At 35.8% G+C, this 231,974-nt stretch overlaps 2 protein-coding genes across 5 annotated transcripts; one reads left to right on the top strand and one right to left on the bottom strand.

The window, feature by feature from the left end:
* Window positions 1-13,471: 13,471 nt before the first annotated feature.
* VPS13A (vacuolar protein sorting 13 homolog A) lies at window positions 13,472-132,190 on the top strand. Of its 2 annotated transcripts, XM_062599239.1 has the most exons (72): window positions 13,472-13,598; window positions 22,950-22,993; window positions 23,521-23,563; window positions 24,526-24,621; window positions 24,914-25,015; window positions 25,543-25,652; window positions 26,075-26,134; window positions 27,254-27,313; window positions 27,550-27,630; window positions 28,093-28,150; window positions 30,286-30,413; window positions 30,639-30,745; window positions 31,477-31,648; window positions 32,026-32,088; window positions 36,685-36,820; window positions 37,476-37,570; window positions 38,237-38,379; window positions 39,700-39,901; window positions 39,993-40,107; window positions 43,328-43,464; window positions 46,239-46,371; window positions 47,297-47,414; window positions 52,096-52,234; window positions 53,914-53,998; window positions 56,075-56,247; window positions 59,057-59,213; window positions 59,553-59,632; window positions 59,813-59,872; window positions 59,951-60,107; window positions 64,456-64,572; window positions 64,651-64,754; window positions 65,163-65,330; window positions 66,006-66,313; window positions 67,047-67,194; window positions 68,188-68,338; window positions 69,303-69,427; window positions 70,329-70,507; window positions 71,626-71,846; window positions 77,312-77,544; window positions 79,906-79,998; window positions 80,498-80,854; window positions 81,629-81,730; window positions 82,995-83,153; window positions 83,270-83,531; window positions 84,454-84,614; window positions 85,941-86,044; window positions 87,465-87,762; window positions 89,179-89,574; window positions 90,451-90,555; window positions 90,638-90,784; window positions 95,354-95,482; window positions 96,343-96,476; window positions 98,540-98,669; window positions 100,582-100,817; window positions 102,688-102,841; window positions 103,642-103,788; window positions 104,343-104,424; window positions 105,863-105,932; window positions 106,440-106,545; window positions 109,631-109,744; window positions 110,277-110,422; window positions 110,541-110,622; window positions 111,894-112,007; window positions 112,430-112,505; window positions 112,622-112,785; window positions 113,111-113,156; window positions 113,422-113,545; window positions 113,844-113,958; window positions 124,294-124,379; window positions 125,049-125,172; window positions 126,669-126,743; window positions 129,702-132,190. In XM_062599239.1, exons 1-72 carry the CDS (start codon window positions 13,499-13,501, stop codon window positions 129,750-129,752), a joined length of 9,597 nt encoding a protein of 3,198 aa, XP_062455223.1. In that variant the 5' UTR covers window positions 13,472-13,498; the 3' UTR covers window positions 129,753-132,190. The 2 variants fall into 2 exon arrangements, with proteins under 2 accessions (XP_062455223.1, XP_062455224.1); XM_062599240.1 differs by lacking the exons at window positions 13,472-13,598; window positions 22,950-22,993; window positions 23,521-23,563; ... (12 more) ...; window positions 37,476-37,570; window positions 38,237-38,379 and having other exon boundaries at window positions 39,836-39,901; window positions 40,025-40,107.
* A 1,007-nt stretch (window positions 132,191-133,197) lies between these two features.
* On the bottom strand, window positions 133,198-221,531 carry LOC134153237 (guanine nucleotide-binding protein subunit alpha-14). 3 transcript variants are annotated; one of them, XM_062599243.1, is made up of 8 exons: window positions 221,368-221,531; window positions 183,957-184,141; window positions 143,959-144,113; window positions 142,182-142,310; window positions 140,710-140,839; window positions 138,501-138,654; window positions 137,224-137,441; window positions 133,198-133,399 (listed from the first exon to the last, which is right to left on the bottom strand). In XM_062599243.1, exons 1-7 carry the CDS (start codon window positions 221,486-221,488, stop codon window positions 137,251-137,253), a joined length of 1,065 nt encoding a protein of 354 aa, XP_062455227.1. In that variant the 5' UTR covers window positions 221,489-221,531; the 3' UTR covers window positions 133,198-133,399; window positions 137,224-137,250. The 3 variants fall into 3 exon arrangements, with proteins under 3 accessions (XP_062455227.1, XP_062455225.1, XP_062455228.1); XM_062599241.1 differs by lacking the exon at window positions 133,198-133,399 and having other exon boundaries at window positions 137,179-137,441; XM_062599244.1 differs by lacking the exons at window positions 133,198-133,399; window positions 221,368-221,531 and adding an exon at window positions 184,742-184,774 and having other exon boundaries at window positions 137,179-137,441.
* Between the last annotated feature and the right edge of the window lie 10,443 nt (window positions 221,532-231,974).

Here is a 231,974-nt window from a genome sequence, read left to right on the forward strand (position 1 = left end):
ACCTATGACAAACTACACCTTGGCCATTTTTAAAGACTTATTCTTCCAACTACCAGAGAACTGCACAGTAGAAGTTACATTTGGAATAGAGATGATTTCACAAACAGATGACCCTTACGTGAGATCTGGTCCTCATTACACACATTTTTTTCCCCCTAAGGTTCAGGGGAGTTCAGGAGACTATAGATAAATAAGCCTTACTTCAGTACAAGAAAAAAAAAAAAACAAATGAAGAAATTGCTAGACAGAATTCTACAGCATATTTTTCAGAGATAAAGCAAGCAACATTCCAAAACAGGTTATCATAAATCATTAGTCCACTCTTTCAATAGTTAGAACAGATCTCTTTGAAAACTTAAAACAGAGAATAAAGAGATGGTAGACTTCTCCTTTATTTAGACTATCTAAAAGTTCTTGATAAATGATCTTACAAGAGAATATTTAGTTCTTTAGTTGATCAGGTGATGAAATATAATCATAATATTAAAAACAGGGTACAAAATGTAAAATAAAAATGATCATTATTAGCTTATGAAAAGTTTAAAGATGAGTGATCCATAGATGCATACTGCTGTCAATGAATCTTTCTTCTTTTGGGTGAGTGTTTTCAGTCCTATATCCAGGATAAGGTTGCATCATTTCACAACCTTTCATTGTCAGTAAAGAAAACAATATAAAGCATTTTACACTAAAATATTAGCACTATTTTATATACAAAAATATTTTGCACTATTTTAATCAAAACGGCTTAAGAAAACCTTTTTCCTTTAGCCAGTAGAGTTTGTGCTTTGATAAGGTCACTGGTTTTCATTGTCTTTTCCTTAATTTTATTTAAACTGTTTCTCAAATTTTACTCATAAGACTGATTTTACTGAGAACCGATATTCTCTGGAGAGTGGAAGAATATTTGATCCTACAAACTTGCTTTAAACTAAAAGAAATTTAAACTGAAGAACATGAGGTAAAAGAGAAACAAGTGACAAACCTGCACCATGTTTTAGCATTTGCATTCCTGTGCTTCAAACAGGTAAGGAGAGAAAGTCTGCAGTGTAATAACAAGACTAATGACAACTTTTCTTAAACCTGCGCACTTTTAACAATGGGTGCACCCTATCATTCTTCTCAGAATCTTTAAAACTGACTAACTCATAGCAGATATTTAAATTTTAAATTACAGTGTATTTCATGTATTTCATGAAATGTGCTGCTTAGTAAATTTCAGCTGAAGCTTAAATTAAATTTTAGATCTATGACTATGCTTCATCAAAACAAAAATATGTAATTGAATGACACAGGTTTTCGTCTTTATTATAGGCATGCCAGAATATAGAATTTTCTTTCAGAAATGACACATTGATAATGTAGTGTTTTGTCTTTGGAGTTTCACTTTTAGTAAAGCAATAAATTCATATATATAAAGAAATCAATCAGTTTACTTTCATTTGAACTGAAAATCTGGATTGCAACATGTAATGTAATATATTTTAGCATCTGATGTAAATTTTATTGCCTAGACTGGCATTTGTAAAGGGCATGTATGAATAAATAAAAAGTTAAACACTTTCTTCATCTGAGATAAATTAGATCTTCGGAGAGAACAATAACTAGGGAAAGAAATAAGCAGGCTAATATAAGCACAATGTTGTTTGTAAGGGGTGGGTGGCAACAATATCAAATAGCAAGGGACAAGGCTGAAACAAGGTGTACGTGCAAATTTTGCTCATTGAAGGTGGGTGTGCCTCTGAGCCTCCATTTTATTTCACTATATTTCCCATATGGCCCTTTTGTCTCTCATCACTAATAACTTGCAAACAGGGCTCACTGATATTTTCTAAAGAGTTACTAGCCACAAGTTATCAACTGCTTTTGTCCATTTGCGCTCTGCTCTAGTGCTTTTCTCATACAATAAAAGTAACTACTGACATGCATTAGGCCACCTAGGCTAGGTGGTTTAAAATGTATTGGGTTTTAGTGTCACGTGGATTTTAATTACTTAGATCTGTCACTTCCCTGAATACAGCACAATGCCTGCATATTTTTCTCCTATGAAAAGAACTCCTGGAGGAACCATTTGATGTAAAAATGCCATTTGAGCTACGGAGTATTGGTATCTTCGTCTGCAGCTGCCGAGCGAATAACAGTGCAGAAAGATTATGAAAGGAGACATAGCAATGATGGCACACTAGTCCTTCCAGAGTATAGAGCTGTGCAAGTTACTCCCCATTGCATGGGAAGTAACAGACCACATCCAAATGGTATTTTAAAGAACCACTCTGCAAAGATCTCTCTACAGATTACAATATGAATGGATTTCTAAAAGGGCAGTCAAATGTGGCATTACCCCCTAGGACTTCTATAAACTATTCTCAGTGTTTGCATTGGCTTCCTTACTGTGTGGACACAGATAAATCTAGCTAGAATGATTTACACCTTGGCAAGAAGATCTAGCTTCCTTTGTAGGTCTCTTTTCTATGCTAACTTAGCATACTAGAGATAGGGGAGATCACACAGACTTGCTCTGCCTGTTTCCATATAGAGCTGATCCACTCTCTATGAGGATGGCTGCTGCCCTCTCAAGGATGCTTTCGGAGGGCCACCTGAAATACAACTGTCTTTGTGTTGTTAGCTTTACTTTCTGCATAGTCTCAGTGATTTATTTTACTTTAAAAATGATACAAATTAAGTTTAAATTATTCATGTTAATTATAATTATCTTGTTGGGAATACCCTACTAGAAAACACTTGTCCTCATCAATACTGTGCTGAGAAGTCTATGTAAATCCACTAGATGGTGTTGTCTCTGTCACTTAACAAGGAAGCCTCTCAAACTAAAGCTCTGAATGTCCTTAAAATTAATAGCTATATTGCTCATTCACTGTGACTCCTGAAAACCTGTGAAGGAAAACCTTGAGTTAGGTTCAATATCAAGAGGTTTCATTATAGCTAAGGCTTCCCACTAGTATTTGGGCTTTGCCATATTCCTAATTTATAAAGCTACTCTCGTTTTTCTGTATGTAGTCCTGCTTTTTTATGTTAAATTTTCTTTTAATATATTCCTAGGTTGCATGATATATAAGACATTTAAAAAATATGAATACTGAAAAATATTTCCAGTAATGCACTCTTCATACGGAGAAGGTACATCTTTGATCAAGCCAACAGACACAGATGAAGAAATATTCAGCCATACAGCCTATCCTTCAGATTGGCCACTGCACACTTTCTTTCTCTCTTGTCTCCCTCTCTACTTTTTCTCATACCAAAAATCCCCGAAGAAATATGTATTTAGTATACTGATCAGCCTTACAGGATGAATCTAGCCTACAAACTACCATTTGACCTTCAGCATCAGGTCTGTACAGCTGCAGTTGCATAAGTATATTTTTGACCAATATTCATAGTACAACAGAAGTAGGCATGCAGCATAAAATGCATTGGCTGCATTAATGGCTAGTTCTTAAGGCTTAGTTAAAACACAAATAATATATGCAACAACTATGCAGCAGCATAAGTACGGGCAACTGACCATACAGATGTGCTGTGCAGGATATGCATTGTCGTGTAGGCATTTGTCTCTGCAATGGGGTAGAAATGTACACTGCTGCCGGGTAAAGAGAGATGTGCCTCACCTGCAGAAGCTAGGAAGAAAGCAAAAGATGAGGATGGCCTTTAAATTCTGTGAAGTGATTCCAAAAATGGAGGGAAAGAATATCTATCTGCCATTTCTGTCAAAATCAGGCTTGGGTTATACAAAAGAGCAGGCAGAGCATCAACATTCTGAGCAGCTCTGTCAACAGCATTTGTATCATTTGATTAATTTTACTAATATTAGTTCCTCTTTTGTAAATCTGTCATGTCAAATAGAGATCATTCATATTTCCAGTATTCAGAAGTGCCATACTGGGAGCCCTGAGGTCATTTCTGCCGAAATGAGTGATCATACTTCTGTTTATTTGCTGATAGGAGGATCAGCTGCAATAACATTAATGCTGTTCTTCTAAAAATAGACAGCAACAACAAATGCTACTGTAAAACCTGTAGCTGTCTGGGAAGCCAACTCTTAGTTGCTGTCTGAAGTGTTGGAGCTGGATGAGAAGAGCCAGTTTTAAGATGAATTGGTAAAATTGCTGCATTTTTTCATATTTCTGATTTTAACTGGAACTCTTCAGAGAGTATCTCTTTCCTGTATTTTAGCCATTTTAGAAAAAGTAAGTGTCAAGCCTGTGAGTTATAGGAGAAATACCGGAGCAGTAGGTTTGAAATGGGGTGAACATCTCAAAGGACGAAAGCTCTCAGTATTTCAAATGATTCAATGGCACAACAGTGGTCATGTATGCTCAAGCAGTATATTTCATTCACTCTTTCCTCTCCTCTCTCATTTCAAAATTTTGGTTTATCTGATAAAACTTTACCATAAATGGTGTATCTCTACAGAATATTTGTCTTCAGTGAAATGATACACTTAAAACAGGATAAAAAATGTTCTGATCAACTCCACTAACCAAAGACCCAGAAAGGGCTCTTTCCCAATAGGGCAAGAATTAAAGGCGGAAAAAAATGGTTTCCCAAACTCTTCACAACAAAGGGCTTCTTCGTCTGGGAATCTTTTGAGCAGACTAGTGGTCTTTCATGATACACATTTTTTAACTGTAAATCTTTTAAAACTTCTTGTTGGAAAGAACTATTGCTATCATTAACAAGTTTTTGAAGTTTTTGTTTGTCTGAACTTGTTTTTTTCAACACCTGGTAATCTACAAGTTTAGAACTGTACACTAGCATGGTCTGTATTTTATTTGTGCAGGTATATGGTTAAAAGGTATCTCCATACTGTCTCACTGTACTTTCAGATCTTTTTTCCTAGGCTTACTTTCAGTCTGGCTACTCTCTGTAGTGTCTCAATTTGCAACAAATTCTACACAATCTCCTCAAGTAAAAAAATCTCTCCTTGTATCACTTATGAAACTTAGTCTGCTCTGAGAAAAACAGACAAGCTACAAAAGTAATGGAAACTGCTGGAACTAGAATTATTTTTTCCAGATAATAAAGTAGCTACTAAATTTAAATTAAAATATTTTAAGATTAAATTCAAATTATTTTAACATAATATTTAAACTCCTGTCTAAAATGAAGAAAGATTTTATTTTTAATCTTTTATCAACATATTAAGAACGAAAAACCAAATAGATGAAAGGCACATTTTAACTTCAACAAATCTATATTGATTATAAAAAGAAATCAAGATCCCATCATGCAGGATATAAATAAATATTTGTCAATCTATCTAAGCATAAAATATATCTTGAATTGTGCATTTATCTACTTTTCATGCTACTGTCAATACAATGACATACTATGTGTACATAGTTTATTGGAAAAAATGTAGTTGCAGGAAACCTTTATGGGTTTGGTCCTAATATACCTGTTTGAAATAAAGCAGATCCCGACCTACTGGGAACATCAGTGATACATTCATGTTCTGCTCAAATGGAAGATGGTACACCTTTACTAAAATAAAACTTTTCCATTATCAGTAGTTTCTTTGATCAATCTATTTTTCTTGATTAAAATCAGAATATTATTTGTGATCTCTTGTTGCCTGAAGAGCACTTCCATGACTAAAGAGAAGTATAACAAAGTATGCTTAGTTTGCCCTAATTTAAATTCATCCTGCCAACAGTGCTGCATTAGATTTTCCAACTGGTAAGGCAAATGTGTATTATTTTTTATATGCAAATACAGCATTTCCAATCCTATCTTTTCTTCAATAAAATGTTGTCCTTTCGCTGTTTATGTGTGATTTACCAAATTTAAAAGAAATGCAAATGCTTGAAATGTGATGCAAATTATATTTATTTACATGAAATAACAGGAGAATACATACAATGTTAAATACAGTTCTACCTCAGTTCTTTTAATTAACTAGATGATCTGTCCCTATGCCAAATAATATATTGGAGAAAAAATACTTTGTCTATTCCTTTGTTAGATCTCAATTTCATTTATTATATATTCTGACTGAACACCATGTGTCTTTTTTCCTAATTCATGCAATCTGCTTCAAATACTTCAACAGAAAGGAAAAAAACGTTCAAAATAGTCATTATTTCTCCTGATTTTTCGTAATTGTTTCTCTTCATATAGTTAATGTGGAAGATTAAAATAAATCATGACGTAAATGAAATAAGCTGATCTGGTAAAAATCAAAGACTTTCATCTAACAAAGATTTATTCACAGGGCAGGAGCTTGAAATTGCCAAGGAATGTCTTGACTCCAGAAAAGATGCCCAGATTATTTTTCTCCAAAACTATCAAGACCAATGGATGCAGTGAGAACCTGGCCAATATACCTAACCTCCACAGAAATGTCCTATATCAATGAAAAAAACACTGAGTATTTTTCAAAAGCCTCATTTCTAAATTCTGAAATGAAAACCATAATTAGTAAGAGCAATAATGATGATAATATCTGGTTACCAAACTATCAAAATAAAACCAGAAGTATGTGAAAAAATCAACATAAATGGCAAATCACATACTGAATCATATTAAGTGGACAATTGTCACAGCATGGTATTTTTGAATTCCTGTGAAGCCTGCATACAAGAAGAAAGCAACTTTTATTCCACAGAGATTTTACAACCACTGTAAAAACACAAAGAGAAAAAACTTCAAAGCAAGTATCTTTGAAACCTGTTTCAAGTAACTCTGTGCAGACATTATCCCTGAATTCACACGAAACATGTAACCTATACAGTATGTTCTTAAAAGAAAGAACTAATCATTATGAAAGAAAAACTTCCCCGTTTTCTGTTTATGGTGAAGTCAGCTTCAAGATCCTCACTGGTTAAATTTCTTAATTGCAACACCTTATCAAATCGTACCTCCAATATGACATCTAGGAAGTCCTTGAGAAGCAACTCAGATTTCTCAACAGGAGAATTCTTGCCTCCAGACAGCAATCCCAAAGCTCTGATAAAGCCTCCAGGTTCATGCCATATGCTGTTTTCTGCTCCAGCATTATCTCTTAATTTCATCTAGTGTAAGACAGTACTGCAAAAAAAGAGAATATAGTGCACCTTACCAAAAAAGGCACACTCAGCCTAGCCACTGAATATAATTCAGATAACGCAAATCTTAGGATCCATCTGATTGTAGCAGAAGAGCTTTACGGTAACTCACATAAAGCAAAAAAGGTTAACTGCAGTGTAGTCATGTCCCTACGCCCAAGGAAAATCCAAAAGCAGCAAAGTGCAATTATTAAAAACAATAAATTTTTTATTTTTAATGAGGATTTATTTTTTCATAGGATGATGAAAAGAGATCTAGATGTTCTGTTTCTTAAATTTCTTAATAAAGGAACTATCATGAAAATAGTTATAGTTTTGGGCAAAAAAAGTAATTTCCTTCTTGGCATTAATTGATTCTCAGTGCTTTAAATGTTGCACCTACAACAACCTTTTTGTGCCAGAAAAATTGCAAGTTGAGGATTGCAAATTGTAATAGGGTTACAGCAGCTAGTGGGAATAATGATAAGGACCTTAATGAGGACTTCAAACTTTTGTATTTGAAAATAATGTTTGCAACAGAAATAATTACATTTGTATATTATTACTTCAGATATTGTTGTCTTAAATCTCATTTAGAAGTAGGCTTTGATGTTGAGTGCAATACATATATGTCCAGGTCATGTTGTCAGATCTCTGTAAGATTGTTTATTGATCTTACAGGGAATGGTGACAGGTGAAGCAGAAAGCATGAGGTTCTTGCTTTCCAGTAGAAGTAGGCGAGATCTGACTATGGAAGCAATTAAATTTTACTCTTTCTAGAGTGACTTTCCATCTGGAATCCCCTGCACATATACTCCCTTATTTGTATGGGCTTACAGCAAAAGAATGTGGAAGTGGCTTGAAACAGCATCCTTGGTATCAGAGACAGCAATTTATGCATCTCTCTCCTTTTGCCACATGGCAGCTCTTCAACTAACGAAGGAATCTCCTACTTTGCAGTCTCCTTTCTGTTAATCATTTACTTGTACGGCTAGATTTTTACAGTCATTTACGCACCTAAAAATAGATAATTGATGGTACTGATGTGAGCAATAGCAACTAAATTCCTGCCAGGAGGTACCAGCAAGAGATAGCAGTTCACTTCTCACAAGGGACAAGCCAGAGTTTACACTGCTAGCGATCTGGTTAATTCAGCTTAAAAATCTAGATCATGCTTGCGCTGAACGCATGTGTTCACAGGCCTAATGAACTTTCAAGATTTCTATTTTGCCAGACTGCCAGAATATATTTCTTTGCTGATGTCAGGAAGAATGTAAATATTCTCCCAGCTTGTACCTGGAACTGCAAGGATTAAGTTTAAAACTAAGTTAAAATGCTTTATTGATAAGTAACTCACTGAGTTTTTATGACCGCAAGGAAAATTTAGAGTTTTTGTCTCTGAGTTCCAGATGCAGCAGTTATCTGCAGTTCACCAGTGCACCTGTCCCAGCACTTTGCATTTACTTGAGTAAGATTAGTACACTTTTCAGTAATTATTTTGCTGCTTGTATAATTGACGTAGTTTAGGACAAGCATCTATTTCACCTTGCCCTAAGGAAAAGCTTGTTTAAGTAGAGCTAACATATTGATGCAGGATGATTCAGCTGATTCTGAAGGAGATTTGAAATCAAGCAGCTCTGAAAAAAATTAGAAGTAAGGCATCCCTGTGGCATGTAGTTTCACTATAGGTATGAGTGCATTCTGAAATATCTCATGAAATAATTAATGAATTTTGGCATCCTTGCTAGACCAATGGAATTGTAGTTTTGGGTCACACTAAATGAGGTTCATAGTCTACCTTGTTTTATTTACCACCCTTACTTCTTTGAGCCAATGCCATTCTGAAAGCACTATCTGCAACACAGACTAAACAATAACAAGCTTTCTTGTATTTATGAACATGAACATGAATGGATTGGTGGCAGTAAGCTTAAAGTTATGTGATATCACTAGACCTTTAGTGACAGAATTAGAAATTGTGAAGGTGATTAATAAAAAAAGAAACTTCTTTGAGTAGATTCACTTACTGGACCCCGAATATGGGACTCAAAAAGCTGTCAGTAATTGCCTTGTGGCAGAGGACAGCACTGTACTCTGAAGGTGACCAGACCTCCTGGCAGACCTTTGAGATGTTGAGTCATTTCTGCTGAAATTTGAGCAGTGTTCAGCTGGCAGTCAGCAGTAAACTATCCTCGTGGCATTCCCCTCTGGCACAGAAAAGTCTGTGGTCTCCTAACTCAGCCTGAAGTATGAGCTAGGGGCCCAGAAACCTGGTTGCTAATATTAAGCCAGTTGTTAAATAGTTTTGCCATGGGTAAATCTGAATGTTGTTTGAGTTGATGTAATGAATCCATGAAATGCCATCAAGGATAGTGATATTTTTGATTATAAACTTGGAAAAAAAAAAGCAGATTAGTAATAGACTTCCCTGGGGATTACAGGAACACACAGAACATCAGTTATCACCATCCACATAGCTCTAATTGTATCATGTTGTACATAGACAGGGTTCTGTGCAAAACAGGAAAATCATAGGGAGAAATTTTGGTTCATGTGCTTGGACGGATGCTCAGTAGATACACCACTTTTTGATGAACTCTGCTCCTTACTTCTCAGCTAATGCTCCAACCAGGCTTGAAACTCCCCTGCACCTGCAGGTGCTAGTGAGCTGGGGGCCAGATGAGGAATCAGGACTGAACCCCATTGCCTCAGTAAATCTGTGAATGTTACAAATTTTTTATTAAATTGGAGTTGCTAGTAGGAATCCTATGCTTATCCATAGCCTTTCACTCTAGACCTAGTAGTTTATAGACAATAAAGAATTTTTCTCAGTAGAGCTTTAAGGAATAGCCTACTGCTGTGGAAGATTAATATATAAGGGAAAGAAAGATCCACCTACCATTTTTTTTAACAGAAACAAAGTGTAGATTTTATCCTACTAACTTAAACAAATGTCGATTAATCCAGGATACCTGTTTCCTTGACTTAAGAATGCGTTTTCCAGAATATCTGAGTAAGACAAAGAGCTTGTTGAACTGTGGACTGCTGGAAGAAAGTTAATTTGGAAAACCGGCTGGTAGAACACAGAGGATACATGCTGCCAAAACCCAGTTTAAGGAGAGTATGTGGACAAGTCTAGAAAATAAACACTTCTAACTACTGGATAAAGATCTTCAATGACTAAATAGAAAGGTATGTGACTCAGGCACATCATAAGATGCGCTCACTCTTTTCTCTAGGACAAATTATAATAACTATATTTGGCTTTGTACAAGACACTTATAAAAAGGCTGCTGCATAAATGCTCTCATGTCTGTGTATTAGTGCATAGATTGTTACATCCGATGTGTGTGAGTTGCTGATCATGTTTTTTATTAAAACCTCAACATTAATTGCTTCTACTGTACTGTTCATTTTTATGTTGTTACTGGATCTTTCACTATGAAATTGCTGCCTCACTAGAGAAAAATGTATTAAAACTGATAAGTGCAGAAATTGTCATTTCTTCAAACAATACACGGTAAGTTTGGAAGGAAGCTAAGTGCCAAAACGATAGCATGCTTTTTTATCATCATTATTCTTCTTCAATCTCTCTCTCCCCCATCTTGTGTTGATAAACAAAGAACAACAACGATGTTCATGCCATAGTGTGTTTCCTTAAATAAAGCTGTCTTTGTAAACAATTAAATTCTGCATGGTGCAGGGAGATGAGGCATCAGTGAAGCAGCAGGTTATGAGTGACTAAGCAAATACATGCCACGGTAAAAGGAATGGCCAGGAAACAGCATGTTATGTGATATGTACCATTGCCCTATTACTATAAACAAGTAGCAAGGGCAATATATAACAACGGCAAGTGCAGAGTCCTGCACCTAGGGAAAAATAACCCTAGGCACCAGTACAAGCTGGGGGCTGACCTTCTGGAGAGCAGCTCTGCAGAGAAGCACCTGGGAGTGCTGGTGGACGACAAACCGACCATGAGCCAGCAATGTGCCCTTGTGGCCAGGAAGGCCAATGGTCTCCTGGGGTGCATTAGGAAGAGTGTTGCCAGCAGGTCGAGGGAGTTGATCCTGCCCCTCTACTCAGCCCTGGGGAGGCCTCAGCTCAAGTACTGTGTCCAGTTCTGGGCTCCCCACTACAAGCAAGACATGGAGCTACTGGAGAGAGTCCAGTGTAGGGCTACAAAGATGATCAGAGGGCTGGAGCACCTGCCCTACAAGGAAAGGCTGTGAGACCTGGGCTTGTTTAGCCTTGGGAAGAGAAGACTGAGGGGGGATCTTATAAATGTGTAAAAGTATCTGAAGGGAGGGTGTCAAGGGGACGGGGACAAACTCTTTTCAAAAGTGGTGCCATGTGACAGGACAAGAGGCAATGTGTAGAAACTGAAGCACAGGAAGTTCTGCCTGAACGTGAGGGGGAATTTCTTCCCTGTGAGAGTGACAGAGCACTGGACCAGGTTGCCCAGAGAGGTTGTGGAGTCTCCTTCTCTGGAGATCTTCAAGGCCCACCTGGATGCAAACCTGTCTAACATATCCTAGGTGACCCTGCTGAGCAGGGAGGTTGGACTAGGTGATCTCTAGAGGTCCCTTCCAGCCTTACTGATTCTATGATTCTACAATGAAAAGGAATGAACAAGCATATAACCTCTGACAGTCTTCCTGTCTCTCCCGGTGATTAAAATATTCTAATTAAAATGGCATAATTTAGTACATTACATCCCAAAGTTCAGTGAGTGACACAAATTACAAATTAAAAAAAAACTCGTGATTGAAAATGTAGCTACTATATGCTGTGAAATTTGTATTCTGAACTAAAGAAAAGCTGTCTTGTAATAGAAAAAAGTATACCCTAAACATTTGTCTGATAATTGATCTTTCAAGAATCCCAGAGCACAGCTAAAACCAGACACAAATTGAACTTTCATTTAAATATTTGGCCCTAGTTAAAAATCAATATTCAATAACACCACTGAGCTCCTATCTTCTCTCTCTTTTTTTTTAAACCCGTGAAATTTACAGTCCATGTTTCATAACTGTTTTGGCCTGACTCCTTGCTTAGTGCTCATGGATCCATCTCTCAGGAGTCTTTCTTCCTACATCTACTTGCAACCTATATCAAATTAACAACTTCACTATTTTATGGTTTATTTTTTTACAAGAATTTCCTATTAGTTGCTTTTTATCACAACATTTTTACAAACATAGGCAGAAATGAATCACCTACAGCATGCCTTTTACATTTATTCCTTGTTCATCACACTTTGAAGGAAATGAAGAATAATTCATATTCTACATGACAAAACTTCTCAAAACATGTTTTTGAAGCTTCAGAAACATCAGAGTCACATTTAATTCACATTTGCTAAGAAATGAAACAAAAGAAATAGCAATGCCCGTTTTTTACCTTAAAAGCCACTAGAGCAGTAAGGATTGGTAATTCCTGACAACAGATATTTCAAGAAAGAGTTCATATCTAACACAAAATAAGATGTAGCTGACATGGCTTCAGCAGTTTTTTTTTCCTCCAGAAATATTACTAGGCATGATTCATTCTTACTTCTATTTGCATTTCCACAGGGTTTAACATAACATTAACAGGGTTTCACTTTAATCAATTGCTGATAAATATCATCAGTTTAAGTGTTAGGGGCAAAAAACACTCGTTTTTCCTTACAGTCATGGTATGCTATAAAATTCTATATATAGAATTTAGCTATATATTCTGGGGTATCAATAAAATAACCTAGCTATAAACCTTGCAGTTCCAGGAACAAGCAAGAGGATAATTGTGTTCTTCCTGTGATGATGAAAAAAAATTCATCCTGGTGGCTTGGCTAAACAAAAATCTTGTAACTGCAGCACGCTTGTGAACACATTCATTCAGGGCAAACATGACCTAGATTTTCAAGAAGTATTCCGCAGATCGCCAAAGCAGTGAAGTGCAGGGGAGTCAGCTGCTTTGGGTAAGTATCTTAAATTCAACTTGGTTTAGTCATGCTGCTAACGTTAGTCCAACCACTCTCAAACTGCTGAAAGATTAACAGTCCTTGTGTTTTTCCAGCCTGGGGGGAAAAAATACAGTTTTCCTCAAGGAAATGTGCTAACTAGCAGACTTCAACTCCCCACCACACGCAACTCGATGCCTTAAAAAACGCAGCAGCTAGGCAGCACCAAACCCCCCCCGCCCCCACTTCCCTAGGAAGCCTCGCGGAATGACCACGCCCGCCGGCGACCCCCCCCCCCCGCCCCGCCCCAACCGACTCCCGCCCCGCCCCAACGAACCGCCGCACGCGGCTGCGCGCCTGCGCCACAGGTGGGGGCGGGGGAGCCGCGGCGGGGCGCGCCTGCGCTTGCGCGGGGCGGCGCTACCCGCGGCGGGCGGTGGCGCCGCAGTTGGTGTGGCGCGGCCGGGCCGCTGCGGGGGGGCCGCGGCGGCAGTAGCGGCGGGGCAGGATGGTGTTCGAGTCGCTGGTCGTGGACGTCCTGAACCGGTTCCTCGGCGACTACGTGGTGAACCTGGACAGCTCCCAGCTCAAGCTGGGCATCTGGGGAGGTAACGAGCGGCGCGGGGCCCGGCCGTGCGGGGGAGCCGCCTCCCCGCCCTTCCCCCCCCGCCCCAGCGGCGCCGCGGGCGCGCGGCCTCCCTGCCGCCCACTCAGGGGCGGTGGTGGCCCCGGCGCTGGGGAGCGCGGCGGGGCGCGGCGCCGGGCTTGGCGCTGGGCTGGGCGCCTGGCCGCGCTGCCGCCGCCCCACCTGTCCCGCGCGCAGAAATAGCCGGGCGGGCAGCTGCTGCGGCGCTGCCCGCGCGGCGGCGAGATGCCCCGCGGGGGGGGGGCGGGGGTCCGCGGCGCCCCGCGGCGGCGGTTGGGGCGGGGCCGCGGCGGCGCGCGGTGCGCTTGCGGCGGCGGCGGCTGCGGGAGGTAGAATAAAGCACCGTCACTCGCAGTGTCCGTCGGAGTTTTATTTTTCCCCGCTCTGGTTTTCTTGTTTTGCCCCAAAACTTAAGTGGGTGAGGAAGCCTGGGGATACGGAGTCGCGCGAAGTGCCTAGAGTGCTCACAGAAAGTTTCCTGCAGACTGCCCAGAGACCTTGACACCGCCCCAGGCGCAGAACCCAGAGCCCGGTTAGGCTTGAAGTGAATGTGAAACTGAGCTGTCTTTATTGACGTTCCTTTACCCAGAAGTAAGAAACCAGATAGTAAGAAACCGCTTTAGGTTTTGATAGCATTTCCGTGTCAGTGTTGTGCTAATGGAAGTGAACAGCGTCACCTGCAAGCAACAGTGAAGTGCAAAAGGGTCATTTCCTTTTGGTGTTGTGATATATAAGTTCTTACGTGTCATCTTTTACATGGAAGATTAGTGAATAGAAACAGACTTCAGGAAGAGTGTGTTAGATGTTTCCAAATGCTATCACCAACTCCTTTCCTTATGTGAGGTGAGCAGTAGTGTGTAAAAATAAATTCGTGTCCAAGTTCTGAAGGGAGGAAGGTATTCTGGTTAAATGTGCTGTTTTGTGATTCATTCAGTAATTATATATGAGAAAATGGCAATTAAAATCTTTCCTTCTAGTATTTCTGGGAAAGGTAAGCTAGCATAAAGTAATGAAGACGCTTAAAATTAGCAGATGTGTGTATAGTGACTGCTTCTACAGAGAGTTAATTGTATTTTCCAGGTGTCTGTAGCATTAGCAAAAGCAGACAGACAGCTGAAGTCTTTTTGCTTGTGTGTTCTTAAGTCTGTAGGAGTGAAGCTAGCATTCTTAAGCTATTCCCTACCTAGAATTACTTTCTTAGGTATTCATATCTTGAATTAGATTCTGGAAGCTTCTCTTGGATTTTTTTTTTTTTTTTTTTTTTTTTTGCATCTTGGACGTTTTTGGTTTGTTCTTCTGTTTTCTGAGATAATGTCTTTGATTTTATCTCTGTCATAATCTTCCATCAGATAATCAAGATATTTGTGGGATCTTTACAGAGTTTGATCTCTGTGCAGAAATTAAAACTGCAATGACACATGTAACTGCTAGAGAGAAAATATTTGTCATTTATCCATAACATTAGCTAATTTAGCATATTTATTGGGGATTATTTACATCTTAATTGAAAGAACTGAGTTATTCTGTCTTTTGGCAAAAAAAAGTCAAACAAGTTGTTTCATTTGTGAACTTAGTGGTTCCAGAGTCATCACTTAAAATTTCTTTATGTTCAGGGAATACAAGCAAAAAATATAAAACAGAACATTCTGTAAAAGTTTTGGACAACCATTATGTACTTCAAAAAGTTAAAGGCTTATATTTTTTCCTGCTCTGCAAAATCTCATTTTATATTACTCTTAGCAGTTTATGATTGTATGAGGCAATTTGTAACAGGATAAGAGTAAGTAAGCAAGAGTTCCCTTGCTTTTTTAACTAAACAGATACCAATAATTTTTACTTCGGAGTTTTTGATATTCAGCTGTTATGCTTTATATGCTTTATGTTATACATATGTGGAGCTTAACTTCAGGATTTTCTATCATTTTCCCTTTAAATGGTTTTTATATTTCAGAGGCTTCAGAACATCTTTTCTTTATATGAAACTCCTTTTTCCTCGGTAGAATGTCTTTGCTCTGGAATGAAATTAGTTTTTCTATTTACAGTTTATATACTTGCATAGCACAGAAACTGGTGTATGAAGCTATCTCTTGTTCTGAAGTTCCCAAAACTACAATGCAATATAGTTGGAGCATCGCGTGTAGAGGGGTAATTTTTGATGGTCCACTGCATCATGCTTTTCCTTGCACATGCAACTTAAACTGTGTTTAATGGTGTGTATGTCTGCAATATTTATTTCTTTCCAAAGATTTTGGAGGTCCTATAACATACATTCATCAAACGGAAGGGTTACTACTATCTATGGAGGCCTTCATTGGTTAGTAAATCCCTACTGTTGCAGAGTGTCTGATGTCTTACTGTGTTAATTTTTTGGCATCCTAATTTACTGTTGTGGAACTGCATTCATTCAATCCATCCATTAATCTGTCTGCCTGTCTGTCTCATTTAGTTTTAGAGAAGTGGTGTAATTCTTTGGCCTAATATTTTGTGTAAAGTTAATGCATTTCAGGCTTGTGTACGTGTGATGATTTCAAATATTTAAGCGGTGGTGAACAGCAAAGTTGTTCTTGCCATAACAAATGGCCAGGGCTTTCTGAATGCCTTAGAGTACTGCGCAAGTGCTATATATTCATATCTTGAATTTTAGAAGGTATGTATTTTTTTACCTGAGTGAATAGACACCTATGGGAGAGGTTTTTTGAGATGTTGTACTGAACAAATTATATCCAACTTGTGGAATTTTATTGTTAGCCTGTTCAGGTTAACTCTGATTACACATTCACAATCCACAGTCATTTCAGTTCTGCGTGATGAGAGAATTCAGTATGTCATAGCAGAGCTATTCAAATTCAGTCTGTGTTGTGAAGTTATGTAACACTACTGCTAACAAAATGCATGCACAGGGTACCATTACTTTAGTGATGTTGTAAAACATGGGGTTTTTTGTTCACAGGAAACCTCGGATTGAAGGGTAGAATCACAAACTGTCTCAATATTAAAGAAATACAGGGAACTCTGGAAGCAGTCTTGGTGAACTGCAAGAAAGAACTGACCTAAAATCTTTAGGCAATACAGAAAGTAGAAAGTAGGTCAGACTGTAAATATGAAAATGTAATTTGAACATGCAAGGCCAACATTGAAAAGGCCAAGGGAACAAAATCGTGTTCGTTAAGAACTTCATTAGTGTGAGAACAAATAAAAAAGTTAATTTGTTAAGTAGCTGTGAAGGAAGGCTATTGGATGGATGATGCTGAGAAGGCCAGTGTTTCAAACCTCTTGTTCTGATCTTCACTTAAACAGCCACTTTCGGTGGGCTGCATTAATGAATGGATATGAACTTAGAAAAAGTAGATTAGATGAGTGTTTAGGTAAGTTAAGATATTTTCAAATGTTCTAGATCTAATACAGTTTTGTTTGAAGCAGTCTGAGATGTTGACAATTATCTTTGAGGAAACAGTGGAGCATACAGCTTAGGTTTTGAGAAACTATAAAAGAGCAAACAGTTGTTTCATGGAAGTCCATGAGGCTATTATTTTCTTTTGGCTGAGTTTAAATAACTTTTCAGTGTCTTTGACCTTCTGAACTGCATTTTAAGATACCGAATTCTTGTGGAGTTGGCACACACCGACTTATTACATAATGTCTCAAGCATATTTCAACAAAACTTGTTATTAGGGCAGCCATGCTGTTTTGGACTATATGCTGTTTGGCAGGTATTTGACACAAGACTCTGGGCACCCAAACACTTCTTACCTACTTTTTCCGGCTGCATCTATTGTTCTAATAAAAGACTACTTCCTTTACATACTTTGTCTGTTGGAAGATAGCTATTGTAGGCCATTCACACTGTCTTTAAAAATACCTATGAATAACAGTTGATCGTGATTTTTCACAGAAAATTGTGATTTTTCTATTAAGATTAATCTGATGGACCCCTGTCATGAATAAGAGAATGCCCTTTGAATCTGAAAACCTGTTTCTTGTTCCCTAAGTATCTTGTGATGTGTTTGCAAAGCCACGGAAGGTGGGAAGAAAGCAAGACAGTGTTGAAAATGTTTTTCAAAACACAGAGCAAGTACTCTTTACTGTGCTGACTGTTCTAAGGAAGATGCAGTCCAGATTGCTGCTTTGAATTCATTATCGAAAAGCAGGGCCTCTGTGATCCAGCCACCCTCTCGCCTCTCATCAGTGTTCTGCCATCTCTTATGCAAAAGCCTCCAAAATACGAATGTTTGCATGTCTTAGGCAATTTGGAGAAATATTGTACTACTTGGTGCTTCGTTGCTGCTGGTGGTGTTTGATTTTAAGCAATGAAGTATATACAGCTGCAGCAAACATAAGGCAATTGTGAAGTGTCTTAAAGAGCACAGTGCTTTGTCTCTTTCGGTATTAACTAGACCATTCCCATGAAATAGGAAGTTCAGTGGTTGCTTAAACTTAAATGAATAGCAGATACATATATCTAAATACAACTGTGCAGTCGTGGATGTGGTGGTTCTTCTTATTGTATATAAAGCACCTTGTGCTGTGTGGATTGCTATTGTGACAGTGAATTGTCAAGAATATTTTTCCAACTTCCCCCCTTTTTAGAGTGGCTGCCAAAATGTTACTCAGTCTTCTAAGTAGTTGTGTTTAGTAACGAATGCCTTTATAGATGGCAAATATGAGCACCTGCTCACTGAATATATAAATACAGTATGTGCCGGCACACCTTAATTTAGTCCAGATAGTTCACAAGGAAGATACCAGGCACAAACTCTAGTCCTGGGTAGTTACTGAAACAAGTGATTCTTCACATCTTGTGGAGAGCTATTGTAGAGGCTGTAGTGACATTGTTTTCATCTTATCAATGAAAACTGAATTGGTAATAAACAGATTATATTTAAGGCAAAATTAAGGGAGTTGAGCGTCTGATTGGATATTAATGGGAGTTCTACAGCATTTTGTGAAACTTTCACTCAAGTCCTAATTTACTTTGATGTGATTTTTGACACTAGGGGCCAGAGGATCTAGAAGGAGATGTTAGGGAAAGAAACAAATGCCTAAGCCTCAGCAGTGACTTGATACTACTTTTGTGTAGGTAGCTGGAATGTTCTATGTTTAGGGTATAGCAGATACAAGCATTCTCTTATATATTAGTAAAGTCATTTGAAATGACTGAGTGATATCTAGTAGTTTCTGCTGCTTTTTGTGAGCTATCTTACAACAGATGTCAATAGGTGATGTAGTTGGCAAGCACTCAGTTCCTGGAAAACTTTTAATTTGTGTCCAGAAAGTGTGTTTGAATAGGAATAATTAGCAGTGAAAGCACAGGCAGAAAATGACTGGCAAGGCAGCAGTTTGTAGAAGGTGATTAAACAGAATCGCAAGCTGAACTCAAGTCTGTAATGTAATACTGTAGCTAAAAAGCAACAATTATACTAAAACACACGAGAAAGTGTTCAGTACTGGCCAGGTATCAGCTGAGGTGTTTTCAGTTTCCGCTGCCTAGCGTCTTTTCTTTCATACCATTTTTCCACACCTGCTTTCTCCCTCCCTTTATTTACAAGGATAACAGAGATGTGATAAATCCTTCGGTTAAATCACCAGAATTTCTGTGTGGATTAATTTCTCTCCTTCCTCCCAATCCCGTCCACCTTAACTTTTTTTGACATCCATAACAGAATTTCGTTTGGGCATCTTATGGAACTATTTAGTTCATCATATGTATCTTATTTCTTATGTGTCTGTGAGCTGTATCTTTGGTGGTAAATGTTTGGTAATACACTCAAATTCTAACAGTTATTTTGAATATATAAAATTAAAACTTTTAACATACTTATTCCAGAATTTTGACAAATGTTTGATTCTGTTACATTAATTAGAATATCTAGATGTTAGTAAAGCTAAGAAATTGCTTCATTTGTAGCCTAAGTAAATCTTAGATGGTACTATAGATATTTTTAAACATTCTGCCTTTTATTACTGTTTTGGCTGTAAGCCTACATAGTTAAAGCTAGATATATACACAACTGTGACTACTTACATATACAGTTTTCAGACTGGCTTATTTGGACAGGTTTTTTACTTGTCAAACAAAGTTTTCTCCAGAAGTATTTCTGTCTTCAAAACAAACAACCCCTGCCCCAAATACCCAAAGCATCCCGCCCCCCCCAAAAAAACCCCCAAACCCTAGATATATTTTGAAATTTTTGCAGTTAAAATCCATTTGCAGTGCTCCAAGATAGGAAAGTTTTGTAGCCATATTATAGTCTGCAACAGATTTTGTTCCGTTATTTCTTTGCATGTGTTTGCAAGGGCAAGTTAATGTTCGTAATGGAGCACTTACGGTATAGTGCAGTTCCACTTCTAGTTTTGTGGCAAGCGAAACAGCCAAGTGTGATAGAGACCAACTTTCTGCAATGAAAGAGAACACTGACATATCAAATTAGCAATGCTAATTGGGCGCCAGCTGAGATGTGGCAACCTCTAAATAGTTAGGTTTAATTGCAAGAACGTTTAGTTCCGGTCTCCTTGCTTGCTCTATCAACTGTAGAAAAAACAAGGGATATGTCAGTGTCCAAATACTGTGCTTCAGTAGCCTTCTGTATGCCTTAATGGTCAATTCAATGTGGTCTTAACTTTAAGTTAGGCAGAGTTTGGGAAGTAGTAAGTCAACTGTGGTTACTCACTGTTGTAAGTACATAGTGAATATGTTTCAGTAAATTTACAGTAAAAGTGGAAGCAATTGCAGTTTATTTAAAAACATTTGATATAAATTAATAAAAACCTTTAAACATATGAATCATAAAACTACAAATATAGGAAAAGGATGAAAAATGTTGAAGAATTATTTTTGTGATCCCCTTGCCTTCCCTATTGCAGCTCTTTACATAGAATTGTCAAAACCATCATGGTTGAAACAGTGTTGCTCTGTACTCGCACAATGTGCGTAGGTAAAATAAGATATACTTCTCCATCACAAAGTATTTTTTGCAAGTACTTGGGGTAACAATCATTGTGTACTTTGCAGTACCTTACTTTTAGAAGCATTAGGGCTGTCAAATTATTAGGCTTCAATTACTGTGTCTCAACTGAAATAAATATCCTGAATAAATGCAGGGTAATTTTGCTTAGTGCACAGTGGAAGCCAAAGAAACTAGACCAGTTAAATTACCCAATGTGTTATGTAGGCTTAGAGTATGCCTGTGAATATTTACCGTTGCTCAACTGAGCTGCAAAAATTTAAGCTTTGGTAATTTGATTACAAACCTGAACCCTTACTCTGTATACCATTAGAATTACTTACCATGCATATAATTAGTTATGTCTTTTCAGAAAAGGTGGAGGCATATGCTTATTTTTTTTCACCTCCCTCATGTATTGAAACTTCCTGTATTGAGTGTTAAAGCTATATTTGCAGGGTCAGCATTGTAAGGGAATAAATTTTGAGTGGAATGGATGCCAACAGTGAATAAATACTTGTCACCTTTGCATTGCCTATGAAGACTGTGGTGATTAGACTGCTGCTGGGAATGCTTTCTTTGGCTTTTCCTTTTCTAATATTCCTGTCAATCTGTGTGTTTTGTAAAGTTTAAAAGCAGAACCACTAGCTCTCAAAACCAGACCTCCTCTGCAAGTAGTATTTCTCTTGAGGAGAGACTGATAGCAGCACCTGGCAGAGGTATAGTATGCTACTTCAAGCTATTTATAAATTGTTGTGATGAATACATTAAATTGTTCAAAATCTTACAGTACTTTGAGTACCCTGAGTTAGGTGGTTTTTTTGCCTGAACAATTTTTCAACACCAATTCAGTAACTTAAGCCAACTCTTCTAAGGAATGCATTTTTCTGAGATTAGAATCTTACTCCTCGGATTTGGTGGTACTTTTAACAGTAGTCCAGTACTGTTGTCAGTCTGAAACTGCAATAATATGTCTTCCTGTTGGAGTTTGTGTCTTCCCGTAGGTCTGCTCATTTATAACTTAAGTCCTTAAAAGGAGCAAACTATTTGGTCAATCAAATGTTCATTTACAGTCTCAAGTCACATACCTTTCCAGGCATGAATCTATTTCTGGTGGTCCGAATCTCATTTATACGCCTGTTCAGCTGTATCAGATATGTGTTCCATGTGTGTGTGTTAACAGTATACAAGTGATTTGATGGTAATTGTTGCAGGTGTTTGATCCTTTTTATAGAATTTGTGGAAGCAATTGCTTTAGCCTGTGTGCATGTTTTTAATAATGAGTGCCTATTTCCTTCTAATGTCAAGTCTATAATGTAGAAAATATTATAAAAACAGATCTTGAAAATAAAACTTTTCTGTGCATACAGGATGCTGAATTCATTGTTGTCTTGAGATATTTAAGAGATTTACTGTAATGCTTCCCGTGAACTTTTTGTAAGCTTGTAAACATGTGCTAAGGCAAAGGCAAGTGTATGTTTACTGGACTAGTTGTTCTAGGAAAAGGTCAAGATTCAGGCTTATCAGATCATGAGATCTGAGATGTTTGAAATAATAGGATTTAACATTCATCCAGTTCACTGCTGGTCAGCAATTTAATCACCTCCATAGGATTCCATTTAGGACTCGATTTCAGTTTTTAGCATCTCACTGGCCTAAAGATAAACAGGACATTCAATATAAATATGTAGCATGCTTAATTGAACTAATTCTGATAATTTTAAGGTAGTATATTGTACAGCTGGCATGAAAACAGAAGGAACTAATGATGAAATGTGGTTATTTTTAATGCCCTTTTTTTTCAGAAATAGCCCATTATTGCTCTAACTGATGCTAGTAGTAGGAGTATGTAACAATTTTCTTACAGTGTCAGATTGACCGTTTCTGAGACAACTGGTTTACAGCAACTTTACCATAACTTGCAAATGTAAGATTTTCTTTAGGGCTAAATAGTTGCTGAAAATGTATGTATGTAAATGTAGTTTGACTTATAGTCTTTCTACGAGCATAGAAAGCAGAGAGTCTGCTTCTTTTTCCCCAACTATTAATTTTAGATGGCAGCTTATAAAATGTGGCAATCATTTCCAGACTTCTTATTGTATAGAATCTCAGGTTTTTTCCCCTGTCAAGCAAGTTCCGTGAGAAAGTCTCAAAGGCAGATTGTTGTGTAGCATATATGATCATTGTAGTTCTAATTATCCTTCAGTTCTAATTATCCTTCATGGCTATTTCATGTAATGTGTGGACACCTTTCATCCCAAAGACTTAGAGAACCACAAGTCAAAGACCATGGATTCAGACTTAGATGTTTAACAGGCACCACTGCTGACATACTGAGTTTTAATTTTACCTGTTGGCTTCTTGACTTTCAGGAGCTGTTGCACTGAAGAATCTTGAAATAAAAGAAAATGCACTGGTAAGTGAATAAAAATAGATACAGCACTGTTGTAAAACTGGTTCTTGGACAACATGTTGGGTTGTACTTGCTCTTTTCTGTTCCTATTTTAGAATACACAACCTTTAAAATAAAATCTTGCTATTTTTTTCTGCTCTAGAAACAGCGAGTTGGAAAGAGTCACTAAGGTTTTAATTCTTTATAAACAAGCATAATTACAGTTGTATTTGGATTGTCTAATGAATTTGAGATTATAGATGAAGGTGTATACTGGCTTCCCTTAGCATGTTTTGCAAAAGGAAAAAGCTCTTAGTAATTACTAGAGGAATATGTTTAGGAATAATACTAGAACACTTTTTTTCCCCCCCTCTATAGATTATGAAGGTAGACACTTGATGTTGGCAAGTGTCTTAACTTAGCCGTGCTCAACTATCTAAATCAATAATCAAAATTTGTTCCATTATATTCATTTTTTTCCCCACTCCTTATTTGGAAAAATTCACAAGTGACTGAATTGAGATTAAATGTTCTAAAATACTTTCTTTCAGAGTCAGCTGGATGTGCCATTTAAAGTTAAAGCGGGACATATTGGTAAGTCATAATACATGCTTTAGTAGTGCAAGAATTAATAAACACCCTTCTTTTCCTTACTAGTTTCCTTAGAAAAATTACTTGCTTAGGATGCCTAATTTTCTTGATTTGCATGCTTTGTATCTTCTGAAGTTTGTTTCATCTGAAACAACTGTAATTATTTGAAAATACTTCTTTTCCTAGAGCTAAGATGGAAAAGTTAAAATATATGGGAGGGCTGATCTAATTGCTTCAGTACTAACAAGACAAGAACCCGTTATAGCAAAGATTAACAGCTGAGCGATACTGTTCTATCACTTAGCAAGATTCCACAAGTGATGTTGACTCCCTCTTCATCATTCATCCTTCTTTCTCTTTTTTTGCACATATGGAAAGCTTTTACAGTACAAATTGACTCTTAGGCAAAAATAAAATATTAAAGCACAAAGGTAAATCTAAGTATATCTTGTTTCCCTGAAACCTATTCTGAAAGCATATACTTTTTTGGCTGTCATATGTTTATTAAAACTAGCATTTGTATGAGAAATGAGGGACATTGATACCTCAGGATCCATCTCCCCCTGTGCTCAAAGACACTTACATGTTATTGTGACTCTCCTCTGCAGAAAAAGAAGAATTTTATATTTTAAAAATTCTGAGTTAGGCAGCATTTACCTGACTCTGTGTATGACCTGCTCATGCTTTTCTTTTTTTATGAGGGTATTACAATGGATGTGGAAGGGGGGAGAGGCGGTTAGGAAGCAAGAATGTAATTCAAGGTAATAAGGAGAGAAACTGTGGACTTACTAGTTCTGTTCTTGAGAAAAATTGGCCTGATGTTTCTTTGTGTGCTATTTAAAACAAACAAAAAACCCAAAGGTCTGATATAATAATTCAATCTAGACTTCTGTTAATTTCAACTATCTTTCTAATCTTGCATCTTTTTTTCAGTATAGCTCAACCTTTTTCTTTTGCATTTGTAGGTCAACTTAACCTACAGATTCCATGGCAAAACCTTTATACTCAACCAGTTGAGGCAGTTCTCGATGGAGTTTATTTGCTTATCGTGCCAACAGCCAGTAAGTTAATACAGAGGGGCGGAAAAAGTGACTATAGAAAGGTGGGATTTCAGAAGTCTCTGTAGTTGGTTAATAACTGTTTTCATTGGCTTTATTCTTAGGAGATATTCTCACCAAGTCTGACTAGGTAATAGGAGTGTTTTCTGGTAGTTTATATATAGTCTTTAATTTTTGTTTGTTCTATATATATTGATAAAATGCGAAAAGAATTACTTTAGATTAAAAAGGGGAAATAGCATATGCCAAAGACACGTGTAAGATTTTTTTATCTTTTTTACTTCCCTGTATTTAGGCATAAAATATGATGCAGAAAAAGAAGCCAGACAGCTCTTGGAAGCAAGGCAAAGAGAACTGCAAAGGATAGAGGAAGCAAAACAGAAGATAGCTGACCAAGGTAAGAGTGTGAAAAGCTAATAGAAGTGGCCCTGTTTCTTTCTTTTTCTTTTTTTTTTTTTTTAATATGACTGAGTATTTCACTTAAATCAGATTCATGTTTCTCTCTTGATATTTTAAATTGTTAGTTACAGATTCTAACTCCTTGTGGAAAGTTTGTAACCTTGCAAAAGTATCTTGATTAATAGTTGTGGTAGGTAGCTGTTAAATAGGGAATATTTTTTTGCTTAATGTTGTTGACCTTTGGAAATTGGATGCTGTGTTGCATAGAATTTTGATTTGTTCACATTGAGTCATATATATTTGTATATATCCTTTCTTGCAGAAGGGACGTCTTGTAAAGGTTTGAAAGATGACATCATCTGATGTAAACAAGCAGATAAATAATATTCCAAGAGCTTTAAGTTGTATTTTGCCTAATTTTTTTCAAATTTGTTTTTTAAAATATTTTCATTTTTAAAATAAATAGTGTCATTTTAAAAATACTTTAATGGATATAAAATACTATTTTTTTTCCCTTCAACTTAGACAAAGTGAAAGAAGAGAAACAAGACAGTTTTGTTGAAAAATTAGTCACTCAGGTCATCAAAAATCTTCAGGTGAAAATTTCCAATATCCATGTACGCTATGAAGATGATGTAAGTACTTTTGTGTATTTTAACATAGAGTTGGGTACTATAACATTAAACTAGGACCTGGGCTATTTTCTCTCCTCCTCTTGCTTTCCACATTGAGAGAATCCTACTAACATTTTGAAAGATAACTTAAAAATGAAAACAGATAAAAAAATGCTTTACCAGAGCATAAAGATACTTATTTAGATACAGTTGGATACATACAGAGTAAAACTGTCAGACCTTTGCAGGTTAGATAGATACATACATATTCGTATACGTGTATATATATGTATGTATGTGCAGTGTGTGTATTTTTATATATGTATATAATATATTTTATATATATATATATTTTTGCTTTAAGCTCTTTATTTTCAGGTCTAAATTTTGAGTGTAAGATGATGATACTTTTTGTTTTTGGAATTTTTTCCCTACTCTATTAGGTCACAAATCGGAATAATCCCTTGTCATTTGGGATTTCACTTCAGAATTTGAGTTTGCAGGTAATACATATTTTTATCTAAAAACATCTGTTAATCATTCATTTTGGTATATACTGATAGGTGAAGTCAGGCTTTTGTATATTTATGTCCCTTCTGGTAACATACTGTCTAATGAAAGAACACCCATAATTCTGAGCTATGCACAATGATAACTACTTGGTTTACCAAATTTAACATAAATATTGGGGTTGATTACCTGTAAAATTCTGGGGAAAAAACGTGGACGTACAGAAGGAAATTTGTATTATTCTGCCTGCTGCATTTCTTGATTGCCAGCTGCCAGACTCGGCTGAAGTGTTGATATTCAGAATTTGTAAATATTAGCGTATTTTGTTGAAACTGCTATAACCCCTGTGAAAGGGAAGTTACTACTTCGTATTTAGAAAAATAATGAGAATAGTATCCTGTTTTGAGCTGGAAAGCCCAATTCTTTGATCTGCATGCTCCAGTTTAAGGTAGTAATAGTAGTCAGCATAAATCCTATATATTTTTTTTCCTAAAAGACTATTAGTAACGGCAGTGTGCTGGTTCTGCTGAGTTGCTCTCAATCAGTAGCTTCTGTTGTATGGCAGATAATCTTAAACATCACATATCTAAGCAAATACTACTTTATTCTGTTGAATGAGCAGAACTGTCTGATGAAAACTTGTTAGCCTGTTGAGGACACAATGAAAGCTTTTTGCTAACTCCTCCATGCAAACAAAAGTGCTATTTAAATAATGAACAAAAACTTCTTGGTATGCTTACTTTTTTACTTTTGAAATGCCTGTTGTATTAGCATTGAAAACATATGATAACATATATTTCTGTCTTGTTCAAACTAAGTTGCTACTTCCAGAATTACAGAAGAGTTCTAGTCCTTTGTTTGTCTTATTTCCATAAAGCCTGCCTAAAATAATTCTGGTGTAAAAGAATAGTTTGCAATACTGAAAATGAGATTTTATAAAATTTTTAGATCCTTGTATGTGACCTAACAATCACTGTAGATATCGCTACATTTTGGAGGAAGTAGTGTGGTAATATTTTTAGTTAAGAAAATAAAGGCTTACTCTACAAGATTAAAGCAAGAAGATTGGTATGTTATATATATCAGAATAACTTCCCTTAATTTCTTTTCAGACCTCAGATAAGAACTGGAATCCATGTTTACATGATGAAACTGCCAAGTTGTTCTACAAGGTACAATATAAACTGCATGCTAAAAAAAGAATTAATATAATACAAGCTTACAAATATAAGTTCTTTTTATGAAAAGTGAGATCAAAAAAAGTTACAACTCTGTAGGCGGTTAAATAGGAAGGTGCCTTATCTGTGAGGAGCATTCTGAATAATTTCATTCATCCAGATTGTGTGAAATCCAAATTACTCATTCAGAATTTGTAGGTGGTGTTATTAATGCTTTGTTGTATTTTCAGCTTGTTCGACTGGATAACCTTTTTGCTTATTGGAATGTAAAATCTGAGATGTTCTATCATGGTGGTTATGATGAATCTTTGGTAAGTAAAGCATGTGAAAATGTACCTCGTATTCTATAGTTCGTATTGTTAACACGTTCAGCATACTTCACATTGAATTCTACTTCAGTTTATGTCAGTGGCCCTTAAAATTGTCTTGTTAGTAGTGACTCTTAGTAACGAAAATAGTGAACGTTAAAGGTTTTTTGTGTGACTAAAGTACAACTTCACCCATCTGCAGGAGTTAAACAAAATATCCTTTACCTCTTTTAAATTATACAAAATACACTGTCATTTTACTGTTCAGTCATTTAATTTAGCTAAAATGGTAGTCCTTTAATGAACAGTTGTTACTATATTTTAGCTTAAAGCAGAATTATTTTGAACTGTACTCTGTATCAGAGGGATTAACAGAAGCCTATATTAAAATGTAATAGTTTTATATTTTAGAAGTTTATCATGAAATGCAAATGCAGCTTGTTTATAATTTTATTTTGTGTGCAGGTTAACTTGAAACAGGGTGTTGCCTGCCACAATATGATTCCAGAGGGTTATGATTTTGGTAAGTGGTGTTATTTTGTTTGTATGTATAATATACTTGCATGCTTTACTTCAAATTTTTAATATCTGAGTTCTCTATCAGAGTTGTAAAGAAATCACAGTAAAGAGTGCAGTATGATTCTTTTCCAGAAATAACTGTCTGTGCTATTGAATACTGTACTGTATCTGTACTCTTAAAAAGGCTTCGTGAGAGTATGTATCTTGAGTTATGTATCATTTTCACCTGCTGTCATAAATCCTTATTGTTTACATCCATTGATTTTAAAAAAGTTCGGCAACAATCTGTGCATCGTATAGATCAAGTTGGTATGAATACTGATGGCTTTGGGATCATGTACCTTATACCAAAGCTATGTTTTTCATTTTAAGGACAAACTGTAACCAGAACAGCAATTCTAAAGCATCAAGAGTTTTTCTTAGTATTGCCACATTGCAGTTGTACTTTGAGTCTTGCCTAGTTTATTTTTAAAGTTATATTTGCTCCGCTTGGAGATACTAGTTGTTTAGTTTTCATTGTAAAGAGAACATAGGTGGGCTTTTTCCTCATGTGCCTCTGTGTGAATTTTTTTTTTTAACAGTTTAGAAGGCAGAATAGCTTTTGAAGTGACTTGCCGTCTAGTAAGCACATCCTCAGTTAAAAAGGGCAGTGTTAGTCTTAGGTTTTTTTTTTTTTTTTTCTTACTTTGTTTGCTTGATGGAGGAACCCTTCTGTGCAGATCTCTTCAACCACCAAAGAATTATATATGAGTTTATTCTAATTCTTTGCCTGTCATTTTCAGTAGCTAGCTTTGACTCTTCTCAAGAAAGAAAAATACAATTTTAGATGAAAATGGGTGCAGGCATCATCTGTTGTCAGAAGTACAGAATAGCTGAAGGCAAAATTCCCAGACTTTGGATTTACACTGTTAAAATTCAGCAGTGCCATTTGAGATGAATACAGATATTTTGAGATTTATATCATGCCAATATTCTATGCTATGCTATGAAAAAACAGAATCTTTCAAAGTGATTTTCTAGATTGAAGCCTGGATAGCAAGTAGTAATTACAAAATTTGCTTTTGTCATTTGAACTAAATGTAATTACATATATCTATATACGGTTAAGAATGAAATTTAAGAAGTTAACTGTAGGGAGAAATTAATAGAAATCAACTGTACTTCCACATAAGATATGTGGAAGAAAAATGAAATGACATTTCTATAAGAAGTACTGGGCTCAAACTGAAAGTTAAGTAATATCTCGTCTGGCAAAACCTCCTATTGCTATAGGTATAAATCTGTCTGTGAATTTAGAATATTTGTTACTTAGACGGTATACAAGTATTTGTGTTGGAATCAAAGGAATTTCTTATAATAAACACAAAATTGTTGTGAATTCAAGCAAGGTACTAATTCTCGTTGTTGAGTCACACTCTAAAACAAATGAAAAGTTGAACTAAACATGATTGTTGAAGGCTATATTCAAATTGATGAGGAGCAGATAAAATGCTTCTGCTGTGAATATTTGTTTCGTGTACTTGTTTTACCTTGTGCGTACTGTATAACTGATTTTTTCTGTGCTTAATTGGTTATTGACTTAGAAACATGGAATACTTGGTTTTTCAAAACCGGTGACATGATTAGAAAACGTCAAACAAATCAAAACATCAGTACCATAAGAGAACAGTAAATTTTCCTTTTTCTTTTTTTAACATATTTTTTAACATATTTTTTAATATGTTAAGGTTTTGGAAAGTCTACATTAATGTATAATCTTGAAACATGAAAAAAATCCTCCTGACAAATTAGATTGCTTAAGCAATGTGTATTTGCATTAACAATGCTTAATAATGTTTAACACTATTAATAGCTTCTATCATAGCAATAAAACTTAAATTTCTTCCAAATATAAATGATTACTTGAAACATCTGCCTTGTGATATTGCATATAAACTTCTGTGAAAACGTTCCACTGGTAAAGCTGCCAGAATGAAAATGGAAATTGCAAATTGATTGTATTAAGCTATTTTAATTGTGTCTTCACATCTTGAAATCTGACATTTTTGAATGAGTGACCTGGCATAACCTGAGTGACTAGTATTATGTATTATTAATGACAATCTTAAATAACATAATACACCTTCTTGTGTTTTTCAGTATTCCGCCCAATTTCAGCTAGAGCCAAGCTCCTTATGAATCCACGGTCAGATGTTGACTTTTCAACACCAAAAATGGATTTAGATGTAAATTTACAGGATATAACTGTTGAATTCAATAAGCCACAGGTATAAACTACTCTTCTGAAATTGTATATACTGTGGTAAAAACATTAGTTTTACAAGAATAACCAAAAAAAATCCCTGAAATTTTAAAATGCAGTTCTTTAGACTTGTTTTTCTTTATGAATTATTTTCTCATTAAAGAATATCTAGTTTATGCTATTCTCAGAAAGACAGTAATAATCTGTGTTTGAATTTTATTTCAGTATTTATTTATGAAATTTATTTCAGTATTTCAGTGTTATGGAGCTCCTTGAGTCTATTGATATGATGACTCGAAATCTGCCATATAGGAAGTACAGACCTGATGTTCCGTTGCATAACAATGCCAGGATATGGTAGGAGTCCTAAGACTTTTAAAATAATTTCTTAATTGTTCATTTGAAATAATTACCTAGGGATTGTATCTTGTTTAAAGAGATTGGAATGCATTTCCTCCTGAAAATAAGTCCTCTGTTTTGTTTTTTGTTGTTCTTAAGCTAGGAATGCTGAAAGACGTATGAAAGGTGAGGATACAACATTAGAAAGCTTGCATCCACTGTCTTAAATGTACCTATTAAAAACTTAAGTCCAATAATAGCTTAACTCTATTTGATGAATGAAATTCCATTTTGTGTTCACTATTAAGAGAACACAGCTATTATCTAAAAATAGATAAAACTCTTTAAATAGGGATGAAAGTCAAATAGATTTCTTTTTAAAAGTTTCTCTGTAAGTATGCTTAGAAAATATGTAACTATCTGCGTGTGTATGTGTATATACATATAGTTGATATGTATATATACGTATGTTAGATATGTATAAATGTATATATATGTATACATACACATGCACACTAGTGTGCACTCTTGTAGACAGCTTCAATACTTTCTAAGTTTAGGAAATAGCAACCTCTCAACTTTGGATGGAAAAAAATTATAATCTTTGTTTTTTTTCTATTGAACAGAAGTAGACAAAGGATTTTGCTCTTTCATAACTTGAAGCAGTATTTAATGGTAGTCTACATGGCTCTAGGTGTCTTTTCAATATGCCAGCAAAAAAAGCATACTTCATTTGTCCTTGCTTTTAGGTGGAAATATGTTATTTATGGCATCCTTGAAGTAAATGTTCAACCTAAGCTCCAAATGTGGTCATGGGAACATATTCAGCACCATAGGAAACAAGTGAAAAACTACAAAGAGATGTATAAAACAAAGATAACATCAAAAAAACCCAATGAAGAAATCTTAAAATTGTTGGAGGTTAGTTGGCTTCCATTAAAGGCTTAAGTATTGTTGAATGTGAAATTCATTCATCTTGCTATTTTCTTTAACACCAGTGTTAGCATGTTCCTAAGTCAGTACTAATTTACACTAGACTTTTCAGTGGGCTGACTCTCAGTACCTTTTTCTGTGAATAGTTTTTAAAGATATTAGGTCTTTTTTTCCATTAGTTACTACAGTGAAGAAAAGCTTAAGAAACTGGTGTGATTTTCTTTTGTGGCTCTAAATTTCGGTATTTGAACAAGTTGCTTGGATTCCATTAAAAGGCTTGTATACTGCCTTTTACTGTAAAATTTTGTGATTTGAAACCTAACCAAGTGAAATTTTCAGGAAAAAAAATCTCACTTTCTTTCTAGGAATTTGAAAAGACCTTGGATGTTTTTAACATCACTCTAGCAAGGCAACAAGCAGAAGTTGAGGTAAAGTTTCATTTAAGTGAATCTTCTTAAATTAGCATACTGCTTAGTTCTCAGCATTGTGTCTGAACATCTTTTCCTGGAGGCCAAAGTGAAAACTGCATAGACTTGTGAAATCTACAAAGGGCACTTTCTCTATTAATAATCACTATCACTAAATGTTAGCAGTATGTAAAGCTTAGAATCTGAAATAAATGTGTTGATTGTTTAGGTTCATGAAGTTTAACTATTATCATCATGATGCCTGAAAGAGACATCTCAAATTGTGCTTTGGAGTGTGTAAGGTATGATATGAGCATAATTGCTTCAGTGATAAATATATAGTACTTCTCTAAACAGAAATTTGTAACTGATTTTTACCTTCTGGTTTTCTTAATGTACTCTCACATTTGGATGCTTGTGTGATTATTACTCAGCCTTCCACATAACTATAAGACATATCTGTTGCGTTCAGTTGTTTAGCTGAACTGGAGTGCCTTTCATGGTCTTCTGCTTTCAATTCACATTTAATTTTGCCTTGTTTCATCTTATACCGTATAATTTCTTTATTTTTTCTTTTTTTTCCTCCTCCTGCTTTCTGGGAGGTGAGGGGGAGATAGCAGAGTTTCCAGTCTTAATTCCTCTCTTTTTTTTGTCTCCTGGTTAAATTTTATTCCTTTCTCCAGCCTGAGAAAGATGTTTGCAAAAAGGTATTTCATATTGTGTTTTTACAATGGCAAAGCTGCAGTGGCTTTGAAGTAGGTCTCTGTAGTGCTTAGAGAACGTTGCAACTGCTTGAGTTTTCATTTGACTGAATGTTAAGCCTCACGTTTGAAAAGTGTGAGAGAATGATCTGTGGAAAGATCTGCTAGCCAACTCTTTGAAATCATTTCCAGATATTAAAAGTCAGTGCATGGTGATTCCATGTTATGCCTCCATCTATCCATCAGAACCCATCTTGCTACTGGTATCAGGTGATACTTCTCTAAAGTATCAAATCCTTAGGCCGTTTTTGGATCTCTGTCACTAGGGCGCTCAGTGTCAAAAACAAACTTCAGTGAGCCAAACACAAGCACTGCCTATCAGGTAATTTGAGAATTTTTTATGCATTTTGTCTGTGGAAGATGCTAAATGGCTCACTGAGAATACAGGTTGACACTATTGGTTCTCCCCTTCTCTTAGTCAAACAGTTCACCTTACTGAGTAATCCTTCCTCAGACAGTGATGGTGTTCATCATCTAGACCATCGTAAATGAGAAGGAGAGGGAAGTTCAACAGGATTCCCTCAGGAAGGGTGAATTTCCCATGCTGCACTAACAGTTTCATTATCCTTACAGAAGTGTGGTTCCCTTCTGTTTTCTCTACAGCTTTTCTTACTTGAGCTGTGGTACCAGATGCAGCTTCAGATGTAGTAAGAATCATGGCTTTAAGCAACACTTTTTTATTTCCTTGGCAGTTGTCCTTCAACATATACTTCTTAGGTTTCTAGAAACTTCTAATTTTGTAGGTTTACCAGCTCTTCTTTAAGGCTCTGTTCATTCTTTCCGTGGGTCATTTGCTACCTCATGGCTCTTTGGTAACTTGATATTCTTTAAAAAGAGAATTTTGGTGGTTGTTCTCCAGAGTTTTTGAAACCTTGCATTCTTTAATTGACATTTTGCATCATCTGTCAGAGATGAATCAGTAATATTTTGGAAGCCATAATATTTCTGTGGTGAGCCCTACCTTTCACTGGATGTTAGGCAGATAGATGTCATGAGTCTCTGAAGAGGCTTTGATATGTAGCCAACTATTTTCTGTTTTCTAATTACCATACCTATTGCAGAGAGGTTTTGGATTTTTTGAATCCTGAGAACAAATCCCTCTCTTACTGACCTTTAGCATCATTCATTAGAATATCTGCCAGGGTTTATCTCTTCTGGGATTATATTGATCATGGAAAAAAAAACACAGTTTGTGTGACTCACTGGCTTTGATAACTTCTCTGCTTCCTAGATCACATGGCATGCATTTGTCATCTCTCATATCAGACTTTCTGCAGCCTTTCTGTATCCAGGTTCTCTGGCTGCTCTTACTTAATCAGTTTAGTTATTTGATGCTTGCTATGCATGATGTACTCTTCTTCCTAGGTTCTTCTCAATGAAGATACAATTCAGTCATGTTGGGTCAAATACTCTTTAACTTGACCAAAGTAATTGCTTATTCAGATCACTTATTACTGTTTGTCCTTAGGCCAGGCCTGCCCATGAAGAGATTTGCAAAGTTCAGTTATCCCAACCAAGATCATGTTCTACTTTATAATGTGTGTATACTGGATGATTTCTTATCTTCTGTTAAGGAAGCCTTTGTCTGTAGTCACAGGAGTTCAGTAGGTATATTTATAAAATGGACCAGATATTTATGATAGTCTCTGAATAATCTGAGACTGCTTGCTCTATTTGGAGAAGTGAAAGATTGCCTACCAGCTCTTTTAAAGTTCATCTGATGGCTTTTTCCTTTTCTGCAGACATTTTTGCCCAGTGGTCAGTTTTTACTCATTGTGTTTTTCAGCAATGTGGTGTAAGTTTTCACTTTCATCAACGGATCTCTTCCCAGCAAGATGTAACGTTGATCCTGATTGTCTTGGTGGTGCATTGTTTTGAGCAACTGGTGACACAATTGGTGTTCATGTCATCTCTGCTAGAAGCTTGTGTTAGAATTGTATGGAAATTAACATACTTTTGTTACCTAAATCATCATCTTAGATCTGAGATGTTTCTAATCATTTTGAATATTAAGATATGAATCTTCTGTAAGAGCTCAAGTTACTTCTGTAATTAATTCTATTGTAGAATATTTCTATATCTTAAGAGCATTCACCTATACCTACATTTACACTTCCTCTAGGATGGTGAAATACTCTGGTGAAGAGGTATACAGTTCTCCAAAGTCTGAGTTCCATCATGTTGAATTTACAGTGAAGGGTTCACCACAGAGTGATGTTACACATAAATATGTACTCAAAGGAGGAAAAAAACAGTTGCATTTATTTTTTTCTCTTAGATTCTTTTTTTTTTCCCCTTGGGAAAATTTGAATGACTTACAATTTTGTTTTGTCCTTTTTGACTGCATTGAGGGAGTGTTGGTGTGTTACTATATCTTTTAGATAATGTTAAGGTAAAAATTTTCTGGTTTTGTGACATTACAAGTGCCTACAGTGTAAATACGATTAAAGAAAATCCTAGTTAAAAGCATTTAAACGTCCATTTCTATAGTTGGATCTAAAACTACTCAAACAAGTTTTAGTGTGATTCACAGAATTATCTTTTGTTTTTTTTAATCTTCCTGACTCTGTACAGTAGCAGGACAGAGTACTTTAGTACATCTGTGGAAGATTTATTAAACTTGAATAAAAGTTAGCTTAATTTAGTGCTTTAACAACTAAAAAGTGAAAGACTTACTATTCATTATACCTCTAAACAGAAATAAACAGAGTGACATTTTGATTTCTGTTGAGTGTTAAATTCAAATACTTGGATGTCAAATTAAAATACTGTTGACTTTTACCTATACACATGAGAGAAGGATCATGGAAATCTTAGGCAGCTGAAAGATTACAACAACAACAACAACAAAAAATTTGTGATGGTCAGAGAACCCTAACTCTTTGTGTTTATGAAGATAAGCTAGGAAAAAAAAAAAGATCTGTTAACCTCCTGTGAAGAATTTATTCTATCATCAGACTGTGGCAACACACCAACAACTGCTGCTGCTGATGTGTTTTTAAGTTCACTGGGAGAAAGATAACAGTGGCCGTATATATAAGTGTCTCCTAGAACTTGCTGTTATAACTTCTGTAGTACTGCAGTTATTTGCATGCAGATCTTGCAGATTTATCGCTAAGAATCCCTACTTTGCTACTGTGATTTCAGCTCTTAAAGCAGATCTTATATTAACTAGTATTCTTTAGAGATAGTAGTAAATAGAATGACTGGCATCAGAGAGGATGTTTCTTAGTTGTAGAAATAATGGGGGGAGCAGGGGAGTGTTTTCTTTACTATTATGCCTGAATGTATCAGTTTCAGGAATGATTTTATATATTGCTCAAAGTAAATATGTTATTACTGGATTAATGACTTCATCTTGTTTCTTTGGAAATCTGTTTTGAAATTAAGAATACATGGACCCTTTAAAATCTACCTATGCTGGCTATTTAGTTGCTCGGTTGTGTAACTTCAGTGACTATTTAGAAGCGTCGTTTTAGTGTAGGGCACTACAACAAGTTGTGCAATTCTTCTTTTTTATGATACAAATCATAAAAAAATCTAGGGAGATCTAGAAGGAAGGTCTGCTATGTAATTTGTATAAGCTTTCATTGATTTAAAATAAGTCAATTTTTGCCTGCTATTTTTGTTCATAAAGTCATGTTTTTGTGCAAATGGAGAGCTATTCTGATGTTGCACTGCATATTTTAAAATATTGTCAGAAGAAATAAACTAAAAAATAATACATTACTTCTTTTCATGGCCATTGTATGATGCTTTAGTGTGTTAGGGCACATTTTGGGTCTACATTCTTTGTATTTGTCTAATATATACAAAAGTAAATGAATAAAGACTTACGTGTATTTCTTAATTTCAGGCAACTAAAGCTGGATTAAAAATTTACAGACCGGGAGTAAAACCAGATGATGAAAATTCTGGTGGCTGGTTTAGCTGGATATGGGGCTGGTCAGGTGAAAAAAAGGATGAAGAGAAACAAGAAGTAAAAGGTTCAAGTATGTTCATTCATTTTTCCTATTTTTAAAAATTACCTATTAGAATAATTGTTCTTAACACTGAAATTTAGGATTTTTATGATGTTTGACCTCTGAAGTGTCTGAAATCTATGTTTTCTTTTAAACATACTGGTGATGAAGTTGTGAATTGCATGAACAAATACATCTTCCTTGTAATTCTTTCCATAGTTCTTTCTGAGCTCGTAGTTTTTTTTCTCCTTTCTCAGTTCTAGCATTTGTCTGCATAGTGTGCTGAGTATGTGGATTTGAAGAAAGCACTGACATAGTGGCAGTCAATGGAAAACCAACTGTTTTATAATTCAGTTATTCTATGCAGTGTGTGACAGTGCAATCCACTTAATCGATTATCAGGCACCTAGTATAGGCTCTGGAATACAGTAGGTAATTAATCCCAGACGTTTTGATTTAACAGACTAGAAATAGAGTAGTTCAGAATAAAAACGTAACCACATTTTAGGAGTTTAGGAGACTTACTAGTTAGGACTTAGTTTTAAAACTTTTTTTTTTTTTTTTTTTTTGCTTTCGCTATCTGAGAAAAATGTTGACAGTATCTGCTGTAAGTCATAAAGTTATGTGCTGATATTTGCATTTTTCGGATGTGCATATTGTGTTTAATTAACTTACAATCTGGCAGGTCTTGAAGAGCTAATGACACTTGAAGAGAAGGCTAAACTTTATGCAGCAATCGGATATAGTGAAACAGCTGTGGATCCAACACTTCCAAAATCAGTAAGTCATAATTGACTGTACTACCAAAAGATAGGTAGTTTTATAGTAGATGATAGGAAATGATTTTTAAAGTTTAAGCTCTTTAAGCTCTGTCTTTCTCTGTTTGAATAATGCTGTGGCACTTTTTAATTCATATATTAAGTGCTGCACAGAAGAGCATCCTTAGCTTAATTTGGATATTCTGAAAAGGTTCAAAGTGAAATTTTGGATGTTCAAGCTAGAACAAAGTCATGTAGGTAGCATTTTGTTGTTTAAAATTTGAATGATAGATAGTAATGTGGAACAGGATGATTGGGGTGGGGAAGAGGAACATCTTTGAGCTGTTTAGAAAATGGTCTGATAAGTCATTTTTATGTGAGATACCATGCATGGAGCAATAAACTGCCCTTCCAATTTTATGCCAGATGCCCTTCATCTTAAAATACGAAGTAGAGGCATATACATCAGACGTATTTGGAACAATAGTCTACTTCTACCTTTCTTACTCTGCTTCTTCCTAATAACTGTTTTGGAATGACCTTTCCACCGGCTATGATACATAGTATTCATAACATTAGAAAAAATAGTTTCCAAACAGCATTTTTCTGTTTCCATCTCTTCATAAAATGACTTGAAATGTCTGCATTTTTAGATTAACTGTCATTGTTGCTCTTCCTTTTTGTCTAGTATGAAGCCATGAAGTTATCTGTAAAGTTACTAAGTATGTCTATATCAATAAGAGAAAATGAGCAAACCCCTGAGCTGGTAAAATTTTCATTAATTGATTTGAGTACTGTATTTACCCAACGACCAGGTGCACAAGCAATAAGGTGAGCTTTCTGAGTCAGCTATGTTCCTCATGAAATACTGATGACATGTAATATGCTTTTCAAGACTATGCCTATAGTTGTTTGTAATGATGTTTAACTTCCATTTTTTACTGTCATTTGTTGTGCAGTCTAGCAGTCGAATCATCCTGCAACTGAAATATAAAGAGATTGAATAGTTTCCATGATCAAGTTCTATCTTCAGAAATTTCTGTACTCTTACAGAATAAGAATCTGCTTTTGAGTTCATCATTATCACACACAAGCAGTACTGCTAGCTTTTTTGTCTTGCCATAAAAAGCAAATCTGTTTTTCCTTTTGAAATTTAGTCTGAGCTAGGTGACCTGCTAACCACTTTATGTATAAACATAGGAAATAACTGCAAAGTTCATATCTGGGTTTTTAGATTTGCAGGAGGAGACCTTCACCTGATGATCTTGACTTGTTTTTGTGCTCTCGTTGTAGAGGATGGAAGGCAGTAATAGGTGAAACATTTTATTTTTATTTCAAATATGATGACCTAAAAACTGCAGGAAAGAATAACTTTTCTATTTTAAACCTTATCCCCTCTGCTTTAGAGCGTGTTAGTATAAACTACTGAAGACCCTGAGGCACTACTGATACTACTGAATTTTATGCAGAATTGTTGTTGTTTTAAGTTTTACTTGCAGCATTTCTTTTTGTTCCTATGAACATCTAAGTGGTCGTAATTATGCTGTCCTTCTGACTAAAAAGAAAGAAAATGCTACATCTGTACAGTTAAATATATTTCTTTGAGTGCTGGAGGAGCAAGATCTCCAATTGAGAGCTGTTAGAAAGGTAGATGAAGTGACTGGAGGAAAAAAATACCCAAATCCAAAAAACTTTTCCAGATGCATCAGGAGCAATGAAGTTAGTCTTGTGCTCCTCATGTGGCATTTCTTCTGTTTTTCTGCACGGAAACCCTTCCTTCTTTTTTCCTTTACTGCATGTTCATTTCCCAGAATAAATTCAATACCATCTAATTCTTCAGCTCATTCTACAGCATTTCTGATTGGATCTCTGTTCCTTCCCCAACACCTGTTTTCATGAAACATGTATGAGGAGAATAACTTGAACATGCTTTCTCATTTAGTTAAAGGTGGCTAATAGATGCCAAAGTCAATCTCTTTATATTTCAGAAGTAGGAATCAGGTAATGTACTAATATATGCCTAATATATTGTTAGACTAATCTAGTTATATTTGTCACAGGCAGAGATATATTTATTTTGCTTTCAACTGCTTGCTTATATCTTAAAATGTAGTGTAATGTAATTTCTGTGCTGTTTACCTTTTTGTACAGATTTGAAACAAAAATAAGTTCACTTGAAGTTACAGGCATGTCACAAGAAAAATGTACACCCTGTCTGCTATCTTCTCGAACAGTCTATTCGGACAATAGTACCTCACTCTTGAGCATAATGTTTGAGACTAATCCTTTAGATGAAAAAGCGGACCAACGGCTTAGAATAGAATCACAGCCATTGGAAATAATATATGATGCAGTAAGTAAATGTCAGAATAAATTCTAACTTATATAAAAAACACTATGTAATCATAAATATATCATTTATGAGTGTTCCTTTATTTTAACAGAGGACAGTAAATAATTTGGTGGATTTCTTTAGGCCTCCAAAAGATGTACATTTAGAGCAGTTGACCTCAGCAACTCTGATGAAACTTGAAGAGTTTCGTGAGAAAACATCAACAGGCAAGTGCTGCATGTTCTTCTGGTTGCATGCTTTCTGATGAATTTTAAATTCTAGGAATAGAAAATTACTTGATATCCTTCCCTGTAGGGATATGTGGACCAAAGTCATAGTTTACTGAAAGAAAACTTCAAAAGGTTGAATTCTTTAATATCATTACAAAGTACATATTGTAGGTATTGGATAATTTTATGTCTGTATCTTCTTCAGCTTTGTAACTTTATCTGGAAAATATGGACCATATCCTGAGATAGTGTTTCAGAAATGATACTGTTGAACTCAGTACAATGTTGTAAAAGTAAACTGTTTCTCTTTTCTGGTTTTTGTTCGTCTAATCTGAATGACCTTAATTGTGTCATACTGTTGAGCAGTTGATACTGAGATACTGGTCCTCTGAAGCTCCTAAATGCTTTTCAGAGTTGCTTTTCAGGACACTGTCCACCTTTTGTAGACCATTTTCCATGTTCTTTATTCCTCAGCGTATGTTCTATTTTGATCTGAATTGACTCAGATGAAGTCATATAATCTAATCTTTCTGACTACCAAGTACTCAGCACTGAAACCGTTCTTCTAGTTTTCACATTATCTTAACTTTTTGTCTCAAGAGATACTGTATTTCAATAAATGGATGAAAATGGTGAAAGCCTTTGTAGCTAGCTTTGAAGTGTGTGAAATGAATTTGTTTGGGTAAGAATGATTGAAGCTCTGTAGACCGGAGATGTCTTGCTCAGCACCTTGTCTCTGGCTCTTAATTGGGAGAGGATGCTGAGGGAGAAGGTTATATATGTATAAATTCTTTTTTTAGGAAGTATTAGATAACTCCCACGTCATTTAAGTTTTTAACTTGTTAATATTTGAACTATACATTTTAAAAATCAAAACACTCTGTGCTAGTGAGTGATACATATTACAAACTCAAGCATACTTTGTATAAGTAATTGCTTTTTATTAAGCTAGTCTCATGAATGAAATTTTCATCAGTTCTTTTCTGTTTATTTCTCCATTTAATGAACTTTGTGTGAATTTTTTTTACTGTTATGTTAAGGAAAGATGTCAGATTAATGAGTTCGGTGGATTATCTTGCTTATCTTTCTAAAGTATTGTCGTGATGGTTTGTTTTCCACAGGAAAATTCTCCAGTAATTAATTTCAAGTCAGAGGTATCATGCAGTCTTGTGAAAAGCTTATCCAAGCATTCTTGTTTAGAAAATATTTATCTATAAAGTATTTAATGTACTGATTAGTTGATGGCATACTGCAGTAGTGTTCATCCATTAAAGAGCAATACTGAGTATATTAATATCATAGTTCGTTCCTGAAATCAGCTTCATAAAACCAGCTGCTGAACTGCAGTATGCTTGGTTTTCTGTTCATCAATAGTGAACACTGGTTCAGATCTCAAAAGATTCAGTCTTTTGTGGAAAAAAAGTAATCCATAAAAATCCAGAAGTTTATTCCACTCAGGAATTAAAAGCTTGATCATAATCTCTAAAATATGTTGTAGCTTGCTTATGAAATTTAATCCAAGATTCAGAAAGTTATCAGAGGATGAAGAATGATCTCAAGACAGATAGTGAGTTTTCCACCTGCAGAATACTCTGTTGCAAAGAACTATCCTAGTATCAGAGAGAAATAGAAAAAAAAAAAAAAAGGCCTGGTATCAATACAATTCGTGTGTTCAGGCTTGCAGCCCTTCTCAAGAAAGAAGTCTAATACTTGTTTTCAGAGCAATAGGAAATAACCAAGAAAATGCTGAAGCCCTGTGAACTACAGAAATCAAGGAACACACTACCCAAGAGCAACAATGATTTTCAGCACCACTGAAAGACATTACAAAAAACCATGATTTCACAGATTTCAATTTCTAGACTCAGCTGTGCCCTATTGCCAGTTAAAGGGGAAAGAAAAAAAAGGCTTTTTTAGAATGTTCTGTGTCACTCAAATACGATTAAGCATGAAAAACTAAAGAAGTTTTAAACTAATTGGATTAATAAATTTATCTTGGAAATTTTGGAATAGAGTTGCCATCCATGTTTCCTTCATCAGCTAAGCTAACTTTCCTGTGGCAGGACAGCTATTGATAGTATTGGCAGAGTTTTAACACCTTTCATCCTGATTATCTGAATCTACCAACAGAGTTGCTTACATATCTTGCATGATAATACTATATTCTGAAATCAAAGCTATTTACACTCACTTTTGCTCTTTATGCATGTGGGTGTTAGGCAATCTTGTGTTGTCATCTTCATCATTTATTATCTCTAGTTTTTGTGATATCATTATCGCACATGGTAAATACTGCAGTATAAGCAGTTTTCAGTGCTAACTTGAGGTAGGACAATTCGTTCCTCTTAAAAAAAAAAGAAAAAAAAAAATTCCAGAATTAGATCTCAAATGTTCTGACAGCCTGAAGTTCCTGACCGTTTGCTTTTTTATTATTATTAGTATTTTTATTTTTTATTAGAACTTTTGCAAGACCTTGTACTTCCTGATCTGGAAGTTGCAGATGCTTGTCGGTAGAATCAGCGCAAACTTTAGTATCTCACAGCACTGGCAGTGTGTCAGTGTGGCTGAACGATCTGCATAACAGACCCTTTAAAACAATCTAGTTTGTGAATCCATAGAGTTAGTATAAATTCCAGTTCTTCTCAGTTCATCTTTGCTCAATATAGAATTTTTAATCAACTTAGATACGTTGTTTTGCTGTTTCTACTTGTGAATTAGCATTGTTCAGTACCGTCATGCCATCTCTTCCTGGTACATTTTTAAAGACTATCTGCAAGTGTTGATTCAAAGGAAATCTAAATAGCATCTGCACCTGTAATTGAAGTTAGTATAAGTAATAAGATGTGCATAGCAGCAGTGGGAGACGGAAGGAGAAAAAACCTTTTCCATGCAGGAAGAAGTGATTTGCTAAAAGAGGTGGGTGCCTGTTTGTGCAGAGTGCAGGTAAGTAGGAAGGGTATGCACACTCTACACAATATAGGAAGTGGTGAGTGCTGTATTGAGTGGAGGTACAGATTGTCATTTTTTTAATTTGTTTCGGCTTTAGGTGCTGGTGGTCTTGCTGAAACAAAATTAGTTATCTAGCATTCATAGTTCGTTTAAAGTTTGACTTTTAATTTCATTAAAACTTATTTTTATTTTGTGACTTCTATATATTATTGCATATAGAATTTATATATATTACTTAAATTTATGTTTACTGATAATATTATTTCAGGTTTGTTATATGTTATCGAAACCCAGAAAGTTCTTGATCTCAAAATTAACCTTATGGCTTCATACATCATTGTTCCACAAAAAGGATTCTATGACTGTACATCAAACTTACTGCTTTTGGATCTTGGTAGTCTTAAGGTATGTGTATACATAATGAAGTAACTTACTAGAAATGACAGGCTTTTTTGTAACTTCCAGTTTGTTTAATTTGTATTTTATATAATTGTTTAAGTAAATGCTCCTCTTTCAGTTCTTTAAAAAATTTTTTTTTTAATTTTAAATAATCCAGTCAAGACTAAATTTAGTGAACTGTTGTGAACAGATTTTTTCAGCTCAAAAGAATTGTTAGAAAATGATACTTCCCCAAAATAAAACCCCTGTGGAAGTTTTGAACTATTATTTGAAAAGGTCTGGACAATTTTTTTAATGTTAAAATATAAAGAGTAAACTTTCTACATACATACATATATGGTTAAATTCTCTTATTATTTTTAGTATTCCTGTTACTGTCTTTTCCTCATTCAGTTTTCTTTAAAGTAAAGAAAAGTGCAAACACCTGTAGTTTACAAAGTAATTTGGTTAAAATTGAAGACACTTTTATCTGCATTTTTAAGACATTTTATATAAGAGGAAAGTCAAAAAGATGCATTAGTGGTGCATTTAGATTGATATTTTAGCACTAGAAAAACAGAATACTGTTCCTACATGCAGGTGGCAATCTTCTTACGCATTAATAGACTTGCATCCTTGCAGGACAAATTTCCTCACTTATAACAGCAAAAATTAAGTTGCCAGTATATCAGTATTCTGGGTAAGGAAGATTCTATCATTTACTATTTATTTAGATTGCTCTTTTTTTTTTCAAAAAATAAGATTTTTGCTTCAAAGCTCCAACACCTTGCTAAAGAAAGTTTTCTATGTCACAGGCCAGGTTTCTGAGAACATGTATTTCAGATGATTTTCAAAAAGTAGAATTAGTGGAAAATGATGTTTTGTAGATATTAAAATAGCTCAAATCAACAACCATTTTGTTGAAAAGCTCTTACAGAGCTTTTAGTTTTTGTTTGGCAGATAAATTCCAAGCATGGAAGGAAATAGACCTAGTGATATGGATACTCTTCTGGATGCTGATGTTTATTTGGGACTTGAGAGTTGTGCATTTGAGACAAGCTCTTTAGAGCTCCAGGGCTCTAAAAATTGAGGAAAGCCTTTGCCAGTAGTCTGACTGGTCTGCTGTCAAAGAATGTCTTTTGCAGCTAGCATGCACGCAGACGGTAATTTAACTGCTCTTTCACAGGAAAACACTGCTACCTGGCCTTGTCTGAAATGCAGAAGAACGAGATATGTACAGAACATAAGAAGGAAGGTGTTCTAGGGAGTAGTAGAGGGTAGAAGCTTATGACAGGAAGAAGCTTTTACATTAAAATAAAACTGGAGGAAAATGGAACTTCTGACAAAAGATCTGTAATTATTTCTGAAAGAACCTTGATTTATTGCATCTTACAGAAAATCTGTTATGCTCCATTTGTTTTTTTCAGCATAAGTCATCAGAACTGGTGCTGAGGATCTAAGGATCCAAATGCTTCTGCTCGCTCATATTTGGGAGCAGATGAGTTCTACCTACCAGAGTTTTTTAAGAAAAGCAAAATCAGGAACATCCCACCTTCCTCTCAACTCCTAAGAAATTATGGTCAAATAGTAATAGAATAATACTATGGTTTCAAAATCCAGTAAACCTGTATTTGAGTTTTTTTCTGAAGTAGATGAATAATTTGTATAGTGAATATGACTGTTCGTTTGGTTCCTATCCTTTAACAGAAATTAGAAATTAAGATGACGGAAGCTAGGCAATTTCAAAAGAGAAAAGTTAGATGCTTCCCAGGAAGTGATTAACATATCCATATTCACTTTGAGTGACACATGCTTAAATAGGATGCAGAAGATTTACTGAATGAGTATGTTTAATATAAAACAAACAGTCTCCTTCCTCCAGTTACACAGTATATGAGGTCAAGTCCTGTGAGGGGGAAAATACCACATAGAATTAAAACTGTATCTCAGAGCATATGCATAAGTGTACTTAATTAAGGTTGCACAAGCAGTATTAATTTGGTAATTCTCATTTTTTTAATCACAGGCTTTTCAATCTGCAAGTTGTTTTAAATGTAAGATACTGAGTTGAGCAGCTGTGAAGAAAGAAGTCCTGTGTCATAGATGTTAATACTTAAACCTGTTCTGCTATTACTAGCCTTCTCTTGAGTGCTGTCCAAATCTGGCAAAAGTAGATATGGATGCCAGAATTGATACATACTGAAAGATGAGGACAGCCACATTTGGACAGAGATGAGTAGCAGAGACAGCACATATAAATGTAAAATGCCAAAAAATTGGTACTGGTAAAATACTGAAGAACAGACTGATTAATTAAAGGCCTGACTCTGAACACTGCTGAACAGTCCAAAGCCCCTTTTCACTTTTCCTTCTCAGTTTATGATTAATATATGACAGGATAATGTCACAGCTAAATTCATCAGAATTCAAAAATAGATTTCATGTTTCTGTGATGACTAACAGTGATATTTTTATATAAAAAATACATAATGATGCTAATGCTTATAAAGGGTTTGAGGAAATTAAAATCATTTTTTTTCTATGTAAATTATAAAATTCCATGGATTTTGATTCATTTTCAGTTTTATTTCTTTATTAGAAATTTTAATATTCTACATTCTTTGTTTTTATGGAGGCTACTTGCTTAGATAGCTGCTTTGCTCCGTTATTTCTAAGAATCTGTGCCATTTTGCTGAAGATTTAAATTTAGTCTTTTACCATGATAGAATTGAGTATTTGTAGAATTAGTACTTAGAATACTTAAAATTGACTTCCACTTTTTTTTTGTGATTATTTTTAAGATGAAAAGTAAAAGTCGTTGTGATTTATCAGAACTTAAAGTAGGACAAAGCACTATTGAAGACATAATGTCAAGAGCTTATGACAGTTTTGATGTTCAGCTTAGCAGCATACAGTTACTGTACAGCAAACATGGTAAGTATTCGTGAAGGAAACTTTTCATTATATAACTAAACTCTGCTTTTTATATGACAAAATATTTTGATAATTGATGTGCCTTTTAAAAACTTTTTAACTGAAGTAGTTAAAGCAGTGCTTAACAGCGTTTAAGTGTATGTTCTGTACTTCAGCAGATGAGTGGTTGTCATGTCTTTATTTGATCAGAGAATCTTTAAACTCATGTTTTAAACTAAGTCCTGTAAATATGATAAGATTTTCCAGGCATACCTTTAAGCTTGTTGTTATACATTCCAACATTAGGTTTTGCTAAAGTAAAAAAATGTATGCTATAAAATTACAGATTATATTTTTAAGACCCCAGAATGTCGCATTTGCTTGGTGCACAGTAAACATGAACTTTTGCTCTTACTCCCAACAATCTACATCTTCCATTTAGGTCTTCCAGGACCTTTTCTTTGCTTCCCTCCAACTTTAAAACAGAAGGCATGTGTCGTTAGTTGTAGGTTTAATCATTTTCTGAGGGTGGAGAAAGGATCAGCATCCCTTTCTGAGGGAAACTTCTAGCAGTAGTTCTGGGAATTAACTTAGAGAGTCAGAACCGAAGAAGTCTTTGGCATTTAATTTGTAGCTCTCTCTTTCTAGAGGGGAATCCAAAGCCTAAACTCCCAGTACAATATGTATTTTAAGAATTAGGCCCTCTGAAGTCTGTGCCATTGGTTGGGTAGCTGCGTAGACCTGGAGAGGAAGATATTAAATATTGTTGTATCTGTGATGTGCATGTATTTGGGCTAGAGCTGTAAAGGAGATCATGTCACTCGCTTGAATTTTTAAACAACATGTACTAACTAATATTGTACATATTAATTCTGTGATATGTTTAACAGAGAAAAAATACCTTTCTTGGAAAAAAAAAACATTAAGTTTTATGTTCTTGTTCTAGATGAAAACTGGCAAGAGGCTCGTAAGCTGAAATACTCGTCTCAACATATCTTGCAGCCCTTGGATGTAAAAGTGGAATTCAGCAGGGCTATGGTTGTCACAGATGCAAGAATGCCCAAGTATGTTGAGATACAGAATGTCAGATGAATATATATTTATGTTAAATACAGTTTTATATTTATTAAAAAAATTCAGTCATATTTTAGTCCTTATTGTAAATACTACAGATGCAAAAGATCTGAAGTTTATAGTTCTGTTATGAACATCACAAAAATTTTCCAGCGAGTTACGTTCCATCATTCTCTCTTTCACCTAGGTTATTAATCTTGCTTTTATGTTTTTGAGAGATCACTTCTCAAGAAAACAACACTCTATTAATAGAGTTTGCACTTAGGCTTCTTTAGTTGAAAAAAAAAGACAGTATTTGTTATGGACCCTATACTCAATGAAAAGGAAATATTAACAATGCCAGATTAGTATTAGAGATCAGAAGAGTCGAAATTGCAAAGATTAACTCTACAAATATTTTTGGAAAATGCATCTTTACTAAAGTCTAGTACAGATAGTTTGCTGAAACATCCATTTGGTTTTGAGGTACTTGTGAACTAGCTCATTAATGTTTTATGAGGTAATTTGATTATTAATTCATTAAGACCCACATTATACTACAGCAGATCAGCATGTGCTTACTTCACTACTATGACTGATAGAAATTAACATATTTTAGCTAGGCATTTTAAAAAATTAATAGCATATATATAGACTATTGCAGAAAGCTGTTTTATAACATTTTTTAGGAGTTGGCAGAATTGAGAGGCTGTTTATAAAATAAAAGAATTACAAAGTATCTAGATTTACTTGGAAATAAAACTAAAAATAATGTATATCATCCATGCTGAGTGGTGTGGCCACAGATGAATGACTGTATGGTGTAATGGTGCCACCTTCTGGAAAATAGACTGAATTCTGAATTTTGATGCTTGATTTTTTAGGAGGTTTTGTTCTTTTCCTACTTATCCTTTTTCCTGGTTCTGTGGCAAGGATAAAGTAAAGGTAAAAAGACAAATTCCTGAAAGCATTCCTTCAGAAAGGCCAGGAAAGGAAAGCAAGCCTTTATTTCTGTGGTCACATAAGAGAAGGTCACCTTAATGTAGATTTATAATCTGCATCGTCTCTCTAAAATATGCTGATATTGCCTGGATTAAACAGAGTGTCTGTTCTTAATGAGAATGCCTACTGCAGTGTTGCAACACCACTTACTGATGGTTTCTGCTACTAGCAGTGTTTCCCCTTTTGGTGGCAATTTATTTCAATCTAAAGTGTTTCTCATCTGTTTCTGGGAAATTTTTCTCTAATGAATATTACTTTTGTATTGCATGTTCTCATAAGGCCAATTACTTGGCAAATAAATGATCTTTACTTCTGTCCAGAAGTGGCAAATTTTGCCTCTGCTGAAGTAGTATTTCTTGGAGAGCACTCATCAGCTGCTTTTTCTGGGTGTCTGTGTTGTCTATTACTGTTATAGAATGCCACAAAGAGTGGTTTGGTACTACGTAAGCATATTATAGTGAGTTACTGATCATATTTTAAACCTCACCAAGAAACTAGCAAGTATTTACCTCAAATCTACTATATTGATAGTATTTTGAGTATGTTGAGTATATTGACTCAACAGCAACTGAATTTGTCTGTATTGTATCTGCTTCAGTCTCCAAATGGTTCTGAGAGGTAATCTGCAGGCTGTGTTATAATAATACAGAGTCACCTACTAATTTTGAAATGACCGGAGCAGTAACTCCTTACCTGGAAGTGAAGATTTGACCCTCTCTCCAAGGGCTTGCTGATGCGTGGGCTTCTAGCTGCAGCTGAACCTGTCAGTATTAGCCGTATCAGCAAAGCTTCAAATGCCCAGATATGTGTACATATATGTACACGTGTGGTGTGTGTGTATAATATGTGTTTAACCTCTTTTTGTTTTAAGAAATACTCAGTTAACATGTCTTTATGTAAAAATGGTTAGGCCACATCATGTTTAGATGACATCCTGCACAGATGATAAAGATGGAACTGTATTCTAACAGTAAAAGTTCCCTAATCTGTAACGTTTACTAATGACTTTTGAATAGGATATTGTGTATCAGTATTGCATTAATCAGTTATATATTTTCATATAGTTGTAGCTATTTCATATTTTTATAAATACGTGTATGTAAAGCCAATATTATATTTTTTCCTGAGCTTTTCTTGTTAAGATTTGGGACTGTCCTGAAGTATGTCCCAAAACAGCATAATTGAAGGGCAAGCGGTAAAATATTTTTCTGAAGTGAAGTCTTGTTATCAGTACTTTAACTCTTGTAGAAATGAAATGAATAAATAGTTTGGAGTGTAATTATTTTACTTTAAGGCATCTAAAATGCAGGTAATTGAATGTTTGCTTTCTTGATCCATTAATGTTGTCTGCTGGTTGAATTCCATGTGATGTTTGTTTAAAAAAATGCTGAATTTACTAGTACTTAGTGCTGACTTTGTTAGGAAGGGGACTTGTCTATAATGCCACCTTAGAGAGAATACTGATTTAAGTAACTTTCATAAATGAAAGACAAGTATGCAAGGGCTTTTAACCTGAACTTTCAAAATACCAAGTCATCTCATGTTTTTTTTTCTTTTCACCCTGTGGTTTGGATCTAAATTCCTGTCTTTCATTTCTGAAACTATGTTGGACTTGCTCCTTAATGTTTCTGTCATTTCAGATACAAGAATGGCAGTAGGATTCTATGATTTTTATGGCCTATGGATGTGGGATATCTTTTGTTTGCTTTATTTATTAATTGCCTCTATTTGATTTACCCCATTTTCTGAATAAGGTCTCTGGGAGTCTGTCATCTACTGACTTGTTTTTTGAAAGTGTATGAATCCACTGGGTATCAGGACACCCTAAATTAAGGGCATCCCTTTGCATATTATATGTTATAGCTCCATTAAAAATTTCTGATTTGAGCACTCCTCTATTGTTCTTATTTATAGCTTTCAGAATGGTGATATTCACAGAGAAGCAAATGTAAAGACTGCTGATCTGAACTTGGCAAAAGCAGTTTTGGCACAAATTTCTTGCTTAATTGAAGTACATAACTCCTCTATGTCTCTATCTGCAAAGTGATAATGACAGTATTCCACTTCCAGAATTTTGCTGAAAGTTAAAAGCAGTTATAAAGCAGTGTAGCAAGCCAAGGATTATTTGAGTTGTATCTGCATAAGAGCTCAATCCATGGACTAGTCACTGTAGAAACATGCATCAAAAGATAACCCTTCCCTAAAGACCATAGTCAAAGAGCAAGATACACGGCAACAGGGAGGTGTACTAGAATAGAATGTTAAGCCTTTACGCTAGTAGTTTTGAGCTTGTCTAAAGCTGGTGAAGGTGATAGTGAAGGAGATACACATCTAAATATCTCTCTAAGGAGGTGTCGATTTTTTTTCCAACAAAAACCGAAAAGCCTTCTAACAATATACATAAACTTTTTTTAAGTGCGTGGGAAATAAGAATCACTGGGTGTCCTAGATTAGTGATTACTCAGGCAGTAGACAAACAAATCCTTTCAGATCAGGCATTACATAACACTCCTGCCCCTCTCCCTTTAAAAAGAAAGAAGGAAGGAAGAAAAAAAGACTAAATGTCTTTTTGACAGCACTGGAATTAAGAATGATGATCAAAAGTTGTTGCAACTTAATTACTTAAGAATTTAAAGATTAGAAGAAGCCTATAAATTGTAGAAAACTAGATTAACTTCGGTATTTTGCCATGTGCAACTTTGTGCTTGGCTTGCCAAGATATGAGGAGACATTTTTTCCAATTATTCTTGTAATCACAGAGTTAGTTGAGGCTGAAAATCTGATAGCTGAAAATCTTTGGGTTTTTTTTTCCTCTCATCTTCTCCAGTGAATGTATTGTATATTATATTCCTTTGAAGATTTACCCATGAATTAGGTACAATAAAACAAGGAGGAAACTGCAGGTCCTGATTCTTACACCCCACATCTATTAAGGATCTGCTGCTGCCCACTGCTGGGGACAATTGACTCATTGAATGGACGTCTTTATTTGGCCTCATCAGATGATATTATATTATATGCTTGGAGCTAGTTGTGGCACTTAGCAGAGCTAGGTTGGTTTTTAGGTCTTCAGAAACTCAATATTCTTGAAGTGGTCAAACCCTGTTCAAACACCTTAAAGCTTAGCTGCTGCCATTTTCTAAGACTATTGTTTTGTTCTTTTATTTATAGGTATGCAATTTACTCCTGTCTTAAATAGCTAGACTGCTGCTGGAGTCAGCTTAATAAAACATATATGTAACTTCGAGGAAGTGCTTTTGAATACTTCACTTGACATTTTATGTTGTGAACATTCTTAGACAAAAATTCTTTTCTACTGTAACATACTGGTACAAGTTTTTAAGTGTTTTGTTTTTATAAATAATTAAATGAAATACATGAACAAGAGAGAGGAAGTTATGGTTGTAAGGATGATATGCTTTATCCAGACAAATCAGCAGCGGAAGTTACTGTCATTTGCAGTCCTCATCTACAAGGTGTCTTACCCGATGGAAGTGTAAATGGCATTATCTGTGAGTTTAATAATTAAGCAACTCTTCAGTAGACAACAGAAGTTACATACATGTATTACATGTAGCAGTTTTGGTTTGTAATTTTCTAACCAACAAGAGTAATACGCTTTTCAGAGAGAAATGAATATGAAATTTGAGTGAAATTGTTCTGAAATAACATTGATTGTTTACATAACAGGTTCAAAATGTCTGGACAGCTGCCTTTACTTTCTATCCAAGTATCAGATCAAAAGTTGAAAAGTATCTTGGAACTAATTGACAGCATTCCAAAACCAGAAAGTACTCCTCCTACAGGTTCTCCCCCCAAAATATCTGAGGTAAAGTCCTTTCTGTTTTTAAAGTTATTTCAGGAATAACTATCAGAAAAATACTTTTACTATGAGCATTGCAGTTTTCAAAGGAGCAGAAGAAAATGGAGAAGAATCCATCTTAGAATTCAACTTTTTTTTCAAAATCCTAGCCAAGTCTCTAAAGCTGTAGAAGTTTTGTTTGTTTCACTTTGCTGCTGGGGTGTGTATGCCTGTGATTTAATCCTGGTAGCTAAAATTCTTCTGAGCGTCGTTGCTATCACATCATTTCTGAACCGGAAAAGATAAATCTTTTCCAGAGAGCTTGGATTTTGTCCTCATGGTTCGTCTGCATTTGTAGTAAGTGAAGGAATTTTTCTTGGGCTCTGAAAACAAAATGCTCTTTGGAATAGATCCTTCTAGCTTTTTGCATCCTGCATTTTCTTGTACTTTAGTGCAAGAGGACACTTCCCTGTGGAAGGCTCATCTGATATTTTTGCTAATTTGATACTGTGAAGTCAAGCCTTTTATTTCTTCCTCCTTATCTTGTTATGATATGAAAGTCTTACAGATGAGGCACTTCCACAGATTCAAGACTCATCAAGTCTCAGTGTATTTATCATTCATAGATAGGGATATAGATACATAGATGAGGCTCAAACTATGTAGACTGGAAATTGGTAAGAGATTATTGAAAAAGCAGGATGAAAAATGGAGTCATAGTAGTCTATTGGAAATCGTGTTCGAAGATGAATGTTGTCTTACTACAATTTTTAGATTTCTGTAGGATATTGAGAGTTATTAATTGTCAACCAAAACTGGGCTTTGAAAATAGCAGTAACTGGGGAAAAAAAACCACAATTACTGTCACTTATGCAAAGTCATTCAAGAACAAGCATGCAGATGATGCACACCGCTTCCTTGTTTTAGTGTTCAGTGGAAGGTACATTTCTGCTAAATATGTGTACAGAGCATGCAGACGATACTTTTTGATAAATTAAAACCATTGAGTTAGCTCTCTGAGGCTTGATGTGAAATAAGACTTTGCTGAATGAACCTTTTGGTTGCCTGCACTAGGACAATTTCATTGTTGGCTATGTTTTGAAGTGAAGATTCTTGTTTCCCTTTACCCAATTAGTGGCAAGAGTGAAATTTCATACATTTTCAATTGTGTCTCTGGGCTTAGACAAAGGTATCATTTGCAATCAAAAATTCCACGAGAACATATTTTCCAGATACATGGAGAATTTTGGAGATGAATCTTGTTTACTGCAATATTTTCTGCAGCAATTTTCCCTTGCTTCCTGCATGGCCTCTCGTGTCATCTGACTTTTATAGGAATTACTGCTAGTCCTGTAAAGAACTTTCCCTAGGTTTTGTCCTTCTTGTATTTGCATGTGATGTACTGTTTCTGTCAATGTCTTCTAATCTCTGGAATTTGGTGTCTGAATCTTTTCTCCATGCTATCTGTTATATTCATTCTCTCCAGTCCTGGATGAATCTGTAGTACCTGATGCTTCTACCAGATTTGAGACTGTTTCTGCCCATTCTTTTATTTTTAATAATCATAAATATTTAAATGTAATAACTTACACTTAGAACAGGTCTAATTTATTTGAGCTATGAAATTTCTAAGCAAAACCAAATACAAAAGCAGTTGTTGTGACTACTGAAACTAGCAAAGCTGTTTATGATATCTCGTGTTTCAGGCTGCAGTATCCCCTGTGCTGTCAGCACCGTATTTATCACAAGGTGTTTTTCCTGTTTTGGATCTTCATTCATTTGCTGAGTCAGGTAAAGCAAATTGTTTTAATTTAATAAACAGGTTAAAACACTAAGTTCACTGTATTCATTCGATTTTCTTGAAGTAACTGACCACTTTTAGTCTAAGTCTTAAATCCTTCAGGTTGAATAACTCTATATTCTGTGTAGCTTCTTAAGATTTGCTCTTTACAAAATACTTGTATATTTTCTCAATGCAGCAAAATTTTGTGCTTGTTCTTTTTGTTTCTGAAGGCAAAGTAGTAAAACGCTTGTATGGTAAGATGGTTTTGTTTATTGCACGCATGTTACTTTGCAGCAGTGTTATGAAAAGAAAGTCAAACAGCCTTGTAGTTGGTGTTGATAGAGAAAATGAGATTTGTGATAGCTTCTGTTTTATATGGGTCTTTAGTCTGCAACCATTCCCTACTTAGAAAGGTTTTATGACATTTTCAAGTTCTTCTGTGTGTCAGAAGACTTTAGATTTTAATAGACCGTATTCTTCACTGTCTGCTCAGAATTCTGGATCTATGCTGTGTAGCTCTTTATGAAATACTGAATTGTATGAGGAACTAATATATAGAATATGTATTAGAATTAGGATATATAGAACATATATAGGAGTATAGAAAAGGATATTTTTAATAGCCTTTTTCCTGGTGTACGACACTGCTCTGAGCTCACCGAAGTTTTTTGAACGACTCTTTGAAAGTTTCTGTGAGCATTTCTTGTGCTTATTGACAAACAACTCCATTAGTTAAATGTGAAGTTAGTTTTAAATTCAAGGTCTAGTCAATGAAAAGAGATGGGAAATTCAAGGTGCCAGTGGAGAACGTCTAAAGTAGTATATGTGTCATCTTTTGCCTGAATATATATTTGGACCTCTACCGTTCTTCCCTCCTCCTTCCCCCGTTATTTTTTTTTTTTTTTTTTTGGTTAAGGATTTTCCCTCCTACTTAAGTGGATTTATTTGGATTATAATAAATTGAAATAATAAATATGCTATAAAAATAATTGTGTTATTCTAAACAAACAACATTTGGCTTCCACAGAATCAAGCAGAAGATTGGCTATGGGGGATTTAGTCATTTCTAATTCTATCTTGCGGTTCAGACAATTTAACTAGATTCTAAGATTCCATTTAATAGTAACATTTGAAAAATTATCAAATATACTAGTGTTATTTCAGTATCAAAAACTTTCTTCTTGCCAAAGCACAAAATCAGCTGAAAAACAGAGAATACTTTTTCTACTGCCTTAAGTTATAGATATGGTTTGCAAACACCAACAAAATTATCAGTAAAGATAATGATTTTTGCTTTGATGTTGCCACTTCAAATTCAATGTGTATTGAGTATGTATACAAACCTGTATTTGTGCATCTTCACCTATTTGTGTATGGGTTCCTTTGGGCAAAAGTAGAGGTAAAATATTTTTCTTAAAAATCATAATGAAATGAGGCTGAATATTTACTCTTACTTTCTTAGAACATAATAATTAGACTTTGACTGAAACAAGTTTTTTTTTAATTCCAATATACATGCAGCTGTGAGATCATTTTAAATGACTTGTGATATTTTTATACCTATCTTCAATCTACAGCATGTTTTTAAGTCTTAAGAGTATGCTTAATGTCATCTGCTCACTTTTATCAGAAGAGTGATGTTTGTCAGAAGAGTTCCACAGATTTCTTTTAACTTCTCAGTTCAGGGGGGAGTGGTTAGATTAAGAAAATGAGCTGAAGAAACTGAGACAAAAGCTTCAGTATGAAGTCAGTAACAATGAATCCAACAAAACAAATATTAAGCAAGATGAGCCTCATTTTGTGCTGTCTTCAGCACAGCCAATAATCTGGGAATGTTGGTGGAGGACCTACCTGATGAGAACTGATTATGATGAAGTGGTAATGGTGTATGTGTAATGCTGTAGGTGTTGCGAAAAGTTGTGGAGGCAGAAACCAAGATAACTGTGGAAACAGACTTTACTGGTTGCTGACTATCAGCTAGGTACTTCTAAATATTTATAGATGGAGACATAAAAATTCTAGGCTATGTTACTGCAAAATTAGTTGTCTAAATTGCGTATGTAATGTTATGAATTAATATTTAGAATCAGAAGAAGAATTTTATGATGCTCTAAGCAGTCCTGTGGAAGACATGCCTTTCTTTGAAGCCTTATCTGGTTCCCTCAAGCGAGGCAACAGTACAAAACGACAAAAATTACGTAAACAAGAATCTATGAAGAATATGACAGATTTCCAGCTAAGATTTGAAGTAGCTGAGGTAAATTTAAATTTCTTTTCTTTTTTTTTTTTTCCTCCAAGGTACATTTTAACTATAATTCTTCCCTGTTTGTTGCATTCTTGAATTCATCCATGCAGAAGTATTCATTCCCTGTTTCTTGCAGATATTCTTCTGTAGTGTTTAGAGTTTTTTCTAAGACAAGATTGTGCTTCTGCATGCTTGTCAGCACTGAAATGCCTTTCCTTATGTGCTTTATTTCCCTATTCAATTTGACATTGAATTGCCTTTATGTTGTTTTCATTCATTCTTTCTATTCTGTCCATATTTGTTTTAATTGAAGATGTAGTTTTTGACATCTTCTTTTGAGATGCTGATGTTGCTGGTGGGAGAGCTTCATTCATGCTTCATCTCATAAAAGCACTTCTCCCCTCTCGTTTTTTCTTGACCTCTGTTTGTCTCATGCCTAGATCTGTGACATGTTTACCATGAATTGTTTCATGTTTCAGACTTAAAAAGAGTATTTTGCCCAATGGTTAGTCACTGTTTCTAGCTGTATCAATTAGTCTGCTTCTTTCTGTCCTAAGACAGACCATCATGGCTACAACAAAGTTACTGCTGCTATTCACTATAAGCAATGAGTTAACTTTTTACAAATTCTGTTTCAGAATAGGGATTTATAGAAAGGATTCAAAACATTTTAAGTAGCTTACAGCATAACTTAGTATACACTCCACTGGTATATAAACCCTAAAGCTTATTATTTTTTTGTGTCATGATAAGATCCTTTTGGTGTTCTTTAAAACACACAATTCCTTTTTTAAGAACTACTAATTTAAGAACAGGTGCTATATTTGACATTCTTCTCTACTGGAAGCTTGTACATTCTGAAATCTTTAAGAAAGTAAAAGATTTTAGTAGGAATCATAGAATCGTAGAATTGGTAAGGTTTGAAGGGACCTCTGGAGATCATCTAATCTAGTCCAACCCCTTGTTCAACAAGAGTCACCTAGAGCATGTTAGACAGGGTAGCATTCAGGCAAATCTTGAATATCTCCAGAGAAAGAGACTCCACAACCTCACTGGGCAACCTGTGCCGGGGCTCTGTCACTCTCACAGAGAAGAAATTCCCTCTCATGTTCAGGGGGAACTTCCTGTGCTTCATTTTTGCCCATTGCCTCTTGTCCTGTCACACGGGACAACTGAAGAGTTTGTCCCCGTGCCCTTGACACCCTCCCTTCAGATACTTAGACATTGCTAAGATCCTCCCCACCCCCCCCCCAGTCTTCTCTTCCCCAGGCTGAACAGGCCCAGCTCTCGCTGCCGTTCCTCATAGGGCAGATGCTTCAGCCCTCGGATCATCTTCGTAGGCCTACGCTGGACTCTCTCCAGTAGCTTCATGTCTCTCTTGTCCTGGGGAACCCAGAACTGAATGCAGTACTCAAGATACAGCCTCCCCAGGGCCGAGTAGAGGGTGAGAATTACCTCCCTTGACCTGCTGGCAACACTCTTCCTAATGCACCCTTGGAGACCATTGGCCGCCTTGGCCAGAAGGGTGCATTGCTGGCTCATGGTAAACTTCTTGTCTACCAGCACTCCCAAGTCCTACTCTGCAGAGCTGCTCTCCAGCAAGTTAGCCCCCTAGCTTGTAGTGGTGCACGGGGTTGTTTCTGCCTAGGTGCAGAGCCCTATACTTGCTTCTCTTGAACTTCAGAACCTCTCTGCCCAGCTCTGCAGCCTGCGCAGGTCTTTCTGAATGGCAGCACAGCCCTCCGATGTATCAGCCACTCCTCCCAGCTTGGTCTCATCAGCCAGCCCGCTGAGGAGGTGCTCTGTGCCCTCATCCAGGTCATTGATGAAGAAGTTGAACAGGATGGGACCCACTCCTGAGCTCTGGGAGACTCCACTAGCCACAGGCCTCCAACTGGACTCTGCACTACTGATGACAACCCTCTGAGCTCTGCCTTTCAGCCAGTTCTCAATCCAGCTCACTGCCCACTCGTCTCACCCACACTTCCTGAGCTTACCTAGGAGGGTGTTATGGGAGACAGGGTCAAAAGCCTTGCTGAAGTCAAGGTACACAACGCCCGCTGCTCTGCCCTCATCTACCGAGCCAGTCATTCCACCATAGAAGGTGATCAGATTGGTTAAGGAGGATTTCTCCTTGGTGAATCCATGCTGACTACTCCTGACCACTTTCTTTTCCTCCATATGCCTGAATCACATACTTTTCCATTTATTGACTTCATAGTTTAAAATGACTTGGGAGGTTTTCGTTTTCACTGTTTGTAGAGTAGTGGTGCACTATATGAAAAAGTAGGTTACATATCTTTGTTTTCCTTTGGTTATGAAAAATAGATGGTAACAGTGTGACCTAGGACAGCTCTGCCAGGTATTTATTGAACATCTTTGTTGTATATGAATGAAAATTCAGAACTCTTGTCTATTGATATTCAGCTTAGGATTCTGTTACTGGAATTCCTTCAGACTGCCGTAATAGTAGTAAACTGTTTATGCTATTTGAAAATCCAGTTTTGACTGAGTTGAATGTTGCTAAATGCTCTTGAGAATTGCTTTATAAAAAAGATTATTTTATGTTAGTGTAATTATGGTATTGCATGTGTGCATTTGTTTTTTTTCCTAACGTTATAGTAAACAGTATTCTTACGATTTTGTTTTTTGAGCTGAACTTTTTTTTCAGAGCATTTGCTATATAATGTTTTATGATCAGTAGTAACATTAACTGGTTAAATGAACTTTTTATAAAACAAACTTTTTATAAAAAAAACTTTTATAAAAGCTAATAGGGTAATCCCATGCCTTACATATTTTTGGGTTTTTGTTTTTTTAGGTCTTAATTAAATTATGTCGTCTTACTGATAATATTGAGACACCTGTGCTGCAGCTTGAAGTTGTAGGATTAGGCACTGAACTCAAATTAAGAACATTTGACATGACTGCAAATGCTTTCCTTCGTGAAGTTTGCCTACTGTGTCCAGAGTATATGGGTAAGTCTTTTTATTCTGATTAAAAAGTGATTCTCAAAAAATTAGCACTGACTTTGTCTTCAGAAAGCTTGTTGGGCTTTCTCGTGTAAACTGAGGAAGACTCCTTTCCTAAATTAAGTGAGAGAAGAAACAGAAAAGTAGTTTTGGAGCTTGTTCTCTTATTAATACTTTAGTTTGTTCCTGTGCTGATGGTACTAGAGACATCTAACCATTTTAGGTCTGTGTAAGAGTTTTTGTTTTTGTTTTTGTTTTTTTTTATTAAATAATAAAAGAAAGCTAGTAGTCTTGTTTATAGTCTTGTTTTGGGGAAAAATTTATAGTCTAAATTTTTTAATTTAGATGATAATGGCAAACCAGTTTATATCATTACTACTTTGGATAATGTAGAGGATGATCTTCTCACTCTGGAATACATAAAGGTAAGGAAACAGCAAACTTGACTTTTGAATTATAAGCCACTAGTATCAACATGGTTTAGAAATATGTCTGGTTCCTACGAAGATTAACTTCGATATAAATTGTGGTAGTTTTGAAGGGAATTTTCTCTATGAAGTTTGCTAACCTCTGCAGTTCTTTTGTATTCATGTTTGATGGAATAGGCTGATGTTAATGGACCAGAACTGAAAACTGCATATCAGAATGTTCTGCAGAAAATAAAGGTATGACATCTATTTTTAACATATCTTTTTCTTTTAGGGGGACAGAAATATATTATGAAAAAATAATTTATTTTTCAGGTGAATTTTTCTTCTCTGGATGTTCATTTGCATACTGAAACGCTCCTAAATGCCATGAACTATCTGAACAGGCTCTTACCAAAACAAGAAACTAAAGTTCCAGAGGAACCTGTCCAGGAAAAAGTAGAAGAGAAGAAGGATGTTCTTAAGAAATTAAGCAAGTGTTTTTACTTTTATTTCTTCTCCGTGTGTGTGCGGTGGTGGTGGGAGTTGGTTTTGTTTTGCTTGTTTGTTTGGTTGTTTTTTGGGGATTCTCTCTTCGTTCATTTAAGCAAGGAAGAAAACAGACATATCTTATATTTTCACAAACCTGTCAAGGAGTTTTGAAATGTGAAACTTTAAGGTGCGTTTACTTTGGCACTTGACAGCCTTGTGTAATTTCAGAGGTGCTAGGCATGTGATAATATTAGCTCTCAGAGTTTTATGGAGTAACAGCATATACTGTTATTCCCTGATTGGAAGTGTGTAGGGGAAGAATAATCATAGAGTCAGTGAGCTAAGGGATGTTGCAGCTTTTGAGAGTTTCTGAGCTGGAAATTCTAAACGTGTTTTTCAAAGACGTATTCAAATTCCCTTAGTTACGGTAATCTTTCTTGAATGGTGACTTATAGTATTCTTTCATGTAATAATAATAAAAATAATAAAGTGTTTTTGCATTACAGTATGAAAAAATATATGAAAAAATCTTATTATAAATAAGGAAATTAAAAAACTTCCTTTGCTAACCGTTTGCCATATATAAAAATAGATTTATGTCTTCTCAATTAATGTCATAGTTACTGTTTTCCAAACCTTTTCCTCATCGTCAAAATATTTTTGTTGGCTTAGGTTTGCAGCCTGTGTATGTGTATCTTTAGCAAGTTATTAATTTGTAGACGTTAGCTGTAGCTATGAGAATGAAATAGACACTACTGTATTTCATGGGCTCCAGGACACTTCTTATTTGCTGAATGGGCAAATTCAGATTGGTGTCAGTTTTTATAGGCATAATTTGTTGTAATTACCACTTTGGATTTTGAGATTGGCGTATAAGAATATGCATTTAGCTTATAGTGTAATAGGCTGTCTTAGAATAGTGGAAGTTGGTTTGAATATTTTCAGTCTTTTGTCATAAGACACTGATAGTAGCATTCTTTAATATCGGTTACTGTGGTTTTAGGGACAGATAGGTTGCGTGTGAGTTCCTTCAATTTGAGAGAGATCCGGTGAGCCTCCACGTGTTTGTCAGCTCAGAAGAGCTCTGTAGATAACTTTTTTCTATGTATAAATATTAGGGCTCCCAGCTTTCCTTGGCCTGCAAAAGCGTTAGCACTGTTGCATCCTGAAAAGGTATGCAGGCCAGTCAGTTATCTGATAACATCAGTCTCAAGGAATTATGCTACCATAATAAGGTCAGTGAATCTCATCTCTTTCAGTGTTCCAGTTTGCTGAAACATTGGTCAAGACGTACCTTTGCTGAGCCCTAGGCAAAGGCAAACGATAGATTATCTATTTCTTCAGTAATAATTTTGACTGAATTTTTTTCTTCGCTATTTGAGGTACTGAGCATGTGTAAAATGCTTTCCTCCCCCCTAGCCCGAGATGAACTGAGACATTTGATTGCCTACAGTTATTTTGTTACCTTGCATCCAAGGAACATTCCTCTCTTCTCAGCAACATGCTTGTTAGGCGGTTTTATCATTCTCTGACTAAAAATTTGGTGAGGTCTGATCTGTTGATAATGCTGTATAAAAACAACACCTCCATTGTTTGAACTTGTGTCTGAGAACTAACTTGTTCAAATGAATGCTTATATAAAATTCTGAACAGTATGTCAGTGAGGTTCCTTTCTACTGTGGGTAGGACTTCTCTGATATTGTTACAATTGTTCCTTTCTGTTAATCTGAAAACAGATTTCTGTTAGTCAAAAAAAAAAAAAAAAAAAAAAAAGCTCACTCTCAAGATAATTCTAGTTTTTACACTTGGTCCATATAGATCCATCATCTGCCTGACCTAACTGGCCTGCTGGTACAGTGGTGAGATTTCTGATGCTGCCTGCATTCATTGACTTGAATTCTTACCAAGCATTTTGAGTTAAGCTTCAGTACTTGTTTGTTATCTTTAAACCTTGAGTATCACATTTGGAATGGTGAGATTTTTGAGAGTGTGATTTTTTTGTGAAGTCTTCACAAAGAAATGTTTGGTAAAACACAAATGTTTTTGTAACTTATGTTCAGTGATTAATCCTGTGTCACTGAGTGTGGATGTTTTTGTTATGGGAGCTTGGTGGATTAGTAATCTAGTTATATTAGTTTTTTTTGAAAAAAAAATGGAGGTATAGGTAGTAGGAAAAAAAAAAGACAAGCTGTTAGGTGCACAGCTCTTCTTGGAATCTGAGAAAAATTATTTCCCATATCTACTTGAATGTAAATCAGTTATGTTATCTGTTTCAACCATTGTGAAGAAAAGGTAGTTATCTTTAGAGCCAATTAGATTGTTAGCTAAAAGAGAGAAAATAAGGTTTGTAACGTTTATTTTTGGGGAAAATGGGCCTCCCCAAAGGACTTAGGAATGCTGAGTTCTGTTGGTGTGGGATGTGGGAAAAACGATAACGTGACACCTAGCCACTGTCTTTTTGCTGACCATTTTTGTTGTTCCATGGATTACAAAGAAGTTTTAATTCCTTGGCTCATCCTTTGAAGATGTTTTGTAAGTCTCTGTTGAATAATAGGCCTAAGAGATAAGAGATGGAATAATTCTGTGAAAAAATACTCTTCCATTCATGTGTGATTAAGTGTATTAATTTTTGAGTGTGTTAGCTTTTTCTGTGTAAGATTGTTCTAAATCATGGTGGTTGTTTGAGTTCATTGATGCAGGTACATGCTTGGACACCAGATGAAATACTATTTCTGTACAGGGAGGTACATACGTATGATTGTGAACTTAACAAACTCTGTTCTGTGGCTTACTGACTTGTGAACAGAATATTCAACACTCTCTACCTTTGAACTGTTTTGATATGTAAGCTAACACTGGAGTATTTTGTGGTAACTGATGCAGTCTTTGGAGGGAAGGGATGAAATCCGTTTCTTACTTATTAGTTTATGACAATTTCCATGCTATTTGTTATTTAGTTTAGCTGAAAGGCTTTGTAATGAATAGCAACAAAATACACTTTCATAAGTATTGTTTCTCCCACCTCCCAAGTATAACTGTACAAGTCAGATTTTGACGGAGGACAGTTATTGGCTAATATTTCTTGACAGAGGAGTTTGTCTCTATTAACGTGTAAAACAACCGTGCAACTGGCGTTGATACATTTATGGAACCATAGTTTGATTCTGATTACTCAGGAAGCGTTATGCCTGATATTTAGATGAAATATCTTGTCTGAAAACCTTTTCACCTGCTATGAAAAACTGTTTTGAATATTAATTATTTTTAGTTTGATGGTTTTCAGCTTTGCTTGCAAATTATGTGTGAGAACTTAAATAGTCAAAAAGTTCCTGAATATGGGATATGGTATTTCCCTTTGTCTTTTGAATTAATATGTAACGTTACTTCAAATTTGATTGTCAGAAAAAGTGGATTAATGTATTCATTGAATCTCTTATCAGTTGGCCTCTGTGTTCAGTGTCGTAACCGCAGCTAGTTTTGTGTGTGGTCAGTCATCTCCTTTTAAAATGAGCAGAGTTTGTTTTTGTTAACAATGAAATATAATATTATACTCCCATTCAATTTTGGAAACATGAAAATGGAGGGCAGGTGTGGACAGTTCGCTTAGGAAAGGCACTAGATTTATGCTTGTATTTTCTGCAGGTCTTACGCTTGTTCATGCACACTTTGAAGGCTCTCCTCTGTCTTTTTTCTTCAGTGTCTAGTTCTGTTAATGCTTTTTCCATGTCTAAAGCTTGGATTTAGAAAATGTAGGTTTTGTAGTTAAAAAGTCATCTACATTTTATAAGTAAGGCCATTCACAGCAAATGATGATCAGTAGCTCAGGTAAAAGGTTGTTAATATAGCTGTAGTGTTTCTATTATTTGATAAATGGCTTAGTCCTGGATACATTATGTCCAGTTTTTCATTGTGCCATGTAGATGAATATTAAACATGTTCCTTGCAGTTAATAAAATACTAGTGTTGAATACCGTAGTATTGCTGTAGTGAAGTGCCTGAGGGCTTTGATGTGTATGTATAATGAATTTGTTCTTGTCCTGCTTGCTGGTATGAATGTTGTGCATTATGCCAGTGCTATAGTCTTGTCACAAACTAGGCTCGACAGTAGGATTACTAAAACATTACCATCTTTTTTTTTCTCCTTGGAGAACTTAACTTTTTATACTTTCTTAGTGTAAATCCTTTTCTATAGGTTTTATTTAACTATCTCTTTACTTGAAGGAAAATGATGATAATTTTAAAAGTTTCAAACCCTACTTAAAAGTTCTTAACTGATACCCGTAGTTTCAAATAAATTACTCGTGGTGTTAGTACATAAGAAACAATACCAGTATCTATATTTCCCACAGCATCGAAAAAATCGAAGTATGAAGATGTTATCGACCTCAATATATGTGCAGATCTATCCTGTCTACGTGTCTTTATTAGAGAGAAAAAACATAGAATATCTGAAATTCACATTGAAGGTAAGAAAAAAAAATTCATCAAAGATAAAACTTCAAAAACAGAATAGTTTCTAAATTTTGTATGTAATTTTTTTTAAGGTCTGGATAGCCAAGTGATCATGAAAAAAGCAGCAACAGAAGTCAATGCAAAATTAAAGAACATTATTATTCTGGATTCTGATGAGATGGCATTGTATAAGAAGGTAGTCTAGATTTTTGTGTCATTGATGTGGAGATGTGAAATTGAATATAGCTTCTGAAATCACTCAGCTGTGATTTCTACATTACTTTCTGTGTTTGCTGGGAGCATTCTTTTCTGTAGGCAGAATATTCCAATCATTGTTGGGCAAAAATTGATTTTGTGCACCTGAGATGCCTTGTTGCTCATTATTGCTCCTGATTTCATTGATGTTAATGGATATTATTCAAGCTGGGATTCTAGCCAAGTATTTTCAGCTTGTCCAAAGATCCAAGTCTGTTTGTTTATTTATTTATTTAAAAAAGATTGATGTAGTTAAATTTAAGTTGCCTTAGAAACATTAAGTACTGCATATTGGTTTTGTATACTTTAGCATGTATTTTTACATTAGATATATTGCTTTCCTTCTAAGGCTCTTTACATCACGGGAAAAGAAGTCTTCAACTTTAGAATGATATCTTATGTGAATGCTACAGATGGTCTTGCATATACAAATATGGATGTTGTTGACAGTCGTATTTACCTAACTGTTGGGTGCATTCAAGTAGTTTTTGTCAACAAGTTTGTTTCCTCTGTTTTGGTAAGTTAAAATTTCCACGTATTTTCTCTTAGAATACAGATAACTATCCTAAGATAGAAGTGGCAAAACCATGTGTGGGATGATGCCCATTTGTAAGAACTCTTTTATGTATTCTTGTAAAAGCTTAGTTGGGATTGGCAGTTGGGCTAATGATGTTTCTTCTCCATGTGTTTGTTATTGTGGAATGGATGGCTAAACATACAATTGTGTTTTGTTTAAGAATTTGTGACACCTGTTACACATGCATTCAGTTCAGTGTTTATAATGTTGGAATGTAAGCATTAAACCATGAAAATCAATGCCTTCTGCATAAATTCTGCTGAGGAAAACTGTCTTTTACTCACCAACTGAAAAAGTAAAACCTAATTCATGGAAGTCATTTTACAAAGCCATTGCTGTTAGCATCTGATTTGCTAAATACTCGGTATAGCTATTCATTTCTACATAGGCATGCTTCATCACATGTTTTGGGGGGAGATTACTATGTTAAAGCATATTGGAAAAAGAAAGTAGCATATAATATTTTATCCTAAGATAAATTACTAATTTATTATGTATGTTAGCATATTATATCATCCTAAGATAGTTTTCTGGTTAAAATGTTATGATTCATAGTGTTTTTGAAATAATGTATTTCTTAGTATGACTAATAAGATCTGTATTTTTTTTCCCTAGGCTTTTATAAATAACTTTCAAGCTGCCAAGGAAGCAGTTACTGAGGTAACTGTTCAAGCAGCGGAGAAAGCAGCTACAGGTGTAAAAGAACTGGCAGAGCGTAGTTCCCGATTGTCACTAGATATAAATATTAAAGCACCAGTTGTGATAGTTCCACAGTCAGCGATGTCTGCTAATGTTCTGGTGGCTGATCTTGGTCTGATCACTGTAAAGAACCAATTCTTTATTGCTAAAACAAAAACGCGATATACTCTCCCACCTGTTATTGACTCTATGACAGTGAAATTAAGTGAACTAAAGATATACAGGTAATATACTGCTTAAGATATTTTTTAAAATTCATGTAATTCTTAAGGGATGCTTTAGTTGGAAAGCTTTGAGAAGTTCTTTATTTTAAAGAATTAATGCTTGATTGTTGCATGGTTTACATTTATCATATACTATTATCTTTAAATACAACAGCAAATTGAGAAAGATTCTGTAAGAGAATTTGCAATTTATGGTTCAGGAGAATAGCCATTTAGACATCTCTTAATTGAAGGAAATGTTTGCTTAGGGAATATCATTTAAAGTAACAGATCTGTGCATCGTTCAGTGCTTTGGGACAGGATGTATGGGTATTTTGATGGGTTTTACAGGGTGTGCATAGCAGGAAAGTAATCAAGTCAGACAGCTGTAAAAAACTGCACCAAGTCTCATTTTCAAGTGCTTGGGATGAAGAATCGGGCAGCAGGGGTTCTGAAACAGCTGAAGAATACAGAATAGAGCAGGAACTACCAAACAGTGCATAGCAGGTCAGAAATTTTCAGAACTTGTAGTAAGTTTAGCTTGTTGGCCACACAGGATGTGCCTAATACAATGCCAAGTTGGTGGTTTATGGTATCAGCTGGAAATAGTAGGACTGGGGCACTCAAGTATGCAGACAATTTTACAGCCCTGTTCCAAAGGATGAGGCAAAGTCGAAAAGGAGCTTGTGTATGTTTTCTCCAGAACATAAGAGTGAAGTCTGTCAGTTTGGGAGTATTTTGTTTCTGTTCACAGATCATACTATGAGAACGATTCATTGCAAACTGAAGTACAGCTGCTACAGCCACTAAATCTGGAAGTTATTGTTGAACGAAATTTAGCTGCAGCATGGTATAGTGAAGTTCCTGATATTGAAATATCTGGACGACTCAAGCCTATGAATGTAAGCACTAATTTCTGAAGAGAGCTCTTAAAACAACTCTGGGAGATGGCATCATTTTTTTGTCCCTGAGAGCCCAAGCTTGTTTAGGTTGTTATTTAGGTTATTATTTGACTTGAGGATGTACAAGTTGAGTGGATTTTTTTTTTTTTTTTTTTTTTTTGTTTCGTGGAGAAAAAATAAGCAAATAGCTTTTTATTCTAATCTAAGCCCTGGATTTGATCTGTGATAACTGCAGGCAGACATTGTGGTACATAATCCTATTGCAAGTTAGAAAAGAATGTGCTCTTACAGCCTCAATTTTATTGGTCTGTCAGTATTTCTGAACGATGGATTGGAAAAAGTTGGGTTGGTTTTGTTTGTATTTTGAAGACTCGATCATGTGCTGAATATGTATTTGTGGAAAGCTTGTGTAACAGTGCACATTTGTTTAAATTTAGCTTTGGGAAATGGGTGAAGCATACTTGTATGTGAAGCATGCTGTATGAAAAAGTGGCTTGCAGAATTTAGAAATGGAGCTGGTAAACCTTACTGTGAAGTACCTAGTGACAAAATCCATATAAGCTTATTTTGAGCAGTTATAGGTCAAACAATAAGTGTGCCTTCTAAAAGTCAGGTTCTAAATTGTAAATTTACAGCTTTGCCTGAAAGATTGCAGATAGAGATTAAAATAATGTGTGATTATTTTATAACCTGATTTATAGAAGATTTATGTCTGAGTTATAGAAGTTTAAGCTTCAAGGAGTTCTGTGGATGAGAAAAGAATTTACTTGGTTCTTCAGTCTCCTAAGGAGAGACTTAGATTAGATAAATTGGCTGTTTTGTTAAATGCATATTTGAGATATAAGTATACACACTTTCTAATTCCTGGCAAAGTTGGTTCAGAATATCTTGCTGTTTTTAATTTGTTAATTCAGGATAACTCAAGTTTTAGTCACCAAATGTTTTATGAACTGAGGTATTCTAAGTTTAATAGTGTGTTTCATTTTCTTTAAGCTGATCCTCAGTCAGGAAGACATAACGACAATATTGAGGACACTAAATGAAAATATAGGTGGAAGCTCTGGTGCATCACCACCTTTACCAGAAGCAAAAGATACAAATAGTCATTGTAGTGATGCACGTAGTACTTCACAGCACTCTGCAGGTATGTTTTCTAAAATCAAGCACAGTCCAGCTTTTTTAGGTATTACCCTAAATTTATCATTTCTGTTGGAATTATCTTTATAAAAGGATGCCTGATACAGCTGTTTTAAAAGTATGCCTCTTATGCTGGCATTGTTTGCTGAGATACACTCAACAGTAATGATAATGAATTGGAGAAACTAAGTAACTGGCTTGCTGTAGTAAGTGTTATGGCATGGTATGTTTTACTGTATGGGCTATCTTGTCGTACTAGCAGTGATGCAGTTTACATCTAGAAATCTGCTGGATAGTTTTTGTAGCACTCAACTTTGGAAAACTATGTTCATTTTATCATGCATCTTCACAGGGTTTTTTCTGTGCCTGCATGTGGGTATGAGAAGACTACAAAATAATTTGCTTAATAAGCAGATCGTTTCCTGTAATCCTTTTTATATTTTTTTTCTCTGTATGCTGATTCTGTTGATATCTATATTTTAGAACTGTTTATCTTATCAGAATTACATCATCACAAAAAATTTTTCCTGTTGAGTAGGCATTATTGTCCAAAAACTGTTCAGCATGAACATAAAAAAATTTAAAAAGAACAAAAGACTGTTACTAAACTCTATATTTAAAAGTGAAAAATAGCAAATACGTGACAAGATGAGACAAGTGAGCATAAAGGTAAACTTGTATTCATTGTAGTTCTTGCGCACAATACTGTATAATATTAATGCAGACTTAAAGATGGTAAGATTGTGCATAGAAAATACAGATTATTTTATTTTGTCCAATTTGTTATTTCACCAAAAATCATTAGTAGGAGCATAATAAACCAAAAATATTGAAATGCAAATGAAAGTATATGTGGAACAGAGAGGAGATTGTAGTCTCTGTGATAGTCATTGGTAAGAATGTTTGGGATTTTTTTCTTGTTTACTATCATTTAATTTTCTTTAATGTGAATGTCTTCTAATTTCTGAAAGGTATGACTGTTGTTACATCAGCTGTGGTGGAATTGCATTCACCTATTAAAATTAAAACAACGCTAAAACTGGATTTCCGATTTGACTCTCTGACTTTGGTACTGTATAGTCCAAATTCAAAACAGGTAAATAAAATTTTGATTGCAAAGGGGAAGAAACAGCTTTGAGGTTGCTTAGAGTACTGGAAATTCTTAACAGGAGTATTTTAATTCTGAGAACATGGTTTATGAGTGAAGACAGTGATATCTAGCAGTAGTAACAAACATTAATGATGAAGAATTATTTTTAACTAAATCACCTGGCACAAGGAAATTGGATGAGATGACATAAGCAATGGCATCTTTTATGACTTGACTAAGAATTTACAGCAGGCTTGAGATAAAATATACTTTTTGAAAAAATGCAGAGGGATGCAAACTTTTTTTTGTTATACATGCATGTAATTATATTGTGGAGAGAGATTAAAATTAATATTGCAATGCATTTACAATTAAAATGGATTAGTATTGATCCATTTTTACTGTTACTGTTGGTTTAAACTTGCAGAACTTTTCAGTAAATTTTAACTAAAAATTCAGTGGCTTTTTTATTGTAAATTTGGATCCTTTATTTCAGATTTTGAAGAATTTTCCAGTAGTTGATTGAACACTACATAGTCTTATCAGATGCAGCTTAGCTTCTCACAGCATTTGGTATTTTTACCAAATAGACCATAGACCATTTATTTTCAAACTTAAAACAACAAGCGGACTAAAACTACATATAACAATTCTACCTTCTTTTGAAGCACTGACTCCTCCTCATTAATTTAATCTTCCTATAGCAAGCTGGCGGGAAAGAAAACTTTGCATTTGTAGAGCTTTCTCTGTGTAAGTTATAGATTTTTAGGGAAACTGACATGTTTTGAATTATTAGTGGGTTTATTTAATACGTTGCTGTCATAAACTTTACCAGTTAGAATGTGATCACACTTCTGTGTCATATCTATTACCCATAAACAAATCTACAAAAATATTTTCATTTCAGTTTAAACAGGCTGCAGTTATGGACCAAAGAGATGATCTTTTGAAGCTTGCAGAATTTAAACTAGTTTTGATGTCAGCTGCTGTCAAAATGTTATCAGATGGTTCAATGAATGCTTCAGTCAAGTTAGCAAACTGTACATTAGATGATAAAAGACAGTCAATCCAGAAGGCTACACCAAGGTCTGTGTTTTAACATAAATATTAAAATATTGCTTATTAGAATTTGCGAAAGAGTTGCAAGTTTTTCTTTTCTAGTATTTTGTTGAAACTGTACTTTTTGGTGCAAGTTGTTCATAAAGTATATGTCACTTTCTGTATACATGAACATGTGTTTTTGTCTTTCTTGCATTTTGTTGCAGGTACTGTTTGGGACAGACCAATGTAGGTGCTATATTCAAACTTTCAAATTGAAATATGTAAAAGCAGCTGAAAGTGAAATCTGTTTCCGTATATGTTAAAGTACACTGTTCAATAACAATTATGACACCATGCTATGGTGTTACATGTAAGCAAGGGGTTGTAATGATTTGGATGTAGTTGGACTCATGGTTTTGGTGTAGTTTGACTCATAAATTATGAACAGCTTTAATTAGAGGGGAAAATAATAATTATGTAATTTTGAATATGTCAAAGCTACTTTTCAGAAGGACATCCAATTTTAATACTTCTGGTAGCCTTTTGCCTCATGAAGCAGAAAAAATTTGGAGGGTGAATTTGGAGGGTTTCATTTCTCTATTCTTTGCACAGTATTAGTTTCTGTATTTTTATGTTTTAATTACTTCTTTTGTGAAATCTTAGGAATGGCAAATATTGTTCCATGTGCTATTATACTTGTAAACTGGAAATTGCATTGTTCTAATCATAAATTCTGTTTTTTTCTGTTTCTTCATCTGTGTTCAAAGTAAACATTCATTCTTTCAAATGAAAGCTTATTTTCCATTCCTGGTAGTAAAAATTCTGTCACATGTGTTCTGTTTTCTAGTCCACTGTATATCCAGTGCTTCAGATTACATCACTTGTAATATCTGTGCATGTCCTTTGCAGTAAGGACTTTCTTTCATGTAATCAAGTAATGATTACAAGTAAAGATGCTGCAAGTGTACTGATGTCTTATTGGTATTGCTGTCTTACAGAATTTATGTTAATGTTTATACTGGTCATGTTTTAAAATTTTGGGTGCTGTTCTTTAGTGTACTTTAATGTCATATTGTAGCTGGAGTAAGAATCTTGAATGTCTTTCAGTGTTTGTGAGTGGCTGTTTCAGTGCCTCATTAAGTGCTGTCTTAATTGTCTTTCAGGATGGTGGAAATGAAACATGGATTTGAAAAGAAATTTATGGTGGATATAAGCTATAAGCAGGGGAGAGAAGGCACTGTTCTTGACATGATTGTTCAAGAAATATACCTATGTGCAAGCATGGAATTTCTACTTACTGTTGCAGATATATTCCTAAAGGCTAATGCAGAAAGTGCTGCTGCACAGAGAAATCTCAAGCAGTCTTTACCTTTAAAGGAACAAGGTATTTACTGGAAGTATTTTTGAATATATGTTTAACTATGCATTTGATTTCAGTATTTTAATACTCTTATATAAAAATATTATTTCTATGATAGTTCTGGCATTTGTTTATGTGTATAATGGTCTGTCTTAATCATTGACACTTGTTTTTGGGACACAGAAGTTGATTTGTATCTCTCAGTCAGTGCTTATTTTGATATGGAGCTCTGTCAGAGATGATAGAAATACTTCAAATGTATTCCTAAAAAAAAAAAAAAAAAAAAAAAGTCACTTCTAGCACTGTCTACGTTTCATTGACTATCTTAAGAAGATGAGTAATGATGGTCACTGCCACCATCATTTTCATCCTTCTTGAAAATACTTGGATATACTGCATTATGCCTAACCATGAATTCATCATGCCAGTTATCGTGTCTTTGAAATGTTGACCTTTCACTTATCCACTTGCCGTCTTCTCCCTACCACAGTGAATCACAGTGAATCTTCAGTAGTCTCAGTGTCCCCATTGGGCCAGACCAAAGGTCTTTCACAAATTCTGCAACTGAGATCAGAAAGCCATTAGAGCATCAGAGCAGGAATTGGGTTATTCTTTATGCTTCTAAACCTCGAGTAGTTCCCATTAAGTCTGCAAAGCAGGTGTCCCCTACTTTTCCCGCCTGTACTCCAGAAAACTGCTGTGCCTGCTATGACTTAGTAGATGATCAAATTCTAAGCAATTCAGGAAGTTTATATAAAAGTATGTTGCTAATGCAGATCATGCATCAAGCATTAGCATACTCTGCATGAGAATCATAGAATTGGTAAGGTTGGAAGGGACCTCTGGAGAACATCTAGTCCAACCCCTTTGCTCAGCAGGGTCACTTAGAGCATGTTAGACAGGGTTGCGTCCAGGCGGGCCTTGAAGATCTCCAGAGAAGGAGACTCCACAACCTCTCTGGGCAACCCGGTCCAGTGCTCCGTCACTCTCACAGGGAAGAAATTCCCCCTCACGTTCAGGCAGAACTGCCTGTGCTTCAATTTCTACACATTGCCTCTTGTCCTGTCACATGGCACCACTGAAAAGAGTTTGTCCCCATCCCCTTGACACCCTCCCTTCAGGTACTTACAGACATTGATCAGATCCCCCCTCTTCTCTTCCCAAGGCTAAACAGACCCAGCTCTCACAGCTGTTCCTCATAGGGCAGGTGCTCCAGCTGTCAGATCATCTTTGTAGCCCTACACTGGACTCTCTCCAGTAGCTCCATGTCTCTCTTGTCCTGGGGAGCCCAGAACTGGACACAGCACTCGAGCTGAGGCCTCCCCAGGGCTGAGTAGAGGGGCAGGATCACCTCCCTCGACCTGCTGGCAACACTCTTCCTAATGCACCCCAGGAGACCATTGGCCTTCCTGGCCACAAGGGCACATTGCTGGCTCATGGTTGGTTTGTCATCCACCAGCACTCCCAGGGGCTTCTCTGCAGAGCTGCTCTCCAGCAGGTCAGCCCCCAGCTTGTACTGGTGCCTAGGGTTATTTTTCCCTAGGTGCAGGACTCTGCACTTGCCCTTGTTGAACCTCATGAGGTTCCTCTCTGCCCAGCTCTGCAGCCTGTCCAGGTCTCTCTGAATGGCAGCACAGCCCTCCGATGTATCAGCCACTCCTCCCAGCTTGGTCTCATCAGCCAGCCTGCTGAGGAGGCACTCTGTGCCCTCATCCAGGTCATTGATGAAGAAGTTGAACAGGATGGGACCCACTCCTGAGCTCTGGGAGACTCCACTAGCCACAGGCCTCCAACTGGACTCTGCACTACTGATGACAACCCTCTGAGCTCTGCTTTTCAGCCAGTTCTCAATCCAGCTCACTGCCCACTCGTCTCACCCACACTTCCTGAGCTTACCTAGGAGGGTGTTATGGGAGACAGGGTCAAAAGCCTTGCTGAAGTCAAGGTACACAACGCCCACTGCTCTGCCCTCATCTACCGAGCCAGTCATTCCACCATAGAAGGTGATCAGATTGGTTAAGGAGGATTTCTCCTTGGTGAATCCATGCTGACTACTCCTGACCACCTTCTTTTCCTCCATATGCCTGGAGATGACATCCAGAATGAGTTGTTGCATCCCCTTTCCAGGGATGGAGGTGAGGCTGACCGGCCTGTAGTTGCCTGAGTCCTGCTTCTTACTCTTCTTGAAGACTGGAATGACATTGGCTTTCTTCCAGTCCTCAGGCACCTCTCCAGTTCCTCATGACTTTTCAAAGATGATGGAGATCGGCCTGGCAACAATATCTGCCAGCTCCCTCAGTACCCATGGGTGCATCCCATCCGGGCCTGTGGATTTGTGGATGTCTACCCTGCCTAGAAGGTCTCTAATCCTGTTCTCCTCAACCAAAGGAAAGTCTCCCCTTCTCCAGACTTTCTCCTTCATGTCCAGGCTGCTGGATTCCTGAGGGCTGCCCTTAGCAGTGAAGACTGAAGCACAGAAAGCATTCAGTAATTCTGCCTTCTCCGTATCCCCTGTCACCAGGGCCCCCGCCCCAGTCAGCAGCGGGCCCACATTTTCCCCAGTCCTCCTCTTGCTGCTGATGTGTTTGAAGAAGCCCTTCCTGTTGTCCTTGCCATCCCTTGCCAGACTCAATTCCAGCTGGTCCTTAGCCTTCCTCGCAGCATCTCTACCTACTCTGGCTGCGTTCCTGTAATTCTCCCGAGTATTCTGTCCCCTCTTCCACATTCTGTGTACTTTCTTCTTCTGTCTGAGTTTGGCCAGGAGCTCCTTGCTCATCCATGCAAGTCTCCTGCCCTTTTGCCGCATTTCTTACTCATAGGGATGCACCGCTCTTGAGCTTGGAGTGGAGTGCAAGAATGTGTGTGTTGCTATTCCAGAGGTTACTATTTCAGAGAGAAAAATGTGGCCTGCATTTCCATAAGATCACATCCCAGATGACTGATGTAGATGTTTAGTGAAGCTGGTGTTTTAGCTGGTTTCATAGCTAATAACATTGGTGAAGCTGTTGTTCTTTTCAGCTTCATGAAGTATCTTGGAATCTTTTAGTGTATCTGAAGGTAATCAGAGCTTTAAAAATTTATCTCATAGAATCAAAGAATCACAGAATGGTTAAGGTTGGAAAGGACCTCTGGAGATCGTCTGTACACCCACCTATACCCCCTGCTCAACCAGAGTCAGTTGGAACACATTGTACAGCATTACATCCAGGCTAGTTTTGAGTATCTCCAGAGAAGGAGATACCATAGCCTCTCTGGGGAACCTGTTCCAGTGCTCTGTCACCCTCACAGTAAGGAATTTTTTGCTCGTATTTGGATGGAACTTTCTGTGTTTCAGTTTTTGCCCATTGCCTCTTGTCTTGTTGCTTGGCACAAGATGGGCACTTTGTCCCCATCTGCTTGACACTCTCCCTTCAGGTACTTATACACAGTAATAAGATTCCCCCCTCAGTCTTCTCTTCTCCAGGCTAAAGAGGCCCAGCTCTTGCAGCCATTCCTCATAGCTCCATATCTCTCTTGTACTGGGGAACTCAGAGCTGAATGCAGTACTCAAGATACAGCCTCCCCAGGGCTGAGTAGAGGGTGAGAATTACCTCCCTTGACCTGCTGGCAACACTCTTCCTAATGCACCCTTGGAGACCATTGGCCGCCTTGGCCAGAAGGGTGCATTACTGGCTCATGGTAAACTTCTTGTCTACCAGCACTCCCAAGTCCTACTCTGCAGAGCTGCTCTCCAGCAAGTTAGCCCCCTAGCTTGTAGTGGTGCACGGGGTTGTTTCTGCCTAGGTGCAGAGCCCTACACTTGCTTCTCTTGAACTTCAGAACCTCTCTGCCCAGCTCTGCAGCCTGCGCAGGTCTTTCTGAATGGCAGCACAGCCCTCCGATGTATCAGCCACTCCTCCCAGCTTGGTCTCATCAGCCAGCCCGCTGAGGAGGTGCTCTGTGCCCTCATCCAGGTCATTGATGAAGAAGTTGAACAGGATGGGACCCACTCCTGAGCTCTGGGAGACTCCACTAGCCACAGGCCTCCAACTGGACTCTGCACTACTGATGACAACCCTCTGAGCTCTGCCTTTCAGCCAGTTCTCAATCCAGCTCACTGCCCACTCGTCTCACCCACACTTCCTGAGCTTACCTAGGAGGGTGTTATGGGAGACAGGGTCAAAAGCCTTGCTGAAGTCAAGGTACACAACGCCCGCTGCTCTGCCCTCATCTACCGAGCCAGTCATTCCACCATAGAAGGTGATCAGATTGGTTAAGGAGGATTTCCCCTTGGTGAATCCATGCTGACTACTCCTGACCACCTTCTTTTCCTCCATATGCCTGGAGATGACATCCAGAATGAGCTGTTGCATCCCCTTTCCAGGGATGGAGGTGAGGCTGACCGGCCTATAGCCTAACTTCAGGTACCTTTCCTGTTTTCCATAGCCTTTCAAAGATGATGGAGAGTGGCCTGGCAATAACATCCACCAGCTCCCTCGGTACTCTTGGGTGCATCCCATCTGGGCCCATAGATTTGTGGATGTCAGGTTTGCCTAAAGATTTCTAACTTGATCCTCCTTGACGAAGCAAAGTTCTTCCTTTCTGCAGACTTTCTGGCTCCAAGCTCTGGGATTCCTGAGGGCTGCCCTTAGCAGTAAAGACTGAAGCAAAGAAGGCATTCAGTAGATCTGCCTTCTCTGTGTTCTTCATCACTAGGGCCCTTGCAGCATTCAGCAGCAGGCTCATATTTTCCTTGCTCTTCCCTTTGCTCCTGATGTATTGGAAGAAGCCCTTGTCCTTGATATCCCTTGCCAGATTTAATTCTGAATGGCCTTGGCCTTTCTCAGCGCATCCCTGCATACTCTTACAATGTTCCTGTATTCTTCCCAAGTGGTATGTCCTTTCTCTCACATTCTGTAGACTGCCTCCTTCTGTTGGAATTTTGCCAGAGCTCCTTGTTCATCCATGCAAATCTCCTGCTCCCTTTACTGCACTTCTTTCTCATAGGAATTCACCAATCTTGACCCAATATTGAGCGTTGAAGAAGTGAATTTACTAGAATTTGCTAGAATGCAAGTTATTTCATTAGCTTTTTTTGATTAAATACTCATTATTTAACGTGTGGCAATTTTATTTCTTGTTACATGGGTTTTTCTGCTCTGATGTAGACTTTTGCCAAGCTAGTCATTAAGGTTCTGTATGGAAAGGCTACCACCTGCAGTGACAGCCACTTGCGAGTCACCTGCATTGGAATAATCTGTATGTAATCTTTTGAAAGAAGAAATCATCACTTCTATTTGTAGAATACAGGTTTTGTAACTTACTCTACGTGTGTGTATTCTGCTTCTCGGCATTCCACTCAGTTTTCTTGTAGTTGACCGTTTTAATATTCTCAATAAACTAGCTCTCATCACTAAATCTTTAAATAACCTCTAAAGTTTATAAAAGAAGTGTAATTGATGATCACTTAATTTTTGAACAATCAGTCTAACTTAATTTGCATTTTAAAGCATCTTTGCAGCCTGTGACTACAATGGAAATGAATATTATTGTTAAAAATCCAGAGATTGTGTTTGTGGCTGATTTAACCAGAAGTGATGCTCCTGCGTTGGTGGTTACAGCTCAGTGTGAGGTCTTCATTAAAAATAATCCTGAAAGGTATAGCATGACAGCTGCTGTTAAAGAGATACAAATGAAAGCATGCCCTTTTCTCCCAGAAAAAAGAAAAGGGAACGTTATTACGGTGAGTTTTCAAATGGAAGTTTGTACTTATGAGGCACTATATAACATATACTACTAATATGCAAGTTGTTTTAGAAGCTGTCATTGTTCAAGTTTTCATTATAGAGATGGGTAACATCTTGTGGCTAAGGTCAATTGTTGTATTTGTTCAGTTTAGTATTTTTAGTTTGTGGCTTTGAGGGTTTTTTTTTTTTTTTTGGAACAAGGTAAAATTAAGAGTCTGAAGGAGAAAAATATAATCTCTTATGTCACAGGTAAGCAAAATAAACAGAAGTTTACAAGAATATACTATTTGAAGTTCAACTTAACAAATTTGGAATTTTGGGTCTAAAATTTTATATTGAATATCTATTTAAGTGGATAGCAAAGGGTCACAGGCAGAGGAGAAATTATATAGTATGAATTAAATTACTTATGGTGTACAGCTCAGGAATTTGTTAAGACCTGTAAATCCATTAAAATAATACTTTGGTTTTTTATACTTTGGCAACAGAATCAGACATTGGCAGGGTGGGAATGCCTTGACTCTTCAAGCTTTTTATAATTTCTCCTGCCTTCACAGTGGACTAGACCAGAGTTTTTCCTCAGTTAACTCTAAAATGATGTTGTTGTTTTAGAGAAGTAATTCAGCTTGCCAGTATATCCAAATATTTATTTGTGTACTTAGACTGCAAGATGACTTTTGAAGAGCTTGTCCTTTCAACTCTTCATTATGCCTGCATAATTTATGGAGCCAACTAGGCTGGAAGAAAAGCATAAGTGTGCGAAGGACTGTGACTTCTACTTCATCTCCGTATCAAGTACTCTCATAGAAGCTCTTTGAGTATAGGCACATCTTTTGGGTGATCTGTTAAAAATCTAGTGATTGTGTTAGTGTCTGATTGAAATAGAAAGTGGTACTCTTGCACTGTTGGTCATGATACAGTGCAGAGTCTCTTTACTTCCATTTGTTAGCTGGCCAATGTGGCAAGCTTTGCAGAATGCAAAGAAAGCTTCAGGCCTTGCTGCAGAATCAGAAATCTTTATCTGTATCTAATAAGATCCTTAGTATAAAGAGGGAAAACTTCTGAGAACCTTAGTTTTGATGTTCAAAAACATTACCTTTTCTGAAAGACTCAGAATACTCTTGAGAGAGTAACATCAATCAATTAAGATGTTCTCAACAGGTAGCAATATAGCTGATCATTTTGATATGTGCAGGTAAGGAAAGCTCTGAACTCAGGTTTTCAGTAAACTATATGATTTTAGTCTAGGAAACTAGTTAAAGAAATAGAGATTCAGATGACATTTAGTGGAATTCTTTAGTCAAGAAAGGGAACTCTATGAATGATGTTTCATGAAGACTACAAGAATTTTAAGAAGTGATATTCATGCAGGGATTTTATAAGGCTTAAGCTTTGGGATATTAATGGTAGGTGGATTTATTTTGAAACGTGGACTTCTACAGATAGCAGGAGAGTAGCTTCTGGATTGAGAGTAGCACACAGGATGAGATTCTTTCCTTCCATTTCTTACCTGTAGGAGGTCTGAAGGAGGGCATGTTGTTTTCATTCCTGTCTGTAATGCAAAAGAGAAGTAAAGGTGTAAACTTGAGCAGCAGTGGTTAAAGTAATATGGACAGAGGATTCTGTTAGGTTGAAATCAGCTGGGAAAAGGATGGTAAAACACATTTTTATGTTCCTACTGTCTGATGTAGAAAAAGGACAGAGAAGAGAGGAAAGTGTGCAGAATTAATACTACTGGAAATTACTGTTATTCACAGATGCGTATCTTCTCAGATGAGAACTGGAGAGTAAATACTGCTACCACTACTGTGTTAGTCTAATTTCATGCGACTGCTCTATTCATTACAAAAGTTTTTGTTTATTATATGGTTTTGATAAGCTTTGGTAAATGGGAGTGTGCAAGAGCTGATTGTAAAACTGGAACTGAGTAATTACAATTCAAAGTGACTTGTTTGTTCTGAACAACTGCAAGATACTTCAGACAATTGATGTTGCTTTGTTGTCATTAATTGAAAAGTCTAGTTCTCTTCAAAAGTCACAAGCATTTGAACCATTTGAGGACACCTGCAGACTTCATTACCTAAGGAATGGAGTTACTACAATGTAACACGTTTTACAGTAGCTAGGTTTGGACTCATTAATGATTGAGAAAGGCTAATTGTTGCTTCCAATGCCTTTTTTTACTGTATTTTTATGAGCATTAATGTTCAGATTGCTGTTAATATTATGTTCTGATTACTCTTATTTTGAAGGACCAATATTTTCCTGTCAATATTTTGTATTTGTAATATTTAAAATCATGTATTTTTTAAAAGATTTTTTTTTAATTAAGCATGTTATTTTATTCCTTTCTATAGGTATTACAGCCTTGTGATTTCTTCTTTGAAATGAAGCGGTCAGGTACTAACCCGCAGTTTGCTGATCTAACGATTAAATCTCTAACAATCAAAGTAGGTAGTTTTTTCCTTATGATTTTAGTTTTCCACCCCTCCTGCTCAGAAAGCTTTAAAGTACTTGTGGGGTGTCTTTCTTTGAAAAAGAAAAAAGAATAGGAATGACTGAAGATGAGGTATTGTTTCTCATCTTTATCAAGTCAGCTAGCTGTTTAGCATGTGAAAATTAAAAAGTAACAACTGCGTCACTGTTGGGATTGTGTATTTTGTATGGTGTCTTGAAATGCGGAGATAAATTTGGAAGTGTTTACATATAGGGAGTTGGGTGATTAGTTTTGAAAGCTCCCATCTGGAAGACAGGCATGAGTTGAAAACTTTAAGAGATTAAAAATACAGCTTGGGGAAAGGAATCAGTCATCAAAAGTGAGGGAAGGGTCATGTGTAGAACGGTGTTTGGAGGGTGTAACGTTTTCATTATAATTTTGTATCTGAAAATAATTGTCTTTTTTCCTTAAACTACTTCTGGTTTCTAATTCTTTCAACTTCTTATTTGTAGGTTTCACCAATAATCATAAATACAGTGATTACCATTACATCAGCCCTTTCTCCAACTACAGAAACAACAGAGGAAGAGATTAGTCAAATTCCTCCAGACTTGTGGAATAAGAAGGATATAAAAAATCTCAAAATGTGGTTTCTTGAAGAATCAAATGAAAAGGAAGATGTAAATCCAACCACTGAACTGGTTCCCACAGGAGAGACATTGAAAATGAATATTGAATCAGTCATTGTAACACTTGAAGCTGGGGTTGGTCACCGAACCGTACCAATGCTTTTAGCAAAGTCGTCATTTCTTGGAGAAGTAAAAAATTGGAGCACTTTGATCAACCTACATTCTCGGCTTGAGTTAGAGGTAAGGAACCCTAAAAATGGAAGAAAAATTTTCTGAAAATTACTAAACCCATTATGTTTATTTACACACAATAAAAAATAATCCTTAGATTTGACTACTAAACTCATACAGATGCACATTGGAGGAACAGGTCATAGGTGTTAAGATATCTAATAATAAATATATAATATATTAGTACTAATGGCAGTGATTTGTGGTGTAAAATCTCACATGTACACTCTCTGCAGCTTCACGAAGGTCGATTGCAACAATATTAAGTTACAGAGTAGCAACCTACTAAAAGTATTTGAAATTTTCAAATTCTGATTGCAATTGAATATGTTCATGTATCATTTCCATAACATGTTACTTGGTACCACTCCTACATTTAAATCTTCCAAATTCTGACTTATAAATTAAAATTAGTGTCAAGAAAATTCATTGATTATTATAGATGGATTTTTTAGCCTTTATTTTGTGGTGCTATAAATATGCATACATTTTAAACCAAATTATATTTTCTGAGTTACAGAACTTTTATCACTTATTTGGAAATGAGTCTATGTGATAGAGACTTGCAGACTTCATTTATGCATTATGTGTTAGTGCATTTGCTTCAGCTAATGGGAGTAAAGTAAAAGTGCAGTCTGATTGTAAGTCTTCTGTTGAATCAAAGCAATTAATAAATTTGTAAATCAAAATTTGTATCTTTAAAATCTTCAGATCCTTCCTTGTTATCAGTTCTGTGCAACTTCCTACTTGTGTAGAAATTTAATTGATTTTTGCATTCCATAGGTACACTATTTTAATGAAATGTTTGGAGTGTGGGAACCTTTACTTGAACCACTGGAAATTGAGAAAACTGATTTATTCAAACCGTGGATTCTTGAAATCAAGGTATAGTCTTGCAAAACTAAACTAATTTCTTCTCCCTAAAAAGCTTCCTCTTAAAAAACCAAACAAACAACCCTTTGCTAAAGATAATTAGATCTCTGATGTTAAATTTGGTTCTTCCTTTTTGGTTACTGAGACATTTTTGCCATTTTACTGAGTAAAAATAGTTCTTGCAGTGGGCAACAATGAACATCCAAATGGACAAATCTTTAAAGTAATACTGCATCTTAGGTGGCAAGAAGTTTTGATTCCTGTTACACTGGATAATCAAAATGACAGTCCCTTTCTCTGATGTCAGTTCAGTGTGGTAATGAAATGTATTCAGTGGCTTTGGAAGGAGGGGAGACCACTCACCTCATTCTACAATGGTATTCAGAGCAGAATCATATTAAAAGAATTGATGTCTGTTACTGATTTGCACACAGCGCACAGTGGGAATATAATTCTTTTCACTTCAGCTTCATCCTTCATTAGGATGTAATCTGATATTCGTGTCTAGGTTAGCAAAACATCAATTTCAACATCAACTTCAATTTTTTTCCTCTCTCTTAACTCTTGTTTTGTCCTATATCTGCAAGTTTTTCAAAAATTTTTTTGCCCAAGAGGTAATTCAGAGTGGAAAACCTGTCCTTTCCCTGGGTCTGTCATTACCAAATAATCCTTACCCTTCTGAGACCGTTACTGTAGAAAGTTAAGGTCCTAATGAAAAAGAAAAGCAGAAGGTAATGAATCAAACTGCAGATTTTGCTTCAATTTGAAATACAACACTTGCAAATACGTCCTGTCCAGAAATATTGAAAGCCTGGAAAGCACATTCCCTGTGTTTTTTCCTTTAAACAAATGAAAATATATGGGCAGTTTGGTAGATACTGAGTGTGTGCTTTGGGTCCATATAAAGCCTAAATTTGGGTTACTATTCTAAGAATGGATAATCCATTAGTGTAGTAGTTCTTACATAGCATTATTAAGGATGTATAGTAAAATTTATATTTCTTTACTTTTGCATAATGGTAAATTTAGCTACTTTTATTGGAGTTTCATTGACCTTCAGTTGTATTTTTTTGCCTATTACATTTTTTATTCTCTCGCTCTTCAAAAAAATTTTTGAAAAAAAGGTTATTAAAAAAAGAAAAAGAATTTGCAGCTCTAGTCTGAACTATCTTCTTTGCTTCTAGAAAGGGAAAATGTTGTCCAAATGTGTTAAAGTAGAATTTGCTTCTGTTGGAAGAATGACCCAATAAAAATTCTTTTAAAAATCTCATTTCAGATGAAAAAGAAGGCTAAAAAAGCATTAGTTGAATCAGATGCGGAAGAAGAGAACTACAAAGTTCCAGAATATAAAACAGTAATACATGTTTCCTCAAAAGACCAACTGAATATTACACTATCCAAATGTGGGCTACTAATGTTGAGTAATTTAGGCACGGTAAGAAAGATTAAATTAATGGATTCAGAGTCATGTTAAACAAATGTTTGCACAGGTCATCTTGATGAAGTCTTGCTAAATATATTTCTGTTTCGTATCTATATTTTATTTTCTAGGCATTTGCTGAAGCAGCTAGCCAAACTTCAGACATCTTCAAAAAAGACCGAGCACCTTTTGTGATAATAAATTCTTTAGGACTTCCTATTAGTATCTCACCTAGTGATTCCTTCAGTGTCATTAACGTTGAATTTGGAGCAAAAATATTTCATTTAAAAGATGAAGAACATTTAAATATGGAATATGTCAGAACTAAAAATGAGAGTGACCAGTTCACAGCAATGACAACTCTGAGTAGCAAGAAGTTTTATATTCAAATCTGTAAGTTGCAAAAGTGATAAATCTTTTATTTTTGTAAATGCAATATTGCAACTTTTACATCTCAGTAAATGTTTGGGGACTGTAGAACATGGAAAGAATGTTTATCAGGGTTCTAGTTGCGTGGCAGTATCTGAACTTCTGCTTTAGTCTTCTCAATTATAAGCAGCTGGCTTGTTAATATGTGCAAGTATTTGAACATAATTTCTGTAGCATAAATTTTCTACTGTGATAAATAGTTTAGGCAACTATTTTTTATTTCATAAATTTTTACTGCGGTGAGTAGTTTTTATTTGCATTCATAAGTTAATGCAGAATTAAGCTGCCACAAAATAATAGCTCTTCATAGCGAACTAAGACCTTTTTGTGTGTATTCATAGGAAATTTACTATTAAGGGGAATATTTTTAAGAAGAGGTTGTTTTAAATAATTGAAAAGAAAACTGCAATTAAAGGTACAACTTACCTATTTTAATAGTGTATTAGTTTACAATACAAGTTTATATACAAGTTATTGTAGCAGTTTGGTCAAACAAGTCAGTTTGGAAAAACCTGTCTTGACCTTGTGATTTGTTAATAGTTGAATTGTTTTTAAGATACATACCTGCTGTACCTTATTAACAAGCCATCGCATTTTATAAACACTTTTTCTAAGCATTGTTTTTATTTGCAGTGGCAAAAAACCGCTAAAGATTTAAAACTAATAGATTCATTTACTCTTTCTTTGGGGCAGAGAGAGTCATTACTAGTTATTTAGTAGCACTACAGGACTATCAGTTCAAAAGTGATGATTGCATTTTTTCATCTGTTTCACATGTTTTGCAGATTTAGTAGTACAGAAAATACTCTTGAATGCACATTTCTGTTGTTCAAATATCTGTTTATGCTATTTTGGAGTCTTTCATTTTTTGTCTTGCAACCACTAGGTCCGCATAATCATTCTACTGTGGAAAAGATTCCATTGACAAAAGTAGGCCGCTGTCTTTACACTGTAAGACACGAGGAATCGGGTGTTGAAAGGTCCATTGTCTGCCAGATTGATACTGTTGAAGGAAGCAAGATGATAACTATACGTTCTCCAATCCAGGTTATTTTTTCCTTTATTTATTTATTTATTTATTTATTTATAATTAGAATGGATGATCTATAGTCTTGAATAAACTGTATTATTCGAACTGGATGAAATACATTATCCAAATTGATTGATTTGAATAGTTCATACAACCTTGCTTATGTTCATTATAAGGTTTTGTGTTATAAAGCAATTCAGAAGATAACTTAAAGAACAAAAAGTCTTTTTGAATTAACAAGACAAGGAGGTAACAGACCAGATTTTAGATCAGGATAATTCATCAGTAATGTTTTCTATTTGAATTTCAAATTCAATACCAAGTCAGCTGAAGAGCAAGTCCTTTGAGCATAAACCTTTTTTGAAGCCACTTTCTGATTAAGTAGTCTTTTTGATAGACATTTTATCATTTATGTGTTAGCGAGGATACGGAACTTGATAGCTAGTCTCATAAGTAGTGTTCTGTGATAGTTTCAGTGTTGCATTTCACTTGCAGGATTTCTCCGGAGTGATTTATGACTTCATTAATGATGAAATGTGCTGTTTTGTTTCCTAAGTTAAAATTTTAATTTTAGTATCAATCGAGATTGAATGAGATTGATTGAGAAAATGAATGTTAATGTGTACTAATAATTGAAAATCAATGATAGCAAAAAATCTATAGTCACTATTGCTAATTCTTGTTTTGGTATTGGTAATGCATGCTTTTGTTAGATTAGTTTGTAAATATCTTTCTAAAATTCTCAGAGCATCTGAGCAAAATCAGACATTTCTTTTAGACAGATTCATAATGAAGAACATTAAACAATTGAAAATTTAGAAAAGAGAACTGATTATGATCAATTCTCAGGAAGTAGTAGTGCAATTTAATTATATCAAAAACATAAAATTAGTATTCAAAGAATGAAAAAAGTGTATGCACCCCAAATGCACATATAATGGATGTGGTGGTTTAAGTAAATGTTGTACTTCTCTTGTGTTTTTTGCCATATGAGATTGGAGCTGTAAGAAATGTATTTATTACATTTTGAAAAGAAAATTGTTTTGAAAATCATCAGGTCGTTCAGATTTATTTGTCTTTCTTTTTACAGAGCTTTAAGTTTCTGCTTGAAGAGGATTTTATAGCTAATGTATTAATTTTATAATTGAAATATAGCATTGAACTTGCACAGAAAGATTTTGTAAAGGTGGCATTAGATGCTTTTCTTTTTAAATACCTGCAGAAGAATTACAAATGGAAAAGATGAACAGTGAGAAGTTCTTATACTGTGCTCTGTAAGGCTTGAAGCATCTTATTTTTCCAGTTTTTCTTCCTGTATCTTACTGGATTTTTGTTTTACATAGATAAGGAATCACTTTTCAATTCCATTAAATATTTTTGAGGAAGGAAGATGTTTAGGAACTGCTTTACCAGAAAATGAATTCAACATACCCTTGTCCTCTTACAGGTATTATTTTATTCCTCCTTTGTTACAGAATATATTCAAACATTATTGATTATTGTATCCATATAATTATATTAAAATAGGTACTATTTTTAATAATTTATTTTCCTTTGTTAGTTAATATTACAATGTCTATATCATTGTAGGCTAGAATCATCTCAGATTTTCTAGTCTAAATTAAAATATTATTCTTAAATCAGTGGTTTTAGGCTCTTGGAAATCCACTTCATGGAACGAATTAATTAAGTGTTTGACACTCTCTGACTCTTCTAAGAATCTAAGCCTGCATGGTTCTGGAACAGAGTGTTGGTTATCTGTGTAGTACAGTGTGTCTTCATGATGGAATGATGTTGAATGATTTACTGCATTTTGAAAAAGAGGGGGGAGAAAAAGGTGCTTTTGATTTTACCAATTTTTGAAGCATAAAATTCAATCTAATACATATTTAGTCTCCATCATAGAGGTAGAAAAATGCCTGTCAATGATACAACCATATAAAGATTCTACTTTCAGGGTGGCTGTCATCAGTACCTTTGAGCTCATACCCAAGTGAAACTGAAACGTGTTTGTGTGTAGCATTTGGCTGAACTGTCACTAACTTCAGATAATTAAAAATTTACTTTATTTATTTAGGATTGCAGAGGTTTTTTCCTTCTGTTCCCCCCCTCCCCACATTCTCCATCCCCATTTTATAAAATGGCACCTATGTAATCATAAATAATACAGTATTTAAGTTTTTCTGTTGAAGTGTATACAGTGATTGTAAGTAATATAATGCTTCAGTGTTCTTAAGAAAATCAATCTTTCTCTTTCCGTTTTCCTTTTTTGTTGTACTTCATTGAAGATACTATGGGCTCATAATTATTTCTGGTTATCTGTATTTTATTTAATAAGATTTAGCTACGTTCTGATTCATTGTGTAAGTATATTGGTGAATTCCAGTAAGAAGTCAGAAATTGCTTACTGGCAAAAATCTTAAGTCAAAGAGCAGTTCATTGAATCAAAGGAGTTGTCTTACAAAAGCTGTATGTGTGTAAGCCATGTACTTGGCGAATGGAAAGAGCACTTTCACGACAGTTCACTGTCGTGAGAGTGAACTGTTCACCCAAACCTTTTCCTCAGAACAGAGATTAACAGTTTTCCTAAAGGAATTCCCTAGCATCTTTGTAAGTCTCCAACAGTCTCTTCTTTCCACAGTTACGCAGAATGTGGAGCAAAAAACCCTAGCCAGTACAATCTGTGGAGCCTTGTAAACTAACCTTTCTCTTTACTTCCTTCTGTAAGCAAGATGAGGGCAGGCAATGATTTACATCAGAAATGTTCAAAAATTCAAACAATACTAGAATGTTAGCACTTGAAAACATTGTAGTAACTGAAATACTCAATCTTCTATTAAGTTGTTTAAATTTTTTTTCATTTACAGATCCATACTGAGTTTGCAACCTCAAGGCAGTGAAAGTGGAGTGGATGGAGAATATGATGTGTGTGAAGGAATTTCATTTGATGAAATTATGAAAAATGTTGACAGCTTAATGCAGAGGAAATGCCAGTCAGTAAAGTCAACTAAGTACTCACTTGTCATTAACATTGTCCCAGTAAAGGACACATTGACGTCTTCATTATGTGCAGATGACCAATGGGATTTTCCATATGTTGTACATTTATGGCCTTCTGTTCTTCTCCGCAATCTTCTTCCATATCAAATAACATATTCTGTTGAGGTAATTCTTTAACGTTTACATATCTGTGGTATTTCCTGCCTAGATTATGTAAGCTGATTAGCTAGTTTAAATATATTTTGTAAAAGAATATTGAAAGAAAGTGCTTCTGTTAAAATAGTAGTGAAGCAGAATTGTGGATCTTATCATAGAATCAGTAAGGTTGGAAGGGACCTCTGGAGATCATCTAGTCCAACCCTCAAGTGAGTGGCCTATACGGGGATCGAATCCGTGACTTTGGCATTATTAGCACCACGCTCTAACCAACTGAGCTAAACCTAACCCCCAAACATAGAAATCATAGACTGGTAAGGTTGGAAGGGACCTCTGAAGATCATCTAGTCCAACCCTCAACGTAGCACTGTATAGGGATTGAATCCATGACCTTGGCATTAGCAGCACCATGCTCTAACCAACTGAGCTAAACCTGCCCCATAATAAAGATGTGGCTGCATCTACAGAAATGAAACAGTACTGAAATGTGAAAAACACTGTTTTTAATCATTAGTAATAGCTTGTACTTTAGATAACTAGGTAAAAGAAATTTACACTGTAAGTTTAGTTTTGTGGGAGTGTCATTCTCTGTTTTCCAAGTGCAGCTTGATCCTACTTAAACAATATACATTCTTATGTGAATTATGGCTGCCTTAAGCAGTGTAAATGGGTTGGTCTGCATTAGGGTTTTATTTCTGATCAGCTGGGTGGTTTTTGAGAAAATCTCCAATCAGTGCCTATTTGCCAAGCTTTGACTTGAATTTCAGGATGGTCTCAGACATTCTTTCCAAATGAAATGAAACCAGAATGTGTGATCTGACAGTTAATGGGCATTCATTCCAGGGCCAGATGTAAGCTGCTCTCAATTAAAAGCCCAGAAATGTGTATGGTGTGGCCATTGGCTCCTCAGCAGCAGATCTTTCGCTCTGTGAAATTGCTGTGATTGTGCATTGCTACTTGGAAATAGGATAATAGAGATTAGATGAAGACAAGGAAACATTTTTTTAGATGGTCTTAACATCTAGTATTTGGGTGCCAGTAGTGTAATTTAATCATCAAATGTTGTCACAAATTCACTGTTACTAGAGCTTGAGACCATAGCTTCCACCACATGCTTAGGAATAACAGGCTCTTCTTTGTAAATCTCTTACTAATTTAAATATAATGAAAGAAACACTGAGTTGAAGAAATCTGTCATTTATGCTTTACTTACTGAATTTAGCATCAGATTTTTGGTTAAACGGTAACGACAACATATAGTGTTTTTACATTAAAATGTAATGGAAAAAGATGGAAGTTTGAGTGCAACATGCTTAAATAGCACAGTAACAATTTCAAAAGATGAATAGACAATGTTTGTAAGCAGGATAAGTAGATACAAATTTTGACTGTGAATATTACGTAAGTACACTTTTTTTTTTTAAGGGAAATGGGAACGAATATGACACTTTGGAAGAGGGATGCTCAGCCCAGATGCATAATGCCGTCTTGGATCAAACAAAGCTTGATTTACAGTTGCTTAATTATCTTGATCAAAATTGGAAAAGTGAGTACCATATAAAAAGTAATCTGCCAGATATCAGCTTCACAACATTTTACTGCATCACTGAGTTGGATAAGACTGAATTGGATATTGCTGTCCACGTGACCTACACAACTGGGCAGATGGTCATAGCAATTCACAGTCCCTATTGGATGGTAAATAAAACTGGTCGAATGTTGCAATACAAAGCTGATGGTATCCACCGCAAGCACCCTCCGGATTACAAAAAGCCGCTGCTTTTTTCTTTCCAGCCCAAAAACTTCCTCCAAAACAACAAGGTATTATAGTTAATAAAATCTGATAATTGTGTATCATGCTTTCTTATGCTGCTGAATAAAAGGGTTTTTACACTCTTAAAGCTATCTAGAATAATACTATTATGCTCAGTGAAGGGCATGAAAACTGGTGTATCTGTGCCTAAAGACAGACTATGATAGCATGTTGTCAGATATATTTGAAATGCAAAATCTACATTATCCACTGTATTGTTAAGAAAGATGTTCGTCTTTGAGAGAAATGGAATAGAGGAAATTCTTTCTTCAAAAAACACTAGTGAATTTTATTTAAGTTGCTTCAGTGAATGTCCCTATTCTGAATATGACTCTCTCTAAACATGTAAAGCTGTGGTTCTCAAAGTGGACACTTGCAGAGGTTGTTGTTAGTTTTGGTCTGAAGTGGTAGTAAGCTAAGGTTAAGTTGCAGTTTATCTTTTGAGATTGCTATGTCATATTTTTAATGATGAATATTACTGATTGCTGGAGTATTATGTTGTGTAAATGTAATATTTAGGAACGTTTTACAATAGTGATGAGAGTGTTGAAATTAACAAAATGACTAAACTATGTTGATGTGACTCTGTGCTCTTTGAGATTTAAATTGTGATAAGGTTTGGCCTGGATCCCAATGTGTTTGCTTTCTCTGGATTATCTTAGACTTAAAATTATTGTTCCATATAGCCTTAATTAGTTAGGAGTGGCAGAAAATACCTCTCTGTGAGTCAAAACTGGCAGTAGTCATATCTTGACTTTTTAATGGAAACATCAGTATTTCAGGTATGTTTTTATATAGATTTATGTGTGTAAATACTATATATGTGATTTTAAATGTTGTTAGTGTCTGTAACTTGAAAATTAACTCAAGATGCTGCTTTGTAGGTGCAGCTTATGGTAACTGACAGCGAACTATCTGATCAGTTTTCACTTGACACTGTTGGAAGTCATGGTTCTGTGAAATGCAGGAGTCATAAAAAGGAATATCAAGTGAGTTAAACTTGTCTTTTAAATGATAGGAAATATAAATAAGAACAGAACAGCATAATTGTAACTGTCTTTCAATTCATAGGTTGGAGTCACCATAAACAACAGCAGTTTTAGTATTACCAGAATTGTCACTTTCACTCCATTTTATATGATCTCAAATAGAAGCAAATACACTTTGGAAGTGTCTGAAGAAGGCAAGGAAAAGTGGATTCCTATTGTTTTGCAACAGGTAAGCTTAAAAGGGAAGCTATTCCTAGTTGTTTCTTTAAAAGGAGAAGAAGAGATTTAAGCACTTATAAAAATTATGAGCCAGGCACGGTGCCTGGTGACAATGTCTGAACATAATTGTGTTTTTTCAACAGACTATCTTTGTTCTGCTGTCTTTTCTTAATGTTGTTTTAGGACAAATTATAAGCCCATCTTGCATTAATAATTGTTAATGTTTCCTGTTACCTGCATCACATATTCTAGTGTGAGGGGAAAGACTTGTACTGTTACTGTAATATCTCTTTTTGTAGTGGTACTGATAGTTCTGCTCAATTTTTCCAGAGGTATGTGATAGTGTGATTTGGCTGACCTGGCAGATAGATGTCATACAAATTTCCTCACAGGAAGAAGATCCCTCAGGTAGCTTCAGATAGCTGCAGACTGTTCTTCTAGGGACTAGTGCCTCTGCTGGGTTTTTTGGGGGAAAAGGGGGTGTTTGATTTGGGATGCTTTTTTACCACATGCATAATTTTCAGGTGGCCCTCAGGCCAAGTGGTACAGAAGTGGCTTCTGCTCGTGTTGCCTAGGGCTAGTGTGCTGCTGAGCAGACTATTTGCGCTTGTCTTACAAGGTTGCAGCATAACTCTGTCCTGATACAATTAGTTTTTGTAGGTGTTTTGAGTTCTTTGTGTGCGGGTATGTGAGTGTTTTAAGTTCAGCATATCTGAACCATCATGTTGTGGCCTACCTTCAGAGCAGACAGCAGAAGCAAACTCTGTTTAGGGTAGTGTTCGAGCTCTGCAAAAGCTAGAACTGATCCACACCACCTTTGGGAAAGAGTTTATAGAGTGAACTGCCTCTGTCCCTTATGTGTCTTGAAGAGAACAGGTCCAAAATAGCACTTTAATTTGTTCTAACAGATAGTACGGTTGTTGAAGACCTTGTGCTGCACTCCGTAATCTATTTATTTAGGACTATAAGTATATCTAATAGTTACCAAAAATAATGCTTGCAGACTAAAATAATCCTAAAGTACGTATATGTATATTAAATGATATATAAAAATGTCTTTCAGTTACCTTTTTGGTACACTAAATACATGCTCCTTAAATATGTATTTTATCTGTACTGATTATGGAAGAGAAATTATGACCAGATACATAATGATTAAATCAGAATCCTTCAGATAAATTATTACGATTTATTGGTGCTGTGGGCTATTTGCTTCACTAACTTTTCCCTGGTAACAGGCAGAATTGACTCCTCCATTCCTTCCAAAAGAAATGTAAGAATTCTTTAGGGTAGTGATAGTCTGGCTGGATCAAAGTTAACTCGTTATTTACCTAATGAAAGTTCGTATAGATCATTATCTGCCTCTGATTATTTTAAAATTCCTGACTGATGTTAGTTGTAGTAAAAACAGATGCTTGTACCATTATGACCTGTATTAAATTCTTTATATTAATGATGTTTAACAGGAAAAAAGAAATACAAAGGTTTGTTTGCCTTTCACTGTTTGCTTTTTTGTCCAAAACCTGGTCTGAAATGTCAAATGATTTCTATTATTTCAATTTATGAAATTCATGCTACTTTGGGTTTTCACTGTCATTGTTGCATAGAGGTTTTTTGTAGAGTGTACATAATGATGTTAAGATTGTCTAAATGTTTAAGTTGGTATAGGCTTCCATAATAATTGTTACTCTTTTTTAAAAATATTTCTTTGATTTTATTCAAGAACAGACTGTGTGCTGTAAGCTTGCACATTTATCTCATTTTCTAATGTTATGTTTCTTTAACTGTTTGAATCTACATAGCTTTGTTGATTCCGTAAAGGCATGGTTCCTTATCTGGCTCATTAATAAGGCTCTTAAATGACAGTGACTCATGTAGTATCGTAGGCCATTTCACATCTGACCTCTTACACTGGGATGATACAGAGTTTCACTATTCCTTAGTGTTTTTTGCTTTATACTTGATGTGGGCATTGTCTAATACAAGAGTTATTAGAATAAATTATATTATTATGCAGGAACATTTAAAAATCTTTGCCAAAACTATTCAAAGGCAATAGCTTTGAAAGTTCAAATATATTGTTACAGTATGTAGCAGTTTTCCTGTATTGACTCTTGTTGATATGCTTACAGGGTTTTGTGATTATCCCGAAAGCATCATTTGTTTCTCTGATGTTTCATAATTGTATTAATTTATCTCAGTCTCTGTTCATTTATTAAGTATCAAAGGACAATTTTGTAGATTTTAGGATCACTCCTAACATCATCTGAAAAATTAAATATGACAGTTTACTGAATATAGTAATAGTAACTAAATTGACAGGTTGACAGGGAGGTCTGTATTACCTCTTTAAATTCTTTCAGACCTAATGCCCCAAATTACTTACCTTACCACAATGTTTTTTTTCCCCCCTTTTGACAACCAATTTCTGAAATTCTGTGTTGTGACAGTTAACTCTCCCAATGTTGTTCATCTGTTTGGATTGCTCAGTCCATTTTTGTTTTTAATCTCGTCTATATCTGAGTAGAGTCCAGACTCTTAGTCTAGTGCCACGTGTCTAGGAGAGATTTCTAGGAGCAAGTCTGATGCTATTCTTGAGATATGGGACTGTACTATCTAGCTAGACTAGACTTTTGAATTAGTGCCTCACTTTTTTTGAATACTTCTTACTGTACTCTAATGTTAGATTGATCTTTTTTAAAAAAAAAAAAAAAACAAAATCACTAAGTTAGTTAATCATTGTTGAGTTAATCATAATTAATTGTTGTTAATCCTTATTTCAGCCTGATTCATTGGCCTTTCTTCCCGCCTCTTAATTTAAGTTTTGTTATGTTATGTTAAGCTGAGTCCTTCCTTCCACTTTCCTCTTATATGACTCTTCTTTCTTAGAGACAATCTATTTTATCAGCAAAAAAAGGAACCCTTATGTAGAACCCTCTGTTGTTGGGCATGTTCCCTGTTTGGGAATGCAGTTTTCTGTCATAAACACTACTTTCTCTTTTTAGAAAAATCCAGTTTTCTTCCGAGTTTACAACTGACAGTTGATGGATGTTATTCAGTATGAAATGGCTTGTTAGGGGTAGTGCTTTGAATTAGGTGTAATACAAGACAGTTGACCAGCACACATGCTTAAAAAAAGAAAAAGAATCTTGATCAAGACTATATAAAATTCCCTGCTAAACATAAATTAAAGGTATTAGTATGAATACTGCTTGACACATAAATACAACATCTGGTGGAGCACTTTGTAAGCATATTGCAAAAGATTTGGAAACATCATTTTGTGACACATTCTGTGACTAAAGACAATTGCAAAAATTTGTCTGTTTTCTGTAGTTGTTTCTGTTCCTTTTCATTTAGCCAGTCTTTTTTACTTGTTCTACTTTTGCTTTTAAACTTTAATTCATTGTTGGCTGGCTCCCTCTTTCTTCTGAGCTCTCTCGGTTTCAATGTTGAGACTAACCTGCTGTATTTTGTACTGGTTTACAAAACGGTTTAAGTTTCCTTTGTGTGTAGGATACATAATGATTTAGGTAACACCTTCAATCTTGCTGTTTAACTATATTTTTTTCCCTTGTCTTCCTGCTTCCTGTGGTGTGAGAAACAATGGGAGAGGGAACTTAGTGGCATGGTAAGTTGGTGAACTAGTCTTTCACCATTGAAGATTTAATTCTAGGTTCAGACATAACTGAATATAAAAATCTCATATTTTAATCTGTGTTGGAGAGATGCTTCAAAAATTTTCAGTGTTACAGATGAGTAGTTTGAAATACAAGAAGAATGATTTATCTAAACAGTCTTTGGCTCTTGCTGACGTTCTCATTGTAAGTGTAAAACCACCACAGTCTTTAAAAGAATGCAGTGTGCATTTGTGAACACAGTTGAGAGTTACTGCTTATTCCTGCGGTAGGACTTTCGTTATGGTTAAAATTTCTGTTCTCATTCCTTCCCCACCCCTCTCATGTATTTAGTATGTAAACTCTTTGAAAAGAGATTTTCTGTGGAATTTCATCATCTTTAACTCAAAATGGCTATGATTCAGTTGTGGATGTGAATAGCAGAATGTCCTCTATGCCTAAGTCCTCAGTCTTTTTTTAAAAACAAACAAAAAGCAGCTAGTGTGCTGGTGTCCTACTTTACTTACTCCAATTACTTAACATTGTATTAATAGTAATATGCTTTTTTGTCATTGAAGATAAGATTCTTTTGTATTTTTTTTCTTTTTGGCAAGAGCTCTCTTAATGAAAAAACGAAGCATTGTCCACTGAATTTTCTCATTGACAAGCTGGGCCATTTTGGTTTTGCAGTTCTGCTCAACTTTATACAGTGAATTTTACATACAGTCTTACCTCTTTCACTCTTAGCTCTCTATCTCCTCTGTTTCTTCACTGAATTGTCTGAATTCTTCTGACTTTCTGTTTATTCTGTTCAGCTAAGTAATTATTTTTAGGTGTTCTAACAGCATGTCTGATGCAGTTTGGTTCAATTTTGGTTAAATTTAAATAAATGAACTTTAGTGAGTGCCATTTAACATCTAGCTTGTTTTCACTTAATTTAGATTATCTAATTTTTTTTCTAGTGTATTCCTTTTTGGCCTGAAAGTGATAGCAACAAACTACTTGTTAGAGTTGAAAATTCTGACCTTCCCCCAAAGAAGATCGATTTTGATAAGCAAGAAAACTGTCTCTTACTGCATCTGGACAACAAGGTAAATGGTTGTTTTCAGAAATTAGGTAAAGCAGCATAAATATGTATTTCATTGCACTCACCACACCTGTCTCCCTTTCCATACAATCAAGTATTGCAAAGTTGTGAGGAAAATATTTTGTATATATAAAAATATAATATATAAAAGATATATGTATATGTGCACACATACATTATATATATGTGTGTGTGAGTGTATATATATAATATTTTAAATATATGTGCACACATGCACTTGCATATATATATGTATACATATAGACATATATAGTATTTTAATTTGATCTGCCCTCCCCTGTCTCCCTCACAGCATAACTTAATTTACACTTGTATGTGATGTACACAAGTATATGTAGGCATTTCATTTTAAGTGCTCCTCTGAGAGGTAAATCCAATCTGAAACACACTGTTTTGTCAATGTTCTGTATCTAAGACTGAAAGTAGTTACATCAGTTTTAAGGTAACACTAAGTTACTCCAAAAAGTAACCTTGACACTAAATTGCTTCAGTGTGGTACTCAGTCTTACCTAGGAGGTAGTTTTTTAAATGTGTGATATTTCAATGATAGAATGTTTTGAAGGATGTTGTTGAAGGCTATGAATGATCCAAGGAAGATTCCTCTACTAACAAATTGGAGAGTACAGAACTCCTTTGAAATTTTTAACCAATAAGTACAATGTCTGTTTGCTGAAATAACAGTATGATTGGAAAATACTTTTGAAGTACTGATTTTGATTTGATTGATTTTAATGATTTTAACTTATGAGTATAAAAGTTTCCAAAAATACCATGAATACATAAAATAACTATTTTAGAAATTAATACCACTGTTATTTACTTTGCAATTTTTACATCTAACAGCTTGGAGGAATTATAGTGGATGTTAACCTGACCGAGCATTCTACAGTGATTACCTTTTCTAATTACCATGATGGTGCAGCTCCATTTCTGTTAATTAACCATACTAAAGAAGAAATCATTGAGTATGGACAGAGGTATGTATGTAGAATTTTAATGTGGATGTCTGTGTGAAGACATGTGAACTGTACTTTTATGTATTGTGTGATATTAAGTGTAATTGGAGTATAGCTTAAGTGGTGGTAAAGCTTTTAGGCTTGACTACTATTATGCAAGTAGCTGTTTTAACCTTTCCTTGCAAGTTTATGGATAAAGTATGTGCATTTGAAAAATGCCTAAATTACATACTGATTTAACAAAACAGATGCATCAACATTTCTTGCTTTGTTTAACTATGTGCAAACTATGAGAGCACCATGAAGGGAGCTATCAAAATGTTACTGTGTAGAATACTCTCATCTCCTTACATGGGAACTTGTAATCTCCCTGTGCATGGGAACTTGATTTTTTAAATCTGTTAGTCATTTGTGAAAAGCAGATCTATGAGTTCCGTGTCCAAAATTCTCTTTCCTTTTCAGCTATCTAAGCAGAAAAAAATGGGGGTGGGGAAAGCCTGTGCCTTAGTAATTGATGTCTGAATTTGTCAGCACACCTAAAAGCCTGTTATCTTGTGAACTGAATAGGATAGATTATTAACAAAGTAGTGGTAGGTAGTGCCAGGGACCTGGCACTACAAATGAAGAAGCTTTTTTATGTACAACATACTAATGGTCTCATTTTATGTGGAGTTTGTGTCCTTGCCCTTTACTCTCTCTCATAACATCCTTGAGTTACTTTGGAAATACACATGTGCTGTTTTGTGCAGAATAAGTAACAGAAAAGCTCTAAACATATTTATTATTCTATCAAATCTAGTTTAGATTTAGTTGGAGCAATGGATTCAAAAGTTATGAGAGAGATTGAAGGAATGGACAGAAAGACAGAAGTTTTATTAAACCAAACCACAACTTTTAAACAAATGTGAATTGTCTGCAACCAGTAAAAGTTGGGTTATGTGCCTGATGCATATGAGGCAAGGGTTTGAAGAAAGAAGGATAAGTTACTAAAACTCAAATTCTTTTGTTCATACTAATCTACACAAAGCCACTTTTGAGGCATGTTGGAAAGACTGGAGTCAAACCTCTTACCAGTGTAACTTCGGCTGCAGCATAGCTGGATCAATGCTATGCTGTACCACCTGACTGCAGCAAGCCTGAACCTGGTCTCACTCTATAATGTCTTTATAATGCTTTGCTGCAGTGTGCAGATATACTTAACTCTAGAGTTGTGCAGCATGCCATGCTGAGTAGTGGAGTGTATCTACAACATCCTTAGCCTACGTCTTTGCAAGAGCTATGCAGAGTCTTCACTTTTTCCTTTCAGACAGTCAGAGCCGTGTCATTTAGAAACTGGTGCTTGAAAAGCTGAAGAACTTTTACCAATTAGTCCTGCAGCTGTATGCACCTCTTAAAGAATGCATTCAACTTCTTGCTTTGTTATTTGAAAAGAATAGCAATTTTTATTTTTTTTAGCTGTTTTTGAGCATCCTCAGTGCAAATTTTCGTATGTATGGATCAGCTTTTGTAATTAACTATGCACAGCATTGGCTACCTTCAGAGAATTTTAAAAGATAGTCTTGCCAGTACTTTTTACCTGTATCAAGATGGATCAAGTGTTTAAAATCTGTCTGGAGATATCCACTGTATCCAGATGGTAAATTGTTTTCCCCTCAGTAAATTACATAGAAGAAACCTTCCCTAAACAGTGGATTGTTACCACATTTTTTTCCTCCTCTGTGTTAGATATCAAAACCTGAATTTCCTTTTCGGTTTATAAGCTCCACTTCCTATTTTTTTTCACTGTTTTAAATTTCTCTATTTATTACAAGCAAGGAAGAAAATGAATATTTAAAAATTTACTGATATGCTGTATTTCTAAAAGTATAACTATATAATATTATTTTCATTACTGTGCTGAAATTTATTTTGTGCATGTTAAATACACAATGTTTAAGTTTTAATTTTCATTAAAATTTATTTTTAAAAATTTATTGTGTAGGGGTTCTTGATTCTTCAGCGGAAATGTTAGACTCTGCGAAGTCATTGATACGAAAATAAAATGTCAATGAATGTTTTATATTACTTTGTTGTTGTTGTTTTAGTTCCCTCTGTGAGTTGGAAGACTATCTTCAGCCAAATAAGGCTGTGTTGTACACTTGGGCTGACCCAACAGGATCTAGAAAATTGAAATGGAAGTGTGGAAAGAGAACTGAGGAAATTACTCCAAAGGAAGTATGTTTATTATATAGGGCTGCTTTTAATGCTGTTTTTTTTTTCTCTCTTCGTATGCATCCAATGGAGGTTATTCCTCCCTTCCTCTCTCCCTCCCCCGCCACCTACTTTGTTAACGATGTAAGTTTTTCCTGCCACAGGCAGTACAGTACAGATTAGTTTGAAGGTCTGTAAAGATGACTGTTAAATAGATAAGTTTTCGAAAGCCAGGAATATTAGTTTGCCTAGTGACATTTATGCAGCATTTACTTTCTTTTTACTAGCTGTGCATGGAATTGGTATGGAAAGAAGGCTACACTTTTTTGAGGTCTTTGATATATGAGATTAGATGAATAGCTAAAATTACGTATTTTGTGAGTGTTGGCAGTACAGGAAAGCTTTCACCTTCAGAGCTTGGTCTTATTTTGGACTTACTTAAATTCCATGGTAATTGTTGAGGTGAAAGCAAAACCCTGATTCACTTCAATCCAACCTGTTAGTTTGCTTTCTGAAATCCATCTTCTGCTACAATTTTGTCTACTCCTTGGAAGTTATTTGATAGAAACTGAGGTACTGTAGAGTAAGTAGGTACAGAATATGCTGAGCTGTGCAGCCTTGTCTTAGTGATCTTAAGGTCCTTGTGGCTAATGTGCTTCTACCATGACTGCTATTTAAAGAAATTCCTTAGTTCTCCTTTACTTTAAAAGGAAAATCCATAGCTACTTTGTTTGGCTTTAGCACGTTCTTTGTAAGTTTTTGCTTCATTACCTGAAGCCAATGTAAATCAAAGGTCCTAGAAACTTCAGCCTTTTTTCTCTGTACTTTCAATGAAATACTTTCTTACGATAAAGAGCCAAGTTAAATTACTGAGTTGTTTGTGATGTGATGAGCTTGCAAAAAAGTGCAGTGTCACTTAAGAGAGAAGAGATGGGATAGCAGTCTCCTCTTTTAAGTCTCCCCGTCATTTCATTATGTCCAGCTACATGTTTTTTTTCTACCCATGTGTGCTGCTCATAGTGCTTTCAGACCCTTCTCTTAGCTAATGCATCTCACAAAAATGGCAGAAAACAATATAATGAAAAAAGAGGGTTTTTTTTTTAATTATTTGGGGGTTTTCAGTTGGGTGGTTGTTTTGTGTTGATTTGTTTACTTTTCTCCTGAACTGATTCAGTGTAGGACTTGATGAACGTTACAGGCTTCTGGGAGCAGCCAATGTGGAGAATATCCCTTTCTGTGTTACTGAACTGTTAGCTTGCACCTGACATTTTAGCCTTTAGTGAAACATTAAGTTAGTTGCACATGAAAAAGCCCTCATAAGCTAAACACTGTAGACTGTGGCAGTTGTTAAAAGGCATTTTGTATTAAAGCTGACTGTAAAATATCAAAAGTTTCGTTTACTTTCAAAAATAAATAATTATTTTAAAATTGTATACTTGCATGGAGTTATTGCTGTAAAGGCCTGTAAAATGGGAATGTCCAGGCAAAAGTTGGGTTATTTTTCTAAAAATATTGTGTTAGGTAAAATATAGATATATTGTTCAAATCTTGATTTTATGATGTTAATAGAATTTTGAAGGAGTTGTTGGAGATTTTTTGCCCTTAACTTACAGTGGGAAAAAAGTATTTTGGTTTTCATCTGTAACTGAGGTCAGTATATGTTCTATGTGCATGAAATTCCATATGTAACAAATGCTATCACCAGTCTCATAGGTGAGGGTCTAACACAGAGCAATAACAACTTACTGGAGCTCATACCAATAAACATTATCAAAACTTATGTCTGTAGCTGTTACGAAAATTTTAATTTTGAAGTTTTATAATTTTCGTATGCCTTTCCATTGTCTTGTGTTTGTGTTCACGTGCTAAGACTTTTCTGTTTGTTTGCTTGATTAGAGTGATTGGATGTGTAAAAACTTTTTTCTCCTGTTTGTAGGACAGAATGGAAATACTCAACTTGGATACTAGGAAGATGGTCTATTTAGTGTCATTTTTTGAAGGTTTACAGCGTATTGTCCTAATCACTGAAGACCAGAATGTATTTAAACTGACATATGAAAGTGTGAAAGCAGAACTAGCAGAACAAGAAATTGTTCTGTCTTTACAAGATGTTGGAATTTCATTGGTTAATAATTACACAAAGCAGGAGGTGTCCTACATTGGAATTACAAGGTAAGCTGTCTGCTGTGCAGCAGACTGAAATTTTGTTTATCATCTGGCATTTCCACTAACCGAATTCCCTTTTCAGGAGAAGGGGAGGAGGGAAAGAAATCTGGTCAAGGGTATTTAGAATTAAATCATTATATAGTTTCCCATTGTATTAGAAATGCATGCATTCTATATTTGAATGGATATATTCTTGCAGTGTATTAAGCATAATTATGTACAGCAAACTTTCCCAGTCCAGTGAAGGATACTGTTTCCTGTCTGTAGTTTGGAGTGATCGTGGAGTCATCAGTAAGGTCTGCTAGGTGGTTTGTATCAACAGATTTTGGTCTGCAGTCAAAACTTAGATGCAGTAACAGCTTGTAGTTCTTTTTATTTTTGTTTGGGAAATTATGGAAACACCAAAAATCTAATAATTTGTTTCTATTACAACACATCAGAGGGGAGCAGAAAATAAGATGTGCAACCTGTAAGAGGTGTGAGCCATGATGTAGTTATACAGGGGCTTTTTTGAATGCCAAAAGGACATTTTTATCTCATGGCTGTAATAGATGTTCTTAGCCATGAGGTTGCTGGGAAGCAGATTTTTCCTGGTGAATAATTTTTCATACCAGACTGCTAAACAAGCAGAAGCTCTAGCTCCAAGTTATTTGCCTCTGTCATTCACAAGAAGATCCCAGTCCCTCAGTTACCTTCACTTGAGACAGGTAACTATCCAAAAAGTGGAAACACTTCACAGTCCCCACATGTTCAAAAAACAAAACAAAACAAAAAAACCCTTCCTAATCTTAATAGTGAGAGTGAATTGCCCAGTTTTAAAGGAATGGTCACTGATTTCACTAAGTCAGTGCTTTCTGCACGTGGTCATTTGTTGTCAGGAGACTCTAGCAGCGCTGGCTACTTGATATGGTTTTGTTCTTAATCCGTGAGTGGATGTGAATGTCTTGAAAGCTCTTTTGGGAGTACTTGGTTAAGTGAAAAAAGACTGTTGTTCTGATGTTCTCATTTATAAATGTATTGATACAAGAAGACAATTGGTATCCAAGTTGATACAAAAGGAGTTTTTACCACACTTGGCCTGGGATTACAGCCATGCACTCCATTTTGTTATTTTTCCCTTTAGTTCCCATTTCTTTTGTTGTTCTGCCATTGATGTATCAGTATGTACATGTATATAATGTCTGCTTGGCTGTATAGTTGTCAGATACAGAATAACTTGATAAAAGAAACTTCTCTATCTGATAGTGGTTGGTTTGTGCCTTATACTGTGTATTCCATTTAAATATGCAGTGAAATCAGACATCAGAGCTTCTGGCAGAAGCAATAGAATTTAGTAGGAAAGATTCCAGTGCCTCTTAATTAATAGATTTTGGGATATTAAGGGGGAAAAAAACAGCCAGAAACTAGCAGAAGAAAAGTAGAAATTAAAAAAATAATAATACTGTTTGGTGATTCAGACTCAGAGAAGGAGTGAAGAAAGTAGCTATCAGTGAGGAGCAGTTCAGCAGGCATTTGCTGAATTCTCAGTTTCTGTTAAATTAAACCATCCCAAAATATACCAAGGATGTATATTTGAAAGCCAACGTTGAGGTTGCATAGTAAGGGAAGCAGTACTGTTGAAACTGAGTATCTTGACTGTCTTGATTAAAGTGGGAAGTTGGCAAACTTGCTGTTAACTTTCTTCTCCTGTATTATATTGGAAAGACTGTCTTTTGTTTAGAACTGAGATGACATTGGATAATTCAGGTCATTTTTATTTCATTTTATTTACCACAGTGTCCATAATTACAACATATTAAAAGCCATACTAAAATAAGTGGGGTTTAGTTTGAAATGGCTAATCCTTTTCTCTTGATGCTTTCTTTTGTTTTCAAAGTTCTGATGTCGTCTGGGAGACAAAACCCAAGAAGAAGTCAAGATGGAGACCTATGAGTATTAAGCAAACTGATAAGTTAGAACAAGAATTTAAAGATTACAGTGAGCTTACTCCTTCAGAAAATAAGATTATTGAGTTGGAATCGAATGTTTTGGTAATAATGATAGTTCTCGCTAATCTATTGTTTGGGTGTGTACATAGGAAAAAGATAACGTATACCTATTTTGTTGTCTCCCAAATCATTTCCAATGAAAATTGAGATGACTGTTTTATCCAGTCCATTTGAAATCCCTTCTTTATCTCTGTCTAGAAAGAATCCATCAAGGTTTGAAAGTTTGCAGGTCATGGGGCTAAATGCAAAGCTACAGGGAAAACTTTGCATTTTCTTCATCTGTTATACATGGAGGAGAAGGAGTTGATTTTGGTTTGTTTAACAGAAAGTTTTATATTTTTCAAATGGCTTGTTATGGGATGATTCAGCCATGTGATTCAACCACAAATATCAAAAACATAATTCCAGAATTTATTCTATGAATTAAACAGTACCTTGTGCTCCTAATGCTACTGTTCTTGTCTATAAGTAAATTCTAAACATTCACTAGAATTAGGTTGTAGGTGAATTGACATGCATGGATTTGCATCTCATTCATAGACCTTAATATTAAACTCCTGTGCCTCCTGTCTAAAAGGTCAAATATAGCAATCTGTAATCCCTCAAATAATGCAATATACAGATTCATTTTCTGGTTTTGCCTCCATTAGAATTTATGACAAAACTTGATTGATTTACATAGGGAAAAGTTTTGACACTTGACCTAAAAGCTGTAAAAAGATGTAAAAATAGTTAAACTTTCATTATAGTATTAATGAAAAGTGTAAAACTTGAAATACATTATCAAAAAACCCAGTCTTTTGAAAACGTAGCATACTTACTTTTCTTTAATGATACAATAGGTATGTTTAACTCCTAATGGAAGTAACATGAAAATTCAACAGCCAAATGAGATTCCCATCAGAAGAAATTATCTGCCAGCTTTAAAAGTAGAATACAGTTCATCTGCACATCAGAAGTCTTTCAGAATTCAAGTTTACAGGATACAGGTGAGTCTTGTCAAAGAGCAGGGAGATACATATAGGAAAAAAATGACATTTTAATGGAAAGTTGGTAGGATTAATTTTCAGAAACTTTGGATTTTTCTTGTTATTTTGAAGCTAATCTTCTACATCACTTCATCTCAAACTTCTAATGAAAATGCTACCAAATTGTTTGGTAGCCCACCAGACACCTACAAATGTTGAGGAAAAAGCATCTACCATTCATTTTGCGTACTTCTCAGTGGTCTTTATTTACAACCAAATAAAAATTAAAATCTGCTGTATTTCATATGTTCAATTTTTAGAAGAATATATCCTTTGCAAAAATTTTGTGGACTATTTATGGCCACAAATTGGGAGAAGTTTTTCTAGATTATTTGGAATGAATGATTTCATTTTGAAAACAGATATTTTGAACCACAGTGGCCTATGCTTTCTGCTTTTGAAGTAGTAGAAATGTTACAGGTAATACATAATTCTTGTGTTTGTCCTACTTTTAAAGTATTTCATGACTTTAAGAACTAACATGGTACACCTTGTCGTGTCCTTGCCCTTATTAGATACAAAACCAGATTCCTGGAGCCATATTTCCCTTTGTGTTCTATCCTATTAAACCTCCAAAGTCCATCACCCTGGATTCAGGTTTGTTATTCTAGTTTAAGATAATTTATACTTACAGAATGAAGTGTTTGTTTTCAGTGAAGTTTCACCTTTTTAGTTTTATCAGATAAGACTGTTTAAAAATTTAGAGACTTCCTTGGAAAAGTCCATATGTTTTAGATGACTAACAGAAGTGCTCCTTAGTATAAACTTACTGACTAGATAGAGCACATACTAATGTTAGAGAACATTGCTTCCCCATCTCCACGAAGAAGATTTAGAGAAAGCGATCTAAATTGTTAACAGTTAGAAGAAAGAAAAAAAAAAAACTCACCCATCACTATCATACCTTTCAGCACATCTTTTTGATATACAAATTCAGTGCTCTCTGAGAACACAAAGCCTAAATCAAATTTGCGTCAAGCTTAAATTTGGCTTTTGGCAGTTGCCTTCAGACCGGAACAAAAATCATTGCAATCTTAGAAAAGTTACCTACTGTAAATGAAAAAGTTGAACTGTTGCTAGGCTTGATGGCAGCAAATGCATTGCAGAGTGTATTTCTTACATTTGGAGTTAAGTGGCAGTGAGGGTTCTATAGCAAACCCTCACTTTTCTTATCCAGTTTTTATTTACTGACTAAAATTATTTTTTCAGTTTATCCTAACCATGTTGTTTATGAAGCTTATTTTTTGTTTGATTGTATGCAATAGTGATGCATTAACCTGACATACTCTTACCTCAGCTAAGTTATTTGTACTGGAGGTAGACTAAAATTGGACAAGACATAAATTGCCATCTGTTGAGCTTGTAGGTGGTGCCTCACACATAAACTGTAAGTTTACACTTAGTTTCATTTGTAGCCTTCCAACTTCTGCACTGCTTGGGCAAAGAGCTCAAAGTCAGTACAGAATGTGATGAACTGCTGAGCTTTTTTGGAAGACTTCCATTAACAGTCTTGGGGGCAAAGAAATTTGGAAGATAAAGAAGGGTAATGGCAGGAAACATTCTAGATTAAGACGAAGAATACTGTCTTTATTTTTCTCCGTAAGCTATTATGATATCAAATGTTCATCCTGAACATGGTCAGTTTTAAACTAGAGTGCATAAATTTGAAGAACAATTTTTTAAGATTTTTAAAATTATTTATATTTTTATATCAGTCTTTGAAAATTCAAACTTATCCTGTGACTACAGAAATTGTATAGGCACTAATTTGGTCTTAAATGAAAAATGATACATTTTTCAGAGATAAATAAGTGAAATAGAATTTTATTGTTCCATTTCATTCTTGTCTTCATGTCTGTTCCTGCTCTTTTTCCTGATTTAGTTGTTTGCCAGTCACACCCATTATATAATCCTACTTCATAGGATTGAAAAAATCCTGAACATGTATGGCTTTTTCATACTAAAAGCATGAAGTTATATATATAATATCATATAAAAGTCTTTGCTGATCTCTTTTTATTTTATAACTTCATAGCACCAAAACCATTTACTGATGTCAGTATTGTTATGAGAACTGCAGGACATTCACAAATATCTCACATTAAGTAAGTATTTTAACATATTTTAACATATTCCATCTCTTTTGCCATTGATCATTTTTATTCAGGCTTTAAAGTAGGAGCAACTATAAAGCAAGATAATTTTACACCAATTCATTCTAGGAAAGAGGAGAGCACTTCAAAAAGAAAGGTGAAAGCTTGGCCTAATTTATTATCCACATGACTGCAGAATAAAGCAATCGTTTTCAAGGATTTTTAATACAGATTTTTACTCTTTCTAATTTGAAAAGTAGACTATATTTAACAGTGCTATCCACAGTGTCAAATGCTGTTATTTCAATAAAACACTTTAGTTACAGGAAATATGTTTATCTTATACCACTGACCAAAAAGGGTTATTCCTAAAAATAAATATATAAAAATGTAAGTATCTGAAGTTACTGAGAGAAATAAATACCCTAGCTCATTGTACTTTGTAATTTAAAGCTTTTTTTCATAAAATAGGTGAGGAGTTGTGTGTTCTTTATTTTTTATTTTTTTTGTCATATACAGATACTTTAAGGTATTGATTCAGGAGATGGATCTCAGAATAGACCTTGGATTCCTGTATGCATTGGTTGAATTCTTTACACAGACTGATGTGCCCAGTGACCAAGAGGTAGAAACCTTCTTTTGTTTAAAGATAAATGGATTTAAATTTTTAATTATTTAAACTATATTCAAAAACGGAACCAACACTCCCCCCGCCACACATTCCACTCGTTCTTTTATGTCGGTGGCATTGGCTCAGTGTTGTATCTGGAAGTAATAGGAAACTATGGGGTTTTTAATAGATAACTGTTGTTTGAGGCAAATAGTAAACTCTTTTATTGTCATCTTGGCATGATACATAAGGATGCTTCAAAACCTTACAAAAAGAGTGAAAGCAATGCTGTTCTAGTCTGTATGCAGTCTTTACAATGACTTGCTGATGTTCCTGTTAGTCAAAACAGGAAAGGAGTGAAAATAGTACTCTCTTCTTGAGCCTGCCAAAAAATACTTAGAAAAAGCTTGGTCAGAAAAGCAATAATAAACATTGACCCATCATGGGAAGAGGAGTGGAGAGAGATGTTGATCAGAAAGAGAAAGTTTGTTCAGTAATTTTGTACAAGATTGTGAAATTGGTAGAAGATACAGTTGAAACGTTGGTATCAAGCAACACTGGGAGGAGAGGACAGTGGGGTAGAACTGGGTTATCCTGCAGGGAGAATGAGAGGAATCTGTACATAGGAAAAGTAGAAATTAGATAAAATATAATAGCAGGAAATGCATGGTGGTCCCCTTAGGCAACGAAAACTTAAGACAAAAGCTGAAAGCAACAGAGTACGTAGAGGGTCTTTGATTTGCCTGGGAAGCTGAGCCAACAAAATGATATGCTGTATAGGAATAATGAAGTTCTGAAGAGCATAGGAGAAGCTGTTTTTATTAAGAATACTGAAAATTAAGTTTTAATACATGAGGCAATGGTGAGACATTTAGTTGAATAAATGCTATAAAACATACATAAAACATGCATAAAAGAGTTGCCTGAATGACTACAGATAAAAGTGCTTTCTGAAAGGACATTGAAAGGTATTTTCTAACTATGGCAAACAAAATGTGTACTGAAAAGCGAAAGTTGTTATACTTTCTATTCCCTAATCTATATGCCAGAGATGAAAAAGATGTACTGATGCTCAGGGATTATACCAAAATTAAGACAAAAGGTAAAAAGCTGGTCATGGGTAAATAGAAAGTGAAAATTAGGAAGAGGTGTATAATAACCAGAGAAATGAGTGTTTATAATAACATTTCAAGCAAGATAAGAATCAAATATCTCAGGATGGTATTTAGTAAGTTTACAGAAAGGCTAAATGGTGGAAGTCTCTTGTCTGGGTCGTGGTCTGTCCAATAGATGTTTTCATATGAGTAACTTTGCTGTTGTTATATTTACGCACTGTTACGTATATTAATATGTTCAAAGTTTCCTGCTTCTGTTTCTAGAGCACTTGGAGCTCATTACTTTGAGTTTAAATAAAGATGCTAATTTCAGTAGGGCCTTTGTGGGTTGTTTTCTAGCCTGTGACAAAGGAAGACAAAATATATTATCCAGTTCACAAAACATTAAATGTGATCCTCTTTGAGTTTGGGAGTAGCAGTTGTGAAGATCTGGTTGGTTCTTCCTAAATCTGTCTTACTTTCCTGTTGCCTTCATTTGAAACCTATGGCATCCTTTACAGAGCTCTAATAGCAGAACAATTTTAGGATTTTTTTATTAACTTTATTAACTTAGGATTGCTTTTACTTGTCTCTTTGAGGTGACTGGAATCTTAAGTGAAATTTTAACTTAAGAGTGGGATCATCTCTGGTGAGAAGTGCCTTTCTTTAAATCAACACCAAAGTTTGTTTCTGTAACATAGTAAGAAAAGACTATGTAGAAACACCTGAAGCAAAAGCAAAAAAAGTAATTTTATTAACAGCTGGGTGGATCCAGCTTTGTTAAATGTTTTAAATCAGCTTAGTTAAACATCTTTTAAAGCAAATAGTAAATGATAAGGATGAGTAATTTCAGTTTGCGATTTATGAAATGAAATCTGAAAGAATACTTAATGTTCTTTAAATAAATCTGCTTTATTTATTAATGCTACATTATAAAATTTTATTTCATCACAGTCAGCATAGCTTTCATTTGTAGGAATGTGTAGCCTAAACTAGTGGTTCCCAGCTGCGTACTTAGGGCACACAATCTGTTATATCTGTTTATACTGGCTGTAACTGTGAGCTCTGGATTGTTAAAAGAGTTTGAATTATAATATTCACATCACCTGACAGAATATATGGTAATACAAATGTATAGTGGAAAGATAGAATCCCAAAGTAAATCACTTTTAACTTAAGATAAATGAGATGAGATTAGTGTTGTGAACTCAGTAACTGAAACTGACACCTTTTTCTGACCTCTTAATGGGATTGGAAGACAATATTAGGATTTGATCCCTACTTCAGTTTTCATCAGTCGTTCATTTAGATGGTAAGATGGTAGTGACTTTACTGTTTTGAAGGGACTTCTCAGAATGTTTTCAGTGTTAACTTTTTATAAACTGGTTAAGCCTTTTTCCGAGTAATTACTTTAGAATTGTTACTGTTTAAAAACTACAAAATGATCTTTTAAGCATTTTGTTTCAAAAAAATAATGCAGGAGAACTCTTATCTCTTGAAGGAAAAAGAGATTGGGGAAAAAGGCTGTATGAAGGCCTGTTTAGAGTATGCAAAAGTCTGTTTTCTCTTATTTAACCAAAAATAAACTGTAGTCTAGCTTTTGGTATTTAAAAACCTACTCTCCATAGCGTATGGAGAGTACAGAAAAGTGTGAGTGTGTATATATATGTATATGTTGTTTGATCCAGAAGTGATAAAAGTTACCTAAACATATACTGAAAAAAATCTAAAATTTGAACTTTGATAAAAAATATTGATTTTTACTTTGAAATAGATATAGTTTGGATTTATTTTTGTATTTATTTTCTTCATAGAAAGCGAAAGTTAGTCACATTTTTAAACATAGTTAAAATTCTTTTAAAACTTTAGCTCTTTAATTCAAAGGTAAAAACCACTAGAGTGATATTAGTGAATGTATTGCACCTTAATGGCAAATGCTTGACATATTGTGAAGTTTTATATACTCTAAATGTGCAAGTAATGTTTTTTTGAAAATGCATTCACAGCTGGAACTTTTCAAAAAGGATGTAGAATCTCTTCAGGAAGAACTGATGAGTGTATCATCAACGGATACATCACAGATCAGCTTGTATGAATACTTTCATATCTCTCCAATAAAGGTATGCGTTTTTTGCTTGCTCTCTACATAGAGAATATGTTGTCTCATACAGTAGTAGGAACAGAAAAGAATTGTAGTGAAATTCAAAAACAAAAAACCAAAAAGCCCTGGAGAAGGTAGTGTGGGTTTTTTTTTGTACTCTCTTACCTTCTCATTCCTGTTTGGACAGTGTGCTTACTATTTTCAGTGTGCTGTGCTTTTGAGTATTATTTATAGAAACAAGTATTACTTTGAAAAGAAGATAATGATCTAAATTATAGCTAAAAGATTCTGAGGACTTCATCTAAAAGTATGAGCAAACCGTTCCTACTTCCTGTTTTCTTAAAAGTAGTTATTCAGTTTGAATTCCAGTATCTTTTTTTGTTGCCTTAAATGGTGCATTTGTGTTGTCCATATGTATTCAATCTGAGTTCAGTCAGGATTAAAAATGCCATGTCTCAATTCCTAAGTCTTCTAACAAGATTATAAAAATAGAAATATGATACTTCTAACAAACATTCTTATTATTTAACAATCTTGTTTTTGTCCTTCAGTTACACTTGAGCTTTTCACTTAGTACGGGTGGAGAAGATAGTAACAAAGAAGAAAGAAAGAATGAGTTGATACCACTTCAGTCCTTGAATCTCCTGCTGAAGAGTATAGGTGCCACACTTACGGATGTACAAGATGTTGTCTTTAAGTAGGTTGAAAAGATAATTATAAGGATAACTTCCAAAGGTTGCATTAGTCTTACCTATACTAGGTTTTATTTTGCTCTGGATAACAGAAGTTTTTTTTTTTTTTTTTTTTTTTTTCAGGTTGGCATTCTTTGAACTCAACTATCATTTCTGTACTACACAACAATTGCAATCAGCAGTTTTAAGGCATTATTCAAAACAGGTTGGAATAAATAAATTTCAGTTTTTCAGTAAATATATTTTAAGTGTGTTGCTGTGTGCTTTTAGCACTATGAAAATATAGAGAATAACTTTCACCTTAGTATATTTTTTTTAAATCATAGGAACAAGCTATTAACTTAAATTATGATCTAATTGTAAAGAGGAGCTCGTTTTAAAATGATAATAAGCAAATTCTGTTTCCTCTCTTCTTAATACATTCTTTTTTAAGATAGCCAATTTAAATACTTCCTGGAAATGACTTAAATTTCAACTACAATTCAAAGACTAGTTGGTACAGTCTTTGAATTCTCATTGCCATTTTGGCAGGAAGTTGTTAGTGACAAAGAAATACTTCTGAATAAATTAGAAAACCAAGTTACATTAAACTGTTATTCATTAGCTGAATGCTATTGTCTTTATCTTGGTAGCAAGTAACTGCATATTTCTGAATTATGACTAGAGATAAAATGGCATGGGTAAGAAAACAATTTATGGAGTGGATAATGGAAGAAAACACAATGCAATTCTGATAAAGCAGAATTTTTATCAAAGCAGGAATGCTTTCTCTCAGAATCTAGTAATACCAGAATTATCCTTTGACCTAAATATTGTCGGTCCCAGCATTTTGAGAGATATCAGTAAACACATTATTGCAGCAATAGGAGTCCTTTTTCATCCACACATCATTTGTAATAAGGTGTTCTTATGATGTATTTATTTTGTGCTCTACCAACTGTAAAGGAGAAAAATCCTATTTTAATTGGGGAATTAGTTGCTTATCATTCATCATTCCCTTGATTCTTCTCTACGGAGAGAAGGATGAAAATATCCTAGGAGATGCTTGGTGTTTTTCTAAATCCAGTTCTCCTTCATGTAGATGTAGTTGTAAGATTTCTCAGTCAGAATCCACAAAATCTCCTCTTGGCATATGCAAGCAGACCAAATTTTGTGCAGTAGCCCTGCAGTGTGAGAGAAATCTGGGTAATGTGCTGGTTTTGCAAAATCTCAGGAGCATTAATCTCAGTTATTTGTGGCTGCTTGTAAAAAGTAGAGTTTCTTTGGCTGACTTTATTGTGCCTTCTGTGATTTACTCACTATAAAATCTTTTATAATGGAACTATTTCTACTCTTTTCAGTTATATTGCGTTTTTGATATTAGGCTTATCTTCCTGATCTTTTTCTTCCTAGTATACTGCTTTGAGTGTGCTGTTTGCATTACTCATTTTAGTGTAATTTCTGCAATATTTTACTCAAAAGCTAATTCTATTTTAGGCTATTAAACAAATGTATGTTCTTATTCTTGGCCTTGATGTCTTGGGTAATCCATTTGGATTCATAAGAGGCCTGTCCGAAGGAGTAGAAGCATTCTTCTATGAACCTTATCAGGTAAAAATTTCTACTGGCTGCTTATGATATATAGCACCAATGATTACATATGGATTGTACTGAAAATGTGGATATGTATTAATGATCTTTTTTTTGTCTTTAATTTAGATCTATAATTGAAAATTCTTAGTAAAAGTGTCAGGAAATGTTACTAGAAAATTCAAATGGGATAAAAAAGAGAAAATAGTCTGTTACACCTACTTCACAAAAGACTGTTCCTTGCGTTCTTAGTTCTCAATATGTCTACTTTTTGTGTTTGTCTTTAAGCAGAATTCAGAGCATAGATCTGTATTTAAAAGTAATTCTCATCTCTCTGTGTGCGTATCTGTGTGTTTGGATACTTTATCTTTTTATATCTATCTATGTATCTATGTATCTATGTATCTATAAACATTTAAAACTTCAAATAAATGTATTTTTAGGGAGCCATCCAGGGTCCTGAAGAATTTATAGAAGGAATGGCACTAGGACTTAAAGCACTAGTAGGGGGAGCAGTTGGTAAGTTTCAGCATTATTACAGTAGTATACTTAATAGTGAATACATAGAGAGCAATATAATGGACTATTTATAAATTGCATTGGCATTTTACTTAGAATCTTTCATTTTCTCTTAGGTGGATTAGCTGGTGCTGCTTCGAGAATCACAGGTGCTATGGCAAAAGGAGTAGCAGCAATAACTATGGATGAGGATTACCAGCAGAAAAGGAGAGAAGCTATGAATAGACAGCCAACTGGTCTAAGAGAGGGTATCACTCGTGGAGGAAAAGGATTAGTTTCTGTAAGATGAAAAAAACAATGATTAATAGATTTTATCCAGGCAACACTAATACATATATAGACTACCCTAATCACCACAGAGTTGTACCTCTCTGTTTTAATCCTATTCTTGCAAATACGTTGCCACAGTGGAGTGGTAGTTTTAAAGAAAAACATACGAGAATTTGAGAGAAGGAAGGAACTTCTAATTCTTTTAACTTGTGATGGATTTTATAATACTTAAGCATGTGCTTCGAGGTTGTTTACCTTTGAAGTGATGATAAGAATGTAATAATATATGAAAAATATAATCTGAAGACTTATATCTTACTCATTTCTCTTTGTAGGGTTTTGTCAGTGGTATAACAGGAATAGTTACAAAACCAATAAGAGGTAAGTGCAGGTCTTCTGATGTGTTAACTGTGTTCATATGATCTTAATATTTGAGCGGGATTATAAATCTCAGAGTTGTAGAACTTCATATCAAGATTTTATATTCTTAGTGACTTATAATTTGTGTTATTGATGCTGAACTTTATATAGAGGAGACTGTATTTACATATCTAATTAGGTAATTGCATATCAACTGCATTTGCTAAGAATATAGTAACAAGAAAAAAGTCAAAATGTTTTGTAATGATTTGCTACTTTCTTTTAGGAGCCCAGAAAGAAGGAGCAGCTGGGTTTTTTAAAGGTGTTGGAAAAGGTTTAGTGGGAGCAGTGGCTAGGCCTACTGGAGGAATCATAGACATGGCAAGCAGCACATTTCAGGGCATTAAAAAGTAAGTAAAACAAGTATGAAGACTGGCTCATTGCGTGAAGTGGAGTAGTAGGAGTACATTGTCTTTGTATCACTTACATGAGAAATTTTTATTCAAACGCTGATTTAGTATTGCAGCCATGTTGCCACTGTTCCATAGAATATTTCCTGGATGTGTATTCATTTACCAGAATACATATATAGGAGTCACTTTACCAGAACTTGAATTTAGTTTATAATTAAAATAATTCATGATCTTTGCTAAGTACTGTTTTATGAGAGATATAGTACATATTTTAAATATGTTGCTTTGTTCTCAGAGTTGCAGATTCATCAGAAGATGTGATAAGCCTGCGCCCACCTCGCTTCTTTGGTGAAGATGGAGTTATTAGACCTTACAGGTTAAGAGATGGAACTGGAAGTCAAATGTTACAGGTGAAGAAACTGAAAGATAATTTGGCATAAAATGAAAGTCATCATATATTGAAATAAATATTTTACAGTATTCTTGCCCACCCCCCCTTGCCCCCCCCCCCTTTTTTTTTTATTTAACTTTACTAAGTAAAAGTAAGAAAGAGCCATTTAATTTCTTAAGGAAGTATATCCACTTTGATTTAGTTTCTGTGATACAATTTTTGGGGAAGACACTATATTTTTACCAATATATCTATAGAGCTTTCTGCAAAATGCAGAGCAATTTAAAAGGAGAAAAAGATTGCTTAACCTTTTATATTTGATAAACCAGTTGAAAAACACGAAGATATATTTTTCAATAATTTTATAATAATACATTTTAAACACAGTTTTTATCTCAGATTTTTGTAAAACTTACCATTTCAAACATACTTAAAATAGTTGTATTTATATCATAGTATAGCCATTGAAAGGATGTGAAAATTCTTTCAGTACTGTTTGTATCAAGAACATCCTGAGAAGTTTTTAATTTGAATAATTACTGTTTAATAATTCAGCTGCTATTTAAGCATATTTGAAAAATGACCATAACTCAGTTGTCAACAATTGAACTTGTTCCATTCCAGAGGAAATAATTTCAATTCTCATCAAGTTTATATAGTTTCTATTTTTTCTTTGATATAAATAAAACTGCATTTTATAGGAAATAAAGGTGCAAATAGTGACTAGGCGAATGAAAACTAGAGATGTAAAAAGAATAGAGCTTTTAAAGTACACGCTAAACAATTTAATTTACCAATGTGCCAGGGAGATATTGGAAAAATCATCAAAAATACGAGTTTTAATGGTTCAAGTAAATTCTTATTGGAAGATTTCATAAGAATTAAGTAGCCTTTGTAGAGGATTTCAGACTATCCTGCAAACTGCCACAGTTGTTTCATGTCCAGTTCCAGTCTAGTTGTTTCTATTCCTTGTGAATTTCATTCTGAGAAGGATTCTGGGAGAGGACTGTCCAGTCTGTGGTTTCTAAACTATGTTTACGTCCTACCTTTAACTGACAATCTAGCTCAGTAAATTGAAAGATCTATAATAATAAGTAGTACGCCTGTGCCTTTCTCTGAAGTGGCTTTTCCCTGTGGTCTCTAGGATAAAGACAGTGTTATAAAGCAGTATTCCTTAACTAGAGCACAGTTAAAAGGAGCTACTAATGAATTCTTAATTGCTAATCTTTTTCTTTCTTATAAGAAAATGGATTCCAAAATATCCCCATTTTCTGTTTAAAGGTATATCATGAAAATAGAATGTTAGCAAGCCAACAGATTTAGATCTAAAATGTGCGAACTTCTATAACGACTTTGCATTGTTTTTGCATCTTAATTTTGCACAAGTTTGTAAGTTTGCATTTGGCTTTTCTTTTTCTTTTTCTTTTTTTTTGGGGGGGGGGGGAGTGGGAGAGAGAGACATGAAGAACATTCTGCAAACACTGACTGATGTACCTTTAAAATACCTGGTTCTAATTTTTATGCTATTGTGTAGCTGAGTACCACCACCTAACTGTTTTCGAACTTGAAAGGATAAAGAATAAACAATAGCTGTCATTTTGGGATAGTAGCCACCATTTGAAAGTAGCTAAGGTTGAGAAATGATACATTTCATGTGAGTTTGCATTGCTGACAATTCTTAATAAAATTGTTCTTGAAGGAGAGTTGAAGAAAACTTCAAACAAGGGTGGTAATTCTCACTGCAGACAGTCAAATCATAAAACAACAAATTATGTAATTTGTTTTACAGGTGTTAATTTCTGGTATAGTATGTTTGACATCTTAATCTTACTGCTTTTCAGGTGTATTGTTTTTGGTTCTAGAGATGTTTCTTTCACTTCTGTAGGACTTGAAGTACTTCATGTTCCTACTGTTAAGTAGTTTATTACTAGCATGATATTTTCTTATGGAAAAATAAGATTAATTTCCTCTCCTAGCATAGTAATTTTTTTTTTAACGGAAAATAAGAATAATTTCCCCTTTTGTAGTATTTCTGTGCATGCAGGTCTGGTAACTGGCCTCCCTGTAGGCACTGTTACAGCATTTTGAGCAGCAAATCAGAAGGGTCTAAATAAAACTTTTTAGTGACTACATATGCTTTTACTAAAGTAAATAGGATATAGGTGATTTTGTGTACTTGTATCCCAAATTAACATGCCATTTCAGAATTACTTTCATTGGGGTGTTTTATTTTGCTTTAATAACTAACTTGCCGGCTCAGACTAATACTTCTGAACTAATACTTCTGCTTTCTCCTTCCTTTATCATGCTTTCAGAAAAGACAGGCCTACAGGGAATGGACTAAGACTCACAATAGTAGTGATGATGATGACAGTTAGGATAATATGGACTGTTACAGATATACATGGCCTTTGTCACATTATTTTGACCTTTGAGAATTAAATGTTGCTGCTATAATTCCCACTGAGAAATCAGCATTGTCCAATGTTAACCTCATATTTTTTAAATTGTGCAAAGGAAAAATGTGGGCAAATGAAGTATATGATGGCAAGTGCTAGGCAAAGGGGTGAAAATATAATATAATAACCTTACATAGAGTTGGATATTAGATGAAAAAATATTGATCAGTATGAATAAATAGTCATGCTATGACTTAGAGTTTATTTCCAGATGCTGTTCTCTTAAATGTATTTAATCTGTTCTTGCATTTACCAAAGTGTTTTACAGTTTTTATCAATTTGTTAGATGCGATGCCTTTAAATGTGTTTAGTGTAACCTTAATGAGTTGTACTATCATTATTGGTATTAAAATGCTGTTTGACTGTTTTATATTCTATTTATTTCATATTTTAGAAGTACTTTGTCTGCTTTTCTTTTTTAACAATAAACATGTAAAAAGTATATCTAAAAATGGATTCATCTGTTCTGTTCCAACATTGTTCCTCATGTTTCCTGGAACTAGATTATATAAAAACACTAAATGTTCTAGAAAAGTATTTAAAAGATAATATATATTTTTTTAAAATCATTTAACTATATTGAATTTTTCATTCATTGTTTGTTTAAACATAATTTTTAAATGCTCAGTATATGTATCGTTTGGACTCCTGAAGTGTCTGAAATACAAATGTTTAATTATTTCTGATTGTGACTATAAATTACTTGATTCATAAATCGATCTTTATTGTCTTCATAAAAACAACAACCATCAAAGTCTATGTAAAATCACTGACAGCTTGAGCAAATGATAGTACTTTACCAGGCTCTGCATGGTAAGACATGTATAACGTGCAAAAGTATTTAGTTCTTAGCTAAGCAAGATAAGGGAAAAAACAGAATAAAACCACTAAACACCATAACTGTGTATTGTAAATTTTCCTGTATAACTTTACATGTTACTTGTTTTAAAATTGTGTGATTTATTTATATTCCTGTATTTACTGGAATGCCTTTTTTTTTACTTTTTTTCTGTGGTTCACTGCTGTAGTTTTAGAATTGTGTGTTATTTTCTAGAGAAGTCTTGCAGTAAATATTTATGTATTAATAATTACTGTAAGTTAGAGTTAGTTCTTTTGCCAGTATCTGAAGAATTAGAATCACTCTAAAGTGATCAGGGATTAAGAGAGCTTTTGAGCAAAAGTGCTTCTAAAATCATTTGGTGTTTACCAAAGGTGATGAAATGTCCTTCACAGCCTATTGTCTTTTAGCTTTGCAAAAATCTGATTAAAGAATTACTTAAAACCGTAAATCTGCTTACTCCGGCTTTATGCCTTTAAAAGCTGCTCTATGGTCTACTCTTTCGGGCAGTGAGCCAAAGAATGTGCATTTAGTCTCTCGATAAAAAGAGGAACAAACTTGACTTGTTTTATCTGGGACTGCTGGTATTGAAGATTGCTATCTATCTCTTACTGCTGTTTGTTCTGTAATGCTAGAATCAGTAAAGGAGGTCTTGGAGAAGTAGTTTAAAGTCTGTATTGCAGTCTGTATTGCCTGAGACACTGCAAAGAAGATTTGGAACATTTTAGATACAAATAGATATCAGGTATTTGCTTGAAGAGTGTAGGAAATTATTTGGGTCTTTAATTCTATAAAAAAGGCGTGTTATGCCTAAAAGCTGAGGGAATTGATAGGTTCAGTTTTTTGAAAGCTTACTGCTATGTTTTATTGGCTATATTGATAGAAAGCAATAAACTTTGAATCCGTTATCTAACATTTCTTTTTCCTTTATTGTATTTCAGTCCATATAATCAATTTTTTAGTGCAATTTCTTTATTTTATCTCATCAAATTTTCTGTAGTGACCTATCTTCCAAAACAGTATACCTCAGTTTTATAACAAGATGTATGTCTTCATTTTACAACAGTTTTAAAAAGAAGTGCCATTATTTTTTTTTGACTGAAGAGGCATCTCTGCAAAAATATGACTTTTTGGTTTTTTGAAATCCTATAATTAACATCTCAGATTACCCCAACTCTGCAATTTTCTGAGTTTACAACGCTGCACATCATATAGGATCTGGAAGTAAAAGTTTGTGTAAATTGCAACATTTCTCAATCAGACATCATTACTTTATGCCTCCTTGTAATATAGCTAAAAATAATTCTCTTTCCCTAAATAGATGAAGAGATTTTAGAATGCTAACTGGGGGTGTGGGGGATTCCTAGTAAATTCAGCAAATACAATTATGTATCTTTGATTATTTTGTCTATTTTATGGAGGCTAGTTGCATTTTTGAAGTATTTTTACATCAATAAAAAACAATCGTTTCATACGATTGTATCATACTTAATTGTTTTTCTCTTGAGTACTCTCCTCTGAATAGGCATTTGAAAAAGAAAGAAGGTAGTTTTAAGATAACAAATAATTATATTGCCTGTGATGTTAGAATTTCATTTCTCCATACATCATGGAGGCAAAACCTTTGAAAGGTGTAACAGCTAACTAACCATACATTTGATACACCGAAAATGCACAAACACTTTAAAGATCTTGAGGTGGGTTTTTTTGGTATTTAAAGTAGAAGACATACAGAAATAGGGACTAATTTTTGAAATGCATTTTTTTCTAGTTTAATATTTTTTTAGTAGTTTAATTTTTGACTGCATAGCATCCTTTTCCCCTCCTCTGATTAATTGAATTTGGAGCCTGGCATTCTTGCTGAAGACTCTAGGTCTAAGTGCCATCCTTTCAGCTAATGCTGCCAAGTTTTCTGCTGTCAGCTGTAGAACAAGTTGGCAATTCAGCTTCTTTCAAGTGTTCAATCTTACTACATTATTGACCTGCATAGTAGTATTCATACTTCAGTTTGTATGTTTATTCTTTGCTGTCGTAAAAAAATGGCTGTGCTCTTAATCTTCATCGTCCAGTATGTCCTATTTAGTCAGGATTCTTTTTTCCATTTGTTTTATCAACAGAGGCTCTGCAGACTTAAGTTAGTGCAAAGAGTTACTGTAGACAGTTTTTTGAGGTAATTTAAAAGACTGCTTACACCTTCCTTGTCATTGGTTATTGACAGCAGCTATAGACCTTCTTTCAGAAATTGCTAATCTTTCCCCTGTAAGGAAACAGGACTAAAAGAAAGGCGAGTATTATGTTTACAAACATAAATCACCATGAGTTGTGTATGCTGCAGCTCAGTACCTGGCTGAAATCAAACTAAATTCATAACCTTTTTCTTTTTTCTCTCCTTTGTAGTATGAGAGTTTGAGGGCTCTGTTAAGGTGATAGGGGCTTTGCTTCTGTATTTCATATTATTGTAAGATAAAAAGAATTGGGTCTGTTTTCTTTCAGTTCAGTTCAGTTTCAGATCAGGCTGCAGAGTGTTGGAATGAGTTGAGCGTCATACTCCTCTTTTCTCCCCTTCAGTCCCCGCTTGGGCTGAGTTTGTATCAAAACATACTGTCTAAAACTGAGGTTTCACTTCCTACAATTATAAGGAGAAATTCTTTCAGAAGTTCAGAATAACTTCATTTTATTCTGTGTTGTCCTGACTTTTATCAGATACCCATTCATGCATGCAATCTAGTTTGCTGCTCCCTCTTTCCTCTGGGAATCTGTTGTGTTACTAGGGAGAGAACAGGCACCACTTAACATGTACAATATTTGGGTATTACTAAACATACATTACCCACCATGTCGAATAAAAGACTTAATTGTATTTAGTGGAAGCTGGCTAAGACAACAGCTAAGACTAGTTGTTTCAGAAGAAATGGAAGTTTGTGTGACTCTCATTTTAATTTTTGTGGCTGAGGCATGAATGCTTACATACTGTAGAAAAGCAAGCAATAACTTGAAATATCCTAGGCAAAGTACATATTGGGTTATATGCTGGCCAGCATAGAGAATACAGAAAGAGGAAAGATTAGTCTTTCTCCCTAATCCAGTAAACACTTTACATGCCACAAATAATCAAAGAACCTTGTTTGTTTTGGCAGAAAACACAAAAACATCTAGACCTGGAAATCATTTGAAAGTATAAATCCACTCTCCACTCAGCTCGTCAAGTGAATTTTCTTGGTATTTAGACCAAATGTCAGCCAAATTTGTTCTGCTGATGAGCATGTGCAAATTATATTTCTGGCATGAGGAAATCAAAGTTCTCAAACAAAGGTTATTATTCTTCCATTTTTGCTGTCCTGCATACTGCAGCCCTAAATTGAAATACTAACTTGACTGCAAATTTACATTGATTTAAGTGTAACTTCAGAGCTGCTGTTGCACAAGGCTGAAGGGAATCTATAATGCAGACTCTCCTTCCTCAGGGACAAAAGTTGTAGCTTTGTGCTTCATGCAGCCACATCACATGCTGGGACAACTGGAAGAATATAGTAGACAACTGATGACAATTAGTGTTAATTAGTGTTAATCCTTTGTAAAGGATTATAGGATTTTGCACAGCTGGAAAAGGAATTTCGTACATATTAATTTTTCTTTAACAACTCCTTTTTTTTTCGCACGTGTTTAACCTAATAAAGATTGGAATACTGTTTGAAATTGCTAAAATCTTTGTGGGAAAGATGAATATTATATAAGGTTAATCTGCTGATAGAAGTAATTCTGTAGCTTTTGAAGAACTCACTTTATGACATGAGCTGAGAAAGTGGATTACTATTGCTGATATAACAGCAGTGAATTGCTGTCAGAATTCATACATCCGGACAATCTTGGTTTCATGAGGAAATAGATGTACAGTCTAAAATACAATTAAAAATCAAAGGTAATATGAAGATGAAGAGAAAAAGGATGGCAGACATTTAAACTACCTTTTAAGCAGTAGCAGTCTTCAAAGGAGTTTTTACATAATGATTCAGTTAAAATGAGTTCAAAAATGGTACAAAACATATCCTGACTTTTTGTATCGCACATACTAGTTGCATGTAAATTTGTCTCCACTCCTTGCACTATGTTTTGTCCCATCCCATTTCTGACTTTTTCAAAGGCCTCTGTGCTCTCCAGTGAGTTAGAGGTGTGCTGTGTGATTGGGATGCTTTCCAAGTGCAAAGGTAGTGCTCTAAACCTTTTAAGTCACTGGGCATGTTTGCATGTCTACCTCTAAATAGATGATCACATCTGATACTAGATTATTGCAGTGGCAGGTAAATGTACTACAGGTAAGACTAATCTGCAAATAGGAGGAGGAGGAGGTGTGTGCTTGGATCAGTCTGCATTTTAGAGCTATTGGAGTATCATTTCTCAAGAGATTCATTTAATTTTCTTATTGAATGAAACCTCAAACATTTGCTAATATAACCAGGTTGCTGTACCTTTTTATGTTAAAATATGGAAATTATGTGTTTTTAAAAACTGTGTTTTCTTACAGTAATGAAACTAATATTGAACAAGCAATAACTGATGGATTTTAACCTTTCATTGCTTAGTAGTTTTACATGATCAGTCAAATCGTAGTCTGACTTACTCCAACTGAGTTACTCCAGTCCTGCTCAAAACATTAATAATACATACAATTAAAAATACATAAACATCCATATTGAAGGATTAATTATAAGTCCTTTTGTGTCTGAGTTTTATAAACTACTTCATTAGCGGAGCACAGTAGTGCTCTTGCTGTGAGAATTAGCAGTAAATTTGGATATCCCTCTATGAGGTATTTCATATTGTATAGGTGCAAGTCAAATGTTAAGAAAAAGTTGGAAAATAGGAATATCTAAAAAAATTAAGTATCTTTAGGGAGAATATTTAGTTGTTGTACCACAGCATCATGGTAGGTACAAGTGTTAAATTTTCAGAAAACCTGTGCAGCACTTGTCAATTTTTTTTTTTTTTTATTTTCCAATTAATCTCTATTGTCTATGAAACTACTTTCAGGCCCTACTCCAGCCTTACCTCTACATTACGCAAAGCACAAAACAGTTCATCTTGCTTTGGTGCTGCAGAATGACTAAAAGTGTTTTTCATCCTAATGAGGCTGTGGTGGGAGTTGTTGCTAAATAAATCTCCCCGGCAATTTCTTTTAATAGAAGAAAGATAATTATCGTGCTTTGAAGAGTTTGGAATAGGTTTAGTCTATAAGAGAACAACAACAACAACAAAAAGGTTGGTGGTGGTCTGCACATTAAATTCAACTATGGATTTGTTACCTCTACTCACCGGTCCTTCATCTTTCACACATAAAATTTTCCAAATGTGCAAGTTATGCCAGTTTTCTCCTTCACCTTTTCTCTTTATGTCTCGTTAAACCACTCATGCCATGAATGATAATGGTTCAGTTTGTACACTGAACCAGACCACGAGCCTGTTACCTTTGCTGAGGGGTCCCGTCGGTGCTGGTTGTCTGTGCAGCAGGCCCTCTTCTCTGACACACAAATATGTCATCTTTTGCATCATTGGAGATGCTGGTTTGAGAGGGAGGTTTTTTTTTCAGTTATTTGCAGAGGTCTAAGCTCCTACTTTGTGCACGAGGCGGAGAGAGATTCAAATCAGAAGCATGGTGACTACTAGACAGAACCTGAATAAGGAGTTTCCAAAAATGTCTTTAGAAGAGAGAGAGAAAAAATCCAGTTTGTCAAGCCCTTACTTTCTTACTTATTTCTTACACCATTTTTCTTGCTGAATTCTTCCTCCCCTTTACCAAAGCTCTAGCAGGGCTAAATTCAAGTAGTGACTTATATAGGTAGACATGTGATCAGTAGTTGTGATTTTGCAACCTAGCTGGGTTAGAGAGAGAGAAATAGTCTAAACTTTCTGACATGCTGTTTATGATTTTTTTCTGGAAAGTTCTCTGTTGGAAACCTGTTACTGAAATGCTTATGTATTTTCATCACTGAACAGCATCTTTGAAGGAATGCATCTTTCCTAAAAATCTGTTAGGTCACGTGGAGTTCTCTATTGGTTTGCTTTCAGATTTTCCAGTTTTAATGTACACCTAATTAAATGTCCTTACTGTTAGTCTTTTTATCTTGTTTAGAAAATTGAAATCATTACAGTGGTGGTGAATACTCATTAAATAGTTTTATTATGTTAACTTCAGTGGGAATTTACCTACATATTTTTACAAAATATTGGGATATGGTATCTGTAACAATATGGTTATAGGTAACTCCATTGAATCATACTAGTTCATACTAATCTATTTTTATTTCTAATTTGCAACAGATCAGGTACATGCAAGAGTCATGTTGCTATCCTCAACGGGGATACAGTAATCTTAATTTGGTCACTCACTGTGTGGAAGATGGAAATTCTAATATTGCTAAGTCATGTTGTCAAGTCAAGTTGCAGGCACTCAGTATTTAAAATGGAGTAATCTGCTGTCCTCCACATTTTAAGTTCAGCTTCCTAATAAAGAAAATCCTACTACAGTATTCACAGAAAATGTAGGAATAAATTAAGCAAGCTGAGGAGAAACAAAAACAGAAACAAGCTAAGCATTGTCTTCAATGCATTTCTTCAGTCTCGCTGTATGCAAAATGTTGTGTTTTGTATGGAATTAAGTACAGATCTATTCCCTGGGTTAATAACTAATGTTTTGGAGGCGACTCTGCATAAAGATTAGGAAGTGAGTGCTCCCTAGATCTCTATTGAAAGCACTTATTTCTCATGCTGACTCTTAAACTGCATGAATCCACACAAGTTTGGAAAGCACTAAAAATACATAGAAAACTGAGTTCTGAAATCTTTTTGGCAATTATATTGTTCCTTAACAGAGACCAAGTGATTGTACATAATCAAGAACGTGAGATGTCACAGATCAGTCACATTCTGAGTTTTTGAAAGTAACATTTTATTTAAAAGCATGTAGTAATAATTTATACTTACCGTGATAAATATACTTTGAGTGCAAAATGAAAAAATTACTTTAGCACATTCAAAGATATAAAATTTTTTTCTCTTTTAGAAAATTGAAAATGGAAGATTTGCAAAATTCAGATACATTGCACATGCCATGGTCAACAGTACTGATTTGTTAATGGTAACAAAAAGGTAAACAGTTTTGTCTCTGAATATTAAGTAGTTGAAACTGTATCATCAAAATATACATGTCTTAATTCTTGATCGGTAACTGCTTTTACATGCCTGGCATTACGTATGTAGATAGAAAAATGGGGAAAGCATGCTTAGTGTATTGACTGTCTTGTTTGGAGCAACACTGCTGAGCAGTATGTTATTTGAGGTATCATAGTAGTTCTTCTACTTAAGGGTAGAAAAGGATGTGAGTTTTGTGATTTATGTAACCAAGACAGATCTGTTATAAATCTAGTCAGGCTGAAGCCAGTGGAACTGTGGGATTCATCTATAAATTAGCATCCTGAAGGAAAAGAAAGATAATATAGGAATGGAAAGTCAGTAACATCTAGCAGTGGAATATCAGGCATCCTTCTTAGATGAAAAGTCCATAAAACTTTTCCTAGAAATAAAGCTAGAGGTAGTACTACTGTTCTACTGTAAAATACAATAATTTAAATAAGTGAACCTTCAGAATTAAGTCTTTTAAAATGTAAGCTGTATGGTTGTTACATATAGTTAGATCAGAACTATTTTGAAACAGTGAATAGCATCACTAGATCTAGTGTTTAACACAACTTGATAACCTTTAAGTGTTTTATTTTAACATTAATTCTTAAATTGTTAATTTTATTCTGTTCTGTCCAGTGGTGTGTTATTTGTGACAAAAGGCACATTTGGACAGCTGACATGTGAATGGCAATACACTTATGATGAATTTACCAAAGAGCCATTCATTGTTGATGGCAGAAGATTACGCATTGAAGCCAAGGTATGTTAACCTAATCTAATCTAGTGTTTTATTTCCTTTTTGTGTTGTTGTTTATTATCTTGAGTTTTGAATTCCTGACACCTCTTCTAGCTGAGATGCAATTGGGAAAGAGAACTGAAATTTGGCATTAGAAAACTACTGAGATTACATACCTCTGATCATTTTGAGCAGAAAGGTAACTTGGTTTTTTTTCCAGCCAATGTCTGTCTTCTGGATGCGTCGCTTTATGGTGTATTAATAATCTGGAAAATAGTGATGCAGCAAAAATCTTTTTTTTTTTCCTCAGAAGCTCACAGAATATCTATTATGCACTCTGCCTGAAATTGAAAGGCAGCATGTAAAAATATGTAAAATTATTGTTGTCCTGAAGATTCAAATATATTAGACCAATCCTTTTGCATACACTGTGCTTCAAAGAATTTCTTTTCTATCTGCTATTGATCAAGTTCTTCAGAATTATAGTAGGGTATTGATACCATTATAAAAACTTACCCTTCTCAGCTCAAGCAGAGGAATGTTGCTTTCAGCTGTAATTTTTCATTAAAAAACAAAACCAAAAATCTTTTCTTCCCTGGTATTTTTACAAAGAAGAAAGGATTGAGCCAGATGTTGATGACAGAGCCTGCTTATAGAGGCAAGGTCCCTAAAGAGCTAATCCTGGATTTCTGTCAAGATGGTGACTGAATTGCCTTCGAATCAATTTACCTGCAATTTGTTTGTTTGTTTGTTTGTTTGTTTCTATAAACCTCACTGTAATTACACATCTTGGATGTCAGGGCAGTCTCGACATTTTATCTGCAAAGAACAAGGTCGTTCAGTTTTTCACTCATTTCTTTTTATTTCTGTTGCAGAGAGCATGAAAGACAGAGCAATATTGGCTTGGAATCCCCCAAGCTGGTTATCTAACTGCATATGAACTTTTGTAGGAGGAAATCCTACCATAATTCTTAGTTTCTGCCATTTCAGGCAATACTGAATAACATTTTTCTTTTAACTTTTATAGAGCAGTCATTTGAGAGTTCTTGTGTCTGCAATGTGCTCTTTATTGAGTAAAATCTGAGGCTGAAAACTGTATTTAACAAAGTAATGCCTATGTTCCTGCTGTTTTCGCTATCTAAGGCACTGCTTGCAAGTCAGTGTTAGTGGAATGTCCATACAGGCAGTGACTTGACAGGGAATGAAAAACTACTGATTTAGAGGGTACTGGATTTAGGAGCCCATGTATTTCATTATCTGCTTTCCATTCCTGCCTATTTTTATAATTCAGTCTTCAGGAACTCCATGGCAAAAGATGAAGTGGAAATGTTCCACTCCACTGTTCCTTCAGGCAAGGAGCGAAGTTTCTCGGGGTGCATGCATGCCATGTGAATGTAGGTAGATTAGTGTAATGGGTATATGTTGCTCTCTGAACCATAGCTGCATTAATAGTAAATAAATTCTTACTCATCAAGTTTGAAGAAACTAAATTCACTTCTGATTTGTTTTTTATTTTTTAGGAACGAGTTAAATCTGTGTTCCACGCCAAAGAATTTGGAAAAATTATTAATTTTAAAACTCCGGAGGATGCTAAGGTAAACTCAAAATATTATTGAAATTACACTATGTTAAATTTGCTTTAGTGGTAAGTGGAATAGAAATGTTCTTAGCCTCATGACTGTTGACAATAAAAAATATTTTGTAGGTTATTAAGACAGTTCACCTCCAATGGGAAACAATATGATCATGGGTTTTAGAACTGCAATTTTTCAGACCAGCTAGCTGGTATTTACAGTGTAAAAAACAAGCTGTTTTCCCACTTTCAAGTAGATGCCTGTCAGAATTTTTATTCATGTAATACACATTATCACTCAGTTGCTGTCAAAAATGTTAATAAACGTGTCTATTTCTGCCAGCCATAATGGCTGCTGATTTAGTAGATACGCATATGAAGTTTTTGTGAGTGGAGGTAAAAAATATATAATTGTTTTTATTTATGCAGTGGATTTTATTTTTGCAATGCTTCAGTACAAGCCAGAGTGCTCCCCTGTATAGAGAGTATTCTGTAGTTAATTCAGTTAGAACATGATTTTTATGAAAGTGCTATATATATTGATATTCTGTATTGCTATATAGCCATTATACAGATAGAAATGCCAATGATCTGTTCACTGCTCAGTTTCAGAAAGAGCCAGTCCCAACATCAAACTTTTCCATACTTAAATCGATGGAATGGTAATGTCTGTCACAGCTGATTTAACAGTATTGCTAAGAATAAACTAGTCAATCAGGAATGTAAAATAAATAGTACATTTTAATGGAATGATATTTATAAATTACCTCCGTAACTAGGATTCATTCTTTTGTTCTTCCAACTACAGTTTTGATTGAAGAATTACATCACACATTTTGATGTGTGGTACAAAATCAACATCTTCCCATTTTGATGTCATTACATTGCTGTAGTTCTTGCTAGAGCAGAGAGCGGAGATAGTTTAGGTATGATACCAGAACTGTGATAGAGCAGAGTATTCAAGCTCAGTCTTTTTTTTTTTCTTTTTGTCTCTTATTTTCACAAATAGAAAATGAAATCAATCTATCAGATTTTTATTATATTCACACTAGTGGGATATGGTACCCTAGGATCAAGCTTTGAGTCAGTCTACAAAAGCTGCACTTGCTCAGAAGTTTAAGTTGCTTTTGTCGTCTTGAGGATAGTTTCTAACTAGAGCTGAGTGGTACCCTTTGCTTCGTACTGTAAAAAGCAGTGCGTAGTGTCAAGGTATTTCAGGCTCTATGCTGAATTTTATTTCTCTGTGCTCTTTGGAGGTACAGAACTCTTGGTGTTTTTTTCCTCTCCTGAGATTCAAGATACTGTGTGGAAACTGAATCCCATATTCACTTGCAGCTACATGAAAAGGAAGAGCAAAACACAAATTAGTACATCATCTAATGAACACCTGCTTTTAAGGGCAAGGTGGAAAATAGTCTGCCTTCTGTACCACTGATTCTGATACTCTTGTGTCATAGTGTGATTTTATCTCTTTTGCAATGATTTTTTTTGTTGTTTTTTTAATGGGCTGGTAAAGATGGGAACATCTCCAAGAGAGATGCAAGGAAAAGAGAATTGGAAAGGTTGTACATACCTTTCACAAAAATGTTTGTTGTGCTTATTTTCCTGGAGAAGCCTGTGGACTTCAGAAAACCAAGTGTAGCAGGAGTAAGAATATGAGGAGGAAAGTTCACTGTGAGACTTGCTGTGGATGGTGGCTTTATCTTAGTGAAGGAATGCTTTGCAGATTTGTTCAAAATGGCTGTCGTGGTGTGCAGGGGCTGTCCTACTGAATGCAAGTAAGCTGCAGTTTACAGTGGGGTTTTCACTGGGTGGAATCTGCTATACATCTTGCTGCATCTGTATGATGAATTTGGGATGTATGCTTGTTTCTTTTTTTATGCAAAGTGCTGTCCCAGTGAAGCACATCCAGCTAGTCTTTCCAAAGTGCAGGTAGCAAGGCATCTTCAAAGATAAAGTTAATAGGCAGTTTTGGGTTTTTTGAGAGTTGCTTCTGGGCCTTTAACTGGTGGCTCATACCTGCAAATGATACACCTGTGTTTATGCACAGAGAGGGACACTGAAGCAAAGTGTTGTAGGAGCAGTGAAGACAAAACTTGCATTCTTTGTTAAGAGAACAAAGGCACTTCAGGGAGACTCCTGTGAACGCTCCTCTTCACTTTGTGAGCACTTTTCCCCTTACTCGTGTAGTGGACACTACAACGTGTTTCTGCATCTATGAGCAGTGCTCTATTCTAGGCTGAATGTAGTGATTTATTCAAGAGCTATGTCTTCTTTCAGGCATTCAGCATCTTGCTAAGGAGGCTGTCATTTTTGGGGAGTCTACTTGTGATGGGAGGAGGGGATCCTACAGATCTAGGACCCTACTTTTGCTTTAAAACAGGATCTAATTTGTAATAATCCACTCATCTTTCTTGAACGCATAATATATATATATGTATCGCAATGTCACTGTCCCCCCTTTTTTCCTATTCTCTCAGAAACTTAATTCCCCTTTCAGTATGTTCTATACACACATAAATTTGAAATATATGAAAAGAAACTGAATAGTATTGACTGAATAACTGTATTATCATGTTGCCACAGCGTATTCTTGTCCATTGTCTTTTGTTATCCTTGCTTCTACACTCTCATCTGCGACTTGTCTTGAGCCTTTGACCAAGGCACATTAGTAGCAATTGTGTGCAATGTCCTTTATTTTTCACTGAACTGCAGACCAGCAGACTGAACTTTGGACCCAGTCAATTTATGTGGTCCTCAGTGTCACCATGTCAGATGTTGGTATTTAAAATGTTTCCATCTTCATACATAAAAATCAGGCATTAAAAATCTACAGGAGGATTGCTAGCACTGTGCTAAAACTCAGCTAAGGAAAGAGTGTGTATGGTGAAGTGTCTGGTCATCTCAGTATAATTTTCAGTTGCTCTGTATGGTTTTTACTAAAGAAACATTTTTATTTTTTCCTTTTTTCCTCACACAGTGGATCCTTTCTAAACTGGAAGAAGTGAGAGAGAATCAGCCAAAACTGTAACCACCGAAGAAGCAACAAGATGTGAAGAACATTGAATAAACAAGTTACCTTGTAACTCCTTTGTAACATACAGAACTAATTGAGTTATCATCAACAAAACAAAGGAGAGGAGGATTTATGATCCTATTTATAATGGTTGAATTGGTCTACTGATACCACTTGCAAATCATCGTCACAAAAATGCTGCTGTTCAGTTGAAAAAAAACAAAAAACCAAAAAACTAATGATCAGGAGAAAAAATCTGCCAACTTTTGGCATGTTGGATTTTTTTTTTACTTACAAATTCCAGATTTCATTTTTTGAAAACACAATATAAAATGAATATGTTTTACTTCCAGTTCTTTACATTTGATACTGAAATTGAGCTCTGGAATAATTCTTATAATATTATACAGAGCAGATGTTTGATTTAAATTCAAAAAAGAATTTGAAAATCAAGTGTTTAGTTTCTGTCCTCAGTTTTCGTATATTTTGAGGCATCATGCTGTGCTGAAATGCAGATTTCTTCATCTGAAATGGGGAAATGTGAACTTAATCAGCTGTAGTCTTGCAACTCCAGTTCTAAGAAGGATGGTGCTGATCAGAAATGTCTAATTTAAGTGTATGAATAAAAAGGGGGGCTGCTTCCTTAACAAATACCTTTCTCTTTTTGTAAATGAGTACAATATGTTATGATGAACTTACAACAAAATACCACTTCTAGTGCAAACTTTTTTATCTTTTACTCAAGGAAATATTTGAAGAAATTCTGTCAGTTTACAAAAGCATATAATATGGGAAGTTAACACATCTCTATATTAGGAATGTGAATGAAACCCTGTTATTCTAAATAAAAGTTATCAAAAGACTTGCAACTCATTGAGGAAGTTTTGGGGTATAAGAACACTGTTGTATACAAAAAAAAAAAAATATATATATATATATATATATGTATCTCCCCTGGATTACACAGTATTGCGTGTTAGGAAAACTAAAATGACTAATAGAAGCAAATTTATATAATAATAAATACGATATTTCACAGTTTTTATCAACTTTACTTCCCAATGAAAATTTAAGTTTCATGTCCATGAAGCAGAACTTCAGTAGCAAGATCCTGAAGATGTTGGATACTTCTTGTTTCTTAGATTCAGTAATTACAGTATTGGTGAATTGATACAGAAAATAAGGGAAACAATTGAGTGTTAAATGAAGATTTGAATAAATTCCTATATCAAAGTCTTCAAAGTATCTGGTGCATGTAGTAAGTGTCTGCTGCCAGCATATTCTTTACAAACAATTGTTTGGAATGTTTATACCTATGGCTTTTAATTATTCTGAAATAGCTGGTGGTACTTGCGAGGCAAGCTGTTGCATTATTGTAAAATCTAAAATGACTGACATGCTAGTTGCAACTGTAGTTTTTTAATTTACTTGTCTTTGCTCTTGAGTAGCCATTTAGTTGGTTAAATAATACGAATAATATTGTAATTTCCCCATAAAGTTTATTCTTTGGTATTTTGATATAAATTATATCAAAAATAAGTGATTTTCAAACTATGGCAATGACTGTGTTCCTCCATTGGCTTGAACAAGAAACACATACCAGAAGCATAACTCAGGTTACAGTCATGCCAATATAGCAGTGTACTTTGCCTTAGATGAGTAGTGTCCTTAGCTGCACTAAGTACCACTCTACATCTATAATTTCTTTTTAAGCAATCACTTTACATCTTGGGCATGACAGTTGCATCACAGTCCTTATTCCTGAATACTGTTAGTTGTCTCCTCCTCTTTCTACCTTCAGTATTTACTATACAACTGCTGCAACTTCCACTTCTGCTTGCTCTTGCAAGTATTTTGTACATTCCCATTTGTGCAACTTTTCAATTCACCCTATTTCATGTATTTTCACAGAGCTTCTGTTTTGATGAGTTACTCATTTCCAATTCTTATCTTTCTTGTACTTTGCCAACAAACTCCTGATTCTCATCAAGTGCTCTTCAGTAATGATTGACCAGTGTAACCACTAATGAGTTTTAAAGGGCAGTGCATGGTTGTAGTTAAGCCTCTGCTTTGAAAAAAATAAAAACTCCCTCAGCATTCCTATTTTGCTGTAAACTATTTTGATGTGTGCTACCTGAAAGCCTTAACATGAGAACTAAAAGAATCTGAAAGTGTCCTGGTTCCATCAGTTTCCAGAATGTTAAAAAGATTATTGTAGGACTTGCCCAGCACCCCCATTGTTGCAGCATGTAATCACAACGTAATTTTCTAGAGATCTTTTTTTCTACTCTGTAAACTGTATCTTCTTCCTTTCTTCTCATCCGTTTCTCTCTCCATACCATCCTGAATAATTTTTGTCATTCTCAGTGGACAACCTCTGTTCTTCTCAGTTTTTGGTTCATTAGATATGTATTTACTTCCCTTAACATAAATAAAAAAAAATACAAACCTTACCTGACAATATTGAACTTGATTGGTTATAAATTTTGGAGAGGAGAAAGTTATTTAGTCATGCCATTATGTAGTTTACTGGATTAGTGCAGATATGTACTCTGCCTCATTCCATATATACATTTTTCAACAAGAAAGAATTATATATAATACTAATCTTTATTAATTTATATGTATTGAAAAGGGGGAATAAATAAAAATTAAAATGCAGGCATTTAAGTCTGTACACTGTTGCATTTAAAAATATGCCATGGCCTTTATTGAAAAATATTTTCTAGATGACTGTTACCTAGATTTATTTTGAGAAAGTCATTTTGCTTCTCTGTAGTAATTATTATTTCTTACTAGTTAGAATTACCTCTGTGAAAAGAAAGAAAAAAATAAATATAAAAGATGGTGACCAATAGTTCTACTGGATCCACATGACTAGCTTATGAAATATCCTGTGTTATATGCCAGACATGTAAGTAAAACATATGTAAGTCAAAGTATTTGCATCTCTTTTTGCTCAGCTGCTTGGCCATTTGCATGGCTTTCATTTTTTTTCCCAGGCCTTTTTTTCACCTTCAATAAAGTGAAACTATATTTTATTGGACATAATTATAACTTGATTCTTTACATATTGCATTAGTTGAAAGTTTTATTTAATCCTGTTAATCAGTGTCACTCAATTTTCAGGTAGAAAATGACAACCTAGACCAAATCCCGTCTCTGAAAACACAAGGTAGAGCTTCTGCTGTAGCAAGCTTTGAGAGAGCAGAATTCAAACTTCAGTTGCTACTTTCGGTTTACTGTAAGGATGAGCTAACTTGTCCTTATAACAACTGAACTTACAAATTCAAGATAGCATATCTCACTTCAGGATAGCACTCATTTCTCAAAAGAATTCTGTAAGGTTTTTTGTTCAAGTTATTTTTAACCATGTATTTGCAAATAAATGTCACACACCAATCAATACAAAATTAGTATTACTACATATTGGTAGTTAAAATTTAATATTTACAGCACCATTCTAAAACTACAATCTACAAGTTGATTAACAATTCTAAAATGTAAAATGATTTCAATAAATAAGTCACGTATCTTCACAAGATAGCTAAATCTTGTGACTTATCTTCATCCAGTGCCATATGATGTTGTCACTGTTGTATCTTGTTTGCTTTTTATTTATTTTCTGGCGTTATCTTAGCTTCAAAAATCATTAGAATATTCTGCAAAACAATTCAGAAACTTTTTATTATTTATAATCCTTCCACATCTGAATTTCAGAAAAAAATTACTTAAAAACTGGACTGCTTGGAATCATGTAATTATTGTACAAGGCAAGAGGCTTCAGTCTTTCTTCTGCACATCACACAATTCTACAGGAATTTTTTTTCAGCATTAGGTGGAATTCTGCCAGGCGATCTCTTTTCCATGTAAACTGATAAAACCTTAGTATAGATGTAGCAAAAACTAAAGCATCATCCAGTACTAATAAAATGTTTCTCTCCCAGGATCCAAGGTTGTATGTAGCTGAGGTCTCTCAAGGCTTCTGCCCCCCCAACCCCCTCCGCTTTTTTTTTTCCCCTTATGTTCAATTTATCTGCATATTGTTAGAGGCTTTTCTCTTTACAGAAAACTGTGGGAAACAGTCATAATATGAAGTCCCTGCACAAAACTTTAATGGAGGGTGGAATTGATTGAGTTGATGTTGGTAAAAGATTGTATTGCATAAATTAATAATCTTCTGATTATTATGTCAGCATGTGCTTTTTAATACTGAATGATGTATACAGAGAAGTAATGTCCATTTCCTGCTGTTCAGTAAATTGGATGCTTGTGGGCTGTATGATTATGCTGTTGCCTGATAACTGCAGCTTCAGTGAAGGAGGGATTTGGGGTTCTGTGTGGAAAGTACATCCTTGTCTTGTCTCTTTCCTCAGCCCTGCCCTCCTCCCCCAAAATAAATCAAGACCATGTATTTCAGAAAAAGTTATGAAATATGGAAAACTGTGGGTGAAAAATACCACTAACAGGAATTGTGTGTTTGAGAACCTCTTAGATATGGTGCAAACTCTGTTTCTGATTTTATCAGTATTTAGTTTTTCAAGTGTACGACGATGTTTGTCTCATTAAGTAGATTAAAATTTTACAAACATTATGTTTTCATACACAGAACAGATTTGCATTAATCATCTTCACTTGAAAAGCTGTTTGTCATGTTTTGGATATACCGTTCATGCCATGTTCTTTTCAGTCCAAAATTGAATATATTAGTCAATAACTGACACCTTTTTCCTGCTTAAAACTCTAATACACATTCAAGATTTGAGTATTAATATTCATACTGATGGATTAATTTGGTATTTGCTTGTCAGGATAAGCAAACACACACATACATCATCTAAAAGCTTCAACTTCAACTATTTGGCCTGGAAATGCAACCATGATCTCTATCACTGTTTTTGCTTTTGTGGCTGAGAGAGGAATCTAAGTATCTAAAATTCTACGTAATAGCAGAAACAGGATTTTAACAAAGAAGTTCTGAAGGGTTTTTTACAGCAAATCTGGAAAAATGAATTTTAAATATTCTTAAAACATTTTGAAGGGAGGAGGAAATTGTTTTTTGTCTCCTCCTACAAGGAGTAAAAAATGTCCACACCATTAATTTCTTAACTGACTAGCTTCAGAAAAAAAAATACATAGAGGCTGAAACAGAAGTCTGACGGCTGGAACATACATGATGTGATGGGACACTGGAATCCAAGAAGGGAGAAAAACTGAATTCTGTTTTTGCTGGTTCTTGCCTAGATTTTTACATTTGTGGGGTTTGCTTTCTTGTTGTATCAAGCAAACTGAGAAAAAAGTGCAGAAGTATATTTTTAGTAAAACACAACCATTGATTTTGACTGTTCCTTGTGAGATGTGAAATAAATCATGCCTGTCATATTGACAGGGCCTGTAAAATGGTAGCAGTCTCACCTTTTGCAAAGCCAGACTCAGAATTTGTGTTAATAATGGGCTCTTCAGATGGGCAACAAATGTTGACTTGTATATGAAACAGTTAAAAGAACTTAGATGTTTTCCCAAAAAATCCCTAGGAGGCTCCAAACTAGGCTTCAAGCAGTTCACCTGCTTCTCCTGCATTAAATGTACTGTCCTACTGTTTTTTTTTTTTTTTTTTTTTTTTTTTTTTTAACGTAACTGGAAGTTCTAAAGTGATGTAGATAGAAGTTTCATGGCAAGTGTTTTTTCCCCCCCCCCCCTTTTTTTTTCTGCTTTTGAGCAAGTGTTTAGTTTGAGTCAGCATAGCTGATGATATGATGAGGTTGACTCGATGCCATATTTAGTATTTCTCAGTGAGGGTAGGGATGACTTATGGACATGAGAGGTACATATGCAGACTTGCTGTTTTATTCTGAGCATCCTGTTATTCCTCTTTGGTCGTTCCTAGTTCACTGTCACTGTACATTATTCCAGGGCATGCTACACTACTGCCCTGTTGATTACTGTGTTGATGATTACTGACATTTAGTTATATCAGCAAAAAAAGTAGAGCATGGGTATTGGTAAGGGTTTTTCTTTCATAGAAAAACTTTAAAGGATTGTATGAACAGTCTTCTAGAGCTTGTTCCCACCCTAAAAGGAATGAGCTCAAGTGAACTGAATGATAAAGGTTGAACATCTTCTCTTCTGAAGAACCAAGAAGAGCTGTAGGCATACTTTTTCTGCACTGCTGTAGTAAAGGGAAATGGGCTGTTTAATCTGTAAATCATTAAACATTTTTTATGGATAGTGAAAAGCCAGCATACTTTTCACAGGACTGAGCTGCAAGAGCTTATCTACCTGGCTGGTGTACAGAAAGGTATTAATCAAACTGTCAGTATAACTTGAGTTTTTGTGTACTGTTCAGAAATTGTTATTTCATGCTGATATTAACCATTACTATTATAAATTCTGCTGGGAAAAATGTATTTTAATGTATTTTTAAGAAAGAGGATCTTACCACATCTTTTAGCCTGAAAGAATGTGGGAAAAAAAAAAAGGTCTATTCTGCTAAAACAATCTCCATACTAGTGTTGCTGGATTAGTTGCCAGTAATTGCCGTGAGTCCTGTATGTGTAAAAAACATTTTCAAGGCTGCTGGTCTGAAAATTTTTGACATAGCAAAGCAACAATTGACTGAAGTGCTGACATCTTCAATGGAGGCTTGTATCTGGACAGGGTGTGGAAGGGATCAGATAATGTTGAAAAACTTATTTATAGAGGAGAGGTTTTACTGCTATTTAATCCATGCCAAACTACCTGTGAAACTCGATGACAGGAAACTGAAAAGCACAGAAAAGGAGTTCCTGTACTGACACTGAAGAATTCAAGGCCTAGTTTACCAACAGCAGCAAGTTTGTAGATGATCTGCTAATTCCTATGGTAGTGAACACTAAGAAATTTTATTAAACACCTTGTTGTTTTAGACAAGGTTTTTCCTTTAAGAAAAGTATGAATTACATAGGCTACCTGTATCTTAATCTGTCATTCTGTTAATGGAGGAAGATATTTTATTAGTGTTAGGCACCTGAACAAAAAGGCAAGAAAATGGAAGATAATCAGTATTTAATTTTCTGTGATGTTTCCAAAAACATCAATGGTTTTGGCATATCAGCTCTATGAAGAGATGGTGCTAAAAAGTATATCTAGCACCCTAAAATAACAGTAACTTATCATTTGTAAGTCATTTGCTAAAATTTTATAAGCTCTGATTGTAAATAAGTGAAAAAGTAATCTTAAGCTGGACAGCAGTACAGTTATGTATATTCTTTTGAATATGCTTAATTCCTACAGCTGTCAAAAAATAACTCACAGCCAAAGCTAGTATGTGAAATAGGAAAATAGTGTTTTAAATTTATATCTTAAAAAAGTAAACTTTGAAACTCGTTTATTAATCCATACTTCAGTGAATACACCCCCACCCCCCCCCACATTTCTGTAAATAGTGTTTAAAAAGACACCATTATTTTCTTGTATCAATGCAGGCTATACTTTGAGTAAATCATACTTTGTGGATGCAAACAATGTTTTCCTTTTAAACCAGGTTGAACTCTCTCAGGTTTAATTGCAGGATCGTGTCCTTGACAGCAGCAAAGACAAAGCGAATATTCTCTGTGTCTGTGGCACAAGTGAAGTGGGAGTAGATTACTTTCTCCTTATCTGGATTCTGATCCTGGTACAGTTTCAAAATGAAGTCTCTGGCAGCTTTGACATCTTGTTTAGGTCCTAGTCAAAAAGCACAATTAGTATTTTTGAACATTTAAAAATATACATCAGGAGAGAACCATATGGCAGTATCTGAGTAGGCTAATTTCATATTTAAATATGGAATAATTATAAAGGTATACTCCCTGTTGGCATTTCTCATTAATGTATCAGTGAGGCAAAACTTAACCTATTATGCTACTTCTTTCTAATACTTGTGGAGCTTGTTATTTTCAACAGTTAACTGTATGATCCAAAGTAATTATTAAAAGAGCCTAAACATCTGAAAACATATATTTTATAGTTTGCTACACTGTCGTCTATCATAAAGACTGTAAGTGAAATCAGATTGTTCTCAAAATGCATATAATTACAAAAGATTCTCTTTGGTCAAAATGTGGATCTGTGTTTTCTCTGTAGCTGCTAAATTATTATAATTCTTTTCATTCTTAAGTGTAGGATTCAATGTGATGTATCTCACAGTACAAAACAATGTTTTAAGTATTGGAGTGGCCTCGTTCTTTTGACACTGTGGTGTCAGTAACATTTGCTCAGGAAAGTCATTTAGGCTGCTTTTTAACTTTGCACTTTTATACAGACCCACAATGTAAAACTATACTGTGGATTTTTACCATATAAAGAGTCGAATTAATAAGCATGTTACCCAAGTTTCCCCCATGTCTTGTCTCTCGAGACGATGATTAGGTGAAAAATAGGTTTCTCATCAAGTAGTGATAATATTTGAAATGTATTGTGCTCATTTAATTCAAAAAAGGTAAGAACGTAATATATATTGGGGTAAGAATGAGTTTAAATGAAAATGAATTTGCCATTTGAATGCTAAAAGAACAGCTGCAAGAAATGTCTTAAGACCCTGTCTTCAATATTCCAGTTTAAAAAAAAATAATGCTACAGTATAATTCAGCAACTTAAGTTTGTATTTGAGAGGAAAGCCTAGCAAAGGGCAAATAACAAGTATTTTGGATAATTTCATTCTCCTTGCTAAATTTAACAAGGAAAAATTGACTGACTTAAATATCACTTATCATTTTGTGAAATAGTTTTAAGATAAATGCTTACCTGTGTATTCTGGAAAGTAACTAATTAGATGGGAATACATGATTTTCTCTTCTAAAAGATCTTTTTTATTTAAAAACAAAATGACTGAAGAATTCAGAAACCACGGGTATGTAATGATAGTTTTAAATAAGGCCTTGCTTTCTTCCATTCGATTCTACAAGTACAAAAATGAGCATGAAGTTTAAAGAGTAGCATATACAAATCATATCAACCACAGATCATAAGGTTTTCTTTAGAAATTTGTTTAATATTATTTGTACTAAGCCCAATTGCAATGCACTGGCTGACTGTTAACTCTTGGTATTTTATACCCACTTGCTCACTGAGTTTTGCCTCACAACTATGCATAGGATGACAAGACATGAAATTCAAAGTAAGCCTCAGTAATAGAAATTACCTGAATTCTTGTACGAATTAGCGAGCAGTCCTGGGCTGCTCAATGGAAGCCTATATTGACCTCACAGGGAGAACTGAAACACGGTATAGCAAATCAAGTATCTGATATTAGCGTATTCTAACATAGCTGAAGGACAAGAGCGTATCTACTCATCTATATTAGTAATAAAGTGTGGTCATGCTGTCCTTTTATAAGAGAGTTAGCTAAGGAACAACAAATTCGGACATTACTGGTTGAAATGCCTGGACAAAAACTTGTGATGACAGTTCCTCTATCTTATTTCCTAATTTCTAAGGTGAAAATGACAAAATTTCTGAGACTTGTGGAAGGAAAAAGAAAATTACGGTAACTAAAATTGTTTATGCATCACAAGAGGAAGAAAACTTTGATGTTGTGGCACTCAAGTGAATCAACCTGAAAAACGTTAAACAGGACCTACAACGTTAGGGTGTGCTTTTCATGGTTCAAAGAGATCTTGGGGCTTGGGGACCTTAGATTTTCAAAGGTTAGGGAGAATGTTTGAAGGCATCCTTGTACTTCATTACTTTTGGTAGAGATTGCTTTACATCCTGTAGTTCTATCAACATGCTTTTCTCTAATTGGCTACTTTTGTTTTTTTTTTTTTGCATCCTCTGCTAAAACATCTGGCTTCTGGTATGACAGCAGTCTAAAGCAGATGGAGAGCTCATCTTTTAAATTTTCAAATCTTGAGAAGGAGCTAGATTGTAAGTTACCTCAGTTCTCTTGAATTTGTGCATATGTGAATTCTGAAACTTCAGGGATTTTGATAGGTTCATGGAGGAACAAAATTGACCCCATAACTACAGAAGTGGGACAGTATATTAAAGGGGCTAAATATTCAATAGAATTTACAGCTTTTGGGGAATGTGTGTTGGTTAAAACAGCAATGATTCAAAAAAATCTTGATACATAGAAGAGGTCATATACATATTGCAATATTACAAAACTATTTATCTTTGCTTTGTGTACTGCATGTGTCAAGGAGTGAAAAAAAGTATAGTATGTTCCACTATTCTTATAGCCAGTATTTTCCTGGAAACTGGCATTTAAAAAAGGATAGTCTGCTTCACATTTTTTACTAGCATCAATCACATTCAAAATGATTAATCAGCTAGCCAAAAGATTAAATTAAAAATTAGTTTGTACTCCACATATTTTAACTTGTGCAGTTCAAAAGGCCTGGAAACAATCTTTTATAAGCTGTTTTATAAGACCAATCCATTCCTATTGCTAAAGATTGCCTAAGTTTTTATGAAATGGATGAAAGATTGCAAGAGAGTAGGATAAATATACTGCCATTACGAAGTTCTTAATACACCTATTTCCCTCTCAAACAAACAGTTTAAAGCAATCATTTTAGCCAGTTCTCTCTAGAACAGTTTTTGAGGCCAACATTTACAGTGTAATTTTTTCAGTACCGATTGTGTATATTTTACATACTACCATATTTAATAACGTTTATGTTTTTGAATCACATACATAAAATAATTACAGTTGATTGAGGCAGTTCTATTTGTTTAGAGATATAGCTGATACTCAGATCCTCAGACATTCTGAGACATGGCTTGAGAGTACTTAGCTGATTTAAAATATTTAAATCTCATCTTCTACGACAGAGTTTACTTTTTCTGTAGTCTTCTAATTTAATACACCTTTATGGATTTATAACTGGATAATCTTCTTAATGTAATTCTAGTATTTGCAAATGCATTTATAAAAATATGTGAATGCTGTCTTTCTTACAAAAGCACACATCTTTTGTACCTAGTTTAGATACCCCCAACTCCTTACCTCATTGTCACATTCTGCCAAGACTTGATCATATTCACTTAATGCAACCAAGAAAATGATGGAAGTAACACTTTCAAAACAATGAATCCACTTCCTCCTTTCGGACCTTTGGCCACCTACATCCACCATCCTGTTAAACAGAAATATAATCAGTATTTTAATTGTTTTTGTAAGACGCTTTAAACATACCAAAACACCTTATAATAGCTTCAGATGTTTGAAACATGAAGAATGTATCTTAACTTTATATGTTATGTTCCATATTTAAACTTGATTCACTTGAACTGCCACCACTTAAACTGTGTTTCAGTGTACATACATAAAGTGTATATACCATCTTGAGGCAAAATAATGCTGGTTTTTTTCCGTGTTGCTGAATATTTTAGCAAAGGCAGATTTAAATATGTTCAATTTGGTTCCCCATATACTCCAAAATTTAAAACAAACAGAAAAATCATCTGTGTAGTCAAATTTACATATATCTCACTACTAAAAACAATCAAAATGCTCACAAGTATTGTAATTCCACATTAAACTCCTGCAATTCTGCAGACAATTTCTACACATTTTTCACATTTTATCCAAATTAAAATGTTTCTTAGAACATGTCCAGGAAAAAAAAAGAAAAAAGTCACAGACTATTTTGGTAAGTTATCACAGTGGATTCTGTGTTTTAACTGCAGACAATTTCATGACAAAATGGCTAGTGGCTAGTTTGGTGGAAGAACATATATAACAATGCTAGTGGCAATTCTGCAAGGGAATAAAAAAAATACACTTTCCCTTACCAAAAAAACAAAAAAACAAACAAACAAAAAAAAAAAAAAAACAGGAAGCCCAACTGTTATAGTAGCTTGTCCAATCCCAGATAAAGTACTTCTAAGGTGTTTTATATGGCTGTTTTTTTCAACGGCAGGAGCACATTTGTGTTCCTCACAATTCCACTGAATATCAGATCTCTATGCATTATATTGTAGGAGTTACGTGCTCTCACAACCTTGTTTTTTTCTTCCTCTCCTCTTTCCCTCCATGTTTCCATCTTCCTTCCCTGTCTTTATCTAATTGCAAGATGCTAGTTCATGGGAGGGGCTTTATCAGGTCTTTTAAGGCCTCTCTTCCAAAGGGCTGCAGCAGTAAATATTGGCTCAAAATGGAATTAAATTATCTTCTCACATGGGAATTCATACATTATTTCAAATACTTTCCTTCTGCACTCCCCGCCACCTGACTTTTTAATTAAACTAGCAGTTCAGGATGCAAAGTAATTGGACTGCTTGGACTCAGAAAAGTTTCTGTTCATGTAATTTCAGTAAATCAACAGGAAAGTTTTGAAACACCTGGTGAGTTATTGTATTAAATTTGGAGGCTGATAACACATACGAAAAGCTTTAAGAATCTTACAAGTGAAGTTCCAACAACTACTTTCATAATACAGTTGTATATGAAGTCATCTGATGCTCAGTCTTTCTTACCTAAATATAATATTTTCTAAATCAAAGGGATACTCAATAATTCCTGTAGTTGGCACTCTGACTCTAAGAACATCTTGCTGAGTTGGTACAAATGAGGGCATAGCAATACGATCAATGTCAGTAAGATAACTGAAAAGTTAAAATATATAACAGAAACAAGATTAATGAATGTCATAAATCAATCATACAGAAATAAACCCAAAGTACCACTTATCAGCAAACACACTAGTGTTCCCACAAACATAGCTAGACAGGAGACCAGCTGTACACAGCCTAGAGTAATTGCTGCTGGCATAAAACCTTTATTGTGTATATTACAGCCTGACTAACACCAGTCAAAAGAGATGCTGCCTGAACACTCTGTAGACAAATCAACCCCTACCCAAAATGATGACATTTAATTTTGTATAAGCTTTGCTCTAACATCAGAATTGCGATTTGAACAAATATAGATCTTAATTCTAGCCATAATATTTTTTGTAATTTCATCTGTGATAATAGCACACAAAAACGTGAACATTTGTTAGACAGATTTAAGAAAAGTAATGGAAAGCACTGCAAATGTGAATGCTTCAACATTACATATGTTTATATAAAACATCATGCTCTTCCTCTGCTTGTATAGTCATTCTTAATTTTACTTTCACTTCTGCTTGCATAGTCATTCTTAATTTTGTTTTCATCTGTGCTTTTCACAGTTGGAATTAAAACCTAGAATGATAATCTTGTGCCTAAATAAAGGCGCAGTGTAGGCTGCAAGTTGGACACAGACCTGATGCCTGATACTCCTGTGAGCAATCTCTCTTCTCACCACTAGAAGGCAACAGTAGATCAACTCAAAGTGTAAACATATGTTCCAAATCGTGAGAGTATAGCACAAACCTTCCTTTATTTAAGGAAAACCTTTTCTAGGTTAAAGAGTGAGGGCATCAATGTATTCTCCTCCATGCTAGAATCAAAAATGTTCAAAGAAATGTACTGTTTATCCATCCAGAAAAGATTTCTCTTATGAATAAGAAAATTCCTCCTGATAATGTAGCAAATTGTTATTCAGACCTCCGTTGAGTAGTAGAAAATAGTAAAAGGAAATAAGAAAAAGGAAGATGCACATGCACTTAAATTTAAAATAAAAATCATTTTCAATTGTGGCTTGATTTCATAGAAAGTGAACAGATGATTAGGTGCATCCTTCTGCTCCAAGGCAGGATTAGTGAGAACAGATAAATATCTGACAAGAGTGATTAGGCTGAAGACTCAGAAACAGATTGTAAGTGTAACCATAAACGCCTAATCTAAATCTTCCTTGCTGAAATTTAAACGTGTTACTTCTCAACTCATCTTTTGCAAACACAGGTAAGTAATTTTCTATCTAAAGCAATCTTTTTCACAACTGACATCCAGGGAAGCCTAGGGCATATCCTTAAGGCGTATCTTATCTAAAGGCATATCTTTATTCTTATTTATAGCCTAAAATTTTCACGTAACTATGAACTGTCTGACCTGCCTGCTTGTTGTCAATGTGTTTTGTACAGCTGTTCTTCATGATTTTCCCCAAAGGAAACTTAGTTACGTACCAGATGTGTTGACCTCAGAACTGGGAGGGCTAATGATTTCAGTATGTTCAGAAAGCCAAAAATCAGTTTATTATTCTGTCTTAAAAGTATGTTGTTTATCTCAGGCCAACACAGGTATCAATGATAAAAATCAGAGTGAATCTATCTCTTCAGTAACTTTTGTGAAGACTGAATTGCCCTTATAATTAGGTAAGTGTACTTACTACTTAGCAGAGTCTGAGAGCTGGTATTCCCTCCGTCTGTCATAGCACTCTTGAATTCCTGGATCTTCCCAGAGCTTCTTGATTGCTTCAACTTGGTTTCTTTCCAGCACTGTCACTTTATCCACTTCTACTTCTCTGATCATACGAGCATTATCCTAGTCAATTAAATGATTACATTATTGTGAAAAAGGTTTACTAACAGTAAGCATGCAGAATACTATTATAATCATTCCCATATATAAGCTTAAGCATCAAAAAGAAACCTAGGAGAACAGAAGTGATGACTGTAATCCTTGAATGCATTTAATTTTTCAAGTCAAATGATACTGATATTTTAACCAAATTAGTCTTGCTTACTGTTACCCTGATGTGATTTCTTTTTTTGGGGGGGAGAGTTCTGCACAGTAAAGGAAGAGCTCTAAAATTACCATTTTTAAACTCGCCATATTTTAAACCCAAGTTGTAACAATAATAATTTTTCTAAATGTCTATTAATTATAGCTACTTTAGCTTCTGCTTTATTCTGAAACAAAGTTTTTGTAAACAATCACCAGGCAGGCATCAAATTTCTCAGGCGTCTTCTGCTTATTGCCTGTCTCATTGAGATACAGCCAACTTACTCTGTGGAAAGAAACAATTTTCTTTGCTCTTTGCTGATAGGTGTCCAAGAGCTACCACAAGACAAATATATGTTTTGCCATTAAGAAGGGAAACAAAGGAATCTATCATGTCCTCTACAACTATTCAGCTAGTTGTTATGTAACGATATTTGAGAGTACCTTTGGAACTCTGGAAAAGTATTGCTCCAAAATGCATTTAATTTTGAGATAAATTAATTTATTTAGTTCTTGAAATATAACAGATTGGTTACTATGAATTCAGTTTGCTAATGCTTTTGCCAGCACATTGCTAAATATCATCGAGATTTGTATTTATATCTTCTTTAAAAGTGAAATAAGATTTTTTTCCCTCCCTCATATTTTAGCTTGAACAGCAACAGTAAGATCACATCAGATCTATTTTGGATCTGGGGTCCTAATTAGAAAAATCTGAACACTAGTAGACCTGTTTATCTACTAGTTCAAAATTAGATGGACATTAGATAGGATTCTTAAAAGGTTCCATATCTTCAATTATTGTGGAGAACCACAAACCTATGCAACACAAAGCTTAATACCTCAAAATCAACTTCTCCATGCTTAGTTCAAATTCATTTTAAATATTGTAGGTCTATAAAATGTTCTGAAAATACTTTTCTCCTGAGTTTTCATATTAAGATTTACAGTACCGTCAAAATGCATAGGCAAATTTTCCCTGATTAGAATTATCTTTAATTTTACAACTGTTCTGTTATACAAAAGTTAGGAACTATTTTTATTATATGCACAGATCTTCTAAAAACTTCTAACATAACTATTATAATTTCAATTCTTACACTGTGAGTAGTTACTCAGCCTAAAATAGTTTAAAACATAATATGCTATAAATACTCGTTAGTATTTCTTTCTGCTCCTTTGCAGATGTGGTAATCTATAATAATTTTTACCTTACACCGTGTAATTATGTTAACAAGACAGGTAATATTTTTGATTTAATAGATTTTCCTATTCCTTATTTACTACATCAGAAGATATCAGGACTGATCTAGAACAACAGGGAACAAGCTCAACTTGTGACCTGTATCTGATTGAGGCACTGGGTATAAGACATGATACAAAGGACCTGGCATTCCAGCAATAGGTTATGCCCATGTTTCCAATCTTATCTGGTGAAATACAAGTGTAGAATAATACAGAATGTACAGATTACAAATAACTTTTTCTTCAGTTTGCTTAAGTCGCAGAACTGATACTCTTTTCTAAAGCTATAGCAGAAAATTAATCTTAGTGTTAATTTTTAACATCCAGTGTTAAGAGAAGGCTGTGGAAAACACTATTTAAATGACGCCTTTAGGAGGAATAATGACTAACTACTTGTTATTGTTGTGTTGGACACACAGCAGAGGAATACTCAGATATTCATTTAAGAGATGCTTGCAGTATTTTCTTTTTTTTTTTACCTAAAATAAACACGTTATTGTTTACATAATTGCACTGAATTTATTCAACACTTCTAAGATTTCAATAAAGACTTCTCTATTTACTATGGTTTTCAATAAGGAATTTTTTTTTGCATATATAAGTGAAAATCTGATACAACAGTGGCAAATTGTTCTACTTGTAATTTTTCAAATTATTTTCATGTTAGCTTTAAGATGAAAGCCATCTAAGGGGGAGGGGAGAGATGCATCAACTTCTTTTGTGGAGGAAATTTCTACTTGACCTGCCCATTAGAAAAGCATTTTGACTGGGGCTTAATTCAACACACAAACTTTGCAGGTGTTTAAGAGAGCTTCATATAGTTGCAGCTGCAAAATCAACCCTAGTACAAGCTCCTTATGAAAAGAAAGATTTCATAATTGTCTACAACTGCAAACCTCAGTCACCTTACCTGGCCAAGTGTCACTGTGATACAAAAAAGTCCTTTTTGGAAAATAATTCATATTAATTTTTTTCATTTTGTAGCATTTAATCAATAGAGCTCAACATTGACATTGTCCCTCTCTCATCAAAAAGAACAGATCAAATGAAAAATTACTTAAAGCACTATGTGATTTTAGCATCATTCTATTGGCAGGTATTCTTCATGCACAGTAAACAAGCCCATTAAAAATGACTATTAAAAAATGCTTCTGAATTGTGGGCAGATAATGTGACAAAAAAAGCTAGATACAGGAAACTTGAGTTTTCTTAAAATGCAGTCATGAAGATAAATGAGTGATCTTCAGAGACAATATGCTATAATCCTGCCAGGAACTGAAAGAGAAGGGGATTAGATTTGAAATATACTCTAAGGGTTTTAGAAGAAGCAGAAAATCCTTCAAATCCAGCACTTAAAGGGTCCTGCAGCTTCTTTTCAGGGTCACATCAGCATTTCCAACTAAATGGCGGGAGCACGGTGTGGGTGGAAGGGAGAAGGAATGAGAACTTAGTACTAATAGCAAATATTCCTCGTAACAACCACAGCCATGCAAGTTATTTCAGCCTCTGACTACAGTAATGATTGAAGCAAATTATTTTTCTACATAACTGTGGGGAACTGGATGGTTGGTTGTACATCTATTTTCAAGTAACTTTGAATAAAATAAAGCATATCAGCAAATAAACTATAAAAGTATAAATGTCTGACAGTCAAAGTCAACACAAATATTTGCTGTAACTGAACTGAAAAATTTGCAAAATTAAGTAAACTCCACAAATTCTCTAAATTCAGCTCTTTTTTGAGGATAATAAGAAACAGTTCTGACTGATCGATAATTAAGACTTTTTTATTTTTTAAAAAAGTCTTACATCTATTGGATTGAAGGATTTTTTTGTTGTTACTGATTACAACCCTTTGAAGGCCGATAAAATGCATTGCCCTTTCCCCCTCTGATTAAACTCTGTAAAAGGTAATGGAATCATGGTAGGTTACACAAGGCTTATGGGGTTTGTATTATTTTTCTGCAGAATCCCATAACAAGGAATTCTAGAAAAGGGTTATTAAATCTTGCCAACACTTAGTAATAATCTACATTTATATTTCAACGAGTATATTTTGATTTTGCCAACAACATATCATGAAAACAGTTTTAAGTATCATGAAACTTTTTATAATAGAATTTTAGCAGAAAGCAGTTATGAATGTTTCAAATGGACAGGGTCATATTTTAAAACTTTCTACGGCAACTTCAAGTGCACTAGAAATTTAATTTTCATTTTTCTCAAAACAAGAGTGGAAGCTGATGGAATTCTCACCTACCACTAAGAACTTAGAGCAAGAACCATCATGAAAATATACAGTATTGTAATACTAGAGTAGTAAGTAAGTGCTCTAGTGAAAGAACAGAAAGGACTTATTAATATGAGAAGAAAACAAAATAAAAAATACCTACAATCATTACAGACCAAACCAAGGAACAAAGAAGCGGAAATGCAAACCAGCACAAGCACACGTTAACAACGTCAATTATTGGCACAGTGTTTTTTAAAAAATTAAACACAAGCAACAAATAAGTTCCAGAATTCATTCTTAATAAAAATATGTATAGCATCTTGTGCTCTCTTTAAACATGGTAAAAGGAGGAACAGCAGAAGCAGCATTAAAAGTGCTGTAAGATTTTTTTTAATTCAAAACTCCTATTATGAAGCTATCTTATTTCAAGATTTTTTTTTTTTTTTAACCAGAGCTCTGCTTTTAGATAGTATGGTACAGATAGAAAGAAGAAGAGAGATGATAAAAAAAGGTAATTAATTCTGAGTACATCAGACATATAAGAATATACTAGTCCTATTAAAAAAAGCAGTCTCTGTGATCCTGAAAAGAAAAAGGATCATGTATGACAAAGAGGAAAAGTATTTATTTGGCAAGTAAATACATTCAAAACATGTATTTAAGCTGCTTAAAATATTAAAAATATATTACCATTTAAAAATCTATTACACTGGTTTACAGTGGCAAATATAATTCTGGAATTAAAGGCCAACAGACACAAGGGATGCTTTAGGATTCAATCATAAATTTATTTTCATCAAAAAGATGTATTAGAGAGAAATAAAATAATCAGGAATGTTCTAGAATATTCCTTTTCTTTCACTTCACACAGTAATAGCACTGGGTAAAATCAGCTTTCTCACCTTTTGCAGAACTGCCAAGAAACTATGTATGAATGTATATAATGCTAAATTCAGGTTTTAGTAAGGACAAATCTTTGCTGGACAAGATATGGATAATACCACAAGCAGCAACTGTCACATTTTAAATGGAGGAATATATTTTATCTCAAAAACTGTTGCATGTAATGCATAGCACTGATTATTTCTGCAAAGCTGTGTTTGGAGAATCTGAATTTCAACACTTGGAAAAAATGGTTTCATTTAATCCTTTGCAGCTATGTCCTATCTCTTGGGAAACTGAATGTTAAATCTAACACAAAAAAAAGGCTTTATGTATTACTTACTTAATGAAGAGTTTTGTATTTCCAAAGCCTGAATTTCTTTACAAATTTATTTCTTCACCTATACCTAGATTATTATTACTCCTTTAAATAGCTTTCTATGAAGCTCAGTCTGATATAGAGCCATAACTACTGAGTAAAGTGTTCCCTATTTACTAAACACCTACTGGTAAAGGCAGAAAATATTCATTAAAAAAGTACTACGAGAACAAATGAAGTTCCTATTTTACTAAGCATTTACATCTTACGTCCTTTGCACCTATAATCATACCTTAGATCCTGATTCACTGGCTGGACAAAACAAACTATAAAATACTTTGTAAAAGTAATACTACCGTGTGAAACACCTCATTTTTTACAGGAAGTAGCGTATCACAGGAAGGGACACTAATGGTTATTCAGTGTTGGAAGGTAACGAAAAAACACAAGGAAGGGTGTAAATTGATTCAATAAAAAATATTTATCAACAGATAAATATCTGTTGGTACAATATCTAGGTACAATGGGAGATTTAAATTAGCATGCTCTGTGAATAAGAAGCATACGTCCACTTACAAACAGCACATATTGTGTCACATTTCATATTTAGTTTTACAGGGCTATTGAAATACAAATTATCCCTCACTACAGAATATACAGAAATATGCATTAATTAAGTTCTTGCCTCCTTTTCATACTATTGCTAAACCCCCAGATTGAACCTTCTTCCAGTATGATTCATTCTGGAAGTCCTCATGTTTTGCTACAACCATGTTTGCATTCCTTTTCATCGCATTTTTAAAACAGTCCCATCAGATAATCTGACATATTGAATAAGATGCATTTTGTTTTTAAAGAAAGAAAATGAGAATGTATAAAATGGAAAAGAAAAAAATCTAAGATTTTATAATTCAGTATGATTGGGATGCGAGGCTACTGTTCCCAGGCCATATATAGTTTCAGCAGAAGTTTTTAACAAATAATACTTTAAGTTTTACTATGAAGTTACATAAAGTGGTCTTTCTTTTTGGTTAAAAAAATTATTTGGAATGAAACCAAATAGAAACACAAATGCTTAATGTAATCAACCTCAGTACTAGTACATCAAGTTCTGCTGAATTACAAGCAGTGTAAAATATAGCTCCTCAGATTTTTATCCAAGCCTGCTATCCTCCTATCTCAACTTATATTTTTGGATGGATGAATGGATGGAACTTGGATGAATGCAAAATCCAAGCAAACTTGGATGAACACACTGAGAGACCTGTAAGTATAACTACACAATCACCTATGATTGCTTTATCTAATTGGGTAGAGGAACTAAGCATAAACAAACTAGCTTAGAACTACGGAAAATTAAGCTAACAGAAATGGCTGTGCTGTACATCATAAAATACATAGACTACTGCACTTACCAATAACTCTTTGTAACTATCAGCGGGAAAAGAAAGAAGGTAAGTACTCTCAGGTAAGTCCAAAAGTACATGAGGGTTTCTTTCTGTTTTTAAGTGAAAGAACATTATGAAAGAGGAAAATTAAAAGAGATGAAAAGATCAAGGGGCTTTGAGACTCAAACACTTGGAGTTAGGACAATATATTCTTAAGATAACCATATTTTGCTTGTTTTGCAGTTTCTCATTTTTCAGCTTTAATAAAGCACTGTTTTATGCATATGAAAAGGCACCTTGCTGTAGTATGGATAACTGGATAAGAAATGTAAGCTCAACTGAAGAATACATTTTTGCAATTTAAAAATAATGAGCTGATATCATCTTGGTCCTGCCCCAACCACAAACTGTTTATCACAAGTCTTGATTATGTCTTTCCTGCAGAGCCTATTTGGCCTGCACCTATAGGCTGGAGTAGGCCTGTGCTGTCAGTTTTGCATCATTGTTATTACTAGCCCATCTCCCATCTGTGGTAGCAGAGGCACTGGTAAAGAGTACACCAGATGATAGCACTAAGCAAAGCCACAGCCAAACAACACAATAAAAGTACCATCACAAACGACCACCTAGAACTCAATGAGCAATGGGAAATTTTTGGCAAAGAGTCAAATTTTATACAGCTTAATTGATTATCTTTGAAAGAACAAGAAACACAAGATGTCTGTTTTCATCTTCACAAAATGAAACAATTTATAGTTAATCTTTAAGTGTATTTGCCTTTTGTTAAAATACGTGTTTAAGTATGCATGCATATGTATGTAAGTATTACAATCTACTTCTTCAAACATTAGAGTTGTTTCTGCAGCCATACATACATATGGACTAAAATGTAAATGAACATACAGAAATACATGCATATTTCAGTACGTGCATATTTCATTTGTGACTTCCAAACCTCAGATTTCCATCATTTCAAGTTCCGTTTCCAGGGGAAACGGAGAGGGGGAAAGAATCAGTATAACATCTGCAGATACAATCAAGTGACATTTTGTATTTCTTTCTTAGTTGGTTCATTTTTCTACTCTATAGTAACCAGAGACCATTGTTTGGCACACTGCAAAAATATTTGGGTCACAGCTCAATTTAATGATTTCCATTCAAGATGGTGGTTTTACTCTTTTATGCTTTTTTTGTTTTGTTTTCTTTCGTAAGTATCCACCACCTTCACTGAGGGATGGTTTTAGAAAACTGTTCAAGAGTGCGATGTATATTTTTTGCCTTACTTACTTACCATAGTATGTTTAAAAAGAGGGGGGATTGACTTGTTATAGCAGTCAGTAGAAGCCATATATTGACATGGAAGAGATGTACTACACTTTTTAACTTTCTTCTGAAGATAGAAGAGGCTAGAGGGACAGAGTGCTCTTTTAAGAATTAAAATGTCTCTCATAAAGCAGAATTTTCTAACGGTCTCTTAATCCAAGTAGCGTTCTTTATATACATTAGGATGTGTATGATTTGTGGTAACTTGTCATCTTTGTAGAAAATGTGTGCTAGAGACAGAGTATGACTGCAGACTTGCAAACGGAACATTGCTTCCTGTTAATGTAAAGGATCATCAAAATCGCATTTGTAAGATTAAACACAAACTTCACTTCCAACCTGCAAGTAATGCTATCAAGCTCACCACCAGCACTCACAGCAGGAAATAGAAGATGGTAGTTGCTGGTGACTCCCTTTTGAAGGCATCTTTCCATCTGCCACCATGGGTACCTAGCATCAGTATTCCCAGCATCAGCAGTAACTGAGAGACTCCAATGGACCATCTGCCCATGCCACTTCTCTGTGTGGATATTAACAAGTTTCCTGAAAACTTCTTTTGAATGCAAAGATGGCAGCAAGAAATTCTGCAAACAGTGATCTGGGACTTGAAGTGAATCACAAGCTAAATATGAATTAGAAATAGCATTTTGCAAGAAAACAAAAGGCAAGTGTGCACATTACAGTAGATTTAGCACAACAAAGCCACATGTGACATACTACTGTTGGTTCTCAGTGCACAATTCAAGAATGAGGTGGAGTATCGGAGTGTCCAAAGGACAAAATTATATTAGCAATTAACAGAAACTTAGGAAACATAGAGCTAGGTTATATAAACCAAATACTAGAACAGACAATAACTGTCCATTTTTAATGGAATATCAGCTAGTAATAGTCCTTCCTAGACGATTCATAGTTTTCAGATCTGATAACTTACGGTCCATCTAGGCAAGAAGTTACAGTATTCCTTTAACCTGTGATAACTGGAATTTGAGAGGTCAAGAACTTGCCTTTTTTGTCTCATGTCTTTGGACAGCAACACCAATATTCCTGGAAACAAGCTGAGGCTACACAGGCAAAAAGAAAACCTTTACAGAGGCAGGACTATTAAAACAGGTGCAAGTAAATATATACCTAAAATAACACACATCTTTTAGTTTGGCTTTGTTTCTTAGTTTAAAAGCACTGAAACAAAGGTAAGCTTCTAGTCATCTTTCTAGGAAGCAAAAACAAGAAAATTCTTGCTACATTCTGCCCATGTGGGTATGTTCCAGTGTAATTACTAATCATACTTTTCTGAGGACAGATATATCATCAGTTGTCTGGTCTCCTTGTGCCAAATTTCTTTTCTTTGGTGTCTACTGTGAAACTCACATCTTTATATTGACAATTTGGGGGAACATTCCTGTCATAGAAACAAAACTTTCCATCTGCCATGCTAAGAACAATGAATTATTCTCAATTCTTTCATCTTTTCAATATATGTATTTAACATAAATATTGGCAACGTGGTAGCAATAGCAATCTTGGTACAAAAAGAGATTTTTTTGAAAAGGAGTATAGACTAAACCACCTTCTAACTGGAAGCAATGTTCTTGAAGCAAACCAGGACCAGTTATTAGGTAAGGCTGTACTAAATCCAGTACTTCATTTAAGAAAAATCCTGCTAATTATTGGAAGTTGAGAATATAGAAAATAATTCTATGATATTGACATGATATTGAAGTGTGTTCCTGGGCATCCAGACACATCTGCACAACATGGAATACTGAAATATATATATATGATATATTGAAAAGCATTTGAGAAATTCCATCCCTGTTTTCTAATGGAGGGGGACAGTGTTAGGAATTTTACATAAATACTACACTAGGACTGTGGGGTCTATGCTTATGCTCTTAATAAAGAGATCAGCACATTTTTGCTAACCTAAAATAACTGGAACTCCCAGTAAATCACAGAATTTAAAATATACTAGGGAAAGGTTTTTAATGAGTGTTCTTTTAAACACTCATTTTTTCCCTCTCACAGAGGCAAGACAGAATGGTTTATTGTATTTACTTAAGCCTGACCTCCTATCACAGAAAACAACAGTAATCATTTAATTGCTTACACCCATAATTTCGGTGTGAAGAGATGAGATGTCAGATCTTTATATATACTAATTTTATATAAATGCCTAAAAGTGACAGAAATGCCATTAGTGAGATCAAAGCTGTTCAATTTGCTCTTTCATTCTAGTACAGATTTCTCTAGCTATTCCTTTCTCTTGGCTTCTTGAAAACAAAAAGTCTATTGCTCCTTCAAGTGCCTACAAAACATGGGCTGGTCTCCTCTGAGCTTCTCTACAGTGAACCAAACTGACTGCATTTCCAGAGTCACTGTACTAAAACGGTATGTTTTACATCCTCAGATCAATCTTTTTTGAACTTCAGGGTTAACAGCAAAACTGAAAGAAAGTTTTCAGTAGCAGTAGCACCACGACTATTTAGCAAGATAATACCTTCTCTCTGCTCCTCAGCTTTCCCTGATTACACATTCAACAGTGAGGTTCTTTCTCTTGCTTAAGATATACAAAAAAGCCGTATTTAACTGATTATCTAATCTCTAATTTCTTTTTGAAATAGAGTCAGCTCAACATTCTTTATTCCTAAAAACAGCCTATCATATTTGCCAAAGTTAAAGCAAATTGAGTAAACTCATTTTATAAAATATTTCATGTTATTCAGTGCAACCTCATTATTTATAACTCTAGAAGTCTGAACACTTGCCAGAAAACATAGCAAAGAGGTTTTTGCAGCCTACCACTCTTTAGCCTTAGATATGTCCATTTATAATTAGCATTTTCCTGCCTGTCTTTTAATCAGCTAATCTAGTCTAATCCGTTAGGTCTATTTAAGGGATTGCATGCCATGCTTCTCCACAGAGAACTGTTTACTTATTTTAATCATCTATGGGGTTTCAGAAATACAGATGACTCAATGCAATTCCCCAGTCCACCTTAAGGAATCCAATTTCTGCTTATTCTTCCTCATTTTCTGATCTGTTTAGCACTACAAACAATAATACTAAAATACTGTTACAAGGATATTTCCTCTCTTCCACAAACAGCGAACACTAGCAAACTGACATGAAAGATTTTCCTTGAGATTTCAAGAAGAAATCTGACTAAACATCAGTTAATTATATTTGAACCTAACTGAATTGCTAGCAATTTCTGAAACTGATCTGCCATTGATATAGATGTGCCTTGTTGGACAGAAATGATTGGGAAGTTATTGGATTATCAGAAAGAGAAATAAGCAAAAGTCATTCATCTGATAATGCCATTTTTCCAAAGGCTTGCAGCTTTTACATGAAAAAGAAAGAATAAGTATAAACTGTATTTAAATATGAAAACATACCATCCAATATCATTGTATTTTCACAGGTAAAACTGGTAAGTTGGTAAGTTACCTGTTAATATTACTTATTAATATTGCACGTCAATGTTTGAAATGTTTACTCCATACTCTTTACCCCCCACAAACTCTTCTGATCTCCCAGATAGTCTATTTTCTCTTTTCCAATCAGTCTCCTTCCTCTGATCTTGAGTATATTATCACAGAGAATATCAAGAAAATTTATTTGAGGTTCAGGAAAATTTATCAACATTTCTATAAGAAACATTGTTACTCCTAATTGAAGTGGTCATTCTGATTACCTAGCTCTGTAACATAGACCAACTTTGGATACAGAATTTAGTCCAGCAAATCCCATACATAGCTTCTGATTTATTTATATTGTGAAAAAAAGGCAACCAAGTTCAATGTGAAAGATTTCAAGGAATTTCTCTCCGTAACAGCTCTGGGAACACAAACACTAATGAGACCTGTGACTCTGGCCTCTACAGAGGTGTGGGTTTGGTGCTCTCCCCATGGTAGGGCACAAGTGCACTCTCCGTTGCACATCCCTTTTCTAGTATTCTCTTACCACCAACTTTTCCTTCACCAAGATACTTGTAACAACGCTTCCTCCCAAAACATTCCAGAACCTGATTTCCTTTGCACTTCATAGTACAGTAGGCTCATAAATGTCAATGGGCTTAAAAGTTAACAGGGGATGAAGAAAGGCAGCCATACAATCAGATCACAGCATACTTCTTACTTAAGAAGCCAGACTTAATACTTACAAAAATTATTTTTGTCTTACAAAACAATAAAGAAGTCTTGTGAATTAGTCACAGTTCATTAAAAAGATTGCTACAAGGAGAAAAAGTATGCTTTTGTAAAAACATGATTCACTTTTATATGTGTTCAAATCAGGGAGAACATTTCTGTGCGTGATTCTGACATTGTTTAAGTTGGTTTGTACTTCTGTCAGTTGGTTTCCATTACTGACTGCAATGAATCTTTCCAATTTGTAGTGGCTACTTGATTTTCAAGAGGGAAATGCAAGAATAAAGTTATTTGGAGATGCAATATGTGTAGATTCCTGAAAGGAAGAAAGCAAATTCATCGTAAAATGTGATTAGAGAAGATTCATCTCAAATCAAAACAAAGCAAAAATCGTAGCAGTTGGCTAAGAATGGGAAATTCATCCATGCCTTAGTTTCCTTCCTTGGAAGTCATGAGATTCACAGATCCAAAAGCCTTCAGCTCTGTTCTGTGCAGCCATGCATGTAGAACAAACTTTTAGTTCAGCAGAAGTGGGAGTCCTGTTGATACAGAATACTTGAAGGTTTCTTCAGCTGGGGAAGAGTTTCAATTAGTGAATTTGCAGTCCACAAGCAAAACAAATGAAGCCCAAGTATTATGATGAAAGAAAAGGATCTTCTGGCAAAGCAACATACGCAACAACCAGTCGAAGCAAACAAGTTTGCAAGCAGAACTTGGATACATTTTCTTATTTCTAAAATGTACAGATATAAAACCCTGGAATTTTCATAATGACATCTGGCCAGGAGAGGAAGAAAGTGAAATAGTTATTTGCAGATGTGGCTAATATATACCTAAGAGTTACTGGGGTCACAAAGAAGTTCTCCCATCAATTGAAGACAATGGAAGGTTTTGGTTTGGTGGAAGTTTACTAGATTTCCCTAAATAAAGTATATATGTTTCCACCTGTTATGTACCAAAGCTCTGAAGGAACAAACACTGACACTGTCATTTAAGTTTCATCTTCTCTACCTGTGCAGTTCTAGCCACTAGCCATTAGAAAACACAAATTATTCTTCTTTCTTGCATTCTAGACGATAAAAACACAGAGGAAGTTACACAGTGAGTAAGTATAAACAACAATTCTGAATATTTAGAGTATGGCCAAATGTCAAGAACTGAACTGAAATCAGTCTTCTTATGTTCCTGCTCTATGCTTATACTCCAGTGTATACAGGGCCAGCAGGAAACCAGATGTAATGACTTACACATTATGACAGAATTTGGAGGATCTCAAAAGAAAAAATGACCATCTTTCCCACAGCCTCCCCACATATATTCGTGAGAAAGCAAGATCTACCACTTATCTCTTCTCAAATAGCTCTAGACAAATTCTGACCTATAACCATCTGAACTACCATGACTGCTGACAAACAAAGCCCTTCTTGGAAAAAATGTGCTTTCTTGAAATTCGATTGTCAGTTGGTCTCTATACACAGTTTCCAGTTCCTGCTGAACACCTCTCATTACTTCTGACACTACAAAATCTGACCTAAATGAATAAAATACATGCCAATACACATCATATTGGTAGGCACCTTGAATCAAATCACATGTATCATACTTAAGAGATGTATCTCTTACACATCTGACTTAATAATAAAAAAATAGGTCATTTTCCTTGGAGATTCCATGTTAAGAACATCTGGAGGAAATGGAAGCAGGATTTTTGGCCATGTTCAGTTTCTGCAGCATGCTAAAGCAACAAAAGAAGCAATTGCAGCACAGTTCCACTGATACCTGCCAGGGCACAGTGATGCCTCTCCGCAGTTGCTCATACAACTTACAATATTCACCCCTCACTCTATAAAAATGTTTTTTAACCAACTGGACATTTTCAAAGTATTTGACAATGCACACCATGTCTCAGTAATTCATATTTGTTAGTATGTGGCCCTACTTACACCACATGAACTATTTGCAGAAATGTTTCTGAAATATATTTTTTCTGAGAGTGCTTCACTAAGATTTTAACAGCTCCACCCAAGCTGAGTGTGATTACTTTCACAACAATGACAAAACTACTGAGAACAAGACTGATAAAACCATTCTTATAATATAAAAGATGGCTCCAGGTTTTCAATTTCCCTGTCTCAGCGACTAGCTTTCAATATATCCGGTGGCAAAGGGAATGCAGGTCAATAGGACCTGGGTTTTGTCTGCACTTTTTTTTTTTTAACTGACTAAGGACATAACATGAAATGCACTTCTTACTGAAACACTGCATGTTACTCTAATTTATTCAGTATGGAAGGGAAAGTGAAAGAAACAGTTAAAATGAGTTATTAGGAAAAATGCATCTTGAAGAAAAGCCTTAACTGGCAATATAGTTTATTGGATGGTTCCCCAAAAAACCCTATTTTAGTTTACAAGCCTCTTTAACATATCATCAGTCTTTAGTATTAACACTTTAGCTGTATTGCACTACCACTAGGTTGGCTCTTACAAATCCCCCCCTTTCTTTTATGAAACATCGAATCAACCATCATCATGTAGTAATGTAGAAGTGTAATTTCTAAAGAATTTTAAACACAGGAAGTACCAGATCTCTAACAATATCTCACCATCTGCTTTACCAGATTTCCAGTCCATATTTGTAGGCATAATTAATTTGGATGCTGTTGCTATCTGAACTAAAATGATCTCCAACTCTTTTGATGTTCATCCATTACTAAAGCTTGTCTTTAAGGATAATGTCCTTGGAAGTACAAGCTTTCCTATTGAGCCAAGCTGCTTAGCTGTCTAATTTCCTTGCTAAGTGAATTCCTTGGATATTATTTTATGTAGCATTGCACGGGCACACCGTGTTGTGCAACAGGTGAATGCTGCCAAACATAACATGTCCCTGCCCAAAGAGATTACAGCTGAAAGACACTTCAGACACCTCACAGCCACATGAATGTGGTGTGTCTTATACCAGCCTGCAAGGCTTCCTCCTTTTAACCCCTTCATCTCAGGTAGGAGGTTAGGGAGCTTTACTGATTTCAGAGTGCAGCACATAAGCAAGAGAAGAAAAGACTGCAAAACGCAAATGTTACTACTATTTTTATACTGCTACCACTCCCAAGCTCTGAAGATTTTAAATTTCTCATGACTTCCATTTCAGTTATCAGATACCTAGTTTAAATAATGAATAGACTCAATAGGCTTCATTTAAAAAATTACTTTCACATTTTCAGGAAAGTCATTCTCTTCAATACTCTCTACTGGAGCTTTTAAAAACTGTAGCTCTGAAAGCTTTTTCCTAGTCTCTTCCTTTCCCCTTCCCCACACCTTCTCAAGTATGAGAACGGACAAAACTCCACCATATCGATTTTGTCTTTTGAGAAGCTAAAGGAAAAGGACCAGATGCATTTCCTCATTAAGTAATGAAACTCTCAGAGGAGAGCTTCGGCTATAATACAACTTACAGCTGCACAACGGATCATTCTCTCAGCTCTCCTAATCAGCACAGGTGCTGGACATCGTTGAAATCCTGCTCCCACAATTCCTTCCCCAATCCAACCTTAATGAGAAATAATCTAGTTCATAGACTCTAGCAAACAGAAACCCACTTGCTTCACTTGATGGTGTCATATCCCCTGAGGAAAATACTACATACTAAAAAATATTGTCAATTGAGCATCAGGTTGACATATTGCTTGGAAAATCAGAGTTATTCAAAACAGTACAACAGCCCAGAAGATGCATCTTAAATGCCTGCCCATTTTATTACAGATGATTTACTGTGATAAGAGATGTAGGAAAATCTACTTTCCTCTGTCCTGAGGACTACTGGTACTTTCAAGAGATACTAAATGAATGGAGGAACCCACATTTTAGATTACGTGTTTTCATAAAATGCTGTTTGTCATCTGTTCTAAATGCTCTATATAAATTGGGACAGAATATGGGCAAGAGTGAGTGTGTTGGCCTATGTGCATGATGTGTTTACATTTAGCATACAAATTAGCCTTGTCATGGACCTTACAAACCCTAGGTAAGTGCTCCAACTGGGCTAGTTAGCTCTGTGGGAGGAACAGAAGGTCCCTCTTCTGGTACTGCAAAACTTCGCAGCAAAACGTCTATAAAACATTTCTATAAAAGAAAATACCTGACAATTTCTCATAATTTCTACATTTCCCTCCCACTCTTAGTAAACTTCACCCCTTTAATATTTTATATTAACACAAATTAAATATTGCTTATTACTATTTTACATTAACATGAATTAAATATTGCTTGTAATAGGGACAGATGTCATACTTACAAGTAGTTATTTACAAAATTATAATTACAAATACAGGACAGGATGTGAATAAGTAATTCCTTATATAGGTCTGCAAGGTAAGGACCATGGAATTTTAAGCTTTGATCTTTTTTTAGTATTCCATGAGAACTGAAGAAGAATTGCATGTTTTCTCCATGTCACTCAGTAATATATTTACAGTGTATATTATTTTATTTTTTTTCACCTAAGACTACTCTGTATTTAAAATTTGACATCTCTTTCCAGCTTCTCTTTTCTTATCCTGTTTACCCCAACTGCTTCGGGTATATAAGCCTGTTAAAACTGAATGTCTTGCATACTTTGTAAGAAGTCTGCTGGACAAATGGCTGGGTTTCACGGTTGATCATTTATTACTTACTAGTAACTCAAATTTCTTTAAAGAATGGGCAAGTGTAGTCATAATACTTTCCACCTGGAGGTGGTGGTACTAGTAGTGATATGTAAAAATCCACAACCATCTAATAAATAAGGCTGTACACAAGCTTCCATGGAAGATATCACATGCTGTTGCATCCAGAAACATCTTGGGCTGAATCTCTCCTTCCCATGATGTGAAAGACTGAACGCCAGGTGATGGGGTATTTAAGGATGGGCACTTTCTGAGCTTTTTGCTGGAGTTAGAAATATTGTTCTTAGAGGTTTTACAAATGCCACTTTTTTACAGAAAATATGCAGTGAATCCTAAAGAATCTACATCTGCCTTTTTCAGGTGACAGTATAAACAGCATAAAGAAATACTCTTTCACACTCAAAGCCATTTTACAGAAGCAGAGGAGGGAAAAAGAGACATCCCACCCACTGCTTCATTTGAGAGGAGAGCACTCACTTGAAAAACTTGAGACCTAAAGTTTAGTTTCTGCTCTGCTGGGTACTGAGCATTTCCGAATATGTGATTTTGTATTACTCCATACAGAGTGTAATCGCTCCAGCAAGAGGAGCTCTTTTGTTCGAGATTGTATCTTCTCAATATGTTGCGTTTAAGTTGTCCCTGTAATAACGTCAGGCAAACATTAAAAAGGATGAGTGCTGAAATGCTTCATGTAGCAATGCCAAAGCCAAAGTTACTGATTTTGGCCTGAATGACATTCTTACACTAAAGAAAAGGACACATTCCTTCATGTGCAAAGCGCCTGTTACATATAATAAAATGGAATAATTCATTTTTTGATGATTTTTCTTCACTGCCACCTGCTTACATGGCAATTCTCAGCAGCTCCTATTGTATGCTGGACTCCTCTACAGCACAGAGAAATGGATTTTGTAAAAGGAAATCTTGCTCACAAATTTACTAGAGGTCTTTTAAAAAGTCATCAACTACACTAAGAAGAGCGATACAGCTGATATAATATACTTGGATTTCCAAAAATCTTTCTAACAGCAAAACCCTTAAACGCTTTTAGAGACAGTAGATTATCACAGAAGGATAGGAGAGTAATTTGGGGGATTTAATTCTTACATTCTTATATATGTATTAAAATAAATTCTATTAAAAGACAGAAAATAATAGGGGAGTCTGATGGCCAGTCCTCACAGAAGAGGGTGTTCAGCAGACCATTTAATCAAATACCTGTTACTGCAATCCACAAATAATCCAGAAAAGGAAATGAACATTGAGGTAACAAAGTCTGAAAATAACATAAAATTAACTGTGACAGTCAACCTAAAGCTGACATTGAGTAAGTGCAGAAGACTGTACTACCAAGTGAACAGAAAATAAAGTGACAGCTCAGAATCAAACAAATATATATATATATATATATATATATGCCATGAGAATTCTTCATCAGTGCAACCAACAACGTCTTGATTGTGCTGTTTCAAAAGTCCTACAATACCCAGATACTGGAAAGGACCATTAGAATGAATCAGTATAATCATACTCTATTTCTCATAATCCTTCCCTAAGAGCTCACTAGTAGTCAGTGTAGCAGCTTAGGCTCTTTTGATTGCATGAACCTTGGGCTTTACTTGGCAGAACAAATTTTACAATTTTTTTGTGGGATTCTGCTAGCTCCATTTGACTGACCACTGTTCTGTGGAAAAGCAAATCGTGTATGACTGCCTCCAAAGCTAAAAAGCTGTAATGGAAACATCTAGATTACTGCCAGTTCTTTGGATTTTCTGGTGTCTGGATCAGAATTATTTTTAAGCATTCATATAAGCAATGACATTGAACAGTCATGACTGTGTGACTGGATATTAAAATTTCAAAGTAGGCTTTTGTTACACTAACATGCTTTCTCCATTAAAAACTTATGTTGTAGGGTTTTGATCTGCTCTCTCAGACCACCCAGGAGTTTATTCACAAGGAAGAAAGCCAGAAGTCTTTCAGAAGAAAATCTTGGAAATTAATAAATGTAAACAATGTCTTCTATGCGTACAGTTCCAGAAGAAGTGAATTAGAAAACATAACTCTCGCAAATTTTAAATCACCCTGCACTTGTTTGTATTCCAGCTGACAACTGTATTAGAATAGTGGTGAACATCAGAGCAAATTGTTGCAGGACCTTCTTCATTTAAGAATTCTAGCTTGCAAAAACATGTTGCAAAATTGAACTCCATAGACAAAATATGTACTTCAGATACAAGTTTCACAGACACTTGCAGTCTAAACATATCTTCTTGTATTATTTTTTTCTTCATCCCTGCATAAGTAATATCTTCAGAAAGGAAAATGGAGAGAGAAAAAATGAAATGGATCCTGCTGTGATTTCTCAGCTCAAAAAAATTCTCAGTTAATGTGGATTTATTTTTCCCTTTTGTAAGTGGGTAGTGAATGCCAAAAGAAGCTCATCTCAGGCCTCTCTCCATCATCTTTGAAAGGTCCTGGAGAACTGGAGAGGTGCCTGAGGACTGGAAGAAAGCCAGTGTCACTCCAGTCTTCAAGAAGGGCAAGAAGGCAACTATAGGTCAGTCAGCCTCACCTCCATCCCTGGAAAGCTCATTCTGGATGTCACCTCCAGATATATGGAGGAAAAGAAGGTGGTCAGGATTAGCCAGCATGGATTCACCAAGGGGAAATCTCGCTTAACAAATCTGATTGCGACTGGCTGGGTAGATGAGGGAAGAGCAGTGGACATTGTCTACCTTGACTTCAGCAAGGCTTTTGACCCTGTCTCCCATAACATCCTCCTAGAGAAGCTCAGGAAGTGTGGGTGAGATGAGTGGACAGTGAGGTGGATTGAGAACTGGCTGAAAGGCAGAGCTCAGAGGGTTGTCATCAGTGGCGTGGAGTCCAGTTGGAGGCCTGTGGCTAGTGGCATCCCCCAGGGCTCAGGACTGAGTCCAGTCCTGTTGAACATTCACATCAATGATCTGGATGAGGGCACAGAGTGCCTCCTCAGCAAGTTGGCTGATGAGACCAAGGTGGGAGGAGTGGCTGACACACCTGAGGGCTGTGCTGCCATTCAGAGAGACCTGGACAGGCTGGAGAGTTGGGTGGAGAGGAACCACATGAGGTTCAACAAGGCAGAGTCCTGCACCTTGGGAGAAATAACCCCAGGCACCAATACAAACTGGGGGCTGATCTGCTGGAGAGCAGCTCTCAGGAGAAGGACCTGGGAGTGCTGGTGGATGACAAGTTGACCATGAGCCAGCAATGTGCCCTTGTGGCCAGGAAGGCCAATGGTCTCCTGGGGTGCATTGGGAAGAGTGTTGCCAGCAGGTGGAGGGAGGTGATCCTGCCCCTCTACTCAGCCCTGGGGAGGCCTCAGCTAAGGACTGTGTCCAGTTCTGGGCTCCCCAGGACAAGAGAGACATGGAGCTACTGGACAGAGTCCAACATAGGGCTACAAAGATGATCAGAGAGCTGGAGCATCTGCCCTATGAGGAACGGCCGTGAGAGCTGGGCCTCTTCGGCCTGGGGAAGAGAAGACTGAGGGGGGATCCTACGAATGTGTACAAGTACCTGAAGGGAGGGTGTCAAGGGGATGGGGACAAACTCTTTTCAGTTGTCTAATGCAACAGGACAAGAGGCAATGGGCACAATGTAAACCACAGGAAGTTCCACCTGAACGTGAGGGGGAATTTCTTCCCTGTGAGAGTGACAAAGCACTGGCACAGGTTGCCCAGAGAGGTTGTGGAGCCTTCTTCTCTGGAGATTCAAAGTCTGCCTGGATGCAACCCTGTCTAACATGCTGTAGGTGACCCTTGTTGAGCAGGTAGGTTGGACGGGATGATCTCCAGAGGTCCCTTCCAACCTTACCGATTCTGTGATTCTATGATGAAAACACAGTTATAATCTAAAAGCTATGTATTTCATCAATATCATGAAGGGAATAATGCACAGGTAAGTTAGGAAGAAATCAGCAAACCAGTTTAAATACATATTTACATATATATATTTATATATATTTATATATACATACACACACACACACACACACACACACATATATGCATATATATATATATGCTGTTTCCACTGCCGTGAAGCCCAGTCTTTCACAAATCAGAAGCTGGACCTCAAACTGTAGTGTATTGAAAACTGATTTTTAAAGTTGGTCTCTCTTACCCGAGCCTTAAAGAAATGCTCAAGTTTCCTCCACAGCCAGGACAACTAAACATTGAAAAGCAGGCAACCCACAATAATTTGACTTCAAGAAAGTTAAAACTTTAAGAAAAATACTACATACCACTGAAATCTCCTATGTTATTTATATTTTGAATATTGTTTCACACTGCAAGTAATCCCATTGAAGACAATGAATATATTCATACAAACAGGAAGCAGGATTATCAATATAGATTTTTCTATTTCTCTCAACTACTGCTCTCTTCCTACTATTAATACTGGGAGTAAATTTATTTTTCTATACCTTCCTATACCATCATTGTGGTTTTGAAAAGAATGGAAGGTGACCATGACAAATAGAGATTGCAGTGGGGTTTTCTGTTTATTTTTACAGGAGTAGGGTGTGGGCGGGGTAGCATAGTGAGGAGTGAATGGCAGGAGTAATAGCGCTACTAGATCAACTGCTTCCAGGAGCATAATTGAGAAGGACAAAACACTAAGTAATTTTTAAAACTTAAATCTTGCACAGTGCCCTAAAACCAAGCTCTCCAATTTAAATAAAATAATTCAGTCTCAACAAATACCAACCTTAAGGATAAAAGTCTGTTAAAAAAACCTATTTCAGCTTAAGGAGAGCCAGGTATGTATTAAATGACTTTGAAGAATTGCCATGACTATCAATGATTACTGGTTTATAGTTAACTAAATATAATATAATTTATATATTCTAAATACACACACACACAGAGAAAGAGAGAGCACACCTAGAGTAAAACAAACAAACAAACAAACAAACAGCTTGATCTTTATTCTTATTTTTGGAATTACTTTCTTCTAGTTCTATACATTTAAACTCAATTTTAGATATTTTAGTAACAATCATCTTAATTGTGAAAAAGTGGATAATTAAGTTCTTTTTTTCTTTGCATGTCATCTGCTTCTATTGTAAGCCCTGTTTTGAAATACTAGTGAATAGAGAAGACTCTTCAGTGGTATAGTGATTAAATCATCAAAATGTTTCTGGTATCAAACAGGCTGTAAAATTTATCCCATACAGAAGCACTGAATCAATCAGTTTGTTTCCAAAACTAGCAAATCTCCACACGAGGAGCAATGGATGCAGATGAGGAACGCTTATGATTTTGCTCGTTTTTAAGAAGCTATGATGTAAACATTAGCAACCCCACAAATCTGCAGCTTCCTACTGCTGATTTCACATGTATGCAACTGCAGAGTCAGAAGTCACATAAATACAGTATCACAAGCTTTTCTGCTATAGGAAAGATTAAAATCAAATGTACTAAATTATAAGCAAAAATTATTAATTAACAAACTAGCTGTGCAATCAGAAGTCCTTTTTCCTTACATCATTAAAGTGCTTGCAACAGCAACTACAATCATCTCACAAAGTAGAACATTTTCTATGCCAGAATATTTTTTGTCCTCTGAGAAAATTAAATTCTATGTATACAATTGCAGAAGAAATAATAGGCATACCATTCCTAAAGAAGCTACTTCTACCCATCTCTCAACTTTCTTCTTCAAACAGGTCTCCACTAAATTCTGGGTATCTGCATTTCTCTGCCTACGAGCAGACTTCTAAAGTGAACATCAACACTAACAAGCCACATCTGAACTAGCACATTCTTTCTGATGCTTCACCCAGTGCACTGCCATGAACGACCATATCCTTCTTTTCTAGCAAATTATATTTTGTCTTCCATGGACGCTGGACGGAAACCTCTCAGAAGGTATCAGCTCTGAAATGCTTTAGTCAGTGCTTATATTCATATTTTGGCCAGTCTAGCCTGGAGTTGAGCACACCATGTAGAGAGCATTACCACAAAGTGGATTCATGGTTTTGTGCCTGCCATTCTTAAAAAACAAGACTGTGTGCCAACAGAAGCTGCAGTAATTACTACCAGGAGAGTCCAGACTAGCTATTCTCTGAAGACATAAGACACCTGACTAATCACTATCTTACTGCAATGTGAACAGTATCTAACCAACTCATTCTGCTACTCAACTTTCTGAGCTTCCTCTTCCCCCCACGAAGTTGTTCCACACAAAGAAAACTCCCTCCTTTAGCAAATTGCAGTTTCATACTCAAAAGCTGACTAAAGACAAGCGAAAATTAATGATGAAAGCAAGGTCCCTTACAGTAAGAGAAGCTAACCAGTGTTTAACTCTGTGCTGCTCATGAATTGCCATTTTTATTCCTTCTAAGCGTATCCCACTCCAAAGGCAGATGATCATTAGTACAAAGCATTAGCACTTTCTCGTCTAGCAGCCATCTTATAAAATTCAAAATAGTTTAGCTTTCCTGTTGTAACACTTTGAAAATAACAAGTGCAGACATGTGTTTACAGTTGCTTTTGGCATGAAATTTATTTCTCTGGTATGTAGGCAAGCCCCAAACCATATCAGATAAGAGAATGGATGAATGGATTTCACCTGAAGTAAGGAAGAGACCTTGACCCTCAGAAGCTTGGGTACTCTTTTAATCAACCAAAAATGCGCAATAATGATTGCCAACAATCATCTGACAGCTCTAAATACCATTGCCCTACAATATCCTTCACAAATTCTCAAAATATTGTTTGCTTTTCACATGCTTTTGTTTTGACAAGTATTTGTTTCTAATTCCCCACAGAAGAGGACATTTTGTTTGAGTCTGATTCAATAATATATTCTACAATTACAAATAGTGTGTTTGCAACACATACTTAACAAAGATTACTTCAATGACTCAAGCATCTCAGCCTACCTAAGAGGTGAAAGTTTTGCCAAACATTTTAAGTGTTTTACAAAGGGGATCCAAAAGACCAAGACAAACAGCTTACTGTTGCATACCAGCAGTTTGCCTCACAACAGAAACTACAGCCATCCTGCTGCTACCTGTATCTTCTGTGCCACAGATGCTGATACTTATCTAATCTCTCCAGATTTATAGTGACTCAGTACCATACTTTTTCTTGATCTCTCTTATGCCCACACTCCATCCTGTTCTTAGACCTTTGGCTTTTTCTCCCACTAAGTCCCCCACAAGCTTAGAAAGAGCTCCCTCTGAGCCCCCAGAAATCAATCTCATCATTTTTTCCCCCCATATCTCAAACAAACCTTTCTTTGCCATGATATCTGAGAAAACTTTACAAGGCTACCATGTCAGTAGGGACTGAGGGCCACTGTTTCACATATTGACCAACATTTTCTATTATACACATTAATATTTTACTTAGTCTGATTTTAAACTATCTGGGCCTCATCCATTTGTCTAAATGAGCTTTATTATAAGGCTGAATCTAATAGGATCTTAGTTCACAAACAGAAATGGTAAATGCTAGCACCACTAACTGCTCTTGTGGTTGTTAACAACCAACATCATCAACAGCCGAACTTTAAGTTATACACTAGCCGAAATGTAACAAAAAAACTTAGTAAAAACCCTCAATCTCCATTGAGCCAAATTTATATAATGATGTTACCATGTAACTGACCGCTAAAATTAAATTACTCAAAGAGAGTAACATGTAAATACAAATCAATTTCTGCATGATACTTAAGAGTACTAGCTAATTCCCAGAACCCTGGTGGATATTTGTGCTAAAAGCAAGCTTAATAAGTTTACCTGTTCTCAAGAGCCGTTCCCTCAAGCATTACCCTATGCTTAATCGATTAACATAGGTAGGAAAAATATCTGTTGTTGAGCAATAATATGTATCAATTAAGAGCAGAACTTTGAGATCCTAATTCTGCCAAGAAGTGAGTATTCTCAACATTCTTAGGAGTCAAAAATAGCGGTATGTTACTTAAAACTTACCCAGACTGCCTAGCATCTAGACTCAAGAGCAATGGGAATGAGTGCTCAGCATCAAATTCAAGCTTATTCTCTAACAATTTTTCTCTCCCTCCCTGAAGCTGCTAAAATCACTGCTGAACAGACTCCTCAGAATCATAGAATCAGTAAGGTTGGAAGGGACCTCTGGAGATCATCTAGTCCAACCTACCTGCTCAGCAGGGTCACTACAGCATGTTAGACAGGGTTGCATCCAGGCGGGCCTTGAAGATCTCCAGAGGAGACTCTACAACCTCTCTGGGTAACCCGTGCCAGTGCTTTGTCACTCTCACAGGGAAGAAATTCCCCCTCACGTTCAGGTGGAACTTCCTGTGGTTTACATTGTGCCCATTGCCTCTTGTCCTGTTGCATTAGACAACTGAAAAGAGTTTGTCCCCATCCCCTTGACACCCTCCCTTCAGGTACTTGTACACATTCGTAGGATCCCCCCTCAGTCTTCTCTTCCCCAGGCCGAAGAGGCCCAGCTCTCACGGCCGTTCCTCATAGGGCAGATGCTCCAGCTCTCTGATCATCTTTGTAGCCCTATGTGGACTCTGTCCAGTAGCTCCATGTCTCTCTTGTCCTGGGGAGCCCAGAACTGGACACAATATTGAAGATGAGGGCTCCCAGGGCTGAGTAGAGGGGCAGGATCACCTCCCTCCTTGCAGTCATCCTTCAGTCCACATACTTTTGTAAGAGAGGACCAAAAGGATTCCACAGGCTTTCTCTTCTGTTGGGCTGCTGCATGAGACTGAACATGATCAATAAGCTAATCTTGCTTCTTACCTCCTCTACAAGTCTGAAAGATTCTTCACTTTGCTATTTAGCAACTCTTTACTTGTGACGCTCTAAGATATATTATGTAGCCAAATATGCAAACAGAAGAACTGTAACTGGGGATGTCTAAGAGAATTTTCTTAAAAGCATACTCCTCACCCAAAGTAAAATGATAATGTGAATGCATGTTTTCTGCATTCTAAGAATGCCTAAATAGCTACGTGGTAACTACAGATAACTCAGATAACTACATGGTAAACTCATTTTCTCGAAAAAATAGTCTTAGGAGGACTTTCAAAATCTGTTCTCCTTTAGGAAAGCAGATCTTAAAGAGGGATCTTAAAGAACACATAGGAAAGAACTCAGCTTAAGTATATTAACTAAGTCACTGATCTAAACTTGCTTTAATATAGCAGAATTATGCCAAATTGTCTGTAATGGGGATGACAAAGATTCTAAAACAGCTTTACTCAAATGTTTGCCTATTTTTAGCCACATTTTCTTACATAATACAGGCTGATAACAATGTCTGTAAACACAGCAATAAGAAAACAAACTCACAAATAGAAATGGGAATGGGAGTCACACAGAGTTTGAACAAGGTAGAAATCCTTGAGGAAAAATACATGTTCATATAATGGAATATTTCATCTTGATATAAATGTGCAAGAAAATGAAATTAGGTTTGCATGGATACTGCAATCTCAGATGCACTAGTAGAGTTTCATACACTCGCAGAATTATAGAATGGTTGAAGCTGTAAGGGACCTTTGGAGGTCATCCAGTCCACCCACCCTGCTCAAGCAGGGTCACCTAGAGCATGTTGCACAGGGATCACATCCAGGAGGGTTTTGAGTGTCCCCAGAGGAGACTCCAAAACCTCTCTCGGCAACTCTTTCCAGTGTTCTAGAGAAGCTTTTCCTCATATTCAGATGGAACTTCCTGTGTTTCAGTTTATGCCCACTGCCTCTTCCTTAGTTCTAATAGAAATAAACAAAATATTTCATACTAAATACACCTTTGATGAAAATTATCAACTCCTACAATGTAGTAAATATAGTAAATTAGTCTTCTAAAACTGAATTTTAGTTATTAAAAACCTCTACTTCAACCAAATTTTTAATTTTTATACACAAAGAACGACCACATTTAAACGGACAATATATTTTTCAACATTTCTATTCTTTGGCTTCTTTTCATACTTCCATTCTGTTTCGACAACTAAGCAAGGTTGCACATGATACAAAAAGTAAGAAAGTCATAAAACAAGAAGATGACACTTCCCTGACAGCAATTGTTTGGCTACGGCATGCAAGCAAACAGCATATGCTCCAACATGGCCAAATGAAAATGGCCATGAATATAGGGAGAACGGCAGGGGAAGCATGAGAGAGAAGTTTACTCCAGGGAGCAGCAGTTCAAACAAACTTGGAAATCACATCATGTGAACAACTGGGCACAAGTTTCCAATCCAACACTGAGGTTACAAAGGCTAACCACAACTCTTGGACGTTAAATCAAAGAGCATCAGAGCGGAAGTAGCAGAGAACATTATTAGCTCTTGTTCAATATGGATGCCACTGCTCCAGGAACTCCGCACTCATTCTGGAATCAAGAAGCTTTGGACAATACTGGATCAGTCCAAAGTCCCTTCTATCTCAGTGTTCAGCAGTGCCCAATGGGACGTCTAGGGAAGAGTACATGCATATACAATGCTTCTGTGAGTATACACAATACTCTTATCTTCCCAGTCTCCAACCATTTCCAGTTCAGTGACTACGTGATCTATATGTGCTTTTTTTATGTACTTAATAACCCTCATGTGATTTCTTTTCCATGAACTCTGCTGCTTGACCTCCTGAACCCATATGAACTACCTTTTGCAACATCCTGCAGCAAGTGTAAAGCTTGACAAATGTTCTGTGAAAAACCACTACCTTTTGAGACCTCCTCTTCAGTTTCATTTGCTGCCCTACAGTTCTTGATATTAAAGAAATAAAGACCAGTTCAACCTCTTTTCACTTTCTCTATGCTACTCATGGTTTTGCAGACTTCTACTATAACCCTCCCAGCTGTTTCTCTTCCAGACTGAAGTCACCTCCTGAGTGACTTCCTTTGATAAACTATTTGATACTTTTGTTCATCCTCAGCACCTTCTTTTCCAAGCCTACTATTGTTTTTTAGAGACTGGCAGCCAGAGCAGCACACCATTTCAAAGGCAAGCTGAGAGATCTCCATTTCCTTCCTAAAAATCTTATTTTCACTGAAATTGACTGAATGCTGAACTGACATTTTCACAGAATATTAACACTCCAAAAACACTCCAAAATATCACTCCTAGCAAAAGTCAGAGCCCATCATTTTGTGAGGTTTGGATTTTTCTCCTGATATACCTCTTTTATTTAATTTTTACTTTACCTCTCTTTATACTGAATTTCATCTGCCATTTTACTACCCACTCAATGGGCCTTCAGTGAATTGTTTATTTTCTACCCTCATCTTCTTTCTCCCCATTACCCAATAACTTGGAGAGCACTTACAGAAAAGCTGCAAGAGTGGTGAAATGCAGACAACTTTAGCCTAGAAAAGGGACACTGCTGCCATTAGGCTGATGGAGGCAGCAAAAAGGGCTGACCTCCACTCCACTGTAACTATACTTCTTTTCACATAGAACTGCTAAGCAGGGAAGGGTAGAGATGACAAATGTCTATTTGCTTATTTTCATTATTGTCTGCTACTTGTATGTTATTCCTCTGCTACCATGGAATGTTGCTGAAGATAAAGGATGGAATTGAGCTTTCATGATGTTCTGAATTTGCCACGAAGAGGAAATAAATTAGGGATACAGAAGTCTTAAACTGGCATTGCACACTGATGTGAGAAAGTCAGGGCCACAGAGGAAGATTACAGTTAAGTTCGTCATGGTGCTATAAGGGTGAGTAGCCCTTTTCCAAAGGGTGGCCCTTACTCACTCTGAGGCTGCTGAGCAAGAGGCATGCATTCCCCTGCCATACCCTGGCCTTGTTAAACCCTCCCTACTGTTCCACCTTGTACAGGAGATCTGGGCAGCAGGCAACACAGATGATTCCAGGGTAGGGAGTAGTGATGAAAAATAGGGTATTTCTCATGAATAAAGTAACCGCTATCAGCATCCTACCTTGACATCATCCACCAACCCATTTAAAGGATCCATGAGACAAAAGCCAGTTGGGGAAGTGGAAAGGAGCTCCAAGAAAACAAGGAGTATGGAGATCATTGTCACATGGGAATGCTCCTTGCTCTCTCAACCAAAGCGGAGAGCGGAGGGATGAGAACGAAGAGTTTCTTAGCTGCTTTATGCCCATCCAAGCCAGGTATCATGTCATACAAAGCGCTGGAGAAATGCCGCACCTTGCTCAGTCATTCTGTCTCCCTTGAATTTTACCCTGTGCTGTGGAGAAGCTAGGAACTGACTCTGATTAAAGGACTGGGAAACATACCCTGCATATGCCGTCACGAGAAAACTCGAACTATTAAAGGATCAAAAAGAATACGCACAAGCAACTCAATCTTTCTCAGTGTAGAACAGAAAGTAACAGATGACTCTTCCAGATAACCGGCAAATATATAAAAATATCCAAATGCCAGAATTGGAAGCTAGGCACAGAACAGAACAAGGTGCCTTTTCCATCCACTGTTTTGAGAGATTCAAGACAATAGTATATTTTACTAAGAATTGAAATGAACTTACTATTATTGTGATTTTTATTTTATTTTATTTTGAATTAGAGCGTAATTTCCATAAAAACAGCCAACCTGGAATATTTATTCCAGCAAGAAAGTCCTTTAAGAAATGCCGTCTCTTGGAATTTAACATGTTACGTTCCATGTTTTAATTTAATTTAATTTGTTCCTAGCATGAACACATGGCAGAAGTCAGCAAAACAGAGTAATTACAAGCATATATACGGCATCAAAAGGAAAAGAAGATATTCAGGAGTTTAATAAAGGATAACTATGAATAAAATATTCATTTCTATATTATTAAGTTTTATTTACTTTTATAATTCCTGCTCCTCTTTCTAGTTCAATCCTTCTTCTTTGTTCTCTTTGGATTTCTTACACTTCTGTTTTAAGTTTCCTTGACTGCTTTCTGATCGGTTTTGCTTCCTTTATCCCATTTCTTTCTGTGCAAAATAGAATTTCGCATTCTGTACAAAAATGCTTTAAGATTCCCTGAGGTGACAGGGATTATTCTTGAAAATTTCTTAGTTTTTCTTCTTTGATTTAGGGAATAGAAGAAACAGCAAAGTTTTTTCTGTCTAGTCATTCCACTATAATAAAACTTTTCTACTACTAAAGCAGAAATGTATTTATCCCTTTCACAACACACTTGTTAGTTCATTTACTACATTAAATAATATTCCCATTACTAAAAAAAAACCCATAAACATGTGGTAATGGAATGAAAACCCCTATTGGTAAGAATGCTAATGACAAGAAATATAAATATTTCATCACACTTGCAGGTTATATTTTTTGAAAGAAGCATTAGCATATGAAAGTCCAAATTCCGATTTTCTTCTTGATTGACTTCCTACAGTCTATAATTAGAACATTTCAGGTAGAGATACATCTGAGTCCGAACTGATTAATGATAGTTTCAAATCAACTAACCAACTGTGTGTCAATGCAAAACACAGATAATGTAAAAATCTTCTTCTCCCAATACATAAATTGGACATAAAAAGATCAAGGAATGCTGTTCTGAAGTTTGGATAAGTATCTATTAAATAATTGATATATATGTACTTCATAAGGTGGAGAATATTTTTAATGCACTCTAAACATGTTTAAAATGTAAGATATGGTTAAAATCTTCAGATTGCACAACCCAGGCAAAATCAGTTAAAAATAAAATGTATCACTGCAATAGCAACAAATCAAATCAAAGCCTGGAAACAGCCATTAATTACTTCTATTGCTACAGATACTATGACTGTACTGCCTGCATACAAGCTACACAACCCTATGCTGAGGTTAGACTAACTAAACCAAATTCAGTTGTATACATACATCAAAATATTCTAGGATTTTAAGTTTCTACTATTAAAATGTTTACTTTCATTTTAGTCTCAGGACAAAGAGAGCTTTATGGCTTTGATTAATCTCTGTAGCTGTTTTAAGCAAACTGGCAATCATAAGCAAGGTCTACAGTCCACAAACACTGCCATTATTGTGGCTGCTCTCAGCACCCAGGTTCTCTAAAATAATTAGGCACTTAATCTCTCATGACCGAGTGCAAGTTACGAATATAGTTATCAAAGCAGTCATTTCCACAAGTCTCAAATCTCATCAGGTTGGCTGGTGTTGATCCAGGGATACTGTCTTCCTTACTAAGCCACAGCAGAGTCTTAGGATTTGCACTATCAGAAGGATGTCCAGATTGTACTTTAACCAGCACATTGGTACTGCCTAAGCTCATGAACCACTTTCACCCTCCAGAGCTGTCTGACCATGCCACTATCCAATAAAAAGAGGCAGACAAGAATTCTGGGAGGTCAGGTCTGCAAATACCAGAAGGGTCTCTCGGGTCTCCACTGACAGGAATGCTCCAGAGCATTTTGGACTACCTGTTTTTTAGATTATCTCCTCCTACACTACTCACAGGCCCCCCCCACACACACACACTCCACCACCTTTCAGGTAGAGCTAGAACCCTCCTCTTTTCCTGAATATTGTCTCTTATCCTGTTATCCATTTGTCTGTTATCTTACTTTATTCCCAGAGATTGCCTTTTGTTCATGTTAGCACATGTGGTTTAAACGCACAACGAAAGTGCTGAAATACTCAAATGCTTGTGTGTAAATGCAAGACTTGATAAGAAATTCAGCCTGTACACAAGGCAGAAAGCTCACAAACTATGTCAGAAATTTTCCCTGTGGGAACATGGACAGACCAACACTGCCAAGTGTGTAACAACCACTGTCACTGCTGTAATGCTCTTCATCTTTCTTTAGGTAATTATGCCAAAATGTCATTATTAGCTTGTGTTACTGCAGCTCCTCTCAGAAGGGCTTTGGCAATGCACACACCTTTTAGACAATTTTTAAGTGCTGGCTTTTACTCTGTTTATATAATCAAATTGTCACACTGTATTCAACTGAACAATCCCTAGTATTACAGACACCATCTTTTCAGTTTCCTCTGACTTGCACAGCTAGAGTTCCATTTTCAAAGTGTGTCTGCAAATTCCCATAACTTTTCACAAGAGGTTTTTGCCAACATTTTCAGAAAGTGTACTTTGGAAAAATTCTTAAAAGAAATACTAGAAATCTCAAAATTTCAGAACATGTCTAGAACTTTAGGCATCTGAATATGAACTGCAGATGCAGGAATAATCAGAATTTAAGTGAAAGTGATTTTCAAAAGCGGTAGAGAAACTTAATCTCAAGAATTTTTTGAATCTGTAAGATTCAAAAACCAATTCTAATTACCAAATAAAAATGACTTGTCTTTAACATTTTTGTATAGAACTTTGTTTTACCAAACCTTTCACAGGGGTATGCTAGAGAAACCAAATCTGACTTGAAGTCATTCCCTGTGAATTCATCGATTCCTTAAATCCCACAAATAGCTGCACATGTTATTATAGCTTTCTACATCTTCATCCTTTTGCTTTCTAATGTCAATTCCCTACAGATTATCTATATTTATTCCGTTCCTGCTTTGAAATTTTTTATAAACTGTAACCTTCTGGCAGATTAGTGAACTATAAGATATACTGTGGGTTTTTTTTCTAAGAATTAGGATTTTTCAAACTGTACACAAACGTTTATTGTTCAGCAAGAATTCAAGATTTATGCCTGCTATTATAAATCTACCAAGTATGCTATATATGCTATACTATTACAGATTTTCAATAAGAAATTAAGGTGATTAGAAACAAGTGACAGAAGAGAGCTCTGCCATTTTAAAGGGCACTGATCTTTGGTCCAGGCTTCCCTCTCTTGCAAACTGTCAATCTGCACACCCCTGGCTTGCTTTCCCTCTGCTACCACTCCCAGCCTTCTTGTTCTCAGGAAAGCCAAATTCGCAATGAACACCACCATCCACAACTATATCAAGTGGGGAAAACAATGATTGCATATACAAATTTTCTGGTCTTATTTTACTGTACTTTTGTTGCTCTATAGGTCAGTAAATAAAAACTGTTTTAAATGTCAAGGAATCCAAATCTGTTTTATGCAAGCAAATACAATCTTGATGGGCTTTTTAATTGACAGCTACAGAGCACACCACCTAATCAGTCGTTCAACCCTCAGAAACAGCTAAAACAATGTCCTCTTGTCCAGAAAAAAAGACTCTGTCTCACTTCACTAGCAGAGCCTCCGACTGCATGTTGGCAGCGCAGCCTCTAGGCGGGTGCAAGCTTCCTTGATGCCTCTAAATTAATCTCCTAGGCAAACACTCAGGCTGTGGAAGCAAGCTCACAGGAAAAAACCATTGATCACACGCAAAGAGAAATTAAGTCAAATAGTAGTATTTTCTGTCCTAAAAAGCACTGCTTATCTTTCCTTTGAAAAAGTGCAGATATATGGGCTTGCTGACCAGCATTGTTACAAGGGTCTATAGAACCAGGTTATTCAAAGAAAGAAAATCCAAATTAAATTCGTGAGAAGATCTACACACGTCATTTTTCAATAAATGTAAAGAAAAAGCAGGGTAAAAAAATGGCATCATGCTGTTTTCTAGGAAACAGACACTAAAAGCACTTCTTCACTGTGACAAATTTATTCCAAAGAATCATTTTGTCAGTAGATCATAAATCCATAAAATATGTCACAGATTTTAACATTAAGGAAAGAGTAGGCCTAGAGGATTTTTCTAATTACCTCTCTTTCTAAAGTGGCTTCTTCATTTTTAACATGACAGCAGATACTGATTTAAATGATTTTGGCTGAGCTGCTACTAACTGGTCTTTTCATCTGCCATTAACTTATTTGTGTTTTTGTTCACCAAAATATTTAACTGCAACAGCATAGAAATTTGCCAAATTTCCCATATAAAAATACACATTAAGCTTTCCATCAAAAATTCCTTAGATTTTTCCATTGAAAGGAGTTAGTGTCATATTACAGTAAATATAAAATCAATGTCTTTCTTATTAGAATGAACGTTTCTCAACTGCATCTACGTACTCATTTGTTTGTTAACATAAGTAAAGTACGCTAGTAAGTCTGTGCAATGAAACTTCATTAACTGAAAAAAGTTGTCAGCAAAAACAGTCTCACAGTCTTTGACACAGAAAACATATCTTTAACACAGCCAGTTCTGTGCACATATCAAAAGCTTCCAGCTGTGACACATGTTGATCTTCCTCTTAGGACTGATCCAGTCACTGTATCTTGATGGCAAATCAGAAAAGGCAGAACTCTACATTGTTTTTTTTAAAAAAACAATTAGCTTCCAAAAGCTTTTGACAAATCCTACAAAAGTGACAATTTATAGTTGCTCTAATTTTTTTTCTCATCCTTCTGACCAAAGGCTCTGAGAGATGAACTCCAGTTAATTTTATTGTGACAGTTATAGATCTAAATTTGTCAGACTGAACTCCTGTGCCAGAGACAAAGGCACGCATTTCCCATGCTGACTGTCAAACAGAAGCAGCCACTTCTGACGGAGGAGGAGGGTGAGATAACATACTCAGCCACAGTAGTCTTTGTTCAGTGACCTCATTTCGGTTTCTAAAATGAAGTTTTACCATCTTTCATCTCTCTAGCCCACAGCACAAAGAATAAGGAAACGGGACTGCTGCATCATGTGCACTCTTAACAGATTTGTTTACTAAGCTTCACTTCGTTTCATTTGCCAATAAATGATGCCTTTGCAGATGCAAAGAAGGCAATGGAATTAGTCCATTGTTAAAAAGGAAAAAGTACAGGGAGCAGAAAGGGTGTTTGGTCTGCAGAACATTAAAGTCTACTCTAAAAAGCCAAAAACAGTTAACCATTTGTACGTATCTTTCTAGTATTTGCCTGTATATGTAGTCTTTGATTTTGAAACACAAAACTGATGTCTGAAGCATTCACTTGCTAGCTCTACATCATGGATTGTTTTATTATAATTGCAATCCTCCCTTTTTACTATCAGATCACTTTTTGTATGTCTTGCTTATGCCAATATGATTTATATCAGTGTAAAGGGAGAAAAAAACTTAGTGCAATGAATTAACTACTGATTCATGGACTGCTACCTAGTTTTTCATAATTCAGATTTCTGCCTAGTTACTTATGTGTAAGTTATGCTAACAGTGCACAGGAATAATAACTATAAAATTATAACATTTTATGTGAAAAAAATATGTCAGAAGAGAAAGTCTCAATGAATTTTGAAAGATACAGATTTGGCACCTTTTGCAAAAATTGTAACAAATCATCAATATTGAGAAGTGCCCCATTTTAGCAGAAGAGGCTGGAACTCTAAAGCTTAGACTAAATTAATTTAGATTGGATCAATGTTTCCTAAGAACTCGAGCAGATTGTGAAATGTTCAGTAGTTCTACTGTTGTAGCACTTCTGGCTAAAATTTCAGATTTATGAAAATACAGGCCAACTATGGGCTAGAGAAATTTTAATGTTTCTCACCCTGAAGCTGGTATCTGTCAGCTTTGCTCTTCTGAAAAACAAAAGCATTTAAAACACGTGTGCACTTATTAGTATTTCTAGATGAAATATATTCCCTCTACAAAAGGGATTACATAACTACATTAAAGACTAGGACCTCAGAAATTCAGAATCAATGTTAAAGAAAATGCAAACATATTTAGATGACAGAAAGTCAGCAATGCAAACAATGATGCAAACAACTTCTCCTGTATATTGAGAGAATATGTAAATAAAATAGATTCCAGTATTCTCCTCATCAATAAGACACCATGCTAGAGAAACTCAGAAGTTTTTAAAGTAAGAGGAAGCCATGGCCCATATTTACAGACATGTAGAACACTCCCATAGGTCTCCCTACAGACAGTAATGCCGATTACTAATTATTATTAACACACATTAGTGCTATGATTTAAACCGGAATGGGAGCTCCACCATTCACGGGAGCTGTATTACTTGAAAACAGTTCCATTAGTGGTCTGGCAAACACAATAAAGCACACTGAAGTCTTTAGAGTGTAAAAAAAAAAATCCCTAAAAAAATATCCCACATTCTCTTATGCCAACAAATATGCATACAATCTACAACCAAACACATGCACACTACATGTGTCAAGAGGGAAGGGAAGGTGATGGTCTGAGAAAAGTTTCTTCTCAACTTCCAAGTGGTAAGCTGTTAATTCACTATTAATATGACTTATATTTGTTCATGTAAAACAGCACACAACTTTAATCCCCCAAAGCAGATACTTGGGTCTCATTCTCTAGAATTTCTGTCTCAAAAAATAACTTCTTTATCTTCTTCCCCTTCCACAGAAAGATGTATCTAATCAAAATACAAAACAAAGTGCTATGTGGGTAACAGGACTAGCGAGACCTGGGGGATGAATTAACTGCCTACAAGCAAACACCTTCTGCCATTCTTCACAACACGGTATTGGAGGTCCGGCAGAATGAAGGCTAACAGAAAATACATAAAATCTAAGACAAGCCTATGCCTTTCCAGGGAGCAAGCTGAAGATCAGATATTGTACACCCAGGCAGCTGCACATATGACACTACATGTTCCTATGTGGGCAGCTAAATCACTCCTTGGTTTCTCAGGGTTATATTTTGTGACTAACTGAACCCCCATTCCTATAGCAGGTACTTTGAAAGGAGCCACTCCTCTGTTGATTCTCTGCTTTTACCTCAATTGCAGTACTTAAAGAAGCTGTCTCCTTTACCTATCTTTACCTAGCTGGCAGCACTAAACTTGGTGAAGCTGAGAAATTTCTTTTCTTCTTTTTCACTTCAACCTCTTTGTTGAATTCAACTGAAATTAGATAGAAGATTCAAAAGACAAATACAAATATCCTGGCCACACAAGTGTCATTTCCTTGGGAAAGCAAGTTGAAACTTCTGTTTAGGAACACCTAGATCCAGGTTTTGTGCTTTGGCCCAAGATTTAGCATGTCTATTATGAACAAGCATGCAAAGTGTTTTGGAATGTTTTGAATTAATGTCTCTATAAATAAAACTGCTAAAAATACATTAAGATTGCTGATAAATCCCAGTCCTTTCACACCGGCATTAATGCTAGCACAATGAAAATGAGTTACCAAAGTAGTGCATCTTTAAAGTTAAATTTGACTGTAATAAAAGAATACTCTTAAGAGCATTAAGTAGGTCACTGTCAGATCACTCTTAACATGAAGTAACTGCCATGAATAATGGTTTCTCTACTAAAGTTTAAAACTTGCAGACAGGAAAGAATTATATTTTGCCATTTTCCACATCATCAACTGCATCCATCCAAAGAATCAACCAGTAATTATTCTTAACTGTGTTTTCCATTTGTCCCAGTTTCAGGGGTTCCTTCAGTAATTTCCAAGTCACATCATACTGTCCCTGGCCTTTTGCACTGCACTCTTTTTGAGGTAGGCAAATTACCTGTCCTGAAAAATTCATTTTTGGCAGTGTAGTACTTCTTTTGGTCAGACTGTTGTTAATATTGCTAAAGACTAACAGTCATACATATGAGGGAAAATTTTTAAGATGTAAAGATAGTTCACTACTTATGAAAAACAAGAAATTTTTTGAAGATCCAATGCGATGATTTCTTTCTAAAGTTCTCTCTCTCTCTTTTTTTTTTAATACAAAATTCTGTCTTCTCCTTAGGAAAAAAAATAATCATTGTTCCTATTGCCACAAAGATCTGTTTTTAATTGCAATCATACATACTGTCATCTTACTAGAGTATTTTAAAAAGCAAACCAACCCACAACAACAGGACTGGATTACTATCCCATGACCCTCATGCTAAAGACCAAAAAGGTCTTCCCAGTAGCCTACGTGTCTGTGTGTATACATATATATATATATATATATATATTTATATGTGTGTGTGTGTATATATACACACACACACATATTTTTTATATATATATATATATACACACATATTTTTTATATATATATATTTATATATTTTTTATAGATATTTTTATATATATATATATTTAATGCAGGTAAGTTGAAACTTCTAATGTCGTAAGTGGAGAAGCGTAGTAGAGTGATTTACATAGGATGTAAGATAGGTATTAGCTCAGAAATTGAGGGAAAAGTTTTGGTGAACTAGTATTCTAAAACACATCCAGTGTAGTCAAGGCTTAAACAACTTGTTTCTCTTACAAACTTGTGACACAGAAAATTGTGACTGACTGATTTAAGAAACTCAGAAATACTTTTAAAGCAGCCTTTGAAGACTGACGTATTTTCACAAATGGAATGTTATAACTTTGCTTCCTGTAGCACCACCCAATCTTTTCTTCTTTCTCTTTTAAGATTTATTTTTTTAAAACCTTCTCTTTGACTGTAAGTTGATGAAAAAATTTGGGGGCAAGTGAAAAGGAACTTTTACTACTGAGACAATCAGCACAGAACAATTCGTTTTCTGCTACAAAAAACACTAAATAAAGAGATATTCAGCTGCCACAGAATTTCAGGGCCCAGAAAGAAAACTTGAACCAGCCAAGGAACAAACTGGATAGAAGAAAAGCAGAAAAAGTATTAAAAGGGCCAGAGGGAATGGAATACTTCAAGGAAAAGAAGGGCTGTCAGGGTGAAGATGGACATACAGAAGCACAAAGTAGCACACTGGACACTGGTGTGATTATTGGACACACTGCTACAATACAATTATATTTAAAAACACCCTGGTGTTTACCACTGTTATTGTCAACTGTTTAGCATTTCCTAGTTTGCAGTTCTTTAATGAAAGGCAGTTATGCAACTGATAACACCTAACATTCTATCCATCATCTAAATGAAGGATTAAAGTACAGCTGTCTCCTACAGAGTGACTGAAACTACATGTTTATTATCATGTTGTGTCTCAAGAGCTTCTTGATGTACAAACAGATTGATTTTGTTTACTAACTGTCACCAAAGCTGTGCTTGCCAAACTGGGTTCTTTTCACTTAGTACTGTTACGTTTAATAAGGAAGCACCAGACCAAATTCTGCATTCCTCCAACAACTGTGCAAATAACATTATAATCTTCCAAATCTGAAGACACTACTATCATCAAGAATACAGTATGGTGAGAACATGTGTTAAGGGCTGATAAGATGGAAAGAATCCAGCTCAACTCTGAGAGCCTAGAATGAGAAAAATTTGGCTACTGAATAAGTCTTTATATTTTGTTCTTAATGAGAAGAAGGAAAAAAAATAAAATCCAGTTCTCAATAAGAGACCATGAAAATGCATTTCTGCAAATACATTCTGATTATCATCATTTTTCATGATAATACACACGTATGAATTAGGATGTCAAATAAATAAAAAAGAAAGAAGCATATTCTGTTGATATTTTCCATTTCTGTAAGCACTTTCTTCCCAAGGAGCTAATGTTTTTACAAGGAACAACTTACTAACTTTCAGAATATTCTTCCTATGTAGGAATGAATTATCTGAACACTCTGGTTCTCTCAAATCCAAAATTTGTTTTGCTGGCACTATGTTCTTTGTATGATAAAAAAAGAAAAAGGAAAAAGAAAAGGATTTACAACCCTTTATTTTATCCAAGAAATTATCTTCTATCCCTCTTTTCTCCATCCCAAAGGAGACTACACTACATAAAACAATTTAAATAATCAGATAAGCCTAATCACAACTTTTTTTAATATTCTCCATGGGCGATGCTACTTTTTGACAAAAAGCAGGTTACCAGCTATGTTTTCCACATACTAAAAAACCCATAAATCCTATAAACTTCCGCCTTGGCATTGCCTACACACAATCCTACCTATAGCAACACCAAATCTTAGCTAACCGCAACTCCTGTATGAGTTAAACGAACACCCCAGTGATTTGCTTTACATGTTCTGGGCAACACTTGAACAAAAAAACCCACTTTTTAGAACATGAGAAGCCTTAAAAACCAGGCTGCACTCCCACCACCACCACCACCAAAAAAAAAACCAGAGAGGATGTAATTGATTTAACCTAAGCAGAAAAAAAACTTTGTGCAATCCTAACCAAAAAATGTAATTGTATGACATATACATTCAAACCAAAAAGGGTTAGAGAAGACATTCTACATTTTCAGGTTAGTAAGTGCCCAAAGGTTGCTATCAAAACAAACTATAAAAGGGCTCTAAGGGGTTTCTTTGTATGTATAGTGCATCCAACAGATCAGACAGCTTCCTGTAAGACTTCTGAAGATCTTCATTCTTGAGCTCTACTGACAAACCAGGTTCTGTGCATATTACTGTCACAAACAGGCTAAAATTTAGATTTAAAAAAAAATTACTGATGAGCAACTTTGAAATTTGTTTCCTTATGCACCCCCACCTCCATCCTCCCTATCCCTGCACAGAGCCCTATTTTCAACAGATGCCTCCTCGTGTTCCAGAAAATCAGACTGTGGTGCAGGGAAATCCTTGCAGGACATGTGGATTTCTAAGGTTCTGCTTGTAGAAACTTAAGACTCAGACCACTTGTGTACACAAACTGAAATTTCACACACTTAAACTAGTACTTTCTTCATTCTTTCTTACCCCATTCTCTTCTGATGTGTACTGTATTTTCAGAGTCTCCATGGCTCTGATCATAGCTTGCATAGCAGTAAATACATTTTGGTAAACGAGTTTTGTGAAGCCTTTCCTGTCTTCTTCTGTGTAACCTGATCCATGAATAATCCTCATTTGTTTGATGAAAGTACTCTTTCCACTTTCTCCTGTGCCTGTACATGGGAGAAAAAAAGAGAGGGGACAACGAATATGATGTTTGCAAATTCTGCCAGTTGTGAATATATGTAAATTTACTTCTCTACAGCAGTAAGGTAAACATTTTTTTCTGTAGAGTACAAAATGATGTACACCTTGTCTGATGAAGCATAAAAATCAATAAATTTTTTTCATAAATATGAAATTCTTCAGTGTTGAAAGTCTGCACAGCTTATGCACCAATTGCATCTTCATAATAAAGCCCGCATTTATCCTAAGCTTAGGGAAGAATTCTATTCATAGGCTACATTGCTTAGTTTCACATTTCTGATGAGTTTTATGTAAAAGTACTGATTGAAAACATCCTGATTGAAATTATGAAAAATGCATTCATGTTACCTACTCTTTGAAACGTGAACACTACAAAACAAAAAAAAATACACATTTTATACTTACGTATGAACTTACCTTCATTTCTACTTCCTGTACAACAAATCCTCTCATCTACCTTTTCCACATAGAGAGATCTCTATCGCACTCACCTTCAACAGTACCTTTTGAGGGTTTAAGAGCCCTAACCTGACTAATTCAGTTCTCATGGGGAAAATAAACCATACCTTGATCAGCTCCTTTATCTTGCTGAAGCTGTCTCAGACCTCTTGCACCTCTGAGATACGGTGAGAAGACAAAAACTTCAAACAGCAAGAGCACAGCCTAAAATACGGATTTTTTAGTAGGCATCATAATGTTTTCTCTACTGGAGTGAAAGAAAAAGCATGCATGCTAGCTAGTTCTCCATCTGCATTACTTCAGATTGGTTTATGATTAGCTTTATCTGCTATTTCACTGCCCACTCTCATGATATCCTGCAAATTTTAGTCATCCTTACAAAGGTAACACTGTATCAGCAGAAAAAATTGCTGAGTGACTGCCTAGCCTCTTTCCCATTGTTTCTATCATCTTCTGTAACTTTTCTGTTATTCAGCATCAGAGCTATGCAACCAAACAAACCCAATGTTATCCCTCAGAGCTTTTATATAAGAGAATCATGGACCACAGTTCCTTGTTGTTTCCTAGGTAAAGGATGCCACAAGGCCAAAAATACTTATATGTTTTCCTTAAAGCCCTCACTGTAATCCAGGAAGATGAAAAGTTAAATGCATTTTGATTGATTAGAAGGATTGCCTTCACCCCTTTACCACAACTTAGTTGCTAGTAAGATGGTATGCCCATCAGCAATCTTTCAATAATTTACAGTTATTACCACTAGATGTCAGAAAATGCATCAGCAGCACAATGAGGAAAGAATCTTCTGTTATACCTTCAGTACATTGTATCTCAGAAAAATACAGTTAGCCTGTATCTCACACTGTATCTCAGTAACATAGTGGGCCACAGTATACCATTACTGAAAGATTATGTATCCACAGTGCTCCAAGCATTAACACTAATAACAAGCAACCCCCCCCCCCCAAAATGGTAAAGTATAATATGTTATTATGTGTTACTTGTACACCACAGCCATTTTTCTGAAATATTCACAATTGTCATCAGTTCTTATTCTACCCTCTATTGTAGAAAGGTCTAATGACCTTTTCTATTTCATATCACTCATTGAGGACTTTTCGTTAGAGTCACAGCTGTATCCCATTCCAGCCAATGCTCTGTAATGACCTTTCTCTAGGACACTGCTAGCACAGTTGTACTCTCCAGGCAACAGGACCTACAATGCTCATGACCTCAAAAGTGAAGCAACTTTTTATCAAGCAGTAAGAAATACTTCTAATATTAATTTCTGCAAAAATATTAGCATAGCTGTTCTTTCAACAACTGTTTTAGATTTCTTCTTTTTTAGTTTTGGCATTGTATTAGTTTACTTGAGAGAGATGGAACACAGAGATATGTTGGAATACATGGAAAACACAAGTTCCTGAAGGAGTTTGTTTTAGTAAAATGCTGATGTTACATTATCACAGCCTTCAGATAGGCAGTCCTGGCATGCCAGTTTTTAAAAAGTCATCATAAATACAATTCAAATATAACTCAGACTAAATAAAAAAGTATGCACACAAAAAAACAAAAACCAGACTTTTCCATTGCCAGCAGAACCCTTATTTTTGAGGGGAAAACATGCTGGTTAATCCATATTGAACTGTTGGCCTAATTTTTATACAACTCAGAATAAACACTCCTAACACATTACAGCAGTCTGCTCTACTATAATCACTGTGAAACTGTTAACTTTACTTTCAGAGATATGTAACTACACACCAAAATTAAGTTTAAAACTAAAGCAAAGGCACTTACTTTCATCTTTTTAGAAGGAGAGAGTAAGACATTTCATCATGGAAGAAAAAAAGTAGAAAAAAGTAAAGAGAGTATAAAATATAGAAAGAAAAGTCTATAGATTTCAGACACAGGGAAGAAGTCAGACATAGCACTGTATATCCACTTTTAATTTTTAAACACGCAAAGCAAGAGTAGCCTGGCAGAGATGGGGCCAGGTTTGAAGAAACCACCTATAATCCAAGCTGCATTTCTTCCCAATACGTATCAGGGATTTTTGTCTTTTGGTTTTTTGTTTGTTTAGTTTTTAAGGAAATTAAGGTTAGTGGGTTTTACGGCCCTACTTGATCCAATTTGTATCAGCCTAAAGCAAAGGCAAATTGCCTATTCAAGAGATTTAAACACATAGTTACTAAACAGAAACACCCTATTTACCCTTCAGCCTTTCATAATGCTGAAAACACGGTTGATTTAAATGCTTTGTGCTCCCTACCGTGAGTACACAGTCTTCCTTCTGTATTCTTCTTTCTAGCGTCTCCACATGTGCCTAGCCACATCTCTTGTCATAAATGCAGAATACAGGCTCTCTGTACAAAGCCAACAATACATGCTCTTGTTTCTCCATTCCCATAAGCTGTCTAACAAATCTTCAGGGTTCATTAGCTTAAAATGAACCAAAACTATCAAAGCGCATCTCAATAGAACATCATTTCAGAGCATGTTAAAAAGTGGCAGGGCTTTCAAAAAGAGTTTGAATGAGAAGTAGTCATGCCAATGTGCATACTTGTTAGATATTAAGCTAAAGACAAACTGCATTTCGGGATGGAATTCCATACATAATCACATTTGGATGGGATATTTTTAAATTAAAATAGTTGGGAAAAAAATGAGAATTATACATTGGGACTACACATAGGACAAGATGGTTGGGCTTAAGAAAATTGAGTATGCTTTACTTTTCATGTGAGGAATAATAAAAAGAGTAATTGGGTAATAAAAAGCAGGTAATATGGAAAGTAACATAAAAGAACAATAAAATGTTGACATATTATATGCTTTGGAGGCATATAATCACATTTTAATCATATCACTTCACTAGTGAAGCATTAGAGAACAGGGGGCATTAAAATATGATTATGTACCTACAAAGTATAGGAATTACTTTATTATAAGCAAGTTTAAAAGGATTATTTTTGAGAAAAAATACAGGCAGAGTGCATTTCTATTCCTCAGTGACATATGTGGTAAGCACTTGTCCAGAAAATATCTAGCACATTTATTTCAGGAAATGATTTGTTGAATCATCACTGCCAAAACATGAAGTACTTATTCTATTGACTTTAGGTAAAGAGACAGAATCTTTTCAAAAGTGAGATGCAAATAAACAAGCTAAATATAGCTAGTTAACAGATCGATGTTCCCTCTGTTTGTGTATGACAGGTGTTTTCTTTACTCCTGTTCGGTCAACCCCACTGAGATGCAGTCATGCCTTGGTCAGTGTTTGTGGTGCTGACAAAGGCCGAGTCTACAGATATTGGCACAAGTGACTCTCCTGCACCCAGCAGGAATAAGAGAAATACACGTTCCCTTTCCAGCTGTAAAGCATGATAAACCTGATTAACTCACCAAAATGCCACAGGTAAAACAAAAAGCTGCCTGCAATGCCCAAAGAAATTTGAACATGCTACAGGAAAAATAAATAAACAAACAAATAAATAAATAAAAAGCAAGCACAGTTATTAGACATCTTAAAAATCAGTATTATGGTCTGATCTTACCTTTTTTGTTAAATAATTGGATATAATAGATCAAAATACATCACTGCTTATATTACCAGTCACAAGTATTAGTTCAGTGTCAGTAAGCCTCTTAGGAGCAAGGGGCATGGTCATAAAAATAACATTCGATGGCATCCTCACATCTGAATCTAATATTAAACTTCTGCAGTTACCAGAACTGTCACTGGAGAAGGCTCACTGACAGAATCAAATTTATAACTACAGCTTAGATTTTTCAGCTTTGCAAAACTCTGTAGCCAGTACCACTTTGAAGCCTGTAGGAGCACTTACATGCTATGCCAAGTTTCTGACTTTTTACAAAGAAATAAGTATCATTAACAAAAAGAGTTATTCCACAGAAAAAAACAAGTATGAGAATAACTATACCAACATTTGGTAATTAAATTAAGAGCTTTGTTTTCTTCATGAAAAACTAAACTGTATTTAAAATGGGGTCTGCAATATTTTGTAAGACAGCTCTTGAGAGCTGCTCAGCCAACAGAAGGGAACATCTAGCTCAGTTGGTTAGAGTGTGGTGCTGCTAATGTCAAGGTCATGGGTTCAGTCCCTGTACAGGGCTATGCTGAGGGTTGGACTAGATGATCTCCAGAGGTCCCTTCCAACCTTATGATTCTATGATTTATAGTTTGATACAGAGACCCAAATGGCACTAGTGTGCAAATGAGGACATAACAAAACAGGGTTTCAAGTAAATAATCCTGACTCACTGAAAATTTAAAAGGCTAGAGAAATGTAAGTATATGTTTGAAAATAAAAGTGGCAGAAAAAATATAAAGAACTTATTTCAAGAGCGGAATCTGAAGCAGCAGAAAGAAATTTTTTCTTATTTATGATCAAGGAAAATCTTTAGAGTCATTCCATAATCTTGAAGGTTTATTCTGCCTATTCTGTTATCTTGTTTCGTAGAGCTACCACATGTTGAAATTAGCTTCACAATATAATTAGTGCACATAGTTACAGGGAAACAAAACCACACTCTACTAAAAGGCAGACAAAAAACAGTGTTTTTAATGACCTGGGAAAAAGCCAAAGCACATTTCATCTCTAAAACTCATAAACAGTTAGCTATTTTTTTTCCAACAGAAATGTAATGCAAAAGTGAAATTTTTTTTCACTTCTCTTTTTCAATTACCTATTTGCATTCTTAAGACCTTTACTAAGCAAAATTGTAAAGGGTTATGTGTCTCTTTTTGTTAACCATACAAAAAATAAATAAAAATAAATATATAAAAATATAAAGATATAAATCTGGAATGAAAAAGAAAATCAGCAGCTCTTTCAGATACACCATTCTTTTTCTGGATTCAAAACCAGCTTCCAAATCTGTTACCAGGGAAACAGCTCTCATTCATTCTACAATCCTACATATCAAAAGCACATTTTGGTGACTTGCTCCCTGTTGATGACATGGAATATGATTAAGAATAAGGGAGTTTTGCAATTTCTAAAGTTAAATCAGCACAGGGAAAAGCTCAAAACATATTCAGTAATCGCCATCAAAAGCTTGTGAAAAAAAAATTAAGTATCAATGAGATTATATGCATTTAATTGAATCCCTGCTCCTGCACTGGCCATCATCGATGTGACACCTACACAATTACATTGTTCAATGTTTTTTGTTCTACTAAGCACAATTTTGGAAGTGGCAATGAATCCGCAAACAAGCTATGGCATAAAAAAAAAAAAAAAAAAAAAAAAAAAAAAAAAAGAAAAGAAAAAGGAGCTGAAATACATAAATAATATTCTGGAGAGGAACAATTAAACAGAGAACTCCACAACAGAAATTCCATAGATCATTCTGGCCTTCTGTGCTGTAAAGTGCAAGTTCCAGTCAGAGCTGATTCCATTACATTAAGTCATTCCAAATACCTTCAAAAAAAAGCAGCTGGGCAAATACAGTATCTAGAATCAAACCTTATATACTCTGTTTGCAATTCTCCAAGTTCTCACCAATGTAATATAAGGCTTTGTAAAACAATTCATAAGCTTTTCACACAAAAGCTATTACAACATAAAGTGAAGTCAACAGTAGAACGATGTCACTGTGAAAAATACTAATTTTGTTAACTTAGATCAGCAGGGTAATGTGTAGTTATCAACATGAGGGTGTCTACATCCAGCAACAAATAGAAGTGGTTGGGTTCTAACAAAAGAAAAATGAAATGGTCCATGAGATTTGGGCACTAATCCATATTGCTGTCAGACTGAGATAGACAGTGCCTTTACACTATACAGTGATTTACAAAGAAAAGGATTTTCTATGTTGCATGTGTGTTTGCATATGTGCATATGCAACATACTATAAAATGTGTATTTTTAGTATTTGTTTTTTATATTTTTATATTGTATTATTTATTATAGTGGACATGTATAAACATGTTCAGTATTACCTGGGTACATTTGAAACAGGAAACTCTTCAGGAAAAATTTTCAGAATAATTTTTCAGGAAAAATTTATCATCCAATATATAATTAAGACATTAACTCAGTTTCTCAGAATAATATTCATGAAATGCAAATGTATTTTGACTGTGTTGAAAGACACATTTAATCATGTTTCCTTGGATAATATTTTCGTATCAGTAAGACTGTTCATGTTAAGCATTTCCTATAACAAATTAAACTAAGGTATATATTTACATAAGGAGATGCTGCACAAAGCGTATACTTCATTTATACAGAATTAAAGATATTAGTTTAAAAAAATTCTGTTAATGATTGAGAACTGAAAGCAAACTCTAGAAGATTTCTGCAACTGTGAAAAAGTTAAATATCCAATGAATGGAATGCTGAATCTGAAACTCTAATAGCTGACACCTTCCAGTGTGACAAATATGTACAGCTTCTTATCCTATAAGGATTTAATTGAAAAACATTCAGCTCAGTTTTTTTCTCCTGCCTCAATATCACTCAGTAATATTTCATTAAAATCAGCTGAACCAATCCTCTGAAAAATGCCATTATACTAAAGTTGTAAGTGCACAATTTACTCTAGTCCTAACAGATTTGCATAGTAATGAAAATTCTTACATACTCTCCTCAGCTAAACTCTTTTTCCTTCTAATAAGCACAGAACCACCTGGCCCTTTCCTTACTCATCCTTCCAAACTTATTGACTATTATGATCAAATTCACTGGTTTACCTGGTTGTCAGGTTTTAAACCACAACTAATAGCTTACTCAGGAGTGATATCTTCATTTTAGTAATCAGTGCTGACAAAAGTTACTGCTTTAGAGAAGTCTCATGTTATTCATAATTCATTGCCAGAGAATACCCTTTTCCTACAGAACACCAGCTACCCACTTCAAATTCAGGCCATCTACTTCAGGCTGTCTCACTAGATGCATAAGTGCATAAGATGCATAAGCCACATCCATTAGTGGACACATCCTAACCCAGCTTTTGGCAGTTTGATTATGGAACAGAAGTTCCTGGCAAACTCCTTCTGCATCTGCACCAGGTAACTCTACATATGCACATATTTATACAGACAAACCTCTTCCAAAAGGGACAGCAGTAGCTGTTTCAGAACAACATTTGTATATTCCAACCACTGATTTTAAACTGGCTGCAACATATATACAAATTAAAGACACACTTTCCACAACATTTCCTCAACTGTTACTGCCAAATAACTTAGTGCTTTGGCTACAATTCCTGAGTGTATTGCAGGTGGCTGATTTCATCAGAAACAACCTTACAATACAAATGTACTGACCTAGGGGATATGCTCATTTACAGATAACTGCAAAATCCAGAAAGCTGTATTCAGGAGTCCTGGGACATTACAGAAAGATACCACATCTGTCGTTACCTCTTTAAAACATACTTATTCTGTGATCAAATTTAGAATTCCATTGAAATTCCCAGTAAACTTTTCTGGAAGGCAGTATAGACACATATTTGTTTTAAGCTATGGTGGGCTACAAAACATGCCTAGGCATGGAGATGTTCTTGTGTAACAGACTCCAGGATGCGCGTGTCCCTTCACAGCAAACTCACTCTGTAAAAAGCCACATCCTGCCTTTGACATACATGGCTGACTCCTACTTCATTTCAAAGGGAATTCAGTTTCTCCAGTGACGGACAGGATACAGACTTAAGTGTTTGTGAATATTTTAAGAAAGCGGAAGCCTGAAAATTATTTGACCGAGAAACACGATCTAAACAGGAGGTATGGTAATATGAGAATTTATAGTTCATCTAACCCTCACCTCAGACTTCCTTATTCCTGCAGATACCGCCAAATTAAATAACAAGAAGTAAGCTTCCACCTCAAGCACGTTATACGTTTGCTGACTACAGCATATCATAAAGAGATGCAAATAATTATTAAAAAAATTAGATAACACATATGTGTGAGTGTTAGGCATTTTTAGTCTTTAAAGACTAGCATTGAATGAGAAGCCTCAGTTATATTGTATAAAATAGCTAATAGTGCTGTCGATTAATTTCTTATCACTCAAAAGTAATGAAATGGCCAAACTCTCGAAAGGTCTTTGGTTCTGAAGTCTCCATGATAGAGATCTGGATACAAGTATGACACTGGAATCCAAGAGACGCCAACAAAAACCTCTTTTTCAATGCTAAGAAAAGCCTCTTTTTTATCACTACACCTAAAATGAAAAGTAGTAGTCAAGGAGACTACTACTAGCAAGGATCTGCCATGCAATGAAAGATTTGAACAAAACAAGAAAGATTTGTTCCTCCGAACGTAAAGGAGAAAAAGAAAGTAAACAGCACTCTGAGTAATTGATAGAGTACTGTCCCTGAGCTCACTTTCTCTGCCTCCCATTTCACAGTCCCTCAGACTCCCTCTCTCCACCCACCTTCTATTTCTCTTGAGCCCTACCTGCTTCTCAAACTGTCCTCTTGACCTCTTGTCCAGTCTGCTTCCCCTCCTTCTTCCTTTATTCTTCAGTTTAGCTAATATTTTTGGAAACAAAACTTGACAAAAATCCAAGCAGGCAACAAATAAATAAATAATGAGGACTTAACATATATTTCCATATTACATTATTTTCTTCATACTCTTCACCTGTCTTCTTTACTGTGACTATGTTTTTTGGATCAGTAAGTTTCTAACTCCACTTTTGAGCAATCCCTCAGGCAATAACATATTACAAATTAATACTAAGCCACAGAGACAGAACTCTAGTATAAAAAAGACACCAAATAAAACTGCTATAATTAAGACAACCACACTTAAAACAATGTCAAGCTGTACATTATGTAGGCCAGCTCCTTTGCCTTCTGAAAATCACAGCATATCTGAACATTTGACAGTGTATCTTTGCTGTGGCTTTGTTTTATAACGGGTACAATATAGAGTAGATCATTTTCCATGACTAATTCTGATGTTCCTCTTTAACTCACAGCATCAAACAAAAATTATAGCCTCACCAGCTCATTTCCAAAGAAAAAGACACTGATATACCAGTGGTCCTAATATACCTCTCCGCAGTCCCAAAACACTACTTCAACAGTGTTCAGTGGAATAAATGCAAAGACAGCTTCCTTTCCTATAATTTTCCAAGCAATCATCACCTGAGCTCTTTATAGTGTATTAGATTTTTTTTGGCAACCCAGAAAAGAAATAACCTATGCTCCAGAATTCTTGCAGTTCATTAAAAACTGCAAACTAGAAGATTTGGTACATACTGAAGACCAGACATTATTTTCCAAATCTGAGTGCTCACTCTCAAGCTGATCACTCTTTGATTCCTTCCTCCACACTCAGGTGATGGAACAGCTCATAGGTGACGGAACAGCTCATTGTGGAAGTCATCTCAAGATATATGGAGGAAAAGAAGGTGGTCAGGAGTAGTCAGCCTGGATTCACCAAGGGGAAATCCTGCTTAACCAATCTGATCGCCTTCTATGGTGGAAGGACTGGCTGGGTAGATGAGGGAAGAGCAGTGGACATTGTCTACCTTGACTTCAGCAAGGCTTTTGATCCTGTCTCCCATAACATCCTCCTAGAGAAGCTCAGGAAGTGTGGGTGAGATGAGTGGACAGTGAGGTGGATTGAGAACTGGCTGAAAGGCAGAGCTCAGAGGGTCGTCATCAGTGGCGTGGAGTCCAGTTGGAGGCCTGTGGTTAGTGGTGTCCCCCAGGGCTCAGGACTGGCTCCCAACCTGTTCAACTTCTTCATCAATGACCTGGATGAGGGCACAGAGTGCCTCCTCAGCAAGTTGGCTGATGCTACCAAGGTGGGAGGAGTGGCTGACACACCTGAGGGCTGTGCTGCCATTCAGAGAGACCTGGGCAGGCTGGAGAGCTGGGCGGAGAGGAACCACATGAGGTTCAACAAGGGCAAGTGCAGAGTCCTGCACTTAGGGAAAAATAACCCTAGGTACCAATACAAGCTGGGGTCTGCTGGAGAGCAGCTCTGCAGAGAAGGACCTGAGAGTGCTGCTAGATGACAGGATGACAGGTTGTTTCTGGGCACTTCTTGCAAAGTCCAGATGTTCTCCTTCTCCACTACCAAGGATGTTGTAGCAACATCTCTCACAGAAGGCCATGAGGAGATCTGTGAGAATTAAACTGTCAACGTGCAAAGACACACTGCAATAAGATCACTATAAAAATCTTTTAAAAGACAGTAAATCTTTAAGTAGGATACTAGTATTCTGAAGTAAATGGTCTGGTTTAGCCTACTCCTCTAAAATTAATCCTCCTGCCCTCACTGAGGCAGTAGAAGAACTCCATTGTAAAAAGTGATTCTCAAACCTTCAAAACTTGCTCTCAAGAGGCCTGTTCTCACTTCTAATGTTTCTTGGCTTATCAAGGTTGACCTAAAGAAAAGCACAGCCATCTGGCTTGGGGCCACCTATCTCCATTCTTTTTGGCATCAAGTAATCTCCGTGCTGTAGCAGCTGAACAGCCTGAGGTATTTGTGCATACCAAGTTCATGCAGTCTAGAAAAAAGCCTTTCTCTTCTCACATATATATGTTTATGCTTCTTCTCATATGCACTAGCACCTAAATGAGAAAGCGGAAGCAAAAAATCTCCCCAGTCAAAAACAAGAGGTCCCATCACTTCTTTGAAAGGCAAAAAATACTGGAACAGGGAGGAAACAGAGCACGGTGAGTCCCAGAAGAACAGAATTGGAAAAACTCTCTTTTCTGGATGGGCTAGAGCTGGCTTTAGCAATAAGGGAAGGGAAGAAGGGAGGAAGGGAGGAAAAAAACCCTCTACACTTCCTATAGTGCTGGCAGTTACACTACAATAGAATAATTTCCTATGCAGTAGGAGCTAGTAGCAGTTCCTATGTAGAAGCTGGTCAAAATGTGAAAAAAACAACCATGACTAAAATAGCCATAATAGAAGGAGATTATCAATGCTGACCAGCATTTTTAATTTCAAATACTCCTAGAACTCCTTAAAAAAAATCTAAATGCTACATTATTAAAAAGTTAATGAAATGCAAATTAAAATATATTTGGCATTATTCAAGTTGTAAGTTTTACATGAGAAGACTGAGACACACATAAATGAGAACAGATAGGCCTCAGCAAACTGCATACAGTAGCACAGCAATGCTTTGTCACCTTGCAATAGTCTTGCTTATTTCTAAATTGTCTTTCAAAATTAAAGAAACATTGTAAGAATTAAGAGAGTAACATCCAGGAACTAAGTTAAATTACACAGTCCAAAGTTGTTTTTTTTTTTCTCTCTCACATACATGCGCAATGGCAACTAATTGTGCTTTTCATGTAGTAGAAGACAAAAATTATTCAGTTTCTTCTCTGATTATATGTATTTGTTTCCAAATATACTTCAAATAGTGTTCCTGAGGAAACTTAATGCACTAGTTTTCATCTAAAATATTTGTTCTAATTTCCTTGAAAATGACTTCCTTGAAAAGTCAACAAATTCTATCTTTTAACTTTAACAAGTTAAAGCTTATCCTTTCATACGGTTATAACATGACTATGGACTACTAGAAATAATACAACAGTACTATACTGTTGTATAGCCTGTCCCATCTTCATCTCAAGTACTGTTTTCTTTTTACCATCTCTTTGGGGAAGTAGGCTGAACCTAAGAGCCAGCAACCTGTGTTTTTCATGAATCCTGTATGTTCTGTTTTCCTCAGCTGATAATAATGAAGTAGCTGGACATAAGGAAGCAAATCTCTATGGACTACAAGAGCTTCAGAGATCATCCAGGTTTCACATTACATTATATCCAATTGACACTACATATTTGACAGAACAAATGTTTATTTAAGCAATAACAAAGTGTACATGCAGACTGAAATATTTTCCTTAATTAAGTTTCCCTATTTTCTTTATTTCTCAGTCCTCACAATAAATAACTACTAGTTTTCAGCATGGAAACGTATTCTTGTCATCTGATCTATTTTGTTTTTATTTATTTGAAAAGTCATTTTTTATAATAAATAAAAGGAAACAATGGAGCAGCTTCCTAATGGAAATTCTTTGACTGCTGCAGTATGTCCTACATGATGCCAATAACAGTTTATGCTCTTAATTATGTGTGTGCATAATCAGAAGTGCTATAACAAGCTATAACAAGTAAAAGCTTGTTTAAAGGTGACAAACTTCATCAGACAGCAAGAACTCCAAGACAAGAACTTGTCTTGCCAGATTACGTCCTATGAAGTGTTAGCAGAAGGTATGTGTCCATTGTTGACCCAAGTGCCAAAACAAACTTATGAAGTCCCTTCTTTACCATAATTAATTGACAAGAGTCAACCTTTGAATTTCATCTCTTCTACCCTATAGATAAGAGTTAGCTTTGATAACTGTTACAAAGACACCATTTCTTATATTCAACGACAGTACAAACTTCTTCTTCGCACTTCTTCATTACAACACTTTGGAACTGATTTTAAGTTAACCAAAAAATCCATCTAATTCTGAATACTTTCATTCTTAGTAATAACAGAAAAAATATTGTTGTTGTTAGTGTAATTCCTGAAATCTGCCAAGAAATCCATACCTAACTTCCACAAGGAGTGGTCTGAAAAAAACAATACAACTGATGCATGGCTTTGTTCAGGAAAACAGACGTCCTTGCCTGCACTACCATGTGATATACTTGGCAATAATAAAAAGCACCAGTGCTCAAGGAGTTACTGCCTTAGCCTATGAAAAGAAAGCATGGAGAGGATTGTAACAGTGCCGCTGAATCTTTAGGCTTGGATATAGGCTATAGTAGCAACTAGCAACTTCTGAACATTTTTAAAGGATTTAGAACTAACAAGATACACAAGTTATTAAGCTGACAATGTGTGGCACCATGGTGTAACACTGCTTTCCAATTTGCTTAGCACATGCAATACCCTTCATTTTATTTTTATATATCTGTAATTTCAACAATTCCTTTCTCTTCTCCACAAGCTCAGCAACAGGACCCAGTGTTCACTGTGTGGCTCACAGCTTGCTGCTCCGGTCACATTTGGAAACTCACGCCACTGAATATATTGTGGATCCACCTCTTTCCCCATCCACACTGAACAGCCATTTCCAACACTTGTTAAATTTTTATCTCTATCTTGTTTCTTTTTTTTTCCCCACTCTGCAAGGTTGTCTCAAAACAAAGATGAGGAGAAAAGCCCAAAGGAAATCCAGTATTATCTGGAACCAAAAACTTGCACTGAAAAATTATAAAGTGATCTCTTTAGTTAGAAAATAAAATCAGCAATAACACATCAATAATTGTAACATGTCAAAAGTTGTTTTCTTTGTTGCTAAAACTACAGATACCATCATTATAAAGGCAAAACAGAAGTGGGAGAACATGACAACCATTTTTAATTTCAACTACAGACCACAATCAATTTGTAGTAAAAAAGATACTTACATAAAAAAGGTAAAAAAAAAGCAGGAAGTAGGGCTAGATTTGTTGAAAGAGCTTAGCTTTGTTATTCCAGCAGTACTGGATGCAGGTTTTTTAAAAACAGGCAGAATGCAATTAAGATGCTCAGAAGTGTTGACTGGTTAGAACTTTCTGCATTCATTAAATCAGCTACAAAAAAGGAGAGACTCCTTTTCTGGAAATCAGATCTGAAATTGGAGGTCATGCTGCACTATGTAAGAGAAGTCAAATTTCAAGCACAGCAGGTATGAAAATTCCCTTGGAATAACAGATCAACTCTGACATAAAAGATGTTTTATCAAGGGATCTCAACTCTGATTTGCACACTACCAGTGAAATACATGCTACTTTGCTGGCCCATAGAGCTGGAACCACAAGAACATGTGAAAGTACCTGAACAAACCCTGTGAAACATGGGACAAACAAAAATCCAACTACATATGAATCAAAAAGGATATGTAGAAGACACACAGCACTCAGCATTCACATACATTAAACTTCATCAAAGACCAATCTGAGCTCTAAATTTAAACTCTAAATATTTCTGCGGAATTCTACAAAATTTTGTCAGTTCATCTAATAATTGTGTGTAGATCAGTATAGCAGGCACTCAATGAAAAAAATACATATATATTTTCCCACTGCAATTTAAGCCTGTATATATCAAAATTACTTTCATTTCTTTCATGGTAGAAGGAAGCTATTAGCTTCTAAAGTATCTAAGCAATTTAGCATCCTGAATTCTTGATTTTTTATGAGATTTAGACAGTTGTCTAAAGTCACTTGCAAAAAATTTACTGTGAATTACTCTTGAGCTACCTCTAAGTCACAAGCAGTCTCGCACTCAGTATAATACAATAATATATATATAAAAATAATCAAATTCCTTTTCTAAAGTATTTTCCAATGTTATCCTTAGTCTATACCTACATTAGCATTCTGTGCTGCGGAAAACAAGCAGGCTAATTTGCTGTTCCCATAGTTATGTTTTCTTTCACTTTCAAAAAGAGAGAAAAAGAGTTACAACACCCATTATGACCCCAAGCAGAGAAGACAAGACTCTGTTATTGGTAATTACTTATAATTCTGCAAGGATATAAACTCCAGTTTCAGAAGGAGAATACTTAAATATTTAGAAAACCTAAAGAACTTTATCAGATTCCTTATTAAACTACTAATAAACAAATTTGTCATCAAGAATGTCGATCTGAAGCTGAATCATCTCAAAATACAAAGTTGTTTTCAATAGATTTCTTCCAACTTTGCCAGTTTATATACACAACTACAAGACAGATGAACACTCCTTGTTATAACATAACTTTCTCATACCATCCTACTGTCACCCTGATTATTTTTGTTCTCCCATAGCTTCAAAATGTTAAGTTATAATTCAAGTAAGCAAGATTTACTAAGATTGTCTTTGAATGACAAAGAAAAATGCCATCTGAATTTTGGTCTTAACCTCCAGAGTTGCTGTACACCAGCAATTCTAAAATCCCATTCCCAGCCAGCAGTCTTCACTTCACATCTCATTTATCCGCAATTTTCTCTACCAGAAAAAGAAAGATCAGCAGCTTTCCCACAATAACATCACATGTATTTGAGTAAAGAACAGAGCTTCTCTCATGAGCAATCAAGGAAAACTGACTGGTCCTTCATCCAGCACGAAGAATCTCAGAGGTGACTTGGTTGTTCTCCCTATTCATTCCAGATGCACAGGATTTACTGATCCTGGATGCAACTAATATCTCATTCCCTGGAACATCAGCCTCTCACCGTCATCTCCAGGAAGACTCAACTTTATACTAGCCCTCTTTTCCCCTTTCTTTACATGCATTACATACATTGAACTACCCAGATCCTTTGGGCTTCTTTCTGCTGCTGAGGACGAAAAAAACATGCAGCAGTTCCTTGGGCCTAAAAGTATGCATACCAGTATCATCAGAAGTATCTTGAACCAAGCATTTCCAGTGTGATATTTGGCAATAGCAAACTTCAAGCATCACCAGTGTGTCCACTGGAAGTCCGTGCACACACAGAAAAAAAAAAAATAAATCATACCTTTCAGATTTTTCAGGTTATTTCTTCTAATTTTCAGGTTATTTCTTTCAATTCTTAAAAGAAAATACAGTTGCTCTTGTCTATATGAACAAGTCAGTAGAAATCCCTTTCCGTGAAGTTCAATAAAGCCAAGTGCAGGGTCCTGGACCTAGGGAGGGATAACCCCAGGCACCAGTACAGGTTGGGGGCTGACCTGCTGGAGAGCAGCTCTGCAGAGAAGGACCTGGGAGTCCCTCTGGGACAACAAGTTAACTATTTGCCACCTATGTGCCCTTGTGGCCAAAAAGGCCAGTAGTATCCTGGGGTGCAGTAGTAACAGTGTGCCAGCAGGTCCAGGGAGGGGATCCTGCCCCTCTACTCAGCATTGTGAAGGCCATATCTGGAATACTGCATCCAGTTCTGGGCTCCCCAGGACAAGAGAGACATGGAGCTACTGGAGGGAGTCCACCATAGGGCTACGAGGATGATCAGGGGGCTCGAGCATCTCCCCTATGAGGAATGGGCCTGCTTAGCCTGGAGGAGAAGACTGAGGGGGGAATCTTATCAATGTGTATAAGTATCTGAAGGGGGTGTGTCAAGAGGATGGGGCCAGACTCTTTCAGTGCTGCTAAGCAGTAGGACAAGAGGAAACGGGCATAAACTGAAACACAGGAAGTTCTGCACGAATATAAGGAAGAAATTCTTTACTGTGACAGCGGCAGAGCACTGGAACAAGTTGCTCAGAGAGGCTGTGGACTCTCCCTCTGTGGAAGTACTCAGCCTGCCTGGACGCGATCCTGTGCGACATGTTTTAGCAGGGGGGTTGGACTAGATGATCTCCAGAGGTCTCATCCAACCTCAACCATTCTGTGATTAGGTGATTTATTTTCATGTCCTAAACTTGGAATGGTGGTTCTCTCTAGACAACAGCATTCACACATATGAAAGGCAAATGCATAAACACTTTCTGAGATAAATGCTCGATGTGTGCATGTGTTGAACTACCACAGTACAAACATCCTAAGGTTTCATGAATGTGTTTTCTACACTGACAGAAAAGGTTTAAGTTATTGCTGAAGCATAACCAAAAAGAATTTTCTGTTCAGATGATATAATTTCAAACCACTACAGTATTTAGAGAGGTGTTAATTTGGATCCTGTACATAATGTAAGAACAGTTTGTCTTCTGTGTTTATTTTATTAAAAATGCATCTGTTGTGTACTCAGGAGATAAAGTACAAATCATGAGTACACAGATTTGTATATTAACAAATAGCAAAAAACCCAGGCATGTTGAAGTATAATTCACACACACAGAAGAACGCATAGCTTGACATATATAATTAAAAGCTCTTCTCTACAAAAAAATCAAGTATTTTTGTGCTTAACCTCATATTAGAAGATGCATCAAGTAGCATAGCACATGCTAGCACTGCATCATGTACTAAGTCAGTACCTCACTGAGGAAGACAGAGAATCTACCTATAAAATTACTAGAAACATTTCTGAAATATTTTGTTGTTTCTTGGTGTTTCACTTTTCAAATATTAAACATGTCAGAAAAATCTGAAAATCGAGACAAATCTGCATGGCTGTATGCAATTAATTACACTCTCTTGTAATGTTAAAATGTACAAACATGTAAGGAGGAAAGATACTCTTTGACTATAAGATAATACCATCCATATTTACAGGTTTAAAATTTTATAGGCCAAGTTACAAACTAATGAATGTCTGGGTGACTGTAAAACAACCTAGTTAATGACTTAGTCCAAAATTGTATGTAAATGCAAGCTTCCTAATAACATTAATGCAAACATGAAAAATTGTGTAGAAGTATTTATTAAAGTACATTATCATTCCAATAATTTAGATTCTCCCCAAATGTAAAGTGCGGACGCTGACAATCTACTAAATCTGTGAACAGGTGATGGGTAGACAGCTAAAACTACTACTCCTCTGGTAAATATTTGATAATGTAAGACAAACTCATAATACTATCTTATACAAATGAGCTCCTCTTCTACAAATATTCTTCTAGCTGTGTATAGATATTATGTAGAAAGAACAGTAGTAAAAACTGGATTAATATATAATCTAGCTTAGTGTTCAGCATTTCATTTTAATTGGAATGTACATGTTAAGAACTTATATTTTACCAAAAAGGAAACCAAAAGAGTAGGAAGCTCCTCATACATGAAGTTTGCAAATGAACATGAGTTTTATAAAAGTTAATTCTCAGCAGAAAGTTTTGTAAAACAAACTTTCCTGAAAATTGCACATTTTTGTCTAGGTCGTGCCTGAACCCAATCAATGGATCTGCTGATGGGCTGGGTCTAAATTTTTGACAATTCAGAGTTTTCCTCCAGTCATTGCAACTGCATTTTGAGCTGAAGGAATCCACTCAGTCAGGAATCTTTAATTTTGTAGGCCTATAGCCGATGTCTTTCAATTTCTATGTTCCCTTGGTATTCTAGACATCATAGTATCCTATAAGAAGAAATGGCACAACTCTGCACATATAACTGAAGGTTAAATATGTCTGAAATGAAGTCATTAGACTCTCACATTCTGAGATGCAATAACTACATAAAATACTTCAGCAAGATCTTACATTCAAAGGAGATATTTAATAGAAATAGGAAAGCTCTGGCATATAGTAAGATGTTTCTTGTCGTAAACAGTTTTAAACACCAACTTCAAAGAGAAATAGGGAAGCAAACTAACAAAAAATAATTTAACTATAGGAAATGAACACCCTATACATAACTATAGGGTACTGAACATTATCATAACCTTAAGAGACAAAACAGCATAACTTCTCCTCTGTACTGAATTAGTAATATTGTCCTGGTTCTGAAGGTTCGTTAGAGCAACTAGAGCATTAGAAGATGAAAATGACTTACTGCAACTTTGGACTGAAAACCTGCCAAATATTTTTTTAAAAAAACTTTCTCAATCTAAGCCTTCATTTGAGTGTTCATGGAATATTTTCTACTTGTCTAAGAAATTTTCAACATTATCTCCTTTTTAAACACAAAAGACATGTATCAACATTAAAGGCATAGCTAGTCAGCTCTAGGATACCCTGCTGGTGACCCCTCAAAGATCAGCTGGTACTTCTATATTTTTAGCCCAGGGGGATTTTCAGTAGCTGACTTTTCTCCAGTCCTTTTCCTTCTAGATCAATGAAGGAGAGCCAGTATTCAGAAAGCTGTCAGTCACGGACTGCATAGGCAAACAGGACATGAACCTACACAAGCACTCAGATGACTTTACTTAAAAAAAAAAAAAAACAAAACAAAACTTCAGTAGATTCTCTCTCTCTCTTCTTGTCAGTCTGATGTCACTACAGTGATATTCCCTGATACACAGCCCGAATTCGAGTATGCATAGTTCCTGTGAACACATAAAAGTTTTCATCCAAGTGACACTGAAGGAATTACCTTCCTTGTTATCTTAAAAGCTATTTTCTTGAAAGCTTGTTCCAACAGCCTACCTAAAAATAAAATGTTTTAAAAATCATACCTCACTGAATTTGGTTAGTTGATAATTCTGGCTCAAGTAAGCATGACATCTGTGGATGCTTTTCTCTATGAAAAATTAAGTTTTCTAGAGAGAAGACTTTTTTGTATTACGTAAGATACACTTCTTTGTCTCTTACTTTATGTTAAAACTCACCAGTTGGCAGGTTTTCTTGCTACAGTTCTTCTCCATTAAGGCTTCTGTAATCTTTCAAGAACAGCACCTTGCCATCTGTTCATGATAAAGTTGTTTGCTGTAGCGTTACTTGTGATTAGTTTTTACAAGTACTATTGACAGCAGTGCCTGCACGAAAGGGGGAAAGCCTCTCTCAAAGTTTACATTCACCAATGTTGAACAGGATAGCACAGACCTCATGTTTGAAGTTTACCTGAAAAAAAGTTCTGTCTGTTAAACATGACTAGCAATTCTACCTCATATCCATGAGGGAACTACAATTTGGAAAGTGGTGGTGCTGGAAAGCAGATGGTTGTTCTGCTGTACAGAGGGACCAACAAGCTGGAGAAATGATTCAACAGCAATTTCATGAAGTTTAACATAGGGGAATACCAAGTCCTGTCTCTAGGGAGGAATAACCCCAGGCAGCAGGACAGGCTGCAGGACAAACAGCTGCAGAACAGCTCTGTAGAGAAGGATCTGGAAGTCCTGGTAAAGAGCAAGTTGACTAGCAGCCAGCAACGGGCCTTCAAGGGCAGAGTCAGGAGCAATTTACTCTAGCTGAACCTCTTGGAGCAGGGGGTTGACTAGGTGATCTCCAGATGTCCCTCTCAACCTCAGCAATTCTATGATTCCACGACGGACTGGATAAAAACACAACCCCAAAATAACCTAACAGTGTGGTATGGAATAAGCACAAAGAAAAACTTAATACTGAAGGAGGGATGCTATATATTAATTGAATGGGTACAAGTGTTATGTAATTTGACACCTGAATTTAGTGATCAAATGGCCATTGTAATGTCTATTGAGATAAAAAATTTTGTAAGAAATGGTAATAAGTGATTTCAGGTAGCTGGACAGTCACGAACTGGCATAGTTCTAGGAGACCCAGTCCCCAGAAGCAGGAATACTTCATATAAAGCTTCTATTGAGCTAAAATAATAATGAGTTTGAACAGGCTTTTTGGATCACAAAGAGGACAAGAGACCTAAATTTTGTCAGTCCTCCTTGGCTCTGGGGGACAACTAAATAAAGAGGGACTCCCAAGAGGCTGGAGTGGGGTCAAAGCCCAGCTCCTGTGCATCCAACTCTATTTAACACCAAAACTTAAACTACTTGGACTGTAGATTTTACACACACACGCACACAACGGTCTATTTTGTAATGCCTTCTTTTTCTGTAAGGTTACCTAGGAAAAATGTCTGATTTACTAAAATTCTATAAAACAGCAAGAGAAGAAAGCGTAAGTTCATCTAGGCTAGCAAAAATCACCTCTTCCCTATTTTTGTTACCAATAAAGCATCAGAAAATAAATTTGATTCTCGGGAAAATTAATGCCCAACCTATTGTCTATATCTTCAAAACACCTGATTCAAGACCAAAACTTTTATTCTCATCCCCAAATTACCCCACCACTGTCTCTAACTAATCAAGTCCCAAAACATCAGCATTGCAGCAGATGAGGTCCAAAATGATATGTTTTACTCAATGCAACCAGTTCCTAGCTATTCTTCATTGAATGAGGCCATATAGTCCTTCCTTGAAGCTCAGAGGGCACACAGGTGTCAAGCAGATATGACATTTTCCACAATCATTTGCTATCATAATTCCTTGACAACGAATCTGACTTCTTTAAAGGGCTCAAACTATATGCCAGTTCGTGACTGTCCAGCTACCTGAAATCACTTATTACCATTTCTTACAAAATTTTTTATCTCAATAGACATTACAATGGCCATTTGATCACTAAATTCAGGTGTCAAATTACATAACACTTGTACCCATTCAATTAATATATAGCATCCCTCCTTCAGTATTAAGTTTTCCTTTGTGCTTATTCCAGTCTCCATTGTTGCTAACATCAAGCACATACTTATCCAGTATGTTTTCAATTCAAAATGAAACTGAACTGTAGATTCTAAACAGGTTTTGAACCTACAATTATTGCCAGTTCTCAAAGAAGGCAGGATCTGGTAAGATGTAACTAAGATAACTGTTCAATGATAAGAACATAAATAAGAGCCAGCAAAGAGTTAATAGTACCGAACCCTTCTAAAGTTTAGTTTAATAGCTATAATTCCTCGTAGTACACTTGTATTTGTTATTTAAACAGTGAGATTAATATTGCAGGCATGATAGCAGGTGTTGTGCTAACATACACCTTAGACACAAGATAGAATTGTGAAGAATGACGGGAAGTGTTTTTTGGGTGCTGAGGCAGCTGAAGAAATTCTCAAAAGATTTTAAGTTTAAGAAGAAACTATTACAAATTCTGTAATGGATTTAAAAGATGATTGACTTCACTAACACACAATATTTGAAATACGGTAGTATATATCCATATATATTGGATATTTGGAGGAAAACCAAACAGGATTTGGGGACATAAGCTTAGTCAAATACATTGTAACCTGAAAAGAAAGTAGTTACTACTATTTGAATTCAAAGGGCACAGTACCAGCTCCTCCTCCTCTCACTCCCGTCTCCAAAATTAAGAGAGTTAATAGGAAGAATTGTATTTTATATCTGGGCCCCCAAAGAACATAAACACAGATGAACTTATTAATATTTGGGTTCCTGTGGCTGTTACATTAAACTGAGCTCAGCCTGATGGATTATATTAAACAGAAAAACAGGAAAATATACCAGTGTTCTTGAAATGCAGTTTTACTCCTTAGGAAATGACTACTACTTATGATCTAGAGACTGTGATTTGCAGTGAAGAAAAATATTGTCTCCAGATCCATACAGGCACCCTGCTGCTGCATGTAACAATTCCACAGCTAATCTTCTGAACAGATTACAGACAGCAGCCAAGAAACTACTCTAGCCCCAGAAGGAATAGACAAATGGCCAGGCAACAACTTAAGGAACAGAAGACATTTAGTAAAGATTACTCCCGCAGTCCTTTGCCAAGGAAGCAGAAACAGAAATGGTGGCCTGTCAGAAAACAGGTGCAAGAAAAGAGCAGCCAGTTCAAAAGGCAATCAACTGAAAGCATTTTGAGACAAATCATAGAAACTCTTCAGTTCAAGGCAAGGATTTTTGGAAGCTTTTGAGTGGCCTGAATGCTGACTATCTCATTTAATCAAAACAGCCTTTATTACAGTTTATGAGAATATTTTTATTGTTACAAAAAGTCTTTTCAATAATTATAATTTTTGAATTAAATACTTGTAATATAAGACCATGAAAAAATACCACCAAACATCTGCCCAGACTGCACATGTGAATACAGCTACTGCTAGCTCATAGACAGAAAAATTTTACAAAACTTTTGCTGACAAACTACTTACTGTGGTACATACTAGTAAAAGAATACTTATTTTCTTAAAACATACAGCCACACATATATTTGTTCCTCATTTTCTATTGGAATGGTAAGATTCTGACAGAATGAATCTTCATTATTTCTAGACAATCAGAAAAATAGTAGTAAAACAGATAGGGAGCAATCCCTAACTACTAAGTCCAAAATGCACTAAATACAGTGGAAGTCATTTAATTGCTTTAACATGTGTTAGATGAATACTTAAATAAATTATGCAGTTAAGGTTAAATTCACTTAAGAATCTCCTTTGGATTGGCTCTAACCAAGACTGTCAAATGATCAAGACCACAGTATGGTTACAGCAGATGTTACTAGTAGAAAAGTTGCTGAGCAACAAAATATCCAGTAACTCTTCTCAATAATATCAAAACATAGACTGACACAACAATATATTTGGTCATATGTTCTGTATTTTCCCAAAAAGTGATAAGGGATATATCTGATCTGTTCCAAAGCAGGAAAATATTAGACCACTCCACATTCCTAATGTTGGATGCTAAAGTACACAATCCACTAGTCCCATCCAGTTTCACAGCTCATAATTTCACAATATTCAAATCAAGAATACATGTCAGTGAAATACTATACCACTATTCCCCTGCTGCTTAATCTCACTTAAGTTGTCAGTATACCAGAAATATAATTTCATATTTAATCTGTGTATAGCTTTCACCTAAAATACAAGCTCAAGTGTGAAATACATGAAATATACAGTTTGCAATAGAAAGACTGCAAATATGAAATAGGTTGCTCCAGTCAGTCTACATTTCAGAGAGTACCAGCTCTCTCCACAAATATCCAAATTAAAAACTTGTGTAACATGCAATCTCAAAAAAAGAATCCCTTGTTTATCATTCTCAGTGCTTATACCACAATTTTCAAACATCTGGGTATTAAAAACAATCAGATGATGAGGACTGCAGGATCTAAAGTGTCAGGTATTACTAAATTAAATGTTGCTGGAGACTGGATTGATTAAAAAAAAAGAAGAAAATGGAGATGTTAGACTACTGCAAAATAAAATAACAACTTCAAATTTAAAATTAAACATTTCTATTTTTACAGAGATAAGTATATCTCATGAAAAGACACTTCTGCTGCATGGACTTTAAAATTACAAGATAGCATACTTGCATTGATGACAAAAATGGACTACTTTGTTATACATTAAAATCATTGTATAAGAAACTGCTATCCTTTAAAAATATATCTGATTTTTTTTTAAATATACATGTTAAAGTAAAATTGTTGCCGTGGAGTGACTTGACATGAGTAGGTAACATTTTCAGAAAGCTCTTATATTACCTGATCACCTAAATTCCCATGACATTCACTAAGCCTGCTAGAAGATACATTTCTAAATCCACAAGAATTGTGCTTATCTCATTTTACTGAAGTTTGTTAGTAATTTTGATGCAAGTACAAAGGTTTGAAATCTCTCTTTTGCTCTCTCTTTCCCTCTCTCTCGCCCTCTCTCTGAAATTTTAACAGGATAGTATGTATCTGAATGTACTGCCATCCCCAGATTTTATAGGGCCTCAATTCCTTTGCTTTTGGAAATTACCGCACATTTAATCCCCAAAACACATAATCAGTGTTCAGATCTGCGGTATCTTTAAACAGCCTGTTACTTTCCTTTCATGATTCTCTCAGTAATCTCAACAAGATTTTTTGGGCATCATTCCACAACAATCTGCTGATATAGTTGAAATGAGATGTAACTGTACACGTAGATTGTGAAAATTGGCAGGCAGAGCACTAGAAAGAATTAGAATGACTAGACAATTGAAAAATTTAAAAATCTTTTGTTTAATAACTGATGAAAATTCTCAGTGAAATAAACTTTGGTTTTATCCTGACTGGATTCATACTGAGTTGTGACCGACAAAGAGGGAAAACTACAGCATATTAACATACATGCAGAGAAAAAGTTTGGCAACTTTGCAGCAGGCAATTGGCAACAGCTCTTCCCTAACACAGGTCTGGAAGTTCCTTATTTTGATGTTGATCATGCTAGCATTTAAGAACTTCAGCCAGATACTAGGACTCTTATGTGTTTGCCAAGTAAGAGATGCTTGTTCCTGCTGCAGAAGTTATAACCCCAGATATTATAAAAAGTGCTACGTAAGAAGTAACAGGCAGACATGTGGCTTTAAGATTGTGAAGTAACAAAAAACCAAACATTTAAGCATAAAGGCTTTCTGCTTGGATAATGAATGCCAAGTTTTTATGTGAAACACATTTTCATTCCAAAGAGAAAGCTAAAAATTATGAAATGGACAAGTTCTACACACTAAAATGAATTGTTCGGTCTTTCCTACAAAAAAAAATGTCAGGTCGGAAACTTATTTGCCTTTAAAACATCTTCATGATTAGGAATAAACACATTGCACAAATACCTTGGAAATATATAAGTCTGAAGAGTATTGTACTTTAGGTTAAAAGAAAAAAAAGGACATTTTATGCCATAGATTTTTATTCACTCAAATATTTTGATTGTCAGTTGTCATTTCATGTAATTCCCAACCAGTGACTAACAACAGATATTTCCAAAACACCGAATAAAGTTCTAAAGCTTTTTCAGCAAAAGATAAGCACAAGTAAAAGCACTCGGAGAAACAATCACATTTAAAAGAAATTAATTAGAGAAGACTGGGACTAGCAGTGGAACAACACATTCTGAAACCGAGCCTTCCTTTCATCTAAATGTCATTTTAAAAGAAGGATACCTTCAGTTTTACACTGTAAATGAAGGTAAACTGTACCTTCAATAAGATAATTCAGCTTGAGCTCAGTATTAAAAAAGTCTCATCATTAAACTCATACTCTCATAGCAGAAGTGATTTTTCCAGTTCTAAGTAACATTTTAACTGACTGATCCAACAGTATCTAAGTGATAAACTACCTCAGTGTATTCTTAAAGTTCATTTAATTCATATCTAGGGCTCATTACAAATAGACTCAATTTTCTCTTAGAAAGCTGGAATACTGTCTTGAAAAAGAATTCTCTAAGTTACTCCAGCTTCCTAATACATGCACAGTAAACATTAGATTCCAGAATGGTGAGATAAAAGAAATTCACAAACAATAGTACTGCCACAGAGCACAAAGATTTTGGGAAGATCTGCTTTCCTGCACTTGTGGAACACGCAACATCCTAAAATCTTAAACATACAGAAATGATAGATTTTAAATGAGAATCCTGCATTATGGGCTGAGCAGTCTATGCCTGCAGAAAGAATACCAGTGCTTGAAACCTGAAAGTGAATATGCATGCACTATAATAGACAGTATCATCTCCCACATTATACTACACGCAAAATATTGTTGTCTCTAGTTAAAAGAAAACACAAAACACAGTCAATCTCTACTAAAGCCGTAAAACTTAATTCTTATTACGGTTTTTTCTTAACGATAATCTTTGGCTCATAAAACGCCAGGTTAAACGTGACCAGTATAAATAAATTTGAAGCAAATCAATACAAGTTTAATGTAAAATATTCACTGCAGTCACCACCGCTAGCAGCAGAAGATACTATGTTGAGAGAGCAAAAATTCCTCTCTTCAGCTTCCGGGGCGGGGTGGAAGAGAAGCATTTATTTCCAAGTACAGGACATTTTCCTATTTATAGTATAGAAAGCTATCTTGAGATAGAGTCAATTATCTCTGTGTTATTTCATATGATGAGTCTGTTAGAAGAGTACACATATCAGAAGAAATGTACCAAGTAGTGACTATTCAGTCAATCAGAAAAGGACACCTTTTTAAAAAATACATTGGACAAAACAATGATAAAAGCACAGCTAATGAGGTTGGCTGTTTTCTTTCTTTTCTTTTTTTGAAAATGCGGTGTATCTAATTGCTGCTATCACTTGAGTTAAAGAGGCCTCAAATTTAATCTTCCTAATACAAAACATAAGAGAAAGAAGATATTAAACATAATATCAAATTGTGTTTCTTTCCCCTTCTTTTTTGCACAAAAATGCACCTTTAATATATTTGAAACATCAACATGGCTGTGCTAAGCAGCATTGCTGCACTAAGACTAAAACTGCAGAAGTTCTTTTTAACACTTAACATTTTCTTTATACTGCTATTAATAATACTTGCTTTAAATATACAAGTTTTAAGTGGCAGGTGCTCCCTCTTTGTGTTCTGCTTTCACCCCCTTTTTCAGTGAAAGATTTTCAACTATTAACTGATGGAAAAATTAGTTCAAAATTTCCAATGCTGTAATTATTATTAGTGTGTTAACTACGTAACAGCAGAAACTGGAATGTCCAAGAAATTATAATACCATTCTATGATTCTAATCTAAATAAACTCTCAAATTTTACATTTTTTTCGTAACAGGCTGCCATATGCTGACACTTCCATTTTTCAAGGATAGTTTATAGCACTTCTGGCACTGACATTTCAAATTGCTTTCCACAGGAATTGGTGGAACACTTCGTAAGACATAACATGTCAAAGAGAAAACAGATTACTGTCCCAATTTTAAAAAAGAAAAAGAGATCTAGTCAACAGTCAAACTTCAAGTAATATATCTGAGAAGTGGAATCAGGCAAAAGTAGAAAAGAATACTCTGTTAATCATACTGAAAAGTTAGCTTATTTTTTTTAGGAAACACTCCAAAAGAAGTCCTATCTGCAAAATCTTTACCTAAATTTACACGCTGTTTTATATGTACAGGAGAGCTGAAGACAGGCACAGTAAGTACAGAGAAGTACTAACATGTAAGAAAGCTCAAAGGCTGCTTAGCACAGAAAGATAAAAAGAAATAACCTGAAAAGTCTGTGAGCCACTGCTAGTTTCAGTTATTAAATATTAACACAGGGAATGGAAATTTCAGTGATGGGAATGGAAATTTCAGTGATGGGAACAGGGCCTAATCTTACTTTTTTTCTCTCCTCTCTCATCTTCTAAGCACAGAAATCAAAATCTTTCTTCAGAGCCCTTTAAACCACAGGCTTGATCAAGCTACCAACTAAAGATGAGAAAATACTTAGTCAAAATGGATTACTTGCTGTTTCTCTGAATTCTTATGCACTTCATTGTAATTAAATTGAATCAGATTTTTTAGTATATTGCTAATGGTAACCTGCACAATATTACACATTAAGCTAAAAGTTAAGCATTCTGAACAGCAATCCAAAAGCACATTTCAAGTAAGTTTTTTCAGCGCTCCTGCTTACAAACAATTATGCCACTTAGAATCTTACAAGCTTTTTGGCAAGTTGAACATTCTCTATAAAACAATAAACAACTCTTAATACTACTAAAGGAGAAAATACTCATACCAATTTGTGAAATACTGCAATTAGAAATAGTTGGCACCTGACCAATGACAGTAAAAGACATTTTCTAAAACTTTTTTTCAATGATATTGATCCAAAAACATACTTTGTAAAAGTAGTTACATGCTGCATTTTTTAAGTTTAAATGACTTAAATTCTAAAGAAAAAGAAGGAGTACATAAATACATTAAAACAAACTGAAGCCAGAAGAATGTAACATAGCCTAGATTAGTTTCCAGCATGTTGGATAATACAACATGTATTTCATATGCAAAGAAAGTTATATCTGCATCCTTTGAAAAACAAATTCCAAGTGACTTTTGATCTCTTTTTGATGTTTGTAAATGAAGGCACATGCTTAGATGACTATCCACATTAAAGAGATTAAATACTTAAACAAAGTACATTTACAAAGCTAGGGAATGGCAAATTCAATCTTAAGTGCTTTGAAGGTGCATTTTAAACAAACAGCTCTTAAGGCAACAGTTTGTATACTACTACTCATGAAAAATTATCGTGCTTTCCTCAGTGTAGGAAATAATTAGATCTGGAATTGATTTACAGAAAAAAAATAGTACTGAAAAGTAGAAGGGAAAACATAATAACCAAGGCCTATATTTACTATTCCACTGCATAACCTGGACCTAAGCTTTTTCTCAGGACAATATTTGGGTTTCATGTTTTGCTCTTCACAACTAGAATGCTCTTTAAGAAGCACTTATTTGTTCAAATTGACCATCTGCTCTTACAAATTAAGAAGAAAGAAAACTCATAGTGGTTTTATATGATTCTTACACTCAGATGGAAGCCAAGTAGCAATCTGTCTTTGATTGCCACTTGCTAGACATAAAATCAACATTTATTCTATTTATGTGATGAAAATGACTTGGTGATATATGACAAACTTTGCTAATTCAGGGGGGAGGGACAAAAAAAGTATATTTAATAGTAGCATTAGGATGTGCTATATACACCCTTAAACCACAAAAACAAGGTAAAGGAACAACATACAGCAGTCCATGCCTTCTGCAGCTGCTTTTGTTTACAGCAAGTTATTCTGAGAAGAAAAGGGAAGCTAGTAAGCTAGATACACATTATGCAGGTCATGAAAAAAAATGTAGATCAGGTTATCAGATATAGATAAACTACTTGAGCAAAAAATGCAGTCATGATACCACAGGATCATTTATTAATATATTTGAACAGTTAAAAATGCCATACATCGAGAAGTTTTTGTGCAACAACATTGAAGCCATAGGCAAGACTATATGAATCAGGATGAGTTAAATAAAACGGAGGTTTTGGGTTGTGCAGACAAGCAAGGTATTACACAGTTCACCCAGCCATGGTTGCTCAGAGAGAAATTTAAACAAGAGTCAGGCATCCTTTTTAAGCTGGAATTCCTTGGTACTTCAAAAGCAAAGCCTGCAACATACCAGCTCCCATGCTCATTTTCTTTAGCTCATGCACAACGCTTCACATGGTGTCTTTGGAATAAAAGGGTAGCTGTTGAATCCTGAGGACTTATTTTAATTGAGGCCTTGTATTTCAGTTTCCAATCAGAAAGATATAATACTTAATTTACTTTTTTCCTACTGGTAGGAGGAAATATTAGGCATGGACAGTAGCTTATATGAAGAACAAATATGCAAATATAGTAGAAGAAAATAATTTGCTAGCTTTATAACCGCTAACAAGAATCCCTCAGCAGTTAGCAGAAGATTGAAAATTTAATAGCATTATCATAAAAATTTAATTGTTCATTTTTAAACTCTTTTTTGAAGACTAAAGATAACTACATTATACTACTCATTAAATTCCCTTTTAAGAACAACTATACCATTTCAGAAAATTCAAGATTTGCCCTAAAAGTTATGGTAGTATTTACTTTGCAAACAAAACCAGATGAGATGAAACAAGAAAAATATTCAATTATCTTCCAAAAGACAAAACAACTAGCACTAAGATGCTACCTTACAGAAAAACTGCAGGGATGCCACATTATTCCTTTCAGTTGAATGCCTTTTGGGGACCTCTGAGGTAACCAACTTTCTCAACAAACCACATGTTCTTCTCCTCAGTCCCAATCTCTCACCTTCCCAAGTAATGCTTCATGGGTGACACATACACACACAAAACAAAGCCCTCTGATCATTTCCTCCTCACAACATTGTGTGTGCTAAATCCTATGATAACTATTACTAGTTGCCAGGAAGTGCCACCTGTTTGAATAATTCAAACAAATTCTTTCATGTTACAATGGTGCATCACCTAGAAATGCAACAGTTAAATTCACCCCAAATGAAGCACAGAATATACTAGAGTTGGAAAACAACAAATGGCATTTTCAACTAACACCCAGTGAAGACAAAAGAAGCTTTTAGCACAAAGCACCAGCGTTTAATGATCACTTTGCTGAACTTCCAAGCAAAGGAATGTTATCTTAATATAATCCTTAAAATGTTCAGAATTGCATAATGGAAATCTCAAGAGCAATATTTACACTGTTCTATTCAAAGAACAGGAAAGGCTGTTTTAATCAAAAGGCACACAGGGAAAATTCATGACTTACCCTTTGAAATCTTTAACATATCTTTCCAGGAAATAAAATCCAATTCAACCAAAATTACGTCCTGATACACATACTGATCGATAAAAATCTAAGTAAAGGTCTGAGTTAGTCACTCCAAATTAAATAATTGTCCTTACCAGCCAGGAGGTTTATCCAGGGGTCAGTCTATCGTCAACCCTGCAAAAGCAGGTTCTCTATATTAAAGCACACTCCAAACTTTTTACATCATAGAATGATGTCACAGTGATCCAATTATGCAAACTGTGATTCAATAATAATTAAGAATGAAGTGTCCTTGTACACTGATAGAGCTGTTCTTAAAGGCCTTTACATGATCACTGGGCTCCACATTCCACAAGCATGAAGATCAGGCATGCACAATCCAAATAGTTTGTGAACATTTTATAACTGCCCGCCATGGCAAAGCCTGCAGCTATTAAAATTTATTTATGTACAGTATTTTCTTCACGTTAGCTTCTAAAGAGACAGATTATCTCATTCATTCTCAAGAACTGCAGTACCCACCCAGGAATTAAGGTATATCCAGCACTTACTCATTACATCAGTTTTCTCTAGATAGCTGATTTCAGAAAGCCTCTCTTAGCAAGTTAACAAAACAAACAAAATTAACAACAGCAACTAACAACCTACATAAAAGAGGATTATTCTTCAAAATGAGAGAGCCTCCTCTCTTTACATCCATTCAAATTTGAGCCATACACTACACCTTCTTGGAATTAATTTTCACAAATCTAGGAAAGAAAAAGAACACATTTACCAGATCCACAAGTAGACAGACTCAGTTTTATATACAATCTGCTCACCAAGGCCAGTCTGTATCAATACAGACATAGTAAATACGTTTGATAAAGCACAGATAGCTCAGGTAGGCTGCAAGTAAAGCAAGGAATCACCAGTATTACACAACAAGGAGAAAAAAAAATCGTAGTATTAAATTTGCCCTCACAACACAGCGTACAAATGCTCCCTCTTCTAGCCTACTTATCTTTGGAAGACAACCCAAGAGCCATTATTGCCACTTCAGTGAGGAACTGAGACCCACAGGGCTGTGTCTCATATCTGTATTTGCAATTAAGAACTGAGTTCCACAGATTACGAAGCCTTGACTGTGCCCTGCAGCACTGCCCAAGGCAGCTGCAGGGTCTCAGGTACAGTCACTCTCACTGATTAACTTAGTCTCAGCCCTTAAGCTTCTCACCAGCCATTCTGAATGGATAGATCTGATTATGGACAGTAATAAAAATTATACAAAAAAAATCATCTTGCAAATGGAAGAGCAAGAAAGTTGCTGAAAAGTATGACCCAGTTACAGCCAGCTGCCGTGGAAAACTGACCAACCAGCATGAAATGCCCTTTGTTTAGGGAAAAGAGATACTGTTCTATCTAGATGCCCAGACTAGCCTCTGCAATCTTACACTATATCCAAAGAAGAAGAGCTGCTGCAACTCTTATATTGTGTTTATTTCAGGCTTATTTATACTCTGCCATCACTAGATTGATGTGTATATGCTTCCTTTCTATATATCCTTATGACTCGTGCACATTGAACTTGTTTTCATCACAGAAGGGCTTCTTATTTATATGCCACTACTTAAAAACAGTAAGTCATACTTTATTACAATCATGATTATTCAGCCTGTCCAGTGCCCTGAAAAAGAAAAAAGGCCTTGCTGTCACTTTCCCATTTCTAGAACTTTCCCATTCTCAGAGAGATTAATCTGTGCTTCCTGTGAAAACTTAATGATTTCTTTTAGAGAAACAAAAGATATCAGGAGGTTTCTCCACACTACTGTGAATATCACAAGCACAAAATGCTCATCTATCCACCATAAACCTGCATGGAAGTTTCTGGTTCACTAAAATGCTTTGCTGCCCAGCTACCCAGTTAAAAGTGAGCATTTAAAATTGGATTATTTCTTACTAGATTGTAGCTGAATATGTTCAGAAGCTTAGTCTTTTACCCATTTTGTCATAACTGGGAAGACAAATCCCATGGAAGGATTCAGCCACTGCAGACTGTGGTCCCATCCTTCAAATTAGATAAGCCTTCACAGTACTTCCCACAGAAGCTAGAAGCCATACTGGACACTTCTCTCAGAAATACAAAAGCAGGGTTGGTCAATCCTTTCCTACCTTTGAAACTATGATTCAGTCTTAAGGCCTCCTGTGTTAATCTTGTGCTTTAAATATTTAGATGCTTTAAATGGGATGAGTGTTAAGTGACTGAAGTGCCAAATGCAAGAGTAACGACAGACACCGCTAGCTTTCAATAAAGCCTTTTTATCACGTTCTCAATGTATAAGCATTATTTACACATTCTCTTGTCAAAGTATGGACTGAAACTGGAGAAAAATAAAAAGTGGTTCACATGCAATCCACATGCCGTGATCAATGTATATTTCTCCAGATGCTTAAAAGAAAATTAAGGCATACAACTGCACTTCTATCTGAAATGCAATTTTCTTTCAGTAGATGTAGTGTAGTCTGGTTGGAGATTTTGCTGCTTCCAGTAAGAAGGCAATGTACTGACAGTGTGTCATCTTCATATCATTTCTTTAAATAGCACAACCTCTCTGCATTTTACAAACTGTAGAAAGGACAACTGTTACACCTTACTGTGGCTCATCAAGAAGCTGTACCTGTGCCTGTCAAATGTGATCCTCTCCACCCCCGGCTGTTATAAAGATGCAGGTGAGAAGTCGAGACCAAGGGAGAGCGAGAGGGAAAAATCCACTTGAGAAGGCCTTCACTAAGCCTTCAAAAGACAACCTGAGCTACCTCTCCCCCCTCAAATCTGCTGCCCAGGTGCTCTCAGAAGCAGCATTATCTCCCCTATGGCTTCCCTCCAAATGTTTTATAGTCAATTTTCACACGCTATTACAATCTAAGCATTTCTTTTAAAAGCACTTACGTCCTCAAATAAGCTACCTACCAAAGAATACAACAGCATCTGTCCTCTGAGACATAGAAGTTCTTTTGTTTTTTAAAAGCCCACATCCACCAGCAACACTAAGTCCCTTTAACTAAAAATTTTTAATGAGGATTCTTCATTAACACAAGTGCATCTATTAATGTCATAAAAAAAAGCATGAAATTTTCAGATCCTGAGCTAAACCTAGCTAGCAAAGCTTTTTCATGTAGTTGTGGTATTGAGAAACATATTTCAGAAGCACATAACACCTGTAATGGGATCCATTCCGCAAAATGTCTCAGCACTATGGAACAATCTGAACTTTTTTCAAAATCTACCCCATCCTTGTCAAGAAGTGACTCCTCATGCAATCGATAGAAAGTATGGAACAGAATTTTCAAGGGTAATAATGTAAAGTGAGTGGTTTTTAAAAAATAACAAAATCAGCCATTTCTCTGTATATTAACTTCTTATCGCAGTAGACTTCAGATGTCCAAGTAAACTCCATCATCCTCTCTTCATTAGCACACTATTACCATGCATGTATGTGGGCATATGATGAAAAAAACATTTGTTTCAGTCTGAAAAATAGATTACTAAAGGACAAAACAGAGCTCTGTAAAAACAGAAGAGGCATGGAAGAGAGCGAACAGACACTGGCAATCTGCCTGCTCTTCCAAAACAAATACTGAGAGGTATTAAATAAAGGCAGGAAGAGGCCAGTTGAAAATGAAAGGAAGTAGTTTCTCATACAACACACAGGTAAGCTACTCAGCTTGCCATAAAGTGCTGTGGATGGCAGGAGGAAGCTAGATGAATTCATGGCAAGAAGATATATTCTTACTTTTTACTGAAATCATGAAACTATATGATTCAAATTACGCTTTCACACATATATTTGCAATATACATACATGGTTTCATCCATATTCTAGAAAATATTTTCATTACTGGCAAAAAAAATTATCTGTTTTACAATACTGCATCTACTGCCATCATTGGTAATGGTACACTTACCTTAGAAGGAAGTTTCACTTTTTTATTGCCAAGGGGAAGTTTAGAAAGGCTTGGTATTTCCCCAAGATCCGCAAGTACTGTCACAGATGAGTACTTCTGAAAAACTTTGGGTGCCTTTTCCTTATTTGGCAGGTTTGGAATCTTTTTGTATGAGTGATTAGTGTTACTGCTGCACAATCCACCCAAGGATTTCCTTGATGGTTTTGTATTACAACAAGCAAATAAAGTATTTTTAAAGCTCGATATGGTGTACAAGAACCTATAGATGAACTCAGTAATCAAACTTACTTTTGCTTTTAAAGTTACAACATTGCAGTTGCTTATTTGGATTCAAACATTGTAATGGGCAGGTTTGGCCTCAAAATAAACTAATAACCTAGTTTGATTTCTTGGCTAACAAAGACATGGGATTGTGCTATGATTTCAAACCTAAACCCTAAGCTAACTAAAATCATTCCTCTGAGATGGCAAGGTAAGATATTTTTATCTAAATACCTTACAGGTTGGAAAAATCCAGACTCCAGAACCAAGCTATGTAAATTCAGCATCTAGAGACAGAACATCAGGATTTGCCTACTAGAGCCTGCCGTTCCATTTACCTTCCCAGAGAGGTATAGCTTTTACTAAAATCACACAGAGTCTGCTAATACTTGTTCAGAGATTCCAAAATTAGGCTTGTCCCCAAACCATATGTAAGTAAATATTATTTCTATATTCTCCTTTATCTCCAAATAACTGACCTGTCCAACAGAAAAATTCTTTCAATAATGTACATAACATACAATATTCATAGCTGTGTGCTCTTGTATATCACTGGAAAGGATATGCTTTATAATGATTTAAATGGGGCAAAATATGAATGATACATGCTAATATGAGGGTTTTAGTTTGTAGAGGTTTTTTGTTTGTTTCCAAGATCATATAGTCATGCTAACCTATTCTCCTGCTAAGAACTGTGAATGAATACAGAACCTCCCCCTCACTCACTCCAACTAAAAACCACATTTTCAGTTAAAGCAAAGCAATATTGCATGCTATGTGATATCCCAAAATCAAATAAAAGAGAAAGTGTGAAACTATTTAACATTATAACACTTAAATTGCATAATATAGACTATTATATAGCAGAAAATTAAATAAAAGTTACTTCTCAATCTTCAAAGACATCTGCAACACAGATAAGCTGATTCAGTGAAACATTTTAAACCTGCAGTCTTGCTTCTTATGAATAAATTTTGATCACAAAATCAAAAATATTTTCCTACTTGCTTCAAAATCTTGCACAAGATAAACAGACATTAGACTGTCAGCTCAACTAACTACATATTTCTATACAGGTAATAGGAAAAGACAGGAGCAAATCAGATATATGCCACTGAGGGTGAGTCACTATTTTCAGTTTTCTTTTAAATTTGTTTTATATTAATATCACTATATAATGTAACATTCAGAACAGTTTATTTAAATGTGGTTTTGATCAACAGTTTTACTGAGTCTCCTTTAAAACTTACTGTTTGAAACTTTCCTGTAAGTTATTCCTGTAAGTCATGTAAGCGTTCATATCTTGACTGGTTTGTGGCAGAGGTTTTCCCCCAGCCACCTCTGGGGGCTTGGCTTCCCCTCCAGTTGCTACCAGAGCAACAAGACCTCTGTTGTAGGTATACGTGGAGCCAGGATGGTTCAAAAGGCTCAGAGCCATGGTCAGCTTCCACACCACCACTCCCATCACCGCCTCCAATGCAGCTGAACTTCCACTGGTGCACAGCTTGCATCAAAACAGCAGAGTGGATGGTGCTGGAAATGAGGCCATGGGGGAGCCGCTTGCCCCACTGGGCTGGCTGGCGCTGCCTCTCCCATGCCAGCCTTTAACACAGCACAAAGCACCTGCAAGGCCCAAGACACCAGGCACTCCTGGACACGAGACAGGCCCGCCGCCAGAATGGCACATGCACACGCCGCTTCCCAAGTCTGCAGCTAACATTTACTCAAAACCTCTCACCACTTGCAAGGTTAAGTCCGCACACTTTACAACAGCGTGACAGCAATGTTACCACCTTTCTAAGTGCCTGTTGCATTGGAGTTTCTTTCTTTTCCCTACAAGGACAAAAAAACAAAAACAAAAACAAACAGGCAGCAACTACATCCACAGGGAACAGGAAAACCTTCTATTTATCTCCAGTCCAGGTACATACATGGTAGCAGCAGTGAAAACTTTGAACTCGAGGTCGCCCACGGCCGCCTCCCTGTCCGCAGCCTCCCCCACCGCCAGCACCGTCCAGCACCACCGCGAACGCCCAGCGGCTGCCCAGGGCGGAGGCGCTGGCAGCGGTTAGTATTTTAATCTCTGCTGTACCCGCGCCTGTGCCGACGATAGAAAAAAACGTGAGGAAACCTGCCGGACGGCGGCCCGCACTCACCCAGCAGCAGCAGCTTCAGCTCGCGGCGAGCATCGCGCTTGTCGCGACGCAGCCGCCGCTCGATCTCGGCGCTGATGCGCTGCGACTCCTTCTCCTCGGCGGAGAGGCAGCAGCCGGCCATGGCCAGCGGCGCGCCGCTCCCGCCGCCACAGGGGAGGCGTGGGGAGACCTTCCCCCCGCGGCGCGACGCGGCGCGGCGCGGCGCGGCGCGGCCAGGGGCCGCCGCCCGGCCCCCAAGGGAGCAGGGTGCCCCAGCCAACGGGATGTCGCTTCGGCTCGGCTCGGCTCGGCTCGGCTCCCGCGGCGGGCGGGGGGCAGGCAGGTGCGAGCCTCTGCCGAGGCCCGCCCCCTCCCGCCTGCTGATGGTTGCAGGCGCGGCGAGGCTGCGGTGGCCGCGGTCCTCCCACAGCGCTCCCACCCCGGCGGGGAGGAAGGTGGCAGTGTCGTAGGCTGCGACGCGCTGACACAGCTGCCCCCGGAGCTGGCTGCTGGCCCGGCAGGGGAAGAAAAGCGGCGGCGGGCGGGAACCGCACGAAACACCACATGCATGGGCGAAAGCTGAGGGGAGCTTGGCTTCCCCCGCTGCCCTGTGGTGCCGGGGGGCAGAGCGGGGCTGCCGCCCGCGCCCCCCCCCCCCCCCAACGGCCATCCGTGCGGCCCCCTCAACGGCCGCCCGCGCCCCCCCGAACGGCCGCCCGCGCGCTCCCTAACGGCCGTCCGTGCCCCCCCCAACGGCCGTCCGTGCCCCCGCCAACGGCCGCCCGCGCGCTCCCCAACGGCCGCCGGCCGCTGCCCTGGGAGAGCGGCATGGGCACTTGCGCGCCGGTAACAGAAGGTTTGAGCCCGACGCTGGTTCTCCTGCCTTTTGAAGACAGCGTTAAGGTATTCATTTAAAACTGGTCAGTGTTGTCAAATTGGGTATTTAGGGATTGCTCTTCCCACTTCTTCTCAACGCGGATGAAAGCCCAGAAAAGGAAAGATCTTGGTGTTGGTTACAGCTCTTCATTTTGGAGGTATTCTGAGTTAGCTGTATTTCTCTCCTTGCTTCACATAATGTTTAGTTCTACAAACGTGAGTTTATATTTTATAAGGAATATAATCTTGGGAAATCTCTTACAGCCCAAGTTTTGTCTGCAGTAGTAAAATTAGTATGTTTCTGTGCAGGTCTAAAGCATTAACACAAGTCTGGTGCAGGTGCCCAACCAGTGTCCAAGAGCCCACTTTACCGCTTGGTGAAGAAACAGCTGGCTTCTGCTGGCTGCTAGCAGCCCAACATCAGCAGGCCGAGCTGTGCCTCGCTCCTGTGAATCCTGCCAAAAGGTAGCAATGAGCAGTGTTATTACGAGCGGTGTGTTTGCCTCTCCTAAATAAAGAAAACCTTGATCTAATTATGGAACAGCTTTCATCCCCTCCTTTGAAGACAGGGACCTGCAAGCAAGATGCTGAAGGGCTGTGATGTCCAAGGGGAAGAGCTCTGTGCTCAGCTCCAAGCAAACGCAGCTGTGTGCTGATGGTTGAGGTGCACAGTCATGCAGGTGAGAGATCCCATGGGTCTAGGAACACTTCCAGTTCAGGCTTGTCTCCATGCAGAACCATCTTTACAGCTGCTGCGTTTCACGAGCAGATGTGTTCTGCATCTTACACATGTGAAGACTCATTTATGAGAATATGATACTTATGTGACATTCCAACTCTACTGAAGGTCTGAAAAATCAACACATGAGTTTTAAATCTGTTAAGTAGATATGTTTTCATGGTTATTTCAGGTTTAGCAAGCAACTTCTTTTGTGGACTGGGGGAAAAATGTGTTGCACAGAAGGCAGACTCTGAAGTTTGTAATAACACAATGCATACATTAAAAATCAAATTATTGGAGCTCAGCTGTGTTTTTTCTGTATATTTCTTTTCAAAGTTTCCCTGGGATGTCATTCGTTACTCTGTGGTCCTGCTGCCATTTTTTCCTTCTCCAGTTATTCTAAAGAAAACACAAGCCCTATAATGATACTTGAACTTTTGAACTTGCAATATTTTAAATGCATTCAGTAACAGGCAACAAGGTTCTGAGTCAAAGTTTATGCAACAATGATAGGTGAAATCACTAGAAAAATGAGCAAATATTTTTTTAAACAAGCATAACTGGTTGATTTGTTGATTTCTTCATCATAGGCAGTTGCATGTAGTTATGTTTTGAACATAACATATTTAAAATATAAACCTAAGTATTTGAAGGTATGGATAGGAAGCAATATCTGCACCTTCACCAATTAAGTATGAGAGTATTTAAACAATTATGAAGAAGTTGCTTCATAATTTGAAAGCTCAGTATTTTTGTGTTTGTAGTTAGTGGCTTCTTAAAATATCTCCTTGATATGAGAAAGCATACAAGCAGGATTTAAGGGAGTCAAGATCTTCTAAGTTTGCTTATTCTGGAGTTTAATACAAATGTGCTCATTCAGTGAATAATAATATTCATTGCTACTGCAGGTAAATATTTACTCTGTCAAATAGTACTTAATGACTAGTACATACAGGTTGAGATAAGTGTCAGAATTAGTTTTTTTTTTAAGTGAACCACAGAAAGGTGTGCACAGCAGTGCATTTCCCACTACCCCAACAACTTTGAAAATTCAAATCGTATCTCTGTTCCTACATGAGGGGTGGCTCTCAGAGGAAAAACTCAAAGCGTGTGTAATCCAAACTTAGTCTTAATGTATGTCTCTTATTAGCAGTACTTAAAGCTAACAATAAGCGTCTACTGAAGTATTTTCAGGATTGTGCTCTGGTTCCACTAAAGTATTTCTGCTAATTTCTCAAGAAGTAGCAACAAAATTTTATTTTTCAAAAGATAAGGATCCCAGTTCCCTCATCAGTGGTTCTTTAGCAAGAAAAAGAAAGCACTGTGATGCAACAGGGGAGAGGAAAAGGCAGGCTATATTGGTTTATGTCTCTTACGAGCATCAGGGTTAAGCTTCTAGATCAGGTTTCTTCAGAAGACTTGGGTGCTGTAACAGTCAAGTTTTGGAGAATTTCTCAGTAACTGAGGAGTTCCTTACTAGTAAATATTGAAACAATTCTCTTCTCAGCATGTTACACTTTCTTTCGTCTCCAAGAATAAGTTAGTATATTGTAGGAAATCTTCTAGGCAACTTATTCCTGAAATTAGCATTCATGTCATAAAGTCAAGCTTTCTTCTCATCATCATTGTCATTTTTTCCAGTTTACTTGTTGCTTTCCTGAATAAACTTTACAGTTAGATTATCCTGTAGCTGAGTAATAGATTTGTGCAGATTACAGGGCTATGCATGTTTTATGTTGAGCCCCTGAGGGCTTTGTTTATCCAAAATGCTGCTAGTCTCTGTGCAGCTGAAGAGCAATATAAACACTCGAAGTACCTGACAGCCATTTCTTTTCTGTAACTGCCTCTAGGCGTTATTAAGAGTTACACTTGAAAAGGCTATTCAGAAAATACATTAAGACTTTAGTGATACTTTCTAGACCAGTTATTAGCACCCAGAGGCATTTCCCATTATCTGTTTTGGCTGATCTACCATTAACTAGACCTGCCTACTCCAACAGATGCAGGCATCTTCACTGCTAAAAATCTTTAGAAGACTGTCAAGGGGTACATAAAAGGTTGGTGTCTGCACAGTCTCTCTTGAGAGCAGATAAGGTTTCAGAAATCAGACTCAGTTCTGAACTGATTATAATATAAATAGCCATCCATGGTGAAAATTCTGCCCTCAGATAAACAAAGAAGGGTAGACTTTGCTAAGGGTGAGCTTGTGATTTTTAAAATCTGAGATGATGTAAAAATGGTTAGAACTCAAACCTCTCATTGTCTTATGAGCCCACATTTCAGAAAGATAGCTGAAAAAAACTGTGCTTGACTGTGGTTATTAAAAGAAGAGGTGTTTTAATTCACTACAGTTTCTTGGGTGGGGTGACAGTGATGTTTGATACTGCAAAGAACAGTCAGGAAGTCATTTTCAGTGACTGTCTTGTAATAAGATCATAAAAGAAATACAAAGATCTGCACTTCCCTTTGCTTGCACATTCTTATTTTTCAAGAACAATGGTACACAGAATCCATACGCTGCTCTTTACCACTGATCAGGTTTTCATTGTTGTTTTGCTTACCATAACAGTGAACATCATCTTCAAGTAAGCATACCAACTAAAAAGATTGAGAAACAGTGCTCTGTAACAATGAGGAAGGGACTGGATATTGTGTTTTTGAGTGGAGGTAAGACCTGGGGAACAGCTACAGTGGAATGAACTTTCATAACCTTGTACTTTTTTATATGCTCTACATGAAAGTAATTGGTTGAATGAAAAAGGCAGAGTATAGAAATGAGGCAGATCGTGCTTTAGGAAAAACTATGAGCAAAAATCTAGGTTCAGTGAGGGAGATAACTGGTTTGTTTTGCTGGTTTTGAAAGTTTAATTCTAGAAGGCTGAAGGTGGCCTTTTTGCTATTGTTGAGATGGAGAATTTCATGGCTGCGTACCTGGTATCAGCTTTCAGTTTTACTCTTAAATTCCGTATACGTTTTTTATGAACTACTTCTAGATAACGCAATGTCCTTAGTTACCATGAAAAAGAGCAGTGATAGGAAAGTATTGGACATCCTGATCTCTTATTCATTCCAACAGTACTGAAAAAAGAATTCTGTGCTTCTGGCCCTTCACAGAGCATGGTCATTTTAACTTGTGAAAAATGGATAAAGGATTTTTATTTGGTAGTGCTTTATATCCACTTTTCTCAAATAACTATGTAAGATGCAGAGATTCAAAGAGAAACAGACTATAAAAGTTATGCATGTTTCAAAATTGGGAGATTAAACCTAATTTTGCACTAACAGTCGTGTGTGGCTTTCTGTTTAGGGTGGGTGGTTTAGTTTCTATTTGTATTGTTATTTTACACAGTGATGAAGTTTCACTCCAGCTGACTTCTTTATTTTCTTTGGCACTCTGTGTGCATTTCATTGCTCAGTAACTCACAGTAGCTACACTCCTTAAAAGGCATAGGCTCAGAGAAACTTTCTTACTGGCCCAAACAAGTTTGACAGGTTTAATGACCCCAAATACTGGTGCAGTGAAAAATATCCCAGATTCAACCATCTTCCAAGTACACATTATTTAGTATACTCCTCCTCCTCAACAGAAAAACCTACATTAAAAGATACCAATTAAATTAGCACTTAAAAATGAGTAATTAATTGGATAAGATTATAAAACAGTAGAATTCTCAAAAGGGAAAACTGGTCCTTGCAGTAGAAGTACTTTGAAAAGAAGCAACAGCAATTCAGATTTCTTTCTCATAGGTATCTAAAAGTTACCATAACCAAATTTGGCTAATTTAATCACATGGTAGACTAATCTTCTCTTTGGAACCTGAAGTTAACCTCTACCATAACACTGCAAACAGCCTATCAGCAGTTCTACTTTATTCTCAACATTTTTTGCTTGTTTATCTCATGACAACAATAAAAAAGACATTAAAAAAGAGCAGCTAAAGAAGAAGCAAAGGAACTGTGAGATTGTCTTTGACCCATGTGACAAGAAAAAAAGAAGAAAAAGAAAGAATCCTCTCTTAAAACCTAAAGGTTTGACTACATCTATTGTCTTTAGGATAAAATTTCTGATTAATTCCATATGTACATGTTGCTATTAAGAGTTATTAATGTGCATCCCAAGGAGAGAGAAGTCCAGCAAAGGGGGCAGGAGACCTGCATAAATGAGCAAGGAGCTCCTGGCCAAACTCAGACAGAAGAAGAAAGTACACAGAATGTGGAAGAGGGGACAGAATACTTGGGAGAATTACAGGAATGCAGCCAGAGTAGGTAGAGATGTGGCGAGGAAGGCTAAGGCCCATCTGGAATTGAGTCTGGCAAGGGATGGCAAGGACAACAGGAAGGGCTTCTTCAAACACATCAGCAGCAAGAGGAGGACTAGGGAAAATGTGGGCCCACTACTGAATGGGCGGGGGGGCTGGCGACAAGGGACACAGAGAAGGCAGAATTACTGAATGCCTTCTGTGCTTCAGTCTTCACTGCTAAGGGCAGCCCTCAGGAATCCTGCAGCCTGGACGTGAGGGAGAAAGTCTGGAGAAGGGGACACTTTCCTTTGGTTAAGGAGGATAGGATGAGAGACCTTCTGGGCAGGCTAGACATCCACATATCCACAGGCCCGGATGGGATGCACCCATGGGTACTGAGGGAGCTGGCAGATGTTGTTGCCAGGCCGATCTCCATCATCTTTGAAAAGTCATGAGGAACTGAAGAGGTGCCTGAGGACTGGAAGAAAGCCAGTGTCACTCCAGTCTTCAAGAAGGGCGAGAAGGAGAACCCAGGCAACTACAGGCCGGTCAGCCTCACCTCCATCCCTGGAAAGGGGATGCAACAGCTCATTGTGGATGTCATCTCCAGATATATGGAGGAAAAGAAGGTGGTCAGGATTAGCCAGCATGGATTCACCAAGGGGAAATCCTGCTTAACCAATCTGATCGCCTTCTATGGTGGAAGGACTGGCTGGGTAGATGAGGGAAGAGCAGTGTGACTTCAGCAAGGCTTTTGACCCTGTCTCCCATAACATCCTCCTAGAGAAGCTCAGGAAGTGTAGGTGAGATGAGTGGACAGTGAGGTGGATTGAGAACTGTCTGAAAGGAAGAGCTCAGAGGGTCGTCATCAGTGGCGTGGAGTCCAGTTGGAGGCCTGTGGCTAGTGATGTCCCCCAGGGCTCAGTATTGGGTCCCATCCTGTTCAACTTCTTCATCAATGACCTGGATGAGGGCACAGAGTGCCTCCTCAGCAAGTTGGCTGATACTACCAAGGTGGGAGGAGTGGCTGACACACCTGAGGGCTGTGCTGCCATTCAGAGAGACCTGGACAGGCTGGAGAGCTGGGTGGAGAGGAACCACATGAGGTTCAACAAGGGCAAGTGCAGAGTCCTGCACCTTGGGAGAAATAACCCTAGGCACCAATACAAACTGGAGGCTGACCTTGTGGAGAGCAGCTCTGCAGAGAAGCACCTGGGAGTGCTGGTGGATGACAAGTTGACCATGAGCCAGCAATGTGCCCTTGTGGCCAAGAAGGCCAATGGTCTCCTGGGGTGCATTAGGAAGAGTTGCCAGCAGGTGGAAGGAGGTGATCCTGCCCCTCTCCTCAGCCCTGGGGAGGCCTCAGCTCAAGTCCTGTGTCCAGTTGTGGGCTTCCCAGGACAAGAGAGACATGGAGCTACTGGAGAGAGTCCAGCGCAGAGCTACGAAGATGATCCGAGGGCTGGAGCACCTGCCCTATGAGGAACGGCCATGAGAGCTGCCCTCTTCGGCCTGGGGAAGAGAAGACTTAGGGGAGATCTTACCAATGTGTACAAGTACCTGAAGGGAGGATGTCAAGGGGATGGGGACAAACTCTTTTCAGTTGAGGCAATGGGCAGAAATTGAAGCACAGGCAGTTCCCCCTGACCGTGAGGGGGAATTTCTTCACTGTGAGAGTGACAGAGCACTGGCACAGGTTGCCCAGAGAGGTTGTGGAGTCTCCTTCTCTGGAGATCTTCAAGGCCCACCTGGACGCAACCCTGTCTAACATGCTGTAGGTGACTCTGCTGAGCAGGAGCGTTGGACTAGATGATCTCTAGAGGTCCCTTCCAGCCTTACTGATTCTGTGATTTTATGATTCTATGATTCTATGTTTTGTAAATCCTTATGGTGTGCAAGAATAAGGGAGCTAATATGCATTACATTAACTACAAGCTCTCAAGCTTGTCGTCTGAGAAAAGATATCCTGTATTTTAACTATTACAGCCACTAATTAGAATTAACACAAAAATATTCCAATATCTCTAGAGGAATTAAAACCGCAATCTCCTGTTACAGTGATGGGTCCAAACAACAATCTTTAGATACTTCAGTTTCACATTTTTCACGGTGATTGTAACTCAGTAATTAACTCCAGGTTCAAAGAAACAGCCTGGAATGGCTTAAAAGATGTTCTAGAAAAAATACATGTTTCCATTCCTGGCAAATACAATAAAAAGTTTTGCATTTTTATATTATCTTTTATCATGTGGTCTAAACTTCACTAACATTAATAGATTACTTCTCACAAAAGCCTATTCAGATGGAACATGTTTTCTGTCTCTGCTACACCACCCGTATTTGAAAGGAAAGAGAGATGAATCAATTTCCACTAGATTATACAGTGACCATGGTGGAGTTGGAACAGGAAGCCTGATTATATCACTTCTAGTCCTGTTTTTCAGTTTATCATAAAGCATTCAGTAACATTCAGGCAAATATTTTGGAAAATTTATCAGAGTGTTTACTTGTGTTGACTGATGGCAGTGTTTAATTAATTAACTGTAGCTGATAGAGGCACAACAGCAGCACTGTTCCAGTTTTCTGGTATTTCTTTTGGAGTTTGTGATTTATTAAAATTTCACATCAAATGGAACAAAATCTCCTCAAGACTTCTGGCTGCAAGTTATCTGGGCCTGTTTTAATTCTTAGTCAATATTATTCACAATTATCTCTGGTTGCTAATTGCTTAGAATGTATTTAATCACATTCACATGACAGTACCTCACTATGCTGCTTTCATAGAATGGATATTAATATATCTGGTATGCCTACTTTATATTTTCTTCAGCTTCGTGTTTTGCCATTTCCATCATGGGCCTATACCATCACTTACATATTTTTGTTCCTAATCACTTTAAAATATCTATGTTTATAGTGACTCCTTACCCATAAGAGCCTTACTTTGGTATTTATACTTCTATTTAACATTTCCTATACTCCCAACCTTCTAATTCCATGATTTATGATGAGTTTTCTTTTTTTTATATATATGTTGCATTTTCTTTTTCCTCACGTTGCCACTGAATCAAGATGAACTTTTAGCCAAAGTTGTCTTGTTATTGATTTTTGGGGATCTAATAAATGTCTTTTAAAAATTCTAGTTTTTAGCATTAGTGTGTGCTTATTTTTCTTTCATACCTAACTCAGAATTTTCCTTAGCTTTGATAAATTGGCACTTTTGAAGCATCAAGTACATAGGTTACTTCCAGGAACTCTTTTCTCTTTGCCCATAATAAATGTAATCAGATTTTTATTACTGGTTCCTTTGCAATTACTGGGTTCTTGTCAGATGACTAATCATTTTCATCATAATTCAAACTTTAAAAAATCGCTTCAGATTGTCTGCAAAGATTTTGTGTATAAAGAGTTCCTGTGTATAATTTTAGAAAAAGAAATTACGTTTTATTACTAGCAAGGTTACTATCTCCCCACACATAATTTTCTAACTCTATGGGCAGGAGCTTTAGGCGTAATTGCTTATGTTCTTGTTTAACTCAATGGTTTATAATATCCTTCCTCCCTCCCTGCCTAACCCTGCCAGCTTTTTATCCTCAAAGCTTGGGAGTTACAGAGCTAACAACAGAGAAAAGATGTGTTTAACTAAGAATGCCAAGTAGCCTGTTTTGTGTACTCTTCTCACTACAGAGGTTGCAGTCAAATACAGCCATGCTCCATGTCTGTAACTCATTCCATCAGATATGAGCTAAGATTTAAAAATCAACATGTATAAGTTGCAAGCCATATTAAAATGAAGAGTCCTGAAAGCTTCTATTACATTTATTTATTGAGTTTGTCGATAAGGCTAAAGGAAAACCCTTTGTTAAAGGAATCACATATATAGCTGAAATATAAAGTCTGAATTGTGACTGACTTTTTGCAAAATCGAGGCTGCAACCAGAGTCAAAGATAATATTGAAATTTTATACCACAGTCAAGAGGAAAATTCTATTTCAAAATTATCTTCACAGAAGGAACAGGTTAGGAACAAAAAAAAAATCATGTTTATATCTGGAGATAAAGTCTGTTGAATCAGAACTATATAAAATCCTGAAAACAATTTTTTCAACCCTATTTTAGCATATAAGTTATATGAAAAGCAAAAAACATGAATTAATATGGTTGAAAGTAAGAAGATAAAAGGAAAAGGCTCAGAACTTACAATATAGTACGAGAGCTGTAAACGGATTTTTTTTTTCAAAACTGAATGCTGCCTTTTGTGAATAGACACCTTGGCTGTAAATGACAACACTGTTGAAGTATTTAAGATAAAACATTTTATGATTCAATATGACAAGTTCTGCAGACTAGTCCAATGGAAATAAAACAGATGATTAAGCCCAGTTTAATTATGAGAAGACTGAGAACATCAGTGAAGACAGGCTTTTGGATTTATTCAGTTGAAACAAATAAAGAAAAGAAATAATTTAGGAAATCAGTCACAAAGTTTCTGAAAATGTTTAAAGTAAATGTTCAACAAGAATTAGGCATGATATATGACAGAAAGTTTGACTTCAGAAATTATGGTAAAATTCATAAGTAATTAAAAAGTATATTGATTATTTCGTACAATGGACAACACTAGAGCTGCTGATAATTTCCGCAGCAATGCCAAGACCTCACAATGCTATTTTATGAGAAAAAAGGCTAATTTAACTCAAGTTAAATAAAAAGTTGTATTAATCTTTTAAGGAATTGAATTATCAAAAATGACAGCCAGAGCTGGAAAAAATTACCAAATATCAGACTGA

Source organism: Rhea pennata, chromosome Z (assembly GCF_028389875.1).
Source record: "Rhea pennata isolate bPtePen1 chromosome Z, bPtePen1.pri, whole genome shotgun sequence".
Lineage (NCBI taxonomy): Eukaryota > Metazoa > Chordata > Aves > Rheiformes > Rheidae > Rhea > Rhea pennata.

Excerpts from the sequence above, each read along its gene's own strand:
- VPS13A (XM_062599239.1), top strand. The coding sequence starts at position 13,499 with ATGGTGTTCGAGTCGCTGGTCGTGGACGTCCTGAACCGGTTCCTCGGC. Across the intron at positions 52,235-53,913 it reads CTCCCCCCAAAATATCTGAG|GCTGCAGTATCCCCTGTGCT; the intron begins GTAAAGTCCTTT and ends CTCGTGTTTCAG. Across the intron at positions 83,154-83,269 it reads TGTTGAGTAATTTAGGCACG|GCATTTGCTGAAGCAGCTAG; the intron begins GTAAGAAAGATT and ends TTTATTTTCTAG.
- LOC134153237 (XM_062599243.1), bottom strand. The coding sequence starts at position 221,488 with ATGGCCGGCTGCTGCCTCTCCGCCGAGGAGAAGGAGTCGCAGCGCATC. Across the intron at positions 144,114-183,956 it reads ACACATCAGAAGAGAATGGG|GATAATGCTCGTATGATCAG; the intron begins GTAAGAAAGAAT and ends TTAATTGACTAG. Across the intron at positions 140,840-142,181 it reads TTAGAAAATATTATATTTAG|GATGGTGGATGTAGGTGGCC; the intron begins GTAAGAAAGACT and ends TCTGTTTAACAG.